Source organism: Nothobranchius furzeri, chromosome 9 (assembly GCF_043380555.1).
Source record: "Nothobranchius furzeri strain GRZ-AD chromosome 9, NfurGRZ-RIMD1, whole genome shotgun sequence".
Lineage (NCBI taxonomy): Eukaryota > Metazoa > Chordata > Actinopteri > Cyprinodontiformes > Nothobranchiidae > Nothobranchius > Nothobranchius furzeri.
The window spans coordinates 29,889,667-30,138,323 of NC_091749.1; the positions used below are offsets into that span (position 1 = coordinate 29,889,667).

At 43.5% G+C, this 248,657-nt stretch overlaps 9 protein-coding genes across 16 annotated transcripts; 3 read left to right on the top strand and 6 right to left on the bottom strand.

Annotated features, from left to right (window-relative positions):
- Nucleotides 1-49,960: 49,960 nt before the first annotated feature.
- Nucleotides 49,961-52,400, bottom strand: LOC129153232 (ladderlectin). Its single transcript, XM_054732546.2, has 7 exons — nt 52,328-52,400; nt 52,130-52,195; nt 52,027-52,045; nt 51,590-51,684; nt 50,432-50,566; nt 50,251-50,362; nt 49,961-50,157 (listed from the first exon to the last, which is right to left on the bottom strand). The coding sequence occupies exons 2-7, from the start codon at nt 52,193-52,195 to the stop codon at nt 50,090-50,092; spliced, it is 495 nt and encodes a 164-aa protein (XP_054588521.2). The 5' UTR covers nt 52,328-52,400; the 3' UTR covers nt 49,961-50,089.
- A 22,522-nt stretch (nt 52,401-74,922) lies between these two features.
- Nucleotides 74,923-80,340, bottom strand: ptpmt1 (protein tyrosine phosphatase mitochondrial 1). The gene is made up of 4 exons (XM_015953958.3): nt 79,633-80,340; nt 77,708-77,788; nt 76,079-76,270; nt 74,923-75,252 (listed from the first exon to the last, which is right to left on the bottom strand). The coding sequence occupies exons 1-4, from the start codon at nt 79,777-79,779 to the stop codon at nt 75,124-75,126; spliced, it is 549 nt and encodes a 182-aa protein (XP_015809444.1). The 5' UTR covers nt 79,780-80,340; the 3' UTR covers nt 74,923-75,123.
- Nucleotides 80,341-81,091: 751 nt separating this feature from the next.
- Nucleotides 81,092-99,086, bottom strand: prc1b (protein regulator of cytokinesis 1b). Of its 3 annotated transcripts, none has more exons than XM_015953961.3 (14): nt 98,945-99,086; nt 98,579-98,711; nt 88,692-88,814; nt 88,288-88,521; nt 86,321-86,491; nt 84,691-84,840; nt 84,454-84,601; nt 84,214-84,350; nt 83,810-83,905; nt 83,586-83,732; nt 83,388-83,498; nt 83,187-83,300; nt 82,870-82,956; nt 81,092-81,313 (listed from the first exon to the last, which is right to left on the bottom strand). In XM_015953961.3, the coding sequence occupies exons 1-14, from the start codon at nt 98,953-98,955 to the stop codon at nt 81,242-81,244; spliced, it is 1,734 nt and encodes a 577-aa protein (XP_015809447.1). In that variant the 5' UTR covers nt 98,956-99,086; the 3' UTR covers nt 81,092-81,241. The 3 variants fall into 3 exon arrangements, with proteins under 3 accessions (XP_015809447.1, XP_015809446.1, XP_015809448.1); XM_015953960.3 differs by having other exon boundaries at nt 82,786-82,956; XM_015953962.3 differs by having other exon boundaries at nt 81,145-81,313; nt 82,854-82,956.
- Nucleotides 99,087-99,316: 230 nt separating this feature from the next.
- On the bottom strand, nt 99,317-111,350 carry vps33b (VPS33B late endosome and lysosome associated). The gene is made up of 24 exons (XM_015953959.3): nt 111,225-111,350; nt 110,812-110,939; nt 110,343-110,423; nt 110,202-110,263; nt 110,055-110,104; nt 109,707-109,774; nt 107,431-107,476; nt 107,258-107,352; nt 106,336-106,440; nt 106,131-106,221; nt 105,975-106,052; nt 105,307-105,380; nt 105,146-105,232; nt 104,982-105,072; nt 104,831-104,905; nt 103,610-103,674; nt 103,452-103,506; nt 103,324-103,370; nt 102,785-102,917; nt 100,241-100,314; nt 100,027-100,128; nt 99,862-99,937; nt 99,664-99,783; nt 99,317-99,551 (listed from the first exon to the last, which is right to left on the bottom strand). The coding sequence occupies exons 2-24, from the start codon at nt 110,905-110,907 to the stop codon at nt 99,472-99,474; spliced, it is 1,851 nt and encodes a 616-aa protein (XP_015809445.1). The 5' UTR covers nt 110,908-110,939; nt 111,225-111,350; the 3' UTR covers nt 99,317-99,471.
- A 339-nt stretch (nt 111,351-111,689) lies between these two features.
- Nucleotides 111,690-115,232, top strand: hddc3 (HD domain containing 3). Its single transcript, XM_015953964.2, has 4 exons — nt 111,690-111,879; nt 113,088-113,143; nt 113,218-113,458; nt 114,917-115,232. The coding sequence occupies exons 1-4, from the start codon at nt 111,768-111,770 to the stop codon at nt 115,069-115,071; spliced, it is 564 nt and encodes a 187-aa protein (XP_015809450.1). The 5' UTR covers nt 111,690-111,767; the 3' UTR covers nt 115,072-115,232.
- Nucleotides 115,233-115,810: 578 nt separating this feature from the next.
- Nucleotides 115,811-119,312, top strand: mfap1 (microfibril associated protein 1). The gene is made up of 8 exons (XM_015953963.3): nt 115,811-116,007; nt 116,629-116,845; nt 116,925-117,075; nt 117,168-117,355; nt 117,436-117,705; nt 117,795-117,954; nt 118,252-118,341; nt 118,838-119,312. Exons 1-8 carry the CDS (start codon nt 115,926-115,928, stop codon nt 119,015-119,017), a joined length of 1,338 nt encoding a protein of 445 aa, XP_015809449.1. The 5' UTR covers nt 115,811-115,925; the 3' UTR covers nt 119,018-119,312.
- Nucleotides 119,313-119,326: 14 nt separating this feature from the next.
- Nucleotides 119,327-121,459, bottom strand: hypk (huntingtin interacting protein K). Its single transcript, XM_015953965.3, has 4 exons — nt 121,253-121,459; nt 119,907-119,962; nt 119,752-119,803; nt 119,327-119,530 (listed from the first exon to the last, which is right to left on the bottom strand). The coding sequence occupies exons 1-4, from the start codon at nt 121,412-121,414 to the stop codon at nt 119,435-119,437; spliced, it is 366 nt and encodes a 121-aa protein (XP_015809451.1). The 5' UTR covers nt 121,415-121,459; the 3' UTR covers nt 119,327-119,434.
- A 12,077-nt stretch (nt 121,460-133,536) lies between these two features.
- Nucleotides 133,537-157,341, top strand: serinc4 (serine incorporator 4). 2 transcript variants are annotated; one of them, XM_054732541.2, is made up of 11 exons: nt 133,537-133,973; nt 144,682-144,849; nt 145,348-145,496; nt 146,275-146,354; nt 146,586-146,679; nt 147,710-147,921; nt 148,477-148,572; nt 152,261-152,387; nt 152,484-152,596; nt 155,274-155,427; nt 155,513-157,341. In XM_054732541.2, the coding sequence occupies exons 1-11, from the start codon at nt 133,848-133,850 to the stop codon at nt 155,718-155,720; spliced, it is 1,527 nt and encodes a 508-aa protein (XP_054588516.1). In that variant the 5' UTR covers nt 133,537-133,847; the 3' UTR covers nt 155,721-157,341. The 2 variants fall into 2 exon arrangements, with proteins under 2 accessions (XP_054588516.1, XP_015809452.1); XM_015953966.3 differs by having other exon boundaries at nt 133,539-133,973; nt 145,318-145,496.
- Nucleotides 157,276-220,026, bottom strand: adamtsl5 (ADAMTS like 5). Of its 5 annotated transcripts, none has more exons than XM_054732536.2 (15): nt 219,419-220,026; nt 199,832-199,964; nt 199,684-199,752; nt 186,950-187,025; nt 176,547-176,713; nt 175,667-175,727; nt 173,794-173,899; nt 173,132-173,259; nt 170,704-170,827; nt 169,813-169,899; nt 169,184-169,347; nt 168,899-169,100; nt 164,160-164,288; nt 163,794-163,865; nt 157,276-160,627 (listed from the first exon to the last, which is right to left on the bottom strand). In XM_054732536.2, the coding sequence occupies exons 3-15, from the start codon at nt 199,707-199,709 to the stop codon at nt 160,293-160,295; spliced, it is 1,677 nt and encodes a 558-aa protein (XP_054588511.2). In that variant the 5' UTR covers nt 199,710-199,752; nt 199,832-199,964; nt 219,419-220,026; the 3' UTR covers nt 157,276-160,292. The 5 variants fall into 5 exon arrangements, with proteins under 5 accessions (XP_054588511.2, XP_054588515.2, XP_054588510.2 ...); XM_054732540.2 differs by lacking the exon at nt 219,419-220,026 and adding an exon at nt 201,095-202,862 and having other exon boundaries at nt 199,839-199,964; XM_054732535.2 differs by lacking the exon at nt 219,419-220,026 and adding an exon at nt 201,095-202,862.
- Between the last annotated feature and the right edge of the window lie 28,631 nt (nt 220,027-248,657).

The window sequence follows — 248,657 nt, forward strand, 5'->3', positions numbered from 1 at the left end:
CATCTTGTATTCAAGACTCCATTTTGAATCCATACACACGCACACACACACACACACACACACACACACACACACACTACTCCTTTGTGAGAACAAAGGACCCCATTCATACATCCTCCATCACATGCAAACACATCCATCTTCAATCATATCACACGGTTATTATTCATCTATTCCACTGTTTATTCATTTGACAAATTGTTAATTAAATGTTATAAAATTCAGATTTTTGTGTCCAGTAGCTTTGTTGTGTCGAAGAGAAGTCTCTGCTCCAAGGATTCTACGAACTTCAAGAAAGACTGATAAGAGTTTTGGATTCAATTTTTCCCCGGTAAAAGGGGAATGGTGCCCCGTATATCTAAGAATATCTTAATTAATTAATAAATCAGTAAATATTCCCATATTTACAGAATTTATTGAAGAATCCAAAAGTAAGTTGAAGCTTACTAATTGTTCGCTCCTAATAACCCCAACATTTTATTGGTGCAGCCCGTGTGAGGCTTGGATACACAGAGATTTCTATCCGGCACAAACAAACAAATAAATCCAAAGAGCTTGAATTAAAAATAATCCGTTGTTCAGCCTTGAACCAGCAACAGAGTGGTGCTGATTTCGCTGAGCAGGAAGCTGCATCGAACTCTCACCAGTAACTCAGTGCTTCTTTAAAGGTGCAACGTGTAATTAATTCTGGCTAACCTTTTAGGTTAAAATTCAGCTTTTCCTTAAAGGTGCAACGTGTAATTAATTCTGGCTAACCTTTTAGGTTAAAATTCAGTTTTTCCTTAAAGGTGCAACGTGTAATTAATTCTGGCTAACCTTTTAGGTTAAAATTCAGTTCCTCATTAAAGGTGCAGCGTGTAAGTAATTCTGACTAACCCTTTTAGGCTAAAATTAACTGCTAATTTAGCGACTTTAACTCACAGTGGCTATTATAACTAACTGAAACCTTCACTCAAAGACTGATAACACCTTGTTTGCTAATATTCTGAAGGAATAACTAGCATATTTAACACTGCAAGTGTTGTAAGACGTTGCTACGGCAACGCACCAGCTTTTGCTAAAATACTGAAAGGAATAGTATTTTAGGCGTTAGTCACGGCATTCCGTGCAATCTTAAAACTTTAAAACCTGTGCGCACAAAGGTTAATTTAGTGTTTTTCTGCTACAAAGCTAGCAGTTGCTGCCCAAAAGGTGCAGCTTGAGCTATCTGCAGAAGCTCTACTAGGCTATTTTTGGTTCGGTTGTTAAAATGGAGGGACAGAGTAGTGAACTGACCAACTCCCAGCAACCAGGTGACGCTGCGGCCCACGACTATGAACCTGGCCTACTTTCTGGACAAATATTGTCCAAACTGGTCGCGGTTGCTCGAGAACCCGACTACCCTTCTAGGGATTTCACTGAAGAACAGCGTAGCGTCGAGCTAGAAGCTGTAATCGATCAAATAGAAAACCCGGATGGTACAAAACCAATCCAGGTTCACTTAGCTAAGTTAGCCCTGATCCTCTATCAGAGAGGACTCCAACGTGGTCAGAAGATCATGAACCTCCAGAGTATGCTAGCTGAAAAACAGCGAAATGGAAGGCTGATCGAGGAAGACAACACCAGCACCGATTCTGGGGAAGATGGGGAGAAGACCCCGCCCCCTTCTGCTGATGACAACAGACAGTGGGAAGGGGGGGAACACCGTGACTCTGAGGCTGAGCCAGAGTGCTCTCCCACACCGGTACGAAAGCAAGCCGGCAAAGCCAACCAGGGTCCGCCCAGGACGATCGCCAAAGACCAATTGGTTTCCTCCACCCAAGGTAGCGAGGGACCGCCGTCCCGCCGTAAAGGTAGGCTACCTCCTGATACGTCTCCATACGATAATCAACAGTATGTGGTGTGGGACTCTCTGGACGGACGCACGCCGCAGGGGAGAGATGAAGCTTATCTGTCCCAACCTTCGGCCCCGTTCCCTACACACACTATAGGGCATTCAGGACCACCTAGGGGCCGAGAGCAGTTCGCCCTCGAACCCCAGGTTGGACCACCACCCTCATCTTCACGGCCTTCTCAATCTGTGAGAAGTCGACCAGCTGAGCGGCACCTCTATTTAGACCGCTCCCCCAGTCCACGAAGGGTGCAAGGTGCCGATTGGGGTTATGCACCCCAAGCTGCACCTCAACCATCCACCCATCCTAGCTACTCCGGTATTCGGCATGCCGATAACCAGCTGCATGACCAAGCATCATACGCCAGTCCGTACCCGGACAGAGCGTATTACGCAGAAGCCCCAGTTGAAAGACGCAGGCTGCACTACGCAGACGTGCCCCGGGAGGAGGACCTCCCAAGACACCCACGTGACGTGCCAGCAGCCCGCCACAACATGCCGAACCCCGATTTGGGCCCCAGGAGTCAACATTGGGAGCCCAGAGCACACCAGCGATATCCAGCGCCTTCTGAGACAGACCGTGGGTCAGAGTCAGAGGATGACGCGCCGTACCGTGAGTCAGGGCTCCGTGTACGTCAAATTGAATCGCTAGCTAAAGACATAGAACGCTTTGATCCTAACACCAATGAATCCAACGTCGACGATTATCTCAGGGAGATAGAACGTTGTCTGCTTGATCTTCCAGCACCCTCTTCAAGGGAAAAGCTCAAGCTAATTTGGAAAACCACATCTAGAACGGTGCATGGTTTCATGGAAACTCTACCACCTGACATTCGAGATCGGTACTCCTCGCTCTGCCGAGCGTTGAGAGATGAATACGCCACGTATGCAGACTCCGCGTCAGCTACAATGGGGGCCTTCTCCATCAAACACGGGAGAAACGAACCCCCCAGAGAATATTATCGCCGACTCAAAAGTGCTTATTTCCAAGGTCGAAACGGCCCTGGGCTCGAGGAAGACCCTGCCTTCAGATCCCTGTTCATTCACAACCTGCACGAGTGTGTTCGCTCCGAAGTCTCAATGTATTGTCGGATGAAAAAACTGACAACTCAGGAGATTAGGAGATACGCTCAACAGGCTTGGGAAGCCGGCGGAAAGCCCCAAAAGCCTGACGCACATCACCGCGTTATGCACCTAGCTCCCGACGCCGAGCCGCGTTTGGAGCTCGAAGGCACAGAAGCTCCACCCACTAAGCCAAAATCTGCTAAACCTAGACCTGTTAAACCACGAGAGCAGTCCCAATCTCCTCAACAGGGGAAGGGGGGTGCTGATTGGCTGCCTAGGTCTGGACAATCAGACAGGAAGTGGCCCAACCAAAACCAACGGCAAGCAGGTCGGAACAGTGGAAGGTTTAAGGAGCGCCGCCCACAGGTAGGTCCCGAACACAAGTCCGCAGGTGAGTACTTGACCAAAGCCGACCTCCAGGAGATGTTTCAGCAGTTCCTAGCTAAACAGAAGGAACAGCTGAGATCTGCAGATGAGACCCCTGCACCAAAGTCTGCTTCTAAGAAGCCAGACCCAGAGCCAACGTCCGCATGACTAGGCGTGGCTCAACCTCCCAGCGTGGCCAGGACCTACCTGATCAGCTGGGGGAACACTACGGGTAGATCACAGGAGTCTCCTGAAATCTACCCCCCAGAGAAACCTGATACTAAATTTCTGAAGTTCCTTGGTGACTTAACAAACCATGATCATGCTCGCCGTTTGTACTGTAGCACCAACGTAGGTGGGTGCATACAGGTTGATGCTCTGCTGGATACCGGCTCAGAAATCACCCTGATGTGCTCCACATTGTTCCATCGCGTGTCTGACACCATGCGGTCGCTCGGGAAACCAGTCCAGGTTGAACCTTGTGACCTGAAAATCACCAGCTACACCCAGACCCGGGAGTGTATCACTCACCGGGCGTGGCTGGATATCACCTTCCAAGACATGACTCTGGTTCACCCGTTTTATGTCTGCCAGCTAGACACTGAACCACTTCTCATTGGTCAGGACCTGCTTGAACGTCTAGCTCCCCTCATCGACTTCCAGAAGGGTCAACTGTGGGCCCAGGTGGACACACCTAAGCCCTGGAACCCGGATAGCAGCCGACCATCCTCCATTCTTGAAGTCAGCATAAGTGAGCAGCAAAACCCTTGTTCCAAGGTCATGCCCCTCCCTACGGCTCCCACAGACGATGACCGCCTGCAAAGGCATGAAACCGCTCCTGGAACTCCGTTCCGCACACATTCATCTTTTCTCTGCTCGCTGAAGAACGTCAGCCTGCAGCCATATGCACCACACATAGTTGGTGGTCTTACCATCAACTGCACCCACATCTCAGATGCTCGCCTTGCTCTTTGGTCTGAAAAGTCAGCCATCAGCCAGCAGACGTTTGAACACCTGCGTCAGAAGGACCCCCTTCTGGTCAGTGTGACACGTAGCCATCGGCTCTTGTCACCTACTTGGCCGCAGAGGCTCCTGAAAGCGCCAGAGGTCTGCTCTCTGACTATCCAACTTGGAGCAAGACAGCTCACACATACATTCAGCATCATACCACAGCTTGATCCACCTGCACTCATTGGAGCAGATCTGCTGGTTCGACTCGGTGCCCAGCTGGACACTTGCAATCAAGTCCTTTGGGCCCGAGCCACACCATCCTCTGAGCCTCGCTCAGAAGGCCCTGAACACTTGCTGTCCGGACAGACCATTCCACAGGCCTGCCGTGCAGTGGTTGAGGCCAGCACGGTTCTGCCCCCACTGGTCAAAGGAGTGCCTGTTCGTCTGACTCTGATGAAGCATCAGAAGCTGCCAGGCACACAGGCCTTCTTCCAGCCATCACCACACTTCTTGGAGCTCAACTTAGCCGTCTGTGGCACGCCACTCTTGGAGCTGAACAATCGTTCTGCCTACTTGTTGGTCGAAAATCCGACCCGGAGTCCTATCCACATGCCGGCAGGAAAGCCCTTGGGCATGCTGATAGATAGCTCATTCCATGACTTCGAACTGTCAGTCCCCGTGATCGGACAACTTCCGTTGTTCTTGAACGACAGACAGGTTGGTGTAGACACATTCAGTACTTTCCCTTCACAAATGATTACCATCAAGCGGCATGAAGCCCTTCCTGAGGAACCCATTTGCAGTGCAACCTTAGATACTGACGGTGGTCAGTGTCTAACGGTTTTTGCAATAAATACTCAACCCTCTGAGTCACCGGCTGAAAGCCCGGAACACCAGAGACCCTCCTCCTCTGAACCTTATGACGGCTTCGAGGCCGAAGTCAGCCAGCAGCTTGACAAAGCGGATGCGCTGGAGTCAGAGGAGCAGAGAGCAGAGCTTAGAAGCCTGTTCTATGAGTTTCAGTCCGTCTTATCCAGGGACTCCCTGGACTGTGGACTCACAAACCTGCACACGGTTCGCATTCCAACGAACCCGAATGCCCCTCCTACTTTTGTACGTCAGTACAAGATTCCCCTCGCTGCTTATGAGTCGATCCAGGAGATCCTCGATCAGCTGAAGGAGAAAAACATCATCAGAGAGTGTAACTCCACTTACAACTCTCCCATCTGGCCGGTTCTGAAACCGACTGGGAAATGGCGTCTCACCATAGACTATCGTGCACTGAACAAACAAGTACCTCTCTCCAGGTGGCCTATGATCCATTTAGATCAGGAGCTAGTCAGAGTCAGAGATGCTCGTTTCTTCTCTACGGTTGACGTAGCCAACGGCTTCTGGACCATGAAGGTTGAGCCGGCGGACCAGTATAAACTGGCTTTCTCCTTTGGAAATCGCCAATATACTTGGAACCGCTGCCCCTTTGGCTACTCTAACTCACCTGCCGAGTTCAACATCTTCCTCCACAAAGCCATGTCAGATGCTGCTTCCAGAGGGAACCTCATATATGTCGATGACATCTTGATGAGGAGTCGAACCTTCGAGGAGCACCTGGCCGAACTCCGTCACGTGCTGCAACAGCTCGCTGACGCCGGAGCTAAATTGGCGATTCTCAAGGGACAGTGGTGTCGAACCAAAGTGGAGTATGTTGGACTGCTGGTTGGCCCTAATGGAGTCGAGCCCCAAGCGGGACGCATTAGAGCCATTCAGGACATCAAAGCCCCAGCTAATCTGACCGAACTCAGGAGCTTCCTCGGAGTCTGCAACTACTCCAGGCAGTTCATTGAGGAGTACGCTGAAATAGCGAGGCCCCTCACTGAGCTGCTTCGGAACGACACACCTTTCGTGTGGGACAGACCCCAAGAACTCTCCTTCCAGTTCCTAAAACAGAAGTTGGCGTCCGCACCCTGTCTGGCTTACCCAGACAAGGATAAAAAGTTCTACATAGAGGCTACTTTCTCCTCTCACTGCCTGAGCGCTGCTTTGAAGCAGAAACACGATCAGGACATGAGAGTTGTGGCATACGCCAGCAAGCCTCTGAGCAAGGTGGAACTCCAGTTCTCAGACTGCGAGAGAGCTCTCCTCTCTACAGTCTGGGCCGTCGAACACTTTCGTAGTTACATCGGTGGACAGAAAGTGATCATTGAAACGTGTCATCAGCCTGTCACCTTCCTAAACAGCCAGCGACTGCGCGAAGGAAGAGTGTCAAACAGCCGCATTGCGACGTGGATGATGGTGCTCCAAGGATACAACATTGAGGTCAAGTATGGTCAGAACACCAAGCTAGCGCTAGGACAAGGGCTAGCAGGCTGCCAGCACTGTGACTCTGACTCCGTCATGGGCCCCCTGGACACACCTGCCGCAGTCTACCCAACCGCATCCAATCATCGCTACTTTGATGAGAATGTTTGCCAAGGGCTTCCGAAAGTTTACACTGACGGATGCGCCTACCTTCACGAAGGCCAGCTCCGTGCCGGGGTTGGAGTCGTTTGGGTGGACTGTGACACTAAGCAACCAAATCACTACCGGTTGGGCCAAAAGTCTAGTCAGTACGCCGAAATTGCTGCAGTGTTGATAACCCTCCAGCAGGCGGCAGCCTTGGACATCACTCAAATCGTCCTTTGCTCTGATTCAAACTACTCTAGACACAGCTTCATCTCTCACTTCCCCATGTGGAAGGAGAACCACATGAAAAACGCCAGGAACAGAGACGTGAAACACTCGGAGTTATTCCTAGCGTGTGATCTGCTCACCACTGAGAAAGGCATAATGGTCTACTGGAAAAAGGTCAAAGGTCACTCCAGGACCCTAGGTCCAGAGAAAGATGGTAATGACGAAGCTGACCGCCTTGCTAAGCTCGGTGCTGACCAGGGAACCTGCTGGGAATTCAAAGACGAGTGGCTTCCACCCAAGGCCGTTCACAAGGTCTGCGCGATTACTCGTCGCCATGCTAAACAGGCAGACGAACCTCGGACCGTTGAGGTACCCGTGTTTCTAGGCAGACAACCACAGGACGCGGACTTAGTCACCATGCAGGAACAAGATCCTGACCTGAAGCTCATCCGCGAGCTTCTCCAAAAGGGCCCGATGTCTAAACAACCATCACCACCTATTGGTGCAAGCCAAGATTTGGTAAACCTGCATCGTCAACTCACGCACCTGAAACTACGAAACGATTTGTTAGTTTACATGCGTGACGATCACAGCCCGCCGCGCTGGGTTGTTCCACTCGACCACAGAGGAGTGATGCTTGCCTACGCCCACGACACTCCGGTTGGAGGTCACCGCGGAGCAAAAGCTACCCTCGCGTCACTGACAGAAGTAGCATATTGGCCGTCGATGTCCAAGGACGTACACAGCTATGTCCAAGGCTGCCTCATCTGTGCCCAGTTTCAACCCTCCCAGCCGCTTGCTAGAGCACCACTGCAACGCAGGGGAATAACCTTCCCTTGGTCCCACCTGCAGATCGACTGGGTTGGACCGGTTCCCAAATCGGCAAGAGGAAACAAATATATGCTAACTGTAACTTGCAGTTTCACAAAGTGGGTTGAGTGCCTTCCAGCGCCAAACGATACAGCCGTCACAACCGCTGTACTGCTGATTAACCACGTTTTCAGTCGATGGGGACTTCCACTCTGCATTGACTCTGACCGAGGAACTCATTTCACATCCAGTGTAATGACGTCCCTGTTTGAACTTTTGGGAGTGGAAGTGAGATTCCACCTCCCCTATCACCCACAGTCATCCGGACAGGTCGAACGGATGAACCGCACGGTCGTCTTTATGCTCAAAAAGTACGTCTGCTCCACTGGGAAGGACTGGGACGTCAAGCTCCTTCTGGTCCTGATGGCCATACGGTCCACTCCACAGCGATCCACGGGGGTTACGCCCTTTGAGATGATGACCGGCAGACTGATGACTCTACCACTGCACCTCCTGTATCACCCAGAGGATGTCAGTGTTGCCACTGCCTATACCGCTCATCAGTATGTGGCAGACTTGAAAACACACCTCAGAGCTACGTTCGCGCACGCTCAGAAGAAACTGGAGACCAACGTAGAAGGCGCTAAGGCCTACTACGACCAAAAGACAACCAGCCGCGAATACGAGGTGGGTGACAAAGTATTCTACTTTCGGTTCGCCCAACCGGCACGCAAACCTAAGAAGTTCCTGCCCTGCTGGTCAGGACCATTTGAGATCGTGGCAAAACTCTCTCCAGTTGCATACAGGTTACGCATCACCAAAGCGAGACAGGAGCCTGTCTACAAATGGGTGCATGCAAACCAAATCAAACCCTACGTCAAACCATCCCCACGGGTACAGAGACCAGACTCCCCGCAGGAGGTAGACGTAGTCGCTACATAGTTCTATGCATGGAAATGGAAAAGGGGGGAAGTGCACGTTTAACCCACTAACATGTACTAACCGACAAAGAACCAAGCCCCCCCCCGCCGTCATTTTCACTAACCAAGAGAAACTCCTCCTAGAACGCTAACAGGAAGTACTTACTAAAACCTTACAGGGTACTCTTGTAACTGTCAACCTACATTCTGCTCTGATTAATGAATCTCTACGTGCAATCAAGACTTTGTCTGAAACCATACATCAGGATATTGTGTACACATGAGTGGTGAGAGATTTGATGCAGGACCTGCTCAGGGAAGTAAGTTCCACGCTGGACAGCTTGGTTGAAAGTCGTATTTCCCCGTACTTGGTACCACTGGACCTGCTCAAAGATAGCTTGACAGCTGCTACCTCTCTACTGTGCACCTTTCACAAATCCACCTAGCGTACAGCCTAGGCAGTGCAACTCCCATTCACGTTGAAAAAAAATTAGAACTCGGTTTCCTGTTAAACGTTCCCATAATTGTGACACCTCACATCTATAAGTTAGGTCGATGCTGAACATTGGTATTTGAAAGGACGGTAGGCATTTCCACTTTGAACTAGAAACCTGACACTCCATCACCTCAACCTCGAACAGCATGACTCAGAGATTGAGATCATGGACGCTTTCCGGGGTTGTAACTTTGCCTTCGATTTAGAAATTGACCAACAATTACTGATTGAAGGAACCAAATTTGCTAAGTTCACACAAAACCCGCGTGAACTTACTTTGACGCCCAAGACGCTACATTGACACAGATTATACGACTTTAATCTGCACATTGGTCGCCCTGGGGATGGAATGGCTCATCACGGCCGTGATTGCTTATTCCGCCTACAAGCGTGTTAAGAAACTCCAAGATAAGATGCACTTGCTCACCTACGGTGTGCCTCGTAACTGCGTTCTGGGAGACTCCAAGCGTGAATGTACCACACCTGTCTAAAGGGGGTGAGCAACATTTTCTTTGTTATTCTGTAAACCTAAGAGTAGTTCTCATTTTAGTCTACCTCACATTTTAATCTGAGTGTTGCAGTATGTCACATTCTTTATAAGCTACACACTGAATGTATGACCTAAGAATGTATTTTATGAGACCTCAAGGTTGCTATGAATTTTCTTGGATGTTATATGTTACATGTTTTTTTTTTGGGTTTTCTGTATTTTTGTTTCTTACTTGGTCACATATTAACTAGTGGTTATGTGCCGGCCCAGCTCAGTCTGTCAATGACTCTGTCTGACGCACCAGCACATTGTAGTACCTCTTAGTTTTATGGTCCTTGTTTTAGCCCAAAGACTGTCCTGATCCACCCTTTGGACCAAAAAGGGGGGAATCTTGGGACCACATAGGTCAATGCGCGTTTGCGAACTATGGACCTCGTACATCACCGCGTGCTCCATAAACTGAACTGTATGGCCGGCGGTGAGATGCCTTTGTGTCCACTCGTGGAGTTAACCGCCCACCGACCTTCCTCCTTCTACACTACTACCTCTCGCATGGACGACATCATCATTGCGTACCACTTGCGTGAGTGGCTTCTTCTCGTTATGCGCGTTGGGGACTATCCCGTTTCCTATCCTCTTTGTGCCTGACCAGGATCAAAGACCAAAGGCGCCAGGATCCAAGACAAAGACCAAAGACAAAGGCGTCCAAGGAGACCAACGTCCTAAGGGACAAACCCACCTGTGCTTCCGACAATCAAGTCGACCTACGTTCATGAGGAACAAACCCATCTGTGCTTCCGACGATCGAGCTTTGGGCGCGATCCCCGAAACCAAAAGGGGGAATGTTGAGGGTCTGACCTCATGAGGAAATTACTATGCAGTGATTTTCTCCAAAATGACTGTGCTTAAATTGCTCTGAAAAGCAAATAATCACATCAGCGCCAAGAAACTTCATTTCCCATGATGCTTTGCACACGGAAGCATTGTGATGACGCCACCGCCTAGTACCAGAAACACGTTCTGCGCATGTGCGGGAAGCCGTGGAGCTTTTCCCGCGAACTAAGACCATAAATCTTCAGCAGAGACAAAGAAACCTCGTTCTTTTGCCCAGGATACCTGGCGGTAAGGACACGCTTGTCAATGCTCCGACTCCCTTGAGCACGCGGAAGCTCTAATTGCCCAAGTTGAGCCCACGGAACTGCTGGAAACTAAACTGCAAGCCCATCAGATCTGCTCGTTTCTGCTCCCCTCCAGCTGATGTTTGAGGACACAGAACTGCGGAGGAAAGCAACAACTCCATCAAGCACGCTGTAAGTTATAACTCCGCACAGAAAGAAACTTTGCTGTCTCTGTCCAGCCCGTGGAGAAACACTCGTGAACGCCAAACAACGGAGAAAGCATCAAACCGACGGACGACGCCGAAAGCTGCGGAGAAACACGGAGAACCGTCAAATCAAAACAGTGAGGGACGCTTCACTGTTCTGGTGATCAGAAACTCATCTCTTTCTCTCATTCTTTCCTTCTCCCGTTTCCTCTATAGTCTCGAATAAGCAATAAACCGCGTCTATTGCTTAAAAAGTAGCTTCGTGCTTTCCTCTTTCGTCCCAAACACGTCAGTCGGGTCATTTTGAAAGAATAAACTGCTTATTGATCATTGTTTGGTATCTTAAAATGGTTTCTGTCATGGCCAGGCTGAAACTAAAAGATATTAATTTGTGATTAATCTTTTGTGTTGTTTCATGATCTTTTGAAATGTTTTGAGTGATTTAAGGTTAAGTTACTACTGATTCTAAGTGCTTTGGAAGTTAAAGTGCAAGTTGCCACCCACACTTTAGCCAGACAAAGGGGTCAGCCATCTTGTATTCAAGACTCCATTTTGAATCCATACACACGCACACACACACACACACACACACACACACACACACTACTCCTTTGTGAGAACAAAGGACCCCATTCATACATCCTCCATCACATGCAAACACATCCATCTTCAATCATATCACACGGTTATTATTCATCTATTCCACTGTTTATTCATTTGACAAATTGTTAATTAAATGTTATAAAATTCAGATTTTTGTGTCCAGTAGCTTTGTTGTGTCGAAGAGAAGTCTCTGCTCCAAGGATTCTACGAACTTCAAGAAAGACTGATAAGAGTTTTGGATTCAATTTTTCCCCGGTAAAAGGGGAATGGTGCCCCGTATATCTAAGAATATCTTAATTAATTAATAAATCAGTAAATATTCCCATATTTACAGAATTTATTGAAGAATCCAAAAGTAAGTTGAAGCTTACTAATTGTTCGCTCCTAATAACCCCAACACTTTTCTGTTATTTATTAACATACTATTTTATTCATTTAGATATTCCATCTTATTCACATGGAGGCGTCATATTTTAGCTACTCACACACACATCTATGGGTGCACTAAGATTTGTTTTATGGAACGTACATGGAGCTGGCTCCATAGAGAAAAGATTAAAGATTTTTGATCAGCTAAAGAGAGTGCAAGCAGACGTAATATTGTTACAAGAGACTCATAGATCTGCCACATCCGCAGATGAACTTAATACACCTGAGTTTCCCAGCATGTTCTGTGCCTGCTATAACTCTAGGCAAAGAGGTGTAGCTATTTTAATACACAAAAACATCAATTTCACAGTATTGGACACAGTCTCTGATCCAGAGGGTAGATTTATAATGTTAAAAATATCTGTACAGAACCAAAGCTTATGTATTGTCAGCATATACTGTCCAAATATTGATGACCCTCCATTCTTTCATAATTTTTTCTCTGTACTCTCCGAACACTTGGACTGTCCACTTATACTTGGAGGTGATTTTAATTTTTGGATGAATTCCTTAACAGACAGGCTCAGTACAGCTGGGACTCAGCGCAATTGGCAATCCACTAACATAGTCAAACAGTACATGAGTGATTATGGGCTTTGTGATGCATGGCGATCTCTTCATCCTAACCGTAGAGAGTATACTTTTTTCTCACACGTCCATCACTCTCATTCACGTTTGGATTATTTTCTAGTCAGCAGCTCATTGTTGGCTGACATTTCAGACACTGAGATACACCCCATAGTTGTCAGCGACCATGCTCCGGTTTCTTTAACTGTGGTAAATAAGAAGACAATCCCACCAAGCAAAAACTGGAGGTTTAATACATCACTGCTCAAAGACGAAGGTTTTGTAGATTTTTTTAAAAAGGAGTGGGCTTTATATTTAGAACATAATGACCTGCCTGGAACATCGGCATCTATTCTCTGGGAGGCAGGAAAGGCAGTGATGAGAGGTAAAATAATCTCTTTCTCATCACACAAGAAAAAACGGAAAACAAACGTATTCAGGAGTTAGAGGAAATCATTAAGTCTTTAAAGGCATCCACAGAAGAAGAGTTAATGAGCAAATTATGTAAAGCTAAATTAGAACTTCATGGAATTATTGACAAAAAGACACAATTTTTAGCACAAAGACTACGAATAGAAAACTTTGAACATAGTAATAAATCAGGTAAATTTTTGGCTAGCCAGTTAAAAATTAATAAAGAAAAAACTACCATATCTGCTGTTAAAGACTCAACCGGGAATATAGTTTATGACCCTGAAAGCATAAACAACACTTTCAGAGACTTTTACCAAACTTTGTACTCACCACAGATAAACCCATCAGATAATGAGATCGATGAGTTCCTTGACAGGATAACACTTCCTAAATTATCAGACAGCCAAGCTACAGTCCTGGACTCACCACTAACATCAGCTGAGCTCCAGGAAGCCCTTAAATCCATGACGAATAGGAAAGCTCCAGGTCCAGATGGGTTCCCAGTAGAGTTCTACAAAGAATTCTGGATCATTCTGGCTCCAATATTTTTCAGAATGGTGAGGGAAATCGAAGAGAGTGGCAGATTACAGCCAAACATGAACTCAGCCAATATTAGTCTCTTGTTAAAACCAGGCAAAGACCCTGCATTTCCTACCAGCTATCGCCCAATTTCCCTTATTAATGTTGATCTCAAAATAATTTGTAAAGCCCTGGCAAAAAGATTAGAGAAGGTAACCCCCTTCATAATACACCCTGACCAAACTGGTTTCATTAAGGGTAGACAGTCATCCACAAACTCACGTAGATTACTTAATTTGATAGATTTCTCTTACAGTAGAAACATAGAAAATAGTATATTATCTTTAGATGCAGAAAAGGCTTTTGATAGAGTTAACTGGAAGTTCTTATATGCAACTTTACATAAATTTGGCTTTGGAACTTCTTCATAAACTGGCTACAAACATTATACAGTTCGCCAACTGCATGTGTCAGGACGAACGACCAAATATCAGCTAGCTTCTGTCTTCAGAGGGGGACCAGGCAGGGATGCCCACTGTCCCCCTCACTGTTTGCTATCTTTATCGAACCACTAGCGGCAGCAATTAGGCAAACAACAGGTATTAAAGGGATAAAGTGTAAGAAAATAGTACATAAGATAAGTCTTTATGCAGATGATGTTTTACTCTTTCTCCGGAATTCTCAATCGTTTCTCTCTCATTCAATAGAACTGATAAACTCTTTTTCAAAAGTTTCAGATTACTCTTTAAACTGGTTAAAATCCACAGTTCTACCAATTAATTTCTCTTTTGTCAATTTACTTAATACACAATTGGAGTCAGGGAATATCACATACCTGGGAATTAATGTCTCTCCAAAGTTAGCAGATCTAACCAAACTAAACTACATCCCACTTTTAAAGAAAGTGGAAGATGATCTTGCAAGATGGAAATCCTTACCAATATCACTCATGGGGAGAGTTGATACAATTAAAATGATGGTCTTACCCAGAATAAATTACTTATTTTCAATGATCCCAAACAAACCACCAGCTGACTGGTTTAAATCTCTGGACTCCTCATTACTAAATTCCCTTGGCAGGATAAACCTCTACGAATTAGCTTAAAAACGCTTCAGAAGACCAAAGACAGAGGAGGACTGGATCTACCCAACTTTTATTATTATTTCCTAGCCAACAGGCTGCAATATATACCAAGATGGTTGCAACCCACTAGATGAGTCCTGGTTGGATATAGAACAGACACTTTGCAATACGATAGAGCTTTCAGACTTACCATTTATTAGCTCAAGCATAAGAAAACATGAAGGCTTCAAAAGTATTAGTATCAGCACCTCTCTGACAGCATGTTGGGAGTATCTTAAAATGACAGAGTCATCACTAGTACCATGCAGACGCACACCTATCTGGAATAATCCTGATATTTTCCAAAAGATGTCATGATTCTAGGAGACTCTGGAGCGAACACACCCGGACACAGGAGAAAGTTTAACAGTTTTATTGAAAAGTTCAGCGGGTTCTCAAAATGGTGGAGGAACTCTGGACGGGTTTGCAGAGGCGGTTCTGAAGGGGAAAACAGAAGGTGAGTCGAGGAGCAAGGAGACTGTTCCGATAAAAGAATTGAAGGGGGTGAGCTTACTGGTCTGCGTGGCGAGGAGTGTTTGGAGAAGAGGTGAGGTCCAGTGTGGGAGTGTGGCAGGCTGAGGTTGAGATTTTGCTGGAGGCTCGAGGGTGGACAGGCAGGTGGAGAAGAGGAGGATCCAACAGGGCGTGGATGAAAAGGCTGAAGCACCGCAGCCAGGAGGAGCACTGGGTGAAGCAGACACCACGGTTCAGGGAAGACGCTGGGAGATCCTGGGAACTCAGAAGGTCGGGACTACTGCGAGACAAAACATTACTTGTGAGCGAAACACTGGGAAGCGCAAGGAAACACAGAGCTGACCTGATTACCAAGCTGTGTGGCTTAATCATCTGGCATCTGCTTTCCTCCTCCGGCCAGCTTTAAGTGCTCCACCTTGATTGCCTCTGATCAATGGCACCTGGTGCGGCCTGCCTGTCACACCTGAGGAGAAGAGGTGAGGAACCACACACACACACACACACACACACACACACACACACACACACACACACACACACACACACACACACACACACACACACACACACACACACACACACACACACACACACACACAGAACCTCACAGTACCCCCCCCTCAACGGACGCCACCCGGCGGCCGACCCCGAGAGGTCGAGGCAACAGACCGCTCAAAGTCACGGATGAGGGACGGATCCAGGATAGCACAACGAGGAACCCAGGAGCGTTCCTCAGGACCATAACCCAGCCAATCGACCAAGTATTGGCGACCACGTCCCCGAGGTCGGACGTCCAGGATCCGGGACACAGAGAAGGCGGGATGGCCATCAACAACCCGGGCGGGCGGAGGGGGATCGGCAGGAGGGAACAGGGGGCTCGAGGATACCGGTCTGATCTGGGAAACATGAAAAACTGGGTGAACACGAAGGTGGCTCGGGAGTCTCAGACGGACAGCTGAAGGGCTGATGATAGCAGCAATAGGGAAAGGGCCCAGAAACCGGGGAGACAATTTCCTGGGAGCGCCCTTGAGCGGGAAATGCTGGGATGACAGCCAGACCTCCTGACCAACGGAGTATGCGGGGGCTGAAATGCGACGCCGGTCAGCATACCTCTTGTTTTGGGCTGAGGTGCGCTGCAGGGCGGACCGAGTATGGTTCCAAACTCGTTTGCAGGCCATCATGTGAGAACGGACAGAGGGAGTGATGGAATCGGGGAAGGTGCCAGGAAGGAGAGGTGGTTGATACCCGAGTGAGGCCTCAAATGGAGACAGACCTGAGGCGGCAGAGACGTGAGTATTGTGAGAGTACTCAACCCAAGGAAGGTGGAGGCTCCATGATGTAGGGTTATCGGCACAGAGGCAACGGAGGGTGTCCTCGACTTCCTGGTTGAGCCTCTCACATTGGCCGTTTGTCTGGGGATGAAAGCCAGAAGACAAACAGGGTTCAGCCCCAATGGAGCGACAGAAGTCCTTCCACACTTTGGCGATGAATTGGGGTCCGCGGTCTGAAAGGATCTCAGATGGGATGCCATGTAGTCGGACCACGTGGAGAAACAAAAGTCGAGCGGTAGTAGCAGCTGAGGGTAGTTTGGACAGCGGGACCAAGTGACATGCCTTAGAAAAACGATCTACTATAGTGAGGACGACTGACTTGCCTTTGGAGATGGGGAGACCTGTTACAAAATCCAGCGCGATGTGGGACCATGGTCGGGCTGGAACTGGAAGAGGCTGCAGGAGCCCAGCAGGTGGATGGTGAGAGTTCTTACTACGAATGCAAGTAGTGCAGGCAGTAACATAGCTCGTGACATCCTTATTCAGGCCAGGCCACCAGAAGTAACGGCGAACAAAGGCTATGGTACGACTCACCCCTGGGTGGCAGGAGAACCTGGAGCAGTGCGACCACCGGATGACCTGGGACCGGACACTTGCGGGGACATAGAGTCGGTTAGGGGGACCCCCACCCGGGTCTGGTTCAGTCTCCTGGGCCTTGTGGATCTGTCTCTCAATGTCCCAGGTGAGACTGCCCACCAAACATGTGGCCGGTAAGATGGGTTCTGGGGCTTCAGAGGGATCGTCGGGTGAAAACTGGCGTGAAAGAGCGTCTGGCTTGACATTTCGGGTGCCTGGCCTGTAAGTGATAACAAAATTAAAACGGGAGAAGAACAGTGACCAACGAAACTGTCGGGGATTTAGACGCTTGGCCGATTGTAGATATGACAAATTTTTGTGGTCAGTCCAAACGATTACTGGTAACTCGGTACCTTCGAGCCAATGCCTCCACTCCTCAAAGGAAAGCTTGATGGCCAGAAGCTCTCGATCCCCTATGTCATACCGGCCTTCAGTGGGGGTGAAACGCTTGGAGTAGAAGGCACAGGGGTGGAGCTTCTGATCAGCAGATGAACGTTGAGACAAGACTGCTCCCACGCCAGTGTTGGAGGCATCCACTTCCAGAATGAACTGGGCCTTGCTGTCAGGTGTAACCAGAATGGGAGCATCAACAAATTTCTGCTTAAGGGACAGAAAAGCCTGGTCTGCGTCTTTGGTCCAACGGAAAATCTGCTTAGTGGAGGTGAGAGCAGTTAATGGGGCTGCCAGAATGCTGAAATTGCGAATGAACCGCCTATAAAAATTAGCAAAACCCAAAAATCGCTGCAGTTGTTTTCTCGACTCTGGAATGGGCCAATCCTTTACTGCCTTGATCTTTTCTGGATCTGTCTTCACCTGCCCACCCCCGAGGACGTAACCAAGGAAAGTGATGGAACGTGTGTGAAACTCACATTTCTCAGCTTTCACAAAGAGGTTGTTTTCCAGGAGGCGTTGTAGGACTCGGCGGACGTGGACCTGGTGGTCTGAGAATGATTTGGAGAAGATTAGAATGTCGTCCAGATAGACAAAAACAAAGACATTCAAAAAATCCCGGAGTACATCATTTATCAGATTTTGGAATATTGCTGGGGCGTTGCAAAGGCCGAAGGGCATGACCAGGTACTCAAAATGTCCAATGTGTGTTTTAAACGCTGTTTTCCACTCATCCCCTTCCTTGATCCGGACCAAATGGTAAGCGTTCCTGAGATCAAGCTTGGTAAAAAATAGAGCTTCCTGGACAGGCTCGAAAGCAGAAGCAATTAAAGGGAGGGAGTACCTGTTCTTTATGGTGATGTTGTTCAGGGCACGATAGTCAATGCAGGGCCTCAGGGTTCCATCTTTTTTCCCCACGAAGAAAAAGCCTGCTCCCATGGGGGAAGTGGAGTGTCGGATGATGCCTGCTTTTAATGAATCGTTAATGTATTCCTCCATAGTCTCACGTTCTTGTTTTGAGAGGCTAAACAGACGACCGGAGGGAAGAGGGGCCCCTGGGAGAAGGTCTATGGAACAGTCATAGGGCCGATGAGGCGGAAGGGAGAGGGCACGCTCCTTACTAAAAACCCTGTGAAGATCATGGTATTCTGTGGGGACGTTAGTGAGATCAGTGGGCTCAGAATGTTCTGGGACAGAGGAAACCTGAATGGGAACGGCAGAATGGAGGCATTCGCGAATGCAGGTAGGGCTCCAAGATTCCACACGGGCCTGGGACCAATTGATGGAGGGATTGTGCTGGGACAACCAGGGGTAACCTAAAACTACAGGTGAATCATTGACTGGGAAAACCAAAAATGTAATTTTTTCACAGTGGTTACCAGAAACCACTAGGTTAACCGTTTCAGTCTGATGGGTGATTGTAGTAAGAGAACAACCATCTAATGCAGAAACCTGCACTGGATGATCGAGCTCTAGGATGGGAATGCAATGTTGTTGAACAAAACCAGCACTAATTAAATTTTGCTCTGAACCAGAATCTATGAGGGCACTAGTTTGGACCTGAAGACAATTAATTTGGATGGTGGCGGAAAGCGTGAGGCGAAGATTACTTTTATTTAGGTTGCCCGTCAGTACCCCCACTTTTACTGACGAGCAAACTCTTTTGGGCGGAGCTGGCAGGCTGCAATGAAATGGTCAGGGGAACCGCAGTATAGGCAGCAACGAGCTTCCATACGACGCTGTCTCTCCGCCGGAGAAAGCCGAGCACGGCCGATCTGCATGGGCTCAGAGGGAGGCAAGTTTGGCGGTGCGCTGGACACAAGGGGCGGAGCCGAAACCCTGAGAGGAGACGGCGATGCAGTTAGTTCAGCCCGACGCGGAGCAGGGAATCGGGGACCCGGACCTCTAAGTTTTGCTCGCTCTCTAAGACGGTTGTCGATCCTTATAGCGAGATTGATTAATTCATCCAAGGTGTCGGGCTAATCTCTGCTGGCCAACTCGTCTTTCAGATTCTCATTAAGCGCATGTTGAAACGCCCCTTTCAGCGCGGGACCGTTCCAACCTGATTCCGCAGCCAAAATGCGGAAATCGACTGTCATCTCAGCTACTGATCTACTACCCTGTCTTAGATTCCATAATCTCTTGGTGGCTTGTTCCTCGCTAATTTTTGGGCAGAAAGTCTGCTTAAATTGTTCGAGAAAATAGTCAAATGAGTGATCTGAAAGACTGTCGGAGCCAAGAGTAGCCTGGGCCCAAAGCAGAGCCTTGTCATTAAGGAGGGAGATGACATATGAAATTTTACTCTCATCTGTCTGAAAAGAGTGGGGACTGCGGTCAAAAGCTAAGGAACATTGCAATAGAAAGCCCTTTGCCTTACCTAACTCGCCAGAGAACGGATTAGGAGTCGGAGAAACCGCATCACGGAAACCGGACGATGCTGAAGGATCACGGCGGACCGGGACTGGTGCCGACGGTTGTGGATCAGATGAGGGGAGCCTAGAACTCAGATCATGAAAGAGTTTAGTCAGATGATTCATTCCTTGGAGTAACGTATCCTGTTGCTGAGACATGTTCTGGAGAGCCGTTTCGTGTCGGCCCAACAGGATGCCTTGTTCGGACAGAGCAGTGCGCAGGTGTGCCGCAGAGTCTGAATGGCCAGATGATTCTGTCATGATTCTAGGAGACTCTGGAGCGAACACACCCGGACACAGGAGAAAGTTTAACAGTTTTATTGAAAAGTTCAGCGGGTTCTCAAAATGGTGGAGGAACTCTGGACGGGTTTGCAGAGGCGGTTCTGAAGGGGAAAACAGAAGGTGAGTCGAGGAGCAAGGAGACTGTTCCGATAAAAGAATTGAAGGGGGTGAGCTTACTGGTCTGCGTGGCGAGGAGTGTTTGGAGAAGAGGTGAGGTCCAGTGTGGGAGTGTGGCAGGCTGAGGTTGAGATTTTGCTGGAGGCTCGAGGGTGGACAGGCAGGTGGAGAAGAGGAGGATCCAACAGGGCGTGGATGAAAAGGCTGAAGCACCACAGCCAGGAGGAGCACTGGGTGAAGCAGACACCACGGTTCAGGGAAGACGCTGGGAGATCCTGGGAACTCAGAAGGTCGGGACTACTGCGAGACAAAACATTACTTGTGAGCGAAACACTGGGAAGCGCAAGGAAACACAGAGCTGACCTGATTACCAAGCTGTGTGGCTTAATCATCTGGCATCTGCTTTCCTCCTCCGGCCAGCTTTAAGTGCTCCACCTTGATTGCCTCTGATCAATGGCACCTGGTGCGGCCTGCCTGTCACACCTGAGGAGAAGAGGTGAGGAACCACACACACACACACACACACACACACACACACACACACACACACACACACACACACACAGAACCTCACAAAAGAATAAAATGATGAACCTTCCGGACTGGAAAAATAAAGGAATCCTATACCTGGAACACATACATGAAGGATTGGACTTCATCCCATTTAATAGAATAGTCTCCCAATTTGGAATAGACAAGAATAGCTTTTTAGAATACCACCAAATTAAATCTGTAGTAAAACAAAAGTTTAAGCTCAATAAAATAGAATTACAAACAACACCAAGGGTATTAGACTTCTATAATCTCAAACCCCCCAAACTACTGTCTAAAGTATATGACACTGTCCAAAATAGACGATAGAATAATAATCCCTATTGAAAAATGGGAGGTGGATCTGTCAGCTTTGACCAGAACTTCTGGTCTCAAACTTGTTTAAAAACTTTTAAAATGATCAGACACTCCAACTTACAATTAAAGTACAAAATTCTACACAGAGTACACTATACAGGTCATCGGATGTTCAAGATGGGGTTTGTGTCATCTGACACCTGTATACACTGCACAAACAACGTTCCTGACAATTACATTCATGCACTGTGGTCCTGTCCAATTGTCCAGGAATTTTGGGGTAGAGTGTGTGAAGACCTGTCAAAGTCTCTGAAATGTCATATCCCAACCACCCCCTCTCTTTGTTTACTGGGAAACCTGGACGATGTCCCGATTGAAACATTTGTGGTTCACGTGGTTCTGACTGCCATATGCATCGCTAAGAAAACTATCCTCTTGAATTGGAAAAATAGAGATACTCTCTACATTAACCAGTATAGAAATCTTTTGTTAGATCATATTGCACTTGATATAGCCTCTGCTTCCACTTCAGATGAATCTCTCTGGGCTCCTTTGATCGGTTCCATCACATAGCGAGGGTGGGGGGCCGTTGATGTTGTCCTGCGGGATGGTGGGGGTGTGGGGTCTGAGTTTGGAGTATCCGGATGTTCCCTGGAGGTGGGTTCACTGGGGGGTGTTGGGGTAATTAGGAGCGAGTAATTAGTAATTAATTAATTACTTTTGGATTCTTCAATAAATTCTGTAAATATGGGAATATTTACCGATGTATTAATTAATTAAGATACTCTTACGTATCCCGGGGCACCATCCCTTTAATTAGAAAGGGAAATGAATCCAAAACTCTTATCAGTCTATCGAAAAGATGTGAAATCGTCAGGAGCAGAGACTTTGAATCGACACAAGAAATCTATTGGAGACAAATCTGAATTTTATAAAATTTAATTAAACAAGGAGATTAATAATGCAAAACAATTTTTTAGAATTGAAGATGTGTGTGTGTGTATGATGTCCCACAAACACTAGAAACACGCATGAGTGTGTGTGTGTGTGTGTGTGTGTGTGTGTGTATGTGTGTGTGTGTGTGTGTGTGTGTGTGTGTGTGTGTGTGTGTGTGTGTGTGTGTGTGTGTGTGTGTGAATGAAATCAATGAATGCTTTGTTTTAGAGCAGGTGTGTGGGGAGTGTGTCCTTGGAGTTGTGTGAGCTGTAAGCTGACTTTCCTCTCTCAGATGCAGACAAAAGGGAATTAGCTTGCATTTAGTGGCTTAAAAATCACAGTAAAACTTAACTGTAACACTTCAAAAGTTGACAAAACAACAAAGGTCACTCGTAAATTATCTATTCTAAAAAAGAAGTCGACCAGCCTGGCCAGAGCTGACCGACAAAAGATATTAACGATGACAAATAAACAGTTTACTCTCTACCAAATAACCCTGTGAGCGGATTTTGATACGGAAGAAGAGAAAAACCGTCTGATAATTTGAAGCAAGTCACGCGGTCGACTGCTTATCTTGGTCTAGAAGAGACGAGAAAAGGTAAAAGTTTAAATGAAATAAAAACTTGCAGGTGAAAACAGCTGTTCCGGAGTGAAATAAGGCGTCCCTTTGTGTTCCCTGGTCAGATGTGATTTACGCTTCTCCGTAATTTCTCCCACTGGGCTGGAAGAGAGCAAAGTTTCTTTTTGTTGTGCTGAATTTGTAACTTACAGCGTCTCTGAGAGCTTGATGGGCTCCGCTCGTTCCCAGTCAGGTCCTGATGGAGTTGGAGTTTATCAGTCAGCGATCGTTTCCTTCACCTCAGCTGGAGGAATGCAGAAAAAGTAGATTTGCTTGCTGGGTTTCCAAACCCAGCTTTTCAGCGTTCGGTGTTTGATCTGCTCACGCTGATCGGAGCATGCAATGAGCGTCCTTTACAGCCAGTGAACTAGGCATAAGAACTGTAGCTACAAACAGGTAAACAAAACTGTTTCTGTGTTTAAAAAAGAACGAAAGCATGGAGGCATAAGAACAGTTAAGTTTCGTTTTTCGCTGAAACTTATAGTTTTTGAGCTGGTTGTTGTGGTGACGTCATCAACTTGCTTCCCTATGCAAAGCATCATGGGAAATGAAGTTTCTTGACACTGATGATGGAATATGCTCTTTCAGAGCAATTTCTAGCACAGTCTTTGGAGAAAATCACTGCAGTAATTTCCTCATGAGGTCAGACCCTCAACATTCCCCCTTTTGGTTTCGGGGATCGCGCCCAAAGCTCGATCATCGGAACCACAGATGGGTTTGTTCCTCATGACGTTGGTCGACTTGATTGTCGGACGACTTGATTGTCGGAAGCACAGATGGGTTTGTCCCTTAGGAATGTTGAGGGTCTGACCTCATGAGGAAATTACTATGCGGTGATTTTCTCCAAAATGACTGTGCTTAAATTGCTCTGAAAAGCAAATAATCACATCAGTGCCAAGAAACTTCATTTCCCATGATGCTTTGCACACAGAAGCATTGGGATGATGTCACCGTCTAACACCAGAAACACGTTCTGCGCATGTGCGGGAGGCCGTGGAGCTTTTCCCGCGAACTTAAGACCATAAATCTTCAGCAAAGACTAAGAAACCTCGTTCTTTTGCCCAGGATACCTGGCGGTAAGGACACGCTTGTCGAACGCTCCGACTCCCTTGAGCACGCGGAAGCTCTTAGTGCCCAAGTTGAGCCCACGGGACCGCTGGAAAAAGCCACTCCAACTCCATCAGGACCTGACTGGGAACGAGCGGAGCTCCATCCAGCTCTCAGAGACGCTGTAAGTTGTCAAACTCAGCACAAAAGAAACTTCGTTCTCTTTGTGTCCAGCCCGTTGGAGAAACACTTGTGGGGAGAAACAACGGAGAAAAGCATCAAACCGACGGACGACGCCAAACTGCGGAGAAACACGGAGAACCGTCAAATCAAACAGCGGGGGACGCCTTGCAATAAATAATAATAAAACTAAGCAATAAAACCGCGCTATTGCTTAAAAAGTAGCTTCGTGTTTTCCTCTTTTGTCCCAAACACGTCCGTCGGGTCATTTTGAAAGAATAAACTGCTTATTGATCATTGTTTGGTATCTTTAAATGTTTTCTGCTTGGCCACGTGGTTAAACTAAAAGATATTATTCGTGATTAATCTTTTGTGTTGTTTCATGATCCTTTGAAATGTTTTGAGTGAATTTAAGGTTAAGTTACTTATGATTCTAAGTGCCTTGGAAGTTAAAGTGCAAGTTGCCACCCACACTTTAGCCAGACAAAGGGGTCAGCCATCTTGCATACAGACTCCATTTTAGAAACACACACACACATACATACACACAAAACACCTTGAACATTATTTTGAATATACATCCTTTTATTATATCACATGGTTATTATTCATTTATGCCACTGTTTATTCATTTGACAAATTGTTAATTAAACGTTATAAAATTCAGATTTTCGTCTCCAGTAGCTTTGTTGTGTCGAAGAGAAGTCTCTGCTCCGAGGATTCTACGAACTTCAAGAAAGACTGATAAGAGTTTTGGATTCAATTTTCCCCCGGTTAAAGGGGAATGGTGCCCCGTATATCTAAGAATATCTTAATTAATTAATAAATCAGTAAATATTCCCATATTTACAGAATTTATTGAAGAATCCAAAAGTAAGTTAAAGCTTACGAATTGTTCGCTCCTAATAACCCCAACAGGAACGTTGGTCTCCTTGGACGCCTTTGTCTTTGGTCTTTGATCTTTGGTCTTTGTCTTGGATCCTGGCGCCTTTGGTCTTTGTCTTTGTCTTGGATCCTGGTCAGGCACAAAACAAAAGAGGATAGGAAATGGGATAGTCCCCAACGCGCATAACGAGAAGAAGCCACCCACGCAGGTGGTACGCAATGATGATGTCGTCCATACGAAAGGTAGTAGTAGAAGAAGGTCGGTGAGCGGTTGACTCCACGAGGGGACACAAGGGCATCCATCAGGGATAAAGGGTCATCTCACCGCCGGCCATACAGTTCAGTTCATGGAGCACGCGGTGATGTACGAGGTCCAAAGTTCGCAAACGCGCATTGACCTATGTGGTCCCAAGATTCCCCCTTTTTGGTCCAAAGGGTGGATCAAGACAGTCTTTGGGCTAAAACAAGGACCATAACTAAGAGGTACTACAATGTGCTGGTGCGGCAGACAGAGTCATTGACAGACTGAGCTGGGCCGGCACATAACCACTAGCTAAAATGTGACCAAGTAAGAAACAAAAATACAGAAAACCCAAAAAAAAAAACATATCATAACATCCAAGAAAATTCATAGCAACCTTGAGGTCTCATAAAATACATTCTTAAGTAATACTTTCAGTGTGTAGCTTATAAAGAATGTGACGTAATGCAACACTCAGATAAAAATGTGAGGTAACTAAAGTGAAACTACTCTTAGGGTTACAGAATAACAAAGAAAATGTTGCTCACCCCCTTTAGACCGGTGTGGTACATTCATGCTTGGAGTTTCCCCGAACGCGGTTACGAGGCACACCGTAGGTGAGCAGGTGCATCTTATCTTGGAGTTTATTAACACGCCTGTAGGCGGAATAAGCTATCACGGCCGTGACAAGCCCTCCCATCCCCAGGGCAACCAATGTGCAGATTAAGGTGGAATAATCTGTGTCTATGTAGCGTCTTGGGTATCTATTCATGGGCGTCAGAGTAAGTTCACGCGGGGATTGTGTGAACTTAACAAGTTTGGTTCCTTCAATCAGTAGTTGTTGGTCAATTTCAAAATCCTTGAACCGTCACCTTATCGTGGTGGAGGAGTTTGAGTGCCCTAATGATCCTAGGAGCTATGTTGTCTGGGGCACTTAGTGCCCCTGGTAGGGTCTCCCATGACAAATTGGTCTTAGGTGAAGGGTGAGACAAAGAACGGTTCGAAGGATCTTTCATGGCGGTTAAAATGAAGAGTCGGAGTACCCGGCCCGGAGGGTTACCGGGGTCCCACCCTGGAGCCAGGCCTGGGGTTGGGGCCCGTGGGCGAGCGCCTGGTGGCCGGGCTTTCGCCCATGGGGCCCGGCCGGGCCCAGCCCGAACCGGATACATGGGCTCGTCCAACTGTGGACCCACCACCCGCAGGAGGAACATGAAGGGTCCGGTGCAATGCGAATCGGGTGGCAGACCAAGGCGGGAGCCTTGGCGGTCCAATCCCCGGACAACAAAACTAGTTTTTGGGACATGGAACGTCACCTCGCTGGCGGGGAAGGAGCCGGAGCTTGTGGCAGAGGTTGAGCGGTGCCGGCTAGATATAGTCGGACTCACCTCGACACATTGCATTGGCTCTGGAACCCGAGACCTGGAGAGGGGTTGGACACTCTACTTTGCTGGAGTTGCTCCGGGTGAGAGGCGGAGGGCTGGGGTTGGCTTTTTGTTAGCTCCGAGACTCTCTGCCTGTGTGTTGGGGTTTACCCCGGGGGACAAGAGGGTAGCTTCCTTGCGCCTTCGGGTCGGGGAACGGGTCCTGACTGTTGTTTGTGCTTATGGCCCAAATATCAGTTCAGAGTACCCACCCTTTTTGGAGTCCCTGGGACGAGTGCTAGATAGTGCTCCATCAGGGGACTCCATTGTCCTGCTGGGGGACTTCAATGCTCACGTGGGCAATGACAGCTTGACCTGGAGGGGTGTGATTGGGAGGAACGGCCCACCTAATCTGAACTCGAGCGGTGTTTTGTTATTGGACTTCTGTGCAAGCCGCAGTTTGGCCATAACGAACACCATGTTCGAACATAAGGATGCCCACCGGTACACTTGGTACCAGGGCAGCCTAGGTCACAGGTCGATGATAGATTTTGTAGTCGTATAATCTGACCTGCGGCCGTATGTTTTGGACACCCGAGTGAAGAGAGGGGCGGAGCTGTCAACTGATCACCACCTGGTGGTGAGTTGGATCAGATGGCAAGGGAACATGCCGCGTAGACCTGGCAGACCCAAACGCATAGTGAGGGTCTGCTGGGAACGCCTGGCAGAAGAACCTGTCAAGACGGTCTTCAACTCCCACCTCCGGCAGAGCTTTGACCACGTCCCGAGAGCAGTGGGGGACATTGAGTCCGAGTGGGCCTTGTTCCACTCTGCGATTGTCGAGGCGGCTGTTGCTAGCTGTGGCCGTAAGGTGGCCGGTGCCAGTCGTGGTGGCAACCCCCGTACCCGCTGGTGGACACCAGAGGTTCGGGGAGCCGTCAGGCTGAAGAAGGAGGCCTACAGGGCGTGGCTGGTCTGTGGGTCTCCGGAGGCAGCAGACAGGTACCGGATAGCCAAGCGGGGTGCAGCAGTGGCAGTTGCCGAGGCAAAATCTCGGGCGTGGGAGGAGTTTGGTGAGGCCATGGAGAAAGACTATCGATCGGCTCCAAAGAGGTTCTGGCAAACTGTCCGGCGCCTCAGGAGAGGAAGGCAGCAACTCGCTCACACTGTTTACAGTGGGGATGGGGAGCTGCTGACGTCAACTGAGGCTATAGTCGGACGGTGGAAGGAATACTTTGAGGAGCTCCTCAATCCCACCAATGCGCATTCCGAGGAGGAACCAGAGCTGGGAGGCCTGGGGATGGACTGTCCGATCTCGGGGGCAGAAGTTGCTGAGGTAGTCAAACAACTACACAGCGGCGGAGCCCCGGGGGCGGATGAGGTTCGTCCTGGGTATCTCAAGGCTATGGATGTTGTAGGGCTGTCATGGTTGACACGTCTCTACAACATTGCGTGGTCATCGGGGGCAGTTCCTAGGGAGTGGCAGACCGGGGTGGTGGTCCCCATCTTTAAGAAGGGTGACCTGAGGGTGTGTTCCAACTATAGGGGGATCACACTCCTCAGCCTCCCTGGAAAGGTCTACTCCAAGGTACTGGAGAGGAGGGTCCGATCGATAGTTGAATCTCAGATAGAGGAGGAGCAATGTGGTTTTCGTCCTGGCCGTGGAACTGTGGACCAGCTCTATACCCTTGCAAGGGTGATGGAGGGGGCATGGGAGTTTGCCCAACCAATCCACATGTGTTTTGTGGATTTGGAGAAGGCTTATGACCGTGTCCCCAGGGGCACCCTGTGGGGGACGCTCCAGGAGTATGGGGTGGGTGGCTTTCTGTTAAGGGCCATTCAGTCCCTTTACCAGAGGAGCGTGAGTTTGGTCCGCATAGCCGGTAGTAAGTCGGACCTGTTCCCAGTGAGGGTTGGACTCCGCCAGGGCTGCCCTTTGTCACCGGTTCTGTTCATCACTTTTATGGACAGAATTTCTAGACGCAGCCGTGGTGTGGAGTGTGTCGAGTTTGGTGGCAGGAGAATCTCGTCTCTGCTTTTTGCGGATGATGTGGTCCTCCTAGCTTCATCCAGCTCTGACCTTCAGCTCTTGCTGGGTAGGTTCGCGGCCGAATGTGAAGCGGCTGGGATGAGGATCAGCACCTCCAAATCTGAGACCATGGTTCTCGACCGGAAAAGGGTGGCTTGCCACCTCCGGGTCGGGGGAGAGGTCCTACCTCAAGTGGAGGAGTTTAAGTATCTCGGGGTCTTGTTCACGAGTGAGGGTAGGAGGGATCGGGAGATCGACAGGCGGATTGGTTCGGCGTCTGCAGTGATGCGGACGCTGAGCCGATCTGTCGTGGGGAAGAGGGAGCTGAGCCAGAAAGCCAGGCTCTCGATTTACCGGTCGATCTACGTCCCAATCCTCACCTATGGTCATGAGCTTTGGGTAATGACCGAAAGAACGAGATCGCGGATACAAGCGGCCGAAATGAGTTTCCTCCGTAGGGTGGCCGGGCTCAGCCTTAGAGATAGGGTGAGGAGCTCGGACATTCGGGAGGGACTCGGAGTAGAACCGCTGCTCCTCCGGATCGAAAGGAGCCAGTTGAGGTGGTTTGGGCATCTGGTCAGGATGCCTCCTGGACGCCTCCCCGGGGAGGTGTTTCGGGCATGTCCTGCCGGCAGAAGGCCCCCGGGTCGACCCAGGACACGTTGGAGAGGTTACATCTCCAATCTGGTCCGGGAACGCCTTGGGGTCCTGCCGGAGGAGCTGGTGGACAAGGCCGGGGAGAGGACGGCCTGGAGCTCCCTAGTTGGGATGCTGCCCCCGCGACCCGGACCCGGATAAGCGGAGGAAGACGAGACGAGACGACGAAATTATAAAGTTATAACCCTGGAAAGCGTCCATGATCTCAATCTCCGAATCATGTTGTTCGAGGTTGAGGTGATGGAGTGCCAGGTTGTCCAGGTGTACGATTGCACCTGGCGGAACTGAGAGGAAAAAGGTTTGGTTCGGCAGTTGTAACTCAGTGGCAACGTTATGCTGGTCATAAGTTACAAGGGCTGAGTCTGCTGGGGTGCTGATAAGCCATCTGTCACCTGCACGTTCCACTCTGGTATCCATGTCAACATCTTTTAACGTGACCGTAGCTTGGCAATTCTGCAGGGGCGCATCGCTCCTGAGGCCGCACTGATAATTGGCAACGTCTCGGACAAATGGGTTACCAAGACACACCCAGTGAATATCTTTGGTTTTTGTGCATAGGTCTAAGTTAGGAGTTAGATAGAGTTTGCTATCAGCATCTTGGTAAGCAAGGAAGCTCGGAGTCTTAAGGTGGAAATGCTTACCGTCTTTCCAAAAACCAACGTTTAGCATGGACTTAAGCCTATAGATGTGAGGTGTCTCAATTATGGGAACATTTAACAGGAAACCGAGTTCTAATTTTTCTGCGTCAACGTGATTGGGAATTGCACTGCCTAGGCTGTACGCTAGGTGGATTTGTGAAGTGTGTACAGTAGAGGGAGTAGCAGATGTCAAACATCTTTGAGCAGATCCATTGGTACCAAGTACGTGGGAATGTGACCTTCAACCAGGCTGTCCAGAGTAGAACCTAGTTCCCTGAGCAGGTCCTGCATCAAATCTCTCACCACTCGTGTGTACACAATATCCTGATGTATGGTGTCAGACAAAGTCTTGATTGCACGTAGAGATTCATTAATCAGAGCAGAATGTAGGTTGACAGTTACAAGAGTACCCTGTAAGGTTTTAGTAAGAGTTTCCTGTTTGCGGTCTAGGAGGAGGAGGTTCCCCTGGATCTCTGGCATCTCGTCCTGGAGTTCGGCAATGTGTCGTTGGACAGTCTTAAGACTAATTGTGTTAGCCGCCGAAAGTCCAACTGAAAAGAGGGAACCCACCGCGGACACCGCAGCGATGAGTCCACCTAGAAACCTTTTTGGGCGGTTATTTTCGCTGAGGTCGTCTTCGGTGACTATGAATTTTTGAAGTTGTGCCAACATGTAAGCGGTGGTGCGCTTGGCATGTTGAACAGTACCAATAATGGACTTGTGAGGAGGTGGGGCCGGTATCATGTGTTTGTGATAGACGTCCCACGGGTCCAAACGGACAACGATACGTTGCATGTGAATGCGGCAGTGTGTGATCAACAATCCGGGGTTGTCTTGGAGGACCATCCCGGTTGGTGGTCCCGGTTGAATGATGGCTGATGGAGTTGCTGCCGTTGCTCCAAAGAGGATGCAGAAGATCCAGAGGAACTCCATCCTGTAATGGAGAGACTCGTGGTTATTGAAAAGAACGGCGGGGGGGGGGGGGGGGGGGGGGGGGGGGGGGACCTGGCTCTTTGTCGGTTAGTACAAGTTAGTGGGTTAAACGTGCACTTCCCCCCCCTTTCCATTTCCATGCATAATACTATGTGGAGACTACGTCCACCTCCTGCGAGGAGTCTGGTCTCTGTACCCGCGGGGACGGTTTGACGTAGGGTTTGATTTGGTTTGCATGCACCCATTTGTAGACAGGCTCCTGTCTTGCTTTGGTGATGCGTAACCTGTATGCAACTGGAGAGAGTTTTGCCACGATCTCAAATGGTCCTGACCAGCAGGACAGGAACTTCTTAGCTCTGCCTGCCGGTTGGGCAAACCGGAAGTAGAATACTTTGTCACCCACCTCGTATTCGCGGCTGGTTGTCTTTTGGTCGTAGTAGGCTTTTGCGCCTTCTACGTTGGCCTCCAGTTTCTTCTGAGTGTGCGCAAACGTAGCTCTGAGGTGTGTTTTCAAGTCTGCCACATACTGATGAGCGGTATAGGCAGTGGCAACACTGACATCCTCTGGGTGATACAGGAGGTGCAGTGGAAGAGTCATGAGTCTGCCGGTCATCATCTCAAAGGGCGTAACCCCCGTGGATCTCTGGGGAGTGGACCGTATGGCCATCAGGACCAGAGGGAGCTTAACGTCCCAGTCCTTCCCGGTGGAGCAGACGTACTTCTTGAGCATGGAGACGACCGTGCGGTTCATCCGTTCGACCTGCCCGGATGACTGTGGGTGATAGGGGAGGTGGAATCTCACTTCCACTCCCAGAAGTTCAAACAGGGACGTCATGACACTGGATGTGAAATGAGTTCCTCGGTCAGAGTCAATGCAGAGTGGAAGTCCCCATCGACTGAAAACGTGGTTAATCAGCAGTACAGTGGTTGTGACGGCTGTATCGTTTGGCGCTGGAAGGCACTCCACCCACTTTGTGAAACTGCAAGTTACAGTTAGCATATATTTGTTTCCTCTTGCCGATTTGGGAACCGGTCCGACCCAGTCGATCTGCAGGTGGGACCAAGGGAAGGTTATTCCCCTGCGTTGCAGTGGTGCTCTAGCAAGCGGCTGGGAGGGTTGAAACTGGGCACAGATGAGGCAGCCCTGGACATAGCTGTGTACGTCCTTGGACATCGACGGCCAATATGCTACTTCTGTCAGTGACGCGAGGGTAGCTTTTGCTCCGCGGAGACCTCCAACCGGAGCGTCGTGGGCGTAGGCAAGCATTACTCCTCTGTGGTCGAGTGGAACGACCCAGCGAGGTGGGCTGTGGTCGTCACACATGTAAACTAACAAATCTTTTTGTAGTTTCAGGTGTGCGAGTTGACGATGCAGGGTTACCAAATCTCGGCTTGCGCCAGTAGGTGGTGACGGTTGTTCAGACATCAGGCCCTTTTGGAGAAGCTCGCGGATGAGCTTCAGGTCAGGATCTTGTTCCTGCATGGTGACTAGGTCCACGTCCTGTGGTTGTCTGCCTAGAAACATGGGTACCCCAAGGTTCTGAGGTTCGTCTGCCTGTTTAGCATGGCGACGAGTAATCGTGCAGACCTCGTGAACGGCCTTGGGTGGAAGCCACTCGTCTTTGAATTCCCAGCAGGTTCCCTGGTCAGCACCGAGCTTAGCAAGGCGGTCAGCTTCGTCGTTACCATCTTCCTCCGGACCTAGGGTCCTGGAGTGACCTTTGACCTTTTTCCAGTAGACCATTATGCCTTTCTCGGTGGTGAGCAGGTCACACGCTAGGAACAACTCCGAATGTTTCACTTCTCTGTTCCTGGCGTTTTTCATGTGGTTCTCCTTCCACACGGGGAAGTGAGAAATGAAGCTGTGTCTAGCGTAGTTTGAGTCCGAGCAAAGGACGATTTGAGTGATGTCCAAGGCTGCCGCCTGCTGGAGGGTTATCAACACTGCAGCAATTTCGGCATACTGACTAGACTTTTGGCCCAACCGGTAGTGATTTGGTTGCTTGGTGTCACAGTCCACCCAAACGACTCCAACCCCAGCACGGAGCTGGCCTTCGTGAAGGTAGGCGCATCCGTCAGTGTAAACTTTCGGAAGCCCTTGGCAAACATTCTCATCAAAGTAGCGATGATTGGATGCGGTTGGGTAGACTGCGGCAGGTGTGTCCAGGGGGCCCATGACGGAGTCAGAGTCACAGTGCTGGCAGCCTGCTAGCCCTTGTCCTAGCGCTAGCTTGGTGTTCTGACCATACTTGACCTCAATGTTGTATCCTTGGAGCACCATCATCCACGTCGCAATGCGGCTGTTTGACACTCTTCCTTCACGCAGTCGCTGGCTGTTTAGGAAGGTGACAGGCTGATGACACGTTTCAATGATCACTTTCTGTCCACCGATGTAACTACAAAAGTGTTCGACAGCCCAGACAGTAGAGAGGAGGGCTCTCTCACAGTCTGAGAACTGGAGTTCCACCTTGCTCAGAGGCTTGCTGGCATATGCCACAACTCTCATGTCCTGATCGTGTTTCTGCTTCAAGGCAGCGCTCAGGCAGTGAGAGGAGAAAGTAGCCTCTATGTAGAACTCTTTATCCTTGTCTGGGTAAGCCAGACAGGGTGCGGACGCCAACTTCTGTTTTAGGAACTGGAAGGAGAGTTCTTGGGGTCTGTCCCACACGAAAGGTGTGTCGTTCCGAAGCAGCTCAGTGAGGGGCCTCGCTGTTTCAGCGTACTCCTCAATGAACTGTCTGGAGTAGTTGCAGACTCCGAGGAAGCTCCTGAGTTCGGTCAGATTAGCTGGGGCTTTGATGTCCTGAATGGCCCTAATGCGTCCCGCTTGGGGCTCGACTCCATTAGGGCCCACCAGCAGTCCAACATACTCCACCTTGGTTCGACACCACTGTCCCTTGAGAATCGCCAGTTTAGCTCCGGCGTCAGCAAGCTGTTGCAGCACATGACGGAGCTCGGCCAGGTGCTCCTCGAAGGTTCGACTCCTCATCAAGATGTCATCGACATATATGAGGTTCCCTCTGGAAGCAGCATCTGACATGGCTTTGTGGAGGAAGATGTTGAACTCGGCAGGTGAGTTAGAGTAGCCAAAGGGGCAGCGGTTCCAAGTATATTGGCGATTTCCAAAGGAGAAAGCCAGTTTATACTGGTCCGCCGGCTCAACCTTCATGGTCCAGAAGCCGTTGGCTACGTCAACCGTAGAGAAGAAACGAGCATCTCTGACTCTGGCTAGCTCCTGATCTAAATGGATCATAGGCCACTTGGAGAGAGGTACTTGTTTGTTCAGTGCATGATAGTCTATGGTGAGACGCCATTTCCCAGTCGGTTTCAGAACCGGCCAGATGGGAGAGTTGTAAGTGGAGTGACACTCTCTGATGATGTTTTTCTCCTTCAGCTGATCGAGGATCTCCTGGATCGACTCATAAGCAGCGAGGGGAATTTTGTGCTGACGTACAAAGGTAGGAGGGGCATTCGGGTTCGTTGGAATGCGAACCGTGTGCAGGTTTGTGAGTCCACAGTCCAGGGAGTCCCTGGATAAGATGGACTGAAACTCATAGAACAGGCTCTTAAGCTCTCCTCTCTGCTCCTCTGATTCCAGCGCATCCGCTTTGTCAAGCTGCTGGCTGACTTCGGCCTCGAAGCCGTCATAAGGTTCAGAGGAGGAGGGTCTCTGGTGTTCCGGGCTTTCAACCGGTGACTCAGATGGCTGAGTATTTATTGCAAAAACCGTTAGACACTGACCACCGTCAGTATCTAAGGTTGCACTGCAAATGGGTTCCTCAGGAAGGGCTTCATGCCGCTTGATGGTAATCATTTGTGAGGGGAAAGTACTGAATGTGTCTGCACCAACCTGTCTGTCGTTCAAGAACAACGGAAGTTGTCCGATCACAGGGACTGAAAGTTCGAAGTCATGGAATGAGCTATCTATCAGCATGCCCAAGGGCTTTCCTGCCAGCATGTGGATAGGACTCCGGGTCGGATTTTCGACCAACAAGTAGGCAGAACGATTGTTCAGCTCCAAGAGTGGCGTGCCACAGACGGCTAAGTTGAGCTCCAAGAAGTGTGGTGATGGCTGGAAGAAGGCCTGTGTGCCAGGCAGCTTCTGATGCTTCATCAGAGTCAGACGAACAGGCACTCCTTTGACCAGTGGGGGCAGAACCGTGCTGGCCTCAACCACTGCACGGCAGGCCTGTGGAATGGTCTGTCCGGACAGCAAGTGTTCAGGGCCTTCTGAGCGAGGCTCAGATGATGGTGTGGCCCGGGCCCAAAGGACTTGATTGCAAGTGTCCAGCTGGGCACCTAGTCGAACCAGCAGGTCTGCTCCAATGAGTACAGATGGATCAAGCTGTGGTATGATGCTGAATGTATGTGTGAGCCGTCTCGCTCCAAGCTGGATAGTCAGAGAGCAGACCTCTGGCGCTTTCAGGAGCCTCTGCGGCCAAGTAGCTGACAAGAGTCGATGACTACGTGTCACATTGACCAGCAGGGGGTCCTTCTGACGCAGGTGTTCAAACGTCTGTTGGCTGATGGCTGACTTTTCCGACCAAAGAGCAAGGCGAGCATCTGAGATGTGGGTGCAGTTGATGGTAAGACCACCAACTATGTGTGGTGCATATGGCTGCAGGCTGACGTTCTTCAGCGAGCAGAGAAAAGATGAATGTGTGCCGAGAGGGGTTCCAGGAGCGGTTTCGTGCCTTTGCAGGCGGTCATCATCTGTGGGAGCCGTAGGGAGGGGCATGATCTTGGAACAAGGGTTTTGCGGCTCACTTAGGCTGACTTCGAGAATGGAGGATGGTCGGCTGCTATCCGGGTTCCAGGGCTTAGGTGTGTCCACCTGGGCCCAAAGTTGACCCTTCTGGCAGTCGATAAGGGGAGCTAGACGTTCGAGCAGGTCCTGACCAATGAGAATTGGTTCAGTGTCTAGCTGGCAGACATAAAACGGGTGAACCAGAGTCATGTCTTGGAAGGTGATGTCCAGCCACGCTCGGTGAGTGATACACTCCCGGGTCTGGGTGTAGCTGGTGATTTTCAGGTCACAAGGTTCAACCTGGACTGGTTTCCCGAGGGACCGCATGGTGTTGGACACGCGATGGAACAGTGTGGAGCACATCAAGGTGATTTCTGAGCCGGTATCCAGCAGAGCATCAACCTGTATGCATCCACCTACGTTGGTGCTACAGTACAAACGGCGAGCATGATCATGGTTTGTTAAGTCACCAAGGAACTTCAGAAATTTAGTATCAGGTTTCTCTGGGGGGTAGATTTCAGGAGGCTTCTGTGATCTACCAGTAGTTTTCACCCAGCTGATCAGATAGGTCCTGGCCTCTCTGGGGGGTTGAGCCACGCCTGGGTCTGGCTTCTTAGAAGAAGACTTTGGTGCAGGGGTCTCATCTGCGGATCTCAGCTGTTCCTTTTGTTTAGCTAGGAACTGTTGGAACATTTCCTGGAGGTCGGCTTTGGTCAGGGACTCATCCGCGGACTCGCGTTCAGGACTTACCTGTGGGCGGCGCTCCTTAAACTTACCTTTGTTCCGACCTGCTTGCCGGTGGTTTTGGTTGGGCCACTTCCTGTCTGATTGTCCAGACCTAGGTGGTGCCCAACCAGTACCCCCCTTCCCCTGTTGAGGAGATTGGGACTGCTTTCACGGTTTAGCGGGTTTAGGTTTAGCAGATTTTGGCTTAGTGGGTGGAGCTTCTGTGCCTTCGAGCTCCAAACGCGGCTCGGCGTCGGGAGCTAGGTGCATGATGCGGTGATGTGCGTCAGGCTTTTGGGGCTTCCCGCCTGCTTCCCAGGCCTGTTGGGCGTACCTCCTAATCTCCTGAGTTGTCAGTTTTTTCATCCGACAATACATTGAGACTTCGGAGCGAACACACTCGTGCAGGTTGTGAATGAACAGGGATCTGAAGGCAGGGTCTTCCTCGAGCCCAGGGCCGTTTCGACCTTGGAAATAAGCACTTTTGAGTCGGCGATAATACTCTCTGGGGGGTTCGTTCCTCCCGTGTTTGATGGAGAAGGCCCCCATTGTAGCTGACGCAGAGTCTGTATACGTGGCGTATTCATCCCTCAACGCTCGGCAGAGCGAGGAGTACCGATCTCGAATGTCAGATGGTAGAGTTTCCATGAAACCGTGCACCGTTCTAGATGTGGTTTTCCAAATTAGCCTAGGCTTTTCCCTTGAAGAGGGTGCTGGAAGATCAAGCAGACAACGTTCTATCTCCCTGAGATAATCGTCGACGTTGGATTCATTGGTGTTAGGATCAAAGCGTTCTATGTCTTTAGCTAGCGATTCAATTTGACGTACACGGAGCCCTGACTCACGGTACGGCGCGTCATCCTCTGACTCTGACCCACGGTCTGTCTCAGAGGGCGCTGGATATTGCTGGTGTGTTCTGGGCTCCCAATGTTGACTCATGGGGCCCAAATTGGGGTTCGGCATGCTGTGGCGGGCTGCTGGCATGTCACGTGGGTGTCCTGGGAGGTCCTCCTCCCGGGGCACGTCTGCGTAGTGCAGCCTGCGTCTTTCAACTGGGGCTTCTGCGTAATACGCTCTGTCCGGGTATGGACTGGCGTAGGATGCTTTGTCATGCAGCTGGTTGCCGGCATGCCGAATACCAGAGTAGCTAGGATGGGTGGATGGTTGAGGTGCAGGTTGGGGTGCATAACCCCAATCGGCACCTTGCACCCTTCGTGGACTGGGGGAGCGGTCTAAATAGAGGTGCCGCTCGGCTGGTCGGCTTCTCACTGATTGAGAAGGCCGTGAAGATGAGGGTGGTGGTCCCTCGCTTCCTCGGGTGGAGGAAACCAATTGCTCTTTGCCGGTCGTCCTGTGCGGACCCAAGTTGGCTTTGCCGGCTTGCTTTCTTACCGGCGTGGGAGAGGACTCTGGCTCAACCTCAGAGTCATGGTGTTTCCCCCCTTCCCACTGTCTGTTCTCATCAGCAGAGGGGGGCGGGGTCTTCTCCCCATCGTCCCCAGAATCGGTACGGGTGTCGTCGTCCTCTGACTCTGACCCATTTTGCTGCTTTTCAGCTGGGATGCTCTGGAGCTTTCTGATCTCCCGATCACGCTGAAGGTCCCTCTGATAGAGGATCAAGGCTAACTTAGCCAAGTGAACCTGGATTGGAACTTTACCATCCGGGTTCTCTATTTGATACAACACAGCTTCTAGCTCGTCGCTACGCTGTTCTTCAGTGAAATCCCTAGAAGGGTAGTCGGGTTCTCGAGCAACCGCGACCAGTTTGGACAATATTTGTCCAGAAAGTAGGCCAGGTTCATATTTGTGGGCCGCAGCGCCACCTGGTTGCTGGGAGTTGGTCAGTTCACTACTCTGTCCCTCCATTTTAACAACCGAACCAAAAATAGCCTAGTAGAGCTTCTGCAGATAGCTCAAAGCTGCACCTTTTGGCAGCAACTGCTAGCTTTGTAGCAGAAAACACTAAATTAAACTTTGTGCGCACAGGTTTTAGCATTTTTAAATTGCACGGAATGCCGTGACTGACGCTTAAAATACTATTCCTTTCAGTATTTTAGCAAAAGCTGGTGCGTTTCCGTAGCAACGTCTTACAACACTTGCAGTGTTAAATGTGCTTATTATTCCTTTCAGGATATTAGCAGACAGGGTGTTATCAGTCTTTGAGTGAAGGTTTCAGTTAGTTATAATAGCCACTGTGAGTTAAAGTCGCTAAATTAGCAGTTAATTTTAGCCTAAAAGGGTTAGACAGAATCACTTCCACACTGCACGTTTAATGAGGAACTGAATTTTAACTTAAAAGGTTTGCCAGAATTAATTACTCGTTGCACCTTTAAGGAAAAACTGAATTTTAACCTAAAAGGCCAACCGGAATTAATTTACACGTTGCACCTTTAAAGAAGCACTGAGTTACTGGTGAGAGTTCGATGCAGCTTCCTGCTCAGCGAAATCAGCACCACTCTGTTGCTGGTTCAAGGCTGAACAACTGATTATTTTAAATCCAAGCTAAAGATTTATTTGTTTGTGCCGGATAGAAATCTCTGTGTATCCGCCTCACACGAGGCACCAATTATGTTGGGGTAATTAGGAGCGAGTAATTAGTAATTAATTAATTACTTTTGGATTCTTCAATAAATTCTGTAAATATGGGAATATTTACCGATGTATTAATTAATTAAGATACTCTTACGTATCCCGGGGCACCATCCCTTTAATTAGAAAGGGAAATGAATCCAAAACTCTTATCAGTCTATCAAAAAGATGTGAAATCGTCAGGAGCAGAGACTTTGAATCGACACAAGAAATCTATTGGAGACAAATCTGAATTTTCGTCCTCGTCTTCCTCCGCTTATCCGGATCCGGGTCGCGGGGGCAGCATCCCAACTAGGGAGCTCCAGGCCGTCCTCTCCCCGGCCTTGTCCATCAGCTCCTCCGGCAGGACCCCAAGGCGTTCCCGGACCAGATTGGAGATGTAACCTCTCCAACGTGTCCTGGGTCGACCCGGGGGCCTTCTGCCGGCAGGACATGCCCGAAACACCTCCCCGGGGAGGCGTCCAGGAGGCATCCTGACCAGATGCCCAAACCACCTCAGCTGGCTCCTTTCGATCCGGAGGAGCAGCGGTTCTACTCCGAGTCCCTCCCGAATGTCCGAGCTCCTCACCCTATCTCTAAGGCTGAGCCCGGCCACCCTACGGAGGAAACTCATTTCGGCCGCTTGTATCCGCGATCTCGTTCTTTCGGTCATTACCCAAAGCTCATGACCATAGGTGAGGATTGGGACGTAGATCGACCGGTAAATCGAGAGCCTGGCTTTCTGGCTCAGCTCCCTCTTCCCCACGACAGATCGGCTCAGCGTCCGCATCACTGCAGATGCCGAACCAATCCGCCTGTCGATCTCCCGATCCCTCCTACCCTCACTCGTGAACAAGACCCCGAGATACTTAAACTCCTCCACTTGAGGTAGGACCTCTCCCCCGACCCGGAGGTGGCAAGCCACCCTTTTCCGGTCGAGAACCATGGTCTCAGATTTGGAGGTGCTGATCCTCATCCCAGCCGCTTCACATTCGGCCGCGAACCTACCCAGCAAGAGCTGAAGGTCAGAGCTGGATGAAGCTAGGAGGACCACATCATCCGCAAAAAGCAGAGACGAGATTCTCCTGCCACCAAACTCGACACACTCCACACCACGGCTGCGTCTAGAAATTCTGTCCATAAAAGTGATGAACAGAACCGGTGACAAAGGGCAGCCCTGGCGGAGTCCAACCCTCACTGGGAACAGGTCCGACTTACTACCGGCTATGCGGACCAAACTCACGCTCCTCTGGTAAAGGGACTGAATGGCCCTTAACAGAAAGCCACCCACCCCATACTCCTGGAGCGTCCCCCACAGGGTGCCCCTGGGGACACGGTCATAGGCCTTCTCCAAATCTACAAAGCACATGTGGATTGGTTGGGCAAACTCCCATGCCCCCTCCATCACCCTTGCAAGGGTATAGAGCTGGTCCACAGTTCCACGGCCAGGACGAAAACCACATTGCTCCTCCTCTATCTGAGATTCAACTATCGATCGGACCCTCCTCTCCAGTACCTTGGAGTAGACCTTTCCAGGGAGGCTGAGGAGTGTGATCCCCCTATAGTTGGAACACACCCTCAGGTCACCCTTCTTAAAGATGGGGACCACCACCCCGGTCTGCCACTCCCTAGGAACTGCCCCCGATGACCACGCAATGTTGTAGAGACGTGTCAACCATGACAGCCCTACAACATCCATAGCCTTGAGATACCCAGGACGAACCTCATCCGCCCCCGGGGCTCCGCCGCTGTGTAGTTGTTTGACTACCTCAGCAACTTCTGCCCCCGAGATCGGCCAGTCCATCCCCAGGCCTCCCAACTCTGGTTCCTCCTCGGAATGCGCATTGGTGGGATTGAGGAGCTCCTCAAAGTATTCCTTCCACCGTCCGACTATAGCCTCAGTTGACGTCAGCAGCTCCCCATCCCCACTGTAAACAGTGTGAGCGAGTTGCTGCCTTCCTCTCCTGAGGCGCCGGACAGTTTGCCAGAACCTCTTTGGAGCCGATCGATAGTCTTTCTCCATGGCCTCACCAAACTCCTCCCACGCCCGAGATTTTGCCTCGGCAACTGCCACTGCTGCACCCCGCTTGGCTATCCGGTACCTGTCTGCTGCCTCCGGAGACCCACAGACCAGCCACGCCCTGTAGGCCTCCTTCTTCAGCCTGACGGCTCCCCGAACCTCTGGTGTCCACCAGCGGGTACGGGGGTTGCCACCACGGCACCGGCCACCTTACGACCACAGCTAGCAACAGCCGCCTCGACAATCGCAAAGTGGAACAAGGCCCACTCGGACTCAATGTCCCCCACTGCTCTCGGGACGTGGTCAAAGCTCTGCCGGAGGTGGGAGTTGAAGACCGTCTTGACAGGTTCTTCTGCCAGGCGTTCCCAGCAGACCCTCACTATGCGTTTGGGTCTGCCAGGTCTACGCGGCATGTTCCCTTGCCATCTGATCCAACTCACCACCAGGTGGTGATCAGTTGACAGCTCCGCCCCTCTCTTCACTCGGGTGTCCAAAACATACGGCCGCAGGTCAGATGATACGACTACAAAATCTATCATCGACCTGTGACCTAGGCTGCCCTGGTACCAAGTGTACCGGTGGGCATCCTTATGTTCGAACATGGTGTTCGTTATGGCCAAACTGTGGCTTGCACAGAAGTCCAATAACAAAACACAGCTCGAGTTCAGATTTGGTGGGCCGTTCCTCCCAATCACACCCCTCCAGGTCAAGCTGTCATTGCCCACGTGAGCATTGAAGTCCCCCAGCAGGACAATGGAGTCCCCTGATGGAGCACTATCTAGCACTCGTCCCAGGGACTCCAAAAAGGGTGGGTACTCTGAACTGATATTTGGCCCATAAGCACAAACAACAGTCAGGACCCATTCCCCGACCCGAAGGCGCAAGGAAGCTACCCTCTTGTCCCCCGGGGTAAACCCCAACACACAGGCAGAGAGTCTCGGGGCTAACAAAAAGCCAACCCCAGCCCTCCGCCTCTCACCCAGAGCAACTCCAGCAAAGTAGAGTGTCCAACCCCTCTCCAGGTCTCGGGTTCCAGAGCCAATGCAATGTGTCGAGGTGAGTCCGACTATATCTAGCCGGTACCGCTCAACCTCTGCCACAAGCTCCGGCTCCTTCCCCGCCAGCGAGGTGACGTTCCATGTCCCAAAAACTAGTTTTCTTGTCCGGGGATTGGACCGCCAAGGCTCCCGCCTTGGTCTGCCACCCGATTCGCATTGCACCGGACCCTTCATGTTCCTCCTGCGGGTGGTGGGTCCACAGTTGGACGAGCCCATGTATCCGGTTCGGGCTGGGCCCGGCCGGGCCCCATGGGCGAAAGCCCGGCCACCAGGCGCTCGCTCACGGGCCCCAACCCCAGGCCTGGCTCCAGGGTGGGACCCCGGTAACCCTCCGGGCCGGGTACTCCGACTCTTCGTTTTAACCGCCATGAAAGATCCTTCGAACCGTTCTTTGTCTCACCCTTCACCTAAGACCAATTTGTCATGGGAGACCCTACCAGGGGCACTAAGTGCCCCAGACAACATAGCTCCTAGGATCATTAGGGCACTCAAACTCCTCCACCACGATAAGGTGACGGTTCAAGGAGGAGCAAATCTGAATTTTATAAAATTTGATTAAACAAGGAGATTAATAATGCAAAACAATTTTTTATAATTGAAGATGTGTGTGTATGATGTCCCACAAACACTAGAAACACGCATGAGTGTGTGTGTGTGTGTGTGTGTGTGTGTGTGTGTGTGTGTGTGTGTGTGTGTGTGTGTGTGTGTGTGTGTGTGTGTGTGAAAAAAATCAATGAATGCTTTGTTTTAGAGCAGGTGTGTGGGGAGTGTGTGTCCTTGGAGTTGTGTGAGCTGTAAGCTGACTTTCCTCTCTCAGATGCAGACAAAAGGGAATTAGCTTGCATTTAGTGGCTTAAAAATCACAGTAAAACTTAACTGTAACACTTCAAAAGTTGACAAAACAACAAAGGTCACTTGTAAATTATCTATTCTAAAAAAGAAGTCGACCAGCCTGGCCAGAGCTGACCGACAAAAGATATTAACAATGACAAATAAACAGTTTACTCTCTACCAAATAACCCTGTGAGCGGATTTTGATACGGAAGAAGAGAAAAACCGTCTGATAATTTGAAGCAAGTCACGCGGTCGACTGCTTATCTTGGTCTAGAAGAGACGAGAAAAGGTAAAAGTTTAAATGAAATAAAAACTTGCAGGAGAAAACATCTGTTCCGGAGTGAAACAAGGCGTCCCTTTGTGTTCCTTGGTCAGATGTGATTTACGCTTCTCCGTAATTTCTCCCACTGGGCTGGAAGAGAGCAAAGTTTCTTTTTGTTGTGCTGAATTTGTAACTTACAGCGTCTCTGAGAGCTGGATGGGCTCCGCTCGTTCCCAGTCAGGTCCTGATGGAGTTGGAGTTTATCAGTCAGCGATCGTTTCCTTCACCTCAGCTGGAGGAATGCAGAAAAAGTAGATTTGCTTGCTGGGTTTCCAAACCCAGCTTTTCAGCGTTCGGTGTTTGATCTGCTCACGCTGATCGGAGCATGCAATGAGCGTCCTTTACAGCCAGTGAACTAGGCATAAGAACTGTAGCTACAAACAGGTAAACAAAACTGTTTCTGTGTTTAAAAAAGAACGAAAGCATGGAGGCATAAGAACAGTTAAGTTTCGTTTTTCGCTGAAACTTATTGTTTTTGATCTGGTTGTTGTGGTGACGTCATCACCTTGCTTCCCTATGCAAAGCATCATGGGAAATGAAGTTTCTTGACACTGATGATGGAATATGCTCTTTCAGAGCAATTTCTAGCACAGTCTTTGGAGAAAATCACTGCAGTAATTTCCTCATGAGGTCAGACCCTCAACAGGGTTGTCTGGGACTGGGGGGCCGTTGCCCCCCTCTGGAGGTGCTTGGATTGCCTTGGGGGGTGGACTACTGGCGGTTGTGAGTGGTGCCCCTTGGGGATCTTGGCGGCGACCATGGGTCACTGCCTGGAAGCTGCAATGCCCCTGGGCGGGTCTGGGTGGGGGCCTGGGGGCTCGAGGTTTGGGGGTGGCCGGCCCCGTGTGGGGATCTGGGTGGGGCCTTGGGGGTCAGGTCCTGACATGTATGCTGCCGGGAAGAAGGCAGGAAAACGCAGCAGTGCCTGGCCCGGGTTTGGGGGCCTCAGGTACACCTTGGCTCCTCTGCCGTTCCATCACAGGGGAGGGGGAGGTCCAGGAGGGGGAGGACCCAACCTTACCTGGATGTCCCATGTCTTATATATTCTGGAAGTTGTGCAAATGCAGGGATGGGCATAGATATTCTGCTGGGGTGGGGCTGGGTTGGTGCCCTCGGACTCCGTGAGGCTCTGTAACGCTGCTGCTTTGGGCCCTGGCAGGATGGGCTGGGGTCTCCATGCCCTGGGTGGCAGTTTGACAACAGAGGTGCCTATTGGGGCCAGTAGGGGAGCTGGCTCCCTGGAGGGCTAAGCCCAACCAGCCATTCCTCCCCATCCCCGCATATTTCTCTCCTCCTGCTCCCTCACATCATCACACAAACATACACATAGGACCTTGGGGGGTGGGCAAGACAGGGAGTGCGGGTATGGACCCCATTTCCGCATTCCTGTGGCAACCTGCCCCCCAATTTTATTTGCACCTTATACACTTCCACTGACAACATTCCACACAAACACACACTTAGGGCCTTGGGAGTGAGCACATTCAACGGCATTTGGCAGGGGGATATCTCAGCCTCCTCCCGGGTGCCGGTGTCCACTTCCAATTTTAAACCGCACTTAGACACTGAGGGCTGAGGGTGTAAGTGGGGTGGTGCGGTGGCATCAGCTGGCATAGGCCGGATGATGCCCGCACTGCCCACTCACCACAGCCATGGAATACACCTCATGATCACACAACACTATATTGGAGCAGGCGAAGGGAGACTAGGGGTCTTATTCACCTCTGTTGTTGATTGGCTTCCTGGGGCTGGAGGCTAGGAGGGAGATCTGGCCGTCTGGTTGGGGTCTGGGGTGGTGGGTTGCTGTGCTCAGCGTTGGGCGGGGGAGCCTGCTCATCAGCACCCCAGCAGAAAGGGTCAAACTCTGGTTACCGGTGATGGTTGTACCCAATGTGCAGCAGTACCGGGACCAGAGTGAATAGGGTGTGTATGGGGAGCATGAGTGGGTGTCCGGCGTGCATTTTTGTAAGTCTTGGGTTGTATGTGCATGTGTGAGCATGAGGGAGGGAGTGTGTGACTGTGTTTGTGTATGGCTGTATATGTCATGTGGGGCCTTTGACTCCTCCCCTCTCCTGGAACTTCTTTTGATGATATAGATCTTCGTCCCCCCTCCCCCTGCCACACCTGGTGTGAGTGGTTGTGCCTTGGTCTGCCTGAGTGTTCGTGGCAACCGGGTCTGGGGGTTTAAGATTTTGGCATTTGCCTGATAGATCCCGGTGGCTGCATGGTGGGGTCTGGGTCCCTGGGCTCTGCTGGGTCCCCGGCGGGGCTGGTCGCCCCTGGGTCCCGGGTCGCTGGGTCCCGGGCTCGGCCGGCTAGGGGGTGGGAGGCTGCGGGCGGGCCTGTGGGCTTGCCGCTGATGTCTCCCGGGACTCTGCCGGCTGCTGGTTGTGGCCCCCCGGGGCGATCCTCTGTGCCTCTCGAGGGGGGCGGGGGCCTTTCTGGTTGCAATCTCCTCGGGGTTCCTGTGTTCTGGGGCAGCGCCTGGATCTCTGGGACTTGGAGCTCCCCCCGTCTCCTGCACATCTTTGGGGGGCGGATCTGTGGTCCCTCACACTTTCTGTTGGACGCTCCTATAGAGAAACCTTAAATAAACAAGCGTGTGTACACACACAGGTGCTCACATGGTGCTCTCAAAAGTATGGGCTTGAGCACGTTAAACACAGGTCTTAAGACTATGGTGGGCACTTAATGCACTGTGATTTATTATCGTGATTCTTCAGTTAAGCAATGTTGATTATATATTTTCATCAAGTTGACGCAGTGATAGCTAGATCTTGTTGTATTGTTGTTGTGTCCCTTTTTTTTTGTCCTTTTGCTTTCTTTTTGTCTTTTTCTGCAGGTCTAGAAGCAGACTCTTTTTCATTGTTTATTTTTGTGGACCCCCCCCCCCTCCTCCTCCTTCTCTCTCCCCACCTTTTCTTTTCCTTTCTCTTTCACCTCTGTCTCCGTGTCTGGTCGGAATTACAAAGCATTCAACAACAATAACAATAAAGTTTTAAGTTTCAGGCGTGACATTAAAAGCAAACGCTTTGATGCTCCACCTGAGAGTAAATCTGTAAGGCTTGTTACCAGCATTCAGATATCAATTCTGCTTGCTTCACAGCCAGACAGGACAAGGTAAAAAAAAAAAAAAAAAAAAAAAAAAAAAAGAATATCTACGCCCATCCCTGCATTTGCACAACTTCCAGATTATATAAGACATAGGACATCCAGGAAAGGTTGGGTCCTCCCCCTCCTGGACTTCCCCCTCCCCTGTGATGGGACAGCATAGAAACTAAGGTCTACCTGAGGCCCCTGAACCCAAGCCAGGCACTGCTGCATGTTCCTGCCTTCTAGTGCTAGCTGTCTGTTCTTCTCATTGAGACAGGCTGTGTCCAGGAGCTTGAATGCTAGTACAGCATCAGGTAGAGTCATATCATACTTTTTATACGGTTGTACCTTAGTTCAAACTCTATAATGTAGTCCGCCATTGAAATTGCACTGTCTTTAGATATCGCGTCAAAGTGAGAATATGCTTCATAAGCTCGATCTTTTTCTTCTCTCAGGAAACGGTGTCCAATTTTGTAAGCAAGGTTTCCTTACCGTCATCTTTGTTAAGATCCTCTGCGGATATCTCTAAAGCAGTCTGTCAGGCTTGTCCTTCAAGCCCCAGCGCCACCACGAGTGCTTGTTTCTTCTTTTCCAGATTAGTAACAAGTCTCCACATACTAACTTCATTTTTCCAGCATTCGTATGACCTGGCTTCATCGAGTTTAGGCGGCGTTCTATAGTTGGAAACCATCCTCTGCTACCATGTAAAGTTTAATAAACCACACGTTTATTTTTCAGTGCCGCCGTTTATTGCCATTCAGAACTCTCGCTCCTTCCGCCTTCCCGCTTCTCCCAGGGCCTCGCGATAGAACAAAAAACGAGAAACTCCCTGAATATATATATTTACAGCGAGTTAACAAGAAAAACACAGAATTTTAGAAATTTCTGTTGATATATTTAAAGAAATACTGAAATATCACATGGTCCTAAGTATTCCTACCTTTTGCTGTGACACTCCTATATTTAACACAGGTGCTTTCCATTTCTTCTGATCATCCTTGAGATGTTCCTACACCTTCATCAGAGTCCAGCTGTGTTTGATGACACTAATTGGACTCTCAGTCCCTACACCCCCAGCAGGTCCCTGAGGTCCATTGACCAAAGCCTACTGGTTGTGCAGCACCAGGCTAAAGACCAAAGGTGACAGATCATTTGCTGCTGTGGCCCCCAGACTCTGGAACTCTCTCCCCCTGAGCCTGAGATCAGTGGACTCAGTGGTCTCCTTTAACCCTTACCTCACATTAGAGCATTTTTTTGTGCTGACACGTGTATTTTTGTGAATAACTTTGGCTATGTTAATGCAATTTATCTCATTTTTATGGAGGATGTGTATTTTGGAAAGAATTACAAAAAAAAGTTTGAAAAAATATTCAACCTACTTTATTAAAACGTGGAAATCATTTTGTACAGTTAAGCACATTGAAGCATTTTTTGTGCCATTTACTTTCATGTAAATCATATTTTTTTAATTAGCATAAATACTGGCATAATTTAAAAAAAATATGATTGTGACCATGTTTACAGTCTCATCACAAATGTAAGAAGCAGTGTTTACCATTTTTCACTACATAGCGTACTTTCTCCATATATAGCAGGGCAATGGCTGACCCAGCATTTAAACTGAATAATTTAGCTGTATTTCTTTACCTCTGAGTCTGACTGCCCATTATAATACATATTTTGCAAGAAAATGGTTTTTGTGTTATTTAGAGATGCCATAAAATAGTTTGCATGTGTGTGTTCTAAATTTTTGGTAATTGTGCTTTTTCAGTGTTCTTTCAAAAAATAAGCCTTACTGAATGTACAAAATTAGCTTATTCTGCAAAATAACATTTTGACATGTGTCCCTTTGTGTGTGCTCGTGCAGGCATGTGTGTATGTAGGTATCAAAGCACTTTACAGATCTTCAAAAGACAGATCTGTGATCATTATCTGGAGTGGTTGAGCAGGTGTGGGCCATGAGAGTGTGTGTGTGTGTGTGGGGGGGGGGGGGGGGGGGGGGGGGGGCAGGTTCTCACACTCTGTTGACATCATGAATATTCATCAAAGGCATGCCATATATCAAAAATCAAATGATTTTCTGCTAAATTTCAGATACTCACTCACAATTTTACCTTTGCAAAATGTTATTTCAATAAGTACAAAGCATTTGCATGGATGAAAGCTAAGATGAAGGCTGATAAACTTCAAAGGCGTACATTTGTTTTGCAAAACAAATTCCTGCAGAGCCGAATTTTGTTTACATTCAGTTATTAGGGGCAGTTTACACAGGTGCACCAGTTGACTAAAAGTATATATATGAGACTCAGATCAGGATTCATTTCTTTAAACCGCAACCATGAGAAGAAGTTTCAACGTGAATGAAACCCTGGAGGGGTAATTGTGCTTTTTCAGTGTTCTTTCAAAAAAGAAGCCTCACTGAATGTACAAAATTAGCAAAATTAGCAAAATTAGGGGGAGTCAGTCAGGAGGGACCGCAGCAGAAGCCGACCGTAATCATCGATGACAACTGCTGCAAAGGGGCAGTTGACAACTTGGACAAGGTAATTTATTTATTTTATTTAATTATAATTCGCCAACCTAATTGCATATGTAATTTATTTATTCGTTTATTTTTATTCCTGCTCGTTGCAACATACAGCTGCCGCCGCAAGACCAGACGTTGGCACATGTCGCTCTTCTGCAACATGTTAGATGTGAGCGCCTACAATGCCCTGGTCCTGTGGCTGTCTGGAACCGGCCTGGAACCAGCAGAAGAGGAGCATCTGCCGAAGGCTGTTCTTGCAGGAGCTTGGGAGCTCCATGGTGAGACCAGCCCAGGCGAGGCGCACTCGCTTGCAGTGGTCCAGCAGGTCTGCAGCTTTGTTGCAGGTGCAGCAGCAAGCGGAGCCAGCTCCAGCCCAGGAGCAGACAATAAAGAAAAAATGCCACCTTTGCAGAGGGAAGAGGAGCGTGCATGCGCGCTTTTGCAAAACATGTGGACAGGATGTGTGCAAGGAGCACTCAACAGTTGTGTGCTCAACCTGCAGTTGTTAGCTCACCCCCTCTGTGTTTCTCTCTCTCTCTTTCTCTCTCAAACACACACACACACACACACACACACACACACACACACACACACACACACACACACACTTTTTCTTTGTTCGTGTGCTTTAATAAAGTGTTCAACTGGCTATCTTTGTAAGTGCATTTTTTTGTGCTCAAATGACTTTAACGTGAGTATTTTAGAAAATATGACATCACACAAAAACTACAAAGTGAGCAAAAAATATGTTTATGCCTATTTGTGACACTCCAAGGCTGTGACAACTTACCCACAAAAAAGGTCATCTGCTCTCCCTACCTATTCCACCTTCCTCAGGATCCACTGATTTCCCTCTTTCCTATGGGTTGTTTACTTACTGGTAGTGTTTAGATACGACTAGTCAGAACATCAGGGCAAATACACACAGACTATATTCATTATTACAAAGAAACTTCATGTAGTGCCTTTTATGAAAAGTCATAAGGAGCTTCACAAGCACAAAAATAGTTCAACATTACGAAAAACTAAGAAGAAAAACGAAATGATAAAATTTCAAATGAAAAAATTACAATTTAAATAGGGAGGCAGAAAACGTGGAGAATGAATGAAGAGGAGGTCCCACAGAAGCCTGAACAGGTGAGGTTTCAGCTGCTTCATAAAGAAGAGTCCACTGGTCTCAGGATCAGCATCATCTTCAGGTCCCCTCTGCTGCGGCGGCGACGGTCTGGAGCCAACGCTTAACCACACGGCAGAACGGAGGAGGAAGAAGATGAGGATCAACCCCTTTCTGTTTCTACAGTCGTGTTTGGAGCCTACACCATTGTTTACACGTGCTATTTTTACAGAGACTATAATAAAAATAAACGAGTGTGGACGTAGAACGGTGTGTCTGATACTAAAATGTAAAGAACGTTTGTTTCGTTTCTTTCTTTAAAGCGTTCTTAAGGATCCATTCAGGTCTAATAACAAAGATAAATGAGACAGTTGAGCCAGATTAACGAGACATAAATATCTTTATTTAAATGATTTATTAGCAGGTGTGACATCATCGAGGCTTGATGTCCTGCAGGTGACGTGAGTGAGAAGGTCACACCGTTGAGCTTTTAGGGACAATGAAGGCCAGCTAGACGTGTTTTCCACAGACGAAAGGAAGGCTTAGAGCACATCGTTCATCGTTGACATAATCTTCTCCTGTTGAAAGACATAAAAACGAGAAAGTCATAAAGTTGATCAAATCGTTTCTGAAACTTTCAGCAGTTTTATTTTACAATTATAGATTGTTACCTCTCAGGTTGATGTCCATACAGCTCTCACTTCCACCGTAGTTGTTTGGTTCGCCAGCGTGCCAGGCGGTGAAGTCGAACTTTGAGCCGTCGGACCACATCCACACACCGTCCTACAGCAGCAGCAGATGTGAGTCATCTGTATCCAGTCCAAGCAGAAACTACGGAGACGCTGTGCTCACCTTCGCTGCATCGTTGCCTCCAACCCAACAGGTTGTGTGAGCTCCAGTTTTCTTCAAGATCAGATCCCTGATGAAGTTGTACTCAGCTGTGCTGTGGAAGGAGGCCAGATTTCCACCAACTGAGAGGCAGTATCTCTGAGAAGGAGGTGAAAACACGAGAGCATGAAAAGCAAAAGAAAAGGATTAATACTAATGAGGAATTAAAAGCTTTATAAACACATGATTACACGTAGAGTTGTGCCTGAACAAGTTCAATGAACTTGTTCATATTATCAGGTGAACGCGTTCATTCTGGCGTTTTCTGTCAGTTCCAACAACTCCAGATTCCACGGAGCCATGTCCGTGTAGTCCGGTTGACCACGGGAGTTATGGAGGGTAGACCCACAAACACATTCTCCATGGAGAGCCTAAGCCACGCCCATCTACTGTTGGACCATTGTCCAGATCAGAGGGGCTATACAAGCCATTTCTGTTCCTGTTTGATTTGTGGGTTAGGGTTGGGCTACTCAGCAGTAGCTCAGGAGGTACAGCGAGTTGCCTCGTGATCAGAGGATTGTGAGTCGGGGTCCAGCTCCAAGGGTCTTCTGCTGTTGCGTCCTTATGAACTAGGAGCTGAACTAACTCATTTTAAAATGTAAGAACTGTAGTTTGGACTAGTTCTGTCAGGATCTGCTCCAACCCCTCTGACTCTTGGTCCCGTCTACCCCTCATTAGTTGCTTATTGGACTCACCTGCCCCTTGTTATCCTGCCCTTGTGTTCCTGATTATCCTTGTGTATTTATACCCCCGTTCTGCACTTATCCCTTGTCAGGTCATTGTTGTGTTTTCACCCTGTTACGTTGCTCCTGCTGTTTCATCCTACCTGCCATGATTCATTAAATCTGTTTTCGTTTACCTGAGCTGCATTTCTGCCTCCTGGTCAAGCTCCACCACACATGGGTCCACCACCACCGACACCGCATCGTGACAAGTTCATTTTAAACACAAACACTGATTTCATGTCACGCAAATGATCGGTATTTAACTCAAATGACTCAGTAACATAAAAATATAGAAACCACATCAAACAGAAACGACTAAAAAGTCACGAAACTGTGATTTTATGCCCAAAAAAGGATTCATGAGGAAAAAGTTTAAGTTGATAAGTGAGTAAAGCACCTCAGCTGCAGCCCAGTCCAAGGCATCCTTCACAAACACAAAGCAGCGATCTTCAAACCAACTCCAACCAGGAGGGCAGTCGCCAGCATCAGCAGCTGGAGAAGGTCATGCACATCAGGATCAGTGTCAACACTTTGGTTGTGTTTAAGTGGGATTCTATAGAAAAGTTAATTATGCTCACACACACACACACACACACACTCACACTCACACCTGAAAACAGTACGTAAGCGTGTGTAAAATGTGTTGCTGCAAAGATTCATGGCAGTTGTTTTGTCTGAGTGAGAAAATAATTCATTAAACTTGAGAGATGTAGTCAAAACAACGATGACTGGTCCTCAGTTTGGCCCACATAGACTTCTGTTGTGCAAAAGTGGCCTAAGCACAGAGAAATGTGTCCCAGTGTCTGTAAAACCTGTAAAGTCAGAATCACCAACCTCTGATTCGACATCCTGCCTGTAGATGAAAAAATAAAATGTTCGTTTGTCTGACAACAGAAAGCGTCTCTCATCAGAATCGTGTCTGAACATTTAAACTTACATCCGTTCCAGTCCAGAGCCCAGAGCTCAGACAGAGGAGCAGAGCCAAGGACAGATCTGAAGCCATCTGTGGAAAAGTCATTAGAGACGATGAAACCCGATGCAAAAGCTCAACATCCTAAATAATAAAGGCTGAAAGTACTCATTAATGCTTTATAACAACCATCTAAATGAAGAGTGCCGCTATTACCAGCTTTACCTTGTTGTGATGATCAGCTGAAGAGGTTAGCAGTAGCCGGTGACTGAATGCTCCGGGGATGAAAACACAGCATTTATATACCTTTAGCTCCTCGGTGTGTGTGTCACTCACCACTAGTCAAATATTTCCAAAGCATGCAGACCATAAGAAATTCCTGAGGAAAGAAGTCCACAATTTAAACTGTCAAAGTAAATTTGTTAGTCTAAGGTGTTTCGAATCCATTCTATGTAGCAACAGCGCTTTCCATTTGGTAAATAATGTCTCTGCTTCCTGTAACTAAAGCCAAATAAAGATAAGAACTCTTGTATTTAACTCCATCCATCCATCCATCCATCCATCCATCTTCTGAACCCGCTTTGTCCACGCAGGGTCGCAGGGGGGGTGGGGGGTGGGTGGCTGGTGCCTATCTCCAGCAGTCAACGGGCAAGTAGGCGGGGTACACCCTGGACAGAGAGCCAGTCCTTCGCAGGGCAACACAGAGACACACAGGACAGACAACCATGCACACACACACACACACACACACACACACTCACACCTAAGGACAATTTAGGCAGACCAATCAATCAACCTAACAGTCATGTTTTTGGACTGTGGGAGGAAGCCGGAGTACCCGGAGAGAACCCACGTATGCACAGGGAGAACATGCAAACTCCATGCAGAAAGATCCCAGGCTGGGAAACGAACCCTGGACCAAATTGCTGCAGGGCAACAGCTCTAACCACTGCGCCACTGCGCAGCCTCGTATTTAACTCATAAATGTTAAATATTCATCAAAGATTACGAAATTATTCAAAAGAATTAAAATGATCTATTTTAACAAAAAGACACTGAAATGGCTAAAAGACAAAACACATGACAACTTAAAGCCTTTTATTTCCTTAGCTGTTTAGCGAGAGCACCACGGAAATACAGTTTTACTAACAGGGATGTTCCTGTCACGTTTGGTTTGAAGTGTCTGCCCACACTGCTCCTGATCCGACGCCCAAGGCAGGCCAAGGCGGACTCTGGGGGGCCAGCGTCTGGGGCCCAGAGGACAGCGATGTATGAAGACTGGACCCCTGCGTGCTGACAAGGACACACTTCCCCTTTAGGGAGAAAGCACTCGAGATTGTAAATGGTAAATGTCTGTATTTGATATAGCACCTTCTAGAGTTCTGGAACCCCCCAAGGCGCTTTACAACACATTCAGTCATTCACCCATTCAAACAGGCATTCACACCCTGGTGGGGATGAGCTACACTGCAATCTGCAAAGCTGCACTCTTCCGGACAAGCACCTCCTGTGTTACCGTCGCCCCCATCGAGAGTTCGCACCTCCTCTGGCCGCTCCTCGTTCCAGCTTGCTGCTTCCAACGACTGGAACGAGCTGCAAAAGTCACTGAAGCTCACTGTCTTCAGTCCATTATCTACCTTAATAATTCATGGTGATCGACAGATTCTGATCGATGTTCCTGCTTCTGAGTACTAGAGACTGTTTTACAGCTGTTCTGATTGCTTGTACATATATGAGAACAGTCTTTTGTCTTTATGTCTGACTGATTTATCAGATTTTGATCGCTGTTATCTTGTCTACCGGTTGTTCTTTAGTGTAAAGCTAACTGTGTCCGCTGCTGCTGCCTCTTGGCCAGATCCTGGAGTTCTCACTCGACTCATCTGGTTGAACAAAGGTTAAAGGCCATAGAAAAAGAATGAGGTCTGGTGCCTTCATGTGGTGTCAGAATAAGCTACAGGTATTCATGAAGCTGTTTTTGCAGGAGCATTACTCAGTGCAGCTCGGCCCGGTGCAGCTCGGACGGACCGCCGTTCCCAAGGCCACGGTTCGGTATTTTCAATCTACTCCCCCCCCCCCCCCTTATTTTTAGTCCCTGCTCCGTTGAGGTACCTGGAAAGGCGGAGTGGGCCGGCATCGTGATTCTGACTGCTGATTGGCTAGGGGGCGGAGTCACTGGTTGCTCCGGAGTTTTTTGCTTTCTGTTTAACAGCCTGCAGCCATTTCCTGGTTCAGAGTCTGACAAAAAGCCATAAAACCGAGCTAAATGTCCAACAACACCGTTTTCACCTCAGTTGTGTTATTGTTGAGCGCACAGGTTACCTTACGCTGTTTACTGATCACCTGATGTTATTTTGTCATGAGTAAAAATCGCACACACCCCACCCCTCCCCCCACACCTAAGAGGGTTCTGTCATGGAGCTGCCATGGGAACAAAACTACACTCAGATGGGCTGACTCAGCGCTGTACCCAGCTGTAGGCTCAGTGGTGTTCCTGGGAAAAGGCTTTAGTATCCCGGAGCAGAAACCTAACAGCCTGGTGAGCTAGACCAAAATCTTGCCTTGCAACGTTTGGTCTAGGAACGCTCCACTGGAACCTCTGCGGCCCCTAGACGCATTCTGGTTAGCCAATCACAGCTCTCCACAGGGGATTCAAACAGATAGAACGCTGTGATTTGCGCACTATTGTGGGCTCTATTCACTTTGTGGGCCAATCAGGGCCCGTTTTTGGTCTGGTGGGCGGGATGATGTGACGGAGTGAAACAAGATGGTGACAGCTCGTTTTAAACAGCTTTTACATTAATTTTGGACTATTTGGACATGGGCTTCATTAAAATCAGGAGCAGATTGATGTATTTAAGCCCTTTATTCAGAAAAAGGATTTATTTTCACCTTCTTCAACAACAGCATGCCTCGTTTACCGACATCTGTTGCGGTGACTACGTCACGTTGTTCGTTGTCCAGTAGCATGTGGAGACTGTTTGAAAGACAGCGGTGGAACCCATCCCACGACCGAGAGCCGTCCATAGAGTGAAACCAGACTAAATTATACTCACCTAAAGGATTATTAGGAACACCTGTTCAGCTTCTACTTAATGCAATAACTAACCAACCAATCACATGGCAGATGCTTCAGTGCATCTAGGGGTGTAGTCCTGATCAAGACCATCTCCTCAACTCCAAACTGAAGGTCCGAATAAGAAAGAAAGGTAATTTAAGTTATTTTGAGCGTGGTATGGTTGTTGGTGCCAGACGGGATTTTCACCCACAACCATTTCTAGGGTTTACAAAGAATGGTGTGAAAAGGGAAAAACATCCAGTATGCGGCAGTCCTGCGGGCCAAAATGCCTCGTTTACGCTAGAGATCAGAGGAGAACGGGCCGACTGATTCAAGCTGATAGAAGACCCTAACCCCAACCCTCGTTACAACCGAGGAATGCAGCAAAGCATTTGTGAACTCTCAACACGCCCAACCTTGAGGCGGATGGGCTACATCAGCAGAAGACCGCACCGGGTACAACTCATCTCCACTACAAATAGAAAAAAGAGGTGACAATTTGCACCAGCTCACCAACATTGGACAGTTGAAGACTGGACAATGTAGCCTGGTCTGATGAGACATTCAAATGGTAGAGTCAGAATTTGGCGTAAACAGAATGAGAACATGGATCCATCATGCCGTGTTACCACTGTGTATGCTGGTGGTGGTGTTGTCATGGTGTGGGGGATGCTTTCTTGGCCCACTTTAGGCCCCTTAGTGCCAACTGGGCATGGTTTAAATGCCACGGGCTACCTGAGCATCGTTTCTGACCATGTCCATCCCTTCATGCAGTGGCGGCTGGCCAGTAGAGGGCGATAGGGTGCCGCCCTCCCAGTTTCCCCAGTGTTTTTAATTTTTATTTAAAAAAATAAATAAATAAAATTAACAATAATCACATATTCTAAGTTAATTGTGTGTTTTGTAACAAAAATAAATCATATATATATATTTCTATATTGGTCTCTGCCGGTCTCTGTCGGTCTCTGCCGAGCAGTGGAGGTTGTAGGTTGTTTTTGAATCGCCCAAACAGGACGAGACCAGTCGTCCAATTGCTGACAAGAAAATCAAAGGGTAGGAATGGAAATGTATCCAGTCAGCGTCAACGTTGTTTCAGAAGCATGATGGGCGATAGAGCTACCGCCAAAGGCTTTCGTTAGTGCTCGGTAGAACTCGGAGATTCTCGACTCCAGCACGTTTTTGGTCGTGACTCGTGACGGTCGTGACGCAGACGTAAAAGACATGGACGCCAGTGCGCCTACAACCAGCAGCAGCATGGATAACGGATCTCAGCAGCCACTGAATTCAGTTCGGTCTCTTCTCCAGTATCCGTTCGAGAGGAGAACTATGGTGGAAAAACTTAATGTCAAAGAGCTTGGACCAGATCAGCCCGACGTAAAGATAAGCCAGCAGGAGGAGGAGAGAGGTAAACTGTACACACGAGGCTTCTGGGAAGGCTTGGCTAGCTGGATGCAATCACGCTAATGCGTTATTTTGCTTTCCAAACGACTGTGACAGATGAGGCATGGATTGAGTCAGGAGTTACGGACATGAAACATTTTTCTGAGAAGGTGAAGAAACATGAGTTATCCCGGGCGCACATGGACAACACGGTGAAGCTAGCTATGCTAGGCAGAGCTAACATTGCCATGCAGCTAGAGACGAGGGACGCAGGCTTGCAGTGAATAAAGACAATGAAGAAGTGGATCAGAACCGGCACATTTTGTCCAAGAGAGAGATGTCAACACAGTGTATGAGCACAAGGATGACCTCCTCAGATTTTTCCAGATGATCAGAGACTCGGATGACTTTGATCCAGTCACTGAGAGAGAGGCAGGAGGCTTTGTGAGAATGATGGAGGAAGAAGATTTCGGCTTTCTGCTGGCATTGTGTCACAAGATCATGCCACATGTGGACATGCAGTTCAGCTGCAGAAGAGGAACATTGACTCTGTCTCCATCACAGGGGTCATCCAGAGCTTCACCAACAATATGCAAAAGATCAGGTACATACTTGTTTATTTAATATTATTGTGATGAAATTCTCCAGTATATTATTTTCACAAACAGTAATGTGGATGTGGACCATATATGGTCATGTTATTTTATGTGCAATTTAATGCAGTATTTTTCAACGTTGGTCCGCAAGGCAGCGTGCCAATAGTCAGACACACGTGGATTAATCCCTTTGTCCAATAATTTAAGACAGGAAATAAAAGAGCTGTGCTTAATTCACGAAATAGTGAAGTTGTGCAGAAAGCTCAGAAAGCACAAGTTTGTTTAAAAAAAATAGCACAGCCCCACCAAAAATATTTTTCACCAGCCGCCACTGCCTTCATGACCACCATGTACCCATCCTCTGATGGCTACTTCCAGCAGGATAATGCACCATGTCATAAAGCTCCAATCATTTCAAATTGGTTTCTTGAACATGACGATGAGTTCACTGTACTACAACGGCCCCCACAGTCACCAGATCTCAACCTGATAGAGCATCTTTGGGATGTGGTGGAACGAGAGCTTCGTGCCCTGGATGTGCATCCCACAAATCTCCACCAACTGCAAGATGCTATCCTGTCAATATGGCCGACATTTCTAAAGAATGCTTTCAGCACCTTGTTGAATCAACGCCACGTAGAATTAAGGCTGTTCTGAAGGCGACAGGGGTGAAACACCGTATTAGTGTGGTGGTCCTGATAATCCTTTAGGGGAGTGTAGATATTTTTAGTCTGGCTTGCCAGGCTAAATCTGACTTTAGAGAACCTCCAGATAAAAAAGTCACATGATATTCTCTTTTGACTTCTGTTTGTAAGACAGGTGTGTATCCAAACACAGATGCCAAGTGTTTTACATTTTATTTGTTAGGAAGCTGTTTGCATAAACGTTCTGTTAACACCTCTGTGTCTCCAACACTTTCATGTTTATTTTAGTTTCTCTGCTTCCTTCTTCTGTAGTGGATTTCTCAAACAGGATCTCAGGGCTTGTTCACACACTTTGTCATCTACTGTCGTGCATCTCCAGTCAACTACAGATCAAAGAGTCCAAACTTGCTCCACTGCAAAACATCATCATGCCAGTTTTTATTTTTTCTATAAAACAGGTAAAAATATATTAAAAAAGGTGACAAAAATGATAAAACCGCTGAAGCAGAAAACTTTGTGGAAACCAACTCTTGCACAGGATGTTAGGCTTTCGTCAAGGTAGTGACTGATGAGCAGCTGGGCAGGTGGAGCGGACGTAGCTTCCTGAGAAACAACCATCTTTGCAATGCCTTTTTCACCTGGTGAGAGACGTTGGTGAACCAGGAGAGCTTGGTAGGACCAGAATGCAGAACAGGATCCAGAAAAAAAAAACAGGCGACTGACAAACTGAGCTTTAAAACAACCAAAAACTTACAGAACTTCAGTTTTTGTAGCAGTTTGCCTCAGGCACAGAAGTACCAGAAGGTATTTGCCCCCTTCTAGATTTACTAGTTTTCATGATCACTCCTAAATATTTCAGATTAAACAAATCTGAATATTACAAAAACAAGATGAAGGTCCTGGGTGGGTCATACTACAGCATCTCCATCAGACACTGTCCAGGACTGTGGACCTCTCTGGTCTGTTGGTCATGATGCTGCCATCTGCTGGGCGGGGCTGTGCATGTCCCAGACGTCTGTACGGAGCAGCAGATCAGAGAACTGGTTTAATGTGAATAATATTTATGTTTAGGTAAAAGGACGTCATGCAGAAAAACACAACTCAGAGCCCTTCAGAGGAGGACCTGCAGGTGTTTTTCTTTCATCTAGTTTAGTATTTAGGTGCTGTTTTAAAAACTTTGTTTTTGCACCACAGCAGTAACATCTCTCATCCTCTAGCTTTGTTTACCGTAAACATCTTTTACCATAAAATTTATTTATATTATATTTTATTTAAAATACTCCCCTGGTTCTTTAGCTCCGTGTGCACTTCTGTTCTTTGTGATCTTGTTAGTTTTATAATTATTCTGGCCTTCAGTTAGTCTTCAGGTTCTGTTGTCCTCAGTTAGTCACTCTGCTGGTTTAGTTCAGTTCATATTTCCAGCCTTTTAGTTTCTAAGCATGTTGTTGTTTTGGTTCATTGTGACCGTTACCTCACCACTTGAGGTGGCTCAGGCATCTAGGTAGGACGCCTCCCTGGGGAGGTTTTCAGGGCACGTCCAACCAGGAGGAGCCCTAAAGGAAGACCCGGGACACGCTGGAGTAGAGCTCTGCACTGAGGCCCTAGGCCCTCGGGTCGGCCCGGCCCGAGGGCCTAGGGCCGGGCCGAGGGCCAACGACTGTGTAATTACCTCGGACACGGGCTGGGCCGGGCGCCTTTATTTTTAATCGAATTCATTTAAAAAAACTGAAACACAAACGCAGCAGTAGAGCCCTGCGCGGGACTGTTTTCTTCATCCCGCTCCTGCCCGCTCCCGCTGAATTTCTGACCATTACCGCCTGCAACTGCAATGTGTGTGTTACACTCCCGCCCGCACCCGTAGCGTGCATGTCTACTCCCGCCCGCAACCGCAAAACTTGGAGAAATTATTACCTCACAATAAAAGAGATGTATTGAGTTTGCGTCCTCTCTGGTCCTGGAGAAAACATGTCACAACCCGTGGCTCTTCCATCCATCTGATGCGGCTCTCTGTGCTTGTAAATTAATGAATGGATATTTAAATAAAATGCTTTATATTTTACTGAATTAATTTTATATCTGTATGTTAATTCTATGTAAAGATTGTCTGCGTAAACCTGAACAGGCCCAACCCAGTCTTACTGTGAGACCGGGTTGACGGGTCACGCTTGTGCATACTCATGTGCGCTGTCTGAGCTGAAGATGTGAGATTCTGGGATTCTCCTCAGACGGCTCCTGGATGTGTCGCCACATTGGAGACAGGAACAAGCACTTTTCAGCCAAAGTTTCATAATCAGGGAACATTTTCTAAGTGACAAGTCTCTCTGAGAGACCGGGTTTGGAAAACACTCGCTTCAGTAGGAGGAACCTTCCCGCATGCGCTCTGGTTCTACGACGCGCTCCAAACCAATCTTCACAACTTCAGCTCGCTGTGCACATACGCACTGACAGCGAGCTGCGCTGAGCAGCTCAGATGTTCAGATGGGAATGTTTTCTTGGGTGATTTAGCTACATCTGCGATGTGCGTAATGAATAAAATGTCAGTTCGTCTGCATGCGTCGGGGTAATTCTTTCTATTCTTTCTCCGTCAAAATAAACGGTCGAACACGGGAACTATCTGGTCAACACAAGCCCTGCTTTTAACTGTTCTGTTTTCTTGTGAAAATTGTTGGAAAGAGATTAAATTTAACTTGATTACCACCAGAGCCAGTGCGCCGTTATCTCCGTGACGGTAAACGAGAGAAAAACAATTTAAACGGATCCTGCACGACTTTTAACACATTGGTCAGGATTGACGCACTTTGTTTTTGTTGTGTGACGGGGTGAGTACTCCCTCTTCTCCACAACATCTTTGTAAGATTGTCATTCCAGGAGAGGGCACTCACCAGCTGCGGGGCATTACCGATCAGCAGCAGCTGCAGATCCTCTAATCAACCGCAGCAGAGCTCTATTTAAGAGGAGAGGGAACCACTTCACATCGCTGGATGATTAACTACTCACGGTAGAATCTTGCCACTCAGTTCTAGGTTTTGCTTGGTCTATGCTCAGACATTCGTGTTGTCGCAGTTTTGGATTTATCTGGTTTTTTTTGTGCTTGGATTTTGGTGTTTGGACTCAAGTTTGTTTCATCTTCAGGATACTTGGAATCGCTGAACCACTGATGGATGAACCTACCTGGAAGTCACCATAACCCGCCTGGATTACACTCTCAAGGTTCACCTCTCCTCCTTCTCCACTTGCCCTCTGCCGCCATCATCTGGCTCCCTCTCCTGGACGCACCCCGTCACACCGTCTGCCCTCCCTGCTGGCTTTTGGACTCTTGCCGACTACTTCGCACTTGGATATCTCCAGGACACTTTTAGTTAGGTTTAATAAATCATTGTTTGAACTTTCTGCCTTTGTCCTGTGATGGTTCTTCATGTCGTGGGTTAAACACCTTCCCAGGAACATGACAGTTTTCATGTAGTTGGTTAAAAAAAAAGTCAGGCTCGGGTCGGGCCAGAGAATCCTGAAAACCTTTTCGGACCGGGTTGGGCTGGGGCTCCACCCCCTCGGGCGGGGCCGGGCACGGGCTCAGATTTTAGGCCCGTGCAGGGCTCTACGCTGGAGGGAATATGCCTCTCACCTGGCCGGGAATTCCTTGGAAATCCCCCAGAGGAGCTGGCCCAGCTGGGAGAGGGAAGTCTGGTCCTCCGTTCTTAGGCTGCTGCCCCCATGACCCAACTCTGGATGAACGGCTGAAAATGGATGGATGATTTTTTTTTTTTGTTCTCTTGTGTCTCGTAGCACCTCTCACTCCTCAGGTGACTGCCACACCCGTTCCCTGTCTCATCCCTCTCCTCCGTATTATAGCAGGTTCAGTCCAGGTGTTCTTGTTGACTCTTGGTTCTGACCTGGTCCCTGTTATGTTACATGTGTTATTTCCTGACCCTGCTCTTTAAAATAAAGACCTTTTGTTTTTACTTGCTGCTTCATAACGTTTCATAAATGAGCTGCTGACCCCGGTGAGGATGAAGCGGTTTAGATGAACAGCAGGTGAAAGAAGACTTGAGAACATGAAGCTTCATGTTTTGAACTATGTTTGCCTCCTGCTGTAATGAATTAATTTACATGTTATCTCATGAGCCATAAGACATAAGATTCCATAGTAAATATGAAATCAACCTTATGGATCTGTGGGTACTTTTTAACCAGATGATTGGAACTTTTTATTGCAGGGATTATGTAACCACTTCGTATTAACTCAGAGACAACAGAAGAGAGTCAGGTTTTAAAAGCTTAAAGATTTATTACTAAACAAATTAAAACTAGACTAACTTTAACACTAAATGTATGGTGTTACTAAGGTGAAATGAGACGGAGAATGGTGTGGTGTGAAATGTTGTTCGCCTCCATCAGATCTGGCAGATTCTGATTGGATCAGTAAAAGTAATGTGTCATGTCTTAACGCTACATGAGATCAGTCCTAGTGGAAACATTTAAAGTCACATTACTTATTATATTCTATAGGATTTTAATAAAGTAATTAATATTTTGATTTCACAGATTGGTCACATCTTATTATTGACTAACATTTTGTTTGATTAGCTTTATTAAAAATAGAGTTCTTTGATTTATTAAAAGGAGAGAGTCCTTTCTTCATTCTTCTCTTGGACTGGAAAGGAAGCAGTTTAGCGCAAATGCATGAGACCTTGAGAACATATCTCATGCAGACTAGTTCTGTGTCAGAGGAGAGGGGAAAAATGACTTTTAGGTGGAAAACAGTCATTCCATTCCGTTACACTGCCGTTCTGTTTCGGACCTTCTCTGCGGCCAGAATCAGACTTACACATAACTCAGCTCAGCTTGCTTCAGCCCGGTGGGTTTCTGCCCGTTTCTTTCAGCAGCAAATAAAACTGTTTTCAATGTGAGTTTAAATATTCAGACTTCATACAAAAATGTTTAGTGTCGGTGGATTTTCTCAATGCTTTGTATAGATTGTTGCTGTTGTTAGGTTATTTCATATTTCAGGCTGTGAGGGGTCACCGAAGAACACAGATTCAGCTCTGGCCAACACAGAAAAGTAAGTAACCAGTCCCGCAAATACCCCAAGCATGAACGTGAGTGGAAGAGGATTTAAACAGTAAGATCTGGTACTTTTCTGTGGTGTTGAAATAATCTACAGGGTTTCATTGGGGTCCCGGGGCAGAATGTTACCTTAGAAAGCTCCTGATGCAAAAGTCACGTGATCTTCTCTCAGCGTTGATGTTTGAAAGATGGGTGTGTGTCCAAACAGACATTATGTTATTAGTTAGGAAGCTCTTTGCATAAATGTTCTGTTTACATCATTTTTGTTTACATATTCCTTCTTCTGCACCAGGATCTCCGGTCCTGATCACACACACACACACGCGCACACACACACATGCACACACAAACACAGACACACACACATGCACACACACACACAAACAGACACACACACATACACACACACACACACACGCACACATACACACACGCACGCATTGGTTCAGGGGGTTGGTGAATGAGTGACATGTTCTGGTCATTGTGTCTCAAGCACCAGCTGAGAAACTGCAAGAGGAAATAACCAGAATGATAATTATTATAAGTGAGAAAAATCCAACCAAACCCACATTTATTACTCCTGTTTTAGGTTCGGTGGGTTAGGATTCACGAGACACCTAAAGCCGCTGCTGAAGTCTGTAGCTTATCCCGCTGTGACGTTTGATGCTTATTTAAGGAGAACTCAGAATCAGGAACATCAGTCCGGTTGTTCTCCAGTAGAATTTAATTCATCTGAAAAAGCTCAGATCTTCAGCAGTTGCATCATTTCTGTCTGATGTTTTTCAGATCCTCCCGTGCAAACTGCTGCTGCTGAGGTGAGTTTCAGGAACCCGTGTGTCAAACTGTCTCATATAAGTCACACATTATGACTCCTCCTCCTCACGTGTAGCCCGATGGTATTCATGAAGATATCAGAGAAGACGAGGAGCTGAGAAGACCTCTTCCTGTGGACATCTCCACAGTCCATAGCTGCGTCTCACTCTCCAAACCAACAGCTGCTGAAACCAACGACAGCGTCATCGCCGCTGCCTCCTCTCAGCAGAAGGTGAGAAACAAGGATTGTGCATTCTGTAAAATGTTCTCTTTAGTTTTCCTGTGATGAAAAGGAGATGTGGGTGGAGGAAGGAGGTTGATGTAAACGGTAAACATGACAGGATGCACCAGTCTGGGCTGTCGGTGTGAAAACTAGCTTCTCCGTGTTTGTTCTTGTTTTCCTCCAGGCTGCAGATCTTCTCAGTGACCTCTCCTATGCAAAGGTGACATTCTCCAACCAAAGCTCGGACCTTCCCATCAGGAGCTCTGATGGCAGCGCTGCGGTTTACTCTGTGGTCCAGAACGTGAGCTGTGATGCGGACGAGCCGCTGTACTCCAACAGCTCGTAGCTCCAGAGCTGCTGCCTCATTTCCTCTGGCAGACGTCAGCAGCTCAGCAGCACGCTTCTGCAAAGGGACCTTTGGTTTACAGCCACCAAGCTGCTTGGACTCTCTCTCTCTTTCTCTACATTTTTAACCACAATTGTTTATTTTTGCTCATTTAAATATATTTTTAATCATTTTCTAAAACATTTTTTATATTTTACATTTTTTGTTTTTGTGAAGCACCTCATGATTTTTATCTTGAGAGGCGCTATAGAAAAGATCTTTTCTTCTTCTTCGGAAAGCCACACACCTGTCTATATAAGACCTACAGCTCACAATGCATGCCAGAGAAATTGAGAATCATGAGGTCAAAGGAACTGCCTGAAGAGCTCTGAGACAGAATTGTGGCAAGGAACAGATCTGACCAAGGTTACAACAACATCTCTGCTGCACTAAAAGCTCCTAAGAGCCCAGTGGCCTCCAGTATGCTTAAATGGAAGACGTTTGGGAAGACCAGAACCCTTCCTTGAGCAGGCTGTCCATAAACAGTTGGCAGCTGTAAGGTTTGAAAAGGATTAGGCTTTCTTTTGTAGCTTTGAACTGAACCTTTCAATAAAAGGAAAGATAACTTTTTTAATAGAGGCTGAAAATTCCCAGAACAACATTTATCTCAATAACAAAAGAAAAGAACTAAGAAACTCACCAATCGTATGTCTTTTGTTTTAATGGAAAAGAAAAATCAATTCCTAGCTATTTTTGAATCAGTTGTTATTCAGTTAGGTTCTGCTTTCACTCAGTCATCTTATATTAGTACCTCTCAGTAATTCTGACCTGTGACTGGGACACTGGGACAGGTCGAAGCCAACGGTGGTAAAGGCTGTTCTGGGAGGGCAAAGGGTTTGTTTATTCTGCACGGAAGATGACTTGTGTTTAAATTAATTTTCTTTTTTTCTTTTTAAAAACACTGAAAATATTCAACATTCAGAGAACGCCAAAGCGTACCCCAACAATGACAACAAAACAAAGAAAAAAGTAAAAAAAAAAAAATAAAAGGATTGACCCCAAATCTAGCCAAACAGACATAAAAAAGGCAATATGGCAGCCAACAGGTCTAGAAGAGCCCCGACTTCTTTAATACGTCCATTTCTGCTGGTTGAGTTCAACCTGTAGAGACGACCAATTAGAAGGCAGGAAGCAAAGCTCAGAGAAGAGTCTCAGGAAGAACCCTCCTGTGTGTAAAGACAGAAACACTCAAGTCACACCCAGCGCCAATTTCATCCTCCAGTACACAAGTCTGCATGTTTTTGGTTTGTGGGATGAAACCTGATTACTCAGAGAAAATTCAGACGTTCTTACAGAAAACAAAAAAACTTCCATCTGAAAATCTAACAAAGAAAGCTACAGTTTGACACTTCTTGTTACTGTGGAGTCCACCTAAGGTGATGCTTTAAAGCTTCCAATCAACATAATATGCATGTTTTTGGTCTGTGTGAGGCAACCTGGACATACGCCATACATGCATGAAGAGAAGATGCTAAAGTCATGCAGAAAAGCCACATCAGGGGTCCAAACATGTGACCTCACTGAGAAGCAGCAGTGCTTCCACCTAGCAATTAAAGTAAATACTGTATGTTCCATTTTAACAATGATGTAAACAAGTTACATTCAGTCACCTTTCCGTAACTATAGATATTTAAAATATAAAAATAAAACTTTTTATTTGAACACATTTTAAATTGCCATTCATCTATCTTTGTTCGCTTATCAGGAGCCAGGCTGCGGGGGCAGCAACCTAAGCAGGGAGGCCCAGACTTCCCTCTCCCCAGCCACTTGGGCCAGCTCTTCAGGGGAAATCCCAAGGCGTTCTCTGGCCAGGTGAGAGACATAGTGACTCCAGCGTGTCCTGGGTCTCCCTTTAGGTATCCCCTGTTTGGATGTGCCTGGAAAACCTCACCAGGGAGGCGTCCAGGAGAAACAATCAGATGCCCGAGTCCACCTTAATTGGCTCCTCTCAATGTGGAGGAGCAGCCGATCTACTCCTGGCCCTTCCTGGATGACCAAGCTTATCATCTTCAAGCAAGAGCCCAGACACACCGTGGAGAAAACTTATTTTGGAGCTGATTCTCATCCCAGCTGCTTCACACTCAGCTGAGAACCCCTCCAACGAGAGCCGGAGATCACGTTCTGATGAAGCTAACAGGACCACATCATCTGCAAAAGCAGAAACCCGATCCTCTGACCACCAAAACAGATCCCCTCAACACCATGGCTGTTCCTAAATCCTGTCCATAAAAGTTAAGAACAGAATCAGTGACAAAGGACAGCCTTGGCAGAGTCCAAGCCGACTTACTGCCGGCAATGTGGACCAAGCTCTGACACTGGTCATGTAGGGACCTAACAGCTTGCATCAAGGGGCCTGGTACCCCATACTTCCAGAGTACCCCCCACAGGGCGCCCAGAGGGACACGGTCGAGCGCCTTCTCCAAATCCACAAAACACATGTAGATTTGTTGGGCGAACTCCCACGCACCCTCCAGGACCCCCTAAAGGGAGCTGGTCCAGTGTTCCACGGCCAGGTTACTCCACAAAGGGTCCCAAATCACAGCGTAGCTCCGGAAGGATCTTATTCAGGAATCAGATCAGTGTGCTCACGGAGGATGCATTTCCTCCAAAGATCACATTCTGCAAAATCCTCCAATAACAATAATATTAAGAAGAAGAAACAACCTTTTATATACCACGTCTCATGCAAAATCATGAGGATTCACAAGAAAAAAAATGTATTAAACTAAATTAAAAACTGATTAAAAATGGGAAGAGTAAAAATTGTGATCACAAAATAACACAAGATCAGCCATTCTACAATGTCAGATTCCTGTCGGTCACAGGTGTTTTAGCACCAATAATGTGACACAGCTGTTTTATTTATTGGGTAAAATCATTTGTGGAGGAGGAACATGCTTGGATGGCTGAGACCTTTGGTGTTGCGGTTCCCTTGTTCTACCACTAGCTGTTTGTACGCATGGTCTGAGGTTTTCTTAGGAACATTTCCACGCACGACTACAAAATGCTCAATACCACACAATGCGTAAATTAGTTCCTACACACGAAATCTGCATAGGTCTGAGAGTAAACTAAGTACGGTTGATAAAAGGGGCCCCAGGAGTTCTGGGCTGCTGTGGACTAAGTTGATCGGATGTCTGCACTAGGTAGGGTATTGATATGGTGCTCCTGGAGGAGTCCGGGACCACCAGGTCCACTAAAGATGGGTGCACTGGCCCAGCTCAGAGATAGAGCAGGTCAAAAGCCCCTGTACTACTCAGTAGTGAGATTGCACCTGAGAATAGTTGCTGTAGTTCAGCCTGAGTAAAACGGTGAGAACGAGTCTTTTATATTCATCATTAAACTATTGTCACCTCGCAAACACTAAGTAGGAGTCCTTACAGCAGCTCGTTTGTTTTATTGGCACCTCTGTTTGTCCTACAGCGCCTCCATCTGGGCAGATAACTTTCCTTGTTAAAATAAAATATCTTTTTCTCTTTTTTTAAATCCTTCACATCACCTTCATCTTTTAAACCTTTTTTAGATTCGCCTCATTTTTCATATTTTATTAGATTTGACTGACTTTTACATATTTTACTGTTGATTGGAACTTATTTATAGTTTTAACAATAATAACAAATAATAACAATATAACATATAATAATAATAACAAATCCATGTTATCACGAGATCTTATTGTTCAATCAGAATGAAGGTGGTAAAAACTGCTGCCACCTAGCAGTTGCACCACACAAGAGAAATAAAGTAAATGTTTTCATGTAAATCCTAAATAAAAATATTTAATCTGCATTTTCTATTTAATAACTGAACATTAAATATTGCAATATTTCAGTGTGTTGTTATTTTCTAAAATCCCTATATTACGTCCCCGGCTCTCTAGGAGAGATGAGGAGGGGAGTAATAAAAGTAGTGTGTGGGTTAAATAATAAGCAGAGTGCTGCGTCGCTAAAATATAAAGAATTTTATTACAAAAAAATTGAATATTTACAAAGGATGTTAGAAAATCTATATACAAAACAAAAGGATATATATATATATATATATATATATATATATATATATATATATATATACAAAAAGGAGATAACGAAAAGCGCCAACCCAGAAGGGGATGGGGATGAACAACCGAGAATATTAATATTTATACAAAAGGGGAGATCCGAGGTCAAAGTCAAAATACGGTCCGAAGTCAACAAGGCCAAACCGTCAAATCCTATTAATTCAAATCCAAATTCCAAAAGAGTTTATACCAAAGACTAGCGAGCAAACCGAATATTATCAAAAGAGCAGACGAGAAGAGAATAGTATAAGCTCCTAAGAGTTTACACTACCCTGTACCTTCTCGTTGACTGAGGGCCGGAGAGCAGCTTTTAACAGCTGTCTAGTGGTTAACGCTGATTGTAAACAGCTGGGCACTGGGAGATGGGCGAGGCAGAAGCCGCTGGGGCCATCTTGTGGCCAAAAAGGGGCACGGCACGTAACACCCTACTTATATTCCTGTAACATCTGTCAATTATGGTTATCGGATTTAACTGCAAAATAAAATTGGATATTGATATAAGCCTACGTTTTCACACTGGTGCATCCCTGCTTTATTCTTGATGGTCTTCCTCATCTGTGCTATCTGAACTTTCGTGCATATCCTGAGGAGTCCATTGTTCATTCTCATCATCTTCTGTCAACTACTCTGTCTTCGTATTATCATCCATTATCATGTTGATATTTTAAAAGTACTTTCTCTTTTTCACCTTTTTCCTCTAGTATTATTTTTAATCCAAAAACTAGATATTAATGTAAATGTAGCATACACATTAATATTCAATTCAGTTCAGTTCAAAAATACTTTATTAATCCCAGAGGGAAATTGATATTTCAGAGGAAGTGTTATTGTGTTTTTTTTTTGTTTTTTTGTTTTTAATCTGCACAGTTAACTAGATAGGAAGAATGATAATTTTCAATCTTTTATATTATACTACTTTTTTTACATTTCATTTTTATTTATTTAGTTATTAATTACGATTATTATTTTTTTAATTATTGAATTTATTCAATTTTGTTTAACGACAGTGAAAAAGTAGTTAATTATTAAGGGGCAGTGGAATATTAGCAAAGCTTAAGGATTCATTAAGGACACAGGGAGCAGGGAAGAGCTAGGCATAATGCCAGTCATTTAAGTTAGCAGATCTTAAAACGGGGATCTGTACATGGTTAAAGTTGGAAGTGGAACATTTGAGTGGGTTACCCAGAAAATGGGTGGGTGGGGTTTTTTGTGTTTTTTCTTAAGTATGGTTTGTTCACTTAAAGTTCGTGTTTTGTGTTCCGTTTTGTTCGTACTCTCAGACAAATTTAAGCATTTAGAAGTGCATGTGAGGTGTGATGACTCAGGAACTGGAAGTTAAATGTACCTCTTGGAATTGTAGAGGCTTAAAAAGTACTAAAAAGATTAAGCAAGTAATGACCAAAATGAAAGATCTGGAAGCTAAAATAATTTTTCTTCAGGAGACGCACTTGCTGGAGGAGGAACATATTAAGGTTGGCAGGAGGTGGCAAGGTTCGTTGTATGCAGCATCATTTAGATCCAATGCTCGGGGAGTAATCACATTAATACATAAATCAGTACCTTTTCAGGTTAAGAATGTAATCAAAGATAAATTTGGTAGGTATTTGATCATCCAGGGATTACTTATACAAGAAACCATTAACTTAATTAATGTATATGGACCAAATACAGATGATGATGCATTTTTTACTAATCTTTTTCTCACAATTTCATTACTCCAAGGAAAATGCATCATAGGAGGGGATTGGAATTGTGTACTGGATCCCTGTAAGGATAGACCAACTGGGACTGATCAGGCCCATAACAAAAGCCGAAAAACAATTCTTAACTTCATGAAGGAACTTCAGTTGATTGACATCTGGAGACAGTTAAAACCTGACGATATAATTTTTTCCTGCCATTCAAAAACATTTAATACATATTCCAGAATAGACTATTTTTTAGTATCAGCAAGCCTACTATCAAACATAAGGACATGCTCATATGACAGTATATTACTATCGGACCATGCTCCCTGCAATATCATATATACACATAAAAACTTAATAATGGAGCGTAGATGGTGTTTACACCAGAAATGGCTGAATGATGAAGAATTCCTCACTTTTGTAGAAAAAGAAATAGATGAATATTTTACTATAAATGGTTCACAAACATCAGCTAGTATTAGGTGGGAGGCATTTAAGGCATGTTTACGGGGAGTTATAATTGCATATACTTCATCGAAATCTAAAGAAAAATGTAAAACAAGACAGCAAATGGAAAAGGAAATTAAAACTCTAGAGGAACTAGTATTCAAAAGTAGAGACCCAGTAACAGAGAAAAAATTGCTAATACTAAAAGCACAATACAATAAAGAATCGGCAGATAGAGCGGCTTCGAACATTTTGAGATTAAATCAGTCTTTTTATGAACAAGGAGAAAAACCTGGAAAAATATTGGCATGGCAAATTAAACAATTGGAAGTGCAGAAAAATATAACATCGATTGTAAGCAGCAAAGGGGAAATGATAATAGACCCGATGGAAATAAATAAGGCGTTTAGAAACTATTATGAAAAACTTTATGAATCTCAGGATAGATCAGATCAAACCTCCAGAAATGCGTTTCTGGATAAAATAAATATTCCTACTATTGCAGATGACTTAAAACAACAATTAGATGCAGAAATCACCGAAGGGGAAATAAGCAGGGCAATTAACAGTATGAGTTCAGGTAAAAAAGCGGGACCAGATGGATTTCCAATTGATTTTTATAAAAAATTTAAAAGTAAATTAGTGAAACCATTATTGGAAATGTATCAGGAATCATTACACAAAGGAAGTCTTCCTAAATCAGTAACGGGTTCGCAAATCATTTTGCTACCTAAGCCGGGAAAGCCGAGTAATAAATGTGAAAATTTGAGGCCGATAAGTTTACTCAATTCCGATATTAAGGTGTTAGGTAAAATATTAGCTACACGTTTGCAAGGTACTCTCCCCTCAGTAATTCATAGAGATCAAAATGGCTTTATATTGGGACGCCAAGGTCTGCATAACGTAAGAAGAGTCTTTAACATTATAGACGGAATAAACAATTCGTCAGAGAGCGCCTTACTCTCGCTGGATGCCGAAAAAGCATTCAATAGGGTCGAGTGGCCCTATCTTTTTGATGTTCTGACTAGATTTGGGTATGGAGATGTGTTTCGAAGATGGATACAATTATTACATTCAAATCCAACTGCTGAAATCTTGACAAACAAAAATGTCTCTGAACCAATAAGGGTGAAACGGGGATGTCCACAAGGCTCACCGATAAGTCCATTGTTGTTTGTATTAGCTATGGAACCCTTTGCTATAGCCGTACGTTCGAGTTTATCGGTGACAGGAATTATGGTGAATGAAGTAGAACATAGGATCTCGTTGTACGCTGATGATGTAATAGTATATCTCTCAAAAATAAAGGAATCAATACCTGCTCTGCTTAGATTGATAGGGGAGTTTGGTCAGATATCAGGATATGTCATTAATAAATCTAAATCATCCGTTATGTTGCTAAATGAGGAAGAAAGGGACAACCCACCCACAGTAACATCCCATTTTAAGACAGTAAGGGACTTTATGTATTTAGGGATACGGATTTCGTCTAAACTAAGTGAGATTGTGGAAAATAATTATGAAAGACTTTCTAAAGAAATAACAGAGATAGTGGACAGATGTATATCTCTACCAATTTCTTTAATGGGTCGGATTAATATATACAAAATGAGTATACTGCCAAAGGTGCTTTATGTGTATCAGAACATCCCCTTGCCACCTCCTGTGGATTGGTTTAGCAGGATCAAAAAGCTTGTTCTCGGTTTTTTATGGCAAAATGGGAGACCAAGGATAAGATTGTCATTGTTACATCTACCATACAATGAGGGTGGTGTCATGTGTCCAAATATTGAGTGGTACTACTGGGCATGTCAAATAAGGTCTATAAGATACTATTTTGACTTAAATAACGCCCCGCAATGGTCAGAGATGGAAAGTATGAATTTGCATCCACCATTACCATTATATTTTTTCTCAGACACAGCAGTAAACTTGATTAGAAAGGCAAAAAACCCAATGGTGAAGAACATGGTCAAAGTATTGTATGGTGTAAAAATATATATGAATGAACCTGTTGTATTGTCACAGTTTACACCAATGTGGGGAAATCAGAATTTCAGACCAGGAAGAGAAGATACAGTTTTTAAACAATGGTCAATTAAAGGACTTCAAAAAATCCAAGATTTATATCCAACAGACTCTCAAGAAATGATGTCCTTTGATATGCTTAGACATAAATATAATATTGATAGAAAGCAATTTTTCAAATATCTCCAAATTAGAAGTTACATTCGAGCAAATCAAAATAATACCTGCACCAAACCACCAAAATCAGAACTGGAAGAAATAATAAGTAAAAGCAGTTTGAAACAAGGGGCAACATCAGAAATATATAAATTACTTAGGTCCAAAACATCTGAAAATTCGTTAGGAAGAATGAACGCCTGGAAAAATGATTTAAAAAAGGACATAACCAGGGATCAATGGGAATTGGTTTGTACAAAAGCTCATAAACAAACAATCAATTCTAGACTAAGGTTGTTGCAATACAAATGGTTGATGCGAATATATGTTACTCCCGAAAAGTTGAATAAGTATAACCCTAATATACCAGACATTTGTAATAAATGCAATGAAGGGAAAGGTGATTTTTGGCATTGCATTTGGGGTTGCAGGAAGATAGGATCCTTTTGGATTGCAGTAACACAAACTATGAAACAAATACTATCCAAAGAGATTGTTTTGGATCCCTGCTTTCTTATTTTGGGATTGTATCCTGAAAACATGAGGTACACAAAAAGCGACAGAATGTTTATTGATATGGGTCTGTTACAAGCAAAAAGATTAATTGCTTTAAAATGGAAAAGAACAAGGGAGCCGAGTATCACACAGTGGATAAAACAAATGATGGTGGTTTTGCCAATGGAGCGGATAACATGTATACTGAAAAAGAAATTGGATGTTTTTGAGAAGGTATGGAGACCGTTTGTGAACTTTGTAGAAGGATTTGTATTAGCTGAGGAGGATGAGGACTGAGGACAATGACATTTGTTTTGAGATAATGTCAAATTTAGGCCTTTAATGGAGTGATAAATCGACTGTTTTGTTTTTCTTTCTTTTCTTTTAGATGTCTGAGAGGAGAATATGTTCATGTAGTGTTTAGTGTGTTGGAATGTTTGCTAGTTGCTAAAATGTAACAAAAAAAAAATAATAAAATAAAATAAAGATATTGTTGGAAAAAAAATATTCAATTCAGTTCAGTTCAAAAATACTTTATTAATCCCAGAGGGAAATTGATATTTCAGAGGAAGTGTTATTGTGGAAATACTCTAAATGTATAGATGTGATTTCAGTGATTAATTAGATTAATTAAGTCAACAAAGTAGCATGTGTTTGTATTTTAGTAAGTTTTATGTAGATTAAATTAGAAAAATGACAATTCAGGGAAAAGCACATTTTATACAGTATCAAATTTGATGCAGACAGTTTTACATGGCGGGGTACATTGACCGCTGGAGATGGGCACCAGACCCCCCCCCCCCGGACAAAGCGGGTTCAGACACAATGGGTGGGTGAGTGGATCGTTTACCAGGCGCAGCCATGTTGGGAATGATCAAAATGATCAAATAATCAAAACTAAACTTGATCTGCCAGTATTGGCATTATAATCCAGTAAGGGGCAGAAAACATGTATCAGATTATATAAAACAGGTTTTTAAGGCAAATATCGATCATGTTGATGAGATAGAAGTCTCAGAAACTCATGGAGCAAATATGATGCAAATGGCATTACGAATCTGTGTTTACAACACATTCATATTTCTTGTATTTTGTGTCCATGTGCAGCAAGGCTGATGTAGTTCTAGCTGTTGTCCAGAAGGAGGCGCTGCAGCACATGGCTAAGCAAAAAGTAGAAAGAAATCCTAAAAGAAAGAAAAGCTAAAGGAGCTAGTGTAGAGCAGAGCTGAGTTGTGACACGCTTTGAACTCGCCGACTCGCGGTCACATGGTTCATGGAGCTCGCAGTAGTTCCAAACATCCCGGCGCCGTACGTCAGTTTGAACCATAGGTTTGAACAGCGTATGGTGGGACAAATCACAAAAATTGAATATAATCACATTTCCCCTGGCGATTTGTGGTAATTATTGAATAATATTGTATTATATATTATGTCCTAATTCCTTCACAAAGTAGCCTATTTATTTTTTTCCGAGCATTTGTAGGAAGCAGGGCTGCCAACTTTTGAACATTTCAAAGAGTGAGACGGGGTCACGGGGTCGGGAGCGGACAATTCGCCGACCGTCTAGAGCCGGGGGAGGGGGGTATTAATATTGACTTTATTTATTTATTTCTACTCTGTACGGAAGAGGATTAGAGCCACTGACAAGGAAAAAAAAAGAAAGAATTCTTACTTTTTTCTCAGAATTCTGACTTTTAACCTCGGAATTCTGACAGGGAATTCTGGGGAAAAAGTACGAATTCTCTTTCTTTTCTTCTTTTTTTTCTTTTCAGTAATCCACAAATACTTGGCTTTTTATAAAAGACATAATTTTATTTTAAAATAATAAATTCAGCAAACTGAACATGGTGACAGAGGATTGTCCTACAGTAGATGTGTTTTGTGTGTCTGTGGCTTTGATGGAGGCTCACAGTTCAGGTTCCAGCTCTTTTGATAACACTGCACGGTCCAATCCACAGCCCTGCTGCAAATCCACACCACCAGAACCTCAGCTGGACCGTACACACACCTCGTCGTAGTATTTGTGAAGCATTTCCAGCTGAGCCGAGCGCACCAGGATGTGCGGTCGAACTGATGCGAGCTTCTGACATGCCTCCTCTGGAGTCCAGCAGTGTAACTGGAAGAACAACACACCATTAAAACTGTCATTTCTTTAGTGTGGTTTATGAACGATTGTAACGTTTTGTTTTGCCCTGGGAGGCAGTGACTTTGGAACTTAGGCGGGTAAATACATACACATAGACAGTAATCTAGTATTGTAACCTTCCACCACTAAAAGCCATGAATGGGAGACGATTTATCATCACTAATTAAAAACCCCAGTTAGTGACATTGGCCGATTATTTTGTTTACTAAATAATATTTTTGAACTTGTAAAGTTTCTTTTTGTTCTTTATGTAAGATAGGAACCTTATTTTAGGGGTAATTCAACAACAGCTTTTGTCAAATCAGAAAATTAAATAAAAACATTTTTAATGACCTGACTCAGTCTCCCAGCTATGTTTACTCTCTGTCTGATATTTAGATACTAATGGGCTCCTATCCTGGTCTTCATAGGTTACTTTCCAGGTTTTATTCCTTTCCTGCTCCATCACACCTGATTCGATGGTTGCATGATCACCTCTTCAGCATCTCCTCACGTTCTCCTGAAACCTGTTAATAGCCCATTCATTCAAATCAGGTAACTAACCACGCAGGATCAAGACCAGAGACCATCTTTTAAAGACACAGCAGAGACAAATACAACATTCAGGCTGTGACTAAAAGTTCAGAGGCGGATTTAATCAGATGAAAATAAGACTGGAGCTTTACATCAACTATACCTATACGATGGTTAAAAACCTCCTCTTGTCGTGTTTACTCTAATTTTCTGATCTGATTACTCCTGCTGTTAAGAATGGATTTAAAAACCTATTACGGACCCCTGATGGTTCTGTACTGACCCGTATGAGGTACGCAGCAGCGAGTGTGGCGCTGCGGCAGCGTCCTGCCTTGCAGTGGACATACACGCTGGTTCCCTGCTCTCTGTGCTGCATCGTGAACTCCACGCCTTTGTGGAGGTTCTCCAGGCTGGGAACGCCGGTGAGGTCCACAGTGCTCAGCCTCAGCTGCTCCACACCAGCAGCTTTCCACTCCTGCTCCAGAAAAACACAACCTAATGAGCCGACTAACTCCTGACTCGAGTAATGTAGCTAATTCATATTTTTCAGAAACAGAAAAACATATTTTCTAAGAATCTTACAAAACATATGTAGACCAATAAAACTAATATGTTTCAAAGTTGTTCATGTTTATCTCCCTAAATCACATGATAACTAGCTTGTATCTTCAGCTTAACTTAAACCAGGGGTCGGCAACCTGTTCCCATCAAAGAGCCATTATTACCCGTTTCCCACAGTAAAGAAAACACCGCAGCAGCCGCGGCGTTGTGGGCGGGGCCTACCCTCAGACAGCAGAGAGCTGCTCACAACAGGTGACAGCAGCCGGTACTGGTCGCTCGTGTACGTCAAAGCTATCTTTCGTGAGACGATAATCAATAAAACGATTTATATAAAGTGGATCCAGAAGTTGTAGCCCGTCTCTGCCTACAATATTTTGATATTTTTCACCCTGTTGGTGGTTTTACTGAGCAGGTGCCACTTTTGTCATACTTTTCTTTTTAAAACATGTTTAGACTGTTCAGAATACAAATCCAGGCTCTGTCACGTTTGATTGTTGTAATTAAACTTTGTAGGTGTTGAAGGTCAGAAAAGGATCCGATCATTTTGTTTTTCCCTCATTTACAGTGACAGAGATAACGGCGCAGTGCGCCTGGCTCTGGTGTTAATCAAGTTAAATTTGATCTATTTTCACAAGAAAACAGATAGTTCCCATATTTGGCCGTTTATTTTGACGGAGAAAGAATAGAAAGAATTACCCCGACACAAGCAGACGAACTGACATTTTATTCTACGCACATCGCAGATGTAGCTAAATCACTCAAGAAAAGATTTCCTTCTGAACATCTGAGCTGGACACCGCTCAGCGCAGCTCACGGTCAGCGCGTACGCACGGTCCACAGCGAGCTGAAGATGTGGAGAGGGGCTTGGAGCGCGTCACAGAACCATAGCGCATGCAGGAAGATTCCTCCGACTGAAGTGAGCATTTTCCAAACCCTGTCTCTCAGAGAGACTTGTCACTTAGAAAATGTTCCCTGATTATGAAACTTTGGCTGAATAGCGCTTGTTCCTGTCTCCAATGTGGCGACACATCCATGAGTCTGTCTGAGGAGAATCCCAGAATCTCACATCCTCTTCAGCTCAGAAAGCACCTATATGATTACGCACAAGCGTGACGCGTCAACCCGGTCACACAGTAGACCGGGTTGGACCTGTTCAGGTTTACGCAGACAATCTTTACATTTAGAATTGGCATACAGATGAAAAATTAATGCAGTAAAATATAAAGCATTTTATTTAAATATCCATTCATTATTTTACAAGCACAGAGAGCTGCATCAGATGGATGGAAGAGCCGCATGTGACTGCAGAGCCGCGGGTTGCCGACCCCCGACTTAAATAAATCACACTCACCTCAGATGAGTTGCAGAAATACTTGGTTTCATACTCCTCATTCATGGTAATAACCCCTCGAACATTTTCTGATTCCACCAGCTGCAACACAAAAAACCGTCAACACAGTCAGTTCTAGAAATCTAAATCAAAATTATGGAAAAAAAGACAACCAGAAGTTTTTATTTCTGATCCCATTTAGATGGATTTCAAGCTGTGGAGGATTTCAGTCTTTTCCCTCAAGATGGAGGTTTTGAATTAGCAGAGTGAAACATGGTTTTATTCAGCTAAATGAAATATGATGCAAAAATCTTAAATGTTTGCCAAAGTCCACAATCCTAAATTGCTCGTGATCTGTTTTTTATGATTTGGGTTTAGCTTTTCTAATATTTGTCTTTCTCTCTTTAGCATGTATCTTGATGGTGTCCTGAGTAGTTCAGTACACGTTCTTAATAAGCTTGGAGGTTGTATAATAACTATTTTTTAAACTTTGTTACCTACAGTGCTTAAACCTGATATAGGTGGTGACTTTGCACATCTCTGAAGGCACATCTCATGCAGTACTAAGGTTACAAAGTTTACTTTCTTTTTCAAATGTAGCATTGAACAAGTCAAACTGCATTCTGTCTGAGTTACAGATTCTACATAAGAGTCACGGATACTGTCAAGGCAGCAAAGACGTCTGGCTGTGAGCTAAAACATCCTGACGTCTCGCAGATAAGCCTAAAGTTAAGGAAACACACTTGATCTTTGTTCAGTGTTTTATGGTAAAGTTCCAGTGAATTACATTTGATGTTTCAGCTCTGTTGTGTTTTTTCAATTATATAAATGATCAACCTATACAGCATAGTACAAGTACCAATTGACAGTTTAGTTTGTGAACTAAGCACGCTGATATCACCATTGTGGACCAATCACATCACTCTATCGGTTTGAAACCCCTATAGAGAGCTGTGATCGGCCAGCCAGAACGCTGCTAGGGGCTGCAAAGGTTCCAATGGAGCGTTCCTAGACCAAACTTTGCAGAGCAAATTTTGGGTCTAGTTCACTAGGCTACAACCAGTGCAGAGACATTAGAATAGGAGTAATGTGAGCTCTTCTGTTGGCTCCAGTTAGAAGCATCACTGCAGAGTTCTGGACAAACTGAAGGCGGTCAAGGGCTTCTTTGTTAAAACATGTGAAAAGTGTGTTACAGTGATCTAGACGGGAGGAGATAAAGGCATGGATAACCGTTTCAAGTTCATGTTTTGACACCAACCTTCACAGTTTAGAGATAGTTCTTAAATGTTAAAAGCTGTTTCAGACCATTGTTTTTCAGTGACAGACTACAGAAAATAATTTAACAGCTTTTTATAATTTAGTCAGGATTGTTCTATAAACTTATGCAAATATTTTTCATATTCAATATTATTTTGATATAAAATTTGTTGATTTTATAATAGCTTCTGCATTGTGTGACTTAGTAATATTTTATTTTTACATGGTGTCTTTTTTGTGAAAGGTTCCAGATATGTTGTAGTACTTTTTGGAACATTATTGAAAGATCAAGTTCACTCATTTTTCTACACATCTGGTCTCTAGTATATGCCTTTTGAGTTGATCTCTTTGGGGGTTAAAGCTTTTCCAGGAAACAGAAGTTAGTTGGAGGGAAGGGAGTAGAAAATTACAGGATTTGGAGTCCTACTCAGTTTTGTTTACCGATATTCTGACGGCTGGTTTCTCATGATGGAGGCCCACCGTGCAAGCTGCAAAACAGCAGGAGACAGCCATCTTTTGACCTCCAAAAATTACTCTGAAAAATTACCGTTTAGCATGCTCCTCAAAATGAAATGGTATTAACGCCCCTGCATCTAGCCCCATAAGTGATTTTTGCCTATAAACAGAATTAGGTGTTGTATTTTAACCCTACAGAAGTATAAAACTCAGTTTACTAGTGGCTCTCTGACCTGTTTGGTCATGGATCTGAACGGAAGCGCTCCCAGGATGACCGTTTCGTCCACCCGGTCGAACCATCGCCTCGAGGACACCTTCTCCATGGCAACATTGTAGGCTAAAGTTGGGTAGAATAGCAGCCTTGCAAACGCTCCGGACATGGTGAAACTTTCGGTAGCAACAAATGTCTTCTGGACACGGTCAACGTTTCATTGCGAGAACGAAGGGTTACGTTCTTGCTGTCAAAGTACGGTTGGCAGACTACGGCCAACATACATGCCTCTGGTTCTAGTTCCATTTCCGGCGAGATCTGTCCAACTTCCGGAAGGAACCCTTCAAATTAAAGCAATCTAATATATATAAATACCTGGATTTTTTAATTTATTAACTAGATATTCATATATAAATCGGTATTTTTACTTTTTGCCTTCATAAATAGCAACACATGGGTCATTTAAAAAACGACTTTGAAGTTGTGAGATATGGTTGCAGCATCACCACCTGTAACCACCAAACAACCTGGGTTGCTCAAAAATACATCAGGATCTTCATTAGTCGTGACAAGTTTCAAAAGCAGCACTAATGACAATTAATGAAAAACTAAATACCTTTGAGTCTTTTAATTTTTTCCAAGCATGAAAAGTCAAACACTTGAGTTTAGAAACTAGAAGTTATAAAAACTTATTTGTTATACTCCTTCAAAAGACTTCTTCCAGTCTTTTGACCAGAGGTGAAACAGCTTATAAGACTAATGTTGTAAAAGGACATCTACTACATCACACACATCTCGAAGGATGAGCCAGTGTTGGCTTAATATTAAAGTTTGATTTATTTGACCAAGTTTTCAAAGGGTAGAGAAAATAAACTCAAACATCTTTTCTTGAAGCCAAGAAAGAGGTTTCCGTAAAAACCCAGATAAAACAGAATCTGCACAGCAACCTTAAAAAAAAAAAAAAGGGACAAGCATAAATTTAACACAGTGTTCCCATACAGACAGTTAAAAAGCAAACTGTTTTTATTTCATAAGTTTTTTTTCCAAATCCATCATAGTAAAAATAAATTCACCATGAAGATAACAGTCTTGATGGTCCTAAAGATCTATAAAAAGGAGGTACAACTTATATACACAAATAAGTACACGCAATAAAACAAAAAACAACTGATTTGAAAGGACCAGTGTTAGTCTGTGTAAAAAATACACATGTTGCAATATATATATATTTTTAATTTAAAAGTGCAGAGTACTATAATACATTTGGCCTATAACACCAATTGCATAACTTCAGAAAGCCACGCTGTCAACAGAGGAAAAAAAAAACACATGCGCAATTTATCATAGACAGCCAACATCTCAATAATGGGCTAAATCCGAGACCCAAAATAGTGTTCAATTATTTTAGAAAACAAGTTTTCCCTTGACAGTGACATATCAAACACAGATTGCAGCATCAGCATTCGATGTCAGATTCCTAGTGAAAAACTAACTTCATACTCAGTATACTGTTGACTTCATCTACCCAGATAAGTTGATAGCAGTAAAAAGCGGTGACCCACTCGGACATCCAAAGCTTGACTTGGAGACTCGGCAACAAAAATAACAGTAATACCATCGGAGCAAAGAGGTCACAGATTGGCTGTAGTGGAGTTCAGGAAGTCGTGCTGTATCTCGGACTTAGTGGCCTTGGACAGGTCTCGCTGTAGGGGAGAAGAACAGCAGTTGTAAGGTTGAATCCCTCAGTGGAATCCCACAGAAAACAGATTTTTAAAAAAACAAACCAGCCAGCTGAGAGCATGCACACCATGTAAGCTCCAGTAAGTGACGTTCAATGTATCTTTGACTTTGAGAGTGTTGGTTAAACAATGCTGAAACTCATCTGTTAGAAATATCTGCCTCTTATTCTTTTATCGTCTGTATCTGAAGTGGACTTTTCTCAGACACCATCGACATCTTTTAGATCTCGCTGAAGTGAGATGGATTACTCTTGGTTGGCTGTTCAGTGTGGTGAAATTATGTCATTGCCTTATTTGTTCCCACACCTACAAATCAACTTACTATTGGGCCAGGTTTATATGTTGGTTGGTTGCACATTTTTATTGATTTTCTGGTGGCAGAAGCATTGTGAAGGTTGTTAGTTCCAGTTAGTGAGAGAGCCGTTGCACAACAGGAGAAATCTGAGGAAACTGCTTTAAAATCACCCTTAATGGCCGTGAGGAGAGCAACTAAAGCCTTTGCGGATTTGAGGAGGAATGCTGAAGACCCATTTTTGTCTGTTGAGTCTGGATATTCGGATTACGCATTTAACATGTTGCTCAACATAGACTGTCAAATCTATGTACTAAGCACCCTGAGCCAGCTGTAGGGGGTTGGGTTGGTTTTCTCTCTCCAGTTTCTAATGACCCTTTATTAAACTAAACTTTAAAGGCACATAAATAATTATTACCAGTTCTGATTAGTTTTAAAGTATGAATAAAACTGCTGCTAGAAACCCTCCGTCTTGTAGAATGATGTTTATATGGTTTTTACCCATTTCTTTTGATTAATGCTTTAGTGAATAAACAGGAACTTTTAAAATCACAACTGGTCACACAAATGGAAATGAAAGGAACTTGAAGATGTGCAACACATATATTAAAAGTCCACAATAAACGGATTATTAATCCTAAACGCATCTGCAGCGTCTCAAGGATTTGTGTCAGTAACCTTGTTTTACTGCCGTTTTACACGCTCTGTGTTACAGTCAACTTTTTACTTTTAATTAGTTCAACTCCCCCACAAGCAAAACACAGGCAGCAGGTATCAGTTTTCACTGCTAAAATTAAATTAACACATTTAATGCAAATTAGAATTAATCCTCTGCAGGGGCATCAAACTCAGATCTTTTAGAAGAACATTTCAAACTCTGAGACACCCCTCCACAGTGGTGGGGTTGCACCTTTCCCCCTTTTGACCAGAAACATGCACTAAAGCAGGAATTAGTCAGGATTACATAGTTTTATGGTTTCAAACACACCTGGACTGAACCGACTCAGTGTTGACCAGGTCCCTCCAAAACATAAACTTATATCATTTAGAATTTCAACAGGATTGTTTGGTTTTAGCACAGCAAAGAGCCAATAAATAAATAATGAAAGCTGGAGTAAATGCATTAGACAAAAGAGTCAATTACCACAAACTCAGAATACGTGCTGGCAACAGAGGCTATGCTGAAGTTATGATGTGGGGTCTGCAACGCACCACTAAGGGGACTCGCCTTCTGCTGGGGCTTGTTCTCCTTGTTGCAGCACTGAACTCTGGGGTGGGGGGGCTTACCGCCACCCGGTGTTCGTGCTGCTGGAGCCTGGAAGATGCACAAGTCGGAGTTACATCGGACACATAAGATGCAATAAGACACAACCCAAACATCCCCATGTTATTGCCTTGTGTAATATTTGGATAAATCCAGTCACAAATCACAAAATGGCACAAAGCTTACTGGGAGTTAATCCCAATTTTTTTTCTCACTCAAATTTCCTGGGATAAAAAAAAAACTGTGTGTGAAAGGTCCACCGCCAAAAGAATAAAGCCGACCTTGTTAGCGGAGAGCGGGATGCGGGGAGCAGGCGAGTGACACACAGTTCCTCCGTAAGCAGAGCGCATGGTGCTGTTAGAGGTGGCGCTAGAGAGGCTGGACGTAGCATTGAACTGGTGAAAGGCACAGAAAGTGAGTTAGTGGTAAACAATAAAAATAAATGATGAAACAGATCGTTAAAGTTCAGTCAGAAACTCCACCTTTCGTGTTTTATTGGGAGTAGGGGTGCCAACGAATCTGCGTTTGGTTGGAGTTCTTATAGTTGTTCCATACAGCATGTCCTCCTCGGTCTGCTTGCTTTTCTTCATGTGCTGTGAAGATTTTTGGAAAGAGAACGAGTCACCACATTTCATCATAAACACATTTCTGAACGTATGACCTACAGCTTGCTCGCCCACCCTCTCGAGTTTCTCTTTTTCTTTCTCCACTTGGTGCAGCTCCCACTGTTGTGCCACATACTGCAGGAACTTCTGACCATTCACCGTGAACTCCTGGCTGTGCTCCTCCTCCCACGCATCAATATGGTCTTTTAGCTTCTTTTCAAGCTTAAAACAAAATCACAATTAAAACTGCAAAAAGATCTTTGACATTTAGAACGTTTGCAGCCGTCTTCATGTCTTACCTTTGGAAGGTTTTTCTGGAGCTCTGATCTCTGCTTCTCCTCTTTAAGGAGATTTCCTCCTCGGTTTGTGAACCTTGCTGGATCGGTTGCTTTTTTCTATAAATATTTAAGGTAGTAAATGTAATAAAGTCTTAAATATTTAGCTTTGTGAGGTGATTATTGGAAAACAAACATGAAAAAGACCCATGATAATGTGGTACAGTCAAAATCTTCACAACAATGACTACAAGCACCAAAAAAGTGCAAATTATGCCAAGATTATCATTAATTAGACACCTTCTATTAAATAAGTTACGATCTATTTAAACATGGGTACTTTTGGCACTCTAAAAGGTGTTGTGTGTGAACATTCTGCTTAGACAAGATGTTTGTGAAAATCCAGGGATCAGATGAACGTAACCCACCTCCAGCTCCAAGAAGTGTCTCCAATTTTCTTCCCATTTTTGGACACCTTCAAAAAGTCCCTTGTGGTTCTCATAATGCCGTTTTAAACGCTGAATCTCAGCATCATGTAGAGCCAATAGCTCTTCATTAAAATCCCCTAAAAAATAATACAATCAGTAAACATAATTTAATACAGAGTAAAATTAAAATTGTAGCAGCTGCTGGAAAAATAAAATAAATCAAAAGTAAATAAAACTCACCACAATAATATGGCACAAATGCCTGCCGCTGATCAATGCTGAAAAAGCACTTGTCCCAAAACACAGCGATCTCAGAGCGAATGGCATCTATGACCCCGCGAATGTTTCGCAGTTTGAGCTCCTCCAAACGCTCAACTTCTACTTGTAACTAAACAGGAAAAAAAGTATAGAAATAAGATAAAGAGCAAATATAAGTGATCACGCTGAAATTAAAAAACAGCAGCACAGTCTTCTCACCGCCTCCAGGTTCCTTTTCCTACATGAGACCATGTGTTCGTTCAAAGCTTCCCTCTCCACCTGAGGAGTCTGAAGTCGGTCCCACAGCTGCTGGATCTTCTCCCTCAGGGCCTCGCATGTCGCCTCATTTTCTGCTTTATGTTCCTCCAGCTGCAGGAAGAAAATGAAAAAGAGTAGCAGCATTTTAACTGAAGTGTATAAAATGTAGAGGTGCTGAAAAAAAATCGATTCAAGTCTGAATCGGGATTCTTATTTATAAAGATTCAGAATCGATTCACAAAGATTCAGAATCGATTCCAGGAACTCAAATGTTTGGCATGTTACAGGTTTGAGATGCACTTGTTTGGCCATTGTTAGGAGAGTCAGTACTCCGTTTACTTTTGTGGTCCCATAAATTGGGATGATTTATGTTTGAATCTGCTGATAAGAGGGCACTTGAATGTAATTTTTCCATACTCAGAAATTTGAGATATTCTCATATTTATGTTCTAAGTTGATAAATGAGTACTCAGGATTACTCGTGCTCATTTGAAGTTCTTGATAAATGAGAGAAAACATTTTCCTTTGTAAGAAATCTGAGGCACTTTCATTAAACAGGTTGAGGACTCAAATGTTAAACTTGTTTCTACACATACTTGAAAAGTTTTTGACCGTATTACTTTCAAAGCTACTGTTAGGTAACTACAGATTTGTTATATTTTACAAGGTAAGAAAAAATAAATGTTGCATTTTGGTCAAAAGATGGTTTCTGTTTACAGTTTTAGAATCCCTTTAGTTTACATTATAAATTAGCTTTTTTTTTTAGCATGACCAGTTTAAAGTAAAAAATGTCCCATAGCTTTAACTAACTTGCACAACAAAGTAGTTAATCCTGGAGCTGACACTCTTTGTTAATACTGATTGTGAATCGATTTAAATAGAGAATCAGAATCAAATCAAACTGTGAGTTGCTCTGAGATTCACATCCCTAATAAAATGCATAACACCATCTTTGAAGACCCACATATAAACCAAAACCAGTTTTTATTAAAACCTTACAGGTGTTGATCACTTGTTTAATCAATATATTTGCAGTGGTCTCTAGTAGAAATTAATGCTTTGTAAGTCGTACTCTGGGGGGAAAAAAGCTCTTGTGAAACATTTACAGGAACTAGAAGTGAGCCCCATCAGAGCTGAGCTTCAGATGGCAGAATTTAGTCTTATTTCCTGATATTTGGACAACTCACCTCTGATTGGATAGCAGCAACACGACTACCACTGACTTACAACATGGATGTTTCTCCACAAATAACACAAGTTGTGTGGTGAAGTTGCTAATGCTAACAGTTAGCTTCTACTACTCGATACGGTCTCTGCGGTTTCTTGGACGCTAAACCAACAGCAGCCTTCCCCGTCGTGAGTCAAGATGGGTGAGACCATGAATGTTAAGTGACAGTGTGACGTAGATCTGTCAGGCTAAATCCTTTTCACAGTCTGTTTTCTATCAGAAGCTAATGCAGGAGATGTGTTTAGGAGACTATTTTTATGTGCAGCCTGGATGAAAAATTCAGAGTAACATTATAACCAGAAATGATCATTAAAAATGTGTTCACACCTTTAATACAATGCAGTGACAAATCCAACATCTCACCTGACAGAGAAGCAGTTTTAGGGATGTGATATTGTCTCTGGAAAGACAGAACGCTTCCTCATCTTCACAGACAACATCCTTCTCAAAGCTGGTCTCTGGGATGCGGTCCAGTTCCTCCATGTGCAGAATGATCTGCTTCTTCAGCTCCATGAACTCTGCATATCGCTGTGCCTATCAACAAAACAGCGAAAAACACAGGATGACCGACTATTTTTAAACAACTTTGTACTTCCATTCGGGCCGTATCATGGAAAATCCACGTTTTGGAGCTTTTTAAAATTGTTATATATCTTCATGAAAAATATAAAAAAATCTGAACTCATTTTTGGCTGCATTCATGCATTTTCCTGCTTCAGCTGCAAATTTCAAGCTTTGTTTTAAAAATCCTGTAACGTGTCAACGGAAACTAATCTTGTCATCAGGCCCTGCTCCCCTCCCGGAAGCTAGCCCCTAGTCTGAAGCACGTCTCCCCTGGCCAGCACAGGATGTGTGTCTAAAGCCTGATTCATGCTTCTCCGTTAGCTCCGCAAGGGACAGACACGCACGGAAGCGATTTGTTCTCATACTTCTCAGTCTCCTGGGAAGTGTTGCAAAGCAATTCCCCGCCAGCACAACAGAGGGCGTAGCGCTGTTCTGTGGTATCCTGTCATGTATCCGGTCCAAGATAGTGTTTATATTGGGTGTGTCCGAATCCACGGGAAGGATGCTTGTAAGAGTGCGATGATGTCACAGCGCAGCGACGAGTACCGTCCGAATTCCAAGAATACTCATTCTCGCGTCCTCAAATGCGTCCTCACTCCGCCCACATTTCGAGGACAGGTCTGTTGTATCCTCACAGAACAAGGCTATCCCAGCATGCTTTGCGCGCCGGTTGTAGGTTTTCAACAGGCAGAGAAAATGGGGAGAGCAACGAAGTTTTAAACGTAAGTTTGTTAAGAGCTAGCTGTAGAAACCTTAAAAGCTTAAAGCGGTTCAGTTTATAGACATTTTTCGTTTGTATATTTGTTTTTTAAATGACATTTTAGGCAGAAATCAGCCAGAACGAGTTTATCCCAGGGTCCCAGTTATTCCCGTGTGTGTGTGTGTGTGTGGCTAATTAAACCGGTCATTTGTTTTAAGGACAACGGAGCAAAGAAGCATTTTTATTAAGCTTAGAGGTGAAGAGTGAAGCAGTTTACACACACAACCACAGAAGTTATTAGGTGAAAAAAGGCAGATTCATGGAGCAGCCACTGCTCCGTGCATGCACGCACGCATCTTCACAAAACGGAGCACTGACTCCTCCCAGACATGCAGAAGTTGAACTAATCATGTTTTAAAAATGAAACAAAGGGGTTGCTGTTTAACACATTTTTCAAAAATCTTCAGAACAAAGAAAACTTGGAGCTGCATTACAATGTTTTTATGCCGGTTTGCTAACAACGGGTGCATCCGTGTTTACAGAAGCAGGTGCCTTTGGGGATGCCATGGGAGGCGTATAGCTGTGCTTTGTCATAATGTAGTCCCAAGTCTAAAACGGTGCCAGTGTTTCCTTCACGTTACTTATATTCACTTGCAGTCAGTCTGGTTATTTAGGTTACCAAGCAGAATTGGGTTCACTACTGGGTTATTTTACTCACAATGCTAGTTGGATGCATTCACTTACTGTGTTTTATGCTAAGCTAAAGCTAAAAGAGTACAGCCAGGTCAGGAGAATGAGTGGGCTGGTTAAAAATGGTTTTTCCCCACTTATCCAATTCTGGGAAATATGCCAGACAAATTTTTTTTATTTTGGGTGGAATATCCCTCCAAGTCACATCTGCTCTAACGATGCCTTTGCATTGATACTAGAGCCGGTATTCTAATAATTACCGATCCTCAAACAGGCCTATGGGATGAAATATAAGAAAACAAAAATAAAAAACACAAAGCTGTAAACAACAGCAGCAGTAACCATTACTGACAAAGAGAATTTTAAGAGTTCTCACCTTCTCCTCATTCTGGTTGGCAATGTGTTGGTGGAAGTTCTCCAGTTGTTCCAGTGAGGGAACGCAGTCTGGGGGGATCCCATATGGCATGGAGCACAAAATGTCACACAGGTCTTGGTCCTGCTCCAGCAAAGCTTTCAACTGGTGCACTCGTCGGGTCTTTTCTTTCACCAGAGCCTCTACTTGGGTGCAGATGTTCTTCTCTTGCTGGAGCACGCTAAGACCCTCCTCATCCTACACATACAGAAAAAAATAATAAATACATAAAAGGCATGAAAAATCCAACCCATAATGTATATCAAACAGCTGAGATTGAGACTATTTGGTTAAAAACAGGAAATAAATATTTAAATAGAGAGAAAAATGTTGTGTCAAAAACTACCAGGCTGAACGAATCCTGTTACCTCAAAGAGAGGAATCTGGAGATCCAAGCAGAGTTTCTCCATCTCCAGCCTACATGTTTGAATGCTGGTCAGTAGCTTCGCTTTCAGAGATTCCTCTTCTTTAATCATCATGTCCAGCAAGTTCTGTAGGACAAACAAATATGGAGCCATTACAAAAGCTGGTGTGAACCACTCTCTATATAGGATTTGAGCCAGAAAGCATACGGACATTTATTCTTTAAGGACCCAGTTAAAAACTTTTTTTCTTAATACCGTATTTTCGGAACTATAAGCCGCTACTTTTTCCCACGCTTTGAACACGGCTGAGGTGTGCAGCTTTAAAAGGATGGATGCTAGAAAGGAGTGCTACGGAAAGCACCCAGGAGGATTTTTTCACAGTAAAATGGCGCTGCGTGTTTTCACCGCTTCACTCCGGGAGGATGACAGCAACACGGAGAGCGACACCGACAGTTAAACTACGTTTTCAATTCAGTAGATATCTGCGGTTTATAGCCCGATGTGGCTTATATTGAGGTGCGCTCTAAAGTCCGGAAATTACGGTAAATGCCTCGTGAGTTGGTTTCTGTGGACAAAAAGCTCTGCCGTTTCTGTTTTAGGAAACAGAAGTTGGCTCGGAGGATTGAGGAGCAGGATGTGGCAGGATTTGGAGTCTTGTTTCTGATGTTTGGATATCTGGTCTCTGATTGGCCAAAAGCAATGTATCTCTACAACTGACTGTTTGCATTGCAATGTTGAGGTTTCATCTCCATAAATAACAAGGCTGAAGGTGGTTTGTCATGTTGTGGAGAGTTGCTAATGCAAACGGTTAGCTTCTACTAGCTGAGATGTACTCTACTCTCTCCTGGATGCTAAACCAACAACAGCCTTCCCCAGTCGGAAGCCAAGATGGGCGAGTCCATGAATGCTAATGTTCATTGTGACTTATATCTGTCTGGCTTTCCCAATTTGAGTGCATCCGTCTATTTTCTATCAGCGGCTAATGCGGGAAATGGGGTAGAAGACCTTTTTCCACATTTAGCCAGCAAGTCAAAATTCAGAATGACTGAACATATTTCAAAATAAGTAAATAAGGTTTCGCAGTGAACCTAGTCTTAAAAATCCATTAAAACCAATCCTGGTCACAGGAGCCGCTTCCTTGAGCAGGTTAGTGTCTAATTGCCCACTAGCTATTGAGGTCGCTCTGCAAGTTTATGAAACCAAAGTGGTTTATAAATACAATTAGTACAAGTCATAGTCTTAGAATTGCACACTCATTCTAGGGATTTCTTTTTTTGCATCAGAAGCAATTGAATAATTGTCTTCGTCTTCCTCCGCTTATCCGGGTCCGGGTCGCGGGGGCAGCATCCCAACTAGGGAGCTCCAGGCCGTCCTCTCCCCGGCCTTGTCCACCAGCTCCTCCGGCAGGACCCCAAGGCGTTCCTGGACCAGATTGGAGATGTAACCTCTCCAACGTGTCCTGGGTCGACCCGGGGGCCTTCTGCCGGCAGGACATGCCCGAAACACCTCCCCGGGGAGGCGTCCAGGAGACATCCTGACCAGATGCCCAAACCACCTCAACTGGCTCCTTTCGATCCGGAGGAGCAGCGGTTCTACACCGAGTCCCTCCCGAATGTCCGAGCTCCTCACCCTATCTCTAAGACTGAGCCCGGCCACCCTACGGAGGAAACTCATTTCGGCCGCTTGTATCCGCGATCTCGTTCTTTCGGTCATTACCCAAAGCTCATGACCATAGGTGAGGATTGGGACGTAGATCGACCGGTAAATCGAGAGCCTGGCTTTCTGGCTCAGCTCCCTCTTCCCCACGACAGATCGGCTCAGCGTCCGCATCACTGCAGACGCCGAACCAATCCGCCTGTCGATCTCCCGATCCCTCCTACCCTCACTCGTGAACAAGACCCCGAGATACTTAAACTCCTCCACTTGAGGTAGGACCTCTCCCCCGACCCGGAGGTGGCAAGCCACCCTTTTCCGGTCGAGAACCATGGTCTCAGATTTGGAGGTGCTGATCCTCATCCCAGCCGCTTCACATTCGGCCGCGAACCTACCCAGCAAGAGCTGAAGGTCAGAGCTGGATGAAGCTAGGAGGACCACATCATCCGCAAAAAGCAGAGACGAGATTCTCCTGCCACCAAACTCGACACACTCCACACCACGGCTGCGTCTAGAAATTCTGTCCATAAAAGTGATGAACAGAACCGGTGACAAAGGGCAGCCCTGGCAGAGTCCAACCCTCACTGGGAACAGGTCCGACTTACTACCGGCTATGCGGACCAAACTCACGCTCCTCTGGTAAAGGGACTGAATGGCCCTTAACAGAAAGCCACCCACCCCATACTCCTGGAGCGTCCCCCACAGGGTGCCCCTGGGGACACGGTCATAAGCCTTCTCCAAATCCACAAAGCACATGTGGATTGGTTGGGCAAACTCCCATGCCCCCTCCATCACCCTTGCAAGGGTATAGAGCTGGTCCACAGTGCCACGGCCAGGACGAAAACCACATTGCTCCTCCTCTATCTGAGATTCAACTATCGATCGGACCCTCCTCTCCAGTACCTTGGAGTAGACCTTTCCAGGGAGGCTGAGGAGTGTGATCCCCCTATAGTTGGAACACACCCTCAGGTCACCCTTCTTAAAGATGGGGACCACCACCCCGGTCTGCCACTCCCTAGGAACTGCCCCCGATGACCACGCAATGTTGTAGAGACGTGTCAACCATGACAGCCCTACAACAGTTGTAGGGCTGAATAATTGTGATATTTAATAAAGAAGCTTCAGGGTAAAGAGTAAGTACATCAGTTTTCAATGCAAAGTATTTATGTACCAACACTTTAGACATATGTGGTTTATTTTTTTATTTTTTTACCGTGTCCTGTCTGGCTGTGAAGCAAGCAGAATTGATGTCTGAATGCTGGTAACAAGCCTTACAGATTTATTCTCAGGTGGAGCATCAAAGCGTTTGCTTTTAATGTCACGCCTGATACTTGAAACTTTATTGTTATTGTTGTTGAATGCTTTGTAATTCCGACCAGACACGGAGACAGAGGTGAAAGAGAAAGGAAAAGAAAAGGTGGGGAGAGGAGGGGGGGGGGGGGGGGGGTTCCACAAAAATAAACAATAATGAACAAGAGTCTGCTTCTAGACCTGCAGAAAAAGACAAAAAAAAAAAAAAAAAAAGGACACAAAAAAAGGGACACAACAACAATACAACAAGATCTACCTATCACTGCGTCAACTTGATGAAAAAAATAGATATATATATATATAATCAACATTGCTTAACTGAAGAATCACGATAAATCACAATGCATTAAGTGCCCACCATAGTCTTAAGACCTGTGTTTAACGTGCCCAAGCCCATACTTTTGAGAGCACCATGTGAGCACCTGTGGGTGTACACGCGCTTGTTTATTTAAGGTTTCTCTATAGAGCTCCGGGAGTTGACGTCACTTTTCCCGGCATGCAACAGTTCAAATCGAAACGGCGCCATATTGGCATGCAGAAGCCGGCAGCTGGACTATTTGTTATTGTCCAAAAACTCAATCAAACGGGAAATATGGTAGATTCCTGTTGTGCCCCAGGATGCAGAACAGACGCGGACGACATAAGGAATGAGCCATCTACAGGATTCCCCAAGATCCGGAGTGCCGCAAACGTTGGATCAAACAATTGTAATAAAACGCGCTAGTGACCGGGCGAAAATGAAACTGTGGGATCCCGAGAGTAAAGGATTTCGCTTATGCAGCGACCACTTCATATCAGGTACTTAAACCAACGTTTCCTCAACTGTGTATGGTGTTTATTTTAAATGCTTTTATTATGATTCTTAGTGGGCTTCCTAAACTTATTTTGGCGTGGCTTTTTCTGTCTTAATACTCATAGCAGCAAGTAAACATCACGTAAAACGTTGCCTCGTGAGTTCTGCGTGCTGCCGTTTCCGTGTTTTATGATCACAGCAATTAACCGGCTAAGCTGCATTTAATTTTTAAGCAATGGTTGATCAATTGTCAGATCACACACCGAGACTACTTACGTGTAAATCTGTTATTTGTCCGTCCATCCATCCATTTTCATCCGCGTATCCGGAGTCGGGTTGCGGGGGCAGTAGCATGACTTCCCTCTCCCCAGCCGCCGGAGCCAGCTCCTCCGGGTAAATCCCAAGGGGTTCCCCCGGCCAGGTCCGGTGTTGTGCCGGTAAGAAGTCCGCTCCGACATCTTCTGGCGTTTTTAAAAAGTATCCCAGGGGCACGGTAAGGGTCGGAGATGTTTATTAATTTCTGACTATATAAAACGATTTCTTCTGTTTTAAAGTGTGAAGTAAACTCCGACGAAGTAAAATCCAAGCGGATCCCGTTCATGTTCATGGTTACATCCGTGTTTGTTTACCTTTTTTGCATGCCAAAATGGCGTCCACTAACTGAGAGTCAAGTGGGGTCCGGAGCTCTATAGGAGCGTCCAACAGAGAGTGTGAGGGACCACAGATCCGCCCCCCAAAGATGCGCAGGAGACGGGGGGAGCTCCAAGTCCCAGAGATCCAGGCGCTGCCCCAGAACGCAGGAACCCCAAGGAGACTGCAACCAGGAAGGCCTCAGCCCCCCTCGAGAGGCACAGAGGATCGCCCCGGGGGGCCACAACCAGCAGCCGGCAGAGTCCCTGGAGATATCAGCGGCAAGCCCACAGGCCCGCCCGCAGCCTCCCACCCCCTAGCCGTCCAAGCCCGGGACCCAGCGACCCGGGACCCAGGGGCGACCACCCCCGCCGGGGACCCAGCAGAGCCCAGGGACCCAGACCCCACCAGGCAGCCACCGGGATCTATCAGGCAGATGCCAAAATCTTAAACCCCCAGACCCGGTTGCCATGAACACTCAGGCAGACCAAGGCACAAGCCCCCACACCAGGTGTGGCAGGGGGAGGGGGGACAAAGATCTATATCATCAAGAGAAGTTCCAGGAGAGGGAAGGACCCAAAGGCCCCACCTGACATATACAGTCATACACAAACACAGTCACACACTCCCTTCCTCATGCTCACACATGCACATACAACCCAAGACTTACAAAAATGCACGCTGGACACCCACTCATGCTCCCCCCATACACACCCTATTCACTCTGGTCCCGGGACTGCTGCACATTGGGTACAACCATCACCGGTAACCAGAGTTTGACCCTTTCTGCTGGGGTGCTGATGAGCAGGCTCCCCCGCCCAACGCTGAGCACAGCAACCTACCACCCCAGACCCCAACCAGACGGCCAGATCTCCCTCCTAGCCTCCAGCCCCAGGAAGCCTAGCAACAAAAGAGGTGGCTAAGACCCCTAGTCTCCCTCCGCCTGCTCCAATATAGTGTTGGAAAAATTCAGAATGACTGAACATATTTCAAAATAAGTAAATAAGGTTTCGCAGTGAACCTAGTCTTAAAAATCCATTAAAACCAATCCTGGTCACAGGAGCCGCTTCCTTGAGCAGGTTAGTGTCTAATTGCCCACTAGCTATTGAGGTCGCTCTGCAAGTTTATGAAACCAAAGTGGTTTATAAATACAATTAGTACAAGTCATAGTCTTAGAATTGCACACTCATTCTAGGGATTTCTTTTTTGCATCAGAAGCAATTGAATAATTGTGATATTTAATAAAGAAGCTTCAGGGTAAAGAGTAAGTACATCAGTTTTCAATGCAAAGTATTTATGTACCAACACTTTAGACATATGTGGTTTATTTTTTAACAAGTTGGTCTTTAAAACATGCTCATTAAGTTAATGACCCCTTTTAATACTTAAAACAATTTAGAAACAAAAAAAGCATTTTCTTTGATTGATCAAATGTAAAGTCTAGTAGTTGATGAGATGTAAAAATATGAAGATTTGGCATTTTGCAAGAAATAAAAATAAAACCATTGGTAACTTAGCTATTCTTGAATTTAGAAATGCATTTTAAATTAAAACACCCGTGGTCTACTCTCATCCATGCCTTTCAAGATTCCCTCAATCCCTTACCAGTTCCTTTGAACATATAATTCTTAGAGTTTTCCTAATCCAGATTTCAAAACTCTAAAACCACTCGTTTGTAGTTTTGCATCCTCCACCTGGCCCTAACTCTCAGTTTTTGGATCAGATCTATGATTTATTTATCTGATTCGGTGCTAAATACTGATATAGTCATTATAGTGGGGGATTTTAACATTCATGTTGACATTGAAAGTGATAAGACTCAATGTAGCCTTTAGTAATATCTTAGACTCAACTGGTTTTACTCAAAGAATACATAGCTCCACCCACGCCTGCCATCATGCATTAGACCTTGTGCTGACTTATGGAGTGTGAGAAAATAAAAGTATTTCCACGCAATCCAGTCCTCTCGGACCACTTTTTAATAACCTTTGAGTTAATTATAACCGAGTTCTCTAGGCATAAAAGTAAATTTCACTATAGTCTACTCTCCTATCTGACAACGCTGTTGCACGTTTTAAATTAATTGTTCCATCTTTACTGACTTCAGCAGCTCAGAGGAACGTAGCAGAGGGCAATATTTTCATTTCTAGCCCTTCACAAATTGATGATTTAGTTCATAATGTTACTTCTTTACATGTAGCATTAGAAAATGTTGCCCCTTTAAAAGAAGGTAATTAGGCACAGGAAGTTGGCTCCCTGGTTTAATTCTCATGTATGAACTTTAAAACAAATCTCTAGAAAATTGGAGAGAACATGGCGCTCTACGCACCAGGAGGAGTCCTACTTATCCTGGAAAAATAGTTTTGTGCTTAATAAAATAAGCTTTGACAAGCTAGAACCGCATATTTTCACCGCTAATCGAGGAGAATAAGAATAATATTTTCAGTACAGTTGCCAAACTTAAACAGAATCATAGCTCTGAACCATCTATTCCCTTAGCCCTCAGCAGCAACGACTTTATGGGATTTTTCATAAGTAAAATTAATTCTATTAGAAACAAAATCATTAGCATCCTCCCTAATGCAATTTCTTCTTCCTTAGTAAGTGAGGCAGCATCAGAGGTAACTATAGAACCTCATCTGTTTGAAATGTTTTGATCCAGTTGAGCTTTCAGAGTTAACAAAAATATTAGCTATCTAAATTTTAGGGATGCACCGATGGATCGGCATTTGATCGGCCGATAGCGCCCCTATCGGTTTTGATCGGAATTTTCAAAATAGATCAAAGCAAACCGATCAGGTAGGGTTGTCACGGTAACCAGTGTAGCGGTAAACCCCGGTAAAAAAAAAAAGTTGACAATAATAATAACCGTCTTGTTTTTAAAAAAAAAACTATATTATCTTGGTGGGTTTACTGTGGCTGCGGTGTAGGCGCGGTGACCCTTACCAGCCACGCCACCGTATTATCGGCTGAAGTTGCCGGCGGCACATGCACGCTTTGTTTACAACAAAACTTTCTTGAAGCTAAAGCTCAAATAATGGTCAAAGGAGGAGACGGCAGCGCTCAGGAGGACATTTATTATCCCTCAAAGAAGACAAAGTCAGAAGTACGGGCATATTTTAGATATTTGAAGAATGCCGAGGGAGTTTATAGAAGACGGATGGCTATCCTGTTTGCAGCACGAGCAGAAAAAGTGTCTGAAAGGCAGCAACGCTTCAAATCTCATGACACATCTGCGTGACCATCACCCACAACTCTGCAGTCAACGCAAGGCAAGCTAACGTTAGCGTTTTAGCTAAAATGCGTGATCCAAGGATTTGGGTTGAGGGAGAATGCAACGAGTCGCTATATAAAGCAGCCGCAGCGCCGCTACCTGCATATAAACTGTGTCACCGACACCGCCATGTTGAAATGATGCTATGCATTACGGGGCTCCCAGGGGCAGATAAGAGTTGGTCTCTCTCAGAGAATAATTATGAATTTAACAAAGATTACTGCCTGATGACATTTTCCCACATCTGCAAAGCTCACTGGAAGGACACAAACCGAGGACAATATTTTATTTATTTATTTTTTAATCTTTTATTTTCATTTATTGACATTAAAATAAAAATACAGTCAGAACTAAATTGCTGCAAGCCAAAATGAAAAAGGGGACAGAAAGAAGAAAAACTTATGTTGTCTGCCCCTTCTCCTGATATACGGATTACTCAAGCAAGGGTAAAAAAAAAGTATCTGATTAGAAGGCTAATTGAGTACCGAGTATCATCTGATCTAATATTTTTAAACGATGACATCAAATCGACATAAAATAAGAAGTTATGGGCAAATATTGGTATTTTAAAGACTAAAGGGAAAAAATGTAAACAAATAAACAACATAATTACAAAATAACACATTTTAGGCAAAATTTAGACACAAACTGAGGACAATGTTTCCTGACATACAGGGTTTATTTAATTGTGTGAAAATGTAGCACGTTAAAAAAAAAATACCGCAATAATACCGAAAACCGTGGTAATTTTGGTCACAATAACCGTGAGGTTAAATTTTCACACAGTGACAACCCTAATACAGACCATTTTAGATTAGGTTACATTTCCTTTATTCCCAGATTATGTAGTTTGTAGCACTCATTATAATGTTGTAGAAAATTTCTGACCAATCCACGTGATCGGTATCTGTGATCAGCATTCTTTGATATCGGTATCGGTGATCGGCAGCCAAAAACCTGATCGGTGCATCCCTAGTAAATTTTCAACTTGTATTTTATATCTAATCCTAACCAAATTGTTTAGGGATGCATTTTCTTTGGTTACTGCCCCATTTTAAATATTATCACTCCTTAGTAAATGGATATGTACCACAGGATTTTAAGGTTGCCATTATCAAACCTTTACTTAATAAACCTTCTCTGGATCCGGATGACCTAATGAATTATCTAACCTTCCTTTTTATTTAAACTCCTTGAGAAAATAGTGACCCATCAAGTATGTGAGCATCTAAACACTAATGATCTATCTGAGGAATTTCAGTCTGGTTTTAGAGAGCATCACAGCATTAAAACAGCATTATTGAAAGTTACAAATGATATTCTCATGGCCTCAGATAAGAATCTTGTCTGTTCTGCTCTTGTTAGAACTCAGTGCTACTTTTAACAATGTCGACTGGTGTCGACAGATGTCTGCTTATACTGAGCCAGTGTCCTCCGGAGGTTTCTTACTGTTAAAAGAGAGTTTTCCTCTCCACAGTCGCTACATGCTTGCTTAGTATGAGGATTGCTGAAAAGACTGACACTAGTCAGTGACTTGATGCAATCTGCTGGGTTCCTTATATAGGAAACATTTTACTGATTGGAATGTTTACTGTGAAGTGCCTTGAGATGACTCGTCATGATTTGGCGCTATATAAATAAGCTCAATCGAAACTGAATTCCCTCACCTGTTGATTCTGCACCTTTTCATTTCAGTTATTTAGTTATACATTTACCTTTTCTAATTGTATAGTGCTCTTGTGCTCAACACTGAACTTCAGTGTTGTGCACAACATTGTACAACACTGAAAATCAGTGTTGTAATTCTAAAAATGTGACAACAGTTTGTTTTATTTTAGATTAAACAAGGGCTGAATGAGAAGTTAACTTTTCATTAGATGAAATAAAGACTTATTTAATTTGGGGCGAATGTTTTGCTACAGTTTGAACTTTCAAGGATTACTATGCTGTGGATGCCATTTTTCTTCTTATTGGTCCAACAAACTTCAGCCCTTATCTGGCCATTTGTTCCTTTTATTTTGAAAATGACATTTTAGCAATTGAATGTTTTTGAAAGATCATGGAATGAAGTGGATGGAGAGACTTGAAAAGTTTGATTTTGAGGGGAGGTGGTTAAATGAAAAAGGAACCCTTGTCTTCTAACCCCCTCTCCCACCCAGATTATCTACACACCCAACCGAAACATGCAAGAAACCTCTCCATCTATCAGACGGCTTTGTGAAGGCTCACCTTAATGTGGTTTTTGACAACATTGGTTCTCTGTAGTCTCTGGTCCTCCGGGATACCGATCTCCTCCCAAATGTCCTTCAGCTGGCACAGCGCTTTGTTCAGGCATGAAACAGCCTCTGCGGCGAGTATCTCGCTTTAAAGTTTAAAACAGTCAGCACGAACAAAGGTTAATTGTCGACATATGTAAAACAATATACGGTTTCGTTTATAAAAGAAGTTGGTATGACAATCCCACATTAACGCTGTCCCCTGGGCTGGACATCAGATAGTTATGTTTGTACATTTTCTAACCTTAATTACGTTCCGCGTAACCTTATTTTAACACTCACAACCCTCTGCATTACCAGTAGAAAGCTCCAGCCTTACCTCTTCCTCATTATTTAATCCCAATGCACTAGACAGTTTTAATAAGCCAACACTGAACGAACAAAACGTAAACCGTCTCGAGCTCGCTTCCAACCGTTTGTGCTAGGTTTAAAATATGAGTGTCGCAGCATTCTGCCTTCTGATTGGTTCGCTGTGCGGGTGCGCGTACCGAGTTATACCGGTAGGTTGCAAGGGGCGTTGTCCCTTCGAGAACCCGTAGCCGCCCATCTCTAAAAGATTACGCTACGCTTGTACATAAAATGAACACACTTGTTTTATGGAGGTGTGTCGTATTCTTCCTTAGGTAATTTTTATACAATGAACTCATAGTAAAGGGAACCTAACGACTACATTTGAATGAAATAAACACACTTTAAAAAACACATTTATTCGCTTTTTACATATTTTACAGCTCTGATTTGGTCGGAGAAAGACTAAACGGGTGCAAACATTAATACTGGGCATGTATGACAAGTGGTTTCAAGAATGTGTCACTTTCCAGTCCTTAGTAGTGCTGATGGGCTTCTTCATACATGGTCGTCCAGCAGAGCTTCAATCAGCCTTGAACTGTTTATAATCGAAGTTGTTACCACAATAAATTTATAACCTGAAACAAGACCAAACAGGTGTCTGAAAAACCACAATAATCTTTTTTGTATTTGTTCTACATAATTAATCCTCAACCAGAAGCAAGACTGAATGAATAATTCCACATTTACCTTTCTCTCTACCGAGAAAACGGAGGGCTGAAATCTCAGAGAAAGTGCATCCACCTAGGAACATGACCAGAACGACACGCTGAGCGTTGTTCTTGGGCTTTAAATCGGCCCCGCTACTGCCTGGTGGGAGACAGAAAGCATTTGGTGCTATGTGCTTCTTCAAATGAGATATTAATCAAGATTTTCTGTTGATCAAACCTGTAACAGCAAATTCATGCCCATTTAGCAGCCTGGTTACTTCCTCAAGACCCGTCCAACCATCTTTCTCTAACACCTATGTAAAATAGCAGACAAATACAATTTTACATTTTATTCTAATCATTTGTATCCGATATCTTAGATGAGTCCAGATTACTGAATGACCTGTTCGATGAGTTTGCAGCTCAGAGGAACATAGGCACCACTGAAGACATAAGCCATGTCTCGAGGAACACGCAGGTCGTATTCTTCATCTGACTTTGGTACCTTCACAAAAAGTATGTTTGATAACATTCATCATATTGATTGTGAGCAGGACAAATCTAGAAAACTTTTATTTATTTGTTTTATATAATAAGTCCTCTTTGAAAGACTCTACCAGGTTGAGTCTTCTGCTCAAGGCTCTGAAATTGCCCTTCTTTGCCAGGGAAGAAAAAGCATCAGTCAGCTTTCCTGGAAAAAAGAAATTCAAATAAATAAACAAAACCAGCAGAAGAACTGCTACTATAAAAAAAATTCCAGTTAGAGGTGGGCAAAATACCAAAAATGTACCGATATCATAATGCATGTCTAGTTCCAACGTCATTTAGCCCAGGTCAATATGTTAGGTATTCGAAAAAAAAATATGTGAGTAGTTTGTTGAAGTTCATGTTGCTTTAAGCTGCCGTGCTACAAACAGGATGGGCTAGAGTCCTGTGACTTTATGGTCCCTCTAACTGTCGCTGTACGGGTAGCTACCATTCACTTATCGTTATCGAGGTGAACTGCTCAATATATCGTGTTACAGATTTGAGGCATGGCTGAGTCCCGATTGTAGTTCTAAGCTGTTCCCAGTGGAGACAAGTTAGAAATCAAAAATGTATCAACTGCTGGGAACCCTGAAGGTGTTTTTGCAGAAAAAAATTCAAATAATAACACCTGAATCTGAATCCTCAAAGCCCCAGTGTGTAATATTTTTTATGGTTTACAGTCAAATTCTGTACATCCCATTAACAACCTTGTCCTGTTTCATCCTTATTTCTCACCAAGGTCTATTCTATTAGATCAAAATTTCCCATTGTTGTACACATAAACTGTAGTCTACCATAAGAATCTGTCATCAATATGACAGATATGGTAGCCGTTTAGGGACATACAAGAAAATGGGATGGCGACGTTTTTCTTCGTGGCAGCCCTGCTGGTTTGGGGAAATTCTGCCCCGTCGTCTTGGGTTGGTTGCACTGTTCCAACCACACACCCCTGCTTCCCTGCACTACCTCACTGTTCTCTCAACACATATTTAGATAGCATTTAGTAAGGATTACAAATTAAAGCTACAATAGCTAATCTGGAAAACAAGCTAACTTTAAAAAAAACTTTTCATGCCTCTTTACAATGTTCTAACATAGCATTTCCATAAATATACAGTGATCCCTCGCTACTTCGCGGCTCGTTTATCGCGGATTCACGACTTCACAGATTTTTTCTTTGGAGCCTTATTCAAGAGAAATTTGCTGATTTGCGTTATTTTTCACCGATTCGCGGTATTTTTCCATGCGAAATATCAAGAAATTCCTGTTTTTTTCATCAATTTCATCATAAAATGCACTTTTTGTAATAAAACTATAAAAAAACCAAGTAAAAAATTTTTTTCTTGAGTTTTACCCACAAAAAAAGAATGTGATCATACGATAATTCAATATAGTACTGTACTGTAAATATGGTGTCCCTACTTTGTGGATTTTCACCTATCGCGGCCAGGTCTGGAACGCATCTACCGCGATAAACGAGGGATCACTGTATTGAGGAGATAACAAATAATTAATGTAGTGGTCATCTTGCATTTGTCTAAAAACCTACGCCAATAACACGGCTTGGACCACAACCGAGGATTGGACCATCCGGTTGTCTGTCTCACCAAACCGCCACACTTCTGTGTTTACCTGGGTCCCCCATTCATTACACACTTGTGCATTTTACAACACAGCACCACTGGTGTGAAAGGTTTGCTGCTCAATAATGTCAGAGAAACGACAAACAGCTGGCTGCTACCACTTGAACTTTAGGACAAACTACCAGATTCACAAAAAAGAAAAACTCTATTTGAAGTCACGGACAACAAAAGACGTCTGGACGTAGAAAATGGCAACTTGTGTTTAGCGCTCCCTCGTTTCCTCTGGCAATACGAATTCCAGCAGACGTGGCCTAGCGATAATAGACAATGAGAGGGGTGAGTGTTCTGTGACTGTGTTTGCACAGTGAGTCGTGGAGGATGGCTGCTTATACTGAGCCGGGATTCTCTGGAGGTTTCTTCCTGTTAAAAGGGAGTTTTCCTCTCCACTGTTGCTTTATGCTTGTTTAGTATGAGGATTGCTGTATAGTCACTGACACTTGTCAGTGACTTGATGCAATTTGCTGGGTTCCTTATATAGGAAAAATTATTTCTGATTGGCCCAATGAACTGACCTGAATTGGAATTTTTATTATGTGAAGTGCCTTGAGACGACTCTTGTCGTGATTTGGCGCTATATAAATAAACTTGAATTGAATTGAATAGCTAGCTTGTTTAAGAAATTTGCTATTGCAGCTTTAAACGAATGGACCTGATTGCTGGACTGTAAGCTAGAAGTCGTTGATGACATATTGCCCTTTTGGTGTGTGTGGGCTACCGTAGTTGCAATACCTACTTCAAAATAAGTGGCGCTAAAGAGTCAAAATTTTCCCACACACTAGGCCTTTAATGTTAGAACGTCTTAAAATATTGTAGGAACGAAGAAGACAATTAGAAAGTGGTAAATAAAAAAAGTGTTTTTTATGTGCTGCAGACCTAAGTCCCATTCAAGCACTCAAGTCAAGCTAACTTTAAAAATCAACAGTTTTAAAACGGTCTTCACTATGCTTTTAAATGTATGAAGCCATTGCCAGAGCAGGAGGTGGAACAAACCTGCAGTTTTGTCATTGACCAGTTTGCCCACTCTGCTTTCCATCACAGTGAGCGTCTCCCCTGGTTGCTGCTCCACCAGCAGTCCGAGCTGCTTCAGGTTAGAAAATGTGAGCAGATGGTCCACTCCGTAGCTCTGGTGATGAAGAAGAAAGTAAGAGATAAGAAAAGATAATCCTTTATTTTTCCCACAAGTGGAAATTTGCAGAAAGTGGACAGTACAGGTAAAAAGCGGCAAGAGTATAAAAACTATAGAATAAAAAACGACACCAAAAAGCGGCACACTGATTCAAGCAATCTAGAAAAACATAAATATATATGAGTGTGTTGAGGAATGTCAAGGTCCAAATATATATATTTAAACTTTGAACTTGAAAAATAGGTGCAAAAAAACCACTTAATTACCAAAAATACAACATTCAGTCAGAAAAAAATAATTAAATAGTGTTTTAATCACAGCAAACGTGTGCATATGTTCTTGAAGTGATGTTTCAAACGATGCAACAAATATTTGTGTCCACTTATGAAAAGGGTGTTCCCACCTGAAGATACTGTGCTTTCAACGACCGGAAATCTTTTGGCAAAAGTCCTGAGAGAAAACAGAGTCACGCCTTTCTTCATCCAGCAGGTTAATTTCACTTCATTTCTGGAATTGTGAGAGCCAATTTACCATTTTCTGTAGCAGACAAAAGACAAAGCAGCCGTAGACTTTCAATCATGGAGACCTACAGGAAAAAAACAGAAGAAAGTTAATGAAATATGTTAATCAGCAAGTTCTCATATTTAAACAGTTTACGTTTGATTAAAACCGAGATGAACAGGACCCACCTGTCTGTTGATGTGTTCCTCTATGTAAGAAATACATTCACGGATTTCAAATCCTTCAAGTAAAGCTGAGGAAACACAAACGTGTGTCAAAAACCATCTACAGAAACAACCGCGTCTTGCCGAGTGAACCTGGCAGTCTTGGTTCTAGATTAGACTCTTTTAGGGGGACATAATCATGACTTTACCCTTAAGGCCTGAACTTGTTTTCAATTATAAAAATATTTTTCACTTGTGGATTTTCTTTCAGGTACATGCAGTAGTTTGGTTGCATTTGGAGCACATGCAGGCTTGATGCGAATAGCGTTAAGGGGTTAAGTTAAGTTAGGTTAAGTGACAGCAGTAGCTCAGGAGGTAGAGCTGGTTGTCCAGTAATCGGAAGGTTGCAGGTTCGATCCCAGCTCTGTGCTGTTGTGAGACACTTAAGCCACCTTGCCTGCTGGTGCCTGGTGATGGTGCCAGCGCTCAGCAAGCTTCGCCTCAGTCAGTGCACCCCAGGGCAGCTGTGGCTGAATTGTAGCTCAGCGTGTGAATGGTGAGTGACTGATTGTGTTGTGAAGCACCTTGGGGGGTTGTACAACTCTAAGAAGATGCTATATAAATACAGGCCTTCTATAACAGCTCCATGGTCTATAAAAACATTTTCTTTACAGAAAATACCTCTCACATAAAGCAATTCCAGCAGTTTTATTACTGACAATTTCAGTATCTTCCAGAGTGAGTCGTTTCTGGGCTCTAACACCTTAAGAAAACAAGCTGTGGCTGGCCACGCCCACCTATCCTCCACTCAGGCTGCTCTATGCTAAAAAGCTCAGATAACCAGGAGGGAGTTTAGCAACTTCTCTCCTAGCAGCAGCTCTCTCTTGCACGTTTGTGATGTCACAATCAGGGACTTTTTCAAACAGCTTGTTTTAGGCACATAATTCCTAAAACCAAACCCAGACAGAAAATGGATGAATGGCTTTTTTCACATTTGGGAGCAGTAGGGACTCACATGGCAGCACTTAATGATGCAAAAGGTGAACTTTGCATAGCAAACATGTAAAACACACATCACCAATGTCCCCTTTAAAGTTAAAATCAAACTTTGGCTGCTTTTCCATTCATTTCCAGTCAGGTTCTTTGGATTTACAGTTTTCAGAGGAACTATTCTGTAAAGTCAATTAACCCTAACGACACAAGAAAGGCTCTAATACCTAATAACTAAGTACAGAATATTCTTACAGTGTTCTGTCTTCAACAGCTCCTGGAAGTCCTGCTTTGTTTTCTTCTTCATCATAGATTCACTGGCACCGATGTCTGAAAGAGAAAAAGGAGTTAAGCAGTGCAGCTTCAGTGTTTTTACTCAGAGCCGCACTAATCACTGATGTCTTACGTAGGCTGAGCAGCCGATGCTCCTGCTTCAGCCCTTTCAGCTCCTCTGACACAAACGCCTTCATCTGCTTTATGTCCATCCCCCGACGCTTCTGCAGGATGAGGTCAAACAAAACGTGTTTTCTGTGTCGGTCACATTAGGTACAGTGACCAGCATTTACTCACATCATACGCTGTCTGGAGGTTCCTGGCTTTCTGGCTGAGGAACCCAAAGACGTTGGAGAAGTGCTCGTTTCGGATTTCACTGAAAACCTGCGAGAAATTACAATTCCAGCTGACGCTGAAGGTAAAACCAGAAGCTCTGCAACAGACCTGTCAGCCCCTACCTTATCCTGGGAGTTCAGCATGACCTTTACACTTTTGTCTGACGAGGTCACATCAGGTCCAAACTCAACACAACCTGCAGAAACAAAACGCTGGGATGAGACATCTACCAAAGAAAATCTGCTAACAACACAGGCATGAAGTATGAAATTAGTTTTATTTCCTTAACCCTCCCACTGTCCTAATGGGTGTGACCCCGCGAGGAAAGTTGACCATTGAGCAGGATTGATGGTTTATCCCTTGAGGTCCACGTGGCAGGGGTGAGGTGGTGCTCACTCCTCACCCCTGCCACGTGGACCCAAGGGTAAACCATCAATCCTGCTCAATGGTCAGCTTTCCTCGCGGGGTCACACCCATTAGGACAGTGGGAGGGTTAATACATCTGGGGTTGGTTTGTTACAATAAAGACATTTTTTATTCATCTCTGATGGGCAAATGTTTTTATACAAATTATGGATTTGCATCAGAGAACGTGAACGTGTTCAAAAAATTAAAATTTACATATTGTACGTAAATAATTTTATTTTACTTGACAAGTGTAAAAACTTTGATCTGGCTTTCTTGCAAAAGTGATCAAGTTATGTTTGTACAGAAGTGCTTTAACTTTACTGAACTGGATAAAATCAGATTTTCACCATCATAACTCAGGTGAGGGAGCATCGATACCCACCGCATTTGATTCTGAATATGTCATCCACGAGTCCTTCGTACACAACTTGCGAGCAAAGAGGAGTGACAAAGTCCACGTCTAGGAAAAAAGAACAACATCAGGGTGAGAAGAAAGCAGAACTCAGCACTGCAACCATGCTGAGGTGCCTACTTTTACCTCGATCAATCAGAAAAACATTCCCAATTTCTGCTTGGTGAGCTTTTTGTTCTCCCTCCTCTACCAGCTTCCTCCAACACTCGTATGTCATCTGGTGTCCAATAAACAGAACAAACGTCACAGAAACATCATCTCATTTAAACGCCAAACACCCCAGAGCAGAGCTGAAAGTCACACTAGTCTTTGGTGGTTGGATGATGTGAACCTTAGAGCAGCGTCCAATGCCATAGAGCTTTGAGAACGGGCCGTACAGGGAGTGAAGGAGGTGCAATGCACTCCCAGCTGTCCTCACCCATCGCTGGTCTCCAGCCTGGAAAATATACATTTTAGAAATGGCTTTACTTGCATGCTGAGTGAAAACAGATACTTAGAAAAAAAAAGTTTGGTTCATATCTTATGATGATCTTATGGTTCTTCTCTATAAGTTCCTCATATTTGCAATATATTTTGATTTCCCCTCACACTGATATTTTAGACACCTACATTTAAATGTATGGTACTACAGTAATTACTATCAGGATTAAGGCTAGCATGTTAGCAGTGGCTCTGGAGGGAGACCGGGTTGTACAGCAATCAGAAGGCTGCAGGTTTCAAAGAATGCTGCTGGGACATTTAACCCTCTCTGCCTGCTGGTTGGAGGGACCGGTGGCGCCTCTGTCAGTGCGTCCCAGGGCAGCTCTGGCTGCATTGTAGCTCATCACCCCCAGTGTGTGAACGGGTGGTTGACTGATTTTGTTGGGAAGCGCCGTGGGGGGTCGTAGAACCCCAAGAAGGCACTATACAGACCATTTACCAAGAAAGTTTTGTCCTTAAGCACTTGTTTACTATTTAGATATTACTGTGCCTCTTCAACATTAAAATACTAAAATCTCAGTAAAGAAAAAGATCAGAACTGGCAGCCAAACAAAATAAATGAAACATATTTTTAAACTTTTTTTAAATCTTTTTTATATTTAAAATTTTTTGTTCTTGTGAAGCACCTTGTGATGTTTATCTTGAGAGGTGCTATATAAACGATTGTTTTTGTTCGTTTTTTATGTTTGTCACCTATCAAAAAAAAACTACAACTATGAATTAAAACAGGTATTGACTGGTTGATTTCCACTCCACCCAGAATCAAACTTTACCAAAAAGTTGTCTCGTAAGAACTCTGGCAGCTCCAGACTGATAATATCATCATCAAGAGGAAGGAGGTAGAATGCCCACTCGTCTGACGTCACATCTGCAGGAAGGCAGAAATGATGTCAATGTTTTCATTCAAATATACACGTAACAAAAAACTAATCAAATAAAAACTCACCACCAAATATCCCCTGCTCCTCCAGTACAGCCTCACAAGCATAAAACTGGGCAGAAAAATGAGCAACAGCAAACAAAAACAAAACAATAAATATTTATTTATTCAGCCTGAACAAAATAGTATTTTATACTAACATAAATCTGGACTACACTGGTTAGAATTTGGTTCAACTGAACTAACTTGATCATATTTAACTCATCATCTCAGTAACGTTTAAAGATGACTATTTATTGTGAATTTAGATGATAAAAACAAGTCAAAGTAAAATGACAAAGACCAGGGGTCTCATTTATCAAGCACTGCGTAGAATCTTTACTAAAACTGTACTTAAGCTCAGCAAAAAATATGTACTTACGCCAAGCAGGTTTGTGGTCTATCAAGCATGGAGTACGCGCAGCTGCACGCAATCTCCGCTTCATAAATCAGAAACTATCTAGAAAGGTTCTCAGCTACTTTTTAGTCACATCCCACCCTCACCACGCCCAGTTACTGCTATAAATAGTCAGTGCAAAGTGCCTTGTGGATCTCATGCATATACATAAGCCGGTGTCGGTACAGTATCTGCTCGGGTGCAAGATCGGCTCGGGGTCCTTCGACTGCCGATGACGTCAAAGTACGGCAAACCCACTCGGACAAAATACACTACACATCTATACTGTTGGAAAGAATTTAGCAGTTTCATTATTAAAATAATGTTTCTTAAGACGTAAGTTTGTGTTTATAAAGGTATTTGTAAAATAAAACACTATTTTATTCATAATGTTGAACTCCTCTTTGAGCACGTCCCTTGAAGAATCATAGGTATTAGCAACACCTGTGAAATTGTATTTGCAGGAAAGAAGTGTGTCCCATTTATTGAAGTATTTTGTGTTTAGAGTTTTTGACGTCTTGTCCATGAGTAGTTCAGTTACGCTCATAGCTGCTAGCTAAAACTCTGGAGTTAAAAGTTTTCTGGCTTTACTAAAATACCTGTCTGTACTTATTTGATTGATGGTATTTTTACTTTCTATTAGACTCCAAATGTAATCATTTGGCACGTTTCTAATTCATTATTTGCAATAATGTAATCGGCGATATTAGCATTAGCATTCCTATGGGTTTTTCCATGTATATTAGCATTGCGCTAACCACTCGCTGCCAAATTGCAGCCTTTGAGATTAGAAAATCTCCTTTTGTCACATCGCAATTTAATTGCACATGCAGTTAATCGTTCAGCCCTAATATACATGCAGCTCTATGCTAAAAGTGTATTTTCAAAGAGGTAATGATGGATTTCTTTGTAAAAGTTGTCCATCTTTCCAATAGAAAGATTTGCCTGGACCAACGTAATGTGATAACAACGTAACGTGATTACGTAATTCCGTGAGGTTCATGTTCAGCCAATCAACTACTTAGACGTCATCGGCAGTCGACGGACCCCGAGCCGATCTTGCACCCGAGCAGATCCTGTACCGACACCGGCTGTTGCAGCATTTCGATCATGACCGCGGATCAAGGAAGCGCTATTTCACAAGCAGAAGTTGAGGTACTTGTGGGTGAGGTGGAGAAATGAAAGGAAGTGCTTTTGCAACGCAAATAAAAGAAAATCCACAGAGTGGCACAGCGTTGCTGAAGCCGTCAATGTTGTGAATTCTTCAGAGAGATCTGTGGCGGATGTAAAAAAAAAGATCCGATCAGGATCCGATCCGCAGACTCCCAGGTGAAAGTCACGCGCGCTAACTAGTCAGCCAAACAGAGATCTCCTCTGTCCAAGTAGCCAGGGCGCATGATCAATCTGGTCACAATGACAGGACACACACACTGTCACAGACGCATGACATTCTGTCTCAATCTGCCCCCCTGCTGATATTCTGCATTCCATATTCTGAGCTTCAGGCTGTGTGTGTGTGTGTGTGTGTGTGTGTGTGTGTGTGTGTGTGTGTGTGTGTGTGTGTGTGTGTGTGTGTGTGCGTGCGCATGTGTGTGTGTGTGCGCGTGTGTGCATGTGGGGGGTCTTGTTCTGCGTGAAAGCGAAGCGGTACAAGTGATAATGCTGCAGGATTTCATAATTTTATCCTTCTCAGCAGCAGCACTGCAGGTGCTCTCCATGTCCAACATGTGCGTAAGCCAGGCCCTTAGTCAACTTAAAGTTGCACACATTTTTCCACTAAGTTTTCTTTCAGAAATCCCAAAGTTTGCGTGGAAAGTTGCTTACGCAGTTTTCCGACCCCGTTTTGTGTGTAAGCAAGCTTTATAAATGAGGCTCCTGGTCTTGACAACAGCAGAGGATGACGTACCTTCTGGGGTGTGAAAATGATCTTGTATCTTTTAAATCTGCCAGCTGCCTTGTCAGCGTTAACTACATCTGAAACAGGAGCGTCAGAGTTATGAAACACCTGTTTCTGTATCTGAGAGAAAGTCCACATGAAAGAAGATGTTTATATATTTCCTGGTCTGAGGAGTCTTGATATCACACTTAGAATGAAGGCACTTCTTAAGGAAACATATAATCTTTCAAACAAATGTGCAACAGCTGAAGTGGATGATGGTTTAGAGCTTGTGATAGGTCAGTTTTATGATGTGGCTTTTTTTGGGAAGCGTATTAGATTGTTAGGCTGTTGAGATGTAAGAAAAACTATCCTTACCACAAATCCACTTGACAGTTTGTATTCTTGGGCGAATCAGAAAACAAAGCCTGTGAAGAAATGTCATGTCACGATGTCAGAGGGTCCGACAGGATTAGTGACAGTACGCTACTCCATGCAGTGTTCATAAGAAGCAGCAAAACTCACTGATCAGAGGTGCTGATAACAGGTTTGTATTCCACTTTGTAGAGTTTGTCCACTTCGTGTTGCTACAAAGCAAATGACAAATGTCTTATGAAATACTGGAAACGCTAGTGTCTTAAATCAGAGGCAGGAAATAAGGTTTACCTTTAGTGTTGACACATTTGCGATCCGATCCAGCGGGCTCATTAAGTCTGCTTCAATAAAAAGGTCTTTCTTCCCTGGCAGCTGTGTGATGAAATAAGACACATGCCATAACAACAATCTGTTCTACACAAAACTAGAAAAACTTGTCAACAGAAAGTTCATCGCCTGATTCAATTATTTATAATACCAGAATTGCACATAACTTGATGGTAAGATCACAAAATTCTCTGACGCTATTGTTGGGATGTGGTCAGAGGTGTACCACCTTCAATGACTGTGACAGCTGTTACGTCAGCCCTATAAATCAGTCATTACACAGTTGTACTGATTTTTCCACTATAATAACAGACTGGAGTGCTTGTGAAAAAGGTTTCTGGTGTTTTTCTTGTCTAGCGTTTGTCTAAACCTGATGCTTTGTGGCAAACAGCTGATCTAAGCTAGGTACAGGTATATGCGCGTGTTTTCCTACCTGTTCCAATAGGTAGATGAGCTGATCTCTGACCAATCTCTTTAGCAGAGAGAAGTCTGGGAACTCCGGGGAGTCTCTCCTTGCACTGTGAGCCATTCTCAACCACAACAGGACACGTCATTCAGTCACTGGTGGCACAGAAATAAATACAGTTATAATGCAACAAAGATACGTCCCCAAATTTAAAAAAACCATAAAGCGTGACGATGAGTGTTCCGTTCTCTCCACTACCAGAGTTAGCTTGTAGGCTAAAAACACACAAATCATCTTTGCCTGCACATTGTAAACGAACAGCAAAATGCTGACGTTTGTATGAAATAATTCTGCACAAACTATTACATCATATTAATTTGACTAAAGCTGCATTTTTCTGAGTAAACAGATTAATATTATGTTTTTCTGTCGAAGCCTACCTGCTTCCGTAGCATAATAGTTCGTGCGATCAACTGTTTCCCACCGGACACAATAGAGTGAAGCAACACGCCCTTATCACTGACTTCAAACTTCAATTTATATGTCGATGCTTTTTAAACCCAAACCATCAACAAATCCAGCCTAAACAAGTTAATATTCTTCAACTGCATCTTAGTATTCTGAGGAATTAGCTTAACTCCCACAAAATAATTAACTGTTTTGGTATCGTTTCATCAACAGGAGGAGTCATCATAGCAATCCGGAATGGAAAAAAAAAACTCCCTTAAATCAAGTATTCTTCATTCCGGACTCTTAGTCAAATTCACAGAAGTAGAAAAAACATTGTACAGATAAGATTATTATTGTTATTATTAGCTATTTTCAAGTTTTGGTTTTCAAAGACCCAAAAGTAAAATAAATTTTAGTGGGCGGAGCAGATTGTAAAACACGGAAATGACGTAACACCGATCTGAAACACCGCCGTGCTTGCTTCCCAAACACGTTTATGCAACCTCCCTTAATTTGATCAAACAGAACTGAACATGGATTCAGACGCAGCTTTGTTGTTGGAGGCTGCTGATTTTGCTGCGTTTAAACATCGCGATCAGAGACGCAAAGATACAAACTCAACCCCCTACATTAACCATCCCATCGGTAAGGAGAAAGCTCTGTGTGTGTGTGTGTGTGTGTGTGTGTGTGTGTGTGTGTGTGTGTGTGTGTGTGTGTGTGTGTGTGTGTGTGTGTGTGTGTGTGTGTGTGTGAATTGTAGATTTCATTTCATTACATTATTACGAACTAAGAGGGGAAATATTCCACATATAGCCCCACTAAGTTTTTTTAAACCAGTCGCTGCTGGTTTTAGTAAGGGTTCTACACCAAATGTTATAAATGAGGCACCTGGTGTCTAATTCCAGCACTCATGAGTGAGAGGACGACACATTGGACAGGTCTCCCGTCCATCACAGGGAAACACAGACAAATCATAAAAATAATGCACGTTTGTGTAGCATTTATTAGTCAGGGTCTTCAAAGCACATTACAGTCCAGTCATTCACGCTGATGGTGATACATGTAGCCATGGCTGCTCTGGAGATGGTAAGTGGTCTGTATTTGTATAGTGCATTCTTAGGATTCAACAACCCCCCAAGGCACTTCACAACACAATCAGTCATTCACCCATTCACACACACCATGGTGGGGGATGAGCTGCAATGTAGCCACAGCTGCCCTGGGGCGTACTGACAGAGGCGAGGCCCTCCGATTACAGGCGCCACCGGTCCCTCCGTCCACCACCAGCAGGCGAGGAGGGTAAAATGTGTTGCCCAAGGACACAGTGACTGAACCAAATGGAGCCTGATGGTTCAGACCTGCAACCCACCGATTACAAGGCAAACTCCTAACCCTTACTAGTCGACTAACTAACCACCAGTCACACACTCACACACTTAGGGATAATTTACACTCTAAATTTTAGAGTGTTCAGTTAATACTATAATACTATACTATAATAATATTCTAAGATGACTATGCAGGATTATTTCATCCTAAGTAGTAGAAGAGTGGATCAGGGAGCCCGAGGCATTATCCTAGCACATGGATCAGTCACCGGACTTTTACCCCTTTGAGAATCTTTGGGATGTGCTGATGAAGGTTTTGTGTTGTGGTCTGACTCATCGATACAAGATCGTTACAAAACATTAATGCTACTGGGCATAAATCAATCCATATCATGTGTGACTTATTTTGTTGGGTACTACTTTTTGTCCAGTAGTCCATGTCATTGGCAATTATTATTAAATGAAATCCCAGCTTTGTGGATCAGCGGTGTTTATTAGTTCTTTCTGATGTCTTTGTCATTTAAGGAGTAGCGAGAATCCTCAGCCACGAAGGAGGAGTCACAGACATCAAGGTTTTACAGGTGTGTGGTGACTGTTACACACTCGGGATCAGTCTCCTGACACGCTGAGCTTTTTGTGCTGTCTGTCTCTGCAGGCTGCTTTGCTTCATGACACAGTGGAGGACACCGACACCACCCTTGAAGAACTTGAAGCAAAATTCGGGGAGGCCGTGGCTGGCATTGTCCGAGAAGTGACTGATGACAAAAGTCTACCGAAGCAGGAGAGGAAGCGTCTGCAGGTGGAGCACGCACCTCACTGCAGCCCACAAGCCAAGCTGGTGAAACTGGCGGATAAACTGTACAACCTCAGGGACCTGAACCGCTGCACGCCTGTGGGTCAGTACCTCGCTGTCCTATCAACACTTACAGACTGAAGCTAACGCTGTCCAGGTTGTCTCTTGTGTAGGAAACGGCAGACAGCAGTGTCTGTAAATGATGTTTTTCTACAAGGATGCAGAAAAGATTTGCACACACCCCATAAGTATGGAAGTTTTCTGGAATAAAACCAAACTTGAATTTGTGAAACAGCTTTTAAAACTTTTATTTAGAACACAGCAGATGTTTTATTTCACAGTTTTAACTCCTCAACCTTTTCGAGTTTAAAAAATCTGAGCAAATCAAAACTTAGATGCTGAAACACTAAAAACTGTTGGATATTACCCCTTCATCATCCAACTTTTTGCTGAATGCATGCAATGTAGCTTTGCACAGTAAGTAAATAAATATAAATCTCTGTGATTTTGAGTAGGTTTAAGATTTCTTCACCCGAGCAGTTAGAGTGCGTTACTGCCCTTATCCTTGTAATGCACTGTTTCTTGTTTAGCCACAGCTGTTTGCAGACCAGATGTAAATAGAAAAACTGCAGTTTCCTTTAGAGATTTTTTTGCTGATAATTTAGCTTATATGGGTTTGGTGGAATATCTTTTAAACTAAATTTGGACACCTAAACATGTTAATTTGTAGAAAGATTAGTGCTGGGAGTACTTCAAATTTTGCTGACTTTCAGAAAACTTACTAACTTACTGGTGTGCTGGAGCCACCATCAGGGATATGAAGAGACTGCAGTGTGTTGTACTCTCTGCTGAGAAGGTCATTGGCTGCAAACTCCTCTCTATACAGGACCTGTACTCCTTCAGGACATTGAGGCATACAGGTTGGATCACAGCTGACCCGTGTCACCCTGGACACAGTCTTTTTTGGGCCATTCCCATCTGTACCGGGTCGGCCCAGGCCGGGTAGCCCCAGTCGGCCCCAGCCTGGCCCGGTTGATTCCACACATCCTTGTCTTAAGCCCATGTGGGCTGATTCTACCCACCAATCAGAGGCTTGCTCTAATGGAAGGTGTGAATTTGCTGTCAGCAGTGGGTGTGTTGGCCTGAAGTAGACCCCCTCGAGAAGAGGGCTGAGAATGAGCCTTGGTTGGCCCGGAAAAATACCAGGCCACCCAGATATGTAAACAACCTACGCTACCCGGCCCAGGCTGACCCGATACAGATGGGAATGGCCCATTATACTCGCTCCCACCTAGCAGGAGGCTCTGATCCATTCAGACCAGAATCGCTAGCCACAAGAACAGTTTCTTCCCCTCCACGGTCAGACTCATGAATGCCAATCGTAGACCTGCCCACTGCAGTTGCTTTGTTTCAGTCACCTGACCCTGTGTTGTGTTATCACGTAAACTGATCTGCTCTGATCACTACCTACACTGACTTGTTTATTGTAGCTGCTTCTCTAATTATTGCCTCCCTAAATAATGGTGTTTATCATGTTGTCTACCTTTTGTTTGCCTGGCAGGCTGGAACACTGAGCGGGTCCAGGAGTACTTTGTTTGGGCCTCTGAGGTGGTGAAAGGCCTGAAAGGAACTAACTCTGCCCTGGAGGGGAAGCTGGAGGACTTGTTCAGAGAGGCATTCAACTCTGATGGCAAAGCCACACGTCTATACTGTTAAAATGACAACTCAAATGCACCTTTATGAGTGAGCTTCAGAAAAAAAAGAAAGAAGTGTGAATGTACTGTCTGCTGCACTGTCATTTGTATTATTGTCAAATTTTTAAAGTCATGCAAACCAGAACAGAAAATTAAAAGAATAAAAACATATGACATTTCTTTTATAAGTCTGGTTCATTGTCATCAAACCTTTCAAATAATTTTCACACAGACACAAAGTTTTTTTTTTAGATAAGTGAAGAGTTGCTTATTAGAAAGTCAGTCAGATTAGCCTTTTGTTTTTAAATAAACCATGATGCCAAAGTTACAAGCCAACCTCAGTCCATCCTATTACTCTGTTAAGGGTCAGGGCGTGCACTTATTTATTGTGCTAGTAAATTGAACTTGCCTGGAGCAGAAGAAATGTAGTTTGTTAAGCTGCCTGTCATTTTTGTAAAAAAAAAACGGAATGTTTGATGTTGGTTATATTTGTTAGGGTGAAATCGGGTTTCTGATCATAATGAAAAAAAGCTTGACTTGAAGGCCTATCATGCATGAAACATAAAAACCACCAAGGGGCGGTGATTTACAATTTACAATTTAATCGATTTTAATTAGCTTGATGGTCATTTAGAAAACACGTTTATAAAAATGCATAAATGTCAGTTTTGTAAAAACAATTTAATGTGAGACGCTTTCCTGTTCATTTGATTCTTGAGTTTTTGGTTTTTCTCTTCGGAACAAATGCACTTCCTGTCCGTTCGCGGAAGTTGTTCAACTTCCGGTTTTGAAACGAAGCAGCCAAGAGATTGTTGAGACTAAGCGCAACATCCTTTTATTTCACGTCCATAGTTTTGTGTTGTTGACCGGGCAGTCATGTCTAGTCACGAAAGCGTCAACATGAAGCTCCCACCGATCCAGTCCACGGCAGGAGCCGTGCCCATCCGGAATGAGAAAGGTGAATCGTGTTAGGGTTAGCTTCCATGCTAATGTAGCATCTGTTATGTAGCGTCAAAAAACGCGAGTTAAGTTTCTAAATAACTAATTCATTACTCAGCAAAACAAGCTGAAAAGCAATTTTGTGATGTTGGTTTTTTAAGAGAGTAAAATGTGTGTGTGTGGTGGGAGTAACAGTTTAAAATCTAGAAATGGAGGAACAACTGACAGTTTACATTTTTTTAAACAAGATTCAAGATCTTTGATGATCCAACACAAATGTTTATAAACAACTGGAAAAAATATATTTTAAATAGCTTTTCAACTTTTTTACGTGTTAGATAAGTCATCTGTTAAGTCCCTTAAAAGTATTCATGGGCTTTTGTAACGTCATTTATCTGTCTACCTAATAAGAGCTTGTCTGAGACATTAACTCGTTGTTTTAAGCTTACGTCTGAGTTTTGGGGTCATTTTATTACTCCCAAGGGCGAGGGGTATGCTGTATCTGTCTGATTTAATTTAAATAAATCTGCAACATATTGTTTTACGTTTTTTATGGTTGAGTGTTTTTTCCTGTTTAAATACTCTTGTACTAAGCTTGAGGAAGTGTATATAATCATGCCCTTTTCTGTACACAATGTAGGTGAGATCTCCATGGAGAAGGTGAAGGTGAAGAGGTATGTGTCAGGTAAACGTCCAGACTATGCCCCCATGGAGTCGTCAGATGAAGAGGAGGAGGAATTCAAGTTTGCTAAAAAGGGAGTGGAAATGGAGCTGGAGGTAGAGCAGCAGGAAGAAGATGTGAATGACCCACGTCTCAAACGTTTGCTCAATCGAACTTCTGAGGACGTGGAGGAGAGGTATCACTCAGTTTTTCTGATTAAACTCAAATTCTGTCAACATTTTGAGTCAAAATGTTTCCCGTTTGTTTGTGCTCAGGCTCGCAAGACACAGACAGATCGTAGAGCCTGAAGTTGTTGCTGAGAGCAGTGAGGACTCTGATGAAGGCACATGGCACCCTGAGCATCAGGAGAGCAGCGACGATGAAGAGGAGGAGGAGGAGGAAGAGGAGGAAGAAGTGGATGATGAGGTAGCAATTGTGCACCAAAAAAATAAAATCCTTTTAACTTTTTTGTTGCATTTTGAACAAATTATTAATTTGCTCATCGTGCTTGTGACCAGGAAATTGAGAGGAGGCGAGCAATGATGCGCCAGCGTGCAATGGAGAGGAAAAATGAAGAGATGGAAGTGATGGAGGTGGAGGAGGAGGGGAAGTCAGGAGAGGAGTCTGAGTCGGAGTCAGAATATGAGGAGTACACAGACAGTGAGGATGAAGCAGAGCCGAGACTTAAGCCTGTTTTTATTCGCAAGTGAGAACTAAACTAAAAATGTTTCAATAAAAATTCCAGATTCAGAACACTAGCTCAAATGTTTTTTTTTTGCACTGCAGAAAGGACAGAGTCACTGTGGCAGAGCGCGAAGCCGAGGAGCTGAAGCAGCGAGAGCTGGAGGCCGAGGCCAAGAGGCAGGCAGAGGATCGGCGGCGCTACACCCTCAAGATTGTTGAGGAGGAGGCTAAGAAGGAGTTTGAAGAGAACCGGCGCTCGCTGGCTGCACTGGAAGCTCTGGACACTGACGGGGAGAATGAAGAGGAGGAATATGAAGCCTGGAAGGTCCGAGAGCTGAAACGCATCAAGAGAGACCGAGAGGCCCGGGAAGCGTAAGTAAACTGCAGGATTCCAAAGGATTTATGGTGAAAGAGTGATGCAGTTCTCTTCAGGACGGTCATTTGTGGTGTTTTGTTGTCAGAATGGAGAGAGAGAAGGGTGAAATTGACAGATTCCACAATATGACGGAAGAGGAACGCAGGGCGGAGCTACGCAACAGCGGCAAAGTCGTCACCAACAAAGCCTCCAAAGGCAAATACAAGTTCTTGCAGAAATACTACCACAGAGGAGCCTTCTTCATGGTGAGTCCCAGCAGACACAAGAGTCCTTTTCACGGGATTGTCACCAGGATTCATAAAAAAGCAAATTTTTAAGACAACCAAGAGATTTTCCTAAAATCTTCATTTACAGCTGCAGTGTCTTTTCTTTGACAATTATTGTGTGATAAAAACGGCGTACCCTTTCTTATAACACCTTTATTATTTAGATGTCTGTAAATGACAGGAAATCCCACCAGATTCTGAAGGAGGTGATCGTTTGTGATGGGTCACCAACAGGTTATACGTGTAGGGATTTATTGTGTGGTTTTTGTGTGTTAGGATGAGGAGGAGGATGTTTACAAGAGAGACTTCAGCGCTCCTACACTGGAGGATCACTTCAACAAAACCATCCTACCCAAAGTCATGCAGGTGAGACCCTTTCGTCTTGGGGTGCAACGAAATGAAACTTTGGGCTGATGTCGATATTGTTATGGCTGATAATCGATATTTGTCGATGCGACATATACAGGCTGACATTTATGCTTCTGAAGTCAGCAGATTTTATGGAGACTTAAAGTTATGTAAGCAGAAATTTTGGACGTCTTTCTTTTTATATATATTCAGTTAATATCGGTCCAGTTGTCCTTATCAGACCGATACCGATATGTAAAACATAGATATTGATGCCGATATGTCATGCATCCCTGCTGTTTTTTTGGACCACAGGTGGGGTTTGAAAGTTCATCTTTGGAAAAAAGATTGAATTTCTCATGACCTTTGAACTAGCTTGTCATCTAAATGTGCTTCAGTCCCGCTGTACATGTAGCCTTTGTGTGTGTCACTGGTGTGAACGTGGTAGAAATGACACTTTTTGTGCACATTAAGGTGACATCCCCACAATTGTAACTTATTTTCTTCCCATTAGGTCAAAAACTTTGGTCGGTCAGGACGCACAAAGTACACCCACCTGGTGGACCAGGACACCACGTCATTCGACTCTGCGTGGGCCCAGGAGAGCACTCAGAACAGCAAGTTCTTTAAGCAGAAGGCAGCAGGCGTGAGGGACGTGTTTGACCGACCCACGGTGAAGAAGAGGAAGGCATAAGACGCCTCTTTCCAGTGAAGAGACTGAGGATGCTACTTGTGTTCTTGTGGACTTTGTTGGGGAAAAAGCAACAAAATGATTCTGCTTTGATGTTTTAACCAAAAGGATCCAAACCTGTTTAGAAATTTAAGGTTGCAGCTGAAACATTTCCTGGACAAAAGTAGACAGCCAGCTGAAACCTGCAGCTTGTGTGGAACTCTGTAAATAACCTTATTGTGATGATCAGTTTGTGGGTTCCTCGCCCATTTTGTATGAAACCGTGATGTTTCAATTAAAGATGTTTTCAGTTATTTTACACACGGACACAAATAAACAACGAACCTTTATTTAAAACTAAAATACAAAAACGATGGAGTTGATTGAAACAACAGTTAAAACTGCTCATTGAGGAAAACAGTCCGGTGTGTTAATGTGTGTTCAGTTGGTCAGAGCCACCAGAGCCTCCACCACGTTCCCCATGTGTTCCCTCAGGCTGCGCTCTGCCACGGTGCGCGAGATTTCCATTTCACACATCTGCACAGAGATCAGAACAAATTAAAGGTTTGAACCAGCTTAAATCAGAAGTCACCTAAAATATCAAACTCGTAAGCCTTTAAAAAACACATGGAACATACCCATGGAACAAGCTTAAATACTCTGAAGCACTAACCATTACATTCATCTTGTTTCAGTATCATGTGTGGATCGATGTTTAATATTATTCTGTACAACATTTAAAAACAGCAAAAACTTACAATCAGCTCCACATCTTCTTTCTTAATGGTGACCTTCGCCAGCTCCTTCTCTCTGGAAAAGCAGCAAAATAACATGTTCTCAGTCTCATTTACCGTTTAGTTTGGAAAATACTTTTCTAAACCTAACAGAGTCAGAGGTCTTGAACTCATCTTACCTCTCCTGTTTGGCTTTCTGTTCTCGTGACCTTCGGTCTCCGATCACAGACATGGCCTGCAAAAATGTGTAAAACATTGTCATAAGTTTTGTAATTACCTTTTGAGAAACATACAAAACCTCATTTTAGTTCCATTTCCTGTATTTGTTTAAAACAGCACTGATGGTACAAACATTTGCTGCCTACATAAATAAATATCATTTTGTTTCCAAGACTTTATTAAATCAGGAAAAAAAAAAAGGTACACACAATGTACATTTCAAAATATCATTAGCCCTTCATCTTCATGCCAACAGTGTTTCCTTCCACACAGGCTGCTGTGAGTTAAGGGTAAATAAATCCACTTGGGTTTCATCTGTCTAAAGAACATTGTTCCAGAACGCCGTTTGTTCAGATGAAACTTCACTAAGCTAAGCTGTGATGCATTATTTTTATAGAGGTTTTCTCCTGAACTAGGCCACAGGACAAGCTGAAGATCAGTTGGGGAAAGAGAAGTCTGGCCTTCCCTCTGGGACCTGTTACCTTTACAACCTTATCTTTGATGGTTTTCTGTAGAATGATGGATAGTTGATCATCATGTCATGTCATGATGACTAGCAGCATTTACTTCTGCTGGGGCATCATTTTAGTGCTTTTTCTTCCTAGACCGTGTGTTAACACACATCTGACCTGTATGCTCCAATGCAAACACTTTCCACTTGTGATCAGTCAATAGTGTCAGCTCTCAGCTAAACTACAGTTTTAACAATTCAAAATATTTTTTTCCAATGAGTTATTCTGAACCTTATATGTCAGCATTGCCTAAAATATTGTCAAATAGTTGCCTTAAACATGTTTGACTTGATGTTTTGAACAGTTTGAGTTATAGTTTCATGCTTGGGCACATACTGGATGAAATTTGAATTAATTTTACCCCTCTTCCACTCAGATGAGTGTTTAGCTAACTCTCAAGATAGCTACCTAAATCAATTAGTATCAATCTGTTCTACCAAGTTTATTTATTTGGTTATTTTAAAGTTAGGAAACGGAAAAACACAATAATACAAAGATTGCAAGTAGAATAACCAAAAGCTGAAGATGAAGCTTCGCCTGCTGTCTCTAGCTTTTTATGCCTACCCCATATACACAAACTTCTACTTCAAATTATCATAGAAATAAATATAAAATAATGAAATAAAATGTTTTTTCTGTGTTCAATCAGAACACAGAGAAAACATAAAATGACAAAAATGTTCATTTATACAGGAAACAAACCGTTATTTGTAATTATTTAGGTCTTTAACTCTTGACAGTGAACGCATCAGCGGCCGCATGTTTCCGGGGGAGCCGTTAGCCACAGGTCTCACCGTTTCTAAATCAGAGCTGGAGATTTCCTTCTCCTCCGCGTAGTCCGTGACTCTCTCCAAATCCGCAGCTCCGCTGTCATGTTTCCGAGGCTTTTCAACCGGCTTTCCAGTGCAGTTTTCCTCGGCTTCGAGGTCCAAGTCGACGTCTCCCTCCGCTGCCATGTTAGCTTCACTGAGGTCGGAACAAAGAATAATTAAAGTAGTTGTCGGAAGGATTACGAAGCCGTACCGGAAGTAGAATTTAAAGGGCCATAACAAATCTTTATAATAAATAGATAATAAAAATGACTTCAAAGTGCGTATGCTAAGTAAATTCATGACAAAAATGTGCATGCATTTCTGTTAATGTAACATTATAATAATAGTAAACGATCATATAAAACGTAAAACACTTTTGTTCAGGGCAAAAGAGTTTACGCAGTCGTTTTAAAACTTGCTAATATGTTGGAGCCGTGAGCAACAGTTTCCGGATGATCTCCACAGAAGCTGCAGTTAACATAAATATTTATTTGAAGATTTAAAATAAAAAAATATATATTTTACAATTATTTTGAAATTTCATTATATATTGCTTTACAGGGTTTATATTGGCTACATTTTAATACATACTGCATACTGACCGCAGTTAAAGTAGCTCATGGTAACAATGAACATTTCTAATAGTTACATTGTTTTGTGGAAGAAAAAATATGTATTATGATGTCATTATTTACACATGTAAAATACAACAAAACGTTTCTTCAATATAATAATAATAATAATACATTTTCTTTGAAGTGCTTTTCAAAAAACTCAAGGTCATTGTACAATAAAAAGAATAAAACATTCCAACAAGCACAAGGACAATAAAAACTAGTCAATTTAAAACCATGATAAAACAGATAAAATACAGATAGGGGAATATGCAATCTTGAACAGGTGAGTTTTGAGTTTGGCCTTGAAGTGTAGCGGTATTTCTGAAATCAGCTGGTAATGTATTCCATAGGGAGGGAGCAGATCTGCTGAATGTGCGACTTCCCATGATAACAAGGTGTATATATATATTTGTAGAGAACTCTAAAGCTCTCTACACCAGGGGTGTCAAACTCATTTTAGCTCAGGGGCCACATTGAGGGAAATCTAGTCCCAAGTGGGCCGGACCGGTAAATAAAAAAAAAACTTCAGATTGTTTTCTTTGTTTTAATACAATCAATATAAAACAAGGCTGGAGCCTGAGGACAGTGTAGTACAAGTACAACACCTGAAGTGTACTTGAAAATTTGAAAAAATTAAAAAAATCAACAAATAAAAATACATTCCTTAGTGATTCAAAGAGCTTACAGATCACATGGCTAGATCAGTTTCATGCAGCACTTAAAGTATATTTGACTCATTTTACTTAACATCGTTTAGCTTTCACCAGAACATCAATATCAGAAGTCCCATCCTGAGTGGCGGCCAACTTCAGGATGTGATTCAAGTTCTTGTGTGAGCCTTGAGCGCAGCTTTGTTTTATTTATACTCATTACAGAGGAAACTTGCTCACAAAGATAAGTTTATTTTCACTCTACATTGTAAAGTATGAAAATAAAGTTTACACAACCATCTCGCGGGCCAGATTTAACCCGCTTGCGGGCCGGATGCGGCCCGTGGGCCGCATATTTGACACCCCTGCTCTAAACAATACAATTATTTAACATGACACACATTTAAGAAAATAAAAGCTTTAACTATTATCGTGCAAGATTACAATTCCTACTGTTTAAACCATAAAAAACTCAAATTGAACTAATGAAAAAAAATACAATACATAGATTTGATAACATTTGTGCACACCTGGTGTTTAATTTAGGACACACACACACACACACACACACACACACACACACACACACACACACACACACACACACACACGCACACACACACACACACACACACACACACACACACACACACACACACACACACAGCTGCCCTGGGGATCACTGATGAAGCAAAGGGTGCCAAGCACAGGCTCCACCTGTCCCTCTGACCAACGCCAGCAGGCAAGAAAGGTGAAATGTCTTGCCCAAGGACACGATGGTAGCGACATACTGAGTGGGCTTTGAACCTGCAGCCCACTGGGTGGGTTCTTAACCCTTCTGCCACCATCGCCCCAATAAAAGTCCTAAATGAGCCAACTCACATCACACAGAGTTATGTACTCTGTCATCTCTGACAAACCTAATGCTTTTTAAAATGCCCCCTCAGTACCGACTTCATGCCTCCTTAAAATTAACAAACAAATAAATCAATAAAATCAAATTCCCCGCCTAGAGTTCTGCTAAAGTTGGCAGCCCCACATACACAATTAAAGAGCATTTTGTCTTCATAAACATGACCCACTTAACAAATAGATTTAATTACTAGATACACGTAGACGGGATTTCAGATGGTTGATTCTACCTTGAGGTAATTGTTACACGTACAATACTATAACCTATACTTGTTATTGCTGACCTCAGCTAACTCGGTACAATTTGAACAATGAAAACCAAACATTCATTGTGTTATTTCTAATAAATAATGAGGAAAAAGACAATAACTGGATTAAGTGACCCTCTTACTGTCTGGATTACTAAATCACTCTGTGTTCTACCTTGTTCTATTCCTGTCTGTTTTAAGAGGTTTATTTGTCCTTCAATTACACATATCCTGTCTCCAAACGTTTTCAGGCTTTTCGTGCACTTGAGCTTTAACAATCCACCCACTGTAACAAGATTAAGAGAAAGGGAAACCCGTTCAAGCTGTCTGTCCAGAGCAGGGCTGGAAACTGCGTCAGTCACTTTAGTTTGGAGATGTGTGGGGCTGTGAGAGGCCTGGAAAATGGCATCCGGTCCGGAGAGGAGTCACTGTCGTCATAGAAACCGCTTTATTCTGCTCTATGACTGATGGATGTTTGACTGTTTGGACCCTGCAGCATTCAAGGCCTCAACAATATGACAGGACACTGGTTTCAACCCCAGGTGAGGCAGACACTGCTCTGAACTTTATCCTGATAGAGAAGCTCCAGTAGTTTTAGTATTTACGTCCCCACCCAGCTCACTTTTAGAGCTAAATATAAAATGAAGCAACCTTCTTTTCAAATGCTTCACATACATGGAAGGTGACAAAAAATAATCATTGAATCAAAAATAGCTGAAATATTTTGGATTTTTGTAAGTAGATGATGTGTTTTACCTGTCTCTAAGCCTTGGGGCCTCTTTTCCTAACTTGTAATAGGCGTATCTTCAGACATGCCCAGGTGATAAACATCTCAGAACATTTCTTTACAAAGTTTTGTAAAACAAGCTGGCAGAAGATGGATTTTGCATTCAACAGGACTACAGATAGAGACAGGTGACAGGTAAGTGATAGTAGAATCACATTCAGATCATCTATAAAGGAACGCTTGGTCTGGGTTGACTGCATCTTTTGACTGAAGGTAGTTGAAGGAGCTCCAGCTTGTTTGACTATTTTAGATGGTTTAGTAGAACGTAGACAAGGCCTGGTCTGCTGTGATCAAATGCAGGACACATCTAAACAGCCACTGATTCTATCATTCAGGCAGTGGATATCGGTAAAGTCGGTACCTAATTTGATGGATGTGGCCGCTCTCAGCACTAGTGACTGTATAATCTTAGAATGAATTCCTGGTATAAACCAGCTTTGGAGGTTCTTGGAGGTTCTCGCTGTTTTCCACTTCAGCTCAGATTAACTCAGTTCTGTCATGGTCTGTGTCTGTGTCTCTTTGTGTTCCTCTTGTGTCCCCTGGTCTTCAGCCCTCCAGATATTCCCTCAGGTCCTGTGTTCCTTCAGTCTCCCCACCATAATTCCCATAGGCCTATTATTCCAGTTTTGTGTGTGGTGTGTGTGTGTGTGTGTGTGTGTGTGTGTGTGTGTGTTTATGTCCTCCTCCAGCTGTGTGTGTGTGTGTGTGTTTATGTCCTCCTCCAGCTAGGTGTGTGTGTGTGTATGTGTGTGTTTATGTCCTCCTCCAGCTGTGTGTGTGTGTGTGTGTTTATGTCCTCCTCCAGCTAGGTGTGTGTGTGTGTATGTGTGTGTTTATGTCCTCCTCCAGCTGTGTGTGTGTGTGTGTGTTTATGTCCTCCTCCAGCTAGGTGTGTGTGTGTGTGTGTGTGTGTGTGTGTGTGTGTGTGTGTTTATGTCCTCCTCCAGCTGTGTGTGTGTGTGTGTGTGTGTGTCCTTTCCCAGTTAGGTCTGGTGTCCTCTCCTGCTCCTCCTCCCTGATTAGTTATCACTTTCACCTGGTTCCCTCCCCTCACACCTGCAGCTCATCATCCTCCCATTATGCCCCAGTGTAGTTAAGCCCTGTCTTGTCTCAGTGTCTTGTCGGTCCATTGTTGTTTGTTGTTTGTCAGCATTGTTTTAGTGCTCGAAGTGAGTTTTTGTCTCGTCCCCAGACTTTGTGCTCTAGGTGAGTTTTTGGTTCAAAGTCTCAGGTTTTTGTGCTCCATTGGAGTTTTTTCTGTGTCCTGGATCTCAGGATTTTTGGATTTATTGGCTCACTGCCATTTGGATTTATTTTTTGTTTCATCCTAAAAATAAACGGATTATTTCTTTACATCAACTACTGCCTCGTGTCATCTGGGGTTCCTGCATTTTGGGTTCTAATCTCCTCCAAACCCTTCAACGTGACAGAATAGACCGACCCCCACTGAACCCAGCAGAACTCTGGACTCCACCATTAAACCGCTACCGGTACTGTGGCGAGCCGGAGGTGTGCCGTACCCTCGTTGAAGCATGCGCTCGTCTGACCTCGGATCTTTCAGATTACAATAAGCTAACGTCCTGTTGCTCAGTTTGGGTGGTAGCGCCCTACGTTGGGCTACAGACTATTTTGAGAATCGTCCATTTAGATTTGTGCCGTTCTGGACATTTACCAGGAAACTACTACAAACTTTTGGCCGTGATCCTCCTCCATCTGCTCCTATTCTCCAGTCCCACTCTACGTCATCTCGGACAATCAGATCCGGTTTCATCTCCATCCCTCCTGTACATGTTGATGCCATCTCCACACCTCAGATGAGTCCACCCTCCACGTCACAGCAGCAAAGAGTCCGGGTTTCATCTCCTGATCAGCGTTGCTGGCGAGGCACGGTTCCTCCTGACGCCACCTCCAGTCTTCTGGTGGGTCAGGTAGCTAAGGGAGGTGAATCCTCACCTCAAGGTCTGCGCTCTTGGTCAGTAGATGTCCCAGAAACCTCCTCTTCTCCCTCCGTTTCTGCCAACGTCATCCCCACACCTCCTAGGAGATGCACTCGTCAAAAACGTCACCACCATCACCAGCAGGCTCCTGAAGCCAGAGCTGTGCCGCCTGTCCAAGAGGCCCCTGCTTTACAACCTGCATCTGAGTTTCTGTCATTTCGGCACCCTGCCTCAGCGGTGGTCCAGGAGGATGCATCGCATCCTGCCTCAGCGGTGGTCCAAGAGGACTCATCGCATCCTGCTTCGGCGGTGGTGGACGCACCGCTTCCGGACCAGCTCTTCCACAAGGCTCCGGTCCAGCCCGTCCATGAGGTTCCGGTCCAGCCCGTCAATGAGGCTCCGGTCCAGCCCGTCAATGAGGCTCCGGTCCAGCCCGTCAACGAGGCTCCGGTCCAGCCCATCCACGAGGCTCCGGTCCAGCCAGTCCGAGAGGCTTCGTCCAGTCCGACGCCTCCAGTCCAAGGGTCGACGCCTCCAGTCCAAAGGTCGACGCCCCCAGGCCAGAAGTCGACGCCTCCTGTCTCAAAGTCGACGCCTCCAGCCCCAGCGCTGAGTTCGACGTCTCCAGCCCCAGCTCTGAGGTTGACATCTCCCCGTTTCAAGTCTCGACGGCCCTGTCTCAAGCCTCGATGTCCCAGCCACAAGTGTTCCAGTCTCAAGTGTCCCAGTCTCAAGTGTCCCAGTCTCAAGCGTCCCAGTCTCAGTTCTGTCATGGTCTGGGTCTGTGTCTCTTTGTGTTCCTCTTGTGTCCCCTGGTCTTCAGCCCTCCAGATATTCCCTCTCAGGTCCTGTGTTCCTTCAGTCTCCCCACCATAATTTCCATAGGTCTATTATTCCAGTTTTGTGTGTGGTGTGTGTGTGTGCGTGTTTATGTCCTCCTCCAGCTAGGTGTGTGTGTGTGTGTGTGTGTTTATGTCCTCCTCCAGCTGTGTGTGTGTGTGTGTCCTTTCCCAGTTAGGTCTGGTGTCCTCTCCTGCTCCTCCTCCCTGATTAGTTATCCCTTTCACCTGGTTCCCTCCCCTCACACCTGCAGCTCATCATCCTCCCATTATGCCCCAGTGTAGTTAAGCCCTGTCTTGTCTCAGTGTCTTGTCGGTCCCTTGTTGTTTGTTGTTTGTCAGCATTGTTTTAGTGCTCGAAGTGAGTTTTTGTCTCGTACCCAGACTTTGTGCTCTAGGTGAGCTTTTGGTTCAAAGTCTCAGGTTTTTGTGCTCTATTGGAGTTTTTTCAGTGTCCTGGATCTCAGGATTTTTGGATTTATTGGCTCACTGCCATTTGGATTTATATTTTGTTTCATCCTACAAATAAACAGATTATTCCTTTGTATCAACTACTGCCTTGTGTCATCTGGGGTTCCTGCATTTTGGGTTCTAATCTCCTCCAAACCCTTCAACGTGACAAGCTCATCCTCCTTTTATAGGGTTCCTTTGCTGAGAGTGCCTGGAACCTTTTTCTTAGTGTCATCGTACTTATGAGTCAGAGAAACCAATAGCTGGTCAGTTGTAGTTTTTGTTCAGGATGCTGTTTTCTGCTGTAACGGGTTTACTTGGTGTCATTATCAGGAGCCTAAATACCTTTAGGGGACCATCTGCAGGGCAGCTCAATGAGAAGAAGGCCCTGAAGGCCAAAACTGAAGATAAGTCACTTCATCAAGTGGACAATAAGAGGCAAGCATTGTAAAAGTGGGTTCATGGCTGCAGGTTGCAAAACAAAAAAAAAAATAAAAAGAAGAGAAACAGTAAAATTAAAAATTTTAATCAAAGTGACTTTGATCTGAAGGTTTTAAGCGGTGGTGCACTGAGCAAAGTAAAACAAAAGAGTATGCCTTCTTCAGGTGAAAATGAATACCAGTGGATAATTAAAAACATTCTGGTTGAATTCACACTGAAACGTTTGTCGAGCATCGTGAGAGCCAACGCGCCTTCGCTAGAGTCAGTCGTTCTGCTGGATGTTAAAACAGTAAAACCAGTTAAGTTCAGACATCAGCGTGTTAAAAATGACCACATTTAGGTTAAAAAGAGAGTTCTGTGTCATCCTTGGATAGTTAGTTAAAGCTGCAATAGCAAATATGGGAAAAAATCTGCTCCATTTACATTAAGCTAAAGCCCTTATTGCCCCAGATCACAAAAATTCTAAAGTGGAAAGTCCTAATCGCTGTTTTCTTGGTGAGGAAGTTAAAGGGTTAATGTTTAGACCTGATGATCATGCTGAACTATTTATTTCGTGATGATTTTGGTGTAGAAACCATTGGCATAAACAAAGATGGAGGACTCATCTCTTTTTGACTTTTAATGTTAAAATGTGAAGCATCAAGTTACTGCTGCCATAAAAAAGACCATATCTGAACATCCAGCAAACGTTCCCTTTAAGTGACAATTGAGTTTTCCGAGTTTTCCACACGGTTCTTATTGTGCTGAGCCACAAAATGACCAGACAGCAGATAAAAACACATTTTTGCTTTTATTCCAGAAATTCCAAGTAGAGTCAGAACACAAACGAATGGTTCAGTGATTATCTGTCATGAATGGCAACACTGTGTTGGGTGAACTGGTCTTACTGGTAAAAACTCTATGTGGTTATTTATTCTCTGCTTTTATCTAATCAGATTACACAAATAAAAAGAAAACTCTGACCAAAAACCTTCATGAATGTTCCAGATCAAAGCCTTACTGACTAATGAATGGGTCATTAACAATGCTTGGAGGTCAGCCAGTTGTTATTACACAACCCTGTTTGAACCATAGATTGAGCGCTTTCACTCAAGCAGAGATTTGCATCCTCTAATTTGCTTTTGTTTGTCCTCTTTGGCACTTCCTCCTCTCTCAGGCAACGCCAATTATCTGGGAGCAAACGGGCCCCCAGGAATGCTGAGCCGTAGTTTACTGGACTGCTCAGGGCAACACGAGTTTTTTTGAAGGAACAGGCTGTCTTACACCCCACTCATGCTGCAGAAAATAATCCAACGTCAATTACATGATACTGCAGAAAACAATGGCTGCTTTATAGCCAGTCAAGAGTTCTTTGGAACCAAATGTTTGTTTACAACTAAACTAGCGGACATTATGGTCGATTCTTATGGCGTCTTTTTGGTTTTACATTAAATAAATGGACAAATAGTTTTTCCTGATCAAATTCATAATCACCAAAGGAAATGTAGGCTAGATGATATATTTTTGTGCATAAACTGAAAGTATGAACATGTACAGCACCCAGTTTAGTTGGAGCTCCTTTGACCTGGATCAATGTAGCGTGGCATGGAGTCCATCAGTCTGTGGCACTGCTCAGGTGTTATGAGAGCCCATGTTGCTCTGATAGTGGCCTTCAGCTCCTCTGAATTGTTGGGTCTGGTTTATTGCATCTCCCTCTTGATAATACCACATAGCTTTTCTATGAGATTAAGGTCAGGTGAGTCTGCTGTCCAATCAAGAACAGAGATACCATGGTCCTTAAACCAGGTACTGGTAGCTTTGGCACAGTGTGCAGGTGCCAAGTCCTGTTGGAAAATGAAATCTGTATCTCCATAAAGTTGGTCAGCAGCAGGAAGCTTGAAGTGCTCTAAAACCTCCTGGTAGATGGTTCCGTTGACTTTGAAGAACACAATGGACCAACACCAACAGATGCCATGGCACCCAAACCATCACTGACTGTGGAAACTTTACACTGGACCTCAAGCAACATGGATTCTGTGCTCCTCCTCTCCTCCTCCAGACTCTGGGACCTTGATTTCCAAAGAAAATGCAGAATTTACTTTCATCAGAGAACATAACTCAGGACCACTCAGCAGCAGTCCAGTTCTGTTTGTCTTTAGCCTAGGCGAGACACTTCTGATGCTGTCTCTTGTTCAAGAGTAGATTGGTAGATTGACACAAGCAATGCGACAGCTGAAACTCTAATTTCCCTCTGGGATTAATAAAGTATTGATTGATTGATTTTTGGTGGTTCTTGAAGCACTGACTCCAGCTGAATGGGTTTTGTTTCACAATCTTCTCCAGGGTGAGGTAATCTCTATTGCTTCTACACTTTATTTCTACCACATCTTGTCCTTCCCTTCATCTCACTATTAATGTGCTTGGACACAGAGCTCTGCGAGCAGCCAGCCTCTTTAGCAATGACCTTTTATGTTTTGCCCTCCTTGTGAAAGGTGTCAATGGTTGTTTTCTGGACAACTGTCAAGTCAACAGTCTTCTTCGTGATTGTGTAGCATACAGAACTAGACTGAGAGACCATTTAAAGGCCTTTGAGTTAGTTAGCTGATTTTTTATATATATATATATATATATATATATATATATATATATATATATATATATATATATATAAACTGAAAGCAACAACAGTTTAATTTGACTTTTCTATGGTAAGTCTTATGTCTGACTCCTGGTAGGCAATTTTTTGGTTTAGTTTTAGTTATGGACATCGCTGGGGCCGGTTGTTCAGTTATTTTTTTGTGGGACCTTGAACTTGTAGCTTCTCCCTCGGATCATTAAGAGTACAGATCTGCTCCAAGCTGCTTATCTGAGCATGAACCAGACTAACCTCGGATCTTTTCTTCTTATTTAATCTTTCAGGTTTTTAGCTAGTTCTAGAAAGACTTTAGCACAGGCAGAAGTGATAAACAAGTCCTGAACACAATTCTTAATTTAGCTGTGAAAGCTGCAAATGAGACACTTCCTGTTGTTTACTTTTCAGATAATCCACAAACATCAGCAGCCAAATCCTACAGAAATGAGATGTCAGTTTTTATTGTGATTAACAAACAAAACTTCTGTTTATTTACCTTGACACTAAATCAGCTAATATAAACACAACACTGTACATAATTTTTCTGCCTCTTGTTTCACAGAAAACTTAAAGTATTCACCACATTTCTGTTTAAACAATCTTTAAATTTAATTTAGGTTTGAAGAAGCATTTCTCATCCAGGGGTCAGTGTGCTACACCGCACTCATTGTTATTAAAAGTTTAATGACAACTAGATAACAATAAATGACTTCACTCAAATTTTTCTGATGTTTTTTGCATCAGTCAGGGTTTTTCTTTAAAACCCCACATACATACGGACGGGGTGGCCATGGCTGAACTGGCAGAGCGGTTGCCCCTGTGATCTGATGGTCAAAGGATCGATCCCCAGTCCCAGAAGGCCACGTGCTGAAGCATCGTTGGGCGAGATGCTGAACCCCACAGTTTCCCCACTTGGGCGCGATACAAATTGCAGCCCACTGCTCCTCACTAGTGCAACGATGGGTCCCATGCAAAGAAAAAAAATCCTCTAGGGGATCAAAACGTGTACAAAAAAATAATCATTATTATTATTCAGAGATGAGGGGCAACAAGTCAGAGCTGCTTTAATTTCACCCGTAGATACTGGAACTGGTTTTCTTTGAGGGTTATTTTGTGTCTCAGTTCAACAGGTGCAGGATAAGAACAAACATAACCAGATTTAAAGTTTTTTTGTGTTTGGACTGCTGAGCTGGTGGACAGTTTCTGGGTTGCTCAGAGAGAAGCAGGCTTCCGCTTTTAAAGTCTCGTCTGGACTGATGAAGGTCATCCTGAACAACGACGGGATTATCCCGCTGCTCGGGCCTGCACACTAACCCAAATCTAATCTCACTCCCTCTTCATGCACTCATCACTTTTTATAACCACACGCAACATTTCATGTCGCTGCTGCTACCCATGACAAGAGTCATTTCATAAGCTGCTGATGTAGAGAAAAGAGGCCAGTCTTTCCAATCTCAGACCAATAATGAACAGTTAAACTGCACATAGCCTAGCTTGCTTTGAAATACATGAATTTTTGCTCAATACTGTAACAACTGACAAACATCTGCTCAGCTGCTATGGCGCTGTAGCAGGCACAAATCTGAACTAATGCTGATTTTTAAAATGTCTATAGGAATGCAGTCCTAATATGCATAAAGGCCTGATTTGCAGAAGACAGAAGCTGCATTGGTGTCACACAGTAGAAACCAGTTGCCTCTTTGGGGTTTTAAGCATGCCAGAATATATAAACAAGAGTTTTGACATCATCATGCTGCAAACACACTCCCAAAAGCTCTTATCCAGTAGTATAACACTGCAAATGTGGGGTGTTTAAGCTCTTTTATGAATTATCAAATAATATCAGGAGTTTTTTATTTTCATGTGTGACAAGACTTTCCAGAGCTGAGCAGCTGTGTTTTATTTTGAAACAATGACTTTGGATCAGTTTGCAGTTGTGAGCATCAGATTTCCACGTATGTTTTATATCTATATCTCACTTTCGTGATGGGAACTTTGCACCTGTTAGCTGTGAAGGATTCTTATGAATGATGAAAGTCATCACCTGACTGACTCTTCATCCGTTCAGGTTTGTCGCTGAGAACAGTGTTGAAGGTTCAAGTGAAATGTCTGATGAGATGAAAATCCAGTTTGGATCAAAACATCGCCCTTAAGTAAAATTATTCCAGTGATGGCTTTCCTCCATTCATCTCAGTTCCAGCTTCTACAACCCTGCACCTTCAACCGTGATCTACCTTTTCTTAAAAAATCTTTAGTCATCAGGAAGTCTGGACTGCAACAAAAAGGGACTCTTCTTTATATATAATCAAGACAGATGAATAGCAGATTACGATCATCCACAGGGCATTTTGGTGGCTACACCTTTAGCTTTTTGTCTTGTATCTTCTTCATGAATAATCCACTGGTCTGATGATTGTTATCGAGCTGTGGGAACATCTACCGTCTCCTATGTACGTTTCATACCTGACCATTTTGTTTCTGTGAGATGCTCAAGGACCCAGACTTGGCCCAGGTCCTCCAGGGTCTGTCAGGCTTCAGCATCCAGAAATCAGACTGGGTGACTGTTTAACTGAGTGAACCTGGATTAGGTGAAGTCTTGTGCAATCCCACCGGGAGCTCTCTGGTTTTTTTTTCCACACTGGGGGAAGGGACAGGATGGACAGATGGGACAGACACATGGTCCACGTTGACCTCTTCTTCCACAACCCCTCCTCCCTCCATTCGCTGACTCTCTGCCTAATCTGACTGGGACAGGGGGGAGGGAGGAGGGGGGCACCGGTATTCGCCACCCGCTCTTCCTCTTTTCTGGCAGCAGCCAACACAGCCGCAGAGCGCAGACATGCAGGACACGGGCAAAAAAACAACTTGTTCCCCTGCGAGGCTGCTGAACCGGGGCACATGCTGAAGGTCTCGGCTGCCGGGAACCCAGCTGGACCAGATTTACTGCTAATCCAGCAAAAAGAGCGAGTGGAGACAACCTGCTGGACTCTTCTGTGCTTTTCCTTTCCTGACAGGCCTTTCAGAGGTTCTGTTCTGGTCTCCTGGAAGATGTCAGGATCTTTACAGTCACTTTGAGAAAAGCTGGATGTTCATGACCAAATGTAGAGCTGTGGTGTCCCAGGACAAGCGGTTTGGAGGCACAATGTCGGCCTCGCAGGGGATGAATCGCACCAGCATCTACAGCTACTTCCTCAACATGATGGCATATCAGGTGAGAACTGACGCACAGGAGGTTCTAAACTCAGCAGGACGTGGAGAAGTTTCTGCAACTGAAGAATAAACAATTTGTTTGTTACTAATGTCTGCATGACGTTGCTTAAAATAATTTCTCGTTTTCTGTACAAAATGTATTATTCATAATTGGGAGAGGTAAATGTTTTAGTACAGTAGCAGCACTGTAAAAGGAAATGTGCTGCTGGAAGGGATTATTATCACTGATGGATTAAAGTGTAGTGAACATTATGATGCAGTGGCTAATCACCACACTCATTACACACACACACACACACACACACACACACACACACACACACACACACACACACACACACACACACACACACACACACACACACACACACACACACACACACACACACACACACACACACACACACACATGCATACATACACTGAACACAAATATAAATGCAACACATTTGTTTTTGCTCCCATTTTTCACGAGTTGAACTCAAACATCTGAAAAATTTTCTACTTGCACAAAAGATCCATGACTCTCAAATATTGTTCTGAAATCTGTCTACATGTGTGTTAGAGAGCACTTTTGCTTTACCAAGATAATCCATCCCACCTCACAGGTGTGGCATATCAAGGGGCTAATTAGACAGCATGAACAATGTACAGGTGTGCCTTAGACTGTACTTTAAGACCTGATCCAATAGTCTTGAAGGAGTTCCCAGAGGTAATTTAACACTTGTTGGCCCCTTTGTAAATGGTTCTGAAAATAAAGAAAACACATTGAACCTCGTCCCTGACCTGGAGAAGGCATTCTACCCTTTCCTGAATCAAGACCATGGTCTTAGATTTAGAGGAGCTGATTCTCATCCCAGCTGCTTCACACTCGGCTGCGAACCACTCCAATGATAGCCGGAGATCACGTTCTGATGAAGCCAACAGGACCACATCATCTGCAAAAAGCAGAAACCTGATCCTTAGGCCACCAAAACAGATCCCCTCAACACCATAGCTGTTCCTAGAAATCCTGTCCATAAAAATTATGAACAGAATCAGTGACAAAGGGCAGCCTTGTTGGAGTCCAACTCTCACTGGGAATGAGCCAGACTTACTGCCGGCAATGCGGACCAAGCTCTGACGCCGGTCATACAGGAACCTATCAGCCTGTATCAGAGGGACTGGTACCCCATACTTCCCCCAGAGGGCCCCCTGAGGGATGCGGTCGAACACCTTCTCCAAATCCACAAAACACATGTAGATTGGTTGGGCAAACTCCCACCCTCCAGGAACCCCCTAAGGGTATAGAGCTGGTCCAGTGTTCCACAGCCAGGACAAAAACCACATTGCTCCTCCTGAATCTGAGGTTCGACAGTCCGACGGACCCTCCTCTCCAGAACCCTTGAATAGACCTTACTAGGGAGGCTCAGGAGTGTGATACCCCTGTGGTTGGAACACACTCTGCGGTCCCCCTTTTTAAATAAGGGGACCACCAACCCAGTCTGCCAGTCCAGTGGGACTGCCCCCGATGTCTGTGCTGGGGGCATCAGGGCCAGCCAACACAGCCCTACAACATCCAGAGCCTTAAGGAACTCTAGGCGAATCTCATCCACCCCCAAGGGGCCTTGCCACTGAGGAGCTCTTTGACAGCCTCATTGGCCTCAGCACCAGAAATTGGAGAGCCCAACCCAAAGTCCCCAGACCATGCTTCCTCACTGGAAGATGTGCCGGTGGGATTGAGGAGGTCTTCGAAGTACTCTGCCTACCAAACCACAACGTCCCTAGTCGAGGTCAGCAGCACACTGTCCCCACTATAAACAGTGTTGATAGCGCACTGCTTTCTGAGGCGCCGGATGGTGGACCAGAATCTTTTCGAAACTGTATGGAAGTCTTGTTCCATGGGCTTTCTGAACTCCTCCTATGCCCAGGGTTTTGCCTCTGTGACCCGGGCTGCATTCCCCTCGGCCTGCCAGTACCAGTCAGCTGCCTCTGGAGTCCCATAGGCCAAAAAGACCATATAGGACTCTTTCCTCACCCTTACCGTCGGTGTCCACCAGTGGATTCAGGGATGACCACCACGGCAGGCAATGGAAGCACAGAACATGGCCCACTCGGACTCAATGCCCCCCCCCCCCCCCCCCCCCCCCCGGAACAGTTTGGAAGGTCTGACGGAGGTGAGAAGACAGGAGCTCTCGCCAGACGTCCCCAGCAGACCCTTACAATACATCTGGGCATACATGCATGCATACAAACATCTGATGACCTGATGACCAAACAGGACCTTTTGTAATACTGTAGCAGATGAAAAGTACAGAATGTCCCTTTAGAACGTTGCACTGCAGTAAGATAAACCACAACATACATAGTGGCTTCAGACAGAAATCAGAAATCTCTTCAAAAATTATTCATTCATTATAAACTATTAATATCATTTATGTGAATTTGTTTTCCTGACATAATTTTTTTTGTTGTTTTGATTTTCTTATGACAAAAGTTGTGTTTGTAAACAATAAGATGATATTAATATAAATGCTAAAAAAGGTATTTATCTATAAACAAACAAAAAATAACACACATGTGATATTTTCTTTTTACCATTTGAGAATGCAGCTGAACTGGTGTCGCAGTCCTCCTCTCATCTCCTTTTGTTTGGTGTGAATTTATGTATTCTACCAAGGATATAATGAAACCTCTCAAACATAAGAAACAATACATCTATAGATCAAGAAGAACATATTTTTAAACATGCTGGCTACCTCATTCTTCTGGGTGAAATGATGGGTCATGTGACCAAGTAAATGGTTCTTGGTGCTGATGAAGAGTGAAGACGGATGCTTGTTGTTCTTAATCTAAGATGATGATGATGATGATAATGATGTTGTTTGTGATGATTATGATTATATATATATATATATATATATATATATATATATATATGTATGTATATACAGTGGGGCAAAAAAGTATTTAGTCAGCCACCGACTGTGCAAGTTCTCCCACTTAAAATGATGACAGAGGTCAGTAATTTTCATCATAGGTAGACTTCAACTGTGAGAGAAAGAATGTGAAAAAAATCCATGAAGTCACATGCCAGGATTTTTAAAGAATTTATTTGTAAATCAGGGTGGAAAATAAGTATTTGGTCAGTAACAAAAATTCAGCTCAATACTTTGTAACATAACCTTTGTTGGCAATAACAGAGGTCAAAAGATTACTATAGGTCTTTACCAGGTTTGCACACACAGTAGCTGGTATTTTGGCCCATTCCTCCATGCAGATCTTCTCGAGAGCAGTGATGTTTTGGGGCTGTCGCCAAGCAACACGGACTTTCAACTCCCTCCACAGATTTTCTATGGGGTTGAGGTCTGGACACTGGCTAGGCCACTCCAGGACTTTCAAATGCTTCTTACGGAGCCACTCCGTTTGGGATCATTGTCGTGTTGGAAGACCCAGCCACGTTTCATCTTCAAAGCTCTCACTGATGGAAGGAGGTTTTAGCTCAGAATCTCATGATACACAGCCCCATTCATTCTGTCCTTAGCACGGATCAGTCGTTCTGTCCCCTTAGCAGAAAAACAGCCCCAAAACATGATGTTCCCATCCCCATGCTTCACAGTGGGTGTGGTGTTCTTGGGATGCAACTCAGTATTCTTCTTCCTCCAAACACAGCGAGTTGAGTTTATACCAAAAAGTTCTACTTTGGTTTCATCTGACCACATGACATTCTCCCAATCCTCTGCTGTATCATCCATGTGCTCTCTGGCAAACTTCAGACGGGCCTGGACATGCACTGGCTTCAGCAGCGGAACACGTCTGGCACTGCAGGATTTGATTCCCTGCCGTTGTAGTGTGTTAATGATGGTGACCTTTGTTACTCCCCCTCCACTGAGCGCCCTGACTTAGTGTGGAAGACCTGATGCTGCCGGGGCAGACGACTCCTCTGATGGCGTTTCCTTGCGTTACCATACTTGGCTCATCTGGACTCAGCCTAATATAATTTTTACTTGTGTGTGTGTGTGTGAGTCTGTGTGTGCGTGTGCGTGTGCTTGCATATGTTTGTAAATGTTTTTAACCTGTTATGGGAATTTGGGGTCATTTTGTAAAGCACTTTGAATCACACTTTGTTTGAAAAGTGCTTTAGAAATAAAATTTGATTGATTGATACTGTGGTCCCAGCTCTCTGCAGGTGATTCACCAGGTCCCCCCGTGTGGTTCTGGGGTTCTTGCTCACTGTTTTCATGATCATTTTGACCCCACGGGATGAGAACTTGCGTGGAGCCCCAGATCCAGGGTGATTATCAGTGGTCTTGTATGTCTTCCATTTTCTGATAATTGCTCCCACTGTTGATTTTTTCACACCAAGCTGCTTGCCTATTGTAGATTCACTCTTCCCAGTCTGGTGCAGGTCTACAATTCTTTTCCTGGTGTCCTTCGAAAGCTCTTTGTTCTTGGCCATAGTGGAGTTTGGAGTCTGACTGTTTGAGGCTGTGGACAGGTGTCTTTTATACAGATACTGAGTTCAAACAGGTGCCATTAATACAGGTAACGAGTGGAGGACAGAAAAGCTTCTTAAAGAAGACGTTACAGGTCTGTGAGAGCCAGAGATTTTCCTTGTTTGAAGTGACCAAATACTTATTTTCCACCCTGATTTACAAATAAATTCTTTAAAAATCCTGCCATGTGAATTCATGGATTTTTTTTCACATTCTGTCTCTCACAGTTGAAGTGTACCTTTGATGTAAATTACTGACCTCTGTCATCATTTTAAGTGGGAGAACTTGCACAATCGGTGGCTGACTAAATACTTTTTTGCCCCACTGTATATACATATATATAGGGGAAACACTAGCTCAACAGGCTGAGTGGGTTATCCAGTAATCGGAGGGGCCTTGGGCAAGACACCTAACCACCTTGTCTGCTGGTGGTCGGAGGGACCGGTGGGGCCTGTGCTCTGCAGCCCTGCCTCTATCAATGCCCCCTAGGGTGGATGTGACTACAATGTGTGTGAATGGATGAATGATACACAGTGGTGTAAAGCACTTTGGAGTCCTCTGACTCTGAAAGTAGCTATACAAGTACGGGTCATTTATCGTTTACATCAAACTCTTGGATTTTGAATCTGGGTCACATCTGTATCAGACATTTGAAAACTGGGTCTGTGAGGCTCAGCATTACAACATAAACCTCTACTGAACCCTTTCAGAATAACAGTGACAGTCCTGCACTCCAAAACCCATTTATTTCTGTGACAAAGACAATTTCTTGCTGTGTCAGGCAAGATCCACTCACAGCACAGTTATTTTCCTCATAGAGCTCAAGTGAAAGATCCACTTAGTTCTGCTGTAGTCGTGGTGTAAATACTACTTTTCCTTATGTTTTCTCTTCCTCACTAGAAGGGAAAAGCCAGAGCTAGTTTCACTGTGGTCACACATCTTGTCTGAAAGGGTCACATGGCTTGCATGGAATAGATGATTGAGTCTTACTGGCAGTAGAAAGTATTCAGATTGAATGACGATATGAAGAATCTGAGAAAAATGGCCTCAGAGGAGTCGAGCTAATGCAGACTGAAGCCTCCATCATGTTGGGTTTGTATTTACTTTTGCATCAATAGTTTCACAGAGTGGACAATTTTAAAACGCATGCATGTTGCAACTAATGCCTGCAAAAAGATCAGATCAGACATCTCCAGCTTTGTTTGTTGTTGAAAAGTGTGGTCAAAACAACCACAGAAGCAGCCATGTTGCTTCGGGAGCCAGAGTCTGCCCTTCTGGGATGAGAAAACCCTGCCTGCTCACCTGCACACAGCCGTAATGTTTGATTTAATTATCAAATCACTATTTACAGCCTAATTGCAGCTCAGGGCATGACAATAACCCATAAAGGAATGTGCACCTGCAAGATATGAAGTAGACAAATCACCAAGAGCCCAAACCTGAAAAGATTAGATGAGGTCCATTTTTATGTTTTATTTGTTTACATGTGGGGGTGGGGCCTAGAGGTATTTAGCTACCTATATTTATTGGGCAGCTATAATCACCTGGTGGTGTAACTCTGTAAATACCTGCTGTTTCATCTCAGCTCTACCAGGCCAGGACTACAGCATTGAGGCACGGTTGGTAGCACTGATGCCTTGGAGAGAGAAAGTTGCACGTCTGACTCAGCTGCAACGTATCTGAGTGAAGTTTGCATGTTCTCCTCATGTGGGCGTGTGTTTTCTTTGGATACTGCTATTTTCTCTCGCAGGTTGACAACATGCATGTCAGGTTAATTGACTGCATTGTAACCACATTCTCTGAAATAATTAAAGCTAAAAATGTCTGCCAAATAAAAAGAAGACAGCAATTCTAGATGAATAGATGTAATGCATCACATCCTCTATACTGTTTTAAATGGAAGAAGTTTGGTAGGTCTCAGATCAGAATCGGTTGTAGCTCAGCAGTCTCTCTGCAGCTGGAAGGGAGGACGTTACCACGAGAGATTTTGATTCTGCTACTCTATGACCCACACTATAATCTACCTATTTTTAAATGTGACTGATTATTTTGTTGTTATGGAAGATAATCTCCCTGACTTACTGTCCCAGCCTTCCCCTGCGAGCTGTAAACCTGTATGAGCAACCTAAACCAGGCCACAGCAGACACACCTGCTAGTAAGGTGGCTTAGCAAAAGTTTCTAGTTTTTGTTTCACACAAACTTTTACAAAGAAAAAAGATTTGATTTATGGAGGAAAAAAAAGCTACTCTATCAGAGAACCCTCAGTAATAATTTTAATCATTGTTTCTCATCAATCCTCTCTGTGGGGTTACTAAAACTATCTTAATTCAGAAATGATAACTTAAAGAGCAAGTCACCCCAAATCAACCTTTTTTTTTAACTGATAAACTATATAAACGAGTGTCTAATCGTGCTGTAAACATATGCAGTCAATAATTTGGCACTTTAGTGCATCTTAGTTAAAACTGAAATATTCTACCTAAAACTGTCAGTGTTGCACCGTCGTCAGGTAAAAACGCTGCAACACATTTGAATTTAAATCTGCCATCGCTATTGGCTGAGAGGTACACAATGACGTTAGCTGGTACGTTATGATGTCACAATGCTGTTGTGAGCCTGTTTGCATGTATTTGTTAGTGGCTCTGCCCTCTCGGTCTGCTAGGCAACAGCATTTGTTGCATTTTTCAAACATGAATTGGGAGTGGAGTTAGTTTCTTGCAGGGGGTGACTTGCTCTTTAAATTAAAAGTTTTGTGTTTATTAGAATTCAAATTGTTCAGACACACTGTGCAACAAGCTCTTAACCAACCCTAATACTGTAAAATCAGGTGTTGACATTTTAAAACTAATGATAGATTATAGGGATGCTTGAGGTTGGATATTTTACTGATAACCAATAAACCAACATGGTCCAACTCTAAAATTCCTATATGCTGTATGTCGTGTACTCCCCTCATAAAAAGAACATTTAATTTTAAGTCAGAAAAAGTAAAAGTATCATATTTCATTAGGCTCCAGCAGCAGCTGAATCTCAGTCTCCCTAAGCGTGATGCTAAGATGTGTGAATAAACTAGGAACGTATTTTTTCTTATTCTGTATATTACAGCTGGCAACGAAACATTTACTTAAGAAAAACGAGCGTTGTGTGAAGATTTTTCTTTTTGTTTTAGTCGTTTGTTAGGTGTCTAGCTACACATCGCTATATGCTGTGAGGACAGCGTATGTTTACTTCACAGGGAGAATTTCTGATATTACATGTTGATGCTGATAATGCAGATTCAATTCAGTTTATTTATATTGCGCCAAATCACAACAAGAGTTGTCTCAAGGCTCTTCACAAAGTAAAAGGGTGATGGTGGCATAGGAGTTAAGTGATCACCCTGTAGGTTGCAAGTTCGAGCCCTGATCAGTGTGCCGCTGTCATTGTGTCCTTGGGCAAGACACTTAACCCCCCCCTTGCCTGCTTGTGGTGGTCGGCAGGACCGGTGGCGCCAGTGCTCGGCAGTCTCGCCTCGTCAGTGCGCCCCAGGGCAGCTGTGGCTACATTGTAGCTCATTCCCACCAGGGTGTGAATGTGTGTGAATGAGTGAATGACTTATTGTGTTGTAAAGCACCTTGGGGGGTTCCAGGAATCTAGAAGGTGCTACATCAAATACAGGCCATTTTATTTAAACATTCCAATACAGGTCAGGTCATTAAGCCAATCAGTAAAAATTTTCCTATATAAGGAACCCAGCAGGTTGCATCAAGTCACTGACTTTTAACAGGGAGAAACATATGAGTATAGAACACAAACACCAAAGTGACATCTAGTGTGTGGAGGTTGCAACAATGGAACAAGGTTTCCAGCCGTCAGGATTCCAGGTTTGGTGCTGATTTGTGACATTTTTATTTAGGTTCATCTGTTGTAGGCTTCACCCAAACTCACTCTGGTTTAGATTAGACTCTTCTGAGTAGGATAACAACATCTGCTGGGCTCAGAAGCAGCTGCTTGACTTGCCTAGTTCGCCATTTTCCACAGTGCAGATTATTGTGACAGAAATAACCATCAAAGCAAAAAAGAACACTCTAAAGAAGACTTCTAACTCATTCGTGACAATAGATTTATTTGTTTGTCTTCAGTGACATGGTGTTGAGTAATCTCTGTATCATCCTCCAGATGAGAACATGCTCATGCTGAATAATAATATTAACTAGAAAAATTGCATTTATTGCACAAATGCTGTTTGAATGCTGGATAGCTGAAACTGTAAGCTGAAACTAAGCTAAACTGTCAAAATGAGCTGAATGTATTTAAAGATTTAGAAGCAAAAATCACCAACAAGTGTAATAAAGCTCAGAATATAGGTGAAGAATGGATAAAAAAATGCTAAACAGCAGAAAACTTTAATCTTTCAACATTAATTAAAAACTTGAAATTTAAAATGTTAAACAGCTGGCATTTGAATGAGAATAGTTTAACGGGTACATTTTTACAATTGGCTGAACTGTGGATTTAGAAATATTTGCTGATATCTGAAACTGATAGATTAACATATGTTCAGATTTGATATGGGATGGATGAATGAAATGATGGATGGATTGTTGGATGGGTGTTAGATGGTTTATTGGATGGATGGATGGATGGATGGATAGAAGCATGTATGGATTTATATGTAGATGGATGGATTCCTTAGGCCAAGCCGATCGATTTGATGTCTCACATGCGTGGGTGTGTAATTCCATTTAGCCAGAAGATGATTGACCTCTCTCAACCAATCAGGGAGCTGGGAGGGAGCGGGGCACTTTCCCACCTTCTGACGGTCAATCACATTGAACGTGTTTCTAGTTTTAAGTACAGACAGTTCAAAAAGATCAACAACAGGAGTCTGTTATTGGCTCAATATTCAGCTTTTTAATATTCATTCCTATGAGACTTGGTTAAAGTGATTTGTAGTTCCTTGTGTTGCCATGGTAACAGATGACAGGAGTCTGCTTTAATAAAGCTATGTACAATAACACATGACTCATTTAAATTTTGAATAACATTTCTATATTAAAGTATGTTGATACAGTTGTGTCTAAAATGTTGTTAAATGTTGTTGCTAAGCATGTTGCCATGGTAATGCAGAACACAATATCAAGTTAATACAAGACTCCTGGGACCAAGCAGGTTGAAATGATGTACCATATGTGTGGGTGCACATTTCCTTTTAGGCAGAAGACGATTGAAAACTCTCAGCCAATGAGAGAGCAACGAAGGAGGAGGGGGCGGTTCCTGCCTTCTGACTAGTGTTAAAGTGTCAGCTATGCTGCTAGTTTTAAGTGTATAGAGCTGGTTGGTTGGTTGGTTGGTTGGTTGGTTGGATGGATTCAAACAATAAAGAAAAACAGGAAAACAATAGTTTAATAAAGAAAAACAGGAAAACAGTTGTTTGAATGCTTAACAGCATTCAAACAATAATAATAACTCGTAACCATCGTGTGGTGACCTGGATGAACCAGGCAGATCTTCTGCCTCCTGAGGTGTCTGACTGATGAATTTGGAAGTTTTGGCTCCTCTGATTGAGTTCAGGATCAGTGAGGATGGGCATACATCCACAGCCCTGACTCATCAGAATCAGATGTTGACTCATCAGTTAATCTTTAACCGCCCATCCCCCCAGTCACTTTGATGTGGGTTAAATGAGTTCAGTTTATCTTTGGACTCTTTTTAACCTGAGAGTTCATCAAGGTGGAGGATAATCCAGCTGTGACTAAAACAGAAGCACAGATGTTTTCATTCATTTCTGATGCATCACATTTGACGGATCTGCAGCTAAAATATCCGGGATTAGATTTAATAATGTAATCATCACCTGTTATGGTCATGGTGTGGATGTTCACATACAAGTGATAGTTGTAGTCAAGTGTTAGTAAATTTAGTTTGTCAAAATAATGCACACGGACTTGTGTCAGAGCCTCCATGTGATATAAAATCAGTGGACGAAACAATATCAGAACAACAAACTTCTGATCTCTTCCAATAATACAACATGATGACATGTGCCCCTTTGTAAACAGAGTAAGAGTTTGATTTCAGTTAGACTGCCACACTAGACAGTCAGTGCCAGAACAGGAGAATGCTGGTGGGTTTGTGGTAACGTTTCTATTTGTTTCCACCTTTTTCATCACGAACATCTCCCGAGATTGAACCCCAGACTTGCCCTGTTTCCCCTGAGCCTATTATGATGCGTCGCTCCTTCTGCCCCTCAGATTTGCTGCTGCTGTGGACCGGCTCCCTGCTCGCTCTGCTGTGCCTTCTGTCCTCCGGTCAAATCGTCCACCAGCACGCGGGTCATGTACACGCTCTTCCACATCATGAGCTGCGCCGTCTCCTGCCTCATGCTGTCCCGCACCGTCTCTGAGCTCGTCAGGGAAAACGTGAGTTACCTGGATTCATTGCTGCAGAGACCTGCATCACTCTTTCCTCACTTAGATGACTTATTGGTGAGATAGTCACATGACATCAAACTTCTATCTGGGTTCAGATTGAACAAAGGAAAAGGTCAAATCACGTCTTTGTGACTGGGAGCTTAAATATTATATTTATAATACTATAACCAAATGATCATTTATGCTTGGGCACAGCGCGAGTTATTCTCTTGAATTTGGGATTTTTTTTTTATGTCTGAATGATTCATATCAAATAATGGCAATTTAAGGCCAAAGAAAACCTTTAGATAAACCATTAAAAAGTCTGGAAACAATAAAGATCCTTTATTTAAATGATTGTAAACAAAATGTTGCACCATCACATTTAAATCAAAAGCCAGATCAGAAAAGAAAAGAAAGAGTTCTCAGCATTTAACACAGGTGTGGTTGTAAAGGAATCAGGTGTGTTTGTTACAGGTGCCTTTCTTTAATGTGGTGTGCGACCAGGCGCACGGCGGAGGCCACTGTGAGATGCTGGTGGGCTACTCGGCCGTCTACAGGGTCTGCTTCGGCACCTCCTGCTTCTACCTGATGATGGCGATCTTCCTCATCGACGTGAAGTCCAGTCAGGACTACAGAGCGCTCATCCACAACGGGTCAGTCAGACCCTGCTCTATCCTCAGGGACAAACATTCTCATCAGTCCTTTTCATTTGTGTTTGTCACAGAAACAAAAACACATTTTCTTACCTCAAAACTACATTTTATACCATTTGTTTGAATAACGAACGCATCCAGCAGCACTGTCCTGATCCTTTCTTTTAATACTTTCTACGTTTCTACGAGGAGAACCCACTCAGCTCACCTGAGCAAGCTGGCCTGAGTCTATTTAAAGCTCCTTGCTGCTGAACTTTCCATTGCAAGCAGTCGATTATAGCTGTGACGCAGCTCAGATTAGGATTGGACAGACTGCATTGCTGCTCCTCTTTAGAGTAAGAGTCTTACTGGTGCCTCGGCGAGGAGGCTTCTGAGTCTCTGGTGAAGGTTTCACCTCTGTGGTCTGAGTGAGGAGGTCAGTGAGAGACCGGTGACCTGCTGGGACACACGTTTGGATTCACACTTAAAGTCCTCTATAGGAACAACTCTTGATCTAACATCTGATCATGAAATCAGATGATGAAACACTTTCAGTATTATTCCTGTAGAAGTGTTTCTGCATAACTAAAACATACAAAGTTATAATCTGCAGCTGAAACTTCAAATTTTCAGAAGTTTTTATACTAATTAACTTTGTAGTCCTTCAAACTGTGAACATGTTGATCATTTCTTAAGTCAGGGTTCCAGTGAAGCATGTTATGTGTTTACTTCAACACATATTTCATTTTGTGCAAAAATTTCATACCCACACATGTTGTTTTTATCTGTTTTTCTGCAGCTTCTGGTTTTTGAAGCTCATCACTCTGCTTGGGATGTGCACTGCCGCCTTCTTCATCCCAACGGAGTCATTCCTGCACGGTGAGACGCTTCACACCTGCACTTGTGCCTCTCTGCCTCTAGAGGGCAGCAGTGTCCTGGAGCAGATGAATTAATCATGGAATCATAAATATCTAGAGTTTTCACTTGAACAGCAACTAGTGATGATCTAAGTCTGTTGTCAGAGCTGATTTATGACCAACTGTTTTCATGTATTTTCTCCCGTCTGTTTCCTTTTTCATTTCTGTGGGGAAATAATGTATTATCTCTCAGCTTGGCATTATGTTGGAGTGGTGGGAGGATTTGCCTTCATCCTCATTCAGCTCATCCTCATCACAGCTTTTGCACACACTTGGAACAAGAACTGGTGAGTCAGGAGGTCAACGTAAACATTATGTAAATGTACGACAATTTTCTTATACAGTAAATATGTGACTTTAAAGAAGTCAGCGACTGTTCCCACGCGCACGACGGCCTAATGGAGCAACTAAATGGGAGAAAAGCTTCAGCTGTCTGAACACACCTGAAGGACTTAAACACAACACAACCATTAGAGCTCACAGCTGTTTAATGAGATCAGGGTCAACATCTGGAAGAAATGTTAAAACCAGAATACTCACCTAATGGAGCAGAACGAGAGCGCTCTGAGTTTAGAGGTTGTCTTTTGGGCTTTTCATTTCTTACAGCTCTCAGGAATGATAAATAGTCTAAACAAATCTACGATTGTTTAGCTAAATTATAACGTTTTATGGTCAATTATTGAATCAAGACAGAAAAAAATCAACTAAAGGAGTTTTTGTTTTGTGCTCGTCAACATTTACTTTTCTTTGAGCAGCATCAGATTTTGTTTTTACTCCACCTCATTCTAAGCTCAGTTAGACTGAAGTAGGGAACGCTCTGCAGAACGAGCTGACATAAACATGTGTTTGACGCAGCCTGACCAACATCTGCAGACCTGCTCCTCTGGGCTGATGGTGATGATGGATTCAGCTGCCATCATCGCTCTGACTCCAGACACATCTGCTCAGACAGGCAGATTTGCTACCTGCTTCTTCCATCGTTTGTTCCATTCACCTTTTTAAGTTCAGACTTAAGTTTCTGTTTTCACTGAGTCAGCTGTCTCCACTCAGTGATAGTTTTTGGATTTACATCTGCCCCTAATCAGCACGCATTTCACCATCGTCCTGATAGTCCAGCTAATGCATTTAGTTAAATCTAGATGTTGCATTCCCTATTAAATTACTTTAACCCTTTCATTCACACTGATTACAGCAGGCAGCTGTACAACAGCTGGTTCCTTGTTCATGTGTGGGTCCTGATGACAACCATGCGCGTACCCCACCACTGGCAGCATGTGGAATGGAAACATGATAACTGAATATGATAACCTCCCCCAGGTTGACCGGAGCAGCAGAAAACAAGCGCTGGTACCTGGCTGTGATGAGCGCCACCCTCTTCTTCTACACCATAGCCACCATGGCCTTCACCTTCATGTACAAATACTACACACACCCCATCGCCTGCCACTTCAACAAGGTGTTGCTGTGGATCAACCTGGGACTCTGTGGCCTCATGTCCTTCATCGCCGTCACGCCATGCGTCAAGCAGAGTGAGCTGCATTCAATTAATAATAATAATAATAATAATAATAATAATAATAATAATAATAACAATAACAATAACAATAATAATAATAACAAAATAATAATAATAATAATAACTATAATAATATAATAATAATAATAATAATAATAGTAATACTACTACTACTACTACTACTACTACTAATAATAATAATAACAATAATATAATAATAATAATAATAATAACAATAATAATAATAATAACATAATAATAATAATAATAGTAATAATAATATTCATGCTGCAGACAATCCTTTTCCCCTGACTCTGACTGCAACATAAAAAGATGCAGCAAGGAGAAGATGAAGATGGAAATGTTTGGATCAAAACAAACACGCTTCCCCGATTTATCTCATTAAACTCTCATTAGTATCTGATAACGCTCAGGGTCAGTCACAGAGAAACAAAATCACATGTGAATTTAGCTTCAGTTTGAAATATTTCACATCACTCTGGAAATGTTTCCATTTGAATGAAGTCGGGTTGTGTTTTCAGTGATGATTTTAACTTTGTTTCTGCAGAGCAACCTCGCTCTGGCCTCCTTCAGGCCTCCATCATCAGCTGTTACGTCATGTACCTCACCTTCTCCGCCCTGTCCAGCCGACCGCCTGAGAAGGGTACGACACAGAACACAAACATGGAGACCGCTGAGCATCAAAGCTTCACTCACAAAAAGACAACCTCTCTTTCTGTGCTAAAATGTTGCCCACACTCACACACTCACACTTCCATCATCTGCCTCTACTTGACTCCTAATGACTCACCTGCAGGTTTCAGGTATGACAAACAGCTCTCGTGAAACATTAGTGCAGCAGCTTGTCAGCCCCCCCCCCCCCCCCCCCCCCCCCCATCCAGGCTTTAAATCTAAATCACACAAGCGAAACCTGGACTGTGATGTGCTCCGACATGCCGTCGACTGGGCTGGTGGCACGGCGGTGGGGAGATATTTGTTTCTACATTCCTCGTGGATCCATTGACAACATAATAGCAGAGGAAAACAGCCTGGCAGTGTCATTACACGTGTTCTCACACAGCCTGTCATAATGGACAGGTAAGAGCCGAGCGGCTTCTAGACCTCCGAGTGTGCAGCTTTTATAAACGTCACGAGCAGTTAGACAAAATATCCACATTCATTTCAATGCAGCTGACAATAATTTACATTATGGGGCTTATCAGTCTACTTTTCCTTAATTTTCTAACAACAACAACAACAAATAATAATAATAGTATGTTTGTTTGACGTCAAAGTGAAATGAGTTATTAATAAGGTTGCTTATTCTGTTGCACAGATTTCCTGGACAGGAGTTTGTTGTGTCACCGTGAATACATCGCCACATTTAATTCACTAAACTAACAATAAGTCCCAGAATCTGTGCTTCTAGCACCACATTCAACCAGCAGCAGCAAAGACACCATCATCTCTGCTTTCTGCAGCTGGATTATGGAACATCTGGCAGAATCTGACTGGGATTCTGATTCTGGAGTTGTTGATGAATGTGTGTGTGTGTGTGTGTGTGTGTGTTCATGCGTGTGTTAGTCATGGTGATACAGAACATTGTAGCAACTTGTTGAGAAAATATGCACCTTTAAGACACCTTCTCATGTCAAACTGCTCACACCTACACACACACACACACACACACACACACACACACACACACACACACACACACACACACACACACACACACACACACACACACACACACACTTGTGTTTCTAAGAGGACATCCTGAAGAAAGAAAGCTGTTTATGGTCCTCTGGCGGTTTTTCACCCCAACAGTTGCCGTTAGGGAATGACATCGGCACAAGGAAAACCGCACTAAATCTGGTTGAAGGAAAGATTTGGACTTGTATAAAGAAACGTGTATCGATAGGAAAATCTGGGTTATATGTTTAAAATGTGTGTTTGAAAACTCATTGATGGAAGATGAGCTCAATTAAAGCTGCAGCCAGTGAGGTGTGGGCCCCGCACCTTGGTGGCTTGGAGTTTGCTGATGCAAGCCTGACAAAGTATGCATGGATGTCACTAAAACAGAACGACAGTTGATTTTGGTTTTAGACCAGTTGGGCTCTTTGCGGAGAACTTATAATTTATGTTCCGAGTCCAAGATGATCATCCCAATCTGCTCAAAATCAAACAAAGTATTGGAGAAAATTGTCCAGTTATGAAACCTTTAATGTCTCAAAGACTGTAAGGAGTTTCTGTCTGATGCAGGAGCATGTTATCAGAATGTGACTACTACCACGACTACTACTACTACTACTACTACTACTACTACTACTACTACTACTACTACTATTACTACTACAACTAGTCATTTAAAGCAAGTCTCAGTAAAAGTCTCTGCAACTAGCCAGCTAACGTGCCCAGGCGGCATCTCATAAGCTGCTGTGGGTTTTCTGTGGGGCAGTGTGGGCAGAGTCGACCCTAAGACATCCCACATGGGTCCTTGCTGGGGTTAGCTCATGTGGCCCTTGCCTATCCTTTAGGGCCCTGTAATGGGATTTGTTTTATTACTGGAGGGGCCTTCTCTAGGTTAGCCTGTTTGGGGCTAAACTTTAACCTTTTGGGTCTCATTGTAGGAATTTAATATCCACCTGTCCGTCCATCCGTTGTCCTCCGCTTATCCAGAGTCTGGTCGCAGGGGGCACACCCTCTTGCTATTTAACCTTCCCTCACCCCCATCCTAAGCTTAACCCTCTTGCGCTTTCGAAACTTTGTTCCTAGTTGTAACGTCCCTCTCCAACACGGTTAACGGGAAGTTTAGAATGAGCAACAGGGTTAAGGTTAGGATGGGGGGAAGGGGAAGGTTAAATAGCAGGAGATTAGAGGTTAAATGTCGGTGAAAAGTGCGTTTTACTGTGGGTGTCGGCAGGGGCGTGTCCAGGGAGTGGCCTGGGGTAGCACATGCCAACGTTGGAATCTGATTGGCCACCCCAGGTGCCAACACACTAATTTACCTTTAAATAGGATTTTTTTTACTGTCCACAAAAGGCTTGGGGGTAAAAAAGAAAAAAAGCATAACCATTGGTGCCACCCATGCACAAAGTTGAGCCTCACCTGGGCCACCCCATTTTAAAAGATCTGGACACGCCACTGGGTGTCGGAAACTGGCGCTCTGGCACAGCACGTCACCTCCCGACAAACTTTTGGCCATCCAGCGTCATTTTTTCAACACTTCAGGTGTGAGAACGTGTTGTTTATAAAGGCCTCTTACTCCTCTATGGCCCTGGGCTTGCCCACCAGAATCTTGGATGTGTGGTCCTCTTTTTTATGTGTAACTCAACAAAAATCTCACAAATGCTCTTCTTACTTTGTTCTCTGACAAAAATAAACAAAGAACAACAAAAAACTTAAACTTTGATCACCCTCAAAATGACGCTTTTCACTTTCCGTTGGCCATCTCTCCAGGAGACTGCTGCGTTTTGAGCTGTTCTTTAGCGGTACCACATTTCATAGCTGCTGGGTAAAAGTTTAGACTCCGCTAATAAGGGTGGTGCTCTTGAGCCATGCTGCCAAGCCCATTTCTGAAACTCACATTTCCAGGCCTCAGGGGGAATGTTAAAGCTTCCAAAAACAACTTTTTTTTTTCTTTTGCACAAAATCAAGAGTAACACAAGGATTTCAACAGGCCCTCGCCACCAACTGTAGTGCTGAGGCCCAACAACGATCCACTGCTGCTTTTTACTCACAACACTAAAGCGCAGCGTCTCTGTGGGATCAGGCTGAAATGGCTCCCCGGAGCCTTGACTGGATCTCTAATTTGTGAGGGAAGTTGAGCTGGTATGCAAGCATGTGTGAGTATTTAGTGAGTGTTTGCTGAGGCCCAGTCTATATGACAGTACTGTAGACAGGGCCCCGTTTTACAAGGACGAAAGGAATTTCACAGGAAATGAAATCACACAGGAAAGTCACTTGCATGTGGTCACTTCTCTTTCTGTTTTCAAAAAGCAAATCACAGAAAAGATGCACCTTCAACTCAGTTTCTTTTTTTTTTCATAACGATCTTGTTTTAAATGTATTTAAAACACGTTTCCAACAAGCAGCAACATTTTGCTCTCTCTCTCTCTCTCTCTCTCTCTCTCTCACACACACACACACACACACACACACACACACACACACACACACACACACACACACACACACACACACACACACACACACACACACACACACACACACACACACACATTTTTGTTGTTTTTTGTGTATTTTTTGCATCTTTACTTTTTTTTTTAAATGTTTGAGACACTTCTTTGGTGTGAAACTGCATCCAGATGTTCCATTCTGTGTTCCAGTTGTGTACCAGGGTATGAACATGACTGTCTGTTACCCCAGCGTGGGACAAGATGGCATCCAGAACGAAGGCAATGCTGTTGCCATAATTGGAGCTGCCATCATGTACTGCTGTGTCCTGTTTGCATGGTGAGTAAAACACACAACACAAGGAAACAGAATTAGTCTTCTGTATTAGACTCTGTGGACATTTAAAAAAGCAGCTTAAATCTAACGTCTGCGCAGTAACGAAGCTTCCTACCTGGCGGAGGTGTTCGGGCCTTTTTGGATGATCAAAGTTTACCGATATGAGTTCCAGAAAGCAACCTGCTGTTTCTGCTGCCCTGAGGAGGAACCTGGTTTGTACAAACACACTGATCTACTGCCCTAATGTGGTGTGTTTTAGCAGAAAAATCCTTGTTTTTAAAGAGACAGCCAGTAAACATGTAGTAGTGGTAGTAGTAGAAGCAGTATAGCGGTGTAATAATTTCTACAGTTGCACAGGATGTTTATTTACAAAGGGCTTTTCACTACATCCATGAATTTCTAGATTGTAAAACTTCTAATCATGTTTAGTTTTTCTTAGCCTGGCCTGCCAGACTCCTCCTCTGTTTAATTCTGCACAGAGGAAGAGTCTGGGAACTCTCCTGTTCAATAACCACACCCCCTGAGAATTCCAACTGAGCCAATCAGCGCTGAGTATCGTACGTCACACACCACAACGCCGATTTTGTCATAAACATGGTGACTGAAGTGGAGTTCGCTGCGGCTCTTTCCTCTGCTCTAAATGATTTGAACACGTCTTTAAAACCACAACAAGTAGAAGCGCTAAAAGCATTTCTTCTAAACAAAGATGTTTGCGCTGTCGTCAGACTGCATTTTTACTACAGCTATAAAACTACAGCGTCGCGGACGTCACACACAGCGACGCTCAGTTTCTCATAATCAACAAAGACAGCGGCGGAATTAGCTGCAACTCTTTCCTCTGTTCTTAATGACTCAGATGTCTTTAAAACCACAAGTAGAAGTGCTAAAAGCATTTCTTCTAAAAAAAAAAAAGATGTTTGCACCTTTGCCAGACGCAATTTTTTACTACAACTAGAAAACTTCCACGTGGTGCGGTACAGTCAGGATTTCCGTCTTTTTTCTGATTGGTCATTTTTGAGCTGCCTAGTCCCGCCCCTCAAGTGCCTCCCTGCCTGTGAGTTACCAGACTCTTTCTCTGTGCAGAATTAAACAGAGGACGAGTCTGGCAGGCCAGGCTAAGTTTTTCTACCTTACACCCGTATAGTTTCAAAGATAATAAAAGCATCCATTATCTTAACTGCTTACTCCTAACTAGTGGTGCTGGTGCCCCAACCCTAACCCTTACCCTAACCCTAACCCGGCCCATCACAGAAACACAAAGACAAAAACACATTCACTTACTTACACACACCTTTAGGGACAATATACAGTCTTTAATGAGCCTGACTGCTTCACGAAGGATTGGGTTACTGAAACACGAATACAGCTGTAAGAGCTTGCTCATCTGCATAAATGTTAAAGTCCCACTAGTCAGCATCACATGCTGGTGAAAACATCTCCACAATGGACCCATCCCTATGGGGAGCAGTGAGCTGCAGCAGTGGCTGTGCTCAGGAACCCAGTACAACCTGTTAAAGCTGAGTGTGAAGCAGGGAGGCACTGAGTCCATTTTTAATCTTTGATGTGACCCGACTGGGATTTGAATCTTGATCTCCTAGTCCCAGGGTGGACACTTAAACCAACAGACCAGGAGAAAGTTAACCATTCAGCATTTACATGTGAGTGGTAATGGTTTAGTCTACATCCAACACATTCTCACACCCTAAGCGTCGGAAACAAACGCTTGGTCAGCCACCATCCACGTCAGACCCCTGACGCCAAAAGTGCCCTTTTTCGTTACTTATGTGTGAAAAGGGGTTTTTCCCTTTTGTAACTGCAGATCCCAATGCAGCGTAAAACTGACGTGATGAGATGTCCGCTGACGCAGCACTGAACCAGCTCATTTAACAGCACCTAAACCTTAACGTTTCACTATTTATAACCTTCCCCTCTCCCTCATCCTAACCTTAACCCTCTTGCTACCTAAAACGTTACTCTCACTGTGATCAAGCGTTTGTTTCCCGTGCATTCTGACTCTGACAGTCAGAGTCTGACTGTGAATTTTCGTATTTGCCGCCCAAGGGGAACGTTAGAACATACCAGCTGGCGAGGGGGAGGTTGCAAATACCCTCTACTTTTAACCTCCACTGTGGTAGTTGAAACCTCCCCCTCGCGTTGGCTCGATCCAAACTCGACCAATCACGAGGCGGCTCGCGCCGTTCACTTCATAGAGCCGGCTTTTAGAGCGATCGACACATCACTAACGTGTTAGCTAGCAAGATGGTTAAGGTTAGGATAGGGGTGAGGGGAAGGTTAAATAAGAGGATATAAGGTTAGGGTGAGGTACAACGAGCTTGTTTGGTGCATTGGGATCTGCAGTCAGAAAAGGGAAAAACCCCTTTTCGCACTTAAGTAACGACAAAGGGCACTTTTGGCGTCAAGGGTCTGAGGCGGAGGGTGGCTGACCAAGCGTTTGTTTTCGACGTGCTGGGAGTGAGAATGTGTTTTGCTACATCAGGGTCACAAGAACATCATAAGACATCTGATGTGCAAAACTTCAACAACAGGACAATACAGAGACATTTGTGCTCATTAATGCAGTACGATAAATATAACATTACTGAATGAATGGATGATATTGTTCCTGACCAAACTAAAGTTGGATGTTCTGCTGATGAGCAGCAGCGACAACAACCGGAAACACTTCCGGTTCAGCCTGTGACGCTACCAGGCGTGATTTCATCAGATTTCTGCCAGAACATCTGTCATGCAAACTCATCGGTAGGACTGATGTTGGATCATGTTTCTGAACTCAGATATGAGGATGATGAGAAGTCCTCCCTTTATGAGCGTACACGCTGCTACTTACATGCTAACAGCTGACTGGACCTTTTCCTGATCATGTTTCAGTTGAAGATGAGTTTGTGGTTGATGACGACAACAAAGGCTGTCAGAAAGTCATTCACAACGAGACCCAAAGAGTGGCATACAGCTACTTCTTCTTCCATTTCGTCTTCTTCTTGGCCTCGCTGTACGTCATGATGACCCTCACTAACTGGTTCAGGTTGGACGGAGACACTTTTTGGATATTTTGTTTATATTTTAACGATCAATTCATATTTCAACCTGTGTTTCTGTCTTTGTTGCAGCTATGAGTCAGCAGTACTGGAGACCACCTTCACCCATGGCTGCTGGTCTACCTTCTGGGTGAAGATGTCATCCTGTTGGGCCTGTGTGATCCTCTACCTCTGGCTGCTGCTTGGCCCTCTGTGCAACTGTCAGAACGAGTCCAGACCGCGGCGCTCCCGCATCAAACGCCGTCCAGCATCCTGCCGCCATGTCAGCGTCAGCGTTTGACAGAACCTGTGGGCAGCCAGGCTGAAAGGAGCTACGCACGACTCTGAGCTTTCTGTGGTGCGTCCGAGGAGACTTTTATGAATGAAGGTCATTGGGGTCATAAGGTCAAAGACTCACAGACTTGTGAGAAGCGGCGTGAGAGGCCTCAGTGCTTGGTGCCCTGTTGAGTTGTGATGAACTTGTCCTGGTGTCACACACCCTAACACACATCAAGGACGTGTGTGTTGTTTGAAACACACTTACTGAACAAACTGCCAAAGGGACACCGATGACTGGACTGTCCAATGTGGCAACTTCAAATATGGAGAAATGTCTTTTTTATTGTTCAAATACTATTGTATTTTATACTGTTTTACAGTATTTAGACTTTTAATATTATGCACAATAAATCTAGATGTATCATTGTTGCAGAGGAACAAACTCCAAGCATTTAGACTAGATTTGTTTTTACTGGTGAATAAAGAATAGTCGTCTGGTCTCACACAAACATGAGCATGAGCTCCACAACAGACAGCGATTACACAGAGCTTTCCTCTCTAATGGTTCATTTATAAAGGCTGGCAAAATATATAACTACCAGGTTATCAGACATGAAACTCTCAGAAGGTGATGGCTGAACGTGCGTCTGATCCACTTACTGAGTAAATCCCGTTTGACAGGCTGAAACTGGCGGTTTCAGTTTTAGCTGAGAGTCATTTGTCATAAATACTCCGAGGACTAACCCTAACTCCAGTCCCTTCAAGATGAAAGGTGACTGGATTTGTGTTGTTAATAAATTATTGAAACAATAAAACAAACAGTTTATTCCTGAAATCTGACCCTTTCATCACCTGGCTCTAATTTCAAACCTTACTGATAACAAAAACTTTGTGATTAATGAGATAGCTGTAACACGCATGTTTCTTCTGAGTATCATCACAAATAATAATTACACAAGCTTTGTTTCACGTTCTGTTCAATATGTGTAATGAACAGATTTCACTTTTCTAACAATTATTTATTTTTCTGACTCAAAGTCAAAGAAAGATTTGCTCAAACCTGAAACTGCCCAAGATCACAAAAGAGTATAACTTCTGCATCTGTTCATGAGATTTAATTTAAATGCTCACTGAGGTTTACAGGATTGACGGATTGGCAGCTAAACAGAAATGAATGATGCTGTGAAAACACAACAGAGGTGATTAAAAACAACAGGAGGAAACTGATGCTCGCATTCTGTTGCTTTACAGGTCATCATCCACTTCTGCTCATTCCTGTCCAGAAAGGAATAATACTTGTTTACATTTTTGTTTTACAGTTGCTGTAATTGTTAAGTAAAATGTGAATTAAAAACACCAAAAAAAAAGAAGAAGAAAACAAGAAAAAAGTTGTATCTGATGTGTCAAGCCTTCAGAAACCATCGTGTCTCCAACACACTGAGAGGACCTATGATGCAAATCTGAAATAGACCTCTTTTATAATCACTAGACGTTTTGTCTCCTGAGGGGAAACTGAGCTAAATGTCTGCGATGACTTTACTGTTAACGAGTGGGAATCAGACTCAGTTCAATAGATGGGCGGTTAAACTTGTTTTATTTGTTGTAGGCTTGAAGCTTTTTGTAAATAAAAGTTTTCTTACAAACTTTTTCACTTCTTTCTCTTTTATAAATCACACATAATCCAAATGGAGTGTATTACAGATCAGCTAGAATGATAAAATATTCTATTCTTTCTCCATCATTGTAAAGTGTCCTTGGGTGTCTTGAAAGGCTTTTTTATATCAAATGTATCATTATTAGTTATAATATAGGCAAATATGCTCTTTTGGCACATATCAAAAGTTTGATATTACATGTGAGATTGGAAATCAATAAAATAAGGCACAAAACAATATCAGACATCACACTAATAACAAATCTGGTAAAATGTACTTAATATATTTGCAGCTAATCAGTGTCACACGATCAAAATACTGTATATTTAACTATATCTTTCATGTTAAGTATCAAAGAGCTGAAAATTTATTCCAGCAACGAGTAAAACTCACTGACACAACAAATTAGAAACAGACATCCTAAAAAGACACACAAGTCCAGTTAAGATTTCAGCTTATTTCTTAAAAAATGCACACAACAAAACGTTAGAAAATCGGGTGTCACTCTTTCATGCTTTTTACATTTTAGAAACTATTAAGAACTCTTTTTTCAGACCTTGTCATTAGTAAACAGAACAGACCGTCTGTGAGTCTGCTGCAGGTTGCATGCATCACAAACAACAGCCGGATTTTAAATATAGCCACATATTCTGGCTGATTCTCTGCAGCCGTGGGACAGAAACATGTTGGTAAAAATTGGAGGAGTGAAAAAGTGAAGAGGAGAATCACCATAATAAAATAAAATACCAATGACCCTATCAAAGGTTTGCACATCACACTGATTCTGGCCTGAAACATGCACACAACCTGACACAAATGGGTTTGAATGGCTTCTAAAGGTAACCCTCCTCACCTGTGATCCCTTTCCCTGGAATCAGTGTGTGTTTATAAAAGGTGCGTGAGTTGTTGGGCTCCTGGCAAACAAACCCTTGCATCTTCCATCCAGAGCTGAGCTGATGTTTCCAGTTTCTGAGTCATGGGGAAGGCAAAAGAATTGTCACAGGATCCATGAGAAAAGGTGATTTAACTCTATGAAACAGGAAAGGGGAATGAAAAGATATCCAAGATACCGATAATGCAAATCAGCAGTGATAGAAATCTAATAAATAAAAATGTCTGCAAAAACGGGCAGAATAATTGTTTTCAGTGCAAAGAAAACCCCTCAGAAACGTTCTGTTGACATCCAGGACTCCCTCGAAGAAAGTGGCATGGCTGTTGCAAGAAGCTCAAAAAGGATGCGCTTATAGGAAAAATGGGCTACAAGGTTTAGTAACCAGAAGAAAACCATTACTACAAAAACACCACAAAACATCTTGCGTTCAATATGAGAAACAGCACAGAGACAAACACTTCTAGAACATGTTCATTTAGAGTGATGAGACCAAAGTTTGACATTTTGCCCACAACCATAAACATTACTTTAGGAGAGGAGTCAACAAGGCCTACAATGAAAGGCTCACCATTCCTACTATGAAGTTGAACTGGACTGAAGGTGAAGGTGGCACTGGAAACTTCATCAAAATTGATGGCAAGATGAATGCAGCAGGAGGAGAATTTGTGCTCTCAGCCTGAAAGCTGGCCTTGGGTGTTCCTACAACACAATGATCCACATGTTCTGCCTCAGGTTCTGGAGTGGCCGTCTCGGTCTCCTGACCTCAGTATCATGGAACCATTGTGGGGGGAGCTCAAACGCGCTGGTCTTGGTATAAATTTACAGGAACTGGAGGCTTTTTGTCCAGAAGAATGGGCATTAGATAATAATAATAATAATAATAATAATAATAATAATAATAATAATAATAATAATACATTTTATTTAAAAGCGCCTTTCAGAACACCCAAGGTCACTTGACAGAAAACACTTAATAAAATACAATAAAACAATAATAAAACCCAAACAAGAAAAAATAAAAAACAAAGAGAGAAACAGTTCAATAAAATCAGAGGTTGAAGGCAGATTTAAACATGTGTGTTTTGAGTTTTGTTTTGAAAAGGGTAAAACTGTCGACGTTCCTGATGTCTGGGGAAGTGAGTTCCAGAGACGGGGAGCAGAGCGGCTGAAAGCTCTGCTCCCCATGGTAGCGAGACGGGCAGAAGGAAACGCAAGATGGATGGAAGAAGAAGATCTGAGAGAACGGGATGGGGTGTGAATACTTAAGAACTTAAGAACCTTCTCCACAACGACAACAAAAGACTCCAGCCTGCCATTGATGCTAAAGCGGGCGATACATGTTAGGAACCGGGGTGTGTGGATGTGTCGATGGGGTTATTTTGATATTTTATTTTGTTATGGTGATTTGAAATGAGTTCACATATTGCTTCACGAATGGCTTCACAACATCACTGACCATGAGTAAAAACAGTTTTTTGTGTTTGCATTCATCTTCTCCACCAGGGTGTGTGAAAGGATTGACCCAACTGTATGAGTGCAGCAGAAAAATAAAGATCTATTTCCTTAAGACTAAATAAAAGTCATCAAGGTGGACACAAAGCTCATAATAACGTGTGAAATGTGTAGGTCTTACTGCTGAATTATCTACTGAGGGGCTGGAGTTTCAGGAATAAAAACCTCTGGGTTCCCACAGAAAAAAACAGTTTCAATGGATTTTTCCTTTAGGTTTGAACGTAAACACAATTAATACAATATGGAAAACAACTGAGTGATGTGTTAAATCAGCAGTTTCAGTCAGTGTTCTTCTCTTTGGTATTTGTTTAAGGTGGACATCAGCGTCCACCTAAAGTGCTATGTGGTACAATAAGCTGTCCGGGCTTTTAAATAGACGTGACGTTCATTTGAAACTTTAACGAGGCATGTATCAAAAAGGCTGCTTCTTCCTCTGGTCATACCACACTCAAACGTTCATCGGGCCGTTCATAAAGGTCCCTAGCCGACGCGTGGCAGATGAACAAGGTCCTGGTTCTGCAACACTCTTATAAAACTACACTCCAAGTTCTGCAGGTTCTTTGGGTCCTCTGTTGCTGCAGAGCCTTTCTAGTGGTCGCAGGAGCTCGTCCTCTCTGGGCCTGTATGGCACCACGTAGCTCTCCTCCTCCATCAGGATACGGTTCAGAGTGTGCTCATAGTTAATGTGGCGGCGCACCATCAAGATGTACTGTTTTCCCTCCTCCAGCTTGGGGCAGTCGCACACATTCTGGACCCACAGGAACTCCCGGTGCTCCAGGCGATAGCGATTTCGGTACGTGTGGATAATTTGGACGTCATAGCGAGTCTCCTCGCCTCTGTACAGCTTCCCAAGCACTTTAGCTCGAAACACTGGCAAAAAAACAAGTTAGTGTCTCGTCACAAAAAGGGAAATAAATCAGCCACAAATTTATATGAATAGTCTAAGTGGGGTTGTGTGGCAAAGTAAACATTAGTCAGTAGCTTACTTGCAGTAGAGAGTGACTCAGTTTGGAGATTTAAAGAGAAATTCTCCTGAAGGACTAAAGCTACCCTGCAAACAGTCTCGTGGACGTGCAGATCCTGTTGAGTCCATCGGTCCAGACCACCTCCGTCGGACGTCTGCAGTAGGTCTTTGCACAGTGGGTAACTGAACAGAACTCTTTCAATATGAATTTTCTAGGGCTGATCATTTTGAAAAAGTAAAGACTCATGATTACATATGTGGTCAATACTGAAAACATGACTATTAAACAACATTGGTTATTGAAACACTGTCCAGAGTCTCGTATTCTGGAGTGTAAACAGATTATGTTGTCCTTGTTTCCTGACTTTTCATAAATATGGATGTTCCAACAACGCAATGTGTTTATTTAGCATTATTCCCATGTTACAATGTCTATTAAATAAAATATCAAAAAATAAATATGGTTGTTTCCATCTTTATCTCCCACAACCGTCTTTCGGACAGCTCAATTCTGTAATTTGGTGAATTTCTCCTGTGGATGATGGACAGAGTCACTGTTGCCCAGTGTTCATTCTCTGGTCATTGCCCCCATAAAACTGCAGCTAAAATGGCTTTTAGGAGAAAGTTGTCAGGATAACAGACGTTAGAAACGATGCTGCTTCGGGCAGAGAGGAGAAACCTGACGATAACTGCAGTAGTAAGCGGCTGAGACTGTAATAACATCGTGGAAAACGACCTCCCACCCCCTTGCGGAAAGTAGCCGTGACAAGCTTCTGTTAACAGTTTGGATTACATTTGTATTTTTATTCCATACTATCAGGTCTTTATATTCATAATGTGTTAACTTCAGTTAAACTCTGAAAAGACCGAATGTCTCATCATTGCCCCTGAGAGCGTGGTTCTCCTGATTAGTCTAAAACTTGGTCATTTATCCTCTGCCGTCAAGACAAACTTAAGGAATTTGGGTGTTATTTTTGACCAATCAATGAAGGCCACTCAAAAAGGTTGGTCCAAATCTGTTTTTATCATTTAAGAAATATCTCCAAACTGCGAAGGGTGGTGTCAAAACATGAACTTGAAATGGTTATCCATGCCTTTATCTCCTCCCGTCTAGATCACTGTAACACACTCTTCACATGTTTTAACAAAAAGGCCCTTGACCACCTTAAGTTGGTCCAGAACTCTGGAGGCTCCTAACTGGAGCAAACAGAAGAGCTCACATCACTCCTATTCTGATGTCTCTGCACTGGTTACCCGTTAACTTTAGAGTCCGTTTTAGACTCCTGATTATAACTTTCAATGCTCTACATGATCAAGCTCCTCCCTCTATTACTGTTAAAGCCTTATGCTCCAACCCGAGCCCTCAGGTCCACACACCAGAACCTTCTAGAAGTTCCAAAGACCAGATATAAAAGTCGAGGTGATCGCTCCTTCCAGACTGTTGCACCCCGACTCTGGAATGATCTTCATTTATCCTTACGCAGCATGGACAGTCTGAACACTTTTTAAAAAACAGCTGAAGATCCTTTTATTTAAAGCTGCTTTTACCTAAACCTTTTATTTTCTTATTTTTAACTCAAAACTTGTATCTTCACCTGTTTATGAAATTTTATAATTTTATGACTTTATTTTTCCTGATGTTAATCTGATTCTGTTTTGAGATCATTTTGATTTTATGATGTTAATCTATTCATGATTTTATGACTTCGTTTTATTTTGTTTTGATCTATGTGAAGCACTTTGTTATTCTATGTCCGTGATAAGTGCTATATAAATAAAATGTACTTACTTACGGCCGAGGCCAACCAAAGTGCTGTATGAATAAAGTGTACTTACTCAACTAAGCGCAGATAACCATTTTACTCGATTACATCCTCACAATCAAATGGCCAGAATGCCTTTAGGTATGTGTTAGGATTCTGGGAGTCCCAGTGTTGAGGAGATTGAAGGCATTTATTCATTCATTCATGATTAGAAATCTAAGAAACACGTACCAGACAGATTTGAGTTTATACAGACAACATAAAAAAAATGATGAAGTTGCTATAAAAGTATAGAAGAGCTGTTACAGGAACCTGGAAGAGGTGAGTCAGGGTGCACAAAAGTTTGTTTTTCCAGGAGCATCGCTGCTTGAAATTCGAATTGTGTGGGACAAGTTTGCTAGGGGTCATTCCACTGTGGGAGTCATAATTGAAAAGTGGGAATAATTACTGATGTGCATCTTTTCTCAACAATGTGTTTTGCCATCATTTTGTTGTCGTGACTCAAAAGACACATGATGAAATGGAATCTTTTGCGCGTTCATTCTCTGTGTTTCTTCTAACTGCATTAATTGGTTCTTTTTTAACACAGAAACATTTTGTTTTACCTTCTCTTTGCTGACGTTTCAACTACTCCTGCAGTCTTGTTCAGAGCTCGCTGCTGGCGATACCGTCCTCTGCTTCCTGCGGATTAATGGAGAAGGAAGTGACGCCGCCAACAGTGGCAAGCTCTGAAGAAGACTGCAGGAGTAGTCGAAAAGTCATCAAAAAAAGGTAAAACAACCCTTTCCTGTGTTAAAAAACAGAACCGAGTAATGCAGTTGGTGAAATAACTCTAAATAGTGTTTTGCTGTTGATGGTTACATTGTTTATGTGTTTGTTTGGAACAAATCAACAATCCAATAAAACTACGATTAGTTAAAAAGCCCAAAGAGCTTCCATCGTCTACAACCAACGCCACCGTTACCTCGTCCCAGCCATAGCATGTTTATTATACCTCATCTATGATACCTCATTATACCTCATCTATCTGTCATTCAAAAGAAAGAGTAGAAGGCATGTGGCCTAAGGTATATATAGTCTGTGTCTGAGGAGAAAGGGGCCATGGTGAGAAAGTTGGACCTGATCTTGATGGTGGATTTCACTGTTTATCATTTCTCTGTTGAGATGCTTTTAGCTTGACTCCTTGAAGAAAATTCATCCAATATTCTCCAAACTAGGACTTCCCTGTCTGCTGTCTACTGCAGGTATGACACTGTGACCATAATCGCTCCACACCACCACCCTTCATAAGAAACATGTAAAGCCTCACCAAAGTCTTTTTGGCAATACTGCCTCTGGCGTTCTCTCCGACCTTTAACTCGCAGACATTTTCCACAATGCCCTGAGTGATGAACGGAAAAGAGTTAGGCTGGAAAAGGAAGAACGTGATTTAGAGCAGATCTGAGGTTACACAGTAAAGTAGCCTTGCTGCAGGCACCCCGTCCCCTTGTTCAAACTTTTACTGTACATTTTCAAACATCATCAAATTGGAGCAAATGTGAAATGTTATTAAAGTTATTGAATTTAAATCACCGTGTCTACAGTGGCATAAAAACACAAAGTTTAGCAGCTCTTTTCAGGTCTAACAGCTCATGTGTGGCTAAGTGGTAGATGTTTAGGGTTTAGGTGAACATACTTCCAGGTGGGGCCTGAGGCAGGAGGTTTCTGTGGTTTTCCTCACGCTCCAAACGCGTGATGGGCTGGCGAGGACGCTGATGGTGGTTGTGCTGGAGAGACTGGCGCGGTGTCTTTAAGAGATCTAAAACTAGAAGACAAAAAAAAACACGTGTTTTTCAATTAAAGTTTAGAAACAATCTTTGTCTTCTATGTTCGAATGAATGAGTAAATCTGAATTCAGGTTGGAGCAGTGTCTAAACATGTTTATTTAGCAAAACAACTACAACACAAAACTAAAGAGGTACAAACAATGTTTTAAGGGTTCCTTTTCCACCTTAGCTGCACAGTTTGAGTCCACACTAGAATTCATTTTCATCCATTCATCCAAAAGCCAAACAACAGCTCCATAACACCACTAGTATCAACAGTCTGAATCTCCACTAAACCTCAGTCCTCAAGGAACCAACCACATGCTTAGGTCATGTCTAGAGGCTAACGTAGCGTAATTAAAAGCAACATCATGTCCTTGTAAAACCAGCAATACTTCCGTGTATTTGGGTTGTTTTGTGTTTGTTGTGGGTCATAGTTGTGTATTCTGTTTTAGTTTACTTCCTGTTTTAGTTTATAAAGTCCCTTTGTCTGTGAATCACACCTGGTTTCTGTTGCTGAATTCTGTACCTGTTGTGGATACATTCATTAATTTCCTCAGTTTGTGTGGTCCTTTTTATTTTGTTTAAATCTGAAAACAGTCTTTCTGTGTCCCTTAATCTGGTTTTGTGTTATGGAATTACCTTCCTCTGCTTCTAAGCAGATCACGTTTTTATGCTCACACCTGATTTGAGTCTCTCAAACAATAAAACCAGTATGCATCTGCTATAAACCCAGCAACTCCCCAGGTGCAGCACATGTCTTGTTTGTTAAATCTACTCTGCACATCATAAATATGAATTCCATGTGATTATTTCAGAGGACCTGTCTGAAAATTATATTAAAGGCTTTCATGAAAAGGACTAAAATAATCTGACTGTGCTCTAAAACAGGATGACTTGATGAAAGGGAAGGTTAATGTGATTGGTATGCTCTAATAATAATAATAGTCCTTTTATCCTCACATACACACACTAATACCAGTTTGGCTGCCACCTAAATTCACACATGAATCTCACTGCATTTATTTATTTACAGTTTAAATTAAACATCCTGGGGAACCTGTTACAGTGTGGATGATGCAACTGCACACTGACCAAAAAGAGGAAGCAGACATCTTTGTTTTCAGATTACACAGAAAAACTATGAATCACTTTTAGGTTTCACCGTTTTATGCAACACTCTTTTTGGCAAACGTTCTTTTTGGCAGAAATCCACCAACTGGAAAACTTTTTTCTTAAAGGCTACTTTACTACAGGAGAGTCTGACTGAAAAGCACAAGTCCTCAGGCTGTGATTCTTGTGTGAATCAACGTATTTAAGGGAGATAAAGAAACAGCACATTTTTATTCCACATTTATCAGAAGAAATCCCAGATTAAATGTGGCACGAATGAGAGTTGTTCACACACTCTGATATGCACTCCTACTAGTGCTGTACGATACTGCAAAATTTGATATCGATCCAATACCAAGTAAATACAGGGGCCAGTATTGCCGATACCGATACTAATACTGATACTTTTTACTACTAGTCTAGTACCATCTAGTTTTGTGGGATTTATTAAGATAAATAGGACCAATAAAATTTGAGTTTTCAGACAAGATTCTCATATTGATGATGTCACCATCAATTTGAGAATCTTGTCTGAAAACTCAAGTTTTATTGATTACTTAATTATTTTGTAAGTTTTCCTTTAATAAATCATGTGTACAATGATGATAAAATACAGGAAACATTTTCAGGTAAATTAAATTTTTATTAGGAAACTCTAAATGTAACGACGGACTGCCCCGTTGACTGACATCCGTGGCATTCCAATCACAGTGCTTTACTGGTTTGTTGAGCCAATCACAGCACTCTTTTAACGAGGTAGGCAGGATGTCCCTGTCAATAAACATGGCTGCCGCTTGAAACAGTCCAATCACAGGTATCAGCCAGGTAAACTACAAATCAAGATGGCTGCCGGTCAGTAGTGGTCCAATCATAAAGCTCTATAGATTTCATGGGCCAATCACAACACTAAGTAGGCGGGATGTTATTGGAAAAAAACAAACTTGACTAGTCGATGGTCAGTCGCTTGTTCGAAACGGCTTTGGCATCAAGTTTGGACTATTATGACTTTAGCTTTTGATTGAGTCAAGATCAGATAGAAGTACTAACGTTTATTTAGGAAAAGGATGTGTTTTGCATCTTCTTTGACGGAGTTTGGTGGACTGCCTCGTTGACCGACATCTGTAGCGGTGAGTACGTCATGGCTTGCCAGGCTAGAAGAAACTGAATTGATATCATCACGTAGGTATCTAATAAATACTCAATACCAACGTTAGATCGATGCTATCGATATTTTAGATCGATGCGCCCAGCCCTAACTCCTACAACACGCATCCCTTGAATAATTTTCTTTTTTCAAGGTCAGCCAATTATTTATTTTTGATAAGATTTATTTATTTAACCTTTATTTGATAGGAATGTAGCTGATGCATTCAGAGTTTATAGCTACTGCTAATTTATAACTCCTGTCCCTGGTTGAATTTTCCTACAAAATAATAAATCAATATGGCTTTCTCTATGTAATGATAATGATTGCATGTATTTGAGAATTTGGGTCCCACAGACCAGATTTTAGTGAAACTGTCAGAAAGCAATCAGTACATGCAAATTAACAACTGATTAGCCTAATCCACTTCAACTGACCTTAAAAACTGGCAAAATGGCAAAACATGTGTACTCCTTCAGAGTTATTTTTAAGACGCTCAGTTTCATCCATCTATCGTTGTTACCCGGGAGACATCTCAGGACTGATTTGGTCGCATCGAGGTTTCTCTACAAACCAGGTGCAGTGGGGTCGTCGGCTTTCTGGCTGGCTCGCCATTATGTAATGTTAATAAAGGGTATATTGGGTTAAGTAAATTGCTTTAAGCTATTTATTATTATTAACACCACTTGTGACCAAAAGCTGTGATACTCTATATAAATATAGAATATCCCCTGCCTGGTCTTAAGATGATTAGTCAGAAGATTCTAAGATTCTTTTATTCATTAAGGGATCGTGCACACTTCACTTTGATTCAAGAAACAGTCAGGTTTATCAACAAAATAAGAATTTATTTTACAAACAATTAAGACTTGACGAATTGTTTAAACTATTATTTACTGTGAGTGGATGCAAACTAAAGGATGATGTCTGTAACCTATGTGTGAATATAATGTATTCAGAATCTCCGTATATTCAGAAAGCTGAGTTCTCGATGGAAAGAATTTGGTTTGCATTAAGCTATAAGTTGTTATTATTAAAACCACATACAGACGCTATCTCGCTGTGTTCTACCTCACCCATTCTGGAGACCCCCGTTTGGATTTGATATGTCCAGGAACCGACGACCCCACTGCACCTGGTTTGTAGAGAAACTTCGATGTGACCAAATCAGCCTTGAGATGTCTCCCAGGTCACAATGATAAATGGATGAAACAGAGCGTCTTAAAAATAACTCTGAAGGAGTTTATGTCAGCTTTGTTCTGCAGGAACTATCTTGTTGTTCTCAGCTTCGCAGGTGTGGAAAAAGTTAAAGGTTTTGACACCATTTCAAAAACCTTGTGGTCAAAGAGGTTATGCAAAAGATGGCCGGTCTAAAGCTTTTCCTCTAAAACTCTCGAACCGTTGACTTGTTCGAACTCAACTTGAACTGAGGAAAAAACCAGAGTAAACTAGTTTTAATGGGTTGATGTTATCTTGAATAGCCAACCAAAAGTTGGCACGTTTGAGGATGTTACCAAGCATCTCAGAGACACACCCTCTTTGATGGAAACTCTGAATCTGGGCAAAAGGTTAACTTATGTGTCATGCGTTAACTTACTTTACTCCGTCTTTGTGTGAGTGCAAATGTTGATGACCTCATCCGGTAAACATGCTAAGAATATATCATTAAGCACAGATCAATGAACATTTCATTGTTTATAATTATTATGAGTAGCAATAACAAAAGTTCATTCAATGATTATTTTTAATTATAACATCTTCTTTCTCCTGGGAATAAAGGAGTTTATTTAAAAGAGTTCCTCTGTGGTGGACCTTGGAGGAGAGACTGTTATTGTTTATCTTTTATTATCACTGTCAGGGCTGCAGTCCAGCTGGTGTGAGGCAGCAGGCTCTGATTAAAGGGACTACGTGCAGACACCCAGTCTCCTGTGAGGGGAAAATACTGTAGGTTGTCATAGCCAGGGGTAAGTTGACCTGACTGTGAATTTGACCTGTGGCATCTCAAAATCAGGCCATTTCGTGACGTTACACATGTCTATAACTCTTTCAGTTTTACAGCTATTGAAATAAAATTCGGGATTATAGTAAACATAAACCCTTTTGAGGACACTTGGAACTGGGGTGTCTGGAGTCAGACTGAGAATGTAATCTGTCATTATCTAATTTAAAAGATAAGACTGGTAAAAACCTGAAGATGTGCAGCACATGATAGAAATTAGAAAAATGATGCACTTTCTTCTGTATTTGAAGTTCACAAAGAACAGAGAGAAACTTCCAGATTTGACTAAAGGTTTTGATTGACACGATCACATGGGGGGTATTTGATGATTTGATAGAGAAGATAGGACTTACACCAGTGGGATCGGGTGGTGTTCGGAGGTGAACGGATGGTGGTGGTTGTTGTGGTTGATGTAGTTGGTTGGATCCTGGGCAAGTAGCTGGAGGTGTGGTGAGCCTGTCGAAGTGGACTCCTCCTCCCATGGTAGAGGGCATACTGGTCTGGTGGAAGCCAGTACTCGTACTCAATCCCTGAGTTTCTTTCTGTGGCAAGAACCTATCACACGAGAGGAGCATGAACACAGGTAGAAAAAAATGTAAGTCTTTCTTCGGTTTGTTCTGGGGTTCATTGTGTTTTACCATTAGATGGAGGTCTTCCTGGGTAGGTCCTGGCACCTCGAAGCTCTCCCAGGTATCTGCAGAGCGCCGGTACAGCAGCTTGGTCCCAGCTACACTGTACTCACCGGGAACACTGATCTTCCAGTTTCCATTGATCACAAACTGGGAGCGACCATTCTGCAGGGCTGCACATCAGAAGAAAGTGAATGAAGAGATGGTACAGATCATTGTTTAATGGCATTTTTAAAGTTAAAATGTTATTATGACATCAGTGATCGTGCTGGTTTGTTGATCAAGCTGAAGCAAAGTGGATGTCAGAGGCAGAAATATGCAGTGGCTATTTACAACAGAGATTTTTCCATGACACCAGCTCTGCTCCTGGTGCCCAGATATGATCTTTATGAGCATCCGTTTCCAAACCACAGTATGTGCCATTTCAGGACCTGTTTTATTTAGCATGCATATAAACAAGAATGAGAATAGATACCCTTAGCGATTATGTTGCTTGGAAAAAGACACACCGGGTCAAGAACCCAGATGGGACTGCAGTCGCTAGGGAGAAGATGCAGTATTGTGTGTCTGTGTGTGTGTGTGTGTTTGCGCGAGTGTGTGTGTGTGTGTGTGTGTGTGTGTGTGTGTGTGTGAGGTACCAAGATAGTTCCTGCTGTTATCAGTGACTCGGATATGAGTGGCTCCAGCCGGTATCATGGCAACTTCATTGTATCCAAAAGGCCCGCCTGTGGACAGCGAGGAGTTTGGGATTATTGGTGGTCTTTTACAAGTTTCACTACTTCACAAAAACAGAGTTTGTTCTTGTTCACTAATAGTAAAAGCCTTAAACACATTACATGAATATACCAGGCTCAAAGCCCTACCATACCACATTTATTTATATCACACAGTTAAAAACAGAATGACCAAAGTGCTGAACAGAGCTACAATATAATGAAGAAATAAAATACAAAGTAGATAATGATAATCTGAGTGGTTTTGGTTAGTTTTTATGGCACCATTACAAACACTTAGCCCATTCAGCTTCTAAAATCTAATAAACCCAATCACTCATCAGTGCTCTTGATAAGCTGTTATTATTTCTTTAACATGTGGCTGCTGCATTTGAGCAAACCTAAAACCTCAACAGACTTCCTCTCATACCCCATATTATCCTCCAAACTGCAGGTGCCAAGCAAGATAGAAAATGTTTTGGTGGCCCTGAGTCAGAGGAGCTTGAAGAACTTTGTGTTCCTCCTCCTCTTCCTGAAATCGTGACTACCATAATTTAAAATCTGCTGTAAACTGAAGTTCTTCCAGGAAGGCAGCCGGTCGTGATTGTTTTCCTGAATGGTTTCCATGAGTGATGGCTAATTTATCAGTGAGCAACACTGTTTATTGAGCCTGAATGACTAATACATATTGGGTGAGAAAAGAAAAACATGGCTTGGAAATATTCCCACACTGATGCCTCATCTCCCTTAGAGATAATCAGATGATGATGATGATGACGATGTGTGCATGCGCGCGCGTGTGTGTGTGTTTCCTACCTGCCTCCATCCTGCGATTCTGGTACACACTCTTGTGGTGCAGGCAGGTGGTGTTGTGTCCTCCACATACCATGCAGGCGTCTTCCTGCTGCTTTGAACCCAAGATGGAGTCACAGCCTGGCTTCTGCATAACAAGCAAACATAAAATATCAGACTAACGTCCCCTTCTGTCTTATGTGTGTCCTAATGGGTAAAAAAAATCCCTTTTCATTAACCCTTTGATGCATAATGGTCACTACAGTGGCCAGGTACTCAAAACTGGTATTTATTTATTTTTTTGCTATTAACCCTCCCTTCCATGTTTCAGGGGTGAGGAGTGAGCACCACCTCACCCCTGCCACATGGACCTCAAGAGATAAACCATCAACCCTGCTCACTGGTCAACTTTCCTCGTGGGGTCACCCATGAAGACAGTGGGAGGGTTAAGCACAGCTGTTGAAGACTTTATTGCATTTGAGCCCCTCCACTTGGACTTCAGTAAGTCAAGCCAACATATTTCATGTTCAGAATGCACGCTGTCCACTGAGGTGAACATGTAATAAATGATTTGTAAATTATTAAATGTTACAAAAATTATTAGTTGAAATTTGTTTCATTCACACCTAAAGATGAATGAAAAAAATTGTTAAAAAATTATGGTTGAAGATTTCATAATTCATGCATCAAAGGGTTAACTTCCTGTGAAAGTGCATGGATAAAAGCAGGATTTGTACCCTCAACCCTCATAAACATTTACTCTCAAAAACAGCATGTTTGGGCCTCCTGAGAGGAGAAGAGGTTAGAGAGTTGTCCCTGTAAACATTAAAATGTCAAAGCAAGGGGCTCTGAACTGCATGGTTTATCGTGTGTGGAGAATCTTGTTGGACAGATTACAGTGGCTGCTTTCCCTCTCAAGAGAGCAGGTTAATCAAGGGGGACGTTCCCAAGAAGAAGAGCAACAATCTTCTGAACCTGTAATCATCCCCCTGAGTCTCTTTGAAGATACAAAAACACTGCGAGCATCTGGGTGAGCAAAACAAGAAGAGAATCCTCTGTGACAAGAGGCAGTGTAAACAGGGCCCCAGCTGGGGAGCAACAAGTGAACAGCAAAACACCAAAAATCTCCCGAGCATGAAGACAACATCTGTGTTAGATTGGCTCTACGAGTAAAACAATTCCATACAGCTACGCAGGTAAAGACAAAAAGTTTCATCATTTAGAATATCAACAGATGAAATCAGGGTTCAAGATACAGGGGAGCTAAGGGGAGCCCAGCTCCCCCAACAGGGTGCCTGGCTCCCCTGGAAGCCCTCAACTGACACAGCAAGGGGGAGCCAGAAAACTGAGTTTTGACTTATATTGCATTATTTACACTCCCAGCATGCTGTGTGTATTGTTGAACCTTCTCACAATATTCTGGTAGAGATTTTGAATGTGGGGTTTTCAAAAGCAGTAAGCCACGCCCATCACAGTTATAACAAATACAGGCTTGACATATCTGAGTTTACATGGAATGAGTCTATCTCATATAATAGTTTGAATTACTGAAATAAATGAACTTTTGCATCATGTTGTTATTTTTTTAGTTTAACCTGTAAACGAAAATGTGCACCACATCACTCAACGAAATAACTGAAAGCCAAAACCAGCATTTCACACATGTTTGCTTTTGTTTTTATATTCAGCACAGCATCCCAACTGTTTTGGAAGCCCTCCATGTCCAAAGCAGCCATGTGCGCTGCAGATCCAATCTTGGTTTGTGACCTGCAGCGCTCCACACCAGCTGCAGGCTACATCTGCTTCCTGTTTCAAGCTCGTCGTGGCTCTGACCTCGCCCAGCCCGAGAATATGACCCATAAATCTACTTATTTACACTAAATGCCACATGTGAGCATGCACACACAAGCTGGCATATGTAAACACAGACACGTATTAATCCCAACGCTGAGCTGTCCCCTCCCTGCAACAGATGTGTCCACTGGGTATTATTTCATGATGCTGCAGATATGTTTGTTTCCAGCCCTCCCCATCTGTGTGAGAGTGACATGAGTGGAATGGTGGATTTGTGCTCAGCTGAGCTGTAATGCCAGAAGGCTGCAGTTCCCACTGATGAGTGCATACTCAGCACGGGGTTCACGTCTCCTGAGAGCTCCTCTCAGAGTGGTCAACAGCAGTTAAACCTCAGCTCATTGAGACTGAACAGCATTAGGCTCAGCCCAGATTCACAGGTTGTTATAGAAACCCAGATGTGTCCTGGTCCTTTTCTACATATGGTGGCTGAGTCAGCTGCAGCTCTTCTAGACCAAATAAGAGCTTGTATCTCTTTAAAACAGTCTTGATCTATAGTTCTCTAGACTTTCCACATTTGTAAGCAATTTTCACTTATTTGTTCATCCTCCATGCATTAAACACCATTCGTGTTAACACAACCAGCACTGTCGTGACTCACCAGACAGCGTCCGTTTACACACACCGCTCCGGGCTCCTTGCTGCAGGATGTGCCGTCCAGAACGTGACCAAAGTTGTAGTAGAAGTTGTGTCCCAGAGCCAGGCAGCTGAGTTCACAGGGGTTAGAGCCTAGCAGAAGATATTCTCAGTTCAGTATTTGTTCATGAAAAACAAAGTGATGGGGAAGAGGCAAGAGGGAGGAAAGAGAGGTAGGAGGCAGGGAAGGGAAGTGAGAGTTTAAGGGGAATACAGAGGGATAAAGCTATAACAATCTAAAATTTTTTAATCCATTTGACAGCAGGGTTTGTTCTTTGTTTAATTACAAAAACAGATTATAATCTCTACACAGATTCTATCATTTTTTACATGACATTAGGTTGTCTTCATCGACTGCCAGCTACAGGTACATGTGTGTTTTTTCTGTATTTGTAGAAATAGATGTCAAAGCTGACAGCATTTTTCACATGAACCTACATTTGGTTTTTACTAAAGAGTTTGCTGAATTTGATGTGACTCTAGATTATCTGTCAAAGAGCAGTTTAGGGATCGAGTACGCTAATTTAACATTTTCTTGCTACATCCTCTAGATACCAGATGTTTCTCTGCACTGGTTAATAAAGAGGAGGCAGAGCTATTCTTTAAAAGATGTTCAGTCCCACTGACCTCCATGAAACGTCGTCCATCTGAAGGAGTTTCCTGCCACCAAGGGTCTGTCGTTGAAGGCGGCACACTGCATCTCCCTGAAACCCTCCGAGCCAGCAGAACACTCCTGCACACACACGCACACACACACACACACACACGCACACACACCCCTATTGAACTTTTTATTGTCTGAGTTTAAATCCTTTTGAATGGAGAATCTGTCCATTCTTGACATTTTATCTGCTCAACAGTCCCTGTTGATGTGAGTTTTCCTTTTGATGGTGCTCCATGAATGTTTAATAAAAAACAGATCTCAGCGGCAGGCTGGGTCCCTGTGTGTGTGTGTGTGTGTGTGTGTGTGTGTGTGTGTGTGTGTGTGTGTGTGTGTAAGAAGTCACGCTGTTGAGGTCTGACATCAGCCTGCTGAAACAAACCTCTTGGCATGAAAACAAATCTGCTACACCAGTAGGTCAGCTGTGGATCCTGATGCTTTATCATCTCATCACAGAAGCTGTTTTTACTTCATGTTGAGCATCCTTTCAGCAGCTTATAGGAGCATGTGTCTGTTTCTCTTTCTAAAGAGCAGCTGAAAGGTGTCTATCTCTCCAGAGAGCTCAGTCGTCGTTTCCTTTCCTATGTAATATCTGGATGTGGTGATGGAATCTACACGATCATCTTTTAAGGTTCATCTAAGCTCCTGAGCTTTTTATCATTGCTTGGAAAACTAAGAGTAAATGTTATTTAGCACAAAATCCTTAATCAGTTGCCTTTTAAGCTACTATTTTTAATTGAGTCAAACACTTGTTTGGCATTTTGCATGAATGTCATTATCTGCCTTTGTTTCATTTGTTTAGGTTTTCCCCGATGCTTCAACAGCCTGTTTCCTGGGATTGGGTTTATGTGGATTTGAGACTTTTTAGAGGTGTAACATTAGTCTGAGTCGAGAAGCGGCAGTAGTGCAACGTCACAGGACACAAGCAGCCATGAAACAGCACAGAATGATAAATGAATGACCCGCACTTGTATAGCGCCTCTCAGAGTAAGGACTCCAAAGCGCTTTACACTATAGTGTATCATTCATCCATTCACACACTCATTCACACACTGATGGTGATCAGCTACGATGTAGCCACAGCTGCCCTGGGGCGTGCTGACAGAGGCGAGGCTGTCGAGCACAGGTGCCACCGGTCCCTCCGACCACCACCAGCAGTGGGTTAAGTGTCTTGCCCAAGGACACAGCAGCAGAATTCTTTCAGAAGAAGCACCAGTTGTCAGATCCTGCTGTTGTTTACTCCCAGTTGCATTCATTGTTATTGAAGCATTTTAGACAGGCATTATAGCGAAATTATACATTCAAATTAATGTTGCATTTTAAAAAAATGGTTAGTAGATTTTTACTAGTTTAGTGTGAAAACTGCAGTAAATAAACAAATCATCATTTTCTCACGTAGCAAAGTCAGGATCGATGCTTTATAAATGATTTGAGTGTTGTGATGAATCAGCTGCAACAAATAGATTCAAACATGCTGGTGACTCATCAGGGTGTGTTTACCTTCCATCAATATGGAAACAGGGAATGGCTGTTCAAACACACCTACACACACGCCAGTGACCTCACAGTGGGCAGGTCAGTGGGCTGTTATGAAAACGCAGGCTAGTGTGTGTGCATGCGTGTGTGTGTGTGTGCGTGTGTGTGTGTGTGTGTGTGTGTGTGTGTGTGTGTGTGTATGTGTGTGTGTGTGTGTGTGTGTGTGTGTGTGTGTGTGTGTGTGTGTGTGTGTGTGTGTGAGCCTTCCACTGTCACACATCCATGAGACCGATTTATGAAGCAAACATAAACTGTGTATCTAACTATTTACATTGAGAGGAAACACTTGTAACCTAAAATGACCTTGGTGTTGCAGATCTTGTACTGTCTGGGATCTCCTGCACACGGCCCACCAACAGGGTTCCTAAAACAGAAACAACAAACTCAGCTAAACGCTTCTGGGCAAAATTAGAAAAACATACGCTGCATAGAAAGTGCACCAAACATAAAAATGGTAAAAGTTTAGTCCTATTTTCTTTCTTGATCTTTGATTATCAGCAATTGTTCATATATGTTCTCCATACAAACATATGGTAAATGGTAAATGGTCTGTATTTGATATAGTGCCTTCTAGAGTCCTGGAACCCCTCAAGGCGCTTTACAACACAATCAGTCATTCACCCATTCACACACTCATTCACACACTGGTGGGGAGGAGCTACAATGTAGCCACAGCTGCCCTGGGGCGCGCTGACAGAGGCGAGGCTGTCAAGCACTGGCGCCACCGGTCCCTCTGACCACCACCAGCAGGCAACGTGGGTTAAGTGTCTTGCCCAAGGACACAACGACAGCGACAGACTGAGCGGGGCTCGAACCAGCAACCTTCCGATTACGGGGCGAGCACTTAACTCCTGTGCCACCATCGCCCCAGATGTCCTCTTAATTATGCTGCTGAGGGCAAAAATAAAACAATTTCATTCAATCAACACAAAAAAGAAATCTGATTTGGAGAAAGAAATAAGTAGACGAGCGTTAGGGTTCGATTAAAGATAGGACTGTCAATCATTAAAGAACGCTTTCATTGGTTTCCTAATTTTGCTTGAAAAGCTGAATAAAACACAAACAGATGACAGATTTAGAATGCTAATGTAAGTTAGAAAGATGTATTTCATAAATCTTTTAATAAGTTATAAATAAAGTGGGCGTTTCATCATCACTTTCCATAGTTCTGGTTCTTTGTTACCTGGTAAGGCAGGTGCGAGTCCGTACAGAAGCTCCGCCCCCACAACTGCGTGAGCAGACAGACCAGCCGCTCCATGTGGCCCACTCGTTTCTGAAGTTCAGCTGTCGTCGTGCACGGACAGGATGTTCTGGTGAGCTGCTAGAACCCCACGCAGAACCCCAGGAGGCCTGAAACAGTGAAAGGATGGGGATGGAGCTTCACACAGATCCAACTGTGGCTTCAGATCACTGACATCACACAGACTTCCTGAATATTTGCATCCAGTTTTGACAAGTTCAAAGACTTCAGATGCCAGACTACGTATCTTTTCATATTGATCATTTACTGATGGGTTTAGAAACTAAAGCTTAGGCCATGACACACACCTACCTAGATGAGCTTAATGTCTTTGTTTGTGACAACTGATTAGGAGTCAGTCTGAAGCATTTCCTATAGCATAGCATAGCATAGTTTATTTATATAGCACATTTAAAACGCAGCATGGGAGCTGCCCAAAGTGCTGCACAGGCTAAAACAAAACACAACCATTCGAAATAACTAAAACAGAGGATAAAAATCCCAAACAAAAGCAGATGAATACTAAGAACACTTAAAACAGGGATTCCCAAAGTGTGGTGCGCGCACCCCTGGAGGTGCGCGAGCTGCCGCTAGGGGGTGCGCGAGGTGAAAAGTGTAATGGCTGCAGAGCTCAGAGAAGTCTGTCATATGTCACCATTAGCGTAGAAACTCATTTGTAGGTGGGCCTAAGAAAAAGTAAGTGGGCACAATAAATATAATTGAAAACAAGTATATGTTTGTGAGCGCGTGTATCCTCCACATGTGCCCTAGCTTCATAATAACAATGTGCCGAGCTTCAGCACTCTGGCCTGTGCAGCCCGATATGTTCTGTATTTGATCATTTTTAACGGTGTTGGAGGAATCTGAAGGTGGTGAGTCATTCTGGCAGATTGTAATTAACACCTGTCTCATGCAGGTGTTCTGACATTGTAAACCTCACACACAGAACATTGGGGATGTAACTAAATAAATCAAGAAATGATTCCCATTCAGGCTTTTAACAGCGCGCTGAAGATCTGAAGTTCAGAGTGCGTCTGTCAGAGGTCAGACGCGTTCCAGCAGAACCACGGCTCACGGGTGCACAAGTGAGCACATCTGGGCTGGGCAGAAGTAATTTTACGACATTGGTTTAAATAGCGCCAATAACGAGACGCGGTGACTTGAGCGGCTCATACACACACACACACACACACACACACACACACACACACACACACACACACACACACACACTCACACACACACACACACACACACACACACACACACACACACACACACACACGCACACACACAGATTCAATAAGCGCACACGCTGCGCAAACTCCGGCGCGCCGTCAGACTGAAGACAGAAATGAGCGCTGCCTCCTCTGTGATAAAAACTTTTAAGAGGTTTTATAAAATTTTTCATTCAAGGTCAAATTAAGATATTAGGTTCTATTTTGGGATGACGTATTAAAGTCGGGTCCGCTCCAGCCAGTGACTCCTCATGAACCTGACAACAACTCATGTTACTGCAGCATTTGTTATTCCAGTCCGCGTGGCAGCGGATCGCAGTTTCAGCCACACCATAAAAAGCAATAAGTCGGTCTGAGGCAAAAGTGAACCTCATGGCTATATCTTTTCCATCTTTTCCCGTATAGACATTTGATTACGCACAAGTAGGTGATCAGCTCAGGTTTACGCAGAGCAGAAGAAAGGAGAGCGCTCTGGCCGCACAGGTTAAACGTTCCTACTTTAAGAAAACCGTTAAATTGCATTATGTGCTACCTGGGCATTCTAAATATTTATTTAAAATTAAATCAAAGGAAAATGTAATGGTATCGAATGTTTATTAATTACTATTTAAAAAATGAAAGAGATGGGGAAAAAGGTCGATCATATTTTTTTAACCCTGTCTGTTTAGCTTGACGTCTGATATATATATATATATATATATATATATATATATATATATATATATATATATATATATATATATATATGTGATACAATAAAACACTAAAACGAGTCACTGTCTAAATGCCAAAGCGTAGAAGTGGGTCTTTAAACGAGATTTAAAAACCGCCAGAGATGGAGCCTGCCGAACTCCAATGGGCAATGAGTTCCACAGCTTTGGGGCAGCATGGACAAATGCTCGTTCACCCCGCGATTTGAATCGCATCCGTGGCGTGCACAGCAGCAAAAGGTCAGCCGACCTCAACGTGCACGTGGGTACTTATGGAGTGAGCAGGTCAGAGAGAATAGGGAGGTGCCAGGTCATTTGAGAGCTTTAAATACAAAGGTCAGTAACAAACTGCACTCTGAAAATGACAGGGAGCCAGTGAAGATGTGAAGACTATGGCAAATGTATTCAATAACCTTTGAAGTTGAAAAAAGATTTAAAATCAAGGTACAAGGTAACGACAGGGAAATGACTCCGTCTGCCTTTGGGGGTGATACTAAGCTGGTCACCAATAAATCTGCTGACTCATTCAAAGCACTGTTTTGACAGATTTTGAATATATTTCTTCCTTGTCTTTACTTATTTTTGTTATTAGACTCATATTCCAAATATAATGTGTTTACTGTGTACAATATCCAAACAGCTTGTCAGTCCAATGAAAAAATAATAAGTAGTAAGAATTATAATTTTATATAAAAATCTGCAACGTTAAAATTTTACCAGATTAATTTTCATTTTCACAACAAATTGGTTGTATTTCATATTTACCACATATGTGCTATGATGGCCCATCAAAAATGTAAAACAGTGGCCAAGAGAGGAGTCTATGTAATAAAGAGACGATGTTGGCATTAAAACAAAAAAAAAAAAACGTATTATTACAGAATATTTAATGTTCCAGAGATGTGATTCTTTGAAAATGTTCCAGTGACAAACAAACAAGTCTTTGCTGTAATTCAGCTCTTCCAGGGTAGGGAGCCTAAGTCTCCTCCCCTTCCGGTCAGCTCATGGGTCCCTGAAGAACAAAATAATGACTGCAGGCCAACGGGACTAAGAGAGCTACATCCTAATCAGCTTTGCCTTACGACCTGAAACAAAATATGTTATAATTCAATTTAAAACAAAAGTAACAATGTGTATTTTGACCATGCCTGTCATGTAATTTGAGCTTTATCAGCTTGTAAAAGTTCGTAATTATTTGACTACAAATCAGACGTCGGCATGTCACATAAGTGACGTCACCACAGAATCTCCTCTCCCCTAGCGTAGCCGCTACTTACCGCTTGGCCAGATTTATGGTGGTTCTTTCCTCCTGAAGGAAGGATTCAGCCATTTTCTTCTCCGTGTCTGGTTTGATAATGTCAGTTTGGTGATACACATTTGTAATCCTGGATGTATTTTCACACAAAACCTAAAATAACTTTAGTTAAAAAATAAGAGCTTTCTTAGCATCAGAATGTGTCTTTAAACACACATTCCACAACTTTTACACCTTAAAATAACTTATTTTGAAAGGTTTTGGTGGCATAAACTATCATCTATTATGCTCATTGTCAGAGCTATGATAGAGTTATGGGGTCCCACGTCATGCGGTCCACCACCGGAGGTACTGACTGTGAGTTGCTTTACGGCAGTGCCATGTAGACCCCATAGACATGAATACATAGATGCCCCATTGGGCGCTGAAGCGCATAGCAGCCTCGCTGTCATATTGGATGGGTCTCTTCACTCTCCAAAGTCAAGCAGAGTGAGCAACTATGTATGTTTTTGTGCAGCCTACGGTGTATGTTATGTTCTAATTAACTAGTGTTGTAATTATAATGTCTGATTTTTTTGAAAAAGCTTGATAAAATGTGTTTTTTAGTTGGGTAAGCACCTTCTTCAGTAGAAATGAATGCACTGGGGGCGAATGGAGACCCATCTAAAATGACGGCCAGCCACTACGGCAGTTCCAGCAGCGCCAGTCCAAGGGGCGTCTATGTATATATGTTTATAAAGTATTATAATGTTTATAATTCTACTTATGATGGACCAAAACCATAAAGTTATGAGTTTGCTGCTCACCCCAGAGAGCAGAGACAAACCAGAGGGAGAAACCATCGGCCAAAGCAGAGAGATTGTGCTGCGATGTGAGGAGAAGCAGCGGGGGGTCAGCAGGTGAGTTAATGATGCTAGCTTAAACTCGTGTGCTAACATCACAATATTGTACAGATTACTACTGTGTACTAGACAATTAAAATAGTATCGGTCGGTTAATATAATATTAATACTAATGAGTGTCTGTCAGCGGTCTCATACTCGTTAATATACGTTCACGTAACGTAGTTTAGCGCTTAGAGAGAGAGAGAGAGAGAGAGAGAGAGAGAGAGAGAGAGAGAGAGAGAGAGAGAGAGAGAGATGCTTGTTATCTGGTTCTGGAGCTCATGCGGGCTTCTGTGAGCTGGATCTGACCCAGAAACCAGTGAGCCAGCTGAGTTGGCATTTTTAAAAGCCACACATCCTGCCCTGGAGGTTCGGGCGGCGGTTCTGATCTGGTTACAACCCTGAAACCAGCTCGACTGACCCGCTGAGCCACGTGTCTCTTCTTGTGGTCGGTTCTGACCTGGTTCTGACAGTGATCTGAGCCCCAGAAATCCGCATTTAATTTTTTAAACCCTGTCACGGGTCTCCGGAGCCCATTGCGGACCTCCCTGTCCTGGTACCAACCGACGTGGGCTACGGAAGTCCGTCTTTTCAGCTGCACAAAACGCCCTCAGGCACGGAGATAGAGGCATTGTTTCTCTGATCTGGAAACCTGTGGACTCGATGTCCAGACAGGCTGGAGCTGGTACAGCCTTCACAGACTATAGTTTATCAACATGAACACAATCCAACACTAGTAAACACACACTGACTGGCTAACATGACCTCTCTACTCTAAAACTAGCCACTCTCCACACTGAGCTGAGGCAGCGCCAAGCTTCTAGCTCCCTTTGGTTACGCCAGAGGTTCAGATTTAGACAAAATAACCTTTTTGGAGGCTTTGCTGAGAAAGGACAATTTTAATAGAAAAACTTTGCTGTTATGTATTTTAAAATGCACAAATCCACAATAAGCATTTCTAATAGTATTTTTGGACATTTCATATGAATTAGAAAACAATTGAACCTGCTATTTGCTCTTGAATGTGTTTGTTTGGTAAGGGTTAGGAAAACGAGTTGGAAAACAGCCAGTCAACATGCCTCTTATGCGTGACAGAGAATTGATATTACGACAGTGACGTTACGCAGCAAGCCTTGAGAGGATTCAGAAATTGTCCTTAATATTAATAGACATCATACGTGAAATCCATGGCACACAACAATCAGGATAAAAAATAGCATTTTTAGATCCGTTGACTTGCATTCATTTTTTCATTCTTCCAGGGACCCATGGTCCGGATGGGTGTGACTTACGCTCCCTATACTATTTGCTTCTTGTTCTAATTTTTTTTAGTTTTTGTTTATCTGTGAATGACACCATCTATCTGACTGTGAGCACTCTACAGTGCCATCTTGCAGCTGTGGGCTGATGAATGGAAACCGTCAGCAATTTGAAATGCTGGAATATCATTTAAGAAACAGAAATCAGTTATGTGCGACTCCTCCTAGAGCCTCCTCCTCCTCAATTCTAACCAGAAAGTAAACAGACAAATTCATCTATTCAAGAGGGTACAAAGAACAACAGACAGCCTTGTGAGCCTGGTGGATCAGGATCAACAGAGCCAAACAATAAAAGTGATTAGACAAATCCTGCTGGTTCTCCTCACACACATTCCAGATTCTCTGCCCTGGAGGAGCACGGAAACTGTCAGCTGTCCCAAAGGTTTCTGATACAGAAGCTGATGTACACACACACACACACACACACACACACACACACACACACACACACACACACACACACACACACACGTGTTGGTGAAAATTTGATGAAATAATAAACAAGACATAAACATATTACTAACTGATGATATTGCAACAAATAAATAAATAAAGTAAATGATTTGTGTCTGTAAGAAATAGTTAAAATGCATATTTTGAGGAAACAAAACTACAAAAGTGTTCAAAATGATTCTTTGGTGTTTAACAAAGTTTTTCTGGGTTTTATAATTGATTTAATACAACAGAATAAAATCACCGGGTCTAATCTCACCATTGATTAATTCTCTCAGGCGTTTGTTCAGACGTGTAGCTTCAACCATCAAGATAGTTATTTTCAATGTATTTAAAATAAATGAAATCTTAACTAGCAGCATTAAAACACGCTCTGACCCAACACACTGTTGAGAAAAATAATAGCTTGCATTGTAATTACATTTATAAATTATATTATCTATATTTTCATTATTAACACTTTAAAATGTGATATTTACTGCGTCAATTGAACCAAAATGTGCCAAAAATAAAAGTTTACACGAGTGAAAGTATTAAAATGTTCATTTATTCTCATGAACAGGGGCCATATTTACAAAACTTTGAGTTGAATCCTTACCAAAACATGACTTAAGCTCAGCAAGAAACAAACAATTTACGCCGGGTTCAAAGTCTGATTAAAGTTCTTCTGTCAAGTGTTTCTTTATAAATCACAAAGTTTGCATGGAAAGTCACTTATGCAGTTTTCTGCCCTTGTTTTGTGAGTAAGCAAGCTTTAAAAATGACACTCCCGCCCAGGTCACTCTAGCCCCTGATTGGCCCGGAACCAACAGACGTGTTTTATTTGAATAATGAGACGCTATGCTTCATGAAAGCTCCTCCACACTAACGCGTACACGGCTGCCTTTTTACAATACGTTTTATAATCAAATGTTATTACAAGTTTTTCTTTGAACTAATCTAACTTTTTTGCCAGGAGGAAAAACCAAACTGACTCTCTTTGACTTTGTGACTCGTGCTGAACACACACTGAGCTGAGATCAACCTGGGCTATGACTTTCCATCGTTTGTTCTTTTCAGGGTCACCTGACGTCGCCCTCATTAGTGTTCAGCTGGTCACATTAGCGTTGATAACAGTGGGAGATGGGGTGAGCTGGCTTCTAGAATAATGAACGCAACCCTTGACCTTAACAGTTCAGCTCATCCCCTCATTTCAACTCAGAAATAAAAATTTATGTCACACTGAAGAAGGGAAAGTTGGAAGGATGAGATTTTAGAATCTCCCATCATGCCTCTTGTCATGCTAACTATAATGCACCAACAAACACTATCTTTATCCATTTAAAAATTCTAAAATTTCACGATATTGTTGGCCTGCATACTCTGGCCATTGTATATCAGGCATATCATGCTAATCTTCCACCTTATCTCCACAAGACGTTTGAACACAGGGATGGAGGATATTGTCTAAGAAGAACTGGGATTTTCAAAATAAAGAAAACTAGAACCAATAAAAAAAGAAGACGTATTTCAGTAAGAGAGTGAGTTTAGGGAATAGCCTTGATGATACCATACCATAGTTTATTTATATAGCACGTTTAAAACGCAGCATGGGAGTGTCACGTTGAGGTGTGGGTGGCGGTGGACCATGTGTGGTGGAGCTGACCAGGAGGCAGGAATGCAGGCACGGATAACATAAAAATGGATTTAATAGCGGATGATACAGCGGGAAGGATGAGAACAATAAAACAACAACAATGATCCGACACTGACACATACAAGACGGGAGGTATAAATACACAGGGAAACAATCAGGAACACATGGGCAGGTTAACAAGGGGCAGGTGAGACCAATAAAAACTAATCAGGGGCAGGAGTCAGAGGGAGGTAGGAGCGGATCGTGACAGGGAGCTGCCCAAAGTGCTGCACAGGCTAAAACAAAAGCGACCATTCTAAGTAACTAAACAGAAGATAAAAATCCCAATCAAAAGCAGATAAAACATGATGAATTCTAAGAACACATTAAAACAATGACACAACACTAAACACTAAAACGAGTCACTGTCTAAAAGCCAAATCGTAAAAGTGGGTCTTTAAATGAGATTTAAAAACCGCCGGAGATGGAGCCTGCCGAACTCCAATAGGCAACGAGTTCCACAGCTTTGGGGTAGCATGCACAAATGCTCGTTCACCCCGCGATTTGTATCGCATCCGCGGCGTACACAGCAGCAAAAGGTCAGCCGACCTCAACGTGCGCGTGGGTACTTATGGAGTGAGCAGGTCAGAGAGATAGGGAGGTGCCAGGTCGTTGAGTGATTTAAATACAAAAGTCAATAGCTTAAACTGTACTCTGAAAATGACAGGGAGACAGTGAAGATGTGCCAGGACAGAGGTAATATGGCTACGTCGGTGTGTATTCGTCAAGAACCTGGCAGCAGCGTTCTGGACGACCTGCAGCCAATTCAGGGCAGAGACCGGAACACCAACGAGGAGGGCGTTTGCGTAGTCAAGGCGAGAGGTAATGAAGGCATGGATGACTGACTCCAAATGCCTCCGTTTTAGGATTTGTCTGAGGCGAGTCAGGTGGCAAAGCTGATAAAAGCAAGACCTCACTACGGAGTTTATCTGCTGGGCCATTGTGAGTCCAGCATCCATCTTTACACCGAGACTTGACACACACTGTTTGGGGTTGAGAGTTAAAAGGTCGCAAACAGGGTGAGAGCTATGGTGGTTGCGGGGGTCAAAAACAATATACTCAGACTTCTTTTCATTTAACTTTAAGTTGGATGCCAGCCAGCCCTTCACGTCATCTAAACATGCAGCCAATCGCGAGCCCGCCTTCTTCTCATCCATTTCTACACATAGTTGACAGTCATCAGCGTAAATGTGATAGCTCAGGCCATACTGATTCAGGATATTGCCCAGAGGCAGAAGGTAGATAGAAAACAGCATAGTGATGACAGTTTAAAAAATCGTGCTCTTTGAAAATATTCAAAAAGTGTTTTAAAAATAACTCTTTAAGTAATTACTAAGCACAACAAAATTAGGTTTGTCACACGTTTATACCTCTTGATTGATTTTGTTGAATCCAAGATGATGTATGTAATAACTATTGTTATTAACTGTTGATATTTATGACACCGTTGATTTCTTGTAATGAGTTAATGGGTAGGCTTAAATAAGTTTAACTTCAGCCTGTACCATTTCGGTCATAAATTATATCTAAAGAAACTGTCTTATTTACAAAAGGAAGTTGGACTTTTGTTAATGATTATTATGATCATTATTAGAAAATTATTTTCTTTTTCATGTGTCTTATATGCATTGTTATGACTGGATAAAATAAATAAATCTCAAAATCTCAGATGGGAAACAGTCTTTAGAGTCAAATCTGAGGCTGATGGAGGAACTTTCCACACAAGATAATTGATTTGATTTAATACAACAAAACAAGCACAATGAAAAAAAATGTGATTCTCTAGATAATGAAGGAATGTCATTTAACTCTATTACTTATAAGAAAATGAGAACACAGGCAGTAAATCAATGAAAAGAGGCTTGGAGAAACAGCTCAGTGGTGTTTTGACTATTAAGATTTAAAAGTAAAGTGGCGTCATTTGTAGAAACCATCAGTGCGCCTTGGTGATGATAAAATTGTAAATAAATTATTACCTGGAGTCTTATTTCCTTATATTTGGACATCTTACCTCTGATTGGCTAACAGCAACACAACTCTGACTCTGTTTTCTTTGTGACATTGCCTGAAGGAGTTCTGCTGTGTGGTGGAGTTGCTAACACTAATGAGTCCATGAATGTTAAGTGACAATGTGATGTGGATCTGACAGAAGCTAATGCAGGAGATAGGTGTAAGACTATTTTTATGTTCAGCCTGCATGAAAAACTCATGATACATTATAATCAGATATAATAATTTAACAATGGTTTTTCAGTGTTCCACACCTTTAAGGACAATGGCCAGTTTTCAGAAAAGTTAAGTCAGCTCAGTGACATTCATCCCACAGAAGCAAAATGGAGAATCCAGGACGATGCTGTGAGAAAACTGCCACAAGTTCCAGCTCAATCAGAAGAAAACCACACCATCTCCAGAGCCCAGCCACCTAAGTGTTACTGGCGTGTAATGAGAACGAGCTGTATATTACTCTGAGACCAGGGGCTGTACTTCACAGAAACTACTCAGATCCGTTTATATTACAGAATCAGTGAGTCTTAAAAAGTTGGAGCCCACAATAAAGGAAGCATTTGAAGTGTGTGACATTAAATCTAAAATACATACTGAAAGTTAAACAAAACGTGTTAGCTATGAAGCAATCAGGTTTTGTTTTAACAAAGTCATGGAAACTCTATGTTTGACTGTTTGGTCATTCTAAAAAGCTTTCCTTGGATGTCACTTAAAACTGAGCTGTGCTGATGGGCTACAGGATCAGGTGGAGTTATTTTGGATGCGGCTGTGCAGGGATTTGCGTGGATGTTGGAACGGTCAAACTTACACTCTGTGGGGAGGCAGGGCAGCCGGGAGCAGCCAGCAGCAAAACAAAGGTCAGGACTGCGTACGGAGAGGGCCACCTGAGGACACAGCCGGGGTAAACACTGTCAGTTGTTGTGTGACAAATCAAAGTGTAAAGTAGTTACAGCAGCGGTAGCTAAAGGAGGACATGAGGACAAAGCCCTGGTCAGACAACCTACACAATCTGTGATGCAACTGAAAACTCCTGCAAGCAAAATACACGTCCAGGAATGTCCCCTCCAGCCCAGCTTTTGACCTGCTGACATAAAGGATGCTAAAGCAGAGTCCCTGCTGTGTTTACATGAAGCTTTTTCACTTCACTTATAATCAGAGTTACTGGAGAACCGGCAGCAGTAGTTTAGTAGTACTAGACGGTTTGTGACATTCAAGCAGTAATGCTTTCTCAGTTCCCTGAGAAAGTGGACATTTGTAAGTTGATCACTTTTTAATAAAATTATACAAAGACATCAGGTTTGTCCACCATCACTAGTATTTGTAGGGGGATATTAAAGCAGCAATGCAGAGTTTCTCCCCTTTTCAGGAATTATGTGGGATGTTTTGAGAATCCGTTAAAGGGAGTTTCATCCTGTACTGCTCAAAGGTTGTGGGCAGGTGTGATATGATGCTGTAAACAAGGAATGCTTTCAAAAATGGAACTGTTGGTCATTTGTTTTTATTGACAAAAAACAGTGAATGAACAAAAGAGAAATGTAAATCCGTCTCAATCGGTGTGACCACCCTTCAGATTCAGATTGATTTATTTTGTTAAATGCAATACCCATAACTTACCAACAGCTGGCACACACGCTTTAACCACTTTTAAAGATAAAAAAATTATATATACAAATTTTTACCCTACAATGTCTGTAACTCAAACTCTGAATAACTCAGAAAGATGCTGAACTGAACAATCCAAATGGAATATTTTTAAAGGGGAACTAGACAGTTTTGGCTTGCGTTTTGCACCCCTTAGTGTTCGTTTATAGAACCAAAAGCAAAACCTATCTCCTCGCTGTGTGTTCATCTGTTTAACACCTTAATCCAGGGCAATTCAATTCCAGACCTGGAGAACTGCTATCCAGCACGCTTTAGTGGTTTCTCTGCTCCAACACTCAAGATTCAGTGGTATAATCACCTGCAGCAGCTCATCAGGCTCGGCAGAAGCCTGTTAATCACATACTAATTGAGGACACAGCTGGGGTAAGCACTACCAGAACAGGGGCTTCCTTTTCAATTTTCAAGACACTCCTGAAGACCCTGCTCTTCAGAGAGCATCTTCTTAACTAGCACCCTCCCTGCACCCGTCCCCCCTCTCTACTGTCCACTCCTTGTTCCCTCCTCTCCATGACTGATGTCAAGTTGTTGTTGTTATTGTTGTTGTTAGCCTCAAAGGCAACATGCCGATTATCACTTGTAAGTCGCTTTGGACAAAAGCGTCTGCTAAATACATAAACATAAACATAAACATAATTGAAATCAGGTGTGTTGAACCAGGGTTAAAACCCAAACGTGTTGGATACCGGCCCTCGAGGCCCAGAATTGAATAGCCCTGTCCTAATCTAACAGCTGAAATGTCTCCCCAGCCTTCATTAGTGTCTACAGGAATGATTCATCACTAAATTAAACAAATCAGCTGTGTGCATGATCTAAAACTGGCAGGAAACATGCTGGAAGCAGACTGTATTGTAACACTGAATCTAGTGTGTTGGACCAGAGAAACCACTAAAACATGCTGGACATCGGCCCTCGAGGCCCGAACTCAAATAGCCCTGCTCTAAATGGTCATGTTAGCACTGAAAATTATTTAAATATATGAAAAAGTTGCAAAGTATCCCTTTAAATGTCATTCTTACATTGTTCTGGTCACACATTCATAGAATAGCAGAAACTGTTTACTTCATAACACTTTTAAGCAAGGGCGTTGGAACGAGTTTATTATTGGGGGGGGGGGGGGGAGGGACACATTTTTGGAAATCTAACAAATCAATGATAGGACAATAGGTCAGTATATACACTCAGCTAAAGGATTATCAGGAACACCACACTAATACGGTGTTTGACACCCTGTCGCCTTCAGATCAGCCTCAATTCTACGTGTCGTTGATTCAACAAGGTGCTGAAAGCATTCTTTAGAAATGTCGGCCATATTGACAGGATAGCATCTTGCAGTTGATGGAGATGTGTGGGATGCACACCCAGGGCACGAAGCTCTCATTTCACCGGGGGGGGGGGGGGGGGGGGGGGGGGGGGCTTGTAGTACAGTGAACTCATCGTCATGTTCAAGAAACCAATTAGAAATTATTGGAGCTTTATGACATGGTGCATTATCCTGCTGGAAGTAGCCATCAGAGGATGGGTACATGGTGGTCATGAAGGGATGGACATGGCCAGAAACGATGCTCAGGTAGCCCGTGGTGTTTAAACCATGCCCAGTTGGCACTAAGGGGCCTAAAGTGCGCCAAGAAAACATCCCCCACACCATGACAACACCACAGACTGATTGAAGCTGATAGAAGAGCAACTTTGACTGAAATAACCACTCATTACAACTGAGGAATGCAGCAAAGCATTTGTGAAGCCACAACACACACAACCTTGAGGCGGATGGGCTACAACAGCAGAAGACCCCACCGGGTACAACTCATCTCCACTACTAATAGGAAAAAGAGGTGATAATTTGCACAAGCTCACCAAAATGGGACAGTTGATGACTGGAAAAATGTTGCCTGGTCTGACGAGTCTCCATTTCTGATGAGACATTCAAATGGTAGAGTCAGAATTTGGCGTAAACAGAATGAGAACATGGATCCATCATGCTGTGTTACCACTGTGCAGGCTGGTGGTGGTGTTGTCATGGTGTGGGGGATGTTTTCTTGGCACACTTTAGGCCCCTTAGTGCCAACTGGGCATGGTTTAAATGCCACGGGCTACCTGAGCATCGTTTCTGACCATGTCCATCCCTTCATGACCACCATGTACCCATCCTCTGATGGCTACTTCCAGCAGGATAATGCACCATGTCACAGTCGGCCCATTCTCCTCTGACCTCTAGCATCAACAAGGCATTTTTGCCCACAGGACTGCCGCACACTGGATGTTTTTCCCTTTTCACACCATTCTTTGTAAACCCTAGAAATGGTTGTGGGTGAAAATCCCAGTAACTGAGCAGATTGTGAATACTCAGACCGGCCGTCTGGCACCAACAACCATGCCACGCTCAAAATTGCTGAAATCACCTTTCTTTCCCATTCTGACATTCAGTTTGGAGTTCAGGAGATTGTCTTGACCAGGACCACACCCCTACATGCACTGAAGCAACTGCCATGTGATTGGTTGATTAGATAATTGCATTAAGGAGAAGTTGAACTGGTGTTCCTTATAATCATTTAGGTGAGTGTAGGCCAATCTCACTGAAAAAAATAAATGTAATGATTAATTCTGATTCTAATGGATCACTCTGTGTTTCATGCAGGCTGAACATGAAAATAGTCTCCTACACATATCTCCTGTAGCTTCTGATAGAAAATAGACGGTGAAACTCTAGGATTAGAAAAGCCTGACAGATGTGACTCAGGGCGTAAGGCAAAGCCCAGAAACAACTAACTTAATAAATAACTTTTGTAGACCTGTTTACTAACATTCTTATTTATTTATTTATTTTATTTTTATTTTTTTGATCGAGGACTCATGAGCAAACCAGAAGGGGAGGAGACTTAGGCTCCCCATCAGCCAGATCCAGGTTTGATTACCGGCCAACGTGGACATTTTCATGATAAAAAAGCTGTTTATGTGTCAGTACTGTTTTATTTTTATTTAATAATATGAATGTAGGATTTATTATCTTATTCATATGGGTAGAGATGTGTAAACATATTTAATACGAGACTAAAGCTGTGAATATTCTGTCTGAAATGATCTGATTCTTATCAGAATATTTTAAACTACATCAGCCAACAATGCTGACCAGCGGTCTGAACATTCTGTTTGTTTCTGACAGAATGAAAAAGAAATAACAGTTCACTCAGAACAGCTGGAACTACATTATTTTTCAGGTGGCCAAAAGAAAAAACAGTTGTCACGGTCTGGGGTTTTCTCCTTCCACTCACTAATTGGTTTTGAGTTTTCCCTCTGCAGGTGGGCGTGTCTGGAAGTGGGGAAGCTGCAGGTCATCTGCTCATCAGCCGGCCAGGGGCACCTGAGAGACGCCTTCACTTCGCTGGATGATGAACTCGATTTTGGTATCGCCAAACAGCCAATTCAGAGACACTAGCTTTTGAGTTTTTCTGCCTTTTTGAGTATTTTGAGCTGTAGATTTGTATGTTTGACCTCCTGTTCACCCTCTCTACAGACGTCACTCCACTTCCACCTCAGACAGACAGCAACCTGGAACTCGTCACCCCACTAGTCTCTCGGTACGTCCCTGGTCTCCCCACTCCCGACAGCCCACCTAAACCTGCCCGGATCACACCAACCTCCATGCTCAACTCCCTCCACCTAAAGCGTTCAGGAACCCTGCCGCAAGTAGGCTCCTAGTCCTCGGACCGGACCCACTCCCCTCTCGGGTCATCCACACTTCAAGACCGTAAGTCCCCTCCAACCAAATATCTATCAGTCATCTTGTACCGGACCTAAACACCCTCTGTCTCCAGATCACCCCACCGGAATCCTGTCCGATGAACTCCGCTTGACTTCCTCGCTGCTCTTTTAGTTTCCCTTTTTAATAAATGATTGTTTTTGAAACTCTCACCCTGGTTCGTGGACTGATTCTGTATGTCGTGGGTTGGACTATTGTCTCACAACATGACAACAGTGGCCAAAATTGCAGTCTAAATGCATCAGAATGCAAAGTTTAAACACTTATTTTTTTCTAATTTCCAAGGAAGCGTGTACAAAATGTATTTTATTCTTAAGCCGTACTGCCCAGCTCTACTTGTTATAGGATTACATAAATGTAACTGTGTTCACTTATCACATTCAAATCTCCCTCTCATCAGCCACCTAAAATCATCTCACTCTTCACTGTAGCACCTCAGCAGGTCTGGCTCTCCCTGTCTCACCCTCAGCAGGTCTGGCTCTCCCTGTCTCACCCTCAGCAGGTCTGGCTCTCCCTGTCTCACCCTCAGCAGGTTCCTGCTGAACTTCATCTGATCTCTAATGTGAAAAAAGTGACATAAGGTTTAAAAATAAAATTTGATGAGAATAATTTGATGTATAAATATTACATGTGTATAGCTTCTTTTATAAAACGTGTCGTGGAGATAAATCTACCTATTTTACTTTTCAACACGTTGTTTTGTTTACTTTTTATTTAGCTATTTTCCTGTTCTGTCTGTCTCTCATCTTCCTGCATCTCCTCCAAATTCTCCAGAAAATCTGCTGCCTGGACTCTTACTTTTTCACCTCATCAGTGACTTTTGAGCAGATCAAAGGGATCTCCTGACCGCAAAGCGGTGTGCGCGTTTCAATGCGTCAGTGAGGTGAAATCACTGCAGTACATGATGGGCTGAGCACGTCAGGAACGATTAAAAGAACTAGTACCAGAGGATTTAAACAGATATGAACTATCATGTGTTGATGTTTTGTTGTGCCACCTTGAGAATCGTGCGCCGGGCGAACCAACGATCAGCGCTCTGCGTCCTCTCCGTTCCACAGAATCCCTGCTACGCTGAGAGTCCGTAAATATTGTAATATAGGCAGAAACTGGATCTTTCCCTGAAAGATATCTAGCCCCCCATAACTCGATCCCTGCTCCTGGATGAAAAACCAGACATTTTGATCAATGTACGGACGCCCCGGACAGAGAGTGAAAAGTGGACATGACCGGGGGAAAGAGGACGTATGGTCACCCTAATTTAGCCAGCCTGTCTGACTCTCTGAGGGGAGGGGCTGTGTCGGTGAGAAGTCTGCGGTAACTTTCAAAATAAAAACTCGCGAGTCAAATATTTGAAAATCTTTTTTTTTTCATCTCCACGTTATTGGGGGGGACAAACGTGCATGCTTTTAAGACTCGATGCTTTATTTTTTAACTTGTGCACACCTGTTAACGATCTTTCATTGCAAAAAATAAAGAAATGATGATGAAAATCCATGAAAAATTATTTGACGTGAGACGCCTTTAGGAGTGAATGATTCCTGCCCACTTTACACTTGACTTTATGTTAAAGTTGAGAGGTCACTGTAAAATCCAATAGTACTCATCACTTGCTTTAGACAAGTCACCAGTACTAAATAGTGCAACTAACTAGATTTTATAAAGTAAACATTAATTGAATATCAAAGAAGTACATGCCACTATTTATTCTGAGTAATATTACATGGTGTGAGTTTCTTCTACTAGCACATTTAAGTTAATTGAACTTCATGGTGTATACGTTATTGTCACACAGGGTTCGAGTTTTAGTTACCTGCAAAAGTCAAGTACTAAAAACCTTAATGTGGTGTTACTTGTGTCATGCTGGTACTGTAAGTGAGGAGGCTGGGGACCGCAGTGCCGTTCCACTGCCACAGTAAAGAAGTAGCGCGAGGTTCACACTAAACACTCAGGCCTCTGCTCCTTGTGGTCCTCTCTCACTGGCTGTCTACAGTCATGAGGATTTTAAGGCATGAGTTTGTTTTTCAGTGTGGCTGTTACACAGCAAACTCAGCTGAAGCTACTTTATTTTTTCAAATAAGCAGGACTAATTTCTGACAGTCTTACTTACTTAAAAAAAGCATGCAAATTGGTTGCACTTAAAATAATAAGTACTTGGCACTAGGTAATTATGTTTTGAACCTCTTCCTGTATAAAAAGTAAAACATACTTAAATGCAAGTAACTATTCCTAAGACAAACTAGTACAGTACCGAAAATTTTGCTTGCAGTTGACTAAAGCTTAAGTATATACAACTCAGAAAAACTAGTTCAGTGAACAAATTTCCAAGTACTTTGTACTAGTTTGACTAACCCCGGGTTTCCACGGGAGCCGTCAGCAGCACGTTACTGCAGCAGCACGTCTTGCTCACGTAAGCTGCTGCTTGGCCCTTCCCACGAGACGCGAAGCAGCAGGGGAGCAGCTGTCACTGACAGAGCACAAAGTCACACGAGTGACTTCGTCAGTAAACACAACAACAAGCAGGAGAAAACTACAACATGGTTTGTTTTTTATGTTCTGTCCGTTTTATAATCGCCAATACGGACCTGAAAAACAAAGGAGACCGCTAGCTAGGTGATAACTTCTCACGGGGACGCACAGTTAGTAACTTCTTATAAAAGTAAAGCAACCGGAAGGCAGTACGTTCTTTATTCTGAAAATCTCGGTAGCTTCTCTCCATTTCCGCGTCCGATTTCCTGTCTTTCCTTCCCCCAAAATGTCGAACTTGACCCGTTTCAGAGGCGTTGCGTGTGGAAAATAGAACCGGCGCGTAAAGGCCGCGACATGCTGCTCCTGAGACGCGGCCGACTCGCGCTGCTGACGGCTGTCGACGGCTCCAGTAGAAAAGGTTCTGTTGACCACAGCGGTTCCTATTAGCAGCTATGACGTGCTGCTGCAGTAACGTGCTGCTGACGACTCCTGTGGAAAGCCGGGGTTAGAGTAAATTGTAATTAAGTTCATTTCACTTGTAAGTATCATTAGGTCCAACACATTATTACCTAGTCACTATTTTAAGTGTAATCTGTTTGCATGCGTTTTTCAAGTAAGCAGAACTAATCAGATTTAACTGTGCAATTTCAGATAATGAATTACAATTCTACTTCATGTGAATTATTCAACATTTTTTTAGAATAGATCAGTAACATAACATTTTCAGCGCACAGGAACATCTAACCTGTTCCTGTTCAGTCTCTGAACCCTGTGCCTGAATGGAGCCTATAAGCAGCAATGTCATGTTTTCATAGTGTTCAGCAGTTTTGTCATAAATGAAGAAAAACTTCTAAAAACTACAGAATGCCTTTTAAAAAACATTTAATGTTCTTTAAATGTCATTTAATACAAAACCTTTCAAGTAATTGTTGTGTTATGATTATTTTTCCAAACATGCAACACAAAAATTCTCATAAAATGAATAAAGTAGAATATATTTTAAGTAAAATACAAACTAAACGTGATGAAAACACTAAATTCTAAATTGAACTGAAGTAAAAATGTAAAAACAGAAATAACATTTCTTCCTGCTTTCCTGATTAATAATTTTAATGGGTTTTTGCTCATGAAAGCAAAGTTTTGCTTCAATAATTGCAGGTAAAATGATGACTCTGACAGCTGTGTGCAACAGAGCAGAAAGAGAGAGATATTTAAAAATCATGTTTTATTACTAAATGAGAAAATCAGCTGAAACTGTTGAGGGAAGTTTGTTGTAACTAAATCACAGGAGAAGCCTGTGTTCATCATGTGTTAATAAACAAACATTATATAATTTGCGTTAACGAGCTGTTACTGCAGATAGGACTTTATAGTGGCCCAGATTTTTTTATTGAGGATGTTTTTCTGAAACCGGGTCTGTTTAACCGACATCCCGTCTTCTTTAGAAGCGCGTCTTCGTCCACCTGCAGCCACTGAGATCAGAAACGGAATCCGTACTGCAACCTGATCAACCTAATCTGTGTATTTCCAGTAAAACATGTTTGCTACAAGGTTTATGCTGTAATCTGATTTTTATTTTACATCCACAAAAGGCTAATTTTAGATTAGATATTGCAGATAATGAGGACAGCTTGCCATTATTCTAAAAATCCATTCGTCATTAATTACAAGTAAGGTAGGATGGCGCACTGGCTGCTTCCAGGCGACTGACTTTCGTGTGTTTCGCGAGCTACCGGCAGCTCGTGAGTGACGTGTGACGTGAAGACCCCTGATCTAAACTACTGTGATAATAGGGAAACAATGGCATCTTTGTTGGTGACTAAGTGCCAGACTACTAGATGAATATCTAGACCAATTATGATATTTGTGCATCAACACTGAGTCCAAAGCGCCTGCTGTTGTACCAACACTCTGTGTCACTCACTACCAGATACAGTCTCCTCAGAGCTTTATGCTAAGTATGTGTGTTTTCTCTGTAAACTGAATCATCTCAGTTTTTCCTACAAACGCTGAGGAAACAAAGGGACAGGTTCTCCAAGCCTTTTCTCCATCTGACTTATCAAAAGACACGACATGTTTTGTTTGAGTAGTCATTCCAGGAAAGCCTCTGTCTTTGGTCTGCTTCCTGGCAATGACAGCTGCAGTGTGTCACTCATTAAGAGTCCACTTTGAGATGGTGACTATGATTTACTTAACACTTATGGTGGAAAACTTCACAGCACTCAGCGTGTCTCCTTTTCTTTTTGTTGAACCCTCACCTCCCAAGTCCCATCCTGCATCCAGCCTGACTGTCATCCATCTCGCTCAGCCTCTTTTGTCTCTTTTATCTCCCCCCTGAGCCATAAACACAGAGCTGATCCAAAGCTTTTGGAGTTCACTTTTGGCTCAGTCCCAGGTCAGTAAGTTGCCCTGTCCAATTAAATGATACACAGCTCCCTCACACTCGGCTGAGCAGCCCATCCCATCTAGCCGCCTTTAGCTCCCGTCATGGCCTTACATGGGGGAGTTCTTATCAGAGGAACAAAGAGGGTCACAATGACTGAAAGAGGCAAACAGCAAATAAATCAGGACTTAAGAGGCCCTCTTATACTTGCACATTCATATCATCTCCAGTATCTTAGTTGCAAGGATTTGGGGCGACTGTTTAAATGACGTAGTTTTAACTTAAAAGAGTTTTCCCTAACCAACCAACCAACCAACTCCTAAAGTAGCGTTTTAGTTTAGTCAGTTTTGCAGGTCATGGCAGTTTAGCTCTGCATTCAAATAACCAATCATAATTTATATTCTGTCTTCCCTGACAACATTACTAATAAAGGACCCACCATTCCTTAAATAAATGTTATCAACAACCTTGTTTCAGGCCAGAACTTTAAACTAGCATCATTTCATGTTTGGTGACAGAAAAACATGGTTGACTTCAACAGAAGAATCCTGCTCAATCTTCTGTTCTCTAACAAGTACTGAAGATTGGATGATTTGTTTTAATTGTCATAGAGTCTTTGATAAGATTTGATATGACTCATTCTCAGCAAGTGGGACACCAAACATTAGCTACATACAGTGCAGCTGAGTGAGTTTCGTCCCTACTTTGTGTTTTTCAAGGTCTGTTGGCTGTGGAGGCCATCTTTAATTGTGTTGACTCCAAAGGTTAATCAGCTGTTGACATAACACCAATTAAAATTTGTTTAAATTTGAATTAAAATATGTCCAGTAGATCATGAGACATTTTACTACAAACAGATCCGATACAGACAAAATAAAATGTATGCAGTGGTCCCTCGCTAAACCGTGGTTCGCCTTTCACAGCCTCGCAGTTTTGCAGATATTTTTTTGTGACGTTGTGCATGCCTTTTTTACAACGCATTGTGCATCCAAAGGTAAAAAGATTTGAACTGGGAGAGTGTTTAAACAAGAAAGAAAAGTGTGACAATATTGATGCTGTCTGATAAAAGTGTGTAGTGAGGTGTTTAACAGCCTTAAAGATTGTGGTGCTGCGCTGGGACGAGCACGTCTGCGGAGGAGAGGAGAGCGGGAGCGTGCTGTGCCATGGAGCGCATTAGTAGGCTAATCAGCGCTCCTGCGTCTTTATAGAAGTAGGAGACGCCGGTCTCTACAACGTGACGGCGAGGCAGCGAGAGCCTGAAAAGCTGGAGTGAGTGTGTGGAAAAAAAGCCGTTCATCCACGCACGTGTGCTGGAAAATAAATAGTTGAGAAACGGACATTCAGGTGTGTTTTTGTGTGTGTGAGCCAAAAAATAGCTATAATAAATGAAGCCGACTACTTTGTGGATTTGGCCAATTGCGGGTTATTCTTAGAACGTAACTTCCACGATTAACGAGGGACCACTGTCTGTAAATGGTGATGTCACTTCCCTTTTGAGGGTTTTGTTACATCAGACTCTGTCAGTACAGGAAGTTTCCATCCTTGTAGCTCCACTCAAAGACAGTTCAGATGAATATAAGTGGAAATGAGTTCACACGATCAGCTCCATTAACTCAGTCACCATGGGAACATGCTGGTTATGAGAAGAACTTTCATTCAGTTGGACCTGAGGAATGAGATTTTTAAAAATCCACAAAGGGAACAAATTTTTAGCTTCTTTTGATCTTTGGCTTCATTTTTGGAAAACGCGAAGGCAGCAGATCTGGTCTCTGACTGATTGCCACCCCCTCTCTGAACAACGGGGGGGTGGGGATGGGGTCCTGCAGCGGTGAGCAGGGTCAGCCCGCCTCCCCTTGCTCTCATTAGGATTATAGCAGCACATTAGTGCACCGCTCCAGGGCACCGGGAGGGAAATGTCTTTAATCAACACAAGACTGGTTGTTTATTTTGACTGACATCCGTCGCTCTTTTTATATGAGAGAGAAGAGGTAATAAAACACCACCCGCAGGACTCTAAAAAACCTAAATTAGATTAATCACCAGACAAATTACATACAGCATTAACTAAAGGCAAACAGGTGTGGATCACCCGTCTGCCTCTGGTAAAGTTAGGGCACCGTGCTGTTTTCTGATGAATACAAACACTCGGTTCTTTGGTCAGTGAAAACTATAACTTCATATTTCAAAGTTCAAAGGTGAAATAATTTTTACTCAAAACAAATAAAGAACAATAGAAAATAGTTACAACATAAATGGATAAAAGGTGAGCCTAACGAGAGGTTGAGTTCTTTGCAACAAATGAATTTCAAATAATAATACATTTTACAATCTTTGTAAGAGAGATTAAAAGCTGAATGGATTAAACCAAAAGACTTTGCATGCTCTGTTTTGTCGTACTGATTTCCATCCTGGTCTGGAGCTGCATTGCAACCATCCAACCATGTTGCAAAAGTGTAGGAACTCTCCATTGGAACCTCTGAGGCCCCTAGCAGCATTCTGCTGGGCCAATCACAGCTCTCTATCAGGGTTTCAAACCGATAGAGGCCTGTGATTGGTCTACAATGATGGGTGGCGCTCTATTGGTTTGGAGGGCGGGACAATGCGACAGAGTGGAACAAAACGGCGACAGCTTGTTTGAAACAGCTTTTACAGTACATGAATGTTGGACTATTTAGACTTGGGCTTTATTAGAATCAGGAGCAGATAGATGTATTTAAGTCCTAAATTTAGAAAAAAGGATGTATTTGTCTTCTTCAACGGTGGACTGCCTCGTTGACCGACATCCATTGTTCGTTTTCCAGTAGCATGCAGAGATTGTAGAGAACCCGCCCCATAACTGAGAACCATCAATGGAGCGTTGTCGGACTGAATATTATATTTATTTAGTCCGGCTTGCCAGACTAGAAAAATGCAAGATTATAAGCAGAATACATTTTCTGATAGTATTTTAAAAACTATATAACTTTCTGAAACACTGCAAATGAAAGCCTGGTGTTAGGATTAAGACCTAATGAAGACTGGACTGTTGCAGACAAATGCAAAACGATTAGTCTCAATGCTAACGTTCAAAAGCTTATGGGACCTAAGGTATGGTCAGCTTTTGTAAGAAGAAATAATAACCAACATTTTAAATGCAATGTACTGATTAAGAACTGGCCATTTAGGTAGCAATTTTTAGTATACTGTGTTTTCAAGGTCAAATGTCCCCTGCTCACATTAGGTATGACTGATAAGATTACATAAGATCACATTAGGAATGCTCAGAAGTACTCACACACTCTTCTGCACGTTTGCTGACATAACTGTGTTGGTTCTGGGTCAACAAAACGTTGGCGCTCCCGGACTGAAACCAACATAGATGTTAAATAACTAATGAGTAAATATGCCAACACAAGATTTTCATGTCATTTTGATCAGCTTACAGCTTACAGCTGGGTAGAAGTCCAACCTGTTCCTCGCTCTCCACCTTCCTTTATAATTCTTCAGTGAAGTTGTTGAACTCTAAAACCTTTTCTCAAACACGCCCAAAGACACGGTAACACTCCCGTTCCCACCCTGCACAAATAAACAAAAGTGCTGCTCTGTTATCACAGGGTTACATGGAAACCACTGCACCACTCTAACTTGATTGCATTGCAGGTGAGAATGTGTCCTTTGACACCAGAGAAGTTGGGAGTCCATGCAGCAGAGATGCTTTGACTAAAGATGTCTGCTCCAGTAGTTCTTTTGTTTAGAGATCTTGGTTTTATACCCCCAGACGGCTGCACACCCAACATGTTTATAAAAGCACCGCGTCATCCAGACAAGGGGGCTGGCCTTGACCTGTGACCCTCTCCAAGGTGGAGCTGTGACCCACCCAGTGTTTGGGAATTCCTGGTGGAGGGTCTGATGGTTATATGGAGCATGCTGCTGAATGAAGTGACACAGGCAGGAACAGATGCTGAGTGTGAAGGCTCAGTGGTCAGCTCTGACCTCTGTGTTTGTGTTCACAATGAATGAAGCAGCAGCAATCCAATCAATTACTAAAACAGGCCTCTTTGAACTGAAGTGGAGCTTCTTTGTGCCTCAGCAGCTGCTTCACTTAAACACGCAGTAAAACATGTCAGAAAACCAAACCCTGAAGTGGATCTGAAAGAAGAAAACATCCAGAGATCAACTGGATGAGAAGGTTGATGTCATATTGTTAACTTTCTTATCGCCAAAATGTCTAGACTCAACCTCTTGCTCAACTCTTTCTGTTCTCTTTGCTTCACTTCACTTAATGTGCTCCTTCCACGACAAGGAGCACAGACGTGGTACACCATCATACCTTAGGGATTATGAGATTATCGTTTCACAGCCACTTTGAAGCAGAGCCTCTAAGCTCATCTACAATCACGGTCTTACAACATGGGATAGGTGGAGAGATGCACATAGGAGTAAGCACAAATGACCCCACTGGTAAAGCCTAGTTCCAAATGCATCATTAAACACAAACTTAAAACGTAAAACCTTCCTGAAGTCGGGCTCATGGTTACAGCTAAGAAACTCTAATGGGTTCAGTGGCAGAAATTCCTGATCTGTATCACCAACAGAACCAACCCAATTGTTCCCGGGCATGAAGTCAAGGTGTCCATCAAATTTCAAGGAAATTCTTTAGCAGGGTTTTGCAACACCCTGCTGACAGACAAAACAAAAACACTCACAGCGAATGAGAAAAATCACAACCCAAGTCCTCCATTACAGCTTTCAGTCAACAAAGTCCACTTCCTCTGTAGGGAAACGGAAATGTGGAGCAGGTAAGTCTTATCTGAATGAACTTTGAAATTAGAGTTTCTATTACTTCTGCAGACATATTGTATATTCTACAGAAACAAGCCAAGTTAGGAATCTGGTTTAAAGTATACTATCAATAATTAAGTGGGCTGAAAGTCCTCTTGATCCTAAAAAGCTGCTGGAATATGACTGAGGGAATGTATGTGGATTTTATTCTCTACTCTGGGATTAGAGACAGAAATGTGTCTGCCACAAACTGATGCTTCACTTGAGCGGATACTTAATCTGTTAGGGACCAAATGATGTTGCTCTGCCACCAAGATCATTGAGTCAGTTCACACTGAGCAATATAATGGATAAGAAAGAGGATTTGACTGACTTTAAATGTGGCATGGTTGTTGGTACCTGACAGGCTGGTCTGAGTACTTCAGAACCTTCTGATCTGCTGGAATTACACTCATTATTATCATTTGGGTTTTACAGACATCTAAAATATCCACTCGCTGGCTTCGAGTATAGCCTATATGGAGCTTTCATCAGCATGGAACAGGAATGCAACTTCAGATACCCCAGCACCTTGGATGGACTTGATGTGTCCTTAGAGACCACTTGCCAAGTAGAGGGGGATGGGCTCGGTGGACCCGGGGAAAGGGTGGATGGGTAGGTTGTAAGTTTATAATGTCATAAACAGGAAGTTTGTTGTTGAGTATTTGAGATGTTTAGGTGTTGCTGAAACTTCCTAAGAATAAAAAATTAATGAACAAAAAAATCCTTTGAAGTTTGTGAGCATGGAAACGTCTTGTGGAGGTCAGAGACTGGTCGCACTGGTTCTAGACACCAGCAGCTCAAATAACCACTGGTTCTTACCGAGATCTACAGAAAAGCATCTCTGAACCACAACATAGAGCTCTGAAGCAGATGGTGGAGTAGTGTGAGTCAGAAATAACTTGCTTCCCAAATAATTAAAATATTTCTGTAAAATAGCATTTCAAAAATAAAAGTTTATATTTTCTTAGGATTCTAGAAATTTTCTTTGAGCCAACTTGGAGCAAAGGTGCACCTAAAAAAATCTAACACTGCTGTCAAACTGCAGTGAAGATCAGAAGTTGTTCAGGGTCTGTAGCCTACATCTGGTGTCCATTATGCATCTGTGATGGTGCATCTGCAGAATAATGCATTTCCTAAGTACAAGTCTGCAAAACGGAAACGTTTTTATTGAAAAAGAAATGCTTGGTTAACTTTTGTGAGTTTTACGGTTCCCAAAAGTCCAGAGAAAAATTGCCTTGCTAACAAGTCACTTTCCAAAACACTGACTTCCATCCACAGGGATCAAAGTTCCCATCCACCCAGAGGGAAAAGGACTGAGATTCCTCCTCAGAGGAGAGAGTGACCTCATTGCAGCACTAACTTGGAGTACTTGATCTGAAGCTTTATGCTCAGCGTTCCATGGTACGGAGATCAAACCTGTTCATGAAGCTGAAGGCTCATCCCCAAGCAAACATTCCTCCTAAGAGTCAGCAGAGATAGAAAATGAGCCCAAAGCCAAATCCTTCTCCTTCTGTGGACCAGTCAGGATTAACTACGGTTAACTGGCTGACAGGCTGCACATTTCTCTGACAAATTACATCAAAATCAGGCCCAGAAAAGGCAAAAATGGGCTTTTTTAAAAGATTCAAATATAGATTTAAAAACCATTGCATTTTCATAAATTATTCAATATAAACTTTTGTCCTGTCATTCAGATTTTGTCTTTCTGTGCTCGGTTTGGGATTAGATAAATATAATATAGCTAGTGACATTTAGATAAAGGTAGTCTAATGGGATGTATGGTATGTAGTCAGGAGCTGCAACATCAGATATTCAGGAGGATTACCTCATTTGCTGGCAGTTTACACTCAAAAGAAATCAGTTGTTGGATGAACACAATCTAATCATGGCACTCATTTCCATGTGATTTAACCAAGATAACCCATTTTTGATCATGTCAAACGAACACAATTGGAATTAGGTGGTTTAATTTCATCAGATTACATTGGATCAATGTAGTATCCTTTCATTGACTCAAATTTATTTAAGTAGAATAAATTTTTTTAATTCATTCATTCAACAACAGTTAAAAAATTGAGAAAACACAATTAAATCTTGTTGTTTGAACATTTATCTTGTTAATCAAGGCAAATACTGTTAGTCTTGCTTAATGAACCAATATGGGGGTTGATGATTTTACTCATATCATTCTATGTATTTCAATTAGATTGGTTTTAATTTGTTACACATAATCAGAACCCATAATTTTTCAATAAAAAAAATCACAATTAGATTATGATGACATTAATTTTATTAACTGGATTTAGTAGACAACATAAAAGCGTACCATTTTTGTACATCTTCTGCAAGCATAATGCAATTTCAAAGGTAAACACTAGAAAACTTATTTAAACAGGAAATTCCATTGTAATCATGCAAATCAGACAGTGGAACCAAAACTGCCACAACTAAAAACGGATGTAAAGATGGCTCTATAAACTATATGTTAACTGTGTTATAAAAAATTATATAAAAATTAAAAACATTTCCCTTTCGGCAGGACAAATAATAAATACATAAATAAAAAGTACCTAAATTATAGAAATAATTCAGGGGCAATACACCTAAAGAAAAATATGGGGGGAAAAAATATCATAATCCATAGAAAAAATAAGTACAGGGAGTTAAACACAAAATAACTTTTAGGAAGTAAAACTAAAATAGAGGGCTTCAAAGCGAATTAAATTACAGTTGACAAATCATTTTTCAAATTCAATCAAAGTCTACAATGTTTGGTGTGTCTAATTGTAATAATTAGTTTATTGAGCCATTTCTATAAATCTGTGTTGTCATTTTGGTTTCAGTCCTCCAAAGCTAGCAACATAGCTTTGCTGTGTTTTAAAACATGCCAGTAAGCAAAGGGGATGCATTAAAATAATAAGAGTGAACTCTACCGGTGGCAGTGCAGGTAAACTTTACAGGCACCTAACACATAAACACAACAAACAGTGTACCGGAAACCAGCAAATAATATTTCTTGGAGGAATCCCCTCAATTAAATTTTTGTGAAATATAGACTTTGTTCTACAAACTGAACATGCCATTACATCCCAACATTCTTTCAAGTGCTCAAGCACAGATATGCCTTTACACAAACATGAACTGAAGTCCAACTATATTTGTGTTATGTAAGCGCCCCTAAAAAAATAAATAAAATAAAAAATAAATAAATAAAAAGCTTTTAGAAGAATAAAACAAAAGAGGGGGACTCTAAAGTACTCCTATGATATCTCCATTTTACCATTGGCAGTTCAACACATGACAGCAGTGTGTGTGAATTAGAACCTATACTACAAACCCCAAAAAAATAAAAATAAAAGAAAACAAGTCTGTAATTCTGACCCATTTTGAGCTATCCATATGACAAATAAAAATCATCTGCAGTGCTACACATAAAGGTGAAGTGCCCAACAGAGAGAATCCAAAAACTAAACTTTAAAAAAAATACATTTAATTAAATAAAATAAATAATGTAACCCTATACAACTCAAATATTAATCTTCAATACTGGAAATCACCATTGCACTAATGAACCATTCAAAACCTTCTGTCATTTTTAAGTGCACTCACCCCATAAGCTTGTTTTTCAGAAACTGTGCCTTTGAAGAAAGCTTTTGTCCATCAAGGTTTACAAGTATCTTCTGGAAGACTTCAAATGTGCATTTAAGTTCAGGTGGGTAGCTCAGGTTCAAACAGTATACGAGTTCAAACCACAGAGCACATACCAGTGAGAGCCTCCACACCCTCGATCAGGACACCAATGTCCTCTGGGTCATCTTCAGGTTCAGCACCCTCCTTCTGGATGACATACACCCCCATCACGGTTCGCTCCATGCAACTGTTTGCCTCGCTGTCTGTATCCTACGTGAAAAATATAGAACAAAATAAAAGTTAATAAATTGTTTAGAAAAATTCTGTTTGAACAACTTTTTCTATGCAGTTCATAAAATCTAAGTAATCAACATTATCAATAGAAGGAAAGATCTCTATAGCACCTCTCAAGATAAAAATCACGAGGCGCTTCACAAAAACAAAAAATGTAAAATATAAAAAAGAATTTAGAAAATTATTAAAAATATATTTAAAATGAGCAAAAAATTGACAATTGTGATTAAAAAATGTAAATAAAGAGAGAGTGAATAGGAAACATGGAAATCAGTGGATCCTGAGGAAGGTGGAATAGGTGGGGAGAACAGAACAAGGAGCAGGGGATGAAGGTCACACAAAAACCAGCCTGAACAAGTGAGTTTTCAGCTGCTTTTTAAAGGAGACCACTGAGTCCACTGATCTCAGGCTCAGGGGGAGAAAGGTCCAGAGTCTGGGGGCCACAGCAGCAGATGATCTGTCACCTTTGGTCTTAAGCCTGGTGCGCTGCACAACCAGTAGGTTTTGATCACTGGACCTCAGGGACCTGCTGGGGGCGTAGGGACTAAGAAGATCACCAATGTAAGATGGTGCTTGTCCATGTAAGGCCTTATAGACCAGAACCAGGATCTTGAAATGCATTTTGACCACACTTGCTTCTCTCTCAGTGAACAGAGCTGGCCACCTGCTTTTTAAGTCTGCAACCATCGGCTGACCCTGAAGAACTTCTTGCCTTCTGTATGAGAGTCTTCTGCATTTTTGCACTCACAACAGAGTTATTATTTCTTTTAGTCAGTTCAGAAAGAATTGCAACTCTTTCCTGTTCCAGACTTTTTCCTTTTGGATGCTCTGGACAGTAGTTAACTTCAGCTCTTTTGGGTTTCTTCACATTGAAGGCTGCCTGACGATTGTCACTGGACTTGTTTTTGATGGAGTTTATAGTCACCTCAGTACATCCAAGGCCTCTCAGTTTGGTGCGAAGGTCAGACATTTTATATTTTAGGCTAATTTTCCATCCATAACAGCCATTAAAAGACCCCTGTTCTCTAAGGCAAGGATGCGTTTTCACAAGAGCTTCTGCAACATCAGTCAGGTCATTGTCTGTTGGGTAGGCTTTGAATTTGTATATTTCTTCTGGCAGTCTTTCCAGAATTTGGGATTTCAGTTTTAGTGAGGGGTTCAATAGAGTTCCCCCATTGGCGCAGGCAGTATCAGCCTTCGCAAGCTCTAATTCAGCATCATAGCTAAATTGAGGCATAGTGAAGACACTTGGCCAAACCCAGTGCCTTGAGGATGGTGATGAACCTGAAGATGAAATAGGCTCTGTATCATCTGTGTCAGCAGAGGAGATGGATGAAGACTCAGTTGCTTGGCTTTGAGAAGATCTTGCATATTCTTCCTGTGGGCTTTGCAAAAATATCACCCTAAGGGTGGCTTTGTCCTTTACTTCTGAGATGTCTGACAAATTCGTGAACTCATTTCCAAAGTCCTTATCTTGATATTGAAGTCGAATATCTTGTTGTAATCCAAAATTTGTCTTTACTGTGTGGCTCAAATCTTCAATTGAGACCGGTGTCCCTCCTGGAAGAATCAACTTCCTGGCATCATCTTCACCCAGGATTATTCGCAGTCTTAAGCCTGGTTTATGCTTCTCCGTCAGCTCCGCAAGGGACAGACACGCACGGACTGACGGAAGTGTTTTGCTCTCATACTTCTCCGTCTCCTGGAGAGTGTTGCAAAGCAATTGCCCGGCAGGACAACAGAGGGCGTAGCGCTGCTCTGTGGTATCCTGTCATGTATCGGTCCAAGATCGTGTGTTTATATTGTGTTTTTTGTGTTTATAAGAGACTTTTAACACGGACATAATTGTCTCTCATTCTCCCACCTCTTCATGCACTCGCCACCTCTAAACCCACGTTTCCTGTCATTTCCATCCACAAATAAAACGCTTGCTGCGCATCTTTTCACTCCTCCAGTCACGGGAGGATGAAACGTTCATATTTTTAGAGTTTTTTCGCGAGGTATTCTTCAAGCTTCTCCGTGTCTGCCGCTAGTTATCCTCGGCTCTCTTTGCAATGGCGGCGCTGTAAACAACAGCGGCGTCCTGACCAATCACAAGCTTGCGAAGTCCGTCTTGTTCGACGGATGTTTAAAAAAGTGGGCTTGACTCCGTACGTACTTGCATGCCTGCCGGAACCCTACGCAAGGACGGACAATGGTGTTGCGTGTCTCCGCACTGACGCAGACGGAGAAACATAAATCAGGCTTTAGGGGTGATGTCATTTTGAAGATCTGAAAAAAAGTTAAGCAATTCCTTCTGAAAAGACACCTTTTGGGCATATCAACAAGCAACACTTAGGGGCCCTTGTGCACTTCTGTGCAACTTTAATAATACTAGTTTTTGATGTGATAACAACAGAGCAGAAACACTTTAAATTTAAAACACAATTTCTCTTATCAGTTTAGAAAGAATGTAGTAAGAACTACCCATTTTTGTTTGATTTGGGTTTTGAGATAAGTGTTTTCTAATGCAAACACAAACAATTCATTTTAACATACATTATACCAGGGTTTGCCCCAGAAAATGAGTTAAGCCGGGCACTCCTCCATGAGAGCGGCGGGGTGGGGGTGGGGGGGTGGTTGCACACGTTCCGCTGCTGTTTCTCACCAGTATCAGCTGATAGAGGGCTCTAGTTTCGTTGCGTCGTTCTTGTCAGCAGACACGGTAGGGTCGGGGAGGGGGCGGGGCATGACGCTTAGCCTGGCAGATGGTAAGCAAAGCCTGGCGGGCCGCCAGGCTTATAAAGCGCTGTGGGAAACCCTGTTATACAGTATGAATAAATACAGTATGAAAAGTAAATCAAAATACTTACAATCAATTCTATTTTCCCAGCAAACTCACAGATCTCTTTAGAGTAACCAGACACAGTCCTCCAACAGAGTAGGCAGCTAAGGGGTATTCATCAACCAGTTCCTCGTGTGCAATGATAGCCACTTCCCTCACATGTGACGTGCTCAGTTCAAAAGCTCTAAAGTGCTCCCTATACCAAGCAGACAGCTTTCTCACAAAAAAAATGTAACTTCCCTTCCAAAACACAGAGCTGCAACACTTATGCAAACTCAGGCAGACCAAATGACTCTCCATGGATAATGATCATTCCTTTGCTGTTGTAGGAGCCATATGTGTCATTTCTTTTTGTGCACTTGAGAGGAGGCTTGGCCTCATGTTATTGGTTAATTGCTTGTGGAAGCACCAGCCTACTTAAGCCAACACAGATTGGACTCAGGTGTGGCTGGATGGGACAAACAGTTTTTTACTGTGTGGCGAGGACTGTGGCTGTGTGTAAAGGACTCTGCGGACTGTCATTGGGGCAAGTAACGCATTCACTGCAAACCAATTTTACTGCTGTAAATGGATCCTGGACATTCTGGAACAAGACAAATAATAAACATCATCAGAAATAAACTCAAGCTGCATTTCTTAAAGCACACGTAAAGACCACCCGCAACAGCTACCAGGTAGTGCCAGTGTATCGCTATCAGAGGATCCCAATGATCTTGAAGCTTTAACGCCCAATCATTTACTTCTTATGAAAGGGAAACCTGTCCTTCCACCAGGTATCTTTGAGAAAGAGGACCTTTATGTAAAGAGAAGGTGGAAACAGGTACAGTACATTGCTGATTTATTTTGGAAGCAGTGGATCAGGGAGTACTTGCCACTATTACAGGAAAAACAAAAATGGATCAAAAGGAAAAAAGGGTTAGAAGTGGGAGATATAGCTATGGTTATGGACTACACCACTCCTAGAGGATCATGGGTGTTAGGGAAAGTCATTAAAACGTTTCCTGACAAGAAGGGCTTGGTTCGAGTGGTTCGCCTTCAAACCAAGACTAACATTATCGAGAGACCAGTAACTAAACTATGTTTAGTGTGTGAAGGGGAAGATTAGGTTGCAAAAGGTATTACGGGTCTTTTGGTTTATGTTTCTTTTTATTATGTATTGGTGTTTTTTGTGTTTTATAATGGCTCCTGTAATTTAAGTTATTGTAATTGCTTTGTCTTCTGCCATGCGCAATTAGGGGCTGGCGTGTAGGAGCCATATGTGTCATTTCTTTTTGTGCACTTGAGAGGAGGCTTGGCCTCATGTTATTGGTTAATTGCTTGTGGAAGCACCAGCCTACTTAAGCCAACACAGATTGGACTCAGGTGTGGCTGGATGGGACAAACAGTTTTTTACTGTGTGGCGAGGACTGTGGCTGTATGTAAAGGACTCTGCGGACTGTCATTGGGGCAAGTAACGCATTCACTGCAAACCAATTTTACTGCTGTAAATGGATCCTGGACATTCTGGAACAAGACAAATAATAAACATAATCGGAAATAAACTCAAGCTGCATTTCTTTAAGCACACGTAAAGACCACCCGCAACAGCTACCAGGTAGTGCCAGTGTATAGGGCACTGGCGCTACAGCTGTAGTTCATACCATTGTACGACACATTCTTTGCAATGTGAAGATCAGTTTCATCTGGTAGTCTTTGCTTAATAGCAGCTGCAATGTCATTTTGGAGCACATCAATAGGCAGTGATGAAACATTAGTTACAACCAACTGTTTTTTCTCATCAGACATGTGCAAATGATAAGCAACGACAAGCTGTTGTTTTCTGGCCAGTGTGAGAGGTATGTTTTTAAAACAGTTGGCGTGGCAAGCAATCTGTTTAAAAAAAAGCTATGTTTCCCCTCAAACCTCATTGTCCACTTATGAACGAGCGGTCCAAAGAGACGTATCATGACAGGATAGTGTTCAACAAAATGGTGTTTGGGGAGAATACGGCTGTTTGGAAAAAGTTCTTGGTATTTCTGTCGATGCTCTCCGATTTTGAACTCAAGATACGATATAGACTCATCACAGTGGATTGGGGCAACAACAAGTTCCACTATATCCTTGAGATCCAAAATAACATGCCAGGCCTGTTCATCTTCTGGAACAAGGGGACCAATAATAAGAGGCAACAAGCGAAGCAAAGCCCAATTTTCGTGTGCATTTCCCCCTATATGTTTTTTCCTGGAGTAGGTTTGTAGTATGACATGAGGACGATTTGTCTTATCTCCCCATTTGTACTCAAAAGTTTGGATTGAACTGTTAAGTTTTTCTAAGGTGAAATACTTTTTAAAGATCAAAACAGCCAAACAATCTGCTACTTCTACAGGTATAATGCCCTCAAATAAATCGTGTACAATATCCAGGGGAAAGCCTGCAGTAACATCAAAATGAGAGACTTTTAGTCAAAACACAATCACGTTTAACCCCACAACACAGGCTTGAGGTTTCCAATGCAGATTGCAAGTGAGCCTGATGGAGTTCACGTGTTCTGCACTTAAAAACGCCTGCAGTCAAAAACTGAATTTCATTTCTCTTAACACAGAATCTACATATGTGATCCCCAGAAAAATTTAACAAAACCTTCAAGCCCGTGAGCAGCTAGGTTATCCGCCATTACACAATTTACAGTGCCTTTAACAAACTCATTCAACTGAGAAATAAACATGCCGTGTTGTTCCAAGATTACAAGATCTTTTAACAGGGGTTCCAACACTTTATCAAACCCAAATGTCTTTAAATCAGTACTTTTATGAAGAACCGCTAGATAAATGGAGGACAGTGCAGAATGAGAGCCTGGAGGCCAATTATCAAAGTCCCAATATACACCACAAAGCTTGTGTACTTTGTGTGAGGTTCCAAGAGGATTGCACACCTCAAAATCATCAATGTACAGCATAATAGAGATTCTCAACTCCTCATCGGCTAAAAAGCAATTGGTTCTAAAGTGCTCGCCATCTCGGAAAGACTTGTAAACACTCGGACGATCAGCCAAATCCTCACTTTTTTATTGTCCTATATGTTGCTCAATCACTCCATCTAGTATGTGATTATGACTCAATAACTCTTGCAATGACTTTAATAAAGGAATGTACTGAAATGACTTTCTTTGATCAACAGATAAAATGTACTCAACAACTCTACAACCCTAAAGTTAAACTTATAGTATTGTTTTCTTTTAAATGAAGTTCCAAGAGGACCACACGTAGCTAAAATTTTTGATACTGGGTTAGAAATGCACACGGTATTGGCAAGCTCCTCAACAAAAGCCTGTTCGATATGAAGGTTATGGCTCTTGAATACCTCTTCAACAGTTTGTTTTGTGACTGAAGTACAAGAAGAACTCAACAAAAAACTCAGCTCCTCCACCAAGTTATCGACTGCTGTGGCTGGAATTTGAAATATATATTCCAATTTTAACAATATCCCAGCCATTTTTTGTTCAACAAGCTCAGTCAAATTTTCAGTGGAATCATCACTTCCTGACACAAACTCAGTTCCAACTTCCGGATTTGAGAAATCAGAGCAACTAGCACCTACACTTTCAGTTTCATCTGAATCTTGTGCTGGGTCAACAAACACCACTAAACCTACCTTGAAATCTTTAAGTGAATCTGAATGATGCTTCCTGTTTTTGTGTGAATAAAATGGACCAAAAATATCTGTCTTGAAAGAGCAGCCTGAAAATACACAAGTTACTGTCTCACCATTTCGTAAATGTGATCCAATATGTCCAAAGTAATCTCTCTCTGTGGTAAAGTCACTGCAGTCACATAACTCACACCTAAAAGTGACTGAACTGCCAGCTGTCTGTTTAAAATGAGCAGAATGACATCTGTACACATGTGTTTTTAGTCCACACCAGGTCTTAAATGTGCATGGACAATTTACATATATACAAACATAGCGCTGGCTGGGTCCATAATGGTGATGTAATCTACAGTGTTTCAATAATTTGTACCTACTACTCTCCCTGATGGAACAACTCTTGCACTGCCACATTCACGTCACTGCAAGAATAAACGAGAAGCAGTTTTTAAGGATGGTTTAATTGGCACATTTTTCTTTTTAAACAAATCATAAAACTATCATAAAAAATCTATGATGATAAAATACTTACCATGAGGAGGCAAATAGGAGGCACAAACAAACAGACAAAGGGGGCAGCTTTCTTTGTGGTGTAACTATGGTAAAGAAAACAGACAAAATTATTTTATAAAAGCTTCCACAGTGTAATTTCTTCTTACTTTTCTGCAAATGTATATTACTAACACATGCACATGTATAAAAATGCAAATATACATAAATACTTCTTGCAATATACAGTTCACAGATAAAATTCCAATCTGCTGCCAAATGTTATAGTAGTGTTTCAAACCATGCAATAAAAATGGTGGTAGTTGCTGTAAAGGTTCATGCGCTCTTCATGACTATCTGCCACTGGGTTTTCCTCTGACCTATTCATGCTTTTATTCCCATGAGCACTCATGTCACTTCGAAGTATGCAGCCCCTGAATTTGGACACAGCTAATGTTTAGCAACTCGCATGTACTAGTTTAACTTGCATCAACGCGATATGCGAAGGATCATAAAAATGAAAAGAAAGAAAGACCACAATGGCTTGCAATAACCGTAATTTAAGAGCAATGTTACGGCTAACGGAGCAAGGTTATAGTTTGTTAGCTAACTTCATTTACTGTGGAAAAATGAATTACAAACGTTAATAGTTTACTAAACATCTCAATATCCGCTCAAAACACTACTCAAAACTAACTACAGAAATGGGTTAACCAGAAAAAAATGAAAAGCAATAAAGTGGTAATGCAAAGAATGATACGAACAGCCAGAGCGCATTAGAAACCAAGTATTAGACGGTGCCAACTGGCACCGTCTAATACTTGGTTTCCTCTGCATGCGGTCCGGTCTGCTTTGCCGTTTAATTTCCAATGCAGGCTTGAATAGGAAAATGTGAAAAATGACTAACCAACGTTCTATTTCGTCTAGTCTTAGCCCTTAAGCTAGCTGCTATTGGAAGGATGATCTCCGCATCAGCCAATCATGAAGAGCTTAAATGTACGCCCACCAATAGTGGGCCCCCTCGTGGTATATAACCGCAGTGATCCCACTGCTCACCTCCTTTTTCTCTTCATGTCAAGCTTGAGAGCTTCCTTAAAGAGCAAATATTATCCTGAAAGAGCAAAATTATCCGAGAAGACGACTTACCAGCCATGTCCAGTGACTCCAGACCCTGCCCGACCTGCCAGACGGGCTCCATTTCCAGCGGCGACCTGCACGCTAAGTGTGAGGTCTGTCTCGGGGCTCACCACGCTGGCCTGGCCTTGACCCCGCAGGCCTCGTGCCCATTCTGTGCCGCTCTGCCCGTGGCAGAGAAGATTCGCCGGGTCGAGTACTTCACTCCCGCCGCCGCCGAAGAATTTCCGGTGGCTGACTCGTACCCGCTGGACAAGGCTTTGGATTTCTTCGACGCCGGTCAAGAGCCGGCTGGCTTCAACCGGCTGGATGACGTCACCGGCAGCGAGAACTACGATGAGGCGGCATCCCTCCTAGACATAACGGAGGTCGACGAGCTTCGCTCAGCGGGTCCTTCTGCCCCAGTGACTTCTTGCTCCTCCCTGCCAGCAGTAAGAGCACTGCTCCAGGAGCTGCCCGCCATCAAATTCTGCGGCAGCAGCCCGCAAGGGGCTAGCTGTGCCAGAACCGGCCCCGCCTGAAGCGGATGATTTGGCGGGAATTTTCGGGGCAACTCAGACACGCTGTCCAGACCCTATCTGGCCGCGCTTCCCCGCTACTATGAGCTGCTGGTCTGCCGCCTTTTACGAGCCTGCCAAGCTCAAGGCGCCAGTCTCCACGTATGCGCCCATCACCAAGGTTGAGGGGTTTTCCGACCAAGGCTGGCCGTCAGTTCCTCCGCTAAAGCCGGACTTGGCCTCGCTGTTCGGCACCAAGAACCACCTCGCTGGCCCGCGAGCTGTTCCCGCTTCAAAACATGACCAGCTGCTGACGCAGCTCACCGACCGCGCACATCAGTGTGCCTTTCAGACCGGCGCTGCAGGGAATAACATCGCCCTTCTTGCCTTCGGTGTCTCAAAGATGATGGAGGAGCTGGAAGCTCCCGAGGAGTCGAAAGCCGTCATTACTAAGACTGCTGATGCTATCCTCAATCTGTGTGCTGCTGTGCTCACCGGTTCTGCTCGCATCGCTGCCTGGCAGACCCTCATCCAGCGAGCGATCTGGCTGAAGGCCCTGCCCTCCATTCCAGAACATCTGCAAAGGGAGATGCTGGACGGCCCCATCACCACCGATGTTCTGTTTGGTCCCATTCTTAAGGGCGTCATTGAGAGGGCTCAGAAGACGGCCAAACTATCGGCTACGGTGCGAGACCTGGTCCACCCTCGGTCAGCCTCGCACTCCGGCCGTTCCGCCAGAGGATGGGACGAACGGCGCAGAAGCTTCAGACGCCCAGCTTCACCGCCCGCTCCACGGAGCCGGCCTCCCGCTTCGGCTCCACATCAGCAGGACCAGCGAGATGGCGGACAACGGTTCCGGCGGGCCCAGCAGATGCCATCTTGGCAGTCCCAGGTGCAGGAGCCTCGCCAAAAGCAGCCACGGAAGTGACTCTTTGGGGGGAATGTGTGTGTTACTGATTGTTCTGCTGTTGTTGTTGGTTTTGAAATAAAACCCAAAAAAACGTCACTCAAAGAGCACAATCCTACAGTCCTCCGCAGAATCCTCTGCCGAGTTTTCACACATTTTCCCCACACCAAGCACTGCTGCACACATACATGTTCCTGCAGGCAGTCATAATACACGGCCAGCCGTAAGGATGCGCTCCATTTGCGCTCCGGCCCCAGCAGCCGGCCAGGCCCAACTCTTCCCGCTCTCCCCATACCGTTGGGTGGGGCGGGATGTCAGGTCGCTGTCTCGACCGCGCGCGGCGGCACAGTGCGCGGCTCCATCCGCTGGCACTCTGTCCCCCCCGTGCACGGGGCCGGCTCCCACTCGTCCTTCACTTTCGGACTCCACGCTCCGCGGTGCGGACCAGCCTGTTCCAGCTGTTTTGCACTCGCCCTTTTGAGCGCAGCCCTCCATGGGTCGCCCCCAGTTCTCTGGTACGGGTGACGGCAGTAAGGGCGCATGCACAACCCTCAGACGTTGTTTACGTGACCGCGCACACGCGTCCACTGTCGGAACGCGCGCACGAGTGGCGCCGCCTTTGTATCATGAGCAAATTGATTTCGGACACCATTCATTGCGGTCACGCACTTCATTTTCAGGCCACTCCACCTCCCTTCAACGGGATCGTGGAGACGACGTTCACATCGCAAGTACAGTCTCAGGCCCTAGAGCTGGAGTTGCGGGACCTTCTGTCCAAGGACGCTATTTCCCGAGTCCCTCGCGGACAAGAGCTCTCGGGCTTCTACTCCCGCTACTTCGTAGTACCGAAGAAGTCGGGAGGAATGAGACCGATTCTCGACCTGTCCCTGTTCAACTGCTCCATAGCAGTAATGCATTTCCGCATGTTAACGATGAGACAAGTCCTGGAATACGTGCGCCCCGGGGATTGGTTCACGTCAATCGACCTGAAAGACGCATACTTCCACATACCAGTAATTCCAAACCACCGGAAGTTTCTGCGTTTTTCATTCAAGGGAGTTCAATATCAGTTCAATCGCCTCCCTTTCGGCTACTCGCTAGCCCCGCGCACCTTCTCCAAATGTCTGGAGACCGCGCTGCAGCCACTGCGCACGGCAGGAATGAGGATTTTATTTTACCTGGACGATCTTCTCCTGTGCGCTCGGTCCGAGGACGAGGCGTCACAGCAAACCAGGAGGTTGACAGAGCATCTGTCAACCCTAGGGTTTTCTATAAACTGGGAAAAGAGCTCCGTTCTTCCATCCCAGTCGATTGTGTATCTCGGGGTGGAGTTGGACGCCTCCCTAATGAGAGCACGTTTGTCGCCTGCAAGAGCGGCAGATCTCTCCATGGTGATCTCCCGTGTACAACCCCGCAAGATCGTGAGAGCCCTGTTAGTCATGAAACTCCTGGGCATGATGTCCGCAGCCCATTCGGTGGTGCCGCTAGGCTTGCTGCCTACGAGGCGCTTGCAACGTTGGTTCATCCGCCTCCGGGTACACCCGATACGTCAGGAGAGACGTATGTTGAGGATTCCCCCTTCAGTGGGCGGGGACCTCGCTCACTGGGGGAACCCCTGCATCCTCTCACGTGGGGTTCCCATCGGACGTCCTGCGTCACACGTGTCTGTGTTTACGGATGCGTCACTGTCGGGGTGGGGGGGGCACGTGCTTGTCCCATACGGTGGCAGATCGCTGGCCCTCCCACACGCACGAGCACATAAATGTGTTGGAGCTTATCACAGTGAGGAATGTGATCAGACACTTCGCTGCCCTTCTCGAGGGCCGTCATGTCGAAGTTCACACAGACAACCAGGTGGCGGCAGCCTACATAAATCCCCAAGGGGGAGTTCGATCCCTCCCACTGTTGCGTGTCGCCACGGATTTACTGTGTTGGACACATGCCCACCTGCTGTCCATCAGAGCCATCTACATTCCGGGGGTCCTGAATGTAGCGGCAGACATCCTGTCGAGAGGGGGACCCCGCGACTCCGACTGGTGTCTACATCCTGCACTGATATCACAGATCTGGATCAGGTTCGGGGAACCATCTGTGGATCTGTTCGCAGCTCGCGAAAACGCTCAGTGTCGCCTGTGGTTTTCCCTGAGTCCCCGGGATGGACCCCCGCTCGGGGCGGACGCCTTCTCACACCAGCCATGGCCTCGAACGCTCCTTTATGCGTTTCCACCAGTCCCTCTGATTCCCCGTCTCCTGGACCAAATTCGGTCGGAATATCTCTCGGTGATTCTGGTGGCTCCCAGACGCTTGTCCGCGTCATGGTTTCCGGACCTGCAAGCGCTAGTGTCCGGCTCCCCGTGGAGGCTCCCGTGGAGGGCGGACGCCCTTCTCCAGGCGGATGGGATCATCAAACATCCTCCGGAAATAGGCCAACGGCTGTGGGTCTGGCCGCTGAGCGGTCACGCTTAGAGGCTTCTGGGCTGCCGCATGATGTGGTCGCCACGATTCAGAGTGTGCGGGCGCCCTCTACCATTGCGTCTTACGCTGCTAAATGGGCAGCTTTCCAGAAATGGTGCACAGAATGGAATGTTCAAGCGCTCTCCTGCCAGCTGGCGGATGTCCTATTGTTTCTGCAGATACTGATGGACAGGGGCCTCGCATTCAGCACTGTTAAGACATATGCTGCAGCTATCTCATCCTGTCATCAGGGTTTTGGAGATAGATCTGTTTTCAATCATCCCCTCACAAAATGTTTTCTGAAAGGTGTCAGGAGGAACAGACCTGTGTCCCGCCCGCTTTTTCCCCAGTGGGATCTAACGGTGGTTCTGTGTGGCTTATCTGGAGCCCCATTTGAACCCTTCGACCAGGTCTCACTCAAGTTCCTGTCGCTTAAAACTGCATTGCTACTGGCGCTAGCATCAGTTAAGAGAGTGAGTGACCTGACCGCCCTCTCAGTGGCTCCCGCATGCCTCAGGATCCGGGAGGATGGCGGGTCTGCTGTTTTATGCCCCAACCCAGCCTTTGTGCCCAAAAGCATTAATGCTTCCTTCAAATCCAGGTCAATTTCATTGGCTGGACTTTTTCCTCCTCCCCATAATTCTGAGGAGGAGGCAGCTTCCCACCTTCTCTGCCCGGTGCGCGCGCTTGCACAATATGTTTCACGCACTTCAGGGATTCGTCGCTCACAAAACCTGTTTGTGCACTACAGGGAGTCTTCCCTTGGTCAGGCACTGTCAGCCCAGCGTCTTTCACACTGGCTGTGTGACGCCATTTCACTCGCTTACACATCATCAGGGCAGGATCCCCCTGAGGCACTCAGGGCTCACTCAGCCAGAGGGATTTCCTCTTCGATGGCGCTCCTCAGTGGTGTGTCAATGGAAGACATTTGTCAGGCTGCTTCATGGGTTTCACCCTGTTCCTTTACTCGTTATTATTTACGAGATGTGTCTTCAGGTTCCATCACTCGTTCAGTGCTTGGACCCCAGCAGGCTAAATGAATGCGTATGGCACCTCATTGGCCTTGCTGAGATGGATTTCATCCTCTTGTGGATGATGTTTTTTAGTGGGGGCCCCTCTCTTATCGTGGCTGCCTCAGTCTTTAAGCCTGGTCTGAGGCTGAACGTCCCCCACTAGAGGAGATTTGATTGGGTGTGTCCATTGGTTGTGTTAACCAGTGGGGCGTAAACCCATCCAGCTGCGCTTTATTCCAATAGCAGCTAGCTTAAGGGCTAAGACTAGACGAAATAGAACGTTGGTTACGTATTGTAACCCCAGATTCTATGAGTCTAGTCGCAGCCCTTAAGCCACTGGCCCCACTGGTTATGATGGGAATAAGAGCCATTGGAGGTGAGCAGTGGGGTCACTGCGGTTATATACCATGAGGGGGCCCACCATTGGTGGGTGTACATTTAAGCTCTTCATGATTGGCTGATGCGGAGATCATCCTTCCAATAGCAGCTAGCTTAAGGGCTGCGACTAGACTCATAGAATCTGGGGTTACAATACGTAACCAACGTTACTAACTTAGTTTGACTAATAAATATTCACACGTTCAGTACTTACCTGTAATGAGGAAGTGACCGCAGAGGGAAACAGCAGTTCGCTGATCACAAAACTTGGTCCGTGTTCCCGCTTCTTATAGCTTCCGGGAAGTTTGAGCACGCGCACTAGATATCAGTGTGAGTTGTTGATTCGAAGTAATTACACTTCATTGGACTGAAGAATGCCAGTCTTGCTCATTAAACGTTTTGTTATTTACAGTTAAACCAATAAGTGATAATGATTTAAAAACATAAACATGATATGTTCATGTTAAATAGACACATTTCTATTAAACCAATCAAACAAATGCCTTAGTTGACTTTTTTGGGTGTAGTTTGATGAAAGTTTGGAGGACTTTTTAAAAATCTTATTAACAATATTAAACCCTGTGGTTACAGGGTTCTTTTCTGCAAAAAGTAATGCATGTATGACTCAAATTCAGAAATATGTGCCAATGAGACAGGAAAATTTTGATTTTAAACATTTCAGTGTGCCCTACAGTTAAAATAATTAAACACACCACAGAAAAAAAAAACTGCTTCCAGCAGGAGAAAACTCAAACTGTCCCTGGAATTTATCACCTCCCATTCTTCGGTTTTCTGCAACAAATGTCCACAGCTCTGCAAGCAACAGACTCCAAGGAAACTAATTAAAACCAAATAGTTAACTCTTAAAAAGCCACTGTGCAGTCTCTGGAATCTGTCACCTTCCGGCATATGATCCATATTTTAATCTCTAATTTAACTCCTGCCACGTGTTAGAGCCTCACCTGGTCCGTGCTGATGACATGGTAGATCCGCGAGGGTAAGAACAGCCTTTGGTTATGTTACATTAGCGGTCAGGTCAGTGCACTTTTGATCATGATGTGAAGCGCGGCGGCTCTGACGCACAGCGCGTCCCAGCTGCAGGCTGAGCCGACACACGAATCGCCGATCCCACAGCACCGTCCATGTCCTCTGGTTCTTTCCACCCTGAACCTCTCTTTCTTTTGGAAATCACTATAATAAATGGGGTTGTTTGTGTGTGTCTCAGCTGCAGAGCGAAACCACCCAAACAGCTGTTTTACTCCCTAAACACACCGGATTAGTCTGTCGGGACACGCTGGATGGGAAATGGACTCTCAGGTGCACGAAGTGGCTGCGAGTCCATCTGGGAGGCAACAACAAACTCCAGACGGGAGATAACAGTCTTCCGAGACGGGAGTCCGCTGGTCCAACAGCAGGTAGATCCAGGAGCAGGTCCCTCTCCTGTTCATGCGTCCTTCTTCTCAGTCCAACCCGATGCGCAGAGAAGTATGGTGAGGAGCGCAATAGTCCGCCGTGCCGTGCGCCACTGCGTGTGTGTGTGTGTGTGTGTGTTTGTGTGACAGACTCTCCCTCCACCTGAGCGCTGCATTCCAGTGGTAAACACGCCTCTCTCCTCCAATCACACACCAGCAGCTGCTCACAGCCCAGAACTTATCTGACTCCACAAAATCTCGTCTTTATTCCTGTTAAAGACACGAATGAAGACAATCCAAGTCCACTGAGGACCGGAGAAGGAAAAGAAAAGTGAAAGTGGATGCAAGGGGCTAAAAATGATGAAGTAATTATGATGAACACACTTCAAAAACCAATCTTGAGGCTCACTCTTGAAATTGTGTCTGATCTCTTTTTGATCTTTTCTCACAACAACATGCAAAAGTATTCAAAATGACCTGAGCTAAAAAAAAACAACCCACATGTGAGCGTTGCTTTGTTCAGACACTTTCTATGATTGTATCTGAAACCACATTGTTGGTTATTTTGAAGATTTTTTACACACGTTTCAAGGTGGTTCCTACAAGGGTGACACTGCCATGCCTCAGATTTATCAGTAAACTGCACACCTCAGGATCCCAGAAAACCGTCTGGAATGCAGTAAAACATTCTGAATGTTGATCTGATAGACCCTTACTACAACTGATGACCTGATTTATATGATGGTGGCCCGAACTCCTCAAAATATGGAAAGTATTGTGACAGAACACAAAAGAGGACTGAGGAAATCTAGTGTCCCCACCAAATTGGTCATATTCAGGAATATAATTTAGGTTGCACGTTTGTTTAAATCACCCATCTCTAGTTTCTACATTTCAAGGTTATTTAGGTTGAATTCTGTTGTTACTTGCATGAATAAATGTCATCATAATGTCTCTTTGGAGGACATTTTAAAACATCCGTTCATTCTTTTACTTAATCCTCAGCAGGGTTGTCACTAGGCGAGATGCGGGGGACTTCCTGTACAGGACTCCAGTCATTCACAGGGATACTCATAAACAACCAGTCACACACACTCTGGGGCCTTCACTCAACCTAACACGCATGTTTTTGGTCAGTAGTTAAGCTTTTATGTTACTGAATATGAATAATTATTTCCTTAACTAAACTCACTCCTCTTCATTCTTGCTTTTTTAAAATTCATTCATTCATTCTTTCTAATTTTTCCCCCCGGTTCCACAGGGTGACTCCTCCGGTTCAGTAGGCGCCTGCTTCAGGGGAGCAGCTCATCTCCGTCTACATGTCAGGACACCACTCTGAGTTAATCAGCCTTCTGCAGCTCCATGTTTCCACAGGAACATGGACTCTCTCAGACTGTGTGTAACTGTATCCCTTAGGTGGCTCCTTTATTTCTTTCTCTGGTTTGTTTTTGACAGGGTGCAGCTCCTTACAGCAGGTTCGCAGTTTATGAGTCAGAAGCATCAGGCCATCGCCCGCTTGTCCAGCTGCATAAACAGGACTGTGCAGCACCTACTCGGCCTTTCACTGAACTCTGATCTCTGTCTCTTCCTCGGTCTGTCACATTCTCTTTATGCTCAGCCAAGGCCGAGACGGTTCATTTGAACGGGGCTGCAGTTTCAACATGCAGCCTTGAACTATTATCTGGAGCCGCGCAGACAAAACAGAGGAAACGGGACTGTGTTCATATCTCCAAACAGAGCCGTCGCAGGGATGTTTGTCAACCATCTCAGAGCTTGATCTCAAAAGATCTATGTTTCTTTAAGCTGCTTTGGAGCATGTGGGGTACGGTAATGTTTTTGGACAGTAAGCCGGTGAGTACAGGATGTGAAGCTATAGACGTTTGGAGCCCAAATTAGTACAAATACCAGAAGAATGACATGTTTACAGAGGATCTGATGTGCAGACAGCGTGAGCCTGAGGGGCTGCAAATCCAGGAGAGCGTCAGATAGACGGCGATCTGAACCTCACAGAGGATTACTGGAATACTCCCGCATGAAACATGGCTCCATGTCTGGTCGAGCCTCACGCTCACCTCCTCTGGCTTTACAGATGCACCAGTTTGAGCTCTGCTGCAGTAGTTGGATATTTTATTGTATTTTGTTTTGTGTTCAGGGCTGCGCAGTGGCGCAGTGGTTAGAGCTGTTGCCTTGCAGCAAGAAGGTCCTGGGTTCGATTCCCAGCCTGGGATCTTTCTGCATGAGTTTGCATGTTCTCCCTGTGCATGCGTGGGTTCTCTCCGGGTACTCTGACTTCCTCCCACAGTCCAAAAACATGACTGTTAGGTTGATTGGTCTGTCTAAATTGTCCTTAGGTGTGTGTGTGTAGGTGTGTGTGATTGTTTGTCCTGTGTGTCTCTGTGTTGCCCTGCGATGGACTGGCTCTCTGTCCAGGGTGTACCCCGCCTACTTGCCTGTTGACCGCTGGAGATAGGCACCAGCCCCCCCTGCAACCCCTGCATGGACAAAGCATGTTCAGACAATGGATGGATGTTTTGTGTTCAGGTTTCATCTTCTGATTTAAGATTCCTTATATCATGCTCTCACAGTGAGAGTTTGACCTTTTCCCCACCCACACCTGGTTGTGGTTTGATCAATCCTTCTCCTGCATCATGTCACTTGTTCTTCTCTCTGCACTCGCAGGCTTTATTTGCTGTCAGATTCTTGTACTGTCTTCAGGCTGCTTTTCTTTATTATTTTTTTATGAAAAAGTTCAGCAGCTTTCTTTGCTTTTGATTAACTAAAATTCTTCAGCCTCAGATCTGCCTTCTCATTTTTGTCTGTGACTCATGAAACTATGACATTCAGTTGCAGAGGATAAGTTTCAAAATTTCAGTTTAAATCTTAAGAGTCAACCTAAATAACATTTCTTGCGTGGAAGTAGCAAAATTTAAAAAATTCTGTTTCTCCCAAAAAATGAAACCCAGACCATCATAACACTTTGCTCAAAAGCTTGTTTACAAAATGCTTTATGACTGAAGAAATATCTATTGACAACAACACAAATTTCTTTACAATTATGCTACTAAATGAAGTAAAAACAGTTAAAAGTGAAAAATAAAAAAAAGATGAAACATTTAAATTACGACCATATAACTAAAATAAAGTTAAAACCAATTGCCAGTATCACAACTATTAGTCATAAAAATATTGGTTGTTTATTTAATCCTGGGCTTCAAGCTGGAAACATGTCATAAAGATATAACATATGGTCAAAACTCAATCTAAAGTAAATGTGATCGTTACATGTAGTCGGAGAAACAAACACACCTGAAATAAAAGGACTTGTGTAAAAATAAATAAATAAATATTGGAACAAAATGCATTTCTTATACTTTACATGTTACTGCGGTTTAGTTGCACGACGGGTTTGGAGAGAACCAGAAAATAATCTGAACAGGTTAAACTGTTGAGTAAACATGCTCAGCTGAAGAGCACAGAAAGGTCTCCGTCAGACGTGAGCGGCTGCTGCCTGTGTGCCGTACATGAGCGCTGTGATTAGTCTCAGCCTGTCCAAGCCTGCAGACAGATTCTCCTCTGGCCTTCCTACAGCTCCCCCATCATTACTGAAAACAGCTCACTGTTAAGTGCTGCGTGGGTTTACTGAGAGACTGATAGCTGAGTGTTTACAGTAATGCTCACGTTCATGCACATACGCTCTTTGTGTGTGTCTGTGACAACCGACAGTTATATGAGGAAGACTCAGAGAAAAAGGGCCCCTTTAATGTTTCTCAGAGACGTTAGTAAACGGTAAATGGCCTGTATTTGATATAGCGCCTTCTAGAGTCCTGGAACCCCTCGAGGCGCTTTACAACACAATCAGCCATTCACCCATTCACACACTGGTGGGGATGAGCTACGATGTAGCCACAGCTGCTCTGGGGCGCAGTGACAGAGGCGAGGCTGCCGAGCACTGGCGCCACCGGTCCCTCCGACCACCACCAGCAGGCAACGTGGGTTAAGTGTCTGGCCCAAGGACACAACGACAGCGACAGAGTGAGCGGGGCTCGAACCTGCAACCTACCGATTACGGGGAGAGCACTTAGCTCCTGTGCCACCGTCGCCCCATAGTAGAGAGGTGAGGGGGTGATGTCCCAGTGCCCCTACCCTTGTTTTGGAGTTGGACTCTAGATGGATCTAATCATGTTGAGGGGTTTAATAGTCTGGCCACGACCCATAGACAGAGCTCAGTCCACAGTCTGGTCTGTTAACTCCTGTGCCACCGAGGCCCACTTAAAACGAGATGAAGGAATCAGCCAGGTGCCCAGCAACCTGAAGGACAGCTTACAGAGGACGCAGCCATACTTCAGACTACTGGCCTCAGAGACAATCACCAATTTGTCATGAGCGACAAAGGTTGGGCAGTAAATGTACACGAGGTTGTGTGTGTGTATGAGAGGTTTTTATATGCGTGTGATGTTTACTTATGTGTGTATAAAGGTTTTCACACATGTGTATGACAGATTTGTGTTTGAGTTTGTGAAAGGCACATTAGATTCACGTCCCTACATCTATCACTGGTATCTGAAGGTAAGTGCAGGCGGATCCGTTTGACATAAAGAGTTTCTTATTTGTAAAGCTAAAAGTCTTGAAGAGAGCCTGCAGGCACTTCCTCCTTTTATCTCAAGCTGATGTTCTTCACTTGGGAAGCACATCGACACACACATGGATGTGATGTTATGACATGATCTGGATGCAGTTCTGGTTCTGCAGCAGGATTATGTGAGGGGTGCACACATTCAGAGGCTGCAAAGGTTAGATTTATGGGGTTCATAAAGTTCATAAATAAAGGAGGAACAAAGAGATTGCACGCTTTGATTCATGGCTGCATAAAGGTATGAAAGACGAATGCTGTCTGTAGCGTTGTGCTTGGAAATCCTCGATAAATATGTTGCTTTCCAGTCAAACTTGATCATCGGAGCTCAAGTCAGACATGAAGTTATGCGTTTTCTCAATTCATCATCATAAGGAGTATTCATTACGTGCAACCACCATGGTGATTTACCAAAAGCTTTCCCACAAGAGAAAATAAAACACTTAAAAAGCCACTTAAAACCACCAGTAAATACCAGCCACAAAATTTACTGGGCTGTTAGGATTATATTAAACAGGAACAACATGTGCAGCGAGAGTTTGTGTACAGAAACCAAACGTCACATGATGCTCAGAATGAATTTGTTACCACTGTGGGCGACCAAAGAGCTCAGCAACAGTATGTCTTTCAAATAAATGTATTTTATTAAAGAAAATTCACATTTTCTAGGATTAAAACATAGTTTTTTCATAATGAACAAACGCCTATTGCTATTTAACCTTTTTACACCAAACGTAGCATGCTTGATATGTCTGTGTCATGTTGTGTGGTAGGAGTCTAACCCACGAGTTACAGAATCAGTCCACGAGAACAGGTAAGATTTTAAACAATACTTTATTATAATTCAATTCAATTCAATTCAAAAATACTTTATTAATCCCAGAGGGAAATTGATTGCTGTAGTAGCAAGAGTTATTGTATATTACAATGGCTGTTGGCAGGAAGGATCTCCAGTAGCGGTCAGTGTTGCAGCCAAACTGAAGAAGCCTCTGACTGAAGACACTCTTCCGTTGTTGGACAGTCTTGTGAAGAGAATGCTCAGGGTTGTCCATCATTTTCTTGATTCTCTGGAGAATCCTTCTTTGCATTATCTCCTCCAGCGGTTCCGAAACTGTCAAAACTCTGGCTGAGTCCTTGAAAGGGCTTGGAGTTCCTCCATCTTGTTGGCCAGTGATCTCACATTGCCCATTATGATCGATGGAAGAGATGGTTTGAATTTCCTCTTTCTCTGTCTCCGTTTTGCTCCCGCTCTGCTTCCACGCTTCTTACGTTTTAGCTCAATTGGGATTTGTGGATTCAGTTGAGGTATTATTTCAGCCTTTCCCATGTTAATCAGCTGCTTCCGATTGTAAACCAGCTTGTTGCCATGGTTACGCATCATAACAAATGCTCAAAAAGTGAAAAAAGCTAAAAAATAGCAGTAAAATTCCTCCAAGCTTCACAGCACCAGAAACTGAAAGGTAAAGTGTCTAAAAAAATACAGTTTTTCTTGAGGAACTAGAAGAAAAAATGCCCAAGAAAAGGCTCAACCTACATATAGTCAACAGAGCTACTCCAACACGCAGCCACCCAGAGCAGCGCAGTTCCGGAAAAAAAAGGGGGTGAACTAAAGATGCAGCAGGAGGTCCTGATGGGTTCTTCAAGAGGGGTGACCTGGAGACAGAGAGGGTGTGGTTCTTTGTGATCCTGATGGCTAATGGAGTTCCTGGGACTTACAGTCATGAAGGGCGGGAGGCTCGTGAGGGGAGGAGGTCCGGTCTGGGGTGCTTACGTGAGACGAGATCCACGAGGGTTGAGCTTGTACACGATGGTTGAGGGAGCTGAGTATTGATGGTGCCGAAGATCCAATGGGTTGAGGGTGGGCAGCGGAGAGGGGGGAGGCCAGGGATGGGCTGAGAAAAGAAGTGGTGAGTATCTGAGTCCCGGTTGACGGCGTTTGGTTGTTGCTGCGGGTGGAAGTCTGCAAGAAGAGAGTAGAGTGGGAATAAACAAATGTTCCAGAGACTGAGCTGAATCGCTGGATCTAAAACTAGTTTTTCTCGAAAGCTGTGGCTGTGGTTCTCTGAAACCCACGTTGAGCTAATCATCCAGCAAAGGGAAGACATCTCACAGTTGCTTAAATATCCCTGGCAGGCTGATGAGTCGATGATCTGCAACTTCCCCACTCTCTGACACGCCCACCTGCAGGAAGAAAGGCTCAGAGCAGATTAGTGAGGGGGAAACCACCCCAGACAGTGACAGCCTGATCCTAACAGTTCTACCATTTTAACAGGATTAGTACATTCCTCACAAACCTGTGGTAATGAACCACACAAAAGCCTTCTCTTCCCGCGTGGTAGAATCGTCATCCACAGATGGACGGGGAACACTTTATTTTAGGATTTTCTGAAAAATATTTTATATTTCAGGTGTTAAAGGGTTGGTGATTTGAAACTTTTATGTTTGTATTTAGTTCGTTAAAGTTTGACAAAATGGCTTCTGGGATGACCAGGAAGTCCACAAGCAGAAACAAAAATTCCTGCTCTGAGCAGCAGATAATCTGACCCAGTCAAGATTATGTCTCCTTGATTCTCTAATCTGAGAATCATTTCTTCAGTTCAGTAAAACCAAACTATCCCACTGATGGGAAATTAATTAGACTCAATCAGATCATCTTGGCGTTGTATGAAAAGTTATGAATAATAATCCCAAAAAAAAGGGATGCACAGTAAAAAAAAAGGTTTGCCCTTCATAGATTTCATCAGTTCTTTTCTTGGATTTCCTGTGTCAAAGTATCAGATCAGCAGACAAATATCAGGAAAACAGATATCAAGTTGTCAAATAATGATTTCATTTCCATCGACTGGCTGTTACCCTCTTGGCACCCGCTTGAAACCATCTGTGATTACTGTTAATGAGTCTCTCACATCCCTGTGAAGGAATTTTGGTCCCATTCTTCTTTGAAGAAATGCTTTAAGTCAGCCACAGTCATCGGAGGGTTTTCCAGCACGACTGACTTATTTAAGGTCAACAAGATGTCCTCCTGTACTTAAGCCACCCCAGACCATCACACTACTACCACCATGTTTGACTCTTGGTATGATTTGTTTTAGTGTCAGTTTGGCTCCAGAAGGAACAGGACACAACCCCTCCAGAAAGTTCCACTTTTCATTCTCATCAGTCCACAGAATATTTCCTCAAAAGACCAGGGGCCTCATTTATAAAACTTTGTGTGAAATTATTAATACAATTCTATTTAAGCTCAGCACAAAAAAAAAATTATTTAGGCAAAACAGTTTTCAGAGTTAAAAACACTGCCTACATACAGCTGTGTACAAGTCCCACATAAATCACACACTTCCCAGAAATAGGCTCAGGTGATTTTGCATCATATACCACCTCCTACACACACACTTTCTGCCATAAACTATCAATACAAAGTGTAACCCAGAAGCTAGAACCTTAATGAGGTATTAACTAATTGGCTTACTAATATGATCCATCCTCAATTTAGATAAAATATAAAATATAAATTAAGGAAATTAACAATACTAATTAATAGATATCTAATTAACTAATAGATAATTTCATAATGAATTATTGGAAGGGTGAATAACTAAAATAACGAGTTTAATATTAAACATCGGTTAAAACAAGAATCTTGAACATCACTAACAGAAACAGAAGAGTAAAGCTGTATACTATTGGTCCAGGTGGGAATCTGAAATTTCATTGGCTGAGAGAAATAAGTCCCGCCTCCGCGAAATAAAACCGTGCGACGCAGCTGAGCGAGAGGAGAGACAAACGGCTGTGCAGCACGCAGATACAGAAAGCAAAGACTGAGCGGTTAGAGAGAGAGAGAGAGAGAAAAAAAAAACAACGGTCGAGGCCGTGAAGAACCCTGATTTGGGTGCCGCATAGATAGAGGGAGAGGCGGACTTGACTCCTTCTAATAAGAGCTAGGAACTTGGAACCAACGCGGTGAGTAAAGAAAAAAGAAGAGAAAAAGCTAACGATGCAACTTAAAAAAAAAGGAAACTTAAATAGCTTATCAAATTAATTCCATTCTTATAGATTTGTGTGGAGACGACAGAGTGAACCAATCCTCTGTAGGAGGGAACCGTTGGAGCGCGTTGGTGAGTGAATGAGATTAAATTCAGTAAATTATTAAATTCAAAAAGCTAATTACAGCAACCGAGGTGACAGCAGTGGGCTGCTAGACGTTAGATCCCAGGAGTTAACATCTCAAACTACCAGTTAACGGTGGTAGGGCATATAGGAGTTAACGGCTCAAACCGCCAGTTAACGGCGGTAGGGCATATGGGATTCCCAGGAGTTAACGGCTCAAACCGCCAGTTAATGGTGGTACGGCCTAGATGTACAAGGTCCTCAGGGGCGTTATAGCTAACGCCATAGAATTAGCAATGCGTCCCTTAACCAAACATTTAATAATAAAAAAAATAGATAAATAAAAATAAATAAAAGCTAACTGATTAGGGAGGAATTATTTTACAAAGGTGGACCAAAGGACCAGAATTTATATTTTGTTGAATTTTGTTATAGAACATTTTATTTATTTATTTATTTATTTATTTATTTATTTATTTATTTATTTATTTATTTATTTATTTATTGTGTTACAGATATACAAGGTGTCACAATGCTGTATAGAAACACAACTAAATGTATCCTTGTTGTCATGAATGTATTTCTTGTTGAATAGTGTAGAGTAATAGAATCTAACTGAGCCTACTGAGCTGAACAATTGTTGTCATATGTAATTATATTTCCAGAGCTACTGAGAATTATTTTAATAGACAATCAAATTGATGTTATGTTAGTTGAACTGTGAACCCAAACATGATTGGCTATGCCAATAGAGTGAAGCATTTATTTAAGTCTGTAAGACTTTATGCTGTGATGTGACGAGAAGGGTCGATGCCAACTCGCTAACAGTCCTGTTGTTTACAGGCTGGGTTTTTTTTTTTTCCTTGGGTTTGATCCCGACTCCTATGATCACTCACTTGGAACGAGAACTGGATTTCTTCCTGACGAGGGAGATGGCGAGCCTTAACCACTGAACGAACCAGGACATCTCAAGTAACTGAAGAGCAGACTGCTCTCTTCTGTGAACAATCTCAACGGTGCGGTAGGAAAAAAATCGCACCACCGGACTCTGACTTTCACCCCAAGCGTGGGGATTTGACTTGACGCCGGCTGACTTGTGACTCATATGATCAAATCTCATACCGAGCATTTTACTATTGTCGATTGTTTTCATCTGTTTTTGTGTGTTATCTTTATGTGTTATATTTCCCATTATTATTAAAATTTAGTATATAAACCGTTTCATGCTATACCCGTGACTCCAGTCATTCTTAAACAACCTCCAATTCTCCCCGAACCTAATTATTGGCCCATTTGTTTATTTTTTCTTTTAATTATCTTATTGTATCCTGTAATCCGGTTACATAAAACTTGGCGAGCCAGCCAGGAGAATTGTAGAGTTGTTACCTTAGCTAACCATTGACTGACATCATAAGAGTGCCTGGAGGTCACAGTGGTTTGCCATTTTGGCATTATTGGTACTTTTGAGTGTTTTAAAATGGAAGTTGTGAAAACAGAAAAGGTCAAAGTTTCAAATGCTGTTTTAATCAGTGGGTTAACTGATACAGACCTTGATAACGAAGTCTTTGGGTTTATGGAAGGATTCGGACTAGTTAACAGGCGCATTAAGTTACCAAACTGTGATCAGATTATTGTGGAGTTTCAACATGAAGCCACTGTTAAGGAATTAAAGAAACAATGTTTACCCTATGACAAACCTTGTACTAGGAACCCAGATGTTTTCTTCCATATTCAAGACCTAGCCAGCGCGTACAGTCTAGAAACTAGCACATCTGCCACTGATGCCTATCTGTCAGAGCTCAGGGACATAGCTGCGCGTAGCAATCAATCATTTAAAGACCTTCTAATGGAGGAACTGGCAAAAATTGGGGAATCTTTAGGAAGGGATACCCATGCATCTGAACCAGTCACTGAACTAGAGCCAATGCTCCATAGTGACCAAGTTACATATTCCCTGCCTTTAACACCAGAAGTTAACTATATGAACAACTCAAAGGACAATTGTCCACCTACAGAGACTGGAAAACAAAACCCTTGCATTCCACCAAATCTTTTAAACACACCTGAGGTTCAGCGAGTTATTGTGGAACACATTGTTAAAAGCAGTGAGGTTATCCCTCCGCCTACTTCACAATACAGACTAAAACCGTTCTCAGGGCGAGTTCCACACCCTTCTTTTGAAACTGACTATGATACTTGGCGTAGTAGTGTAGTGTTATGCATAAATGATCCTTCACTCACCAAGTCCCAAATTGTACGAAGAATCGTGGAGAGTCTGTCAGCCCCAGCAGCGAGCATCGTTAAAGCTCTTAGTCCAAAATCCGACCCGGAAACGTACCTTGAACATCTCGATTCAGCTTACGCAGCTGTCGAAGACGGCGACGAGCTCTTTGCTCGCTTCTTAAACACAAACCAGGACAGTGGTGAAAAACCTTCCGATTACTTTCAGAGGTTATACACCTTGTTAAACCTAGTTATTCAGAGGAATGGAATTTCCTCCAGTGACGCCGACCAGCAGCTGCTCAAGCAGTTTTGCAGAGGCTGTTGGGACAGCTCGCTGATTTCAAACCTGCAACTCGAACAAAAGAAAGACAACCCGCCTCATTTTACAGCACTTCTCCTCAAACTGCGCACTGAAGAAGACAAACAGGCTACTAAAGCAGCACGCATGAAACAACACTTAGGGGCACAACGAACTAGAGTGTATTCAAATGTGCAAACAACATGCTCTCAGAGTAAAAACACTTGTGAACTGGAAATAGATGATAACTGTGATGACTTACGCAAACAAATCGCTGAGCTCAGGAGCCAAATTGCACAGCTTAAGGTTAACAACACAGATAAAAAGGCAAAGAAAACTCAAAAAGAGTCAAAACCCCGTGTGGGGACTAAAATTCCAGATGAGCCCAAACAGATTCAGCAGATAACAGCAGTGGTGCCCAGACCAAAGCCTGGATACTGTTTTAAGTGCGGAGAAGATGGGCACATATCTTCTAGCTGTAGCAACGAGCCAAATCCAGCACTAGTTGCAACTAAAAGACTTGCTCTTAGACAGAAGCAGCGCGAGTGGGAGATGTCAAAGCCAATTGCTCAGTCTCCTCCTTTAAACCGGTAGAAGCTCCTATCGTGGGACAGATAGGTGCTAAAGTAGAACCAAGTCCCTCTAAGGAAAGGACAGAGAGACTTTTTTGCAAGCCAGTTCATGCTCATTCAGTGCCAAAACTTCCCAAAAGATTAGTGGGTGGGCGATGCACAGCTACAGTCTCAGTTAACAGTGTTGAATGTAATTGTTTACTGGATTCAGGGTCCCAGGTAACCACCATTGCCAATTCTTTTTACCAAGAACACTTACCTGACCTCTCAATTAAACCCATCAGTAATCTGTTAGAAGTCGAGGGCGCAAACGGTCAAGCAGTTCCTTATTTAGGATACATAGAGATAAGTGTCACATTTCCAAAAGAGCTCGATCAGTCTGGACTTGAGTTACCTACCCTTGCGTTAGTGGTTCCGGATATAAGCTCAAACTCTGATACACCACTACTCATTGGCACAAACACACTCGATCCTTTGTATGAGCAATTGTCTGCCAATAACTTACCTGATTCCAAGGCACTCTCTTATGGGTACCAACACGTGCTAAAAGCCTTAGCAGTCAGAAAAAAACAAAGCAAAGATGGACGAGTTGGTGTGGTGAAGCTTCGAGGGAGAACCCAAGAAGTTCTCCCTGCAAATAAAAAACTGTTACTAGAAGGGTTTATGCAACCCAGCCAAAACAAGCATGAGCCTTATGCACTCATTGAACAACCCACCAATGGTTCTCTACCAGGGGGTATAATTGTAGACTGTTGCCTCATTTCCTTACCTTCACATGGTCCATACAAAGTACCTGTTGTACTAAGAAACGAAACTAACCATGACATCACATTACCCACTAACTGTGTGATCGCTGAGTTAGTTAAAGCCGATCGTGTTATGCCATATCCAGAACCTGACAAAAGTGATCAGAAAGTACTTGCGGCGTGTAGTTCGCAGCAACAGACTTCACCTTCAAACCCTCCTCTCAGTTTTGACTTCGGTACTTCGCCCTTGTCCGAAGAATGGAAAGGGAGGATCACCAACAAACTTAACACTTACTCCGATGTGTTTTCGCACCACGATCTTGATTTTGGTCATACACAACAGATAAGACATCACATCAACTTAAAAGACGAGACCCCATTCAAACAGAAATCTCGGCCGATCCATCCACATGATTATGAAGCCGTGAGAAAACATTTGGAAGCCCTCTTGGAAACCGGTATAATAAGAGAGTCGGAGTCTCCATTTGCCTCACCAATAGTGGTAGTTCGGAAAAAGAATGGTGAGGTACGTCTATGTATAGACTATAGAAAGCTTAATCTGCAAACCATTCGCGACGCATATGCCCTGCCTAACTTGGAGGAGTCCTTTTCTGCTCTCGCTGGATCACAGTGGTTTTCTGTGATGGACCTCAAGTCAGGTTACTATCAAATAGAGATGTGTGAAAAGGATAAACCTAAAACTGCTTTTGTTTGCCCGTTTGGGTTTTATGAATTTAACCGTATGCCACAAGGAATAACAAATGCTCCAAGCACTTTCCAACGGGTTATGGAAAAGTGTATGAAGGACATTAATCTGAAGGAAGTGTTAGTTTTCCTAGACGACTTGATCGTCTTTTCCAACTCCTTGGAAGAACACGAAACCAGACTTTCTCACGTTCTTGAACGGCTTAGAGAATACGGACTCAAGCTATCACCAGATAAGTGTCGTTTTTTCCAGACATCTGTGCGTTATCTTGGACATATAGTATCTCGAGATGGCATAAAAACCGATCCAGATAAGGTGGAAGCACTCAAAACATGGCCGAAGCCTCAGACTTTGAAGGAACTCCAATCTTTCTTAGGATTCACCGGTTATTACCGACGCTTCGTTAAAGATTACTCAAATATTGTCAAGCCACTAACATCTCTCACGGCTGGTTATCCACCCAAACGGAAAAACTTTAAAACACCACCATGTAGATCAAAGTACTTGAACCCCAAAGAACCCTTTGGGAATCGTTGGAGCCAAGACTGTGAGAAGTCCTTTCAAACTATTATTGAAAAACTTACCACTTCGCCAGTTCTTGGCTACGCTGACGCAAAACTCCCATATCTAGTACACACAGATGCTAGTACGACCGGACTCGGTGCAGCGCTATACCAAGTGCAAAACGGTGTCACACAGGTAATCGCTTATGCAAGTCGCGGTTTAAGCTCTAGTGAAACTAGGTACCCTGCGCACAAGTTGGAGTTTCTAGCCTTAAAGTGGGCCATAACAGATAAGTTTCATGACTATTTGTATGGGAACACATTCACTGTCATTACTGATAATAATCCGTTAACTTACCTCTTAACAACGGCAAAACTCGATGCAACGAGCTATCGTTGGCTAGCTGCGTTGTCCACCTATAATTTTGACATCAGATACCGTGCAGGTACACAGAACGTTGACGCGGATGGCCTGTCTAGGAGGCTGCATGATAAACCTGAAGACAACTCAAAATTCACTGAGGAATGCCAACGACTAGATGAGTTCCGATCTCATCTTTTATCCTCTGTCAAAGAAGTCGAGCTTCAACTTCAAGCCGAAGCAGTGAAGGCAACATGCCAAAAGCACATGGTCTTGGATGAGGCTGATTCTCCTTGTGGTTTAGTTCAGTCACTTGCCATGTCTGCAGCGGCCATTCCAGACCTATTCCAGTTGGAAGACAATAGTGACAGTTTCTTTGCTGTGCCCAAGTATAACCATGCTGACCTTGTCTCCTTGCAGAGGAAAGATCCAACCATTGGCCGAGTCATTCAGCTGCTTATGACTGACAATAAACCGCCAACTGATACTATTGCAGAACCCCCGGTGGTTCTTAACCTTTTGAGAGAGTGGAAACGGTTTGAGTTTCAAAATGATTTACTGTACCGGAGACGCCAATTAGGACCAGAGACATCATTGCAGTTAGTCTTGCCTGATTCATTACGTTCAACAGTCATGCAAAGCCTACATGATGATATGGGGCATCTTGGGGTTGAACGTACGACAGATCTCATTCGGTCCCGTTTTTACTGGCCAAGAATGGCTAGTGATATCGTAATCAAAGTTAAAACTTGCGAAAGATGTATCCGTCGGAAGGCCCTCCCTGACAAAGCTGCTCCAATGGTGAGTATTACCACCACCAGACCTATGGAGTTAGTTTGCATGGATTTTCTCTCCATAGAACCAGACAGTAAGAACACTAAAGATGTCTTAGTGATTACAGACCATTTTACAAAGTATGCAGTGTCCATCCCAACCAAAGATCAGAAAGCCACCACCGTCGCGAAGAACCTGTGGGAACATTTTTTAGTCCACTACGGGTTTCCTGAGCGTCTTCATAGTGATCAGGGACGGGATTTCGAATCACGTACAATCAAGGAACTTTGTTCTTTACTTGGTATCCGTAAAGTCAGAACGAGCCCTTATCACCCTCGTGGCAACCCCGTTGAACGGTACAATCGTACATTACTCAGCATGTTGGGAACTTTACAAGCCACTGAGAAACATCACTGGCGCGATTTTGTAAAACCACTTACTCACTCGTACAATTGTACAAAAAATGACGTGACGGGATACTCTCCCTACGAGCTAATGTTCGGTAGGCAGCCTCGGTTGCCTATAGATATTGCCTTTGGGTTACCGCATTTGAACAAGCCCTCTATAACTCATTCTCAGTATGTTAAAGAACTGAAGAGTCATCTGGAACAGAGTTATGACATTGTCATAAAAAACTCTCAAAAAACAGCGAGGAAGAACAAAGAACGGTTCGACAGAAACATTCGTGAGTCCACACTAGGTGTGGGAGATCGTGTTTTAGTCCGAAATCTTCGCTTAAGAGAAAAGCATAAATTAGCAGACAAATGGGAGCAAACAGTGTATATAGTTCTCAAACAGATGGAAAACTTGCCAGTATACACTGTAAAACCAGAGAACGGAGAAGGACCCAACAGAACACTCCACAGAGATCTTTTACTGCCTTGTGGTTTTCTCTCTTCATTAGAAAATGAAACAGAACGCGTTACGAAACCTAGCAGACCTCATACAAGACAGAGTTCAGCCTTAGAACCTGACCCAGATGAGCCACTTGACGAAGAGGTAGATGAGTTTTATTACTCTGATCTTCCACAAGTGCTAAACCGACCATCCTATCAAATAGCGGTCACCTTGCCAAATAGGGAACTCATAGCAGATTCAGGACCGGTAAATAATATTCAACAACAAAACACACTATCCTTACACACAGGGGATCGCAAGGAACCAACCTTAGCTGGTAATGAAAATGCTGAATTGTCCTTACTTGACAAAGGCATCAACACCGAAACATTCTTACCTGACAGAATGAGTGAAACTGCGACATTCTTACCTGAAAGAGTGAAAGAAGCAGCAACATACTTACCTGAAAAAACGAAAAAAAACGAAGTATACTTACCTGACGTAGAAACGGGGGATGAAACTAACACAAACCTACCTCAATTGGATGGTGTCCTAAAGTCGCAGCAACGTGATGTAAGTTTTGAACCCATCATACACGATCAGACACATACATCTGAAAAGACCAAAGTCTTAGAGAATAGCTCATCAGCTCTGTCGGAAACAGAGAGCTCACTTCGTCCTGTCTCAGTTGAGAATCAAACCGAAACGGATGAGCATGATACTGTGCAACCAGAGATGTATGTCAGGAGATCTGAACGAAGTAGTCAGCCTCCTCAAAGACTTACTTACTCTCAATTGGGCAATCCACTAGTGACCGTAGTTAGGTCCCTTTTCCAAGGACTTAATAAAGCTTTTATTGACTCTCTTACTCAAGAAGTTGTGTACCCCGTAGAAACAATGCACAGGGACGTGCATGATATTTAATGGGGGAGGATGTAACCCAGAAGCTAGAACCTTAATGAGGTATTAACTAATTGGCTTACTAATATGATCCATCCTCAATTTAGATAAAATATAAAATATAAATTAAGGAAATTAACAATACTAATTAATAGATATCTAATTAACTAATAGATAATTTCATAATGAATTATTGGAAGGGTGAATAACTAAAATAACGAGTTTAATATTAAACATCGGTTAAAACAAGAATCTTGAACATCACTAACAGAAACAGAAGAGTAAAGCTGTATACTATTGGTCCAGGTGGGAATCTGAAATTTCATTGGCTGAGAGAAATAAGTCCCGCCTCCGCGAAATAAAACCGTGCGACGCAGCTGAGCGAGAGGAGAGACAAACGGCTGTGCAGCACGCAGATACAGAAAGCAAAGACTGAGCGGTTAGAGAGAGAGAGAGAGAGAAAAAAAAAACAACGGTCGAGGCCGTGAAGAACCCTGATTTGGGTGCCGCATAGATAGAGGGAGAGGCGGACTTGACTCCTTCTAATAAGAGCTAGGAACTTGGAACCAACGCGGTGAGTAAAGAAAAAAGAAGAGAAAAAGCTAACGATGCAACTTAAAAAAAAAGGAAACTTAAATAGCTTATCAAATTAATTCCATTCTTATAGATTTGTGTGGAGACGACAGAGTGAACCAATCCTCTGTAGGAGGGAACCGTTGGAGCGCGTTGGTGAGTGAATGAGATTAAATTCAGTAAATTATTAAATTCAAAAAGCTAATTACAGCAACCGAGGTGACAGCAGTGGGCTGCTAGACGTTAGATCCCAGGAGTTAACATCTCAAACTACCAGTTAACGGTGGTAGGGCATATAGGAGTTAACGGCTCAAACCGCCAGTTAACGGCGGTAGGGCATATGGGATTCCCAGGAGTTAACGGCTCAAACCGCCAGTTAATGGTGGTACGGCCTAGATGTACAAGGTCCTCAGGGGCGTTATAGCTAACGCCATAGAATTAGCAATGCGTCCCTTAACCAAACATTTAATAATAAAAAAAATAGATAAATAAAAATAAATAAAAGCTAACTGATTAGGGAGGAATTATTTTACAAAGGTGGACCAAAGGACCAGAATTTATATTTTGTTGAATTTTGTTATAGAACATTTTATTTATTTATTTATTTATTTATTTATTTATTTATTTATTTATTTATTTATTTATTTATTTATTGTGTTACAGATATACAAGGTGTCACAATGCTGTATAGAAACACAACTAAATGTATCCTTGTTGTCATGAATGTATTTCTTGTTGAATAGTGTAGAGTAATAGAATCTAACTGAGCCCACTGAGCTGAACAATTGTTGTCATATGTAATTATATTTCCAGAGCTACTGAGAATTATTTTAATAGACAATCAAATTGATGTTATGTTAGTTGAACTGTGAACCCAAACATGATTGGCTATGCCAATAGAGTGAAGCATTTATTTAAGTCTGTAAGACTTTATGCTGTGATGTGACGAGAAGGGTCGATGCCAACTCGCTAACAGTCCTGTTGTTTACAGGCTGGGTTTTTTTTTTTTCCTTGGGTTTGATCCCGACTCCTATGATCACTCACTTGGAACGAGAACTGGATTTCTTCCTGACGAGGGAGATGGCGAGCCTTAACCACTGAACGAACCAGGACATCTCAAGTAACTGAAGAGCAGACTGCTCTCTTCTGTGAACAATCTCAACGGTGCGGTAGGAAAAAAATCGCACCACCGGACTCTGACTTTCACCCCAAGCGTGGGGATTTGACTTGACGCCGGCTGACTTGTGACTCATATGATCAAATCTCATACCGAGCATTTTACTATTGTCGATTGTTTTCATCTGTTTTTGTGTGTTATCTTTATGTGTTATATTTCCCATTATTATTAAAATTTAGTATATAAACCGTTTCATGCTATACCCGTGACTCCAGTCATTCTTAAACAACCTCCAATTCTCCCCGAACCTAATTATTGGCCCATTTGTTTATTTTTTCTTTTAATTATCTTATTGTATCCTGTAATCCGGTTACAAAAGCATCTTACGAATACCATCCAAATATGCCCGTCTGTAGCATTTCACGGGTAATCAGGGCAACCAAGTCGTTTTAAAAAAGCTATTTCAGTTAGCCTGATCTAGAGGTACTTCAGGGTGAGCTGGAGGCACACAAAAAGCTTTATTCCACTGCGCTGACAAGTTTCTGACTGCCCCCCCTCCAACTTGCAACTGCCTGCCACCTTAGCAATCCTGCAGGAACCTTTCTCTCTCTGATCCCCTGAGCCATCCCAGGATTTCCAGGCAGAGATGGGCACCCCCACGTGGGGACAAACTGGGGGAGCCACTAGCTCTGCGTGAGCAAAGTAGTAGCAGTGAAAGTTCTGTAAACTGCGGTTTTGAGATTTTGTAAATGTGTTTTCACAGATACGCTTCGACATAAAGGCACATTATTTGTGTAGACTTTTTTTATTTAGTACCCATAATGTTACAGTTTTGTGGGTATAAAAAATGTGTTAATATTAAACCTCCATATATGTGGAATAAAAATGCCACAGCCAACACAGTAATCCCTTACCCACTTACTGATGTCAGATGTTCCTACCGAGCAGGAATGTGGTTCAAAGTGGTCGACGAGAGTAGCACAAAAGCATGTAAACAAACCCCTAAAGCCATGAAGCAGATCCGGGACGTGGTTTACAGAGCAGACCACAGATAAGGTGCTTCTGCGCCTCCTGCTCTGGGAACAAAGCTCAGTTGAACTGTTTCTGCTCTGTTGTGTGGCTTTAGTTTAGAATAGAATAGAATAGAATAGAATAGAATAGAATAGAATAGAATAGAATAGACTTGATTAATCCCACAATGGGGAAATACACTTATTACAGCAGCACAAACAGTTGAGAGAATAATATGAAGAAAAATACTAACAAAAGTACATGTATGTATACACATAGGCAGTACACTAGTATTGTAACCTTCGACCACTAAAAACCAGCACTATGCAGCATACTAGGGGTGTCAGTAGCACAGGAGTTAAGTGCTCGCCCCGTAATCGGAAGGTTGCAGGTTTGAGCCCCTCTCAGTCTGTCGCTGTCATTGTGTCCTTGGGCAAGACACTTAGCTCCCCTTGCCTGCTGTTCAGAAACCGGTGGCACCTGTGTTCGGCAGACTCACCCGTGTCAGTGCCTCCCAGGGCAGCTGTGGCTACAATGAAGCTCATCACCACCAGGGTGTGAATGTGTGTGTGACTGGGTGATTGTGCTGTAAAGTGACTTGGGGGGTTCCAGGACTCTAGAAGGCGCAATATCAAATACAGGCCATTTATTTACAGGGACACGCACATACTATGTAAATCTGGCATTACATGAGTGTTGAGCACAAACTTAGTATTGCTTTGATGTTACTGTGTACCAGGATAATGCCAGTGCAGCTTAGACTGAGGGGTTCTACCCTCTTACTGCAGAAGGGATGAATGACCCATGGTAGCGTTCTGTTTTACATCTGGAATGTCTCAGTCTGCCTCTGAAGGAGCTGACCATGGTCTCCACAGTGGAATGCAGAGGATGGGAGTTTTATTTTTTAAGATGGAGGTCATCTTCCCCAGCATCTCTTTTTTCACACGTCTCCTCAACTGAATCCAGTGGGCATCCCAGAACCGAGCTAGCTTTGTGAACTAGCTTGTTCAGTCTCTTCCTGTCTTGGTCAGAGCTGCCTGTGTGTCCACAAAAATAAACAATCAATGATGAACAAGAGTCTGCTTCTAGACCTGCAGAAAAGGGACACACAACAATACAACAGGAGCAAACTGTTGTCATGAGTCAGGTTGAATACTCGTCTCAAACATTCCACCTTTGAGTTGTGTTTCAGGAGAGGGAGGCTTCCAGTTGTGGCAGATTAGCAATCAGCGGTACCGGCTACTTAAAGAGTTGGAGAACACACCTCGACGCGGAATGATTACTACAACTCGGTAGCTTCCAGCCTTCCAGTGATATAGCATTTTGTGCCTCTTGTGATTTTCTGGATTTATGGATTTTTGTGATTTTTTATGCTCACATCTGGATTCAGTAACTCATCAGGATACTCACCTTCGCTACATAAACCTTCTGGACACAGCTCTCTGGTGTTCTCCATTCCTCCATCCGCTCCACTCACCTGCTCTCCCCACGCTCCCTCTCCTGGACCTACTCACCTGGACACACCCCGACTCTCGACCTGCCCTTCCCAATACCTCCACCTACCTTATTCCCTGTAAGTCTTTTCTCTGCACCTCCTCAGTTAAGACTCACATCTCAGGACTCACCTTTATCTGCTCTCCCCTCCTGAGACGCTGCGCTCCGTTCTCCCGACCTCCACTGGAATTTCCAGTGCGCCTTATGTTCTCGTTCTTAAAATAAACTTTTATTATTTTTGTTTAAACCTGTGAGTGTGTTGTGATTCTGCATGTCCTGGGTTAAACGCCTTCCCCTGATCATGACAACTATCACTGCATCAACTTGATGAAGAAATATATGATCAACATTGTTTAACTGAACAATCACACGATAATAAATCACTGTGCATTTAGTGCCAACCACAGCATTAAGGCCTGTGTTGAATGTGCCCAAGTCCATACTTTTGAGAGCACCATGTGAGCACCTGTGTGTGTACACGCACTTGTTTATGTAAGGTTTATCTATAGGCGCATCCAATAGAGAGTGTGAGGGACCACAGATCTGCCCCCCAAAGATGTGTAGGAGATGGAGGGAGCTCCAAGTCCCAGAGATCCAGGAGCTGCCCCAGAACACATTAACCCCAAGGAGACCACGACCAGAAAGGCCCCTGCCCCCCTCGAGAGGCGCAGAGGATCGCCACGGGGGGCCACAACCAGCAGCCGGCAGAGTCCCGAGAGACATCAGCAGCAAGCCCTCAGGCCTGCCCGCAGCCTCCCACCCCCTAGCCGGCCGAGCCCGGGACCCAGCGACCCAGGACCCAGGGGCGACCAGCCCCGCTGGGGACCCAGCAGAGCCCAGGGACCCAGACCCCACCAGGCAGCCACCGGGATCTATCAGGCAGTTGCCAAAAATCTTGAACCCCCTGACCCAGGAGCCACAAACACTCAGGCAGACCAAGGCACCACACCTCACACCAGGTGTGGCAGGGGGAGGGGAGACGAAGATCTATGTCATCAAAAGAAGTCCCAGGAGAGGGGAGGAGTCAAAGGCCCCACCTGACATATACAGTCATACACAAACACAGTCACACACTCCCTCCCTCATGCTCACACATACACATACAACCAAAGACTTACAAAAATGTACGCCGGACACCCACTCATGCTCCCCATACACACCCTATTCACTCTGGTCCCGGTACTGCTGCACATGGGGTACAACCATCACCGGTTCCCAGAGTTCAACCCTTTCTGCTGGGGTGCTGATGAGCAGGCCCCCCGCCCAACACTGAGCACAGCAATCCACCACCCCAGACCCCAACCGGACAGCCGGATCTCCTTCCTAGCCTCCAGCCCCAGGAAGCCAAGTGACAACAGAGGTGTGCTAAGACCCCTAGTCTCCCTCCGCCTGCTCCAATATAGTGTTAGTGAGTGTTGATGAGGTGTATTCCATGGCTGTGGTGAGCGGGCAGTGCGGGCATCATCTGGCCTACGCCAGCTGATGCCACCACACCACCCCACTTGCACCCACAGCCATCTGTGTCTAAGTGCAGTTTAAAATTGGAAGTGGGCACCGGCACTCGGGATGAGGCTGAGAAATCCCCCTGCCAACTGCTGTTGAATGTGCTCACTCCCAAGGCCCTAAGTGTGTTTTTGCGTGGAATGTTGTTGCTGTAAGGTGCAAATAAAATTGGGGGGCAGGTTGCCACAGGAATGTGGAAATGGAGTCCATACCCGCACTCCCTGACTTCTCCACCCCCTAAGGTATCCTATGTGCATGATTGTGTGATGATGTGAGGGAGCAGGAGGAGAAAATGTTCTCAGCGTTCTCCGATGATGCAGTCCCATGTGCGATCCAACGAGTAAACTCCATCGTCTCTGTTCATGGTCCCACATCCACGTCTCCTTATCTCGACAGCTTCTTTTATCCATCTTTTGTATTTCTGTGCATCATCGGAGAGGGGAGAGTTGGCAGCAGAGGGCGCCCTCTGCTGCCCGCGGGTAAATGAAGGAAGTGATGCCACCATCGGCCTCAGCCTGATGATGTTTGCAGCCGCAAATGAAACGTTGCAGGCAATTAAACCTTTTCTGTGTTTTAAAAAGAACTGAAAGATGGGTTTTGAAACTAAACACAGCAAGAACACACCAAAGAACCCTTACTCTTGCTAGGTCAAGCCACAGATCAGCACCTCTTGCCAATATTTTTCACCTTGTTGTTTCATGTCTGCCAGTCTCCATGTGTCAGTTTATTTTTAATGGCTTTGTGTCTGTTGAATTTTTATAAATGACTGTTTGCTTTTGCATTTCTCAGATTATGTGATTTGAACCCTTTAGGGGGCCAACGTCTATATTTAGACACTTCCACTCACATCATAAATGATGTCGGTGTGCCTTTTCACGAACTCTTAGACTTACGGGATTTCACCCAAACAATCATTAGAGATCAAGCTAGTCACAGTTTGCGCCATGATGCCATTCCACCAATCAGTGCAGGACTATAACGCGTCATACTGGTGTGTCTGCAGAGCCAGAAAACTGCTCGGTCTCCTCTCGTGTTTACGGTCAGATCTCTAAAACTAATAATGCTAGGTTTATGAAACTCTCACATCACAAGGTTGGCTAGTTGTGCTAAATAAGGATAAATGTATTGTAAACGTTAAACACAACAAAGTTGGTGCAATCTTAGCATGAAAATCAAATCTGCATATTTGAACATATTATAATGATGAATATTTTTTAGGTAAAATCAGTTCTTTTCTTAGACATAATCTTAATATTCATGGTAACAGTAATAATAACAATTATGATACTGAATATGTTTAGCTGTTGTAAACTAAGATTTCTCTGGAAAATGGAGGACAGTTATTGCACTAACCAACCTCGTCATCAGTGATGATGATGAACAGGAGGAAGATGACCCTCAAGGCAGATTCTCAAACATAAAATATTCTAAAATATTCTAATAATCAATGTTTGATCAGAAATAGTATCTGTTATTCAATAACTTTTCCTAAAAATTCCACAATAATCTGTTTTTATACTATGTAGTTTAATAATTGTAAGTAGGTAAATGTTATTTAAACAGCACTTATCACAGACATAGAATCACAAAGTGCTTCACATATATCAAAACTAAATAAAACAAAGTCATAAAATCATAATGATCTCAAAATAGAAATAAATTTACATCAAAAAGTCATAAAATTATAAAATTTCATAAACAGATGGAAGATTACAAATTACAGTTAAAAATTACAAAATATAATCAGTATTTTTGAACAGTGATATAACATTTAAAACTAGCTGGATCATTCTAACGTTTCTTAAAATTATCTATATTTTTCAAAAAGAATGTTTATTGAACTTGTTCATGTGTTTTATTTTGGGATTTCTTTTACCAGAACAGCGCCAACGTCCATATTTCATCACTTAGTTTTCTCTGATTTTCTGCAGGAAAATAAATATTTTAGAAAACTGTAACAACAGAAATACATTTTAGTTATTGACTACAATAACACCCTGGGGTAGAAAATTTTAAACATTTAAAATACTTCAACGAGTGCCCTGAAAGGTCAATGTCATGTCTGCTTTTTTTAGATCTGGCTTTAGTTTTTTAATCTGATTTTGCATCTCTCTTTCTCTTCTTCTCACTTTGGTTTTATGTGATTTTGTGTTGCTTTTAAGAGACTTTTGTATTCGTTTTGACCCATTTCTATGCAGTGTACTTAGAGCGTGTACGGGGACCAGATTGCATTAAAGAAGCAGTCAACACCTCACCAGGAAAGATGCTGCAGAGCTGACGTAGAACACTTGTCAGAGACAGGATGTTACATCAGCTGGGACTTAAATGGACTAGATTTATGTATTTTACAGCAGATTTTTTTGAGTGCCATAACACAACTAATGACCACTTGTGTTACTTCAGTAGCCTGCCCTTCACTGATGACTATGGAAATCCTGCTTAGGACTTGAAAAACTTTACAGACTGAATTAAACTCCGCCTCCTGGTAGTCTGGTGTTTGCTTGGAGGTCAGGCTGGATGTAAAACTGTCCCTCTGATTCATCTGAAGCTGGAACATGCTGATAAACACACCTCATAGCAGAGTTTATAACCATGAGCACAACAAACATGCACCAAGAGGACATACACCATGTGGTAAATGTAAAATGGAAACCTGATCTACATCTTAAATACATATTTAGACAGAAAACCATTTCCATCACACAGAGGTGGCAGATGGAGATGAGAAGGAATTATTCAGGAATGTTATCCATTGTTTTAGCATTTGTTTTATGATCATTTCATAATTCCATGACTTTGTTTTTTTATGATTTTAATGTATTTTATATTTGCTGTTTTGTTTTTAACACTTTGATTTTATGACTTGACTTATGTTTTGTTTTCTTGATCTCTGTGAAGCGCTTTGTGATGAATGCTACAAATAAAGGATCTGACTGATGACATCTGTGAGAGGCAGCTAAAACTTCTGGGACAAGAAGGAATCCTTCAGCCAAGACCCCGCTGAGGGCTGGTTTTATCCATCTCTGTGGTAAATGTTGCACTCCATGGCCAACGCTTCATCACAATTTGTTCCTAAACTACTAGAAAACAAGTCAAATACAATAAAAGCACTGCTCTGTCAGACTGTGGACATCATTAATTACTCCCAGGCTGTGGCTCAGTCCAGCCCGCCCTCCAGCTGGTGGGAACCTGGGGGCGCATACACACCAACACAACCCTCAAAGGAATTCAGGCTGGCATCCTGACCTGCCCCGACTCACGGTGTGGACCGACTCCAGCTCTCTGAGTGACAATGGTGATTATCTGCTCAGCTCCCTCGCTGTGCTGTGTGTGCATGTTTTTGTTTTGGGAACTCGCTCCCAGGCTGCATGTGATGTATGAGGTCTGGCTGATCTCCAGGAGCCCACATTGTCCATCTGCCTGACTTTACTGCAGTCACACACAGCCGATGTATGAGTATGTGAATGTATGGAATGAAATTCCCACCAACAAGGCACCAAATGTTGTGATGTCGCAATGAGAACAAATTTTTAGCTATAAATATAACATTTTAAACAAATCTTAGGGATACACTGTATTCTTTTAATCTTTTTTGAAATTTTAAATCTTTATTAGTCAACAAAACATTTTTAATTGAGCTCATTTTCTCTTTTGTTACCTAAAACAAAAATATTTAAATCTTTATTCAACCAAACCAGAACTATGAAGGAATTTATTATTTAGGATTTTTTTAACCATCTGCCCCTGAATCAATGGCGTTTCCCATGTGGCAAAAGCTAATAGTAAATTACCTTTCATGGGTGGTAGGCAGAAATTATCTGCTTTCAAATTGTTGCCATCTGACTTCAATTTACTCTTTGAAAATAAACACAGAAGTGTTACCGCCTGTAATTTCATCTTGAAAGCACAGCTGCTTTATAACAAAAGCATCTTTTACCAAACTAAGAGCCGGGGTCAGTGACGCAGTAGTTTTATGAATGTACGCAAGTTATTGTATGTTTCTGTAAATCTACGACTTATTTATTAGATAATACATTTTTCCACCAGTTCTTAAAAAACACAGATTTCAGTTCATGGAGGTTTGCAGAATTTTTTTTTTTTCGGTTTTAGATCATCTAACATATCTTTGTGCAGATGATGAGGGGGGGGGGGGGGGGGGGGGGGGGGTTAGAACACAGACCATTCACCCAATTGATCTGGTTGCAAGTTTCCTTTTGACTTCATTTATCATTCATACTATATGCCAGAATTATTTTTCCACATCTAAAATTGTTAACTGCTTACCAAATATTGGAAAGATTCTAAATGAAATTGAAAACCTTGTGTTCTACCGCAGAATAGCCACCGGAGGGCGACATTTGGCCAACACCGGTTTCCTTAAACAGAAAAAGAGCTGAGCAGCAACAAAGAAACACTAAATAATCACGTTAAAAAGTTGGAAAGATAAAATACATGTTACATTTATATCCACACATTAAATGAAATACTGACTCATTCTCTAGCAGCTGGTTTTCTTTTGTAATTTAATAAACAACGGTATTCCGTATTTTTTAATTATTAAAAGATGTCATTTAGTATTTAGTTTTTTTTAAAATATGCTGTAATTTGATACATTTATAGTTATATTATATAGTTATAACAGTAAAGAGAAATGTTGACTGGACTTTTCTATAAACAATAGCGTGATAGTAATTTGTAAAGGATGGAGCCCTTCACATCAACATAACTCAAACAGCTCCAGGTAATAATTGAAAACCAAAGAATTCAGAACAGCTAGCCATTTTATAACAATTTTATATTTTTTATTGATTATATTAAACCAGAAAGATAAGCACTATAACATACGTTACAAGCCAATAACATTTTATACCTCGAGGAAAAACTCAAATGACTTTGAAAAGTAACACTAAAGGGCATAAACATTCTTTAAATAACAGAACTGTACACTTTTAAGCAACAAACAAAAAACAACCTTGAAAAAATACAAATAGTCTTGACGTTGAGACCAGATGACAGAAAACAACCACAGGCAGAGTAAAGTGAGCTAAAGCTAAAGAGAATTGATGCAGGAAACAGCTGGAATATGGAAAAACAAACACAGTAAGGCAGCAGAAGGCAGGCAAAAAGACAGCAGGAAAACCGGCAGGAACGAGGAGGGAAAAGAGAAAGAAAACCTCAGAAAAAGCTAAATTACACCACAATGTGTCTCCAGCTCCCCTCCCATCGGGTTAAAGAAATGAAAGGAAGTGAAAGTGGATGTAAAGTAAACCGACAGATATTACGACTGAATCTTTCATGCACAAAAACACCCCACAGGCTACACAGTGACAGTCTGTAAAAACAAAAAACTGCGTTCAAACTCCTCTGTTGACGAACCGTTCACAGTGGACACGTGTAATATCTATCAAATTTGATCCCTCACATTGTGTAGGTTAGAAAAAAAACGAGCCATGCTACGCTGCATATTGTGCAAGCTGCACCTGTTCAACAGGTTTCACTCTGGAAAAGTTGCATAGGTAAAAAAAAAAAAAGCAAACATGAAACACCAGCTCTTGTTCAAAAGGGACACTAGGGGGCAGTCAATGCCCAGAATGGCTGAGCTGTTACATAATCTACTGCAGGTAACTCTTTACAAAACCTCACAGGACCCAGAAACAAAAATCTGTCTCTCACAACAAATTATAGCTGCTGATCAGGAGGTGTGTAAATGCACTAATAACACACACACACACACACACACCTTCCTTTCCCGTGGCTTCATGCAACTTCTTTGGGTTTTCAGGAAAAAAAAACAAACAATGTGAACCAATTAGTGCAAAGAAAACTTTAAGTGCAGTGTCCACACCATCTACTCTCCGAATGCGTCGCTCTGACTGTGCAGCCACATGGGGACACTTCACTAAACTCCAGAAACACGCGGACAGAAGCCGACAGATGTAGGATGAAAATCCCTCCACAGTAGCACAGAGCATGCCCTTATTCACAAACAGGTTATAAGTACGGTACAAGCGCCTTTACACGTCAGTACAAAACAAAAATCATACGCAGTGAACGTACATTTAGGTATCCAAACACAAACGTACAAAATAAAAAGTGGGACTTTAATGTTCAATTGTCTCAGTGCTGCCTGAGTTACACAAACAAGTCCATGTTCATCCAAATTGCAAGAAAAATATATCATTTAACAAATCTTAGAATTTTATTTCTCTACTTGAAATTAAAAATATTAGTAATATTTACTTAATACAATCTCATCTTTGTAAACAGTTTGCCCTTCTTGTCTTGTTTGAAAATGAGACTAAAATCTGAGGCCTACGTAGGAATATATACATTTATATTAAAAACCTGCAGAGAACCTTTCAAAATGTTCAGACATCAAATGCAAAGAAGCATGATCTGAGGACTTGAGTTTCCTCTGGACTGTTCAGGAGTCT

Excerpts from the sequence above, each read along its gene's own strand:
- LOC129153232 (XM_054732546.2), bottom strand. The coding sequence starts at position 52,195 with ATGGCTTCAGATCTGTCCTTGGCTCTGCTCCTCTGTCTGAGCTCTGGG. Across the intron at positions 50,567-51,589 it reads TGGACTGGGCTGCAGCTGAG|AGATACTGCCTCTCAGTTGG; the intron begins GTGCTTTACTCA and ends CCTCCTTCTCAG. Across the intron at positions 50,158-50,250 it reads TATGGACATCAACCTGAGAG|GAGAAGATTATGTCAACGAT; the intron begins GTAACAATCTAT and ends GTCTTTCAACAG.
- ptpmt1 (XM_015953958.3), bottom strand. The coding sequence starts at position 79,779 with ATGTCCGGAGCGTTTGCAAGGCTGCTATTCTACCCAACTTTAGCCTAC. Across the intron at positions 76,271-77,707 it reads ATTTCTGCAACTCATCTGAG|GAGTGGAAAGCTGCTGGTGT; the intron begins GTGAGTGTGATT and ends TTTCTGGAGCAG. Across the intron at positions 75,253-76,078 it reads CTGCTGCGTACCTCATACGG|TTACACTGCTGGACTCCAGA; the intron begins GTCAGTACAGAA and ends TTGTTCTTCCAG.
- prc1b (XM_015953960.3), bottom strand. Across the intron at positions 88,815-98,578 it reads TTGTCAAAAACCACATTAAG|AACTTGCTGGACATGATGAT; the intron begins GTGAGCCTTCAC and ends TTTGTCCTACAG. Across the intron at positions 82,957-83,186 it reads TCCCGCTCTCCGCTAACAAG|GCTCCAGCAGCACGAACACC; the intron begins GTCGGCTTTATT and ends TGCATCTTCCAG.
- vps33b (XM_015953959.3), bottom strand. The coding sequence starts at position 110,907 with ATGGCTCACAGTGCAAGGAGAGACTCCCCGGAGTTCCCAGACTTCTCT. Across the intron at positions 105,381-105,974 it reads CATATTCAGAATCAAATGCG|GTTGTGTTGAGTTTGGACCT; the intron begins GTGGGTATCGAT and ends TTGTTTCTGCAG. Across the intron at positions 104,906-104,981 it reads GCATCGGCTGCTCAGCCTAC|ACATCGGTGCCAGTGAATCT; the intron begins GTAAGACATCAG and ends TTTCTCTTTCAG.
- hddc3 (XM_015953964.2), top strand. The coding sequence starts at position 111,768 with ATGGATTCAGACGCAGCTTTGTTGTTGGAGGCTGCTGATTTTGCTGCG. Across the intron at positions 111,880-113,087 it reads CTACATTAACCATCCCATCG|GAGTAGCGAGAATCCTCAGC; the intron begins GTAAGGAGAAAG and ends TTGTCATTTAAG. Across the intron at positions 113,144-113,217 it reads CAGACATCAAGGTTTTACAG|GCTGCTTTGCTTCATGACAC; the intron begins GTGTGTGGTGAC and ends CTGTCTCTGCAG.
- mfap1 (XM_015953963.3), top strand. The coding sequence starts at position 115,926 with ATGTCTAGTCACGAAAGCGTCAACATGAAGCTCCCACCGATCCAGTCC. Across the intron at positions 116,846-116,924 it reads TCTGAGGACGTGGAGGAGAG|GCTCGCAAGACACAGACAGA; the intron begins GTATCACTCAGT and ends GTTTGTGCTCAG. Across the intron at positions 117,955-118,251 it reads ACAGAGGAGCCTTCTTCATG|GATGAGGAGGAGGATGTTTA; the intron begins GTGAGTCCCAGC and ends TTTGTGTGTTAG.
- hypk (XM_015953965.3), bottom strand. The coding sequence starts at position 121,414 with ATGGCAGCGGAGGGAGACGTCGACTTGGACCTCGAAGCCGAGGAAAAC. Across the intron at positions 119,804-119,906 it reads CAGAAAGCCAAACAGGAGAG|AGAGAAGGAGCTGGCGAAGG; the intron begins GTAAGATGAGTT and ends CTGCTTTTCCAG. Across the intron at positions 119,531-119,751 it reads AAGAAGATGTGGAGCTGATT|ATGTGTGAAATGGAAATCTC; the intron begins GTAAGTTTTTGC and ends ATCTCTGTGCAG.
- serinc4 (XM_015953966.3), top strand. The coding sequence starts at position 133,848 with ATGTTCATGACCAAATGTAGAGCTGTGGTGTCCCAGGACAAGCGGTTT. Across the intron at positions 152,597-155,273 it reads CTGCCCTGAGGAGGAACCTG|TTGAAGATGAGTTTGTGGTT; the intron begins GTTTGTACAAAC and ends ATCATGTTTCAG. Across the intron at positions 155,428-155,512 it reads ACCCTCACTAACTGGTTCAG|CTATGAGTCAGCAGTACTGG; the intron begins GTTGGACGGAGA and ends TCTTTGTTGCAG.
- adamtsl5 (XM_070554748.1), bottom strand. The coding sequence starts at position 201,129 with ATGGAGGACTTGGGTTGTGATTTTTCTCATTCGCT. Across the intron at positions 163,866-164,159 it reads GCCTCAGGCCCCACCTGGAA|GGCATTGTGGAAAATGTCTG; the intron begins GTATGTTCACCT and ends TTCATCACTCAG. Across the intron at positions 160,628-163,793 it reads GTATTGCCAAAAAGACTTTG|TGTTTCGAGCTAAAGTGCTT; the intron begins GTGAGGCTTTAC and ends TTTTTTTGCCAG.